This window comes from Panthera leo, chromosome B4 (assembly GCF_018350215.1).
Source record: "Panthera leo isolate Ple1 chromosome B4, P.leo_Ple1_pat1.1, whole genome shotgun sequence".
Lineage (NCBI taxonomy): Eukaryota > Metazoa > Chordata > Mammalia > Carnivora > Felidae > Panthera > Panthera leo.
Window position 1 is genome coordinate 133,982,320 of NC_056685.1, and position 211,911 is coordinate 134,194,230.

The 211,911-nt window shown below is 49.5% G+C and overlaps 10 protein-coding genes, 2 long non-coding RNA genes and 1 pseudogene across 21 annotated transcripts; 7 read left to right on the forward strand and 6 right to left on the reverse strand.

Moving 5' to 3' along the window:
• Positions 1-1,966: 1,966 nt before the first annotated feature.
• On the reverse strand, positions 1,967-12,606 carry TOB2 (transducer of ERBB2, 2). Of its 2 annotated transcripts, none has more exons than XM_042947949.1 (2): positions 12,284-12,606; positions 1,967-4,030 (listed from the first exon to the last, which is right to left on the reverse strand). In XM_042947949.1, the coding sequence occupies exon 2, from the start codon at positions 3,927-3,929 to the stop codon at positions 2,922-2,924; it is 1,008 nt and encodes a 335-aa protein (XP_042803883.1). In that variant the 5' UTR covers positions 3,930-4,030; positions 12,284-12,606; the 3' UTR covers positions 1,967-2,921. The 2 variants fall into 2 exon arrangements, with proteins under 2 accessions (XP_042803883.1, XP_042803882.1); XM_042947948.1 differs by lacking the exon at positions 12,284-12,606 and adding an exon at positions 11,008-12,263.
• Positions 12,607-13,063: 457 nt separating this feature from the next.
• Positions 13,064-26,258, forward strand: LOC122225183. 2 transcript variants are annotated; one of them, XR_006205138.1, is made up of 5 exons: positions 13,064-13,284; positions 13,360-13,487; positions 14,709-14,816; positions 23,165-23,331; positions 25,900-26,258. It is a non-coding gene; the product is annotated as an uncharacterized LOC122225183 (long non-coding RNA). The 2 variants fall into 2 exon arrangements; XR_006205139.1 differs by having other exon boundaries at positions 23,230-23,331.
• PHF5A (PHD finger protein 5A) lies at positions 20,143-29,838 on the reverse strand. The gene is made up of 5 exons (XM_042947952.1): positions 29,749-29,838; positions 29,404-29,636; positions 28,982-29,005; positions 28,069-28,235; positions 20,143-20,800 (listed from the first exon to the last, which is right to left on the reverse strand). Exons 2-5 carry the CDS (start codon positions 29,453-29,455, stop codon positions 20,711-20,713), a joined length of 333 nt encoding a protein of 110 aa, XP_042803886.1. The 5' UTR covers positions 29,456-29,636; positions 29,749-29,838; the 3' UTR covers positions 20,143-20,710.
• A 74-nt stretch (positions 29,839-29,912) lies between these two features.
• ACO2 (aconitase 2) lies at positions 29,913-85,676 on the forward strand. The gene is made up of 18 exons (XM_042947947.1): positions 29,913-29,996; positions 63,044-63,180; positions 67,218-67,476; positions 70,723-70,815; positions 74,296-74,454; positions 74,678-74,828; positions 76,061-76,165; positions 77,151-77,242; positions 78,256-78,361; positions 79,796-79,953; positions 80,178-80,251; positions 80,719-80,830; positions 81,892-82,014; positions 82,256-82,411; positions 83,349-83,540; positions 83,981-84,113; positions 84,591-84,712; positions 85,138-85,676. Exons 1-18 carry the CDS (start codon positions 29,961-29,963, stop codon positions 85,273-85,275), a joined length of 2,346 nt encoding a protein of 781 aa, XP_042803881.1. The 5' UTR covers positions 29,913-29,960; the 3' UTR covers positions 85,276-85,676.
• LOC122225181 lies at positions 39,527-42,911 on the forward strand (annotated as a pseudogene).
• A 1,030-nt stretch (positions 85,677-86,706) lies between the features above and the next one.
• POLR3H (RNA polymerase III subunit H) lies at positions 86,707-99,324 on the reverse strand. Of its 2 annotated transcripts, none has more exons than XM_042947950.1 (7): positions 99,277-99,324; positions 98,857-98,986; positions 96,152-96,248; positions 90,147-90,233; positions 89,651-89,714; positions 87,970-88,171; positions 86,707-87,002 (listed from the first exon to the last, which is right to left on the reverse strand). In XM_042947950.1, exons 2-7 carry the CDS (start codon positions 98,965-98,967, stop codon positions 86,949-86,951), a joined length of 615 nt encoding a protein of 204 aa, XP_042803884.1. In that variant the 5' UTR covers positions 98,968-98,986; positions 99,277-99,324; the 3' UTR covers positions 86,707-86,948. The 2 variants fall into 2 exon arrangements, with proteins under 2 accessions (XP_042803884.1, XP_042803885.1); XM_042947951.1 differs by lacking the exon at positions 99,277-99,324 and adding an exon at positions 99,130-99,220.
• Positions 99,325-110,567: 11,243 nt separating this feature from the next.
• On the forward strand, positions 110,568-123,656 carry CSDC2 (cold shock domain containing C2). The gene is made up of 4 exons (XM_042947960.1): positions 110,568-110,721; positions 119,051-119,349; positions 120,973-121,095; positions 121,666-123,656. The coding sequence occupies exons 2-4, from the start codon at positions 119,174-119,176 to the stop codon at positions 121,826-121,828; spliced, it is 462 nt and encodes a 153-aa protein (XP_042803894.1). The 5' UTR covers positions 110,568-110,721; positions 119,051-119,173; the 3' UTR covers positions 121,829-123,656.
• On the reverse strand, positions 118,646-134,502 carry PMM1 (phosphomannomutase 1). 2 transcript variants are annotated; one of them, XR_006205140.1, is made up of 9 exons: positions 134,360-134,502; positions 130,989-131,106; positions 129,761-129,837; positions 129,543-129,634; positions 129,203-129,302; positions 125,747-125,822; positions 124,823-124,938; positions 123,959-124,450; positions 118,646-118,699 (listed from the first exon to the last, which is right to left on the reverse strand). XR_006205140.1 is itself a non-coding variant. In XM_042947954.1 (8 exons), the coding sequence occupies exons 1-8, from the start codon at positions 134,444-134,446 to the stop codon at positions 124,328-124,330; spliced, it is 789 nt and encodes a 262-aa protein (XP_042803888.1). In that variant the 5' UTR covers positions 134,447-134,502; the 3' UTR covers positions 123,892-124,327. The 2 variants fall into 2 exon arrangements, 1 of the variants encoding a protein (XP_042803888.1); XM_042947954.1 differs by lacking the exon at positions 118,646-118,699 and having other exon boundaries at positions 123,892-124,450.
• A 9,197-nt stretch (positions 134,503-143,699) lies between these two features.
• On the reverse strand, positions 143,700-162,273 carry DESI1 (desumoylating isopeptidase 1). 5 transcript variants are annotated; one of them, XM_042947955.1, is made up of 7 exons: positions 161,909-162,273; positions 152,318-152,339; positions 151,138-151,207; positions 148,716-148,825; positions 147,902-148,024; positions 145,712-145,850; positions 143,700-144,305 (listed from the first exon to the last, which is right to left on the reverse strand). In XM_042947955.1, the coding sequence occupies exons 1-7, from the start codon at positions 161,994-161,996 to the stop codon at positions 144,162-144,164; spliced, it is 696 nt and encodes a 231-aa protein (XP_042803889.1). In that variant the 5' UTR covers positions 161,997-162,273; the 3' UTR covers positions 143,700-144,161. The 5 variants fall into 5 exon arrangements, 4 of the variants coding, with proteins under 4 accessions (XP_042803889.1, XP_042803892.1, XP_042803893.1 ...); XR_006205141.1 differs by having other exon boundaries at positions 144,230-144,305; positions 145,292-145,850; XM_042947959.1 differs by lacking the exon at positions 145,712-145,850 and having other exon boundaries at positions 144,196-144,305.
• LOC122225189 lies at positions 144,693-148,489 on the forward strand. Its single transcript, XR_006205142.1, has 2 exons — positions 144,693-144,953; positions 148,397-148,489. It is a non-coding gene; the product is annotated as an uncharacterized LOC122225189 (long non-coding RNA).
• Positions 162,274-162,390: 117 nt separating the features above from the next.
• On the forward strand, positions 162,391-186,409 carry XRCC6 (X-ray repair cross complementing 6). The gene is made up of 13 exons (XM_042947953.1): positions 162,391-162,504; positions 163,127-163,210; positions 167,826-167,938; positions 171,876-172,014; positions 172,234-172,488; positions 173,056-173,239; positions 175,312-175,498; positions 176,763-176,931; positions 177,627-177,788; positions 179,975-180,104; positions 181,013-181,113; positions 184,737-184,850; positions 185,994-186,409. Exons 2-13 carry the CDS (start codon positions 163,135-163,137, stop codon positions 186,188-186,190), a joined length of 1,827 nt encoding a protein of 608 aa, XP_042803887.1. The 5' UTR covers positions 162,391-162,504; positions 163,127-163,134; the 3' UTR covers positions 186,191-186,409.
• A 3,578-nt stretch (positions 186,410-189,987) lies between these two features.
• On the reverse strand, positions 189,988-198,375 carry SNU13 (small nuclear ribonucleoprotein 13). 2 transcript variants are annotated; one of them, XM_042947963.1, is made up of 3 exons: positions 198,256-198,375; positions 192,052-192,172; positions 189,988-191,215 (listed from the first exon to the last, which is right to left on the reverse strand). In XM_042947963.1, exons 1-3 carry the CDS (start codon positions 198,256-198,258, stop codon positions 190,953-190,955), a joined length of 387 nt encoding a protein of 128 aa, XP_042803897.1. In that variant the 5' UTR covers positions 198,259-198,375; the 3' UTR covers positions 189,988-190,952. The 2 variants fall into 2 exon arrangements, with proteins under 2 accessions (XP_042803897.1, XP_042803898.1); XM_042947964.1 differs by lacking the exon at positions 198,256-198,375 and adding an exon at positions 193,712-193,807.
• Positions 198,376-202,299: 3,924 nt separating this feature from the next.
• LOC122225190 lies at positions 202,300-209,311 on the forward strand. The gene is made up of 2 exons (XM_042947962.1): positions 202,300-202,771; positions 204,619-209,311. The coding sequence occupies exons 1-2, from the start codon at positions 202,556-202,558 to the stop codon at positions 209,218-209,220; spliced, it is 4,818 nt and encodes a 1,605-aa protein (XP_042803896.1). The 5' UTR covers positions 202,300-202,555; the 3' UTR covers positions 209,221-209,311.
• The last annotated feature ends 2,600 nt before the right edge of the window (positions 209,312-211,911 follow it).

A 211,911-nucleotide genomic window follows, 5' to 3' on the forward strand; every position in this document is an offset into this window, starting at 1 on the left:
AGCAAGCAGAAGGCTATTATATATCATGCTTTTAATACAAACTTAAAAAAATCTGGAACAATATAAACTGTACAGATTTGATCAATCTTTTTGTTTTGTTTTTAAACTAAATCTCTAAACACACCAATGTCCCATTCCAAAATATTGCACAACATTCTGAATACAAAACGCTTGATTGTATTCCTCCTTCACTAAAGAAAACAAGTTCATTACCCTGCTCCCCCAAGCTCCTCTCCACGTTGCCTCAACGCCCTCCTTCCCATCCCTAGGGGTCAAACTAGAGAATCTATAGCTCACTGCATCGAGAAAAATACATCATTCTGGACTAAGAGTTTACATTCTTTACAAGACGATCCACCTTTTGATTTATTCCTGGGAAAGAGGGACAGAGAGAGGATGGGGAAAGGGGAGAAATAGGTTTAATTCTCCTCTTTTTTTATTTTAAAGTTTGTTTTTCCTGAAAAAATATCGTTTCTCTCCTCTTAAGAAAAAATCTTGAAAAGAAAAAAATTACGTTTTTTACGTTAGAAATATACATATATTATATATACCTCTTACATTTTACAAATGTAGCAAATTATTCAATACAAACGGACACCAAAAATGTAAAAAATAAAAAAAAAAGTTTTCCTACGAAACCAGGTAAATTAGTGCAGAGTTTTGTTTTTGTTTCCTTAAAAAAAATAAAATTGAAGCAAAAATGCCTAGATCTGAGACGAGACAGACTGAACCGGGCCCAAGAGTCCAGCACTGGAGCCATGCTCCTGAACAAACATTTTTCTTCGTATTTCAAAAGACACTAAGGGGTCGGTCTCCCCCTCTCCCTAGATGTGGTGAGAAACAAGCTGACTGGGGGGTGGTAGGTACCTGTGCACGTGAGTGAGGGAAAGGGGGGCTGGAAGAGGGCATAAATAAGGCAGCATCCAACCTTTCCCAGAGAGCAGCGATCTGCCTGGGCCTGTCACTTGCGCGGGAGCTGAGGGCTAGGGAGAGGGTGGCCCAGAGGGGGCTGGCCCCTGAGAAGCATAGGGGACAGAGGATACCGGGCCGAGGAGCCAGGGCATTGCCCCGCTGGGGGAGGTAGAGCTGGTGCCCACTGCAGGGAGGGGAGGCTGGCAGTGTCTGTCTGGGCCGGACCCACTGCCACGGCGGTTGCCCACTTGGGGGGGGGGGGGTCACTGAGGAGGTGGGGGTGGGGTGGGGTGCCAAGGGCTTTGGTACTTTTTGGTGACGGGGGCCCTGCCGCCGCGTGGCCCACCAGCCAAAGCATCACCGCGTGAAAGCTGGTTCACTAGGGTTGGGTGGGAGAAACATCTCCTCTTCTGGCGGAGGCAGGAGCTGGCGCTCTCTTATAATCCACACACACCGCCTGCCGTGCTCAAATGCCTGTCCACCCTGGCCTGCCCGGGAAACCACTCCTCACGGCATCAAGGCCAAGCGGGACCGGGTCAGCCAGCAAGAGGGGATGCCAAGAGGTACCAAGAAGTTCTCATGCAGGCAGGGGCAGAAACGTACTAAAATAACATCTACAACCAAAAGACGAATTAGTCTCAACTGAAGGCTCAGGACTGCCCACCGTAGGCACTGACCCAAACTCCCACCCCCCTCCCGGGGGCTCAGGTGAGCGGCTCCCATCCTGGGTGAAGGTCACCAAATAGGAGGATCTGAGTCCAGGGACTTCTCTTAGGCATCAGGGGCTGGTATTCCCTCAGCCCCTCACTGCTAACCCTTTTTTTTCTTTCTTTTTTTTTTTTTTTTTTTTGGTCAAAAACAAAAGTGCAGATCCCTCCGCAGTCTGGAAACCAGTTCCTTCTGCAGTATTTTCCCCTGGGAGTGTCTTAGGCTCAGCCGCAGTCTCACCCCACCACATGACCCACCCTACAAAAGAACTGACCACCCGCCCGGCCCATTCCCCAACCTCCTACATAAATAAGCACTTGCTGCAACCTGGAATCATGTCGGGGGCGGGGGGGGGGGGGGGGTTCACATGGCTTGGAATCCTTTAAAACAGGACAGCAAACCACGCACACGCACGCGCGCGCACACACACCCGCCCCCGCCCCCCCTCGTTACCCACAACCTCAGGCCCCGGGAACAAGGGGCTGCATGAAGAGCCACGTGTGTCAACGGATGGGTCTCCAGGGCCACGATGATAGTCCGAGCCAGGTGGGGATGGCGGCGTGGGAACACAGGACAGAGATGAAAGCAGTTCCACCAGACAGAGTGCTACCTGGAGTCACAGACATCAGCTCTAGTGGGAGGGTGTCAAGTCGCCAGTCAGCAGCTCCCCGTGTCTCAGGCCTGAGAGGCGGGGGGAGGATGGGTGCCGGGGTCAGACCTATTTGGGTGGCAGGGCCCAAGAAGGCCCTCTGAGGTTGGATGGCTTTGAGTAAAAGGATAGCTGGCTGATAGAGGCAGTGACACAAGGCAGCCTCTCCCTGCTCTGGGCAGGGTCAGGCCCCAGCTGCGCCTCTTCCGGCTCTTCCTTCCCTGTGAGAGAGGACGCGAGATCCTCAACAGTGTGAGGGAGGGAGGGAGGGAGGGAGCAGGGAGCAGCAATTCACATCTGGACCATTCTTAGCACAGGAAGCCACTAATTGAAGATGTTATATAGAAAACTACATGTAAAAAAAAAAAAAAAAAAGAAAGAAAAAAGAAAAAAAAAAAGAAAAAATATAAAACCCAAACCAATCAAATAAATCAGAGGCAGGCAGGAAAGCAGCAGGGGGTTGAGTTAAACAGATTCGGTGCTTCAGGAGCCCCCTCCCACTCCGTGCCTGGACCGGATCTTTTTTCTAGAAGCCAGAGTGCGAAGACTGGAAATCTTTTTGTGTATTTTTCTTTTCCTCTTTTTTTGGCCTTTCTTTTCCTTTCTCTTTTCTGTGGTCTTGGGCGCTCCTGGCCCCGTGGCGGGTGGGCGGTCAGTTGGCCAGCACGACCGGCTGGAAGGGCTGGCTGGGGTACTGCATGGTGCTCAGGTTGTAGCTGAGGCCTTCCACGAAGGGGGTCTTCTCCAGGAAGAGGCTGTTGGCGCCACCTCCGAATACCTGGGCCACGTCGAAGCCGCTGCCGTTGCACGTGCCGGCCCCGCTGCCCCCGCCATCGGCCCCGTCAAAGAAGAGGCTGGGAGAGCCCCCGTTGTACACGAACTCCTTGGCATTGGGGGAGAGCTGGGACTGAGGGGCCGGGTTGGCCGCAATGAAGTTCAGCGAGTGCAGAGACAGAGAGAGGCTCTTGTGCTTCAGCAGGTTGTTGGTGGGAGAGCGGGCCATGCGGGGCTGCTGCTGGGGAGGCTGCTGGCCACTTGCCCCGCCGCCAGCCACGCCCCCGCCATTTGCTGCCGCACCCCCCTTCTTCATCTTGGTGGAGCCAAACTTGGTGGCAGCGAAGGAGGCAGTGGTGAAGGTGATGGGCTGGGCGGAGCGGGGGATGAAAGTGGGGCTGGGTGACTGGCCGAAGGATGGCGACGGGGAGTTGGAAAGGGAGCTGTCCTGGCTGCCGATGGGCACGAAGACCTGGGCGTCGGGGTTGAAACTGCTCTTGAACTCCTTGTCCAGCTCTGGTGCGACACAGCCCTCGCTGTCGTCCAGGTACAGCACTTTCACTGCCCCCTTCTCCCCGATCTGGTAGGACACCTCAAAAGGGTCGATCCAGACGCTCAGCTCTTCGGGCACATTGGCCCGCACATCCTCCACTGCCAGGCCGCTCCGCTTGGCGGCCAGCTCCACCACAGGGTCCACGATCTCCCCGATGTGAACACAGCGGAAGCCTGAGCCCTTCAGTGGCTTGTCAGGGTACCAGTGGCCTTCATATTTCTTTTTCAAGAGCCGCTCAAGCTCCTCCCCAAACAGGTCTGCCCGGCGCCGGGGCAGCTTATTATACAAGTAGGAGATGATAAAGTTCAGGGCCACTTTGATCTCCAGCTGCATGGTCCTCGCTTTCCTAGGTGGCGAGTCAGCTCACGGCAAGAGCGCAGACCAAGGGCAGTGGCAGGTGACGTAAGACAGGCAGCCTTGGGCTCCAGAGAGCTCTGAGAAATGAGAACAAAGGGCATCATGAGTAGATTATGCAGAAAGCCCAGAGGGTAGGGGGTTCAACGGCAAAAGGCATAAAAGCACCAGCTTCGGGCCACATATACTCGGGGTCCCATTTTCTGCTCCACCAGTGACCAGCTTAATTGTGTGACTGAGAGCGAGCCACTTTTTTTCTCAGCCTTAGTTTCATCAGTAACACAAGGTCATCGTGGAGGTGAAGTTAGCTCAAAGATGTCAACTGTCTTATGCCGAACCTGATATCTAGTAAAGACTTGATAAAATGAGCTACTGTTTTGCAAGTAATTCTAAAGAAATTCTAAAGGAATTCAAGTAATTTTAAAGGAGGGCTGTGGCTTCCACTATTTTGAGAAGCCAGGTACACTATACAACTGCTATTAAAAAAAAAAAAGGAGCCCCTAATTCAGCTGGAGAAGAGAAGGCTCTTGCTAATGTATCTCTGTAACATCTTGGTGAAGTCGTGCTCCCAAACTGTCACAGGCCAAGATATAAGTGTAAAATCCTTAGTTTTTCTCCTTAAATGGAAAGGGATACAGATCACTGAACAGGAAGCAGCACTGCCAACTTTTCAGTGGGGGCTTGGACTCCAGTCACATCCAATTTGTCATCCTGGGCTCCCTGAGTATGTACGCTCTCTGGCTCACTCTGGGTTTGCAGAACTGATGTAAGAACGCCACAGCGTAACCAAAGGGTGCATTTCCGTGTAGGCCGTCTCCAAGAATGGAGACGAGAACATGATCCCTTAGGAAGAAGTCAAGACCTGCATTAACCGGAGGTGTGGACCAACAAGGGAACGCTGACGAGGGGGCTGTCCCAGGGAAGCAGAGGAAATGAGAGGGAAGCAAAGCCCTGCGGGCCAAAAAATCCTTAAGAACAGCACTGGTGTGGCCTGAGGGAATCTCTACACTTCTGGCTGGAGTGCAGGTGATGAGGGCAGCAAAGAGAAGAAATTTTCCATCACCCTGCAGTCTCCAGCTGGGGACCCATCATCACTCAGTCTCCTGAGGACTGTCTGACCACCTGTCCTTGGCATCGGATTGGATTTATCAAGTGTTTGGAGATCCCCGGAGAGGAGACAGCCCAAGATAAACACTCAGATTGTTATTTTGGGATTCTCTCACAGCCAGCTCCCACAGAGGTCAAAAAGGTTCATTTCTGAGGTCTGGGCCAGCCTCGTGTCTCAGGAAGATGATCTGTAAAGTCCCGAGAGCCAGTGATCCCAGTCCCACTTTCTCCACAAGGGCAGCTCCAGGGTCATGCCATGAGAAAACTGAAAAGGACCACCTTCGAGGTTCAGCAGGGCCAGAACATGTTTCTAGCCAAGCCTCTGGGTGAGAATGTGCTGCTGAGCTCAGCACAGAGACAAGACTAATCCATGATCCATCAAGGGCATCTCTGCCCTGTGATAGATGTGGGGCTAGATTTTGATTAAAATCCCTTCTGGTGGTGACTGGTGGCTCAGCTGATTAAGTGTCTCACTCTTGATCTCAGCTCAGGTCTTGATAGCAGGGTCATGAGTTTGAGCCCCACTTTGGGCTCCATGTGCAGCTTGGAGCCTACTTAAAATAGTAAGTAAATAGGGGCGCCTGCATGGCTCAGTAGAGTGTCCAACTTCGGCTCAGTTCACGATCTCACGGTTCGTGAGTTTGACCCCCGCGTCAGGCTCACTGCTGTCAGTGCGAGCCTGCTTCGGATCCTCTGTCCCCTTCTCTCTCTGGCCCTCCCCCACTCATGCTCTCTCTCAATAAGAAACATTTAAAAAAATTAAGAGAGTCTCTCTTAAAAATTTTTTTTTAAGTAAATAAATAAATATAAATCCCTTCTGGGTCCAGCATAGAATAATCAGTTGCTAATTCTTCATTTGAGGATCTTCAGTTTTCCGAACACCTGCCCCGACTTACTTCCTTGTAATTCTCAGGACTGGGGCCATGGCTCCTAGGGGTATTGTTAGGACTGGATCCTCAGGCAAAAGCTCTCTGGGGTGAGTATCAGAGAAGCAGCACTGGATCAATCTGGAGCATCACAGAACACTGGCTACGAGTCTATCCCACCCTCATTTCAGGTCTGAGCAGAGGGTCACATGCCAAGTCAACAGAGTCCTTCTAGGTTAAAAGAGGAAAAAAAAATGGTAACGGTAGAGGGTTTTCTGTTGATAAGGATTGGGTTCATCACCAGATGCAAGGCTAGCCTCCAGGAATGGAAGTCTATAAGGGCCATAGCAGCCACCAGAGGTGTCCTGCATGGAGGAGATTACAAAGGTGTGAAGAAAGTTGGCGCTGGTTCCCAAGAATAGGCCTGGAGTTAAAGACAATGTTTTCAAAGTGTTTTTAAAAGTAAAACAGACTTCAATATGACGTGACTCTTCTCCCAAAGCACCACATGGCCTCTTGGTATACCAGACCAAGGGGCCTCCTACACCTCTCTAGGCCTCCTCAAACTTTACTGCACATGTAACTTCCAAGTTAACTTCCTCTTAAAAGCTCATCTTCACAATGAGACCATTTTGTTTTACTTTTAAAAATATTTTTATTTATGTATTAAGTTTATTTATTTATTTTGAGAGAGAAAGAGAGAGAGAGAGAGAGCACGAGCAGGGGAGGGGCAGAAAGAGGGGACAGAGAGAGAATCCCTTTGCTGACAGTGCAGAGCCTGACGTGGGGCTTCAACTCATGAACCGTGAGATCATGACCTAAGCCAAAATCAAGAGTCGACACTTAACTGACTGAGCCACCCAGGCGCCCCAAATGGGAGCATTAAAAAAAATTTTGGGGGGGTGCTTGGGTGGCTCAGTCAGTTAACTGTCCAACTTCGGCTCAGGTCATGATCTCACCACTTGTGGGTTCAAGCCCCATGTCGGACTCTGTGCTGACAGCTCGGAGCCTGGAGCCTGCTTCAGATTGTGTGTCTCTCTCTCCTTCTTTCTCTCTGTCCCTCCCCTCCTAGTGCTCTCTCTCTCTCTCTCTCTCTCAAAAATAAACTAAAAAAAAAAAAAAAAAAAAAAGTGGGGGGGTTGCCTGGGTGGCTCAGTCAGTTAAGCGTCCAACTTTAGCTCAGGTCATGATCTCACAGCCTGTGAGTTTGAGCCCCGCGTTGGGCTCTGTGCTGACAGCTCAGAGCCTGGAGCCTGTTTTGGATTCTGTGACTCCTTCTAGCTCTGCCCCTCCGCCTCTCACGCTCTGTCTCTCTCTCAAAAATAAGTAAACATTAAGAAAACCAATTTTATTGTTTATTTATCTTGGGGGGAGAGAGAGACAGCATGAGCATGTGCTGACAGCTCCTGACGTGGGGCTCAAACTCAGGAACCGTGAAATCATGACCTGAGCCGAAGTCAGACGCTTAACCAACTGAGCCACCCAGGTGCCCCAAAATGGGAGCATTTTAAATGCAGGCCAAAGTCATTGGGAAATAAGCCTCCCACCCCAAAATACAATAGAACCACTGTCATCAGCCCTGCCTAGCTAACCATTTTCTGCAGCATAAGCAACTAAAGCTGCACACCAATTTATACCTCCGTGATGCTGCTACACAAATAAGGAAGTACATAATGCCGTCTTTGCCTCTTTAATTGGAGAACAGGCCAGGCCAGATGGCTGTGGGGTGGAACCTTTCAAAAATGCTGGACAACCAGAATGAGATTTTCTGCTCTATCAGCTCAGGCTCTAATTTTGACTTCAAGAAGCTTATGGAACAGAGGATTAAAGCACTGATGCTGTCTTGTCTTTAACTAAAGATAAGAATGACCAATCAGATGAGTTTGTTCATTTTTTTTTTTTAAGGCTGTGGGCAAATTCTAGAGCTTATATATAAAATATTCATAAAAATGTGGTAAGATTAGAAAGCTTGGCAATAACTACTCTTCGACACAAGGAACAAGTAGATTTACGAGGCAAGGAAGGACTCGAAGATCTCCTCCAACCCTCACTCACGTGCAAAAGGCCAGAAAGGTGGCAAAAAGTAAAAGTAAAAACAAACCCAAGCAAACACCCCCCCCAATCCAATGCTAAGTATTTAACAATAGCAAAATCTATCTTTTGTTAATATATTAGAAAGTTGAAAACGTGAGAGTAAATTCTGTCCAAATTCAGTTAGAATCTTATTCTCCTTCACTTTTTATTTCCAACAGCAAAATTAATCTCTGGTTCAGATCCCTTGTGCTGACTTGTGTCTTAAAGAGTGCTTAAGGACAAAAATGAGGTAAGAAAGGCGGCTGCTGCAGTCAGTGATGTGGTAATGGTGATTCCAGAAAGAACTTACGACAAATATGCTATGGAGGATTTTTATGAATGAAAGCAGCTACGTTTTAAAGAGGAAAAGGAGGGATAATGGTGACGGAAATCCTCAGGTCCCTAAACCACGAGAACCTATAAAAATATCCAGGCACCTTGGGCACCTGGGTGGCTCAGTCTGTTAAGTGTCCAACTTGGGCTTAGGTCATGATCTCAGGGTTCTTGGGTTAGAGTCTCGAGTTGGGCTCTGCTCTGACAGCTCAGAGCCCGGAGCCTGCTTCAGATTCTGTGTCTCCCTCTCCCTCTCTCTCTGCCCCTCCCCGGCTTGCACTCTGTCTCTCAAAAATCAATAAACATTAAAAAAAAAAAAAAAAAAAAAAAAATCCAGGCACCTCAAGCCCTAACATCGGAATAGTCCTACAACTGAAGCGCTATCAGATTCAAAAGAGTCTGAAAAGACTCTGGAGAGAGGAGTCAGGGAGGAGGGGCCCTCAGTTTTGACAAGGCCAGCAGGTGCCACAAACCGGATGCCCAGGAGAGCCGGCTCAGTGGGACCGCCCGGCCCCACCCCGCAATGACAGGACCGGCGGGTATGGTTGAAGGGCTTCCAGGACTTGGGCTGACTGACCGCAACACCCCAGCCAGCCCCTCAAACATGGACTGTGCAAGCCCAACTCTTCAGACTAAGAAGGCCCTTTCTGGGGCACTCCATTACTCCGAAGCCAGGAAGATTTCACTGTAACTCCAACGTAGGCCGGCAGAGAAGGCGCGCTCTGTACTCTGGGAATTGTAGTCCTCAGAAACCTCATACTCACGTTGGAGCAAGTGACCTACTTTCTGTGTACACTACACTTCCCTGCGTGCTTTGCGAAGGTTCGGCCAGCTAATCACGCATGCCCGGTAAGGGGAGCTGGCCGAGGTCCCGAGAACCGAGGAAAAGTTTCCGATGCACATGCGCGCTGTGGCGGACGCCCCCCCCACCCCGCCCACCGCCTAATACATTTTATATAAATTCTACCCATAAGGCCTACTCCTCGTATTGTACCACCCCACTGTATTCGCGTCTTGGCCTCAAGTAAGGCTGAATTCTCCCCACCCCTTCCTCTTTTTCTTCACTGCCTCTCATGACTGTTGAATTAAAGATCTCCTAGTGAGTTTTTTTCTGGGTGAAGGCGGTGGGTGGGACAGATAAAGGTCACCCCTCCCATCCCCCCTCCCCCCCGCCCCCCTCCCCCGCCCCCCGGCGCCTCACCCAACACTGCCACTTAATCTGTATTCCTTGGGCTGGGTGGTCTCTTTCTGGAGTTGCTGTAGGGACAGTGAATTCAAAAAGAAAAAAGAAAAAAAAAAAAGCCTTTTCACTTAATGCCCAGCGGGCTCAGCTCCAGGACCCCCAGAGCCAGGGGAGGCAGGAACTAAACCCAGTTCTCCCGTCCTCTCAGCCAAAGAAATTCCCAGTTAAGCTGCGGGGAGGAGCCGGGCCGACAATCAAAAGGCCCCAAGCCAGCAGGGCCCAAGCCTCACCCCTCTTTTAATCCAACTCAGAGTAACTAGACCCAGCTAGGGAAATGGGAAAAGGTTCCTGGGCAGGAAAGGAAAAACCGTACATCTGACACTTGAACAACATATTCTAATACTTGAAATTGTTTGTGAGTCCCCTCCCATTGCAAGGCCTGCTCTATGACCAGACTTACCAGATCCTCGGCAAAGCTCCCCAACAGTGTTAAACCTCCCTAATCCTCCCTCCCACACAAGCTTCTTTCTCCCACTGCTTAAGAGGGGGATGGGGCAGGCGCCCAAGAAAGCAATAGGAGTGCTTTTCTGCTGGAAAATCAAAGATGAGGGACTCACTCCCAGGGTCGGGTGGACAGGAAGGAGAAAAAGAAAGGTTAAGATACTGAGCAGGCACCCAAGAACCCCTTCGCTGGTCCAACCTGAAGCCTACTTTGTAGGGTTCTAGTTCTTCTGCGGGGTGGGAAAAGCCCTGCCAGCTGCCCCTCCTCCCCCACCTCTCTGTTCAAGGGCACAGTCCAGCCTCTGGACACGAGGGGAAGGAGCTTAAAAGTAGGGCTCTTCCTCCCAGGTACCTCACCAGGATCAATCAGAATCCACTCACTTGGTATTGCTGTAAAGGTACTTACCCCCTCCCTGCACAGTTTTCCCTTAAAACACTAAAGAGGATAAAGAGCTCAGGCCAAAATGGTGAATTCTGGTTCAGCGGCCAGGAGACAGTCACCACTGACCGGTCCAAAAGGGGATGTCCACCTTCCACCTCTCGGCTCCACAGGCCCAGAAATAAACCCTATTAATTATGACCATCCCCTTCCCCACACACGGGACAAGAAGCAGAAAAACAAGGCCTGGGTCCCCTTCTTTCCTGATTCATTTAATGGTGGCGGAAGTTATGTTGGGGGGGGGGGGAGATCAAGGAAAAATCTACCGCGTCTCTACGATATGAAGAACTGAGGGAGGCGGAGAGGGGAGGAAATGCACCCCACCCAGGAGGGGGCCACACTCCGAACCTAGAGAAGAGAGGAGCACCGGGCGAAACGGGGGGAGGGGAGGGTTATATAGGGGAGGTGGAAGGAGAAAGGAAAATGTTGGCCAGTCGTCAGGGTGGGGGCGCGACAGCAACGTGCAGCGTCCAGCAAAGCGAAGAGCGGAGTGGGACCGAGGTGAAGGAAGGCGTCTCGAGGGTTCCCCCGCCCGCACGCCCCCCACGCACTCACTCGGGTCTCCGCGGCGGCGGGGCGGTTCAGGGTGGCTTCTCCCTTCCAGGGCAGTCCGGGGCGCGGTACGGTGGTCGTTCTTTCTTCCTTCCCGGGCACCGCCGGGCCGGAGGCTGATGGGTCTTTTTCTTCGTTGAAGGTTGGGAGCAAGTAAGGGAGTTTGGGGCTATGATTCTCAATAATAATTCTTTCAGCTTTTTGGAGGTCAGGCTCGGCCAAGGGGGGACGGAAGGCGGGCGGGCCGGCCGGCGGCGACGGCGCGGGGATGTCGGACCGAAGGGCGGCTCGTGTCGCAGGGCGGAGGACGGTCCGGGCTCTGGCCAGCGGGCGGTCCTGCCCTTCTGGCCCCGCGTCGCCCGAGCCACTCGCTTCTCTCCGGCAACGACCCGCACCTTCCCGCGCCCCGGCCCGAAGTGAGCAAAGTCAATGAAAAGTTTCACCCTTAGCAACCCTGCGCATGGATCCGGCTTCCCCACCCCTGCGTGATGCGTCCCTCCGCCCTGCAGGGGCGGGGCCGGGCGCCGAGCCGGGACTACTTCTCAGCACGCCGGGAGGCCTAACCCCTCGCGCAGCGCGGCCCGAAGCCCCGTGTGCCACCCGGGGGTGCTCCGCGACCCCCTTTCGCCCGCCGTCCCGTGGCTGGCCTCTTCTCACTCAGATCCCAGCCCAGACGCCAGCAAAGCTGCCTTTGGCAGGCCTGTAACGCTTCCGCTTCCCCTCCCCATCACAGCGCCGTGCCACAGTTATTTTCTTCATGCCCCAGATCACTTTGAAAGTGTGCTTATTGGGTACAGTGTTTCTCCCCAGGTAGACAGCGAGCTCCGGGAGGGCAGGGGCCTGAACTGGAACCAAGTTGTTCACTTCAGACGTGTTGGATGAATGGATGTCGCGGGGAGGGGTAACTCTCTCCCCCCAACTTCCGTGGCTTGGGCCCTACACCTGCCCAGGCGCTGACGGCCGCCCGACCCGTTACTCCAGGGCACCTTGGCGAGTCCCTCCGGGTCTGGGCGTCTAACCGTCCGACCACCCCCCACGGCTCTCGCACCGTCCCAGTTACTGTCCTTCGACCGGACGGCGCGAGCTTTGGAAACGTTTCGCTCCTACATTCGGGCTGGCTCGAGTCTTCCCAGCGCCTCGGGCCTCGTCGGGGGATGCTAATGTCGAAGGGAGGGCGTAGGGGAAACCGGGGCCAAGGCACACTGAGCAGGAGGCAGGGGAGGCGAGGGAGCCTAGCGCCACGTTAACCTTCCACTTGCCGCCTCTGGCCCCCAATTACCTCGCGACCGGAGAAGGCCAACACCGGCCCCGCGCAGGCGCGCGAGCACGTCCCCGGCCCGCCCCGGGCGGGGCTCGGCCCTTGTGGGTATCCTCCCGTTTGCTTTCTCCCGGCCGGTGACCCTTGTACGGCGCACTAGAGAGAGCCACATTTCTTCTATTAAGAGCTCCCGCCGGCGGGGCTTGGAGCCTGCCCATGTTAGGGGCGCCGGGGTCCCCAACTCGACGGTCCCTTAGGCTGCAAGACCTAGCTGGGCTTCCTGGCCCTGGATGGGGTGCGCCAGGCCCGCGCGCTCGGGCCCCCGCACTCGGCTACTTTGTGACTGCGGGGCGTGGAGTTGGGGGTAGGGAGGCTGTGCCCAGGTGAGGTCACAGGCGGGCTGGACTGCCAGGTGGCGAGATCCGGGGCCTCTGGAAGCTTGTGCGTTGTCTTCTCCCCAATCGCCCATTCCCCAATTTTCTCCCCTCCCCCCAACCTTTATTCTCATTCGAGACGGTTCCAGCCCAACGGCAGTCACCGAACCCACGTGGGGTGGCGGAATCCAAAAGTTTCCAGCTACGAACAGTTTGCATTTGTTTGTTCCTTGATCACTTTTTTTTGGCAAGGGCAGAGACCAAGGCAGCGTGGGGGGTTAAAATCGCTTTCCTTGACTGCAGCAGGAAAACGCCGGACTGGAGGGCAAACTCCAAGGGGACAGGGAGGCGGGAGGGAGCCTGAGCCCGAAATCGCCCATCCCCCCCCCCCCCCCCCCCAGCGCTTCAGCCCCTGGGGCACCTCCAGGGACTACTTGCCTCGTGCGTCAGCTAGTGGCAGAGCGTCACATATACGCCCCCCTCCGTTTTGCCCTACTCCACTCCTCCCCTTTTTCCTCTCTCTCCACCTCCCTCCCTCCCCATCTCTTCCCACTCCTCCCTCGCTCTCCCCTAGCGTGTTCCACGCGAGCAGAGAGACCCGCGGGACCCACAGGGTTCCAGAGCACTGAAGAGCTAAAAATATAACGGGTGTGTTAGCAACAGCCTTCCGATTGGTCGGGGAGCAGGGAGAGGCGGTATCTGATTGGGTTTCCTTTCCAACAGCTAGGATTAAGAATGCGGGCCAAGAACCGAGGCGCTCGACCCAAGGGGACAGTGTGCGTTTGCGCGGTGAGGCATTGCAAAGGATGCTGGTATTTGAAGTTATTCATTAGAGGCAACCTTGGAAATAGGTGGGTTTGAATCCCAGTTCTGTCTGTCCAGCAACCATGTTAAACTTGATTTAATGGCAGCAAGTCTCTTTACATCATCAAACCTGCTTGTTCTTAAAATGGGGATCGTGTGGAGATTAAATATGATACAGTGTATAAAGCATGGCTCAAATAGTTGGTATACTTAATTTAGAGGTAACTGTTCAGGGGGGACCTAGGTGGCTCAGTGAGTTAAGCCTCTGACTTTGGCTCAGGTCATGATCTCACATTTGTGAGTTGGAGCCCTGCGTTGGTCTGTGTGCTGACAGTTCAGAGCCTGCAGCCTGCTTCGGATTCTGTGTCTCCTTCTCTTTCTGTCCCTCTCCTGCTCACGCTCTGTGTGTGTGTCTCTCTCTCTCTCTCAAAAATAAATAAACATTAAAGGTAACTGTTCAGGCCAAATTGCATCCTACATATCCTGTTCACAGTTAGATGTGCATTCCCCAACAAGAAACCCTACTATACAGAATGAAGAGAAAAAAAGGTTAGGGTGAGCTGAAATGAACTGTCCTAGGGAATCTCAGAAAGGAGAGATGGAGTCCATATTAACAGATTAAAGGTAGACGTCTCCTAACATTTAAGTGCAGGCTGAGGAAGGGCACAGTGAATCCCTGGACAGAAGGCGTTACATTTCTGCGTGTTCCAGCTTTTATTCTAATCTCCCCTGCAGTGCTGGAAACACACCAGGCCTGAGCAATGTAACTGAACAAAGCTGAGAAATCCAGCCTCCTTGGCAATTGAGAGCCCTGGGTAAAAAGGGTTGGCATATAAATAGGAAGAAATAAAATAGAGGAGCAAAAGGTAATCACCATTCTTTACTGCTGATGGCTCCATTTGTCGTGTGAGTTGGAGGAGAGAAGGACTTTTTTCTCTCCTCAACGTGTGATTTCATCTTGCCAGGGCTTAATTGTGAGCTTAATTCCTACTCAAGCATTCCACAGTCCCCTCCCATTTTGAATAATCATACGTTGCAAGGTACACACCATGGTTTCAAAATGGTGAGCTTCAGAAGCAACCCCCCTGTCTGAGAGTAAGCAAGTTATACCAGATGTTTTGTTGCCTTGGCAAGTCAGGCTGGTTAATAATTAACCCCAATTAACTCTCAGGGGTGAGTCACTCTCTCGTACACACATGCTAGGGTGAGAAATTTTGTAGTTACTTTTATGTTACCTAAGAAAATATTTCCTCAATTTGATTTTTCAGATCCACTGCTCCAGCTGGGCAGGAACAAAGACAACCACAACAAAACTGACTTTGGAGAAGTGATTGGATGCAGGACAAAATGATTTGCTATTTATTCACCACCAATACGTGAGTGAACAAACCCGGCCTTTGCTAAGACACTAAAAATTCAGAGTTCAAAGAAAGTAACATTTTAGTCTTGGTGGTAACAGGCCACTCCGGATGGAGTTGATGAGCAACCAAATAGCTGGGAAAAGATGGGAATTGGAATCCTTTTCTTAAGGCAAGAAAATTTCTATCAAGGCAAATAATCTTTCACCTTTATACCTAGCTTCAAACTACAACTAAAAACCTGCAGGTCAGAATAGAGTGACACAGTTTTTCTGAAATGTAGACAGTTCAGTTTGATTCCCTGGAAACTTTTTCTTTTTTATTTCCGGTATAGTTAACATACTGAAGTTAATCTTCTTAATTTAGAAGCTGCTAATTGGCAGGCCAAGGTCCACATCTGGTGGATATATTGTCTTGGTGTATACTGACACATTAAAATTTTTAAAATGAGTTGACATTTAACGGGCGCCTGGGTGGCTCAGTCAGTTAAGGGTCTAACTTCAGCTCAGGTCATGATCTCCAGGTTCGTAGGTACAGAGCCTGGATCCTGTTTCAGATTCTGTGTCTCCCTCCCTCTCTGCCCCTCCCCCGTTTGCTCTTTCTTTCCCTCTTTCTCTCTCTCAAAAATAAACATTAAAAAAATTATAAAATGAGTTGACATTTAAAAATTGGGAGATGGCACAAAGATTTTTTAATTTGCCATTTGTCCTAAATTCAAAGGATCTGGGCATTCCAGGTGGAAATTGTCCAGAGTTGAATAGCAGCTATCTCCTTTAGACGCGTCCTGTGTTCTCTGGTCTCCCCCCAGATTCCCCACACTGAGGCCAAGGGTCATAAATCATTTATCACCCTGTTTGGGCTATTCTTCTCACACCCCTCTTTTTTCAATCAATTATATTGCTTACTCAGACTCTTGAATTTGTGACCCATTTTTCAGTTCAATGTAATAAATAATTGAGTGATTGCCCTGCAGTGGAGGGAGAGGCAAAAGGAGTTCAAGGATTTTACCTAGTTCATTGTTGTGAACCTCTGGATTGCGATTCACGATCCATTAGTACGGTCATACAATCACTTGGTTTAGTGGGTTTCAGGCAGAAGTTTTAGAATAGAATAGAATAAAATGAAAATATTGGAGCGTGTTTACACAGTAAACGCTTCATGAAACTCTTCTATGTATATAGTAGGCACGAATAGTCCAAGTGGGAGAGATTGTTGTGGGGTATGGTGTATCTGGAAGCATTCATGAGACGCCAGGAGCTTAGAAGGAAGAGGTACCCAGTTGGATGGCTAATGTGAACGTGGAAAGGTATTTTGAACAAAGGAAATACAGAGTCAAGAAGACAGGATATGTGCAAGGAATGTTCCTTTAACTGCCTGATGAAGCGCACAGAGAGAAGCAAATAGAGGAAAATCTTGGGGGTAGGGAAGAGGGAACCATTTTGAGGCCCTTCCGTGTCAAGACTTAAATGTTTATCGATGAAAAAGTAGGATCCCACTGTAAAAGACTTACCATTTATATAAAGGCTTCCCGGTAAGGGTAAGGAACTTACTAGGTCAAATTTCATCCTTACAACCCGGAGAGGTAGGCATTATTGTCCTTATTTAACAGATAAGAAAAAAGAAGCAAATAGGGGCACCTGGGTGGCTCAGTCGGTTGGGCGGCCGACTTCGGCTCAGGTCATGATCTCGCTGTCCATGAGTTCGAGCCCCGCGTCGGGCTCTGTGCTGACGGTGCAGAGCCTGGAGCCTTCTTCGGATTCTGTGTCTCCCTCTCTCTCTGACCCTCCCCCGTTCATGCTCTGTCTCTCTCTGTCTCAAAAATAAATAAACGTTAAAAAAAAAAATTTTAAAAAGAAAAAAGAAGCAAATAGAGGTTAAATGACTCACCAGAAGTCAAGAGCAGAGCACAATTCAAATACAGGTCTAATTATAAAGCCCACCTATTTCTAATTACACTTTTTTTTTTTTTTAAGTAAGAGCACATGTAATAAGTGCAATGTTTAAAGGTGATTAAATTACCATGTGTGTACAGTGTACTTGAGAAACTGGAAGACACCCATCCTTTCTAGAGCCTGGAATGAATATCAAATACTGAATAGATAATAGTAATGCTCATAAATCCAGGAAAGGGCACCACTTTCTCAGGCTGACCATGATGAGTTCTATTATTTCAACCAGAACTATGTAGGCAATGCTTATTTATTGATCTATTTTTCAGTTAGTACTTATTTAACGATGGAGAGAAACACTTAATTTTTAAGACCATTTTGATTCTTTGTGGACATACACAGTTGGCTGAGATCATTTTCTAGTTCTCGCCACAGAACTCTATGTTGTTAGAGGTTAAAATTCAGTTTGTAAGTGATGCTTTCCCAACAGAGAATTTGGTGCTAGCTATTATCCTAATTTTTAAAACTGAAAAGGATTTAGGGGCGCCTCGGTGGTTCAGTCGGTTAAGTGTCTGATAACTTGATTTCAGCTCAGGTCATGATTTTGCAGTTCATAGGATTGAGCCCTGCATGGGGCTCCATGCTGACAGCACGGAGCCTGTTTGGGATTCTCTGTCTCTGACTGTCTCTTTTGCAAAATAAATAAATAAACTAAAAACTTTTTTTAATTGAAAAGGACTTGATTAAGTCCAAAATAGACAGTAATTTAAGGATTCCAGCTCCAGGGCCATTTACTTTATCTCTGGTGTTCTTTTTTTTAATATTTTTTTAACATTTATTTATTTTTGAGACAGAGAGAGGCAGAGCATGAACGGGGGAGGGTCAGAGAGAGAGGGAGACACAGAATCGGAAGCAGGCTCCAGGCTCTGGGCCATCATCAGCCCAGAGCCCGACGCGGGGCTCGAACTTACGGACCGTGAGATCGTGACCTGAGCTGAAGTCGGACACTTAACCGACTGAGCCACCCAGGCGCCCCTATCTCTGGTGTTCTTAACTCATTAATTGTATTGTTCTCTTGGCCTCTGAGAGGAAACAAACCAAGCATGGGATTATGGAACTAGGTGACAGAGGAACAGAGTTCAGCAGAATTCACTGGGCTAAGGTTGAACTTGCTCCATTCAGCAGTGGAGCATGGAGGGGGTATGCCCTTGAAATCCTTTGGGTGTTAATTGTAAACTTGCTTGCCATACCTCTCAGAGGCACACTTGCTGAGGCTGAAGGAGCACAGTTCAAGTGGTGTTTTGCTCAAATTAAGTAGCTTTTGATACATTTGTAGATGCAAGATGTTACGTGGACCAGAGTGGTTAATAAGCAAGTTTAAAAGGTTGGTTTGTTTTTATCCAAAATATTTTTTTAAAAAATATTTTTATTTATTTTTGAAGGAGAGAGAGACCGAGCGTGAGCAGGGGAGGAGCAGAGAGAGAGGGAGACACAGAATCTGAAGCAGGCTCCAGGCTCCGAGCCATCAGCCCAGAGCCGGACGCGGGGCTCGAACTCACGAACTGGGAGATCATGACCTGAGCCGAAGTCGGACGCTTAGCTGACTGAGCCACCCAGGCGCCCCTATCCAAAGTATTTTTAACTTCTATTACACATTAAAACTAAAGTGACTATAGAATCAATACACATTCTAATCTGAAAATGATCTAGTCTCTACAATGTTGACACACCGTAATCCCCCCCAATTATGCTTCAGAACTGCTCAGAGAGCTCCCCAAACACACTGCCCATTCAGATTGTTTCGCCAATACAGATGTACATATCCACGGACCCCACCCCCTTTGTCTGTTAAGTTCCAACATATCCTTCAAAGCCCAGTTTATCATCTGGTTTAACTTTGATTATTCATTTAATACTGAGTACCTGCTACCTGCTGAGCCAGACAGACTTGGTTACTGCCATCAGGGAACCAGCCTAAAGGAGGACTGTCAATAATTACTAGACACTGTAATCATAATGATAGGGTGCTATGTGGGCATATTAACAAGAGGAACGGATTTAGATTGGGGGTCGGGAGGCATCTTTTGAGGAAATATTATCTAAGGTCTGAAGGATGTGTAACAGCTGAGCAAAAGGGGGACTGAGCATTAGGAAGCTTAATAGGTAAAAAGCAGAGGCAGGAAGGAAACCAGCAGAGGAACTGAAAGGAGGCCCAGGGGCTGGAGTGTGAACAGAGTGGCAGGAGGAGATGGGGAAACCCTTCAAGATTATTACCCCTGAGGTGCCCCCAACCTAGGCCAAGGACCCTTCCTTTGTGCACCCTCTCTGGGTTATTCTAAACTGTTTCTGGCAGCTTCCTTTATTAAATTCTCTGAAGGTAGAGATTATATTTTAATTCAATTTTTGACCCTTGATAGATCACAATTAATCAAGAGTTTTGTTGATCTAAATCAAAGCTCTGACAAGTAGTCAGGAGACTATCATATCTTTCCTTGTCTTTGCCACTAAATTTCAGTGTAACTTTGGGCGAAGCCCCTGCATTCATAAGGACTCAAAACCAGTTTCAAATCCATGGTGTCAGGGGTGCCTGGGTGGCTCAGTTGGTTAAGCATCTGACTTTGGTTCAGGTCGTTATCTCATGGCTAGTGAGTTTGAGGCCCGTGTTGGGCTCTGTACTGACAGCTGAGCCTGGAGCCTGCTTCAGATTGTCTATTTCCCTCTTTCTCCGCCCCTCCCCTGCTCATGCTCTCTCTCAGAAGTGAAGAAAACATTAAAAATTCAAATCCATGGCATCAAAGACCACTTGACTGGAAGTCTCAGATTATGATTGTGCCTTCATTTTTTTTTTTTAAAGGTTTTGAGTGTGAGGAGAGGGGAGAGGCAGGGGCAGAGGATTGGAAGTAGGCTCTGTGCTGACAGCAGAGAGCCAGACACAGGGCTTGAACTCACAAACCATGAAATCAAGATGAGAGCTGAAGTCAAATGCTTAACTGACTGAGCCATCCAGGTGCCCCAGTGATTGCGCCTCTTTAGGATAACCTGCTGATCACCTCTAGCAGGCAGAAACACCTCTAGTCATGTTAGGGTGAAGGATGCGTCTGAATTTCCCCTTATTCTGTTTATTTACTTAAAAAAAAAAAAAAAGGAAACATATCCTTGATGTGAGTATATGTGCACTTTATGAAATAAATCAACCCTGTTCAGTTCTCTGAACTTATCAACTTGAACACATTTTGTTGGAAGCCATTTCTTCAGTTCAAGTTAAACAGGAAGAAAAATAAGTTTCTAAAAACAACTTTGATTTGCCTATAATGAAAGGAGTCAATGGTTTAGAATCCCTTCTGGTAGTAATAAGAGAACAAGGTGCTTGACGAATCCCCATGCATCTACCCTGAACTACAAATTCCTAGGTGACTAAAATAAATTCCTAGAGTCAAATTGGGACTGTGACTGAATACCAGAAAAGAAACACCTGTTTTATTAATACAACAGCAACAGAAAGGGTTTCCAAGTTCTTAGAAGAATAACATGAACAGGCACCACCTGCTAAGCGTTACAAGATTAAATGCCCACACGGATTGTGGTGAGAGCTCCCCACCACACTGCAGAGGCCTCACCAACGGCAGCTGCCATCAGAGCTGCTGCCCAGAACAGGCTCCTCACTGCGCTAGCTTCGTGGGCAATTCCTCAAACAAAAGACTGAAATGATGCGATTCCTGTTTCAGAAGCTCTTGGTGTAGAGACAAGATATCAATTTGGAAACCAGAGGCTTGTTTCTCGAGTTCAAGAAAAATCACGGACCAATCTTATCAATTTTTCTCTGCTATCGTCTGCCAGAGTGCTCTGTGAAGATTTCTTTCCCATTCCCACCACATGTCTGGGTAAGAGGAGAGGTGCAGAGGTGCCAGTGTACTAACAGGCACTCGGGTGGTGCTCTGTGCTCTGCTCACTCTCTGCTGGTGGTAGTAGGTGTCTTTTCTGGCAGCTGCAGCAGCTTGGTGGGAGGAAAAGGCCACCCACCGATCACCTCTTCTTGAAGCCGTATTTTTTGCGTTCATAGAAGAGATCTGTCTTAGAGCTCCCCAAATTGACAATCTTTGGGCAGCCATCTCTCTGGAAAACAGAATAGAGAAGTTGTTAAAAGTCTTTGAGTCTGAACTGAACCTTTTTGATCAATAGGTTTAGCCATTTACCTTACCTGTTCAGTTATCCTATTCAATCTATCATCAAGAATTTATTAAGCATCTAGAATGTGCCCAGGGCCTGTCCACTCTCTACTTAGGGTGGCCTGCACTTACAATATTGGACTCTCAGGGAGCGTGGAGCCTGCTTTGGATTCTGTATCTCCCTCTCTCAAAAATAAACATTAAAAAAAAAATGTTGGATTCTCAGCCCACTTCTGTTGCTAATCTGATACAGCTGAGGTAGAATTTAACTCTTAAGATATCCAAAGGGTTTTCTTCAAGTGAGAAGACACAATATTAATCATCTACAGATCGAGCTCTCTAGCTCTCCTCCCCTAGCTCAAGAAAGGGAAGAATACCACCAAGGAAAAAAAAAACCTGAAGGCTTGAGGAAATAGTACTTTACATGTTAAATACAGTAGGAGAAAACTGGGCTTGATGTGTCCTTATGAATTCACTGAATTTGACACATGGTCTTGGGGGAAGAGTGTTCCTGTGCTAGAGATGGCTGTTGAAGGTCTATAATCTGATTTGTAATGACATGTTCCCCTGGCCATTTTGTGAGCTTGAGTGGTTTCAGTGAAGCCTCCGGGAAGCTGTGTTCTGCAGAAATGAGGACTCCATCAGTTGATCTGGGATGATGGGTAAGAAAACTGGGGGAGGCGTTATTAGAGAAAACCTTCACAGGTCTGATTTTATTAAACACCTACGTTAAAGGAGGTTGCTCCCTGTGACGATGGGCTTTAGAATGAATGAATTAATCAAGCCCTTAGACATCTCATTTCTAATTTAGTTGATTTCTCTTTTGGGGGATCGATATAATATTGTACAAAAACCTCTAGGGGCGCCTGGGTAGCTCAGTTAAAGCATCTGACTCTTGATCTCAGCTCAGGTCATGATCTTGTGGTTCATGGGACTGAGCTCTGCACTGGGTTCCGTGCTGACGGCTAAGAGCCTGCTTGGGATTCTCTTTCTGCCCCTCCGTCCTCTCAAAATAAACAAACACTAAAAAAAAAAAAAAAAAAAACTCTAAACATGCAAAGGCAACACTAACATCTGATTACTTTCTAAAAACTACGTAGCATATATTACCCTTAAGAACTACCATCTGGGGGTGCCTGGGTGGCTCAGTCGGTTAAGCCTCTGACTTCGGCTCAGGTCGAAGTTTCCCTCTCTCTCTGCCCCTTCCCTGCTCATGCTCTGTCTCTCAAAATAAACATTAAAAAAAATTAAACAACAACAAAACTATCATCTGAGTAGCTTGTGTGCTGAGGGAGCCTGGGAGGGGGCTCAGCCCCACCAACAGTTCCCTAGGTGAACTCAAGCTATGTAATCCGGATTCAAAGTCCTGGTACAAATGAAGGAACAGCTGCCCCTCACGGCTGAAGGTCTGGTATTACATGGGACAGTGCTCTAAGCTATCTTTAGAGATGCTATGACGACAGCCTGGTTAGGCTTACTGTGCCTAAATGATCTGCAGGACTGTGGGCAAGTCACTTCTCTTTGGAGTTGTATTCCCCAACTGTAAAATAAGTGGGCCAGAGCAGGTCAATGTTTACAAACTACAGACAGCCCCAGAGAATCCTGAGAGGTGATATAAGAATCCATCCTCCAAACTGGGTAGCTCCATTCTCACTCGTAGTTTAGGTCAAGATAGTAGGCTCTGGAGCCAGGCCACCTGAGTTTTGGTAAGTTACTAAGTATATAATCAGCCCTTGATAAATCCCAAGAAACTGCCAAAAACAACTATCAACAACTTCTCTATGGTTCAACCTAACACACACACACACACACACACACACACACACACACACTCTCTCTCTCTCTCTCTCTCTCTCTCTAGGCTTCTGTGTAGGATACTTAAAAAGATTTTTTTTTATTTTTAAGTAATCTTTATATCCAATGTGGGGCTCAAACTTACAACCCTGCTATCAAGAGTTGTATGCTCTACCGACTGAGCCAGCTAGGCACCCCTGTGTAAGATACTTTTAGAAGATAGGACTGTATGTATTAAAAAACAGTTGGAGGGGCGCATGGGTGGCTCAGTTGGTTGAGGGTCCTACTTCAGCTCAGGTCATAATCTTAGGATATGTAGGTTCGAGCCCCGCATCGGGCTCTGTGCTGACAGTGCCGAGCCTGCTTAGGATTCTCTCTCTCTTCCTCACTCTCTGCCCCTCCCTTGCTCACGCCGTCTCTCTCTCTCAAAACAAAACCTTAAAAAAAAATTTAATAAAAGTTGGAAAACCAATGTACTAGATTGAGATCTTTGATTTTTATGGACTTCTCTTCACAGACCCACAGGTTTCCTGTTTTGATGCCTAAGCACTCCTGCCTTTTATTTTCTATACATCTCCCAAGAGTCTAAATGTTGTGCGAGATGAGGATGTGCTCTCTGTAACTGGCTGGCTTTTGCTGAGTATGCTGTGAATGAACAGCATGAAGAGGAAGATGGAAGGACTGGTAAGAAACCTTAGAGATTGAAACAGTATTTGTTTTGTGTGTGTGTGTGTGTGTGTGTGTGTGTGTGTGTGTATAAAATATTTATTTTTGGAAGAGCACAAGCAGGGGAGGAGCAGAGAGAGGGGGACAGAGGATCTGAAGTGGGCTCTGCGCTGACAGGCTGACAGTAGCAGGCTTGATGTGGGGCTTGAACTCACGAACTGTGAGATCATGACCTGAGCCAAAGTTGGATGCTTACCTGACTGAGCCACCCAGGTGCTCCTACAAGTATTTGTGAGCTGAGCTAGAAGGTATTTTTTTTTTATTTTTTTAATTTATTTTATTTTATTTTTTTAATTTTTTTTTTTTTTAACGTTTATTTATTTTTGAGACAGAGAGAGACAGAGCATGAACGGGGGAGGGTCAGAGAGAGGGAGACACAGAATCTGAAACGGGCTCCAGGCTCTGAGCTGTCAGCACAGAGCCCGACGCGGGGCTGGAACTCACGGACCGCGAGATCATGACCTGAGCCGAAGTCGGCCGCTTAACCCTGAGCCACCCAGGCGCCCCACTAGATGGTATTTTAAAAATACCTGCAAAAGTCTGCCAGTAGCTCTTTTAGCAACCGCATGTCTAAATACTAAAAATTTCATCCTTTTTCAGCCCTTCCAGAGGATTGGCAGATTTCCCCATTCCTAGCATAGGGAACTTTTAATTTTAGGCAGCTGTAGCTTGAATTGTAAATACGTCTTATGGCCATTTAATTTCTAAAATTTCATTAAAAATCTTGGGGCACCTGGGTGGCTCAGTCGGTTGGGCGTCCGACTTCAGCTCCGGTCATAATCTCACCGTCCGTGAGTTCAGGCCCCGTGTCAGGCTCTGTGCTGACAATTTAGAGCCTGGAGCCTTCTTTAGATTCTGGGTCTCCCTCTCTCTCTCTATGCCCCTCCCCTGCTCATACTCTGTCTCAAAAATAAATTAAAAAAACAAAAACAAAAACAAAAACAAAAAAACCATAAAAAAATAAAAACTTAATGGGGCGAGGGTCAAAGAGGGAGAGATAGAGAATCCCAAGCAGGCTCCATGCTCAGCACAGACCCCAGGATCATGACCTGAACTGAAATCAAGAGCTGGATGCTCAACCAAGCCACCCAAGTGCCCCATTTTTAGATTTTATTTTTAAGTAATCTCTACACCCAATGTGGGGCTCATACTTACAACCCTAAGATCAAGAGTCGCATGCTCTATTGACTGAGCCAGGCAGGTGCCTGTTTGTTTTTTTTGTTTTTAAGTAAGCTCTACTGCCCAACGTGGAGCTCAAACTCAGGACTCCAAGATTAAAAGTCTGCATGCTTTACCAACTGAGCTGGCCAGGCACCCCAAATGCTGTTCACTCTTTTGACAACTGTTTAGTCAATACCATGTAAAAAGCAGACTGTACATTGGTTTGGGACCTTAACGACAGCGTCATGTTTTCCTTCGGAAGGACCTTCAATCTCTCAATAAATGTATCCATGAGGTGATAAGGATTATTACTTCCTTTTTGGATGATTCCACAAAGTCATCCACATTTGTAGCAAAGACTTGAATATGGGCTTTCTGTCTCTTAGTGTGGTGTTTTCACTACTAGGGTTTCCCAGAGGCAAAAAACCCAAAACTTTCCCATGTTTAAGAAGTTGTAAGGAAGTAAATTTATAAATTAACTTTGAAAAATAACAAGTATTTTTAATCAGTCTAATGGGCTCTGCTGTTCAGTAAGCGGAGCAGAGAATAGTAGAAATAGTGAGAGGGAGAGGGATCCTTAACCACACTGAGAAGAGTAATACAGTGAGGTGGTTTGAGTGAACGCTCTGAGTTTGACTATCCATTCTCAAAGGGGATGAAAGCATCTTCGATATTTACCAGGGTTTGTGATTTAAAGTTCATCCTCAGCCAACAAAATCTTACTTCTCTTCTTAGGAAAAAAATTATAATTTGAATTTTAACTTTTCTCTTTAGGGGAGCAATACTGAAACAAAAAACATGAGAAACATGGAGTCAGATAACCTGGGTTCTAGTCCTACATCTGCCATTGATTAGCCATGTGACCTTGGGCCAAGTTGCTTAACATCTGGAAGCCTTACTTTTTCTTGTTTTTATCACGAAGAACTTTTGGAAAAGAATGTTTAGCATAGTTTGGGGCACACAGGAGGAGCTCTACAAATGTTACCAACTATTCTTATCTTCTGGTTGGGAAAGCTGAAGAAAATGGTTAAGCAAAAGGAGCAAAGAAATCGAGGGTTAAGCAGGGATCAGATCAGCATGATGCTGTATTATAAGAAGCTACAAATTAGTCCTCTGGCAGCAGTACCCACAGATATTCTCCCTAACTCCTGCCTATTCTTGGAGCTGAAAAACTAAGTGAGAAGAACCTGTCTAGTTTACTGGTCTAATTCCCTTATAAATTATGAAAACAGCAGGAAGAAGAGTACAATAACTGGGGTTGCTTTGGTTACAGAAGGATTTCTGCATAGGAAAAAGTCTTAGGCACTTATCTACACAATGATCTGAAAGGCTGGATCATGTCACTGGACTGCTTTGTGTTCCTAGGAAACTACTGCCGAGTATATGTAAGCTAGGCGCTATCTCAAGCATCCTCAGAACATTCCTGTACAGTATGAAGTAGGCGAAGTGATGTCTACAATAATCCTCAGGAACAGAATGAAGCATGAGGATCCAAAGGTATCGATCAGTTAACATACCACATGCAGATAAGTCAGACAGTAATTAACATTTATTAAGCACTCTGGTTACAAGCTTATTCCAGACAAGAACTCTAGCTACAACAATGCAAAAGTTCAGGAAAATGTTGTCCTTAACGACTCTGTAGCTAGTTTAAGAGCTGTTCATAGGGGCGCCTGGGTGGCTCAGTCGGTTGGGCGGCCGACTTCGGCTCAGGTCATGATCTCGCGGTCTGTGAGTTCAAGCCCCGCGTCGGGCTCTGTGCTGACAGCTCAGAGCCTGGAGCCTGTTTCGGATTCTGTGTCTCCCTCTCTCTGACCCTTCCCCGTTCATGCTCTGTCTCTCTCTGTCTCAAAAATAAATAAACGTTAAAAAAAAAAATTAACAAAAAAAAAAAAAAAAAAAAAAAAAAAGAGCTGTTCATACTGTCTCTTCACTGCTGTTGCCTTTCCATGGTTTTACTGTTTATAAATTACAAATAATTACCAAACACCTACTATATACAGACACGGAGCACTCCTATGAATGACTTACAGGGGAAGCACCAAAAACATGGACGATGCTTATAATATATATCAAGCACTGTACCAATAACTCAGGTAAAAGATAAATAGGTCCTTTCTTTAAAGCAGTGCGACTTAGCTGGTGCATCAGATCGATAGGATATGCTTTGAGAGTCAAAGCTAAATGCAAATCAGTTTAGGACAGGACACCAACTGAAATTATATTTTTGGTATTTTATCTATGACCTTTCTCATCTCCCTAAAAAATCAGAAGACATAATGATATAAGGAACAGTCTTATCTGGCCAGGTATGTTCCACTTCCTGGGAGTAGACAGGATCCAAATATGTAGACTGCCAGGGAGGCTGGATGTTTCTACTCAAAACAGGCACATCCTACCAGAAGGACTTACAAAAGGACGACAAGGTATAATGGGGACATCACTGGGTTTAGTCAGATAGGCTGTGTTTGTCACTTATTGTCTGAGTTAGAGACTGTAAAATGGGGATAATAACAATCCCTATTTAACAAAGTTGTTGTGAAGAATAAAGAATGACAGGGGCGCTTGGGTGGCTCTATCAGTTTAGTGTTCGACTTTCGATTTCAGCTCAGGTCATGATCTCACGGTCTTGAGATGGAGCTCTGTTTGGCTCGGAGCTAGGTGTGAAGCCTGCTTAAGATTTTCTCTCCCTCCCTCTGCCCCTCCCCTGCTCTGTCTCTCTCTCAAAAAAAAAATGAATGACATCTATAACTACCTATTCTTTGCACGTGTGAACATTAAGAATCATGTTACCTTTTGCTTTACCCTAAGTTAGGTATCCAGGTACCTTCTATTAGCTCAATGGTACTATTATCACACTTTTTTACTGTGCCGTAAAAAGAAGAAAACAAGCTGATGCACAGTCCCTCAGCCCCCTAAGAAGCCTTCTGCCTCCAACCTAAACAAAAAGAGTAAAACTTGCCTTTAGTATAGATCTACAAGCCCTCTATCCTAGCATTTGGCTAAAGAAATTGAATGTCCACTGCCACCACACAATGTCAAGGGGCAAACATGTCACAAGACTGAATGACAATTCTGTAATATCAAACCAAAGGCATTCTTTAGCCAGTTAAAGTGGAAATCAACACGAGTTGTCCCAAATTCAACTGTCACCACATCCACTCTAACAATTTTTAATGACAGTAAAGAGAATTACTGAGTATATTACACACTATGTACTGTGCCAGGACTCACAAAGCGCAGGATGTTGTTTCTGAATAAGAATAATCAGAGAGAGACATCAAAGGAATAGAGGGCTCTCCAAATTGCTGACGTTGACAAAGACCTGCTTCTTTTGCATTTTAGCCCTTGATGCAAAATAACTGCCTTTTATTGGACTACACCTAGCTCAGCTCCCAGAACTTAATGAAATTATAACTTACGTGACCAGCTCAACATAGTAATCTCAACAGACCACAGGTGTTTGCCATCGTTGTCAAAGAGTTACTGAATAAAAGCAGCAAAGATCAGATGGAAATCTTGGTATACACTCACATCCTTCTCTTGGATGGTGCACTCCTTACAGTAATAGGCATCAGAAACTCCAGGGCCTCCACAGATCACACAGCGCCCTTGGTAAGAGCCATAATTACACTCATCACATATGCGCACCAGAGTGCAGGGACGCACGTAGGAGTCACAGATCACACACTTGCCATCACCTGTGAGAAGAGAGAATGGAATTATGCTCACTTCCAAGTACCTCCTCAGGTCTACTGCCCTCCTCCTGCTGTGGGGATACACACTAGTGTCCACCTGAGGGTGACTTTAGGACCCTCTATTTTGGCCAACTCACAACTCAGTGTCCACCTCAATCCCCTCAACACAGAAATTCACCAACCAGTATATAAGGAACTTAGAACATCACTTCGTAGATGGCAAGTCTATATGACTCCTGGTAAAGAACCATGTGTGTGTGGGGACGGGGTCGGGCGATCTCCTGTCCAAAGTCAAAAATTTTTCTCAAGACCTAACCCTGTTTAAAACGCGCGAATTAGGGGCGCCTGGGTGGCTCAGTCGGTTAGGCTCCGACTTCAACTCAGGTCACGATCTCGCGGTCTGTGAGTTCGAGCCCCGCGTCGGGCTCTGGGCCGACTGCTCAGAGCCTGGAGCCTGCTTCCGATTCTGTGTCTCCCTCTCTCTCTGCCCCTCCCCCATTCATGCTCTGTCTCTCTCTGTCTCAAAAATGAATAAACGTTAAAAAAAAAAAATAAAAAAAAAACGCGCGAATTAGAGTGGTGAGGTGGAGCGGGCCTTCGGTTGCAACCTAGCTTTCACTGTTCACATACTTCCAGGCACATCTACTCAAAGCCCTCTTTGCGGCACTGCTGGAAATGCCCACTGGCTGGCTCTACACAAACTGTGAGGGGGGAGGAGTGGGGTGTTCAGGAGGGCGTGTTCCACTCACATTTCTCACACAGTCTTCCGATAGCTGCAAAGGCAAAGACGGCACAATTAGAATTGGCTTGGACGAAGAGGGGAAAGACATCTTCGAGCAAGGGCTGCAGTGAGTCCCGAGGGATCTTAACCATCTTACTCTCATAAGCTTCCATCCGAAGCAAACCCACACCCTCCTGAGGCCGCTCCCAGGACCTAGGCAATCTGAGTTTCTCCTGACCTCACCTCGGCCGTCCGCCTCTGGCTCCCAACACGCGCGCGCCCGCCCTCGTTTGAAGAGGCGGCAAATCGGCGCGCTCTCACGCTACCGACCGGGAGGCGGGAAACGTGGCGCCTCCGAGGCAAAACCCTAAGGATGAGATGGGAACCTCCGACCCCCGGGCTCTTAATACTATCCCCACCCAGACACCCGGGGGCCAGAAGCCGCCTCACCAACACCAGCCTGCTTGCGGCAAAAGATCAAATCCGGATGATGCTTGGCCATAACTCCGACACCAGCCGGCCACCGGAAGTTTAAGGAACTTCCGTCCGCCCTTTAACCTCCATTTTCCAGCCTCCCGGTTGCTGTGATTGGTCCTCCAGGCTTCACCAAGTTCCGCTCGCTCTCGCGCGATCAAAACCCTTCGGTTAAACAGGAGTCTCCGTCGTAGTTGGCGAGCCAGGTCCTGGCAGGGACGTAAAAGTGTTTTGAAAAAAAAAAATGCCTTTCCCAGATATGGATGGAAGAGACAAGTGAAGTTTGTCCTTCCATAATACATATTTGTGGCCAGTATTTACCGCCGCCAGTGTTTTTCTGCAGCTGTTTTCCTTTCAGGCCTTCGTCTCTAACGGGAGCTCCGCCCACTGCGCTCCCCGGGCTCTGGCACCTCCACAGAGGCCCCACCTTCACTGTTGCGAGTTTCTCTTCAAGCCACGCCCCTTCCCGAAAGCTTTAAATACGCAGTATTGTACGCCATTTTCCTGCGACCTGATCTTTGTCAGTGCACAAAATGGCGCCTTACAGTCTACTAGTGACCCGGCTGCAGGTGAGCCAACTCAGGGACCTCTGGGTTCACGAGGGCGGGGTACCTCCTACTGTGCCTGCGGCTGTGGGCGAGGCAAGGCGAGGCGGGCCCGACCTCCCGCCGACTTTTCCTGCACCTGTCCCGGCCGCGGGCCCAGCGCCGGTGCCCGCTCCTCCCGCGCCCGAGGTCAAGGCGTCCCCGGCTCAGCTCTCCCAGCCCTGGGAAGCGCCCGGTGGGAAGCGTAGGTCTCAGAAACGGCGGCCAGGTGAAGAGTGGAGGCACCCCTTTCTGAGGACTTCACTCCCCTCTCGTAGGGTTTCTTTCCGTTCCTCAAGGTGAGGACAAGGTGACTGGGGGGCGCGGTCGTTGTTGAGTCCACTAGGCCCGGTGTCTGAAAGGCCTCACTTCTCATCTTCCGGCAGCAGAGACTTGTTACACGGCTGCATCTACGATTGTCCGGCCTGGAATCTGGAGAAGAGATTAGTATTCTGTTCGTTTTAAGAGTGTCTTGCGGAACATATAGCCGAGAAGCCGAGGGGACTTTGCGGGCCCAGACTTAGTAAATAGTAATAACAAGAGACATTCTTCTTTGCAAGATTGCCAAGACTGTTTTCATTCCTCATATTATTTGATTCGTATAATCATCTGGTGAGATGATGATTCTCATTCGATACGTGGCGAAACTGCTAGAAAGTAGGTGAAAGTTTCTGCTCTTTTGAGTGTCACCGAAGTGTTGTGGCCTGAGCATCTGCCCAACTTACCCTTTGGTTCTTGTTCTTGTCAGCCTGCCTTCACAGAACTTCTCTGGGCCAGAGTATGATCCTTCAGCTAATACTTGTATTTGTGAGAGTACCTGTATAGAGTATTTTGAGCTCACAGTTAGTTGCTTCTCAATTACAAGGTGGGAGGATAAAGAGACTCAACGGTTTGACCTTGACTCTTCTGTTATGAACCATCTAGAAAGTTGACTGTGATGCCAGATTTTTTTTTCCCCTTGTAACTTGACAGCACCAGGAAGGAGTTATATGCAAGGTTTCAATATCAAGCATGTGTTTTGTTAATAAAAATCAAACAATAAAGTAGACATTCTCTGACAACCTTTACATTGTAACTTTGTGAATCTACTTTGAATCAAGTGGCACAACTTTGATGATAAAATTAAAGAAGTTATGTGCTGTACTCTCTCGGGAAGCGTTGTGTTATTAGGGTTGTTATTGTTTTTTTTTAAGTCATGTTGCTGAAATTTAGACCATATGGTTTAAAATGAAATCATCATTTAAATACTTCTGATCTCTCAATTCTGGGCAAGGACAAGGGGTTTGCTCTAATTGTTTTTTTCAGATTTTTTGATTCCCGAGGTTAACGTTATAGAAATACAGGTGGTTGTTTTTTCCTGATCCTGCTCTCTCATAATGTAATGATGTCAGGCAATATTATTTGATGGTTAAATCATTACGGATTTAGTGGTCTTGGAAGAGAGGATCGATATCATGGGATTTCTGAACTGAAAAAAGATCTTGGAAAGCATGAGTGTTAGGCTGGTATAGAAGGAGATCTGGGCCATAGTTCATATTCTGTCCTAACCCTGTGACCTTGAGCAAATTACTTCTGAATTCTGGTTTTCTCATCTGTCAGTTTGGGATGATTTTCATTGACAAATGTTTATTGAATACTTGGTAATAGGCTTCCATTCAGATTGTTATGAAATAAGAACATGTGATATTTTTGTTTATGGTCATCATATAGTTCTGCTTCCTCTTTTACAGATGGATAATCCAAGACCTTGAGAGCCTAGGTAACTTACAGTAGCAGAGTGAGGATTAAAATCCAGGTGTCCTTGTTTGTTCATTCACCTAAAATGAGTGAACGACATTATGTACCGCACTGCCTCTCAATAGCCAGGGTGTCTTTTATTTATTTATTTATTTATTTATTTATTTATTTATTTATTTTTATTTAAAAACAATTTTTTTAAACGTTTATTTTTGAGACAGAGAGAGACAGAGCATGAACGGGGGAGGGTCAGAGAGAGAGGGAGACACAGAACCCGAAACAGGCTCCAGGCTCTGAGCTGTCAGCACAGAGCCCGACGTGGGGCTCGAACTCATGGACCGCGAGATCATGACCTGAGCCAAAGTCGGACGCTTAACCAACTGAGCCACCCAGGCGCCCCCAGGCTGTCTTAAGTAATGGCTAGTTAACACTGTCCTCTGAGAGCCTTGTAAATTTACCTCTTTTATGTTTAGCTACATTTGAGAGGTGATGGTACTACCTTAGTTGTTGTGTCTGCAGGACCCTGTCCATGCATTCAATTTATTCCTACCTCATTCACTGCATACTTATTGATACCTACTACTTGCTTCGGATACAATGATAGGCGAAGCACAGTTCCCCTTTTCATGGAACTTCTGTATTCTAATGTATTTTACTGCAGATGGCCTTGGAGGTCTTTCTCAGGCAAAATATTTTTCTTCTGTCCTTGGCTGGACCAAAGGTGAAAATAAATAATAGAATAATGGCATTTACTACCACTAAGAGTAGATAACGTTTACCCTACTGTGTGCCAGTAATCTCACATGATCCTGTGAGATAAGACAGACCTGTTGAAACAGGACTAGAGAAGAAACACAGTATAATGGTTAAGAACATAGTTTCTGGCCTCACACTATCTGGTCTCGAATGCTGACTCTAATGCTTTGGGCAGGTTACTTTGTGTGCGTGTTTCCTCACCTGTAAGATACGAATAATGATAGTACATCTGGCTTGTCTAGTTATCATACCATAGTTGCAAAGTATTTAGACCCTTGCCTATATCTAGTTAGTGCTGTGTAATTAATTATTAAGTAAGATGAAATAAACTTGCTTTATCACCAGTCCACAGCAGGTGTGATTTGAATTTGTACCTTTCTGATTCCTGAGCTGAAGTCCTAGCACCTGCACTATACTGCTTCCCTTTGACATCAAGACTCAGCTTGTCAACCAGGGTAACGTTAATGCTTCGTAACGCGAGAACAGATCTCCTTAAGTTGAGAGTGGTCTACTATTTAACAGTGCCTGCCACCAGGTAGTAGGGTTAGAAGCAGTGAGGAAAACAGAGGTGAAGATTTTGAAAAAGCCACATTAACTCTCTGGTGTTTATTTTTTATTCTTGTGCCCATGACTATGGATGGTAAATAAAAGAGGTTGGCCACTTGCAAATACATTTTCTAGGTGTTTGGTTTTGCCTTGAGGTACTAGGGTGCTGAGTTCTCATCATGTGACCTTGAGGAAGTCCTATAACCTCTCGCATGTAAATCTGAGATGACAGTTAACTATAGAAGAGTTTGCCATATTTAGCAGAAGTTAAGTTCTCGATAAAGTGCTGTGTTAAGAAAAAAAAACCTTGGGGATTATGAAACAGGTCATTCTAAGTTATATGTCACTGTAGTATCGTCTTGGGTGTCCTGTCCTGTAGTCACCAGTTGATTTGAGTTGAGTAAATGGATGAATGATTGAATGGATGAGTAAACAAATTTCCAATCTCCAATTTGGGCAGAAGGAATAGAGCAATCATCTTGAGAACTGGGAAAGCACACTGGACTTTTGAGCCAGCTGCGTCCAAAATGTTTATTGAACGTATGCCTAGACACTGGGAGTGTAATAGTGAACAAGAAGAGTGGAGCTTATATTGTACTTTTGGGGAGACAGAAAAAAAACAAGTAGACAAATAAAAAAATGTAGCTACTAAGTGCTCCCAGGAAGGCAAGTAGGATTGTGTGGTAGAGAGGGTAAGGGTGGGGATGTGACACGGCTTTAACTGGGGTAGTTGGGGAAGGCCCTCAGAAGAGGTGACATTTGAGCCAATACTTAGATGATAAGAAGGCAGCCCTTCAGTATTTTGGGAGGAGAGATTTCAAGTCTGAGCAGCATGTGCAAAGCACCTGATGTATATATGAACTTGGTGTGTTGATAAGAAATAAGGCGAGTGTTGGGGTCCCTTGCTGGCCTGTTGGTGGAGGGTGTGACTTTTGATCTCGGGCTTGTGGGCTTGAGCCTCAAGTTGGGTGTAGAGATTACTTAAAAATAAAATCTTTTTTTTTTTTTAATGTTTGTTTACTTTTGAGAGAGAGAGAGAGAGTGAGCGAGAAAGAGAGAGAGAGTGCATGTGCGTGGGGGAGGGATGGAGAGAGAGACACACACAGAATCCGAAGCAGGCTCCAGGCTCTGAGCTGTCAGCATAGAACCCGATGTGGGGCTCAAACTCGCATATGGTGAGATCATGACCTGAGCTGAAGTCGGACGTTTAACTGACTGAACCACCCATGCACCCCTAAAAATCTTAAAGAAAAAATAAGGCCAGTGTGGCTGAGGTGTTGAGAGGAGAGGAAGGTCATGTAGGCTTTGGTTTTACTCCCAAGTGGAATGAAAATCCGCTGGAAAGTTTTGTTCCCCCACGCTCCCCACCCCACACACACAAAGGTTTGAAGCCAGGGAGCGACAGGATCTGATTTATGGTTGAAGAAAGTCATTTGGATTGTTGAATGGGTGGTGGACCACAGAGGGACAAAGAGGAGGCAGGGAGACCAGTGCAGGCTGTTGGAATCATCCAGGGAGTGGTGATGGTGTCTGGGACTAGGGTTCTGGTAGTGGAGATATTTTGGAGGCAGATGGATTGGATGTAGCATGTGAGGGATAGGAATAATTAAGGATGACTCCTAGGTTTGTGGTCTAAGCACCTGAGGGTAGTTGAATTTGTTGGTCACGTGTTTGCATAGTCCTTGTAACATGGCTAAAGCTTGTTTACAAATTTTCGACCTTCCATCAGCTCTCAACAGTACCTGAATTTCACAGGTGAGGAAGCTGGATGGGGTCAAGTGTCTTGTCCAGGGTCCCTCACTTGAGTATGAGCGTCATTTCTGAAGTGAGCCCTGTTCTATTTCTGGCCTTTTTCTGGTGCCTCGTGTCTCCCGGAGGGCTATCTGGTTCATACTTCCAAGTGAGTGTTGATGCTTGAACCGCCTCTTTGTTGGCTCTAGCTTTCTTTGACTTGTTTTTCCCTGCACCTGTTTAGAAAGGTAGTGGTAGGCTTTGGGCCTTTGCGTATGAAAGAGGGGAGGGACCACATGGAGGCTACTGGCACTTTTTAAAAAGCCTTGCAAGGAACATCAGGAACCTGAGAGAGACTTCCTCTGTGACAGACTTATCTATCCTTATCTATCATATCTTCAGGCAGGGTTTCAGCCCTCTGTGGCCCTCAGGTTACACATCTGCAAAATGGGGCTATTGGGACCCCTGGATGGCTGAGTTAGTTAAGCGTCCAACTTTGGCTCAAGTCGTTATCTCATGGTTCGTGAGTTCGATCCCTACATCGTGCTCAGGCTTGCTACTGTCGGCGTAGAGCCCACCGCAGATCCTCTGTCCCCCTCTCTTTCTGCCCCTCCCCTGCTCACACTCTCTCTCAAAAATAAATAAACATTAAAAAAAATGGGACTCTTAATAGCTACCCTCCCATTAAGAAGGGTCCAGAAGGCCAACTCTGATACACTGTAAAAATTTGTGAATAGTTTCTGTTGTTGTAGTAGGAATAGGCCCTTAATTTTTTTTTTTTTTTTTTTTTTTTTTTTTACTTGTCTTTATTTTTTAAGGAACAGGCCCTTTCTAACATTGAGGATAGGGGCAGAATTTTTCCTCACGTTATTTCTGAATGAACCTGTAGACTCTGTTCTTTATTTTGGGGGCCCTAAAAAGCATGGATAATGGTTTTCTTGGGTTCATTCTGCAAAATTTGGGTCAGAAGAAAGGACACCAATTTTGGAGCCTGGTCTAGAATTCCACCTTTGCTGTGAGACCATGGACAAGATAATTAACATACTAGAGCCTCAGTTTCCTCATCTGTAAAATGGGCATAGTACCTTCTGCCTCTCAGGATAATTGTGAATATTAAGTAGGGCTGTGTGTATGTTTACTTATTTTTTTGAATTTACATCCAAATTAGCATGTAGTGCAGCAATGATTTCAGGAGTAGATTCCTTAATGCCCCTTACACATTTAGTCCATCCCCCTCCCACACCCCTCTAGTAACCCTCTGTTCTCCATATTTATGAGTCTCTTATGCTTTGTCCTCCTCCCTGTTTTTGTATTATTTTTGTTTCCCTTCCCTTATGTTCATCTGTTTTGTCTCTTAAAGTCCTCATATGAGTGAAGTCATATATTTGTCTTTCTCTCACTAATTTCACTTAGCATAATACCCTCCAGTTCCATCCATGTAGTTGCAAATGGCAAGATTTCATTCTTTTTGATTGCCGAGTGATACTCCATCGTGTGTGTGTGTGTGTGTGTGTGTACACACACACATATATACCATATCATCTTTTTTTTTAAATGTTCATTTTTTTTAAAATTTTTTTTAACGTTTTTTTAATTTATTTTTGAGACAGAGAGAGAGCATGAATGGGGGAGGGTCAGAGAGAGGGAGACACAGAATCTGAAACAGGCCCCAGGCTCCGAGTGGTCAGCACAGAGCCCGACGCGGGGCTCGAACTCACGGACCGCGAGATCACGACCTGAGCTGAAGTCGGATGCTTAACCGACTGAGCCACCCAGGCGCCCCTTAAATGTTTATTTTTGAGAGACAGAGAAGGAGCGGGCCAGTGTCAGAAGGAGATGCAGAATCTGAAGCAGGCTTCAGGCTCCAAGCTGTCAGGTCAGAGCCTGATGTGGGGCTCGAACTGATGAACTAAGAGATCATGACCTGAGCCAAAGTCGGGTGCTTAACCAACTGATCCACTCAGGTGCCCCAAAATTAATTAATTAATTAATTAATTAATTAATTAATTTGTTTTTGAGAGACAGAGACAGAGCTTGAGCCAGGGAGGTGCAGAGAGAGAGGGAGACATAAAATCGGAAACAGGCTCCAGGCTGTCAGCACAGAACCCGATGCGGGGCTCAAACCTCACAAACCGTGCGATCATGACCTGAGCTGCAGTCGGATGCTTAACCAACTGAGCCACCCAGGCGCCCCTTATATCTTCTTTATCCATTCATCCATTGATGGACATTTGGGCTCTTTCCATACTCTGGCTATTGTTGATAGTGCTGCTATAAACATTGGGGTGTGTGTGTCCCTTCGAAACAGCACACCTGTATCCCTTGGATAAATACCTAGTAGTGCAATTGCTGGGTCGTAGGGTAGGTCTATTTTTAGATTTTTGAGGAGCCTCCATACTGTTTTCCAGAGTGTCTGCACCAGCTTGCATTCCCACAAACAGTGCAAAAGAGATCCTCTTTCTCCGCATCCTCGCCAACATCTGTTGTTGCCCGAGTTGTGAATGTTAGCCATTCTGACAGGTGTGAGGTGGTATCTCATGGTGGTTTTGATTTGTATTTCCCTGATGATGAATGATGTGGAGCATACTTCATGTGCCGACTGGCCATCTGGATGTCTTCTTTGGAGAAGTGTCTATTCATGTCTTTTGCCCATTTCTTCACTGGATTATTTGTTTTCTGGGTGTTGAATTTGATAAGTTCTTTATAGATTTTGGATACTAACCCTTTATCTGACGTGTCATTTGCAAATCTTCTCCCATTCCGTCGGTTGCCTTTTAGTTTTGATGATTGTTTCCTTCGCTGTGCAGAAGCTTTTTATTTTGATGAGGTCCCAGTAGTTCATTTTTGCTTTTGTTTCCCTTGCCTCCAGAGACACGTTGAGTAAGAAGTTGCTGCCACCAAGACCAAAGAGGTTTTTGCCTGCCTTGTCCTCGAGGATTTTGATGGCTTCCTGTCTTACATTGAGGTCTTTCATCCATTTTGAGTTTGTTTTTGTGGATGGTGTAAGAAAGCAGTCCAGGTTCATTCTTCTGCATGTCGCTGTCCAGTTTTCCCAGCACCACTTGTTGAAGAGACTGTCTTTATTCCATTGGATGTTCTTTCCTGCTTTGTCAAAGATTAGTTGGCCATACGTTTGTGGGTCCATTTCTGGGTTCTCCATTCTGTTCCATTGATCTGAGTGTCTTTTTGTGCCAGTGCCATACTGTCTTGATGATTGCAGCTTTGTAGTATAGCTTGAAGTCCGGGATTGTGATGCCTCCTGCTTTGGTTTTCTTTTTCAAGATTGCTTTGGCTATTCGGGGTCTTTTCTGGTTCCATACAAACTTTAGGATTATTTGTTCTAGCTCTGTGAAGAATACTGGTGTTATTTTGTTAGGGATTGCATTGAATATGTAGATTGCTTTGGGTAATATCGACATTTTAACAATATTTGTTCCTCCTATCCAGGAGCATGGAATCTTTTTCCGTTTTTTTTGTGTCTTCTTCAATTTCTCTCATAAGCTTTCTATACTTTTCAGTGTATAGATTTTCCACCTCTTTGGTTGGGTTTATTCCTAGGTATTTTATGGTTTTTTGGTACAGCTGTAAATGGGATCAATAGTAGGACTGTGTGTATAAAGTACCTAGTGCAGGGGGCGCCTGGGTGGCTCAGGTCATGATCTCACAGTTCATGGATTTGAGCCCTACATCGGGGTCGCTGCTGTCCGCACGGAGCCCATTTCTTATCTCTGTCCCCCCTCTCTCTGCCCCTCCCCTGCTGGTTTGTTGTTTCTCTCAATAAATAAGTAAACTTGAAAAAAAAAAAGTAAATAGGGCAAATCTGGTGCCAGGTACGGGTGCTTGGTGAAAGTTGGTCTCAGTCTCCAGCTCTTGAGATGGCTTATAGCCTCCATTGCCTTGGCATTTTTCCTGAGCTCTTACGTTTAAAAAAATACTGGCTGTAAGGAAACTGCTTGTTCCTCCCCTAATCTCCATGGAGTTCGGGTATGTAGTAGTTCAGGAAAACCTTTTGGTGCTTCTGTAAGAGTTGGGAGAAGAGGGGGCACCTGGGTGGCTCAGTCGGGTAAGCATCCAACTTCGGCTCAGGTCATGATCTCATAGTTTGTGAGTTCGAGCCCTGCGTCGGGCTCTGTGCTGACAGCCTAGAGCCTGGAGCCTACTTCAGATTCCGTGTCTCTCCCTCTCTCTACACCTCTCCTGCTCATACTCTGTGTCACTCTGTCAATAATAAATAAACGTTAAAAAAAAAATTAAAAAAGAGTTGGGAGAAGAGGCAGAAATGAATCTGTTGGCTTCCTGATTTTGTTCTCTAAATTGAAGGGCAACATTGGGAAAATGAGCTTTAGAATTGCACTTGTTGTATTTTTATCACCGAAGTCCAGGTCCTGGGGGAAGTTTGGCCTAGTGGGGAGTATTCCTGCTTCTGCCCTGCAGGGTCTGAGACAGCTTTGGGAGCTTCAATTCTGGGGCCAGTTGTGCAAGGAACCAAAGAGGTCTCAGGAGCCCCCTTAACCCCTACACTTCAGTGCTGTGTAGTTGGGTTCCTTCACCTTCTGGACATTTGTGGTGGTGTTCTTTAAAAAAAAATTTTTTTTTAATGTTTATTTTTGAGAGAGCGAGAGATGCACAGAGTGAGCCGGGGGGGGGGGGGGGGGGAGGGGCAGAGAGAGAGGGAGGCACAGAATCCAAAGCATGCTCCAGGCTCTGCCTGAGTTGTCAGCACGGAGCTGGATGCAGGGCTTGAACCTACGAGCTGCAAGATCATGACCTGAGCCGAAGATGGACACTCAACCGACTGAGCCACCAAGGCGCCCCCATGTTCTTACTGTTCACTGAGAGAGCTATAGAGCTGGTTTAAGACAAAGGCCCTGCCTGTGGACGAGCTTATATGCTGGTGAGGAAGAAGTCACTTAACCTCAACACGCTGAAGCAAGGAGGGAAGGGGTGTGGGCCATTGTGGAACTTGGGCGTCATGGGGGCGTGTTTAGTGTGCTCCACACTATCGCCGGTGTCAGAGATCCCGGTCACTGAGCTAACTCTCATTTTACAACGACTGCCTCGTTTGCCTTCACAACACCCATAAGAAGCAGGTATCGTTAGCCTGTTTTCATGATGAAACTGAGAACCACAGAGGTTCAGTAGTTTGTCTGGCACGCAGCAGAGCCAGATTCTGAATGCACATTCGTTTGGTTGCAGGACCCAGGGTTTTTACCACTCGACCAAACTTTGCCCAGAGCACTTCCCGGGGATAGGGAGTAGAAAGTAGATCTCTGTGGAGTAGGCTGGATATAGGGGACACGGTTCATTTGGGTCCCGCCCTATTTGGGGGCCTTCATTGCCTCCTGCCCCAAATACCAGCCAAACTCGAGAGGGAGAGGCTAGAGGTGAGAGTCCCACAGAGGCAGCTTTATTCCTTGACTGAGCTGTGGGTCGGCCTCACGGGCTGCCTATTGAGCTTGCAGAAGATGCCCTTCCTAAGTGTGTTAGTGCAGAGCTGTTGCCCCGGGGGCCAGAGTAGGGCTCAGGGTTTGTATGCAGTTCACAGTGTGCCTGGAGTCCCTGCCACTGACACCAGCAGCAAAGGACGAGTAAGCAGATGAGTGCAGCTATCAGCTCCTTAAAGGAACGTGTTGGAGCCCGTTTAGAGACTGTGACTTGGAGAGACACAGCTCCCTGCCCCCTTCCCAAGCCTCTGAACGGGACTGCGTCTCCTTTTGTGCCTGCCAGTCGCATAGCAACCAAGCTAGCTGATTGCCTCCTGGCGGGAGAAAGCCGTTTAGCTCTGGATTCTTGGGAGAGGTGCCAGGCATCACCTCCCAGGGGTGGGAGAAATTTGTTAGAAGCAGCAGAGGTGTGGGAAGCTGCTGCTTCTTAGGAGGGTGCTGACTGACAGGCATTCCTGTGTAGCCCACTAGACGGAGCCTGCCTGAGGCTTCCCTGCCAGGAAGAGCTGGGCAGCTACAAGCTAACAGCTATGAGCCGGAAGGCCGCTGAGGGTCATGGTCAGAGGAACCAGGGGTCTTACTCTACCGAGACCTTGAAGTCCTCCTGGTGAGATGTGCTGCCGCACAAGGTAGTGTGTTTCCCTGCTGCTGGACAGGGCTTGCATAGGTTGGATAGGTCATGTTAGACATTCAAGGGCAGCATGAGTGGATAGATGAGAGCTTTCCAATCCCATTTCAGTTCTGCTATGTGCTGCCCTTGTGCTTGGGGCCTGCTCTCGGGCTCCTGGACTTCGTTTGCGAGCTAGGGACATGGTGGAAAACGGCACCCCATGGTCCTTTTTGTAATACACGGTGTGTTAGTAGCAGCATATCCTCCAAGGAGAACTGAGTAATAGCAACTTGCCTTTATTGAATGCCTGTCAGGAACCCAGCAACTGAGCTCTGTGCTTTTCATATATTTTTTCCTCAAAGAATGCGGTGTATTCGTAACTCTCCTCCCCATTCCAGTCCCCAAGGGCAAACACTGATAGGAATTTCGCGTTTATCATTCCAGACTTTTTTCTCTGCATTTGCAAAGCGGTACATTCTCTGTAATTGTCGCAAAATCCCACTCTTTTACCCCCATTTTACAGAACAGGAAACAGGCTCAAAGAGGTGAACAATCTTGTCCGAGGTCCCATAGCCAGGGGAGCTGCGATTCTAAGCCAGATCCATCCAGTTCCAGAGTGCATGCCCTTTTCTTTTACTTGGCATGGGTTGGAGTGTTTCCCCAGTGGCACTCTGCAGGTCAGAATGGGGCTGGTGACTTCTTTGTCTCTCCCTGAAGCAGCTGCCTCAAGAGACCAGGCCTCCTCCAGGAGCCCAGCCTGTTTGCACAGCTCAGCCACTTCTCCTTGGCTTGCCCCACATTCTGGGGCTCACCAACCCGTGGTTCCCTGAGACAATGCTGGCATGTGCCATGCTTCAGAGGATGGACAAAAGGTCAGACTGGCCCCACCAGGCTGGCCTCCTGTCCGAGAATGTCAGTCCTTTTGGTTTGGACTGTTTTCTGAATAGAAGTGGTTTCAAGGGAAGACTTCTGTCCTTTGGGAAGAGAGAGTAGCATGTCTGGCTTTGGCCAGATGGGAAAGCGAGAGTTCTGTGTGGGTGTGCGCATGACGTGCCACAAGGTGCGTCCCTTTTCCTCTGCTTGTCTCCATGAACGGGTGCTGCTGGCTCAGCACCTCTGCTAGAGGCACTCAAAACGTGAACTTGAAAGCACGATGAAGAGGCTTGTGTTCAAATTATGGCTCTGCCTTTGTCTCTTTCATGACCAAATATTTCTTGAACTCCTGTGTGTCAGACATTGTTCTAGGCTCTGAGTATACATGGCAACCTGACTAGACAACTTTTCCGTAACTCCGTGCACTTGCCTGCCCCTCCCGTCCTCTTTCCGTGCCACCATAATGGTGCGCATGAATGTCCTGGCAGATGCTCTCAAGAGCATTAACAATGCTGAAAAGAGGCAAACGCCAGGTTCTTGTTAGGCTATGCTCCAAAGTCGTCGCCCGATTTCTGACTGTGATGGTGAAGCATGGTTACATTGGCGAATTTGAAATCATCGATGATCACAGAGCTGGGAAAATTGTTGTGAACCTCACAGGCAGGTCAAACAAGTGTGGAGTGATCAGCCCCAGGTTTGATGTACAACTCAAAGATCTAGAAAAATGGCAGAATAATCTGCTCCCGTCCTGCCAGTTTGGTTTCATTGTACTGACAACCTCAGCTGGCATCATGGACCATGAAGAAGCAAGGCGAAAACACACAGGAGGGAAAATCCTGGGATTCTTTTTCCAGGGGTGTAATACAGTCATACAAATAAAATGCCTCACTGACTAGACAAGTTTTCTGCCTGCAGGGAGCTTACATTTTAGTGGAGTTTCTTTTTCATTTGTCGGAGTCTCCATTTTCTCATCTGTACAAGGGACAACCTGACTTGTCACAATCCCATTTGGCACAATTGTTGGGAAGGTGACATAAGATAGCCTTTGTGACCTTGCCTGGCACAGTTTTTTTCATTTCATTTCTTGCCAGGCTCCCCAGTGGGGTCTGCTGTGGGTATGTTTCCCCTTCAGAATTTGTTCTGGGGGCGCCTGGGTGGCTCAGTCGGTTAAGCGTCCGACTTCGGCTCAGGTCATGATCTCATTGCTCGTGAGTTGAAGCCCCGCATCAGGCTCCGTGTTGACAGCTCAGAACCTGGAACCTGCTTCAGATTCTGTCTCTGTCTCTCTGCCCCTCCCCTGCTCGTGCGCTCGCTCTCTCTCCCTCAAATATAAAATAAAACATCCAAAAAAAAAAAAAAAAGAATTCTGTGTCAGTAGAGGTAAGATCAGCAGAGGCTCCCTTACTCCCTTGGAGCCCAAGAGATTTGCATCCCATCCAGTAAGGGAGGGGGCACTGCCAAGACCCAAGGAGCCAGACTCCACCGAAGGCACTCCGTCCGGTTCAGCAGTTGGGACTAAGAGCCCCCATCGAGGGCTGAGCGCAGCGGGCTGTTGGGCCAGAACAGAGGTTGAGACACCTTCTGTAGCACAGCGAGAAGAGCATGGGCTCTGTAGCTTCCCAGCCATGTGACCTTGGGCAGGCCACTTCTGTCTCTGGGCCTCTGGGCCTTCGGGGCAGTTAGAGAGGCTGAACTTTGTACAGCAAGGTTTAGCAGAGTAGCTGGAATGGAGCAGAGTGACAGCTAACAGCTATTTAATACTCCAGAACAGTTCTGTGGGCATCTGGCTACTATGGGAGACTTCCACCCCACTGTAAAATTAGGGAGTTGTTTGACAGCAGAGGAAATGCGGTGTGGATTCCTACAGCGTTGAAGACACGACTAGGGTTTTCAAAGATTGGAAAGGCTGAGGTGTGGAAGAGTGACCAGGCTCATTTGATCTGGTTCCAAAGGGCAGGGCTAGGAAGTGAGGCCTGCTGAGTGTCAGACACTGGACCGGGTACTTTCCCACAGGTGCTCTCCTTAATCCTCACTGCGGCCTGGGAAGGTTATCCCCACTTAGAGATGGGATGTGTAGATGCTAAATACAGCCACACGAGGTTACGTAGCTTGTTGGGGGTGGAGTCGGGATTTGAGCCCAGGTCTCCAGTGCTGGAATCTGTGTTCTGATGTGATGCAGGCATGTTTCAGGTCAGTATAAGAAGCATTTGTTGTGGGGGGCGCCTGGGTGGCTCAGACGGTTTAAGCATCCAGCTCTTGATTTCGGCTCAGGTCATGATCTCCCGGTTTCGTGGGTATGAGCCCCACGTTAGCCTCTGTGCTGACAGTGCAGAGCCTGCTTGGGATATTCTGTATGCCTCCCTCCCTCCCTCCCTCCCTCCCTCCCTCCCTCCCTCCCTCCCTCCCTCTTCCTCCTCCCTCCTCCTTCCTCCTCCCTCCTCCTTCCTCCTCCCTCCTCCTTCCTCCTCCCTCCCCTCCCCATGCTCTCTCTGTCTCTCTCAAAATAAGTAAATTTTAACGTTTATTTATTTTTGAGACAGAGAGAGACAGAGCATGAACGGGGGAGGGTCAGAGAGAGGGAGACACAGAATCCGAAGCAGGCTCCAGGCTCTGAGCTGTCAGCACAGAGCCCGACGCGGGGCTCGAACTCACGGACCGCGAGATCATGACCTGAGCCGAAGTCGGCCGCTCAACCGACTGAGCCACCCAGGCGCCCCTCAAAATAAGTAAATTTTAAAAAAAATATTAAAAAAAAAAAAAAAAAAGGCGTTTGTTGTGGTTGGGAAGTATCAGAAGTATCCAGTAGTGGAATAGGCTTTCTGGAAGAAAATGAGCTTCTTGGCCCCATCCTATTGAATTAGTGGCCTGGGGAGGTTGCTGAAGAGACGTTTCTGCTCAGTCCTGCTCTAGGCTCCTTTGTTCCAGAGGAAACAGAGGTTAGTAAGGGCTTAGTGAAAGTATCTCTTCTAGATAAGGGCTTAGTGTTTACCCATGAGAATTTCACAAGGCCTAGGACTTGGGTTCCAGGTGTGGGAAACAATTTTCCTATTTCTTGGTTGTTGTGATATTTGAGTTGGCTGGCCTTATGGGTGATCTCGGGAATGTCTGTGGGTCCTAGGGCCAGGTTGAACTGAGCATTGAGTATGTTTTACTTTTGGGCTTAGGAAATAAAAGCAAAATTCTAGTAGGTTATTATGGTTTTCTTTAATAAATTTTTTTAGTGTTTATTTTTGAGAGAACGAGAGACAGAGTGGGAGCAGGGGAGGGGCAGAGAGAGAGGGAGACACAGAATCCGAAGCCAGGCTCCAGGCTCTGAGCTGTCAGCACAGAGCCCGATGCGGGCTCGAACTCCCAAGCCATGGGATCATGACCTGAGCTGAAGTCAGATGCTTAACTGATTGAGCCGCCCAGGTGCCCCTATTATGTTTTTTTTTATATGCCACAAACCATAATCGTTCTTCAAATAATACTGATCCATACTCCTTTTTCCCCAACCTCAGTAGTCAGCAAGTTGCAGTACTTGCTAATATCTGCTTTTAAGGTGAAGTTAATTTCTTAACTTTTTTTCTTGTTTATGGAGGTAATTACTCATTTTAGGAAAGTTGGAAAATACAGAGGTATGAAGAATATCAGGGGTGCCTGGGTGGCTCAGTTGGTTGAGCATACAACTTTTGATTTCGGCCTAGGTCATGATCCTGTGGGATTGAACCCTGTGGTGGGCTCTGTGCTGAGTGTGGAGCCTGCTTGTGATTGTCTCCCCCCCTCCCTCCCTCTGTCTCTGTCTCTCTCTCTCAAAATAAACATTTTTTTTTTTTTAAATTTTAAAAATGGTCTTTGCATAGAAACCTCAGCCATGATACCTGTTTGGTGTGGGTATAATGGGTGCTATGGTGCCAGTGACTTGGGGGGTGGTGGTTAGATTTGGCATGGAGTAGGTGTTTGCTGCCTCTCTCAGACTCACTGAGTATTAAATACCACTGAGTACCTGGTGTCAGACCAGGGAGTCTGGTGGGAGGAGTGGTGGTAGGTATCCCTGGGTGGGCTTCAGGGAGTCTAAAATCGTGTATTAGGTTTTTTCTAAATTTTCTCCATGAAGTATGTCCTGCTCTTTGAACTGGCTGGAAAAACCCTGGTAAATGCTATTTGAAAACCAAAAACCAAAAACCAAAATCTGCTTGTAGCATTTTACCTAATAGTTGGCATTTGGGGGGAGCCCATCCATGTCCTCTCCAACCTCACATAATGCTGCACCTATTACCCCCTTTTTCCACACAAGGAAATTGGGCTCAAAGGTGAAGCCTGTCTGAGGTCACGCAGCCAGTAAATGGTAGAGCTGGGCTTTGGAGCTAGATCTAGGTTTTCCATTGTGTGGCGTTGCCTCTTGTAAACCAAAGGTTGCGATTCAAATTTTAGCATAGGGAACCTCACCCAGCCTGACCTTCCACCATTTCCTGCTTTGTCTTTTGCATCTTACCGTTTGGAGTACTTAGTAGCTTTTACACACTTCACTTGAGATTCCGTGTCTTTTCCATACTGTCTGTCCTCTGAATGCCTTGCAAACTCTTCTTTATCCTCCTCAGCCCCACTCAGTGAAACTTTGCCTGGCATCCCAGAGTTAATTGCTCCCTCTGCAGCACTCCTGCCTCTGGTTTGTGCTTCCTTGTTAGCATAGATGACAGTTGGTTGCATTTATGTGTTGGACTTGGTCAGACTAATATATATAAGCTTAGGGACTGTCTTACTCTTCTTGGTGTCTGTGTCCTGTTGCTTGGCACAGCATAAGTGCTCAAGTGTTAAAATGCATCCAGATCTCAAAAAAAAAAAAAAAAAAGAAATGCATACGGACTTCTTTCCTAAACAGTCTTCACAGCAGCTCCTTTAGAGGCCTCCCATCTAGTGTTCCAGGGGGATCACAAGGTGTTGTAGCAAGACTCAGATGAGCTGTGGTTCAAGGTTGCTAGGGTGCTTTTCTCCTACCCCTACAAGTTCCCTCATGATTCTGGATTCCCTTTTACCTCTTACTCTTATTTTATGCCATTTCCGCTGCACTTTGCTCCGGCCAAGCTGTCTTTCTCTGTCTTTCAGTTACAGGTGTTTTCCCGCTGTGGGGCCTTTGCACATGCTGTTCTGGGCCTGCGAGTTTGCTAGGACTCCCTCTCCTAAACCCCATTCTCCCAGTCTAGCTTAGGTTCTCCACCTTTCTACTGTTTCAGCTGATTAACTTTAATTTCATAGCACCTCTCTGACATAGCTGCTTATATTGTCCCTTGAGTGATTACTTGGTATCTGTCTTCTCCACCAAACTGTAAACTCAACATGGGCAGGGACTATGCCAATCATTAATTCAGACAGCACTGCACAAGTTCTGGGGCTTGATAAATATTTGTTTCATGAAGCAGTAACACCTTCGTTTAAATTAGGGAAGTAGTATGGTGGAAGAAGCTTGACTTGAGGCTTAAGTGGCTTGAGTTCTCCTAACTGCTGTTGACTAGGCATGTGACCTTGGGCTTTCATTTCTTCATCTGCCAAATGAGGAAAAAATACTTGGTGATCTGGGCTCACCTGGGGTTCATCTGATAATCTGTGATTCTAGATGAACTGTTTAATTAGCCGAGTTCGGGAGGGGGGGAGGGGGGCTTGGATAAGAATCCAACTGCCTACTTGACATCTCCACCCAAGTGTCCTCACCCTCAAGCCTGCTCTCCCTGTCGCCTTCCCTGTTCGGTGCACAGCAGCGCCATTCTTTAAGTGGCTCGGGCCCAGAACCTCAGTGATATTCTTGACTCTTCTCTCACACCCCTTGGCCGGTTTGTCGGCATATCTTATTGTTACTACCTACAGAATATATCCAGACTCCAACCCCTTCTCACTGCCTCTGCCACTCTTACTCTGGTCCAAATCACCATCATCTTTTTTTTTCATTATTATTTTTTTAGTGTTTATTTTGAGAGAGAGCGAGACGGAGTGCGCGCATGCTTAACGTGGGGCTCAAACTCCCAACCCTGAGATCAAGAGTCACATGCTCCACCAACTGAGCCAGCCAGGCGCCCCAGAGTTCTTTTCAAGGGATATTCCATTGTATGTGTGCATCACAGTTTCTTTATCTGTTCATCCATTGGTGGACACTTGGGTTCCTTCTGTATTTTGGCTGTTGTGAACAATGCTGTTCTCAGTATAGGTGTACAAATACCTCTCCTTGCTGTTCTTTGAACACAACAGTTGCCACCTCACTTTAGAGGATCCTTAGATTTTTCTGTCTGGAATGCTCTTCAGTCTGTAGGTTGGCTTGTACCTTTTGTCAGGTCATTGTTCAGTGTCATTTTCTCAATGGAAGCCTTTCTCAGCTATCCTATAAAAAAATTTTTTTTAATGTTTATTATTTTTGAGAGAGGGAGGGCTGGGTAGGGGCCGTGAGAGGGAGACAGAGGATCCAAAGCTGGCTCTGTGCTGGAAGCAGGGAGCCTGATGCAGGGCTTGAACCCACAAACCGTGAGATCATGACCTGAGCCGAAGTCCAAAGTCCGGTGCTTAACCGATTGAGTCATCCAGGCACCCACCAACTATCCTATTTTATTTATTTATTTGTTAAAAAAAATTTTTTTTTAATGTTTACTTTTGAGAGAGAGAGGAGAGGTGAGAGAGAAAGAGAGAAGGAGACAAAGAATTTGAAGCAGGCTCCAGGCTCTGAGCTGTTAACACAGAGCCCGATGTGGGGCCCAAACTCACGGACCGCGAGATCATGACCCGAGTCGAAGTTGGATGCTCAACTGACTGAGCCACCCAGGCGCCCCCCAACTATCCTATTTTAAACTGCACCTTCCCCCGCCACCTTGGCTCTTTTCTCCTTGCTCCTGCTTCATTATCTTTCATGATACTTACCAACGTCTGATTGAGGTTTTACTTTTTTTTTTTTCCCCTCTTTCTCTCACTCTGTCTTCCTCTAAGTCCCAAGAGGATCAGTTTGTTCATTGCTGTATCCCAATGCCTAGAATAGTGCCTGGCACCCAGAGTCATTCAGTAACTACTTGACGGATAGACAGATGCATGAATAGATGAATAAGGTTTGGTGGTAGGAGGGAGCGAGGACAGAGAGAATGGCAGTGAAGACCGATATTTTTCCCTGGTCAGCAGTGCTCATCACTTCTCAAATTTGGCTGCTACTGAGATTCTAAGGGTAAAATTAAAATCCCAGCTATTTCTTCTTTGTATCTTCTTTAGTGACTGTACCTGCCCCTCATTGACAATTGTGTTCTGGAAAAGTTGTATGCTAGCACCAGAATGTGCACACAGAATTGAGGGGATCAACATGGGGTGGCAGGTGTTGAATTTCTCCAAGTAAGGATACTGAAACAACACCTCCGTTGTTTGCATGCCACACAAATCATTGTCCTCTGTCAGCTTCCTTCCTCCTTCCTGCCTGCCTGCCTGCCTTCCTTCATCAGCGTCATTTCTTAAAAAGAAAGGGCCTTTTTAACACTAATGTTAAGTATAGGAAGGCATGGTTCAGAACAGAAGATGTGTTTTAAATTTAATAAATTTGGGGGGTGCCTGGGTGGCTCAGTCAGCTAAGTGTCTGACTTTGGCTCAGGTCATGATCTCATGGCTTGTGAGTTCGAGCCCTGCATCGGGCTCTCTGCTGTCAGTGCAGAGTCTGCTTTGGTTCCTGTCTCCCTCTCTCTGCCCCTCCCCAGCTCATGCTTTCTGTCTCAGAAATAAATAAAAACATCAAAAAAATTAGTAGATTTGACTTAAAAAAAAAAACAACTTGCTTTGTTGTCTTCATTTTTCCCATTTTCCTGGAGGATAGCTGTGTGGAGAGAGGCACCAAGTGGTCAGGCTGAGGTTTGGGTGCCTCTGGCACCTCAGACTGAATGCTGCAGAGAGCCTGATAATGCTCTGCAAAGGCCTAGGGCAATTGTGAGCAATTCCTTCCTTATGGCTGTTTGGCTCTGACATTTGTAACTCATTTTTTAAAATTGGAAGTTCTCTATGGCACAAAAACAGACACTCAGATCAATGGAACAGAATGGAGAACCCAGAAATGGACCCACAAACATATGGCCAACTAATCTTTGACAAAGCAGGAAAGAACATCCAATGGAATGAAGACAGTCTCTTCAGCCAGTGGTGCTGGGAAAACTGGACAGTGACATGCAGAAGAATGAACCTGGACCAGTTTCTTAACACCATACACAAAAGTAAACTCAAAATGGATGAAAGACCTCAATGTAAGACAGGAAGCCATCAAAATCCTCGAGGAAAAAGCAGGCAAAAACCTCTTTCATCTTGCCCGCAGCAACTTCTTACTCAACATGTCTCCGGAGGCAAGGGAAACAAAAGCAAAAATGAACTACTGGGACCTCATCAAAATAAAAAGCTTCTGCACAGCAAAGGAAACAATCATCAAAACTAAAAGGCAACCGACGGAATGGGAGAAGATTTGCAAATGACACGTCAGATAAAGGGTTAGTATCCAAAATCTATAAAGAACTTATCAAATTCAACACCCAGAAAACAAATAATCCAGTGAAGAAATGGGCAAAAGACATGAATAGACACTTCTCCAAAGAAGACATCCAGATGGCCAGTCGGCACATGAAGTATGCTCCACATCATTCATCATCAGGGAAATACAAATCAAAACCACCATGAGATACCACCTCACACCTGTCAGAATGGCTAACATTCACAACTCGGGCAACAACAGATGTTGGCGAGGATGCGGAGAAAGAGGATCTCTTTTGCACTGTTTGTGGGAATGCAAGCTGGTGCAGCCACTCTGGAGAACAGTATGGAGGCTCCTCAAAAATCTAAAAATAGACCTACCCTACGACCCAGCAATTGCACTACTAGGTATTTATCCAAGGGATACAGGTGGCTGTTTTGAAGGGACACATGCACCCCAATGTTTATAGTAGCTCTATCAACAATTGCCAGAGTATGGAAAGAGCCCAAATGTCCATCGATGGATGAATGGATAAAGAAGATGTGGTGTGTATATATATATATACAATGGAGTATTACTCAGCAATCAAAAAGAATGCAGTCTTGCCATTTGCAACGGATGGAACTAGAGCGTATTGTGCTAAGTGAAATTAGAGAAAGACAAGTATCCTATGACTTCACTCATGAGGACTTCAAGACACAGAACTGATGAACATGAGGGAAGGGAAACAAAAATAATACAAAAACAGGGAGGGGGACAAAACATAAGAGACTCTTAAATATGGAGAACAAACAGAGGGTTACTAGAGGGGTTGTGGGAGGGGGGATGGGCTAAATGGGTCAGGGGCATTAAGGAATCTACTGAAATCGTTGCACTATATGCTAACTAATTTGGATGTGAATTCAGAAAATAAAATTAAAAAAGAAATTGGAAGTTCTCTAAGGTATTGTCTAAATTGCCTATTCTGACATGTTACCCAATCATGAAGTTAATGGGGTGCAACTTGCCTTAGAGAAAAGACAATCTAGGGCCATCTGGGTGGCTCAGTTGGTTAAGCTTCTGACTCTTGGTTTTGGCTCAGGTCACAGTCTCATGGTTCTGTGAGTTCTGGCCCCACATTGGGCTCTTCATTAACGGTGCAGAGCCTGCTTGGGTTTCTCGCTCTCCCTCTCTCTCTCTCTCTCTCTCAAAATAAGTACATAAACTTAAGAGAAAAAAAAAAGACCATCTAGTGTGCTAAAGGAAAAAAAGCCAGATACAAAGAGTTGCCTATTGGATGATTATATGAACTATCTAGAATAGACAAATCTATAGAAATAGCATATTAGTGGTTGCCAGAGCCTGGGGCAAGACGAGTAAAGGGAATAAGGAGCAACTGCTGAGTGGGTATGGGGTTTGCTTTGGGGTGATGAGAAAGTTTCGGACCAGATAGTGCTGGTCTGAATTGGCTGTGCCAATTCACATGTGCTGAATTGGCCACTTTAATAGGGTGGAAAATTTTATGTGTATTTTACCACAGTATGAATAATAGTAGAATAAAAAGCATTAGGGGCACCTGGCTGAGTTAGTAGACCATGTGACTCTTGATCACAGGTCGTGAGTTTGAGCCCCACATTGGGCGTGGAGTCTACTTAAATTAAAAAAAATATACATATGCGTGTATCGCACGTGGCAAGTATTGTTTAATGAAACTTTGTTTTAGTTACACCACCCTGGCAGTATCTGTGGGCTGGATCACAACATAAAATGTATTGTGCGGGTGTGTGTTCTCAAAATGTGAAAGCCCCCTCTCTAAGGCTCCTTTTAGCTCAGAACATCCTATGGCCAATATTTGGAAGTTGCTGAGACTGTCCTGAGAGGGCTATACAAGGATATGATGGACTTTGAATAACTTCCTCCTTCCATGGTGGCTCTCCACAAATGCCATGTGATTTTGAGTGAGCCATTCTCTCTGGCTTTTACATTTGTAGCCAGTTGTTTTGTTTTGTTTTGTTTTGTTTTTTGTTTAAAAAAATTTTTTTTAACATTTATTTATTTTTGAGACAGAGAGAGAGCATGAACAGGGGAGGGTCAGAGAAAGAGGGAGACACAGAATCTGAAACAGGCTCCGGGCTCTGAGCTGTCAGCATGGAGCCTGACGAGGGGCTTGAACCCACGGACCATGAGATCATGACCTGAGCCGGAGTCGGACGCTTAACCGACTGAGCCACCCAGGCGCCCCTGTTTTTTGTTTTTTAACTTGAACTTAAACATGATCTTGGAGAAGGTCTTGGCCTCCTTTTCTCTTGACCATTCCTATATCCATGCTTTAGCTGCACCTTGGACCTAATGTCTACAATAGCAACTTTAGTACACTTTTTGTTTTCGTGTCTGTCTTATCCCTCCAGATTGTGATCCTGACTGTAGGGACAGCATGGTGGTGGGCTAGAGTTTAGCTAAGCTTTCATCAGGTGCGTTGTGGCAAATGGGACACAGATGTGCAGGCATCATGACCCCCCCCCCCCCTCCGTTGTTTGTTAAATGAAGTAGTCTAGACAGGGATTATTCTATTTTCTGAGTATTTTAAAATAGGAAGAGTAAGCAGTTTGGCCAGTCAGGGGGCTAATAAGAAGCAGGTAGTGTTGTGAATCTAGTGCGCCCTCTGTGGCACCACACTGGGGTGCATTTTACGTGTGCATATATGCATAGCACTGTGTCCTCGCCTGTGTGTAAACGAAGGCAAAGGCCATGGCTAATTCAGAAAAGCCTAAGCTCAGGGAGTTTTCTTCCCTGGTGCAGATAAATCTGTTCTGACATTGCTACATCTTCCTCCGGTCCTTTGGGGAATACACAAGTTTATCTGAGAGCCTGTTTGCTGGGGAGGAATATTTATAGACTCTCTGAGCTGGAAAGAACTGGAGGACATCTAGTCCAGTGGTTCCCAGACGTAGACGTATCAAGAGTGACCTGGCAGTCTTTACCGATGCTTAGGCTCCATTCCAGGTGGTTCTGGTTGAGAGGTCTGGGCGGTAGGGCCTAGAAGCTGAGTGTTTATGAAACCTCTCAGGTGGTTTTGATGCAGCTGAAATGATCCACTTCTCCCATGTCGTAGAAATGGGAAGGGGCGCCCAGAAAGGCTGGATTACTTTACTATAAGGGTACCTAGTGACTGAGCTGGGAGGCCAGATCTGTGGACTCCCATGCCCTAAATGTTCCCTCTTGTCACCTGGGGGCTTTCACTGTTGAATCTGCGCATGGGGAAGTGGCCCATGGGGTACACATACCCTGGCTCTTTGGGTGTCTGAGTGTGCTGTCTTCACCAGAATGTTGGATTGCAAAATTGGCGTTCAAGGACAAAAATACAGTGACACTAGGGGACTCCAGCTCTCTCTACACCAGCTGAAAACAGCTTGCTGTCAACTCTTTTAGACCACACATCACCTTAATACAAATTAGGGGAATTATAGGAGAAAATGATTTTCCATCTTAACCCGTTTTCTTAAAGTTCATCTAATTTCTTTGAGAGAGAGTGGGCATCTGCCTGTCGTGGAGGGCCAGAGAGAGAGAAGGAGAGAGAGGATCCTAAGCAGGCTCCGTGCTGACAGCGTGGAGCCCTACATGGGGGCTTGATCCCACGAACCTCGAGATTGTGACCTGAGCTGAACTCAAGAGTCAGATGCTTAACTGACAGAGCCACCCAGGCACCCCTTAACCCAAACATTTTCTGTGATGTTAGTGTATTTCCTTTTGGTCTGTGAACATTCGTTTTATAGCATTGTAGTCAGTGTGTATGTAACTTATAACCTGCTTTTTCACATATTATTATAGACAATTTCCTATTGCTATTTGGTGCTTAAAACCATCATTCCTACTGAGTGGAAATTATACATGTTAAGTTGCTTTCAGTTTTAGCAGCTATAAGTAGTAATGCACTGAACTATTTGATGCATATAGTATCATTTTCATATTTAGAATTCTTTCTCAAGGATAAAATTTCAGATATGGAATTGCTGGGTCAGAGGATATGGATGTTCCTGTGGGTTTCGTATTGACAAGCTGCTTTACCGAAAGATCAATTTCCTTTTACTCCACAGCAAGGAGTCTGCAAGAACGTTTATCTTTGGTTTTGAGCATTTAATTTTTTTTTAACGTTTATTCTTTTTTTGAGAGACAGAGATAGAGCGCGAGTGGGGGAGGGCCAGAGAGAGAGGGAGACACAGAATCCAAAGCAGGCTCCAGGCTCTGAGATGTCAGCACAGAGCCTGATGCGGGGCTGGAACCCACCAACTACGAGGTCGTGACCTGAGCTGAAGTTGGACACTTAACTGACTGAGCCACCAGGCGCCCCGCCCCCGCCACCTTTTTTTTTTAAGTAAGCCCTACCCCTAACCTGGGGCTCGAACTCATGACCCCATAATTAAGCATCACATGCTCCATTGACTGAGCCAGCCAGGCACTTCGACAAGAATTCTTCATAGGTGATGCTTTCCCATCAGGGGCATGAGTGCCAGGTAGTCTTGCTGTTGGTGATGCTAAGTTTGATCTGTGGCTTAAGATAATGGTGGTAACCAGGGGCGCCTGGGCGGCTCAGTTGATTAACCATCAAACCGCAGCTCAGGTCATGATCTCACGGTTTGTGAGTTCAAGCCCCGGGTTGGGCTCTGTGCTGACAGCTCAGAGCCTGGAGCCTGCTTCAGATTCTGTGTCTCCTTCTCTCTTTACCCCTCCACTGCTCACACTGTCTCTCTCACCAAAATAAATAAAAACATTAAAAAAAAAGAAAGAAAAAGATAATGGTGGTAACCAGGTCCCTCTAGTAGAAAGATGTATTTTTTTCCATTTTCCTTATTAACGATAAATTCCTGTAAATTAACTTGCTGAAAGGGAGAGTTTGCACCATTGGGGAGGAAAAACCAAACAAACCCAGAGCACTGTTGGTTGTCAAATTGCCAGTAAATGATTGTGCTCTACCACTCCACAGCCACCATGCTTTCTGCACATATCTTGTTCGTTCTTTTTTCCTGGTTACAAAAGGAACTCTTATATATCCTGTAACATTTAAAAGTTACAGAAATACTTGGCGTAGAAAGTAAACGTGTCCAAAATTCTAATCCCTAGAGATAACTGCTATGCACAGTTAATCCCTGTCATTTCATTTTTAAATATATTTATACATTTACATGTGTGAACTATTATTATATAGAAATAAGCTCATAATGCTATCTTACTACTTACTGTTTTCACTGAATGTGCCACGGAAGTTTTTCTCCTCCAGTAATGTTAGATCTACCCTCTTTTTTTTTTTTTTTTTTTTTTAATTATGGTAAAATATATGTAACATGTTGACATTTTAACCATTTTTCAGTGTTCAATTCAGTGGCATTAATTGCATTAACAGTGTTGTGGGACCACCACCTCTTTCTAATTTTTTTTTAAGTTTTCATTTATTTAAGTAATCTCTACACCTACCATGGGGCTTGAATTCAAGCATCTGAGATCAAGAGTCAGATGTTCTTTCATCTAAGCCTGCCTTTTAAAAATTTTTTATATATTTTTTAATGTTTATTTTTGAGAGACAGAGCACAAGCATGGAAGGGGCAGAGAGAGGGAGACACAGAATCTGAAGCAGGCTCCAGGCTCTGAGCGTCAGCACAGAGCCCAACACAGGGGCTCGAACCCACCAACCGTGAGATTATAACCTGAGCCAAAGTCAGATGCTGAACCCACTGAGCCACCCAGGCGCCCCTGAGCCAGTCTTTTTTTTTTTTTTTTTTAATGTTTATTTACTTTTTAAATGTTTATTTTAGAGACAGAGTGCAAGCGGGGAAGGGGCAGAGAGAGAAGGCAACACAGAATCCAAAGCAGGCTCCAGACTCCAAGCTGTCAGCACAGAGCCCAACGCGGGGCTTGAACTCATGAACCGCGAGACCATGACCTGAGCCAAAGTCAGGTGCTCAACTAAGCCACCCAGGTGCCCCCTGAGCAGACCTTTTTAAACAGCTGTAAGATGGCATTCCTTGGTGGATGAGCCAGAATTTATTCAGTCACTGCCCTATTTTTGGACAATAGGGTTGTTCTCTTAAAAACAGTGCTGCAGAGAACGTGCTTGCCTGTGTCAGTGCTTGTTTATGTGAACATTTTTGTGAGCCAGCTTCCTGGAAGCAGGAAAGCTGGTTAGAGTGTACAAACATTTTACATTTTAATAGGTATTGCCTAATTGTCTTTCAAAAATGTTGAACCTGTTTATACTGTAACCAAAAGCATCTGAGACTGGTAAATTATTGATTTGTTAACTGTTTGCTCTCACAAAGTTAACCCAACCTGCTCTTTATTTACCCCTCCTCAATACAGAAGGGCTAGTTGGTCAAGCAGAGGCAACATTCGTTGGTTTCATTGATAATTTATGTAGCACCTCCTATGTATCAGACCCTAGTGTTCAGGAATGGGGAATTTATTATGAATAGACACAATCCCTCCTTAGTGGAACTGCCAAACTAGTGGAGACAGATACCACTTCACAAATGAATGTCAAGAAGTAGTAAGTGGGCATAAATAATAGGCAGCTTTGGCTGGGCTGGGAGTTCAGGAAGAATTCCTTGTTTATTTGGAACTTTGAAGGATCAATGGGAGTGACCTAGACAAAGAGCAGATTGGGAATGAGGGTAGGCAGAGAACCTTCTGAGCAGAATAAACAGCATGTGCAAAGGCCCTGTGGCTGGTACGTTTAGAAGTTTTACTGCCCAGCGAAGTTCAACATGTTTGCTACCTCTGAGGAAGGCAAATTTTGAATTATTGAGAGACGAAATAGATGATATCCCACTGCCAGGACCCCATAAGCAGGAAGGATTTCAGAGGGATGAAATGCTTTCCTAGATAAATTCTAACAAATTGCAAGTCCCCTGAAGGAGAGAAGGAAGAGCTGCACCTAAAGACATCAGCTTAGATTTTTAGAATAAGTTGGTCACAGTTTGAGGGCAAAAAACAAGGAGAAATTCTACCACCACTGGGATAAATCAGAAGAGGGTCTGGAATGCTAAAGGCCCAGATGAGCTAAGTCTTCTGAAAAATGTTCATCAACGAAAAGAGTCTTTAAAGCTGTGTTTGTAGTAAGCAAGAGACCCGTTGCTTCTGCCAGTGTCCAAAGAAGGAACACAACGTGGCATCTAATCTCTTCTGTCTCCTCTACGAAGGAAAATAATACGTGAATCATGTATTATGTGATTACGTGCATTATGTGAACAGGCTCTGTGCCAAGAACTTGATGTAGATTATTTTATTTCATAATAACACTGTGAGGTTTTATTTTCTCTATGGAGAAACTAAGGCTTGAGAAGGCTAAAGAACTTGTCCAGGGCCGTAGCTGCGTAGTGGTGGTGCAGGGTTGGGCAATCTGAGTACAGAACTTCAGTCCGAACAAACCATCACACCACGCCACCTTCAGTGAGAACGGGTGGGCTATGAGAGGCAAGAGAGTAGCAGAATCCAGGGGAACTGACCCCTCTCGAAAAGAGAGACCTCAAGTTGCGTCCTGGATTCGCTGCTTGCCACTTAGCAGTATGTGACTTCCCTGGTCTTTGGTTCCCACATCTGTGAGACCGGAATAACAATTACCTGGCACTGTTGTTACAGGAATTCAAAATTAGGCACAAAAAGTGCTTGGCACAGAGCAGGTGCTTAATAAGTAACAGCTGTTTTTGTTCTCATTGGAGGGGGGTGGTCACCCTTGGCCTAATCTTCATTTTACATACGAGATTTGGGGGTCTCATGAATGAGTTATACATGATGTCCTTGCCTTTGAAGTCAGCCTCTGGGATCAGCGTATTAAGGTGGCTGGGCTCTCCAGAGTTTACACGTGACATTTCATGCACGTCAGCCTCTCCCAGCCCTGCTGTGAAGCAGGGAGCAAGGCTGAGATTTCAGGTTCTATGTGAATACCTAAGGCCTGGAGGGATGAAGTGAATTGCGTAAGGTCTCACGGCAAATCGAGCATCTTTCACTTTTTGTTGGGATTAGCAGATAGATTGGTGAGAGCGAGTACTGATTTCTGCAGGGAATTCAACAGGTCAGCCAGGCTGTCTCTAACTACAGAACAAGCAAGGCCTTAGTGACAGTTCACCTACTTGGGTATTGGGGCGCCTGACTGGCTCAGTTGGTGGACAGGTGACTTAATCTCCAGTCATGAGTTCAAGCCCCACATAGGGCGTGGCGTCTACTTAAAAAAACATATATATATATAGTTGGGTGACTGTTGCAGTTGAGGAAGGACCTGCACCTCAGGAGTGTTGTTAAATAGACCACTGTTGGCCTGACCAAACATGTGTCCTGGGGAGCCTGGCCTGGAATGGGTCACACTGGTGTTGAGGCTTGGATGAGCAACCTGGGAATTGTGCTGTGTTTGTGGCTGACACAGTCTGGGAGGGCCAGCCTGTCAGGACACGGGGTGACTGACCAGGACTCCTGTAGACTGCAGGGGCTAGAGGCGGACAGAAACTGATGATGAAATGAAATCAGGATTGGGGTAGAGCTTTGCACAGAAAACCAAGTCTGTAGGGGCACCTGGGTGGCTCAGTTAAACATCTGATTTCGGCTGTCTGCTGTCAGCCCAGAGCCCACTTGGGATCCTCTGTCCCCTCTCTCTCTGCCCCTCCCTCACCTACACGCTCTCTCTCAAAAATAAATACACATGAAAAAGAAAAAACCAAGTCTACAAGCGCAGCATGGCTGAAGAGCAGTCAATGAGGAAGACGGCTGTTGAGGTGTTAGGGTGTCTGGAAGCGATATGTGTGTCAGCAGTGAGGTGGGCTGTCCTGGGCTGATGACAGCCTTCAGCAAAGGAGGTGATGAGCCCTTTGCTCTCAGCACAGGATATGGTTGGGCTGTTGCAGAATTTGGAAACTTGCCATGGAAAGGATCAGTTGAAAAAAAGTCTGGGCTGCCCTTGGCCAAGGTGAGATTTTAGAGAAGATGACAGGGCATGGCCGACTTCAAGTAGGTGAGGGAGCCCACCCCTGGAGACTGAGTCATTGATGCGGGAAGGGTTTAGGATTATGTATTTTTAACGGACTCGGGAGGTTCTGATGCATCTGAGGCCTGGGAGCTGTCCTGAGGAAGAGAGGTTGGGTCCCCAAGGGTGGACCCCAGCCGAAAAGCAGACTGTGCAGGGAGGCTGAGTGTGCAGGAGAATATTCTGAAATTATTCAGAAATGGGTTGGGTGGTTGTACAGGATGATGCACTGGTGTGGGGAGGTGTATGGGGGTGGTGCTCCGAACTTAAAAGCGTAAGAGTGCCTTTATAGAAAAAGGGTCTTGGAGCGCCTGAGTGGCTGTCGGTCGAGTGTCCGACTCTTGATTTCGGCGCAGGTCATGATCCCAGGGTCGTGGGATTGAGCCCTGCATTGGGCTGCGTGCTGAGCTTAAGATTCTCTCTCTCTTCTCCCTCTGCTTTTCTCCCCCACTTGTGCTTTCTCTCTCTCTTTCTAAAATAAAATAAATAATAAGGGGTGCCTTGGTGGCTCAGTTGGTTGAGCGTCCAACTCTTGGTTTTGGCTCTCAGGTCATGATTCAGGGTTGTGGGATCAAGCCCTGCATCAGGCTCTGTGCTGATCATGGAGCCTGCTTGAGATTCTCTCTCTCCCCCTCTGCCCCTTCCCTCCCCAATAAATTAAATTTAATTTAAAAAATAAATAATGAGAAAAGAAAAAATGGCACCTGTATGGCTCAGTCGGTTGAGCATCTGACTCTTGATTTTGGCTCAGGTCATGATCTCACAGTTTGTGGGGTTGAGCAGCATGGAGCCAGCTTGGGATTCTGTCTCCTTCTCTCTCTGCCCCACTTTTTTCTCAAAATAATAAATAAACATTTCGAATAAATAAGTAAAAATCTTTAAAGCGGGGCAGCTTAACGAACATGTAAGTTGTTGGGGGCTTCCTAAAAATGTTTTCCCTTCTTATTAGTGTATAAACCTGAGCCATACCATGTAGCAACTTCATTTTACGTTAAAATTGAATAACATTAAAAACTCCACTCCTCACCACACTTCACGTGCTCCGCAGCCACATAGCTAGTGGCCAGCGTATTGGTCGTGTGGATCTAAAACATGTCTGTCGTGGCACGAAGTCCTGTTGGCCGGTGCTGGCTGTTGCGCACAGATGTTTGGAAAGCACAGCACTTCGTGATCAAGGATTGAGCACGCAATGATTTCATCTGTTATGAACAACAGAGTTTATCTGCATTTTGGAGGGAAGGCTTAGGGAGTTATATAACTTGCCTGGGGCCACGGCAGGTAAGTGGGTCAGTCAGACTGGATTCGAGTCCTACTTGCTATGCTGTGGCCTTGGTCGCTTCTTGCAAGCCTCAGTTTCCTCACTTGGAAAATGGACTAATCACAGGAGCCACTTCACTGGATGGCTGTGAGGCTGAAGTGATGTAACACACGCAAGGTGCAGCACAGTGCTGGCATCACCGGGCGTCAATAAATGTTTTTCTCTTACCCATAAGTTGTATTCTGTATGAGAGCATACTATGTTGTCCTTTTTCCCCCCGGTCAGCATTTTTCTTAAACCTGTTTTTTATTTATTTTTATTTTTTAATTGTTTTATACTTTTGAGAGACTGAATGGGGGAGGGGAGAGGACAGAGGATCCAAAGTGGGCTCTGTGAGCCCAGTGTGGGGCTCGAACCCACAAACTGCGAGATGGTGACCTGAGCTGAAGTTGGATGCTCAACCGACTGAGCCATGCAGGCGCCCCAAGCGTCTTTTTCAGATATTGATGTACGTCCGTGGATTGCTTAAGTGTTCCCTTGCTATAGATTTAGGACTTTACCTTTTCTCTACACTATGATTACAGCTAATTGTTTTGCCTACTGGGCCAGACGCTGGCTGTTGTTACATTTATTTTTTAATTTATTTTTTAAAGTTTATTTATTTTGAGAGAGAGAGAGAGAGTGTGTGCACACACACAAGCAGGGGAGGGGCACAGAGGGAGAGATGGAATCCCAAGCAGACTATGCTGACAATGCAGAGCCTGACTTGGGGCTCAGTCGCGCAAACCGTGCGATCGTGACCTGAGCCAAAATCAAGAGTTAGACTCTTAACCGACTGAGCCATCCAGGCGCCCATCTTATTACATTTGTTTTTATTTCTAGGGAAACTTAAGCTTAGGATAGTTAGTTTACAAAAAGAAAGATCTGTATACGGACATTGGAAAGACGTCTAAGGTGTATTGGTAAATAGGAAAAGCAAGTTGCAGAGCAGCTTGTATGGTTTCTCTTGCGAGGGGTAATAGAAACTGTGCCAAGTACTTTATGTAACCTCTCCTAATCCCCACAATAGCTCTGTGAGGAAGCAAGTGCTTAGGGTAGATTGACCGAGGTGACTCGATGGTAAGTGGCCACCTGACTGAGGCTCTGGTTTCCCCATCCTCCCGCCTTGCACTGGGGCCCCTGCTGTCAGAGCTGTGGTCAGAGCTGTGGCCGCGGTATGCCATTCATCCCAGGCCCTGGCTGTTGAAAGTCCTTTGATGTGTCATTGGTTACCGCGTGGGGCAGATAGTGAGGATCCCCTGCTGGAGGGCAAGGGTGGGCAGGTGGGTGGTGGTTGGGGTGCTGTTGGCTGTCACTAATGAGTGGCTTGAGCTGTGCCCTTGTACTGGTTCAGGTGCCGGGGTTGGTAGAGTTTGGATTTCAAGATTTTGGTGACACAAAGAAAGGGGCCTCGGGTAGTGGCTTGAGCTTTGCCTTGGTATGATCCTCTGCTGTAGACAGGGAGCATCACCTGGAAAGGAAGCAGCCATTCCTTTCCCTGTGTCATTTTTTTGGGTTCCTTTATTCTCCTCTGATCACAGTGTACCCTGTGAAGGTTGTCACAGTTTAAAATTAACAGACCCCAGCATAACAGTCATTTATCTTGTTCCTGCAGAACAGATTGCCCCTACGCTTAAAGGCTTAGAACAACAATAAACATTCTCTCTCACAATTTCTGTCGACCAGGAATTTGGGAGTGGCTTGTCAGGGTGGTTCTAGCTTGGGGTCACTCAAGAAATTGCAATCCAGACTTTGGTCGGGGCTGCAGTTACCTGAAGGCAAGGCCTTGGGCTACAGCACTCTCGTGGGAGATGGTGTTGGTTATTGGCAAGAGGCCTCAAATCCTCTCTAAGTGGACCTCTCCCAGCACTGTTTCAGTGTCTTAACGACACGGTAACTGTCTTTTCCTAAAGCAACCAGAGAGAGGGCTAGGCAGAAGCTGTCCTTTTGTGACCGGTCTTGGAGGCCACATAGCCTCACTTATGTCCCATTCTGGCCATTAGAAGGAAGTCAGTCCTCTGCACATTCAAGGGGACCACCTTTTGAAGGGATAAGGAAACATCCGAAGCTCATGCGCGGGTTTTCCTCATTTTTCCATCCATTCGATAATTACTCATTGAATCTCTGTTATGTGTCAAGTAGTCCAGACACAGAAATAAATAAGACAAATAAGGCTTGACCCCAACCCTCAAGGAACGTATTGTTCAGGTAGAGTAATAGCTATGATTTGGACAGTGCTTTACAGCCTCGTTAGGACTTTCACATACGTTCATATCTAACCATCCCGGTAGTCCTGTGTGATCACCGTGGCCAGTTACAGCCCCAGTGCCCATCTCCTCTGGGGCTCAGATGATGGGGGATTTTCTTAAGTTGATAGAACTTGACTTTGATCCCAGCAATTCTGACTGCAAATCCCTTGCACTCTCTCCTGCCACGGGCTGTGTTCCCGTGGCTGCTGTATCATCCTCTGTCTCAGAGGAGGACATGGAGGCCACAGTCACTGGTGAGCTCTTGATACTTCCTTGCTCTCTTCACCACACTGAGCTGTCCTCTGGGGCGGGCCACCCTAAATACTCCATTGACAGTTGCTCTTGTCTTTCTTCTTGCAGAAAGCCCTGGGTGTGCGGCAGTACCATGTGGCCTCAGTCTTGTGCCAACGGGCCAAGGTGGCCATGAGCCACTTTGAGCCCAATGAGTACATCCGCTATGACCTGCTAGAGAAGAACATTAACATTGTTCGCAAAAGGTAAGGCTGCGGGGGGTGGGATGGGGGAGCTGTAGAGACCGCCACAGGGCTGTTTCTGCTTCTTGCCCCTTTCAGGCAGCACAGGAGGTGCTTGGCAATGGACGGTCGGTGATGGTGGTAGGATCAAGGCCTTTAGGGTACGAAGTTCCCTGCTGGGGAAAGGCATTGCAGATTGGTGGTGGGCCTTGGCCTTCTCTGCCAAGGAGAGATCTCTTACCAGAAGCCTGGTGATTTGGGCCACAGGGAAGTTCTCGGACACTCTGTGGTATTGTGGCCTGAACCTCCCAGCCACCTTTTCCAAGATGGACTGCTGACCCTGAGCTGGCCCTCTGGAATCCACCAGGCCCAGAGGCTGGATAAATATCTGTATTTCCTCTTCAGTGTGTAGTCCTAGAGGAGAGCTCAGGCTTGAGACCCAGAAGAAAGCTCAGGGGGGAGGGTCTTGAGCATATCTTTTTTTCTGGGCCTCTCTTTCCTTGTTTGGTAAAATGGCAGCCATTTTCGCACTGCTGTCCTGTGTGCCAGGTCCTGGGCCAGATGCTGGTGCTGGAAGGATGATGCCACGAGAGGATGGGGGAGTGGGGCTGGTAGTACATAGCAACCAGCACTGCCCCTGGAGCTTGAACGACAGTAGATAGGGCTGGGTGCTCGCCCACCTGGTGACCGTGACCCTGGGAGTAAGAGAGAACAGATATGAATATACCCGTTTATAGCTGAGGAACAGGCTCAGGTGGAGAAGCAGCTTGCCCAAGGTCACACAGTGAGTCTCCCTGCCCTCAGCCCATGCTCTAACTGTACTCCCACGCTCTCTCTCTGCTGCCACTTTGCTTCCTCTTTACTGGTATCCTCACTTTGGTTTTAAGGGTAGGGACTGTTGTAGTCTTTATCTCCAGCAGCCTCCCGCACGGCATCACCTAATTATAGTAAGAACTGATTAATGGTCATCAAGAATGACTATAATGATAGTGGCTGCCTGAGTGTGCAGTTTGTTCTAGGCACTTCACATACGTTTCTTTTCTTCTCAACAGCCCCTACAGGTTGTTATTATATCCATCTCCCCATTTTGCAGATAAGGAAATCGAGTGTCAGGGAAATACCCGGTCTGAGGTCATACATCTGTTGAGTGGTTGGACCTAAACTCAAGCCAGGTCTGTCTGGCTCTGTTGCCTCCCAGTGTTTGTTCTAGCATTCTTGTGGGTTTTGTCTAGGCTGCGCATTAGAATCATCTTGGAAGCTTTTATTTGTTTATTTTTTAAAGATTTTATTTTTAAGTAACCTCTACACCAAACGTGGGGCTTGAGCCCACAATCCCGAGATCAAGAGTCACGCTCCACCGACTGAGCCAGCCGGGCTCCCCGCTTCGGAAGCTTTTAAAACTACCAACAGCTGGGCCCTGATTCCCGTTCCGATGGTGTGGGCCCTGTTCCTCAAAATGTAGTCTGTGAGTCAGCAGCATCAGCATCACCTGGGAGCTTATTAGAAATGAGGCTATTCAAAACAGAGATCAGTGGATGAAAATGTAAGAATGTTTTAGAAGGCCAGGGGACTTGGGGCGCCTGGGTGGCTCAGTCGGTTAAGCTTCCAACTTCAGATCAGGTCATGATCTTGGGGTTCGTGAGTTCGAGTCCCACATCAGGCTCTGTGCTGACAGCTTGGAGCCTAGAGCCCGCTTCGGATTCTGTGTCTGTCCGTCTGTCTCTGTCTCTGTCTCTCTCTCTCTCTCTCTCTCTATGTCTCAAAAATAAGTAAACATATAAAAAAAAATTTAGAAGGCCGGGGGCTTGCAGAGGAACTCTTTCTCCACCCTCCACCCTGTGTTCGTGACAGAAGGAGCTCAATTCTGTTCTCGAGAAACTAGGTCTTTGTCATCCAGTATGGCAGAGGGACAGATGGACGTAGAGGACCCGCTTTGCCATCCTCAGTTAATCCTTAAGGAAATGTGGTGTGGAACATGTCCTTAGGCTTTTGTCGCTGTCAGGCTTTTTTGTACAACTTTGGGCATTTGCTGTCAAGGTCTTTGGTTTTAAAGCCCATGTGCTATTTTTCATCTCCCCTGGGGCCCAGAAAGAGGGGCTGTGCTCTGCGCAGCGAGTCACTGCCCGTACGCCAGCCTCGGAGACGCTGCCACAAAACGGGGCAGGCTGTACCTCAGGCCAGTGCTATTTTTATTCAAGGTTCTCATGACAGCAGAACCGTAGAGGTTTTCAGAATTGCCACTTGCTCTACCGTTGCCCGCAGAGCCAGCCCCTTAGGGAGCTCTTGCTCTTGAGGGTTAGATACATGGGGGGCTAGAACCCAGGCCCTCGGAAGGAAGTTGCTCTGCTTTCCCAGCAGAGTCCTAGTGGCAGTAATGATAGAACTCGAACGCTTCTTGTAGGCTGGGCCCTGTTCTGAGTTTCCGGGCCTTAGTTACAGAGGGACAGTATAGGGCAATGTAAGGAGTGTGGACGCGGCGCCTGGCTGGCTCAGTCAGTGGAGCGAGTGACCCTTGAACCTGAGGTTGTGAGTTCAAGCCCCATGTTGGGTGTGAGATTAGGTTAAAAAAAAAAATCTATGTAAATAAAGAGCACAGACGTCAGAGCCACACGGCTTGGCTCCTCGCGGTCTGGCTCTGCTGCTTGCCAGCACGCGACCCGAGGCAGGTTGCTTCACCTCGCTGGGCTTCGGTGCCCTCGTCCATGTTACGAGGCTGCGACGTGTTGCATCCCTTGAAGTGCTTAGAGCCGAGCTGAGGGAGGAGGAAGTCCTGTGAGAAAATGAGTCTGTGGTGACAGAAAGCAGGTCACTGGCTGCTTGGGAGACGTGTTCATTATCTTGACTGTGGTGACAGTTTCACAGGTGTGTCAAGACTTACCAAATTGTGTCCTTTAAATGTGCGCGGCTTATGACAGGCCGGTTACGCCTCAGTGAGGCTGTTTAAAAAGCGCCGAATGAGCGCTGTTACCTCGGTCCAGGCCGGGCCCTGGACTTCGGAGGTGGGGTGGCGAGCCCTTTGAGAAGAGCGGTGGCTTTTCTGGTTACACAGTGGGTTTAGTACCCGGGTCAGGACTAAACCCAGGGCCTCCGACTCCTTAGTCTGATACTTCTTTTCTTTCCTGGCTCGTGGCGTGTGAGTGGAACTGCACCCCTTCCCTGAAAGGGAACGCTAACCGCCTTCCCTGGAGGCCTCTGGTCTGGGAGGCAGAGTGTGAGGTCCAGCCAGGGCAGCTGTGGCGGGCAGAGGGGAGGCTGCCCTGCGGCACGGGGCAGCCAGGTTGTGTGGGTGCCGGCAGGGAGCCTCAGGGTGGGCGGTTGGGGGCTGACCTGCACCGAGCCCAGTCGGCCTGGGGGGAGGCTGGTGAGGAGGAGGCCGCCTGAGGCCTGGCAGGGGCCGCCCGGGAGCCAGGGTCGGACTGCCGCTTTGGCCCCAACGGGGAAGGGAGGGGTGGGACCTCCAGGGAGAGGGGCTCTAGGAAGGGGGTCTGGTGAGGGGCTGGGGACAGCGACTGGGTGTGCGTTGTTGAGAGCTGATAGCCGTGCTGGGTGAACGGGGTGAGAGCAGGGGGGGCTAATGGGAAGGGCTTCAGCCCAGCGGTGTAAACAGCAGGGGGTTGTGGGTTGTGTGGGATGCTGGTGGGATCCTCTGTGTGTTAGTGGGGCTGAGAGCACAGGAGAAGTGGCCGGGGACAGAGAGAATTAGAGGCTCGCAAGCAAGACCCTGACTGAGCTGGAGCGATCACCGCCACTCTGCCGAGCCTCCCTTCCCTCTTGCCCGTCTTATCAGATGACACGGATACAATGAGGAGTGAATAGTGAGACACACGTGTAATAGGGGTTCATCAGATAATAGTGATCAATATGCCGGAAGGGCAGATATCCTCTGTGAAAAAGCAACCTGCCCACCTCTCATGATGCTGTCAGTCACTTACTCAAGTAATTTTGGAGCACCCAGTGAGTGCTGCGTGTGAGAGGGACTGATTCGTGCCCACCCCTCACGGTTGCCACGGCTGTGGGCAGGCAGGGCATTGTGCAGCCGGCACCCCTCCCTCTCCCCGCAGATTGAACCGGCCTCTGACCCTCTCGGAGAAGATTGTATATGGACACCTGGATGACCCAGCCAAGCAGGAGGTCGAGCGGGGCAAGACGTACCTGCGGCTGCGGCCCGACCGTGTGGCCATGCAGGACGCCACGGCCCAGATGGCCATGTTGCAGTTCATCAGCAGCGGGCTGCCCAAGGTGGCTGTGCCGTCCACCATCCACTGCGACCACCTGATTGAGGCCCAGCTCGGGGGTGAGAAAGACCTGCGTCGGGCCAAGGTGAGCTGAAGGTGGCATCGGGGGACGGTGGGTGTGACATGGGACGAGAGGCAAAGCCCTTGAGCTAAGGCATCGCTTTGCAATTCTAACAGGTTCTTTGGTTCAGTCTTTTTTAAAACATCTTTGCTCTTTATTAACTCTGAAGATACCATTTGCTTATTGTGAAGATGTTAGAGAATGCCTAAAAACAAACAAAACCCAATCATCCTTAATCCTACCACGTTGTTCTTGTGTGGTCACTGTTCTGTCACATCAGAAACAGCAGGTTATGACACAGATCGCCGGTCGCTCTGCAGAGGGTAGTTTGCTCCTTCCTCTCCGCCGGCGTCACACGTGCGCTCACCCAGGCGCTCGGCCGAGCCCCGAGGACCCCGCCAGGGAGGCGGGCAGGCGGTGCTGCTCGTTGTCCATCCGAGGCGGCCAGGGCCCTGTGCGGTGAGGTACCTCGGCTGCGTGGGCACGTGGTTAGGACCAGTGCCGTGTCCCGAGCGCCCTCTTACTGACTGGCCTCCTTTGGGGGCTTTCTTCTGGGAGTTTGCTTAAGGACATAGCAGGGGCCGTGTGCCACAATGAGCAGTTTTTTCCTTGAATTCCTCGCACCCTTCCTCATGAAATCCCGTTCCTGCTCCTCCCCCCCAGGCTCTGCTTGTGGCCCCTCTGCGTGTGCCTCTGCCAGCTCTGGCCCTCCACCCTTTCCACACCCTCCCCCAGCCCCCCGCAGTGGAAGGGGCGCCCTCCTGGGGGGCCTCTGGCAGGAGCTGAATGCTGGCAGGGCTGCCACTGAAAGTGCTCCAGCTTCAGGGTCAGCGGAGCTTCGAGCGCCTCTCAGGCCCATGGGAAGCACTCAGCTTTCCCACTGGAGCCCTTTTCTTCCCACCCTGCCCTGCCAGTTTTTGTCCTGGTTGCCGGTGGTTGTTTTTCTTCTGGGCTGAAAGCCCAGCCTGCTGGCCAGAGGTTTCCATGTTAGCAGCAGTGGGGGTGGCAGCGGTACAGGGGCTCCTGCGGTGCCAGGAGCTGGGCTTGACCGGGAACCGCCCCGGGATGACTGCCCACAGCAGGGCCACCACCGCCTTTGGGGTCTGGCCCTCGCTTTGCTTTATGGATTCAGAATCTACCTTCTGGAGATGAGATTCACAGAATCAAGGATTTCAGGGCTCACTCATTTATTTGACCAGTGTTTATTGAACACTAATTGTATGCCAGGCACTGTGCTAGATGCTGGGGTTTCTGTGTGAACAAGACAGGAGCCCTGCCTTCATGAATAAGGAGGGAGACCCACGTTAAACCATCACACAAATAGGTAATTGCCAGTTTGTATATATGTTATGAAGGGAAGACATAGGACTGTGAGAGTGTAAGAAAGCCATTCAGTTTAGACTCTGGGGGAAAGGGACAGCCTCTTGACGTGATACGTAAGCTGAAACCTGTGCAGATAAGCTGATACTGACTTGAGGAAGAACTTTGTAGACAGAACAGTGTATAAAGACCCCAAGGCAGGAAGCAACTGGATGCATTTGTGGAGTTGAAAGAGGGCCATGGGGCTGGAGCTGTGTGTGGAAGAGAGGGTGGTATGAGTGGGTGGGGGCAGGCTCAGAAAGGGCCTTGAGGGCCATGGGCACCATCCTAGGGGGTCCCTGAAGGGCTTAAGCAAGGAGGGGTGTGACCAGATTGACGTATATTTGTAAATAAAGAGTCCCTCTGGCCAGGGACCGGAGAGGCTGAGTGACCTATCCAGGGTCGCATAGCCAGAGAAGACTCTCAGCTGAGTTCAGGCTGAGACTCTGCTGCCCAGCTCTGTCCCCTGCCACCCCTGTCCTTTTACCACCACTTACACAGACACGAGGACACGTACCCGGAACACAGCCACTGCCTCCTGCCCTTGGTACCCTTGTTATAAGTGACGGATTTGAAGGAAAAAGCTGGCATATTTGTTTCATTATTAACCAGAGAGAGACGGCTCTGGGGGCCCAAGTTTTTTGTGTGCTATTCTTTTGCCTGGGGGTACGGAATGGGCCTCAGAAGAGTGTGTGTGGTTGGTCTGGAGTTTAGGTGAAGGAGGTTGCATGGGCTTGAGGGTGTTTTATTGAGGGTCCAGGGAGCTGACAGTGAGTCCCTCTGCCTTGGGGCATGAGTCTCCTGTGCCGAGGCCAGCAGATCTCACTGCCTCGTTCCTTCTTGCAGGGGGGAGTCTTTGCGGTCCGCCTGGTCCCATCCCATCCGTCACTGAGTCTCCCCTGCCCAGGAGCGTGCCATGTCTTCCTGATAAACCCTGGCCTCACATTAGCTGTCCTGGGAAGCCTTCCATGCCCGCTGAGGAGGTCACCTTCAAATTCTAGGCAGAGTGGGCCTGGCCCAGCCTTGTTTTGTTGAAATCTGCATTTCGGAACACGGTCCATTTGACAGTCTTCCATTTGGGGCCCATCAAACTACCAAGTATGGAACGCCTACAGCATGCCGGACGCTGGTGTTCTGAGATGCCCTCTTTGCTATAAGGGGAGGTAGCTTTATTTTATATTAGAATGTCGCTCTCAGGCTATGTGGTTGCACAGGCCTGATTTCAAACCCTGGGATTTACTTTAGGGATCTCCAGCAAGTTATTCACCTTTGCGCCTCGGTTTTTGCATCTGTAAAATGGCCTTGGTGACAGTGCCTTCCCTGTTTCTCGGGATGGATTGTGAGGGTGTTCAGTGCAGTGGGCATTCAGTAAATGTCAGCTAGGATTCTGACGTTGCCTCAAATGAGGCCTCTGAGGTTAACAACACCTTGCCTGAGCTACATTGGAACTGGAATGTCCACTTGATGCCACTGTTTCCCTTTGACGGCTCCGTTCCCCCAACACCATATCCCAGTTAGATGGTCCTGTTGGATGTGCCCCCCACTGCTGGCCTTGACTGAAGACCTGAGTGCCAGAGGGACCCTTGGAGATGATGTAATTGAGTTCCTTCTGCAAATAAGGAAACTGAGAACAGGGTAGGGAAGGGACTTGCTCCAGAACCGCTCCCTGGCCAGGTGTCACGGAACTGAGGCTCCATCCCTGCTTCCTTGCTTTTCTCCCCAGACTGGCCAGCTGACACCCGGCCAACATCCAAGCCCTTTTGCAATTATTTGTAGAAGACCTCCAGGAGAGGGCCTGACTTCACAGTGCCAGCATTTCAGAGTCGTGGGGGGGTGGGGGGGAGGTGAACAGGAGTCGTCCCAGACACAAACCGTGTTACTCATGCTCTGGTTATTGATTTGTCTCAATAGGACATAAACCAGGAAGTGTATAATTTCCTGGCAACTGCAGGTGCCAAGTATGGCGTGGGCTTCTGGAGGCCTGGCTCTGGAATCATTCACCAGGTAAAGCAGGGCTTGGCCTGCCTTTCTGGGGGAGGGGACCTTAGGGAACCAGAGAGCATCTCCTGGCCTGCGGGACAGAAGGCCAGAGGCTCGGGAGGGCAGAGGGGTGTTGTATTATTTTTTTCTCTTGCTTTTTTCCACAAACGTTATTCCTTTTTGTGTGGATACCTAACATTTGATGGGCACATTCTGTGTGCCAGGCACTAGACTTCGCACTCGACAGATACTAACTTACTCATTGTTCACCGCAACTCTGTGAGGTAGGTGGTTTCATGATCTACGCTGTGTAGGTGAAGTAACTGAGGCGCAGAGGAGTTAATCCACTTGCCCAGGGACAGCTGGCTGATCCAAGAGTCTGGCCCCACAGCCAGTGATCCGCCCCGCGTGCTGCTGGTGTGCCTCCCGTCACACCAAGGCTTCTCCCCTCCTCGGCGCACATAGCGCTCCTTGGGGTCTTCTTGGCCCCTTCGTGGTATTGTGTGGGATGGAGGTACCATAGGTCACGTGGCGGTGTCAGCCAGTTCTTCTGGGGTCTCCCGAAGGATGGATTTTCTTTTGATGGGCGATTTTGTGTGCACGCGTGTTTCTGGGAGATAGGTGCTCAGCTTTCATCCAGGGTGACTGGTTTGTGGGGAGCGCTAGTTTGTACTGGCTATTTGCCATCCATCCTGTATGTGCCTCTTCGCACCTTCCCAAGGTGACCCTTCTCCCCATCTCCATCCCAGCCCTCCTTCAGGGTGAGCTGAGTCAGGCTGTAATCCGACCCTGCGTTGGGCTCCCGGCACTGCCCCACTCTGAAACCAGAGCCCATGGGTCACTGCTCTGCCCTTTAAAAATACTGCCCTTGCCAAGAAGGGACTGCCTGTAAATGGCAGGTCACGTCAGTCTGCAGGGGCTAGGAAGCTTCTCCCCACAGCAGGACTAGGGAGTCGGGTAGATCCAGCTTTGGACTTTCGTCAAGAACGGCTCCCCAGTCCCAAGTGTCTCCCTTTCCACCTCATTCCAACCCCCCGGGCGTTTTTGGCGGCTCATGGCCAAAGTTCAGGGCTATGAGTGATGGCAGCTCTCACCTGCCTCTGGCCACCAGCTAAGCGTATAGCCTGGTAGATTTGTTCCTTTAAAAAGAAAATTCCCAGGAAGCCTGTGATCTCTGTACAGCTTTGCTTTTCTCTCCCCCTTGATGTCAGGCCATCGGCAGCTTTAATCTACCAAACCAAACCTAACCCCTTTCCCTCCGCCCTGAACGTCCTGTGCCCAGGCCCGGCACATCCTTCCTCCTCCACATCTCTGCCTTTTGGTCACCTCTGTGAAGCCCCCGCCCCCAGTCCTCCCTGGTGCTGGGCATTGGAGCCCCCTTGTGTGATCCTCTGTGGGACCCTTCACGTAATGACCCCAGGATGTGCCAGGTGCTTCCCCCACCGCACCACACGCCCTGGGGACAGAGACTGTGGCTTCTTTATTCCTCTCTGGCGCTGGGCCTGGGGCCAGGTAGGTGCAGAATGAGGCCTCGGTGTACATGTGTTGTGCAGATGGAGGCTGAATTTGTTTTTTTCTGTAAGATTTTATTCTTTTAAGTAGTCTCTGCACCCAACATGGGGCTCAAACTTAACAACCCTGAGATCGAGAGTCGCATGCTGTACCGACTGAGCCAGCAAGGAGCACCCTGGGGGTGGCTGAATTTCCAGATTTATGTTCTAGGTGTTAGTCCAGACTAAAGTACACTGATGCCCCACCCTCACCCCCATCCACACAGCCATATCCAGCTGACCGCGGAGGTCCCTGTACAGCCAGCTTCACTGTGACTCTTTCCTTAGTTCAGACCCAAGGTCCCTCTCCCTTTTGAACATGGGCCATATTCGTGGTCTATACTGTGTAGACCACACTGAATTCTGTGTCCGGTCTTCATGGATCAAACTTTTAGAACCTTGAAGAGCCTTAGAGATTAACTAGTTTTATTTTATTTTATTTTGTTATTTTTAAACGTTTATTTATTTTTTTGAGAAGAGAGAGACAGAGACAGAGTGTGAGCGGGGGGGGGGGGGGGGGGGCAGATAGAGAGACACAGAATCTGAAGCAGGCTGCAGGCTCTGAGCTGTTAGCACAGAGCCCCATGTGGGGCTCAAACCCACAAACCATGAGGTCATGACCTGAGCCAAAGTCGGATGCCCAACCGACTGAGACACCCAGGCGCCTCGAGATTAACTAGTTTTAAATCTTTGTGGCTGGGGCAAGGAGGCCAGAAAAATTAAACAGTTGAGCAGCGAGTGTCCGGTCCAACAGTTGTTTGTTCAGGATTTCCTCTGTGTTGGCCTTTTCTCCCAGCCAGCTGCCACCCTCCTGGGAAGAGACCAGGTCTTCTAACTGCATTCCGACAGGCAAGATCACTCACACCTTGCTGAGTGTGCTGGGAGTGTGCCCTGTCCCAGGGCAGGGGCCATGGGGTTTCCATAATAGTGCACGGAGCCTGCTCACCATTTAGTCAGGCCTGACCGTTCATGGAGCCTTTCTTGTCTCTGACCTCCTTTGCCCTTCCTAACATCCCAGTGTGTGCTACAGAATAAGTAAAAAGAAGGCCTCTCCCAGGTACTCTTATAGCTTAATATACATGTTCTCATGGCGTTATCACTGTGATTCGATGAGGTGAGCAGAACTGGCTACTTTTACCCACGAGGAAACAGGCCTGGGAGGTGAAGCAACTTGCCCGACGTCCCACAACTACTCGTAGGCAGTGGGGCCGGAGCTCAGACCGGGGCCCCTTGGCCAGGGCTTTCCCGTGGGGTGCTGCAGCCTCGGGTGCCTGGATAGGGTCCGCGCTACGATAGCCATGCCTCTGCAATCAAATGTTTTGGAGAAATGCTCATGGTCGGTGCCTTCCTGGCTAGGAGTCCCTCGATGAAGGAGCCACAGTAAAACAGGAAAGGTGAGGAGGCGGGGTGCCCTCTTCACGTGCGAGTCACTTCAGTTCTCTAAGCCCCTCCAGGCCTCTGGGTTGGGGAGGCATCATCTGTACTTCCTTTCAGGTCAGCAGCAGAAGAGCTCGTGGCCTGTGCTCCTGCTGGCTTCCCAGTGCTTCCTTGCGGAGACTGGAGCCGGGTCCTGAAGGAATTGTCCACCCTATGAAGCCCAGTAGGCAGTCACACTTGTCCCAGGACACGTTCCCGTATCCCAGTTCATCTGCTTCCCACCACGGTTCTAGGCTCAGTGTGGTGCACGTGTTCTTGTTACCGTGCCGCAAACACGGACGCTGAGGTGCAAGAAGGCACTCGCGAGCCCAAGTCAGTCCAGGACTGTCGGAGCTGTTAGGGAGACCAAGCCACCTGTCTCCCGAGCCTCTGGCAACTTCCAGCCACACCTGAGAGGCCCTCTCCTGGAGGGGTGCCTAGAAATGGCCCAGGGGGCCAGTTTTGCAGACCCCTCTTGGTCCCCACCTCCATTCTCTGATGAGGGCTGGTAAGCTGAAGATCTTGGGTTCTTTTTCAGATCATTCTGGAAAACTACGCATATCCTGGGGTTCTCCTGATTGGCACTGATTCCCACACCCCCAATGGCGGTGGCCTGGGGGGCATCTGCATCGGAGTCGGGGGTGCTGATGCAGTGGATGTCATGGCTGGGATCCCCTGGGAGCTGAAGTGCCCCAAGGTGAGGAGTGGGGAAACGCTCTTTCAGGGGTGTTTTTGGTGGGGACGAATGGGAGCCTGTGAAACCCAAAAGGGATGAGGGTATAGTTCAGACTCCAGTCTCTTTGGGGGAGAGCCAGGGGTAAATAAGCAGAAATGGGAATCCCAGCAGGCAGATGCTTTGGCTTCCTGGTTGGAGCATGGTACACGGCGCCTGTAATTGCTGTCTCGCCCCTCCTGTTCAGGTGATTGGTGTGAAGCTGACGGGCTCCCTCTCTGGCTGGACCTCCCCCAAAGACGTGATCCTAAAGGTGGCGGGTATCCTCACAGTGAAAGGTGGCACGGGTGCCATCGTGGAGTACCACGGGCCCGGCGTGGACTCCATCTCCTGCACCGGTGAGGAGGGCGGCCATGTGATGCGCCCCGCGGCCTGTGTTGGGCCTGATGGGGCCAGTAGTTGATCCGTGGAAGCAGTGAATGGCCTTCCCCTGAGTATCCATCCAGTTTGGGGACGTGATGGACACCTAGAGGTGGGGGGGGGATTAGCCTAGGTTCCTCTAGTCTAAGAGATGGTGGCCTCTTCCGGGGGGGTGGGCGGGTACCTCCCTGTGGCCACGCAGAGTTAGGGACCAAGCCAACCCCGCCTGCCCTGGCACTGCGCTGCCTTGGGTGATCCAGAAAGGGAATCCCAGAGAGAATGGAGGTGGTGGTGGAATGGGGAGCCAGAGCCAGGGCTTCATTCACAGAGCAGCCCCGTCCCCACATCTTCCTTGGAGCCTCACTCACTTTACTTGGATTAGATTTATCACCTACGAGGCTCTAAGACCAAGTAGGAGCGGGCCCCTTCTACTCATCACTCCGGGTGACCTGGCCTCAATGCCTGGGCCCTCAGGAACGCAGGGAGACTTGGAACAAGCCTTATGGATGGTCCAGCCCAGACTTCCCCCGGTGCCTGCCTCAGCTCCACAGCAGCCCCACGGGGCTCCTGTTCAGCTGCCCTTGCACCCCTCCAGAGACCAGGGCTCACTCTTACAGGTAGTGCTTATTACCATTGGACAGCTCAGTTCCGAAGTTGATAACAAGCCTGGTCCCATGTCCCAGCAACCCCATGAAACAGGATATCTGTAAGTCTCACCCGTTCTGCGTGAGGCTCTGTGGTCGGGACAGTGCACTTCATTCCAGTCTTATTGCTGGAAAACCTGAGACCCAGAAACACTTCCACACAGCACCGTGGTGTGACTGAAAGAGAGCAGGTCCGGGCGCTAGGCAGGTGGGCCTAGACCTGAATGCCAGCACCTGCATTTGCTTTATGGCATGACTTTGGACCTCTTTGAGCCAGTTCCCTCACCTGCAAGATGGGCACAGTAATGGCGAGGTAGTCTGGCCAGGATAGCCAGGCCCAGAACTAGAACTCAGCTGGCAGGGGCTGAATTTTTGTGTTTTCTTTGGCCCTGGTTTTAACTGTGGGTCATGGGGAACGAGTCTGCCTGCTGCCACTAGATGGCTGCGTGAGCGAGGGAAGAAGTGACCCCAGCTCCCTGGCGTGAAGATGTGTGTGCACACCCGATAGGTGTATGGGGCCCGTGTCCAGCTGCTCGGCCAGCTTCACCAGCTCTGTTTCTCTTCAGGCATGGCGACAATCTGCAACATGGGCGCAGAGATCGGGGCCACCACGTCAGTGTTCCCTTACAACCACAGGATGAAGAAGTACCTGAGCAAGACAGGCCGGGAGGGTGAGCTGGCAGGGGCAGGGCGGTCTGCAGAGCAGTCGTATTGCATGGAGACCCTTGAGCTACACCTTTCCCTTTAGGGCAGGGGTCTTTAATCTCATGTTTCTAGATTGGCTTTAGAGGCCCTGAGAAGCCCCCAGAGGGGTATGAAGTTATATGTGTTATTGTTTCTGAGTAGCGTGTCTGCAACTCCAACAGCTTGTCAAAGGGCCTGGCATCTAAGTTTGAGATCCCCCTGCCTTGAGATTGGAGTTTAGTTTCACCTGAAAGGAGGGCCAGGTCTGGGGTCTTTTGGTCTGGTCCCTGGTGCCCCCTACAGGAAGCTCCAGAAATGACAGGGATCTGTTCATGATTCCTTTCTGGGAGAAGGAAAAAAACATCTGGAACCAGAACCATTCCCAGCCTCCCCCCCCCCCCCCCCCCAATTTGCCTGAGGTTCTAGCTTGACTTCTTTGAAGCTCAGAGGAAGAAATAGAGCCTGTGGGAGGGATTGTTGGAGCCTCTGAAGGGAGATGAGCAAGGGTGATTGGTGGAAGCAGAGGCCAGGCAGGGGTCATGGGGAGAGCTTGTCCAATTGTGTCCAAGTGCTGAGCACATGAAGTCCTACCTGGAAGTCCTGTCCCTCTCTTTCATTATCAAGTAACTTCTTCAAAACTCAACACTTCTCATCTCTAGGAAGCCTTCCTTGACTTTGAACCTTGGTTGGTGCTTCTGTGTCCCTATGTGTCTCTGTTGTATCATATCATACCAGTTCATTGATAGCTCCTTCATTAGATTGCATGCTCCTTGAGAGCAGGGACTGTGTGTCCTGTGCTGTTTTCATTGTTCCTTTGTTTGCTTAGTCAGTGTCCAGGGCCCAGTTTAACAGGTGCCAAGTAACTGGCTTGGATGGATGGGTGGGTGGGTGGGTGGGTAGTCAGTCAGTTGGTCTGTCTCATGACCATTTCCTGTTCCACATGGTTTAATCTTCTTCCCTTATTGATTTCAGACATTGCCAAACTAGCTGATGAATATAAGGATCACTTGGTACCTGACCCTGGCTGCCATTATGACCAACTAATTGAAATTAACCTCAATGAGGTGAGGAAGGGAGGGGAGACCAAGGAATTTCTGAGGCTGGGGTGTTCAAGCCTCATCTGGGACCCCTAGTGGGCCCTGTCTGCACACCCAGGAGGGTGTGGGGGCCTTTGGTTCCCCAGTGCCCCTGCACACTGCTGCCCAAATCAGGCTGTGGTTGGCAGGAGATGTGGCTGTGGCTGGTGATTCAGAAACTGGCTCAGTTTGCCTCCACCTCACCATTAGCTGAAGCCATGATTTTGCCCTGGAGTTTTGTCAGAGTGCTAGAGGTCAAGGCCCGAGATTCCCAGGCTTGTGCAGGGTTTGGCACCCTGAGACCTGCAGGCCAGAGTGAGCATCTGGAAGGCCAGGGGAAAGGCAGACTGGAGGAACGGAAGCAGCCAAGTAGAGTGGTTGAGGGTTTAGCCCTGAAGCCCGTCTCCATGAATTTAAGTCCTAATTCCTGACTCTGCCACCTAATCCTGTGACCCTGAACAAGTTACTCAACCTCTGTGGGCCCTACTTTTATCATGTGTAAAATCTCAGGTGGCCATGGAATTGAATGCGCCAATTCACATAGTCCTAATTGGGAACGTTTATTGAGAGCTGTGTGTGCCAGGCACTTTGCTAAACGTTTGCATTTTTTGGTAAGTATTATCACAAAGCACCTGGCTTGAAGTCTATTTTTGTCATAAGGTTACACAAGCATCACACTGTAGGGGATAATGGACTTACGAAGTTGACCTCCTTGATTTATTCCATGCCTTTGCCATCTCCTAGCTCTGTGACCTTGAGCAAGGCATGCCATCGCCTTCATTGGCAGAATGGAGATAATACCAGCTTCACGGGGTTGGAGGGATCCTGGAGCTGGTGCATGTATAGAGCTCGCTGCTCGGGTGTTTCCTGGGTTGAGTTTTTGAGCCGTAAGTCGGCCTTCCGGGTCCTCGACTTGGTTGAGTGGGAGTCAGGCAGCCTCTGAAGAACAGAGGCTGCCCACACTGCAAGATTTGTTCTCTCCCCTTTCTCTGTTTCTTCAGCTGAAGCCGCATATCAATGGGCCCTTCACCCCCGACCTGGCTCACCCTGTGGCAGAGGTCGGCACTGTGGCAGAGAAGGAAGGATGGCCTCTGGACATCCGAGTGGGTGAGTCCCTTCCATCCTGTGGGTTTAACAGGCCTCTGGGCCGGTGGGTTACCATTGTGCTTACCACAGAGCGCTTCCTAAAGGTACCAGGCACTTTTTGAAATAGTTGGTTTCTTCTTTATGGGTTTTAAAAAAAATTACCTTTTCTTGGTATAAAAGAAACACATGCTCATTGTAGAGCATATTGACAGACAAAACGAATTTTAAAGACTCCTAGTCTTAACCCCCAACCAGAAACCAGCTCAGAAGCTCCTTGAGGTATACCGTTTGCATGTGTGTGTACATACTGACGTGTGTCTGTTTTTGCTTTGCAAACATTTCATCATCCCAACCTTGTTGCCTGATTTCACTTTACGTGCTTTACATGGAAGATACACTAGCATGTTGGGATGACGGGCACCTGCTCTTGTCACAGTACAGTGTGACCGGAGCATGGACCCCGAAGCCAGGTGGCCTTGCTTTGAATGAGCTTCCGGTGCTACATCGTTGGGTGACTCTGAGCAAGTTTCTTGACCTACCTGTGCCTTGGTCCCTTGTCTGGAAAATTAGGGTGATACCGTTATTTCCCCGTTAATGTTGTTGAGAGAGGTGAGGAGTTAATGTGTGCAAAGAACTTTCTTCGGTGTCTGGCACAGAACAAGTGCCGTGTAATTTGTTCGCCCTTAGCAGATTAAGTACATTTTTTATTTATTTATTTTTTTTTTTATTTTTTTTTTTTTTAAATTTTTTTTTCAATGTTTATTTTTGGGACAGAGAGAGACAGAGCATGAACGGGGGAGGGACAGAGAGAGAGGGAGACACAGAATCGGAAACAGGCTCCAGGCTCCGAGCCATCAGCCCAGAGCCTGACGCGGGGCTCGAACTCACAGACCGTGAGATCGTGACCTGGCTGAAGTCGGACGCTTAACCGACTGCGCCACCCAGGCGCCCCTTAAGTACATTTTTTAAAACTTTGGTGATTTAATTGGAAATAAATTGCTGAACTGGTAAGAGAGATTGTTTTGATATCTGTAATCAATATGTGATGTCATCCAGTCTTTACTGACTTTTTGAATAACCATCATAGACTTTTAAAAAATAATTCTTTTTCTTCCTGATTATAAAGCATTTAAAAAACAGAGAATACTTGAAAGTAGAAGAAAATTAGCATCTCTTGTAAGCCCTCATCCAGCCGTGGTCACTGTTAATATTCTGGAGTGAGCCCTCTGACTCAGTGTTCATGTCACTTCACTGGCACCTCATCTTCCCTTGAGTGGCTGGGCCACAGCGCAGCCTGTCCTTTATTATTAGACAGTTGGATTGCTTCCAGGTTGTCTCCGTTTAGGATAGCCCCAGCCCAGCACAGTTGGTGAACTCTTGACCAAGTCTGGATACTTGAGGTCAGGTGGAGACCTCTGATCTTGACCCCTGGCCTCACTATCCACAATGCACCAGGTCTGATCGGCAGCTGCACCAACTCCAGCTATGAGGACATGGGGCGCTCGGCAGCCGTGGCCAAGCAGGCACTGGCCCATGGACTTAAGTGCAAGTCCCAATTCACCATCACACCGGGCTCTGAGCAGATCCGTGCCACCATTGAGCGGGATGGCTATGTGAGTGCCCGTACCCCCTGCCCCTGGGTCCCCCTCCCCACTGCTGAGCAGCGTGGCTTCGGGCAGGACAGGCCACAGCCCTGTTAGCCTGGGCGGGTACAGGTGCCCCGCAGCTGCCCCGGGGTTCGGATACAGCTCTTCAGCACTCAGGCTGCCCAGCCAGCCTTTCCCGTCAGCCGTTAGCCTGCCCCTGACAGTTCCCCGTCCTGCTCTCTCCTCTGCAGGCACAAATCCTAAGGGAAGTAGGCGGCATCGTCCTGGCCAATGCTTGTGGCCCCTGCATTGGCCAGTGGGACAGGTGAGAGGCGCACCTTTGTTAAGACAACCCCTTGTGTCCTGGGGTCCGAGTCCCAGATGCTGAAGGGAAACATTACTGGGTGGAGAAAAGAGACTCAGGCCTCTAGCTTCAGGGGCTATTGCACACTAGGAGACTTTTCTAGGCAGGACTAGAAGGCTGGTCTGGAAGCAAGAGGAAGAGCCCTGCCACGAGACTGACTGGCCACCTGGCTGAAGCCAGATGCAGCCAGGAGCCCGGATGGAAGCATTTGAAAGGCAATGGCCCCAGGTCAGGAAACTCAGGCCTTGGTCTGGGCTCTCCCTGTCTTAGGTGTGGTCTCAGGCAAACCGCCACGATCTCCCAGGTTCCCTCCTGCTCTGTATGCATGAGTCCCAGGGAGAAGGTGACTATTCCAGGGTCTTTTCATTTCCCCTCCTGTGTCATAAGGCAGGCAGACACGCTTAATCCTGTCTCTTCTGACCTGGCAGAAAGGACATCAAGAAGGGGGAGAAGAACACAATCGTCACATCCTACAACAGGAACTTCACAGGCCGCAATGATGCAAACCCTGAGACCCATGCCTTCGTCACGTCCCCAGAGGTGAGACTGTGCAGCCCAGCCATAGCCTGGGACTGCCTCTGGGGACCTACCCCTGGCTGGTCAGTGGGGAAAATGGAGCCTGCAACAAGGCGTCTGACCCTGTGGGGCTGATGAGGGAGGGTTGGTATCACAGAGCAAGAGGTTGTCTGGGCGCAAACCAAGAGCCACAGGCCCCAAGCATCCTGCTCCCTCAGTGCTCCCTGCCTGGCCCCCTCAGGTCTCAGAAGCCCCAAGTGCTTGCTTGGCCCAGTTATGGTCATAAGCAGGAGCCTGGAATGACTGCCCAGGACCAACGCCTGCCCTGCCTCTTCCTGGCCAAATGGGTTTGTCCGAATCACTTTCCTTCTCTGTGCCCCGGGGTCCTGTCACCATTCCATGAGCAAGTCTAGAAAGCACTTGCACTGTCTTCAAGCTGGGAAGGTGGCCTCTTGTTATGACGAACATCAACTGAGCCGAGTGCTCCCGGCCTCAGCCATTGTCTGAGCACAGCCAGTGAGTGTTCCAGAAATACTTTTGCTTGCTAAAAATGAGTGCAAAGGTGGTGCCTTCCATTGTTTCAGCTTCCCCCCCCCCCCTTTTTTAATGTTAAATTATTTTTGAGAAAAACAGACCGAGTGTAAGAGGGGGAAAGGCAGAGAGAGAGGGAGACACAGAATCCGAAGCAGGCTCCAGGCTCTGAGCTGTCAGCACAGAACCTGACGTGGGGCTCGAACTCACAAACCGTGAGATCATGACCGGAGCTGAAACCGGACACTTAACTGAGCCACCCAGGTGCCCCTGCAGCTGCCCATTTAGGAACATTTGTGTCACAGCATCGTTTCTGTGCCAGGGCTCATGCCCCTGAGGGGAGAGACTATCCCTGAGGAGGGTGCTGAGGTCCAGGCCCAGTAGCCCACATTCTCAGAGATGATGTTGCAGTTTTGGCCTCTGTCGGGGGGACTTGACTGTGGAGATCTTAGATATACATGGGCTCCATTCTCAGTTTATGTCTGGGCTCCCGCTAGGGTGGGGGATGGGAGTGGTGTTTGGTACTAAGCAGCAGTGGGCCACCTCTATTACAGATTGTCACAGCCCTGGCCATTGCGGGCACCCTCAAGTTCAACCCAGAGACCGACTTCCTGACAGGCAAGGATGGCAAGAAATTCAAGCTGGAGGCCCCAGATGCAGACGAGCTTCCCCAAGCGGTGAGCAGGCACTGCCACCTGGTGCTGTTAGCCGCCGTAGGCCTGCCTCGGGCCCCTGCCGGTTGCTCTGTGGCCAAGACACTCCTTCCCAGCATGCCAGCATCCTGGGCAGGCAGGATGGCACAGTTAGCAAGAATGAGGCAGCTCTGTGCACTGGAGGGGAAGGTGTGGGGCCTACAAGAGCCTGTCTGCTTGAGGACGGAGAATTAGGCACCCAACACGTCCCTGCCTCCTCCTGCAGGAGTTTGACCCTGGGCAGGACACCTACCAGCACCCTCCCAAGGACAGCAGCGGGCAGCGAGTGGACGTGAGCCCCACCAGCCAGCGCCTGCAGCTCCTGGAGCCTTTCGACAAGTGGGATGGCAAAGACCTGGAGGACCTGCAAATCCTCATCAAGGTCAGTGACATGGGGCAGGGATCGGGGGAGAACAGCCCCAGCCTGGCAGGGGCCCTCCCCTTGGCAGCAGGCAGGGCTGTGAAATCACGTGTTCTCCCTGGGCCCCAGGGAGGAAGGTCAGGACTAGGGTGGGGGCAGGGAGAGAGAGAGGTGTGGCTGCGGAGAGAGGAGCCGGGGCATCCACAGTTCCGTGTCTCCTTCTCCACTGCCCCGTGCCAGGCCGAGCTGGATCTGGCCAGCTGTGTCCAGGGCTCGCAGCCATCGGCTGCAGCTGGTGAGGGCCACCTCTGGCAGCCACGGGCAGTGGATGCAGCAAGAAGGGCACATGTGACCTTGCACAGCAGGTCTCCACACCTCTAGCTTGACCTGGTAGGCTCCAAAAGCCATCGACTCCTCAGTTCCCACACTTGGGCATCAGTTGGTATGGCCTGTGTTTGGGAGCTGGGCGGACACAAGGCTTCATGGTGTGGCTAGAGGCCTTAGGCCCGTGTCAGACACGAATTCGTCCTGTTTACTAAGAGTCTCCAGGCAGTGACACAGCCAGTATTAAGCCCACATGATAGATAAAACTGGTCACCAGCCAGGAGCAGGACACATCCTCGGGCTCCTGGGTGTCCAGCATGAGGTCAGTAGTTTTTTCCAGCCTGGGCATCTGAAGGGTGAGTAAGCAGACATTCCTGTCCTGCCTGTCCAGCTTCTGTCCCTGTGAGTGCCCTATCCTGGACAAGCCCCTGAGCAGCACAGGGCCTTCGAGGGGTGGGTGACAGTCTTGCCTGAGCCCCATGGACAAAGTGTGGCAGCACCAGGGCTGCAGACCCGCTGTTCTTGTCCCCCTTCCCGGGTCCAGCCGCCGGCCTCTAGGAGGGCTTCTCCCTTCATCCACCTCTCACGCATGCACCATGCCCTGACCTTAGTCCTCTCTTGTCCCCCACCCAAGGTCAAAGGGAAGTGTACCACTGACCACATCTCCGCTGCCGGCCCCTGGCTCAAGTTCCGTGGGCACCTGGACAACATCTCCAATAATCTGCTCATTGGTGCCATCAACGTTGAAAATGGCAAGGCCAACTCCGTGCGCAATGCTGTCACCCAGGAGTTTGGCCCTGTCCCTGACACTGCCCGCTACTACAAGGTGGGTCCCAGTCCGTAGGGGCAGGGGTGGGGGTGCAGGGAAGGGGGTTGCTCTCCAGGACTCCACACCAATAGCTCTGCAGTTGAAGGACGCCCTGGTGCCATGGGGCGGTCCTGTGTCATTCTCACCATATACGCCTGCTCTGGGCTCCAATTCCATACCGTGGCCTTCCCCCAAAAGCCCGCCTCTATGCTGGGCACTGATGGGTAGGTCGCGCCACCTCCCCAGGCCCCTTGCAGATAGCCAGGGCCTGTGTCTGGTCACCTCTGTCCCCTCAGGGCCTGGTCTGGGCCTAATTCACCTCTGATTTCACCAGCCCTTCCTTGGGGAACAGGTAAGGAGGGGCCTCTCTAGCCTCTTGGCCTCTGAGCTTCAGGAAGCCCAGGGGCAGCAGCAAGGGACCACTGTCTTCCTCTCCCTCATACCCTCCTCACTGACAGAAACATGGTATCCGGTGGGTAGTGATCGGAGACGAGAACTACGGGGAGGGCTCGAGCCGGGAGCACGCAGCACTGGAGCCTCGCCACCTTGGGGGCCGGGCCATCATCACCAAGAGCTTTGCCAGGATCCATGGTAAGCTGGAGCCTGGGGTCTAGCCACGCCTGCTTCCCCTACTGGCAGCCCAAGGTCACCCAACCTGCTGGTGGCTGAGTCGGGCCTGGAGCCACATGCCAGGTTACCCAGCCGTGTCCCCGGCTCCTGTTTTCCACCATAGTCTCTCCCCCTTCTGAGTTGTGTTGAGAGTGATGCCCACAGCTTCCCGTCACGGGAAGCCCCAGTCTTGCTTCCAAACTTGCAGACCTAAGCACTTGAAATCCAGGGCACACGGTCAGAGGATTTTTCTGATTGTGAATGTCAGGAAGGCCAAGACACAAACCAGCACACCCGCAGAAGGTTCTCGAAGGACCCCAGATGGCAAGACTAGGGGCCTCTCCCAGAGCTGTCACTGGGCTTAGAAAAGGAAGCTCTCTTGGCTGGTGAGGTTCCCTGTGCAGAGGAACGGAGACTGGCTCTGCCATCTGTGGATTGAGTGTGCCCTCTGCCTTCTAGAAACCAACCTGAAGAAGCAGGGCCTGCTGCCCCTCACCTTTGCTGACCCAGCCGACTACAATAAGATTCACCCTGTGGACAAGCTGACCATCCAGGGCCTGAAAGACTTCGCTCCTGGCAAGGTCAGGGAGCCAGGGAAGGAGGGTGGGCCGGGGACAGCCACTTTGCTTTCCCTCCTTCTATGCCCACTTCTGACCCCCCTTTTTCCTCCCATGAGCCTTTGTTCCAGCTGGTAGGGCCCTTAAATTCTCCAAGCACCCCCTCCCCCCCCCAAAGGAAGTGCCTCCTCAGAGGCACTCAGAGGTGGAACCAGCTCAGGCCTCACTCAATAGCTCAGGCTTGGCAGTCAGAGACCAACAGCCTGTGCTTGGCGGGGCTCGCTAGGCCCCGCGAGTTCTACCATCGGGTCTGACCACGGCCACCCCAGCTCAGACCTGGCCTAGACCTCGGTTTGCCTGCCGGTCCACTCTGGGGGCACCCTACCTTTCTGACCCTCCGGCAGAATCGAGGGTCATGTTCCTAAGAGCCACTCCCCCTCCTCTTACAGCCCCTGAAATGCATCATCAAGCATCCCAACGGGACTCAGGAGACCATCCTCCTGAACCACACCTTCAACGAGACCCAGATCGAGTGGTTCCGCGCCGGCAGCGCCCTGAACAGAATGAAGGAGCTGCAGCAGCAGTAAGGTCCAGCCACGCCACCTGTCTGCCTCCTCTCGGACCCCGCTCCGGGGTCCCCGGTGCAGTCGGTGCGTCATCAGAACTGGATCTGCCCCCATCTGGCCTTGGCTTCCTGCTCCAAGATGGTGTGGTCAGGCCTCCCGCCGTCCCTTCCCTCAGCCGGCCGAGGGACACACAGGTGGGTGGGTGAGTGGGGGGAGGGCTCTTAAAAGAATGTTCCAGCCCCCTGCCTTCCCGTTTTTAGTCTGATTCAGATCTTGAACAACTCCATGCAACTGTATTTATTTTTGAAGACAAGCCTCCCATCTAAAGTTATTTCTCCCGCCTCATCATTTCACTGGTGGCTGAAAGATTTTAAAGAAACTTTCGCTCTCGTGAGGAAAAGAATACAGACTCGGTGACTGTTCCGGTGTGTGAGTGGTGGTGTCCGGATCGTCCCCACCTCCAGGGCTCGGGCTGGGTCTTCGGGGCCAGTCGGCAGAGGCTCCCGCTAGCCACGCCATGGCACACCTGCCACTGCGGTGGAGGACACACGGGGCGGGAACTCGCGCTGCTTCTCAGCCCCGCCTCCCCGCCCTGATCCACTTCCGCCCACAGCACGGCCTCCCCCACCTCCCCGTGTGCCAGGAGCCTCCGCTTCCCCTGGGCGTAGAGTCAGCCCTGCAGACACGCCGAGGCGGGGCACAGCCCCCCTTCTTAGAGGCCACACAGCTGGTCCACTACGTGCCCCTCAGCCCCAGGTGGCGGCGGGCACCGTTCCGCGGCTGCTGCTGTCCCTGGGGTGACGTCCACCAGCAGTACCTCCGCCTCCACGCTCGGTGCCTGTGTGAGCTGAAAGACCAGAGCAGGAGGCAGGCCCCGCGGAGGTCCCTTCCTCAGCACGAGACTTGCCCGACAGAAACACGGCACCCACTGGGTGCCGTCAAACAAGCGTGCGGTTTGTGTACGAGGGAGTGACGGGGCAGGGGGGACCTGCCAAAGCCATTTGGCTGAGTAAATGGTGTGGTGTCCGCCCTCGTCCAGGATCTGGCATCACCAGCTGACCCACAGGGTGTTCCTGGCGCGGCCAGGGTCTGGAAGTGACAGCTGTACCTCTGGTGGGAGGGACGACATGGCTGGTCGCCAGCCCTGACCTTGGGCCAGCTAAGCCCAGGCCCCCACCTTCCAAATGCTGGTGGGAAAGAAGATGGTCGTCCCTGAAAGTTCAAGACTCCGACCAACAGCTGGCAGCTGCCCCAGGCCAGCCTCTCTTGGTGACCTTAGGAGCCACGGGGCTAGGCCGGCCCAGAGCCCATGAGGCCAATGATCTCTCACCATCACGTCCTGCCATCAGGGGGAGTTCTTCTCCAGCAGCCATCCGGGGAGAGGAAGGACATGCTGTCCCAGCTGTGGCAACGCGGTGACCTTAGATCACGGAGACAAGGGCGGCTCCTCCCTGACTGATGCTGCCCTTATTTATTAAATGTCTTTGCTGTCACCAAGAGGCAGAAGTCCACAGGAACAGTGACTTCAGGGTAGCTCCAGGAACAGGGCCAGGATGGCGAGGGAGGGGACAGTCCGGTGGGGCACACACTCTGCTCCTCGGCACCTGCAGAAGCTGCTGTTGTTTCCATGGCCAGCGGCACCTCCTTCTCCGGACTGCGGGGTGGGGGTGGGGGTCTGTCGTCCAGCCCCAGGGCTAGCTGCTGGTCCACCAGGAGAGGAGGCCCAGGCCTGGCTCGCTAATGGATCCCTGCCAGGGGTAGACAGAGAACAGGCACACGTCCACCTCAAGGGCTTGAACCAACACAGGAGGCAAAGGGGCCCTTCCGGGCGCCTGGCACCGGCAGAGGGAACGGTGGTGACACACGCGCACACTGGCTGGGGGATGGGGAAACCCAGGAGCCACACCAGCGCCCCCAGCTGCCGTACAGGAACACAGCCCGTGCGCGCCCTTCCTGCCCCAGGGCCTCCGCTCAGTCAGGTACCCTTCCTTGCGCCAGGCCTGCCCAAACACGGGCACCGGCAGGCCAGTCCCGGACACGCGCTGAGTCCTGCCAGAAAGTCCCAGCCTCCAAATACACGCAGAGGGGATGGCCTTGACAGAGAACGGCTACCCCCGAGCGAACAACCTGCAGCATACGTTAGACCAGAAAAGCCCCCTAGCAGGCCCCCGAAACGCGTCCCGCTTTGTCCTGCATCACAGTCTCACCCCATGAGGGAAGACGACAACCCAAATCAGATCTGGCTGGTCGCAGCTCCCCTGCCACCTCACGTCCGTACAGGGTCTGGTACAGGCACAGCCCTGACTGAGGGTCACCCGTCCCTGACGCCCCACCTTTGGTTCGCTCCCAAACCCCTTCCCTGGTGTCTCTTTCCCTTGGCCTCGTCTTGCTGGGCAGCCTTGTCACCCAACTTGGGCCCTGTCCCTCCTGCGGTCAGGAGCCTGACCCCCCCCCCCCCCCCCCCCCCGACAGCCTCGGCAGCTTCGTCACCTCATGAGTGTTATGCCCCGGCCTGTGACCTGCGAAACAGGCTCCCCGGGGAGAAGCGACCGCCTAAGAACCAAACAGGGACCCGCACCCTGATCCGCGGGGAGAGGGGTTCGAGGCGGTGAACCCGGGGCGAACGCCCTCAGAAGCGGCTCCCCCGCCACCCCACCGCCTGGGTTGTCCCCGCACCATCCCCGCCGTTCTGGCAGCGGCGTCAGGACATCTCACCACAAGCGTGTACGGAGCCTCCTTCTTTGGCAGCTCCTCACTGGAAGAGGTGGCCTCTGCCGAGCCGGGCCCCGTGGGGGACGTGTCCACAAAGCTCTCGTCCACCACCCGGAAGCGGATCTCCTCGCCGGTGTCCATGTACAAGTCGTGCGCTCCTTCCTCCGTCTCGTACTCCCACACCCACACCTGCTCTGCCTCGTCGCTGGGCGGGGTGCAGGGTCAAGGCAACAACCAGGCATGGGGGAGCCTGAGGGTGGGGGTGGGGGTTCCTCCCACAATACCCGCCCCCGGGAAGATCCAATCCCAGAAGGAGATCACCGTGGCTGGGAAGTCCAGGAAAAGCAAGCCCACGCCACGTGCAGAAGGCAAGGTTGGGCCCGCCCCGGGCCCCACAGTGAGGAGCAGGCACGCTGGGGTACCAGGGCCCTGGCTGGGAACACACATCCCCGGGGCAGGAAGGAGGCTCAAGGGCAGAGCGGGTCCCCCGTCTCTCGAGGCAGGAAGGACGAGGGCCTCTCGCTGCCTGGGGTCCTCTCCCTGCCTGGGTGTCCTCTCGGTCCAACTGCCAAGTTCAGACCTCGGCTCCGCCAGCTGTGACCGGGGCCAGGCCCAAGCTCTGTGCCTCAGGTCCCCATCTGTAAAACAGGAATTGAGCAAGGCCTGCCCTCACAGGGCTGTGGTGGAGGTAATAAAGTGCTTTCCCCAGGACCTGCCACTTGGTCCTGGAGTGCTGGCTGGAGCTATCCTATGCCCTCTGCGCAGTGCGACTCCACACCCCTTCCCAACCATGCCCCGCGACCATGACCAACACACAGCACAAGGACTTTCCCGGTTTTCAGGAGGACAGACGTGGCAGATGGAAGGTCGCGTGCCTGAGGGCCCGTGGCCGGCAAGGGGCCCAGCCGGGCAGGGCCAGGTTTTCCGACAAGCTCTGGAGTCACACACGGACCCTGCCCCTGGCCCGCAGAGGCCCAGGCAGAGCGGATCTGATGAACCATCCGGTGAGGGCAGCACCCCCGAACTCCCTACAAAGCCCAACCCCTCCCTCAGTGCACACCGAGGGGCCACAGCGCCCTCTAGTGGCGATGCTGCAAAGGGTCCTGCCTTAACCCCTCTGTGTCAGGTCCCCCCGCTAGGCACTGTGGACAGAGTCCCGACAAGACAAGACGGGGTCCCTTCCGGTGAGCAGTCTCGACGAGGACCCGCAGAAACACCACCTCAGCGCAGCAGGGGAAGGGCTGGGGCAGGGCACTGGGGGAAACAACCCGTCGCAGGCCCAGGCAGCCGAGCCCTCAAATGTCAGCCAGTGGTATTGTCTGCATACCAGGGGAGGTGAGCCAAGCAGGGCAGACCTTTCCAGGGAGGGAAGCTTTGACATGATCCCGGAGACGACACCCGAAGCAAAGTGAACCGGAAGTGAATAGCATGCCACCTACAGAGCACAACCTACCCAACCAGGCCCGACGGCCCAGACGGAAGCACAGGCGTGTGGACACCATGACCACGGGAAGCACAGGCAGGCCAGCGCTTCCAGAGCACATGTGCAGGCTGGGGGGGGGGGGGGGGGGTGCAGGGAGGTCAGCAGTATCAGATCACAGGAGCCAGGGCCACCCCAAGGAGCGTGACTGTCCTCTGGAAACACCTGAGCCCCCTGTGACCCGCTTTAACCTTGGGAGGATACAACTTGGCTGGCTGCTGCAGCGACTCTGGGGGGATGAGAATGTCATCGAAGAACCCTAGAGAGACTGGAAGAAACGAAGAAAGTGACAGCATGGGACAGAGGCAGTTGTTGGCATGGAAATCTGAGTGCCTCCCCCCCACCAAAGCCCCACACCTCTGCTGATGCCACTTACACGGCCTGAGCGGCCACCAAAACCCATGGCGGACACCACACACAACGGGGACCAGGAGGCGCCTGGGACCCCAAGTCCCCTCTGCCAGCTCCAGTGCCCAGCCCGAGGTGCTGAGTTAGGGCCTCACAGGGAAGGCCCACAGCTGGCCAAGGTCTTCATGGTTACATGAGCACGATGGGGCTGTGTGTTCCCCTCACCCATGAGCTTTCCTGACCCCTCCCCTGACTGTGTGGCCCAGACAGAAGCTGAAGGGAGGCCTGCTGGCCTGGCCACTTGCCCCAATGCGCTCCCAGGCCTCGGGTGACGAGTCGGGGCCACCATTACCGTGAACTCCCTCCGGGCTGCAGCCTTTGATCTTGCCGATCAGAATCTCATCCAGGAATGGATGGAACACCACATAGCGAAAATGGACTGGAAATGAAAAAAGGATAAGGATGTCGGTGACGAGCAAGCATGTGAGGGACGGCCGCTCTGGGGCGGCCCAGGCTTTCCAGTGTTGACCCCATTGGCCAGCCTGCTGACCTGGAGGCCCTCTGGCCACCCAGGAGTCTGCTGGGCAGTCCACACCCAGTGCCCCTGGACCCAGCCCCAGCCCCCTGCAAGGCCACAGTGTGGCCCCCATAACAGGCCTACCGCGGCGGCCCTGGAAGTGAGGGCTGGCCCCCAAGCCCATTAGACAAGCCCGGATTCTGGGCCACGGGTAACTCCAGAATCAATCCCACCCTTCCTCTAGACTCTCTCCCTTAAATTTTAAAAAGGGCAGAAGTAATTGGCAAAGGAAGCCAGGTTTGGAAACAAGTTCCCCATCTCCCTCTGATTGGAAAGTTTGCCTCAGGCATAGCTCTGACCTGGAACATGATGTTAAAAATGCCCTGAAACTGAGGGGGAGTGGGGGGAGGCAGAGGCAATGACCCAACAGAAATGCCCTCTGTGGGTTCTCAGGCCCTGCCCTAGTGCTCCCCACTCACCAGACCCCCCAGGAAAACATCAGGTAGGGTCTGTGCCCACTATTACCTCATCACTCCTGCCCCTCAAAGCCCCAAAGGGGGTGACCACCACTGGCCTAAACACACCGCCAGAGCTAGAGAACAACCATGAGGCTACTTCCTGCTGGTCACGCCCAGCACAACGCATCCATATCAGCGTCATGCTTCCCCACTGTCAGGATGGAGAAGCAGCTCAGAGGGGCTGGGTAACCTACTCATAGCCACACAGCCGTTCTGCCCTGTTGTGCCACAGAAGACTCCAAGTCCTCCTGGACCACCAGACAGGGCCACAGGGTGGAATCTGCCTTCCTCGGACAGATTTCATCCCCAGACACACGCTTCTGCCACTAGCACCCTCAGCTGCCCGGTCTCCCAACACTGCACTGAGGACAGCAGGGCCTACTGGGCCCCCAGCTCGCTGCCAGGCTGCTTCTCCGTGGCCCCACCAGGCAGGAAGCATGGGAAAAGAAGAGGGGGCAGCCGGTATCCCCTCCCCTCCTTGTGATGAGAGCCTCCTGCTGACCTTGCGGAGAGCAGCTGAGGGCAGCCAAGGGTCACCTAGCCACAGGATGGAAAAACCCTGTCCCCCATCTGACCCAACATTCAGTTCAGTTTAACAAATCCCCACAGAGCCTCTACCAAGTCTGTGCCAGGGCCCGTTTGGGCACTGGGCTTATGGGGGCAGAACTGCATGTGGTCTTGTGCCCAGGGCGCTCCAGTCTGGAACAACTACACCCAAAAGCATATGGTGGCCAACCCAAGTGTCCATCAGCAGATGAATGGATACACAAAATGTAGCCTATCCCTATAATGGAATACTTCTCAGTATTAAAAAGCAATGGAGTATTGATACCTGCCATAACATGGACGAACCCTGAGGACATTACGCTACGTGAAATGCGCCAGTCACAAAAGACCACATACTGTGTGATTCCATTTATGTGAAATGTCCAGAATAGGCAAATCCAGAGACAGTACATCAGCGGCTGCCAGGGGCTGGGGGAAGGGGGAGAATGAGGAGTGACTGCTGATGGGTATGGGTTTCTTTCTGAGGGGATGAAAATGTTCTGAAATTGTATAGTGGTGATGGTTGCACGGTGTGTGAATATCCTAAGCTTTCAAAGGGTGAATTTTACGATATGTGAATTAGATCTCAATTAAAAAGGAGGCCACAGACCAGCCGGAGGGACAGTGCTCTTTCGAGCCGCCTCCCAAGAGCCCCACCTGAAGTTCCAGGGGTGTTCAGTGGGCAGGCGGGAGGCCTGGAAAGTCAGAAAGAGTGGGTCTGCGGGATCACTGAGAGGAAGACCTGTTGTCAGGTGCAGATTTGGGCTTCTCTCTGTCCCGGGAGAAGCGGGGCTCCCTTGGGGTGCACGTGAGTTTCTGCAAAGGGCAGACACTGTGTGACTCCACTTATATGGGTACCTGGAATACTCAAATTCATAGAGACAAAGTACAGCGGTGGTTCCCGGGGCCTGGAGGAGTGGGGAATGGGGAGTGAATCCTTAATGGGGACAGAGTTTCAGTCTGGGAAGATGAAGAAGTTTGGTGATGGTCGCACAACAACGTGAATGTATTCAGTGCCACTGAACCGTGCACTAAAAATAGTTCAAACGGTCAATTTTATGTTATATGTATTTTATCACGACTTTAAAAAAAAGAAAAAGAAAAGAAAACAGAACAAAGCAAATGGTGGCATGAAGTCAGGCTGCTCTGGAGCTCCCAGCGGGGCAGGGTGGTGGGGCAGGTCGAGAGAGGCTTCCCCAGGGAGGCCGGGTCCAGTCGGCTTGTGGGACATAGAGAACATGGGACTGGGGCCAGGTAAACGTACCCTAAGTGACAAGAGATGAGGCTAGACAACTGGGGCCAGTGTCACAAATCCCAAAGGCTGACATCTTGTACACACTTACTGTCGAGAGGGAAAGCAATCTGGCCTGGGGAGGAGGAGGAGGGAGATGAGGAGGGAGATGAGGAGGGAGATGAGGAGGAGGAGGGGGAAGAGGAGGGGGGAGGAAGAAGCAGAAGGCAGTGAGCAAAAGAAGAGTCCTCCAGAGGCTCCAGGGTGGCTCAGCCGGTTATGCGTCCAACTCTTGATTTCAGCTCAGGTCATGATCTCATGGTCTGTGGGTTCGATCCCTGAGTCCCGCTCTGCACGGACAGCGAGGAGCCCGCCTGGGATCCTCTCCCTCTTTCTCTCTCAGGATTAATAAAAAAAAAAAAAAAGAGTCCTCAAAGCAAAGGCTGAGGCCTCCTTCGGCACACCTGGCCACAGCCCAGGGGGAGGTAGTGGCGGGGGGGGGGGGGGGGGGGGGGGGCGGGGAGCAGCAGAAATGGGGCAAGTCGAGAACCAGCCTTAAAGCATGGCAACCAATCCCCACCATAAAATGCCACCCTGCACGATGCCTGGCGGACCACAAGAAGCTTTATAGCTGCGAGTGTTAATCCATTTACATATGAGGAAGCCCAAGCCAAGAGAGGTGGAGAGATGCGTGCCCAAGGAATGCAGGGGAGAGAGGGGTCAGAGCCAGAATTCAAATCCAGGTCCCTGTGACATGCCTAGCCCAGTGCCCTAATCCTCACACCTCATTCCCAAAGAACCAGGGGGTCCAGGGTGAACCGGGGGTGGGGGATGATGAAAACCCAAAGTGGAAATCTTACACTAAGTGGCAGGAACAACAAAACGAAAGAACAGAATTTCCTCAATTTTAACTTTCTTTCTCCCAGTTTTCCTTCAAGTTCTGGTGGCTCTTACCACCTGGACCACCAGCTAAAGGCAGAAACTGGGCTCAGCTTAAGGGCATCCTTCTTTTTAAACAGAGGCCCCTGGTTTTGTTTCATATCACCGTCTTATTTTTCTGCTAAATGCTTCTAGTCGGTACAAACGCAGCCCGTTTCTTAGGGCTGCCCACAGAGCAGTTAACATCTCTGTGAACTAATGAAGTCTCTGGATCCCAGACAGCATCAAGCAGCCTCATGGCACCTTCTAGAATGCTCGACACCTCTGTGCCCAGAGGCTGACCAGGATGGGCTAGGGCAGGGCTCCTCACACAGGGCCTGGTGGGAGGAGAATCGCCTGGCGACTTGCTAAAACAGCCTGCAGGCTCTCCCCCAGAGACTGTGATTCAGCAGGTCTGAGCCGCACGCAGACACTGAGTAGCCCCGAACCACCTCAGCGGCCCCCTTGCCCCTGCTTCTGATTTGGTGGGGTCCAGGGAGGAGAGTGAAGAATGCCTCACTCCCTCTCTGAGAGCTGTAGCCAAGGTGACCCTCCCTGTACACCTCCGGGTCTGGTAACCAACCCTCCCTTCCTAGGGTGCGTGCCCCTTTGCCATGTGACTCTGGCTCCTCCCAGCAAGAGGTGGCGGCTATTTTTCCATCCCCTGACGCCAGCCTCGGCCATGTGACCTGCTCTGGCCAATGGGATAGAAGCAGAAAAGTGCTGGTGCATGGGGGCTCCAGCTGCCCTATGGTGCCCAGTGTCCCCTGAGCAAAAATGAGACCACAGGCAGCAGAGATGAGCCATCCCTCCCCACCAACTAGCCTGCCAGCCGCCAGTCACATGAGGCCGCCCTACACCCTACTGGCCAAGCCAGTCCAGAAGAACCAAGGTCCTGTCCTACGATCTTTGCACATATTAAGTCAGTAGAATCATCACATCAGTACTGTAATATAAAATCTACTGTTAACTGCATTCTATTGGCAAGGAAGCAGAGGCACAGAAGTTATATATTCTGCACAGGAGACATAGCAAATAAGTGGCAGAGACGGAATTCAAATGCAGAGGCCACGCTTAACCATTATGTCCATAGTGCCCGTCAAAAGTCCCCCACCCTCGGGGCGCCTGGGTGGCGCAGTCGGTTAAGCGTCCGACTTCAGCCAGGTCACGATCTCGTGGTCCGTGAGTTCGAGCCCCGCGTCAGGCTCTGGGCTGATGGCTCGGAGCCTGGAGCCTGTTTCCGATTCTGTGTCTCCCTCTCTCTCTGCCCCTCCCCTGTTCATGCTATGTCTCTCTCTGTCCCAAAAAAAAAAAAAAAAACAAAAAACAAAAACAAAAACGTTGAAAAAAAAAAAGTCCCCCACCCTCAACCAGCCTCCTCCCCAGGAAACAGATGCACTCCCCTCTGCTCGCCACACCTTTTTTTTTAAATTTTTTTTTAATGTTTTTATTTATTTTTGAGACAGAGAGACAGAGCATGAGCAGGGGAGGGGCAGAGAGAGAGGGAGACACAGAATCTAAAGCAGGCTCCAGGCTCTGAGCTGTCAGCACAGAGTCCGATGCGGGGCTCGAACTCAGACTGCGAGATCATGACCTGAGCTGAAGTCAGATGCTTAACTGACCGAGCCACCCAGGCATCCCTCCACACTTTTTTTTTTTTAAAAAAACTCTTAAAATTTTATTTATTTTTGCTTTATTTTTTTTTAATGTTTATTTTTGAAAGACTGAGCAGGAGTGGGGGAGGGGCCGAGAGAGAGGGAGACACAGAATCCGAAGCAGGCTCCAGGCTCCGAGCTGTCAGCACAGAGCCCGATGAGGGGCTCAAACTCACAAACTCTGAGACCATGACCTCAACCAAAGTCAGACGCTTCACCAACTGAGCCACACAGGCGGCCCTATTTATTTACTTTTGAGAGACAGAGAGTGAGAGCGAGCAAGGGGCAGGGAGAGAGGGAAAGGGAGGGAATCCCACAAAGTGCAGAGAGAGAGGGAGAGAGAGGGAGAGAGAGGGAGGGAGAGAGAGAGAAGGAGAGAGAGTGTGGAGCCCTGAGCGGGGCTCTAGCTCACCCGATGTGGGGCTTGAACTCACAGACTGTGAGATCATGACCTGAGTCGAGGCCGGATGTTTAACTGATTAAGCCACCCAGGTGCCTCTGAAGAGTTTATTTTTAAGTCATCTTTAAGCCCAACATGGGTCTCGAACTCACAACCCCGAGATCAAGAGCTGCACAGTCTACTGACCGAGCCAGCCAGGCACCTCTGCTCTCCACACTTTTAACCCAGCGATGACTACTCCAAGTGTCCTCATCTCTGTCTGGCCACCCTCCACCAGACTGAGCAGCTAGAGGGCCAGGCAGAGCGGAGCTCAGTAATAAACAAGACCAAAGGGGGCACAGACACACAGCCACAATCTCAGAGCCAGAGAGGCCTCAAGAATCGCCTGTGCTCCGTTTCTTATAGATGAGGACACCAAGGCCCAGACAGGGGAGGATTCTGCCCACTGTCACCCAGTCAATTCCTGGCAGAGTCAGGACTAGGCCTCAGGTCTCCCAATCCCTAGACCAGGACTCCCACAGCCAAACCCCAAACCCCAAGAAACCCAACACCGAGGAGGAAAGGGCACCCACCTTTGGTGTGTGACGCGCCGTCTCCTGGGAACACGTAGGCGTCCTCCAGCTTAGTGATGTCAAACAGGCAGATGCAGAGCCCCACGTTGTACACGACCTGTGTGCATCCACATCCACACACACACACAGTGACCCAGAGGCCCAGCTCCCCAGCATTCTCTCCTGAGACCCTCCCCACCCAGGGCGGGTAGGATTATCCCCATTTTATAGCCAGCAAGGAGTCGAGGCACAGTGTGAGGTAACCATGGGTAAGGAGCCTCAGAAGAATGTGGAGCTCTGGAAAGAGCAGGGCCTTTGGTGGCAAGGCAGATCAAGGTCACAGTGACAGTTCCACCACCCACTGTGTGACCTCCAAGGTCACTTCTCCGAGCCTCAGTTTCCCCCATCTGCAAAAATGAACCTACCAGGCTGCAGGCTCGTTAAATAAGGAGACATATGGATGTGAAGCCCCTGTGCCAGTGCCTGGCTCACATGCTGGAAATAATAACAGTCAACCCACAGATCACTATTATTGCCAGTGAGGAACACTGGGAGGGGACCCTGGTCAAACCTACACTTCCCAAAGTCTCCAGGTCTATACTAGAGCTCAGAGTGAGTGTCAGAGTCCTGGTTAATCCCCATTCTGCTCACAAAGTATCAGACATACACCAGTGGCCACAGGGACTGAGGCACGGCCAAGGCCCTGAGACTGGGCAGAGAGCATCCCATGCCCCCATCCCCACCCCATGGTGCTTCAAACCACTGAACCCCTTTGGTGTCAGCTTATCTGCCACCAGCGTCATCACCTCCCAGTCAGAGACCCTGAAGGACTGTTCAAGGATTACCAAGAAGCTCAGAGAGCTCAGAGTCCTGGCCAGACCTCACCACAATGAGGCATACAGTCTGGCCGGCTTTGGCAGCACAAGATCTGTGCCCTTGGCTGGACCGTGGACCTCTTTGTGCAGCCTCCGCTCAAATGACTCAAATACAGCGGCGCCTGGGTGGCTCAGTCGGTTAAGCAGCCGACTTCGGCTCAGGTCATGATCTCGCGGTCTGTGAGTTCGAGCCCCGCGTCGGGCTCTGTGCTGACAGCTCAGAGCCTGGAGCCTGTTTCAGATTCTGTGTCTCCCTCTCTCTGCCCCTCCCCCGTTCATGCTCTGTCTCTCCCTGTCTCAAAAATAAATAAAACGTTTAAAAAAAAAATTTTAACAAATGACTCAAATACAGAAGACTTGTCTCAACAGGTCACTGAAGGACTTGTATCCCAAAGGGACTACATTCCCTTCTTGGGCTTTTCGCCCCTCTTCTCTCCATGATGCTCACACTTGGTCCCTCCACAGACCCCCTTGCCTTCTACCTCGCAAAGTAACCACAAGCCATCCACTAAGAACATCATGAGTTCTCTCCACCAACAGCTCCCCAGATCTGTCCACCTCCCTTCTATGACCTCGGCCTCTATCGAAGGGACTGGCCTCCTGTCTAAAGCCAGCCAACCTTCCTCTTGCTGACTCCTCAGCCTATCACCTCCTGCTGTTCTAGGGATGAAGACCAGTACCACCATGATGTCCCTCAGGCTCCGTGTGCCTTGGCTCCTGCCACCTTCCCAGTCTGCCCTCTCCTCTCTCTCCCCCTCTGCCTAGGCCACACCAGGCTCCTCCACGTCATGATGGGTGAAATAGTCCCTCCTGCCACAGGGTCTTTGCACATACCGTTTCCTTTGCCTGCCCAGCTCTTCTCTCTGCCCAGCCCTCTCCCACCCTCAAAAATAATTCCCCTAGTTAGTTCCTCTTCTCAGCATCAGATCTCAGCTCAAACTCAAGTACCACATCCCTAACAAAGCCTCTTTTGTCCCTCATCGTAGGCAGAGTTCTCCTTCATTCCACAGGCTCGCGAGTGCCTGTCCTTCACAGCGTCTACCGCAACTTGTCATCACATACTCAACTGTGGGACCCTCTCATTCATATCTGCTTTTCCCACCACACGACACAGCAGAACCTTGTCCGCTTCATTCATACAATCAACAGACAAATACAGAACATCTACTGTGTGCCAGGCTCCGGCAAAATATGTGGGACGCTGAGGAAAAAGGCAAAAGTCCCTGCCCTCATGCGGAGGGAAAGAAAAACGGTAACCAAGTAAACAAATAAGAAAATAGTGCTGATAAGTGCTAAGAAGGAAAGAGTGATAATGACACAGAGTAACTGAGGGAGGGTTACTACAGAGAAGGCAGTGGGAAGGCCCCACACTCGGTACTCGCTAGCACTAAGGCATGCAAGCCTGGCACATAAAAGGTGCACAAATACTTTTTCCAAGAAATGAACGGATAAACCTCCTGACAGTGAACTCTAAATCACTGGCCATCTTCACAAAACAACGCATGGTTACGCAGCCACTATGATTTCCATTTTACAAACAGAAACTGAGGCCCGGAGCAGGTAAGTGACCTGCCCAAGACTGCAAAGTAATTTGGCAGTGTAGAGTCCAGCACCTCCCAGTTACAATGACCCTTTTCGATCCCAGTTCCCTTTTTGATCCCCTCTAACATCCCATGTGCAGGTGGATTACCCCCCATCCCAGGTACAGGTGTAGAAACCGAGTTCCGACACGTTAAGCTACCTGCCCAAGGCCAAGGTTTGTCAGGACCAAGTCGAGGCCTGCAGCGGGCAGGTGGGCAGTGCTGGGCCCTCCCGTGCCAAGGCCCGTCCACGGCCCCGTCGGTCCAGTACCTTGTTGGCCAACTTTTTGTTCAGCTCTTCGGCAATGGAGTCGTTGAGCTTCCTCTCAAACTGCCACGGGGGGATCCGCACGGTGTCCACCATCTCCACCAGGACGAACATCCCGGCCCGCGCGGGGGTCCTGGGAATGGGAGCGTCGGTCAAGCACCGGGTGTGGGGCGGTGGGCACTCCCGAACCCCCTCGGTCCCGTCCCAGTTGCTGAGACTCCCCGCTCCCGTCAACCCAGGCCGGCAGTGGGGCGGCGCGGCAGGGCCCCAAGTAACCGGTGTGGGGCGCGCTCAGCCTCTGCAAAGAGAGGAAACTGAGGCTCAGCGGGAGGGACCCTCGCTCCAGTGGGAGGGGTACGAGCGCCCGCCACACGACCCTACCAAACCGCGCCCCCGCCCGAGCCACGCGCCAACGCCACGCACCGCGCTTCCACGCGCTGCGAATTTGGGCGAGATTCCGAATCCCGTCGCTTCCGGAGAACAGACCAATAAGAAGCTTTCGCCCGCCCCCCGACGTGACGCGAGGTGGGGCGGGGCCTCCCCTTCAGCCAGGGAGGAGCAGTCAAAGCTCCGACCGCGTTTGCTGGTTGCTAGGCAACCTCGCTGCGCGTCAGCCTTCTCTCACCTGGCCTGTGTAGTACTCTCTCCTTGCTGGTCTCAGGCCTAGCTCTGAGCCGCCGCTGCAGCCAGAGGGGTCCTCTCAAGAGGCAGCACGATATGCTTAGGCCCTTCAGTACCCTGGAGGCAGGAGAATTAACTGGAAAGGGGCAGGCAGGACCTTTCTGGGGTGATAGAAATGTTCCGTATCTTCTAAGGGGTGGGTTACACAGGTGTATACAATTGTCAAAACTCATTGAACTCAACAGTTAAGATCTTTGCATGTAATTGTAGGCAGATTACATCTCAACTGAAAAGTGATAATAGATTGGGGCCAAAAAACAACCTCAGTAGCTTCCCACTGAACGAATTAATAAAGTCCAAAACCTTGAGGCGTCTGGCTGGCTCAGTGGGTGGAGCATTGGGCTCTTGAACTCTAGATCGTGAGTTCAAGCCCCACCTTGGGTATAGAGATTACTTAAAAAAAAAAAAAAAAAAAAGTCCAAAAGCTTTATAGTACCTCACAAGACTCTGCAGAATCTTAACCACCACCCACACCTCCAGCCCCCTTTTGTTTTCTTGGCTGCCAAGGGTGCTATCCTCCCTCACCTTCATGTGATAGGTAACTTGGGCTGAGACAGTTCAGTAGCTTGGCCAAGATCATGGGCTGTTAAGTGGTTGAAGAGGGCCCATCTAAACCTCCACACTGCCTCTCAAAGTTGGTGGACTGTGGAAATGTACTGTAGTGTGTTTAAACCAAATAAAAATTTCAGAACTTAAAAAAAGCCTTGGGGTAGATGACAGGCACTCAGAAATGTATGGTGCTTCAATTTGCTGATTTTACACGTGTAGAGATATGAGGCTGTGATACTTAATTTGGCCTTCTCTGCATCCATATTTTTATTTTTAGGTCTGTCTGCCTCTCCTAAGATTTGAGCTACTTGAAGACAGCGGGGAAATGCTACTTCAGCTCTTTATTCCCACAATCCCCTAATATCATTTCTAAGAGGCATTCAGGAAAAGCATTCAGGAGATGATATTAAGTCTTTTTCTCAATCTCTCAAACCTCCCTCTTCATTCCATTCCCACTGCTACTGCTCTGGTTCAGGCCCTTCCTTTACTCCCCCGGAGCTTAGCCACATACCCCAGTTCCCGCCCTCAGTCTTTCCTGCAAGTGACCTCCACACTGTCACGAAAGCCTTCCCTTCTCTACCCACGCAGAAAGGTCTGGACTGAACCCAGCCTTTCTTTCCAGTCTCACCTCCCTTCTGTTCTCCAAGCACTGGGATGGAGCAAGTTCTTTTACAGTCCTGCTTCAAACACTTCTTTACCTGGAAAACTCCTACTCATCCATCAGAACCCAAATGCAATGCCTATTTCATTCATTCATTCACTTAACATACTGTGTGCCCAGCTTTGGAGATCCAGTGGGGAAGAACTGGGCCCCAAGTCCAGCTTCAGCTCAGAGGGATTGCAGGGAAGAGAGAGAGAGAGAATTTGATGCTCTCTGGGAATCAAAAGTATTTTAGCTGGTTTATAGGGAGATAAGAACCAGTGAGATTGGAGAGTTCAGCAGGGTCCAGATCACAAGTGCCTTATCATTATAATATTCATTAACTTTTAATCCTTACAACAGCTATATAAAGTAGGGGTTATTATTATCTGATTTATCTCATTATCATTTATCATTCTCATTTATCGTATTATTTTGCCTCCTCTAAGGCAGAGAGAGGTTAAATAGGTCGTTCAAGGTCACACAGGTATTAAGTGGCAGAGCTGGGATTCAGGCTCCAGAGCCCGTGATCCTAACTACCGGCCTGTGCCACCAGGACATTATTAGCCCAAGGACAGCAAAGGGAAGACTTAGATGGTTAGAACAGGGAAATGACACAGTGATACATTGGCTGGATGGACAGTGGATGGGAAGGGGCTGCGGTGGAAACAAGAAGACCGGGGAGGAAGTTACTGGGTAGCTCCTCTAAGAGAAGAACCGAGTAAGGCTGGTAGCCATGGAGAGAACAGTTGGGCAGAGTCCAGATGCCTTCAGGCGGTGGTCGCGGCGGCGATAGAGTGGGTGACCTAGGGACGGAAGTGGGAAGAGCCAAAGCAGGAGGGTTTTCGCACTAGCTGGGTGGTGGGCCTTTCACTGAGATGGGAAACTGGAGGAGAGCCAGGCTGAGGGGATGGGGCCAGCATTGCAGAGTTCAGCGTTTTGGGTTCCCAGGCTGTTACGGTATTCAGCTCACAGGACTGCAACAGTGATTTGTTGGCACGTTTGGTTTCCTCATTAGGAAAAACAGGGACCAGGCTCCTTTATTAATTCTCTGGGTTGTTCCGTGGAAGATTTGAGGTGGCTTACAAAACCGCACAAAGACTTAGCCCGTAAGCTCCTTGCTGGCAGAGGACTTCTCTGTCATGTCCCTCCACATCCTCTGGGCCCAGCCCTGTGTCTGGCACGTGGTCAGGGCTTGTAAGTATGTGTTATCTGGATGAACAAAAGGATAGCGACATAATTGCTAAAGGTGTCAGAGTGAGGGAGAAATAGGGTTGGAAGCTAATCCAGGAGGCGGAGGAGAGTCTAGTGAGTGGTTAAGGGCATGGAGTTCTCACGCCACAGCACGCTAGCTGAGCACCCACGGTGGGGCCCATGGACCTCTCAGGGCTCAGCTGCCTCTCTGGAAAGTGGAAATAATAATAGACCCGATCTCAGGTGGTTGTCTGTCAGTGGAGGACTGGATAAAAAATATATACGGTGTATCATAGAATGGAAGAATATGAAGCCATTAAAAGAAGGATGAGGGTAGCTCCTGGCTGGCTCAGTCGGTAGAGCGTGGGACCCTTAGTCTCAGGGTTGTAAGTTTGAGCCCCACGCTGGGTATGGGGATTACTTAAAATCTCACAGGGGCGCCTGGGTGGCTCAGTCGGTTAAGCGTCCAACTTCAGCTCGGGTCATGATCTCACAGTTCGTGAGTTTGAGTCCTGCATCAGGCTCTGTGCTGACAGCTCAGACCCTGGGGCCTGCTTCGGATTCTGTGTGTGTGTCTCTCTCTGCCCCTTCCCTGCTCACACTCTGTCTCTCTCTCTCTCTCAAAAAAATTAACATTAAAGAAAAAATTTTTAATGTTTATTTATTATTTTGAGAGAGAGAGAGAGAGAGAGAGAGAGAGAGAACGTGAGTGGGGGAAGGGCAGAGAGAGAGAGAGACACAGAATCCAAAGCAGGCTCCAGGCTCTGAGCGGTCAGCACAGAGCCCGACGCGGGGCTCGAACTCATGAACTGCAAAGTCGTGACCTGAACGGAAGTCAGATGCTTAGCTCAGGTACCCTAAGGTCTTTTATGTCTTAAAAAAAAACCCTCTCTTGGCCCTCCAGCTAGTGCCCTATTTTCTGCTCCTTTTACTGGCAAAACTGCTCAAAGGGGCCATGGTCTCCAAATCCCCTCTTCTTGTCCTCCCCTCAACCTGTTCCAGTCAGGTTTTGGGCCCCACCACACAGCTCATACTGTGTTCTCGGGGTCACCAATGGCCTCCACGGCAGCGGTGATTGTCAGTCCTCAGAGACGGCGTTTGTCCCGAGCTGACCCCGCTTTGATCTTTGCACATGCCTTCCACGTGGCTTCTAGGGGCCCACACTCACCCAGACCTCCCCCACCTCTACATGTTGGTGGCCCCTGGGCTCACTTTTACCATCTAGAGCGCCAGGGGATCTCGTGGCCTCAGGGCTGTGACCAGCACCTCCCCACTGAGGCTTCCTCGTGGCCCTGTCCCCAAGCATCCCCCCGCCCGCTCCACATCTCTGTTCAGCAACTCAAGCTTGGTGTGGGCCAGAGTAGAACTCCTGGTCGTGCCTTTGCGGCCAACCTGCTCCCGCCACTGTCTTCCCATCTTGGAAAATGACTTCTCCATTCTTCAGTTGCTCAGGCCAAAGCCCGGGAACTGCCTCTTCGTGGTCTCTCACGCCCTCCCCTCCACGTCTTTGAACAAATCCTGTTGTTTCTACCTCCAGTGTATCCAGAACCCTGCCCTCCCCTTCACCTCTCCTGCAACTCTTGGGTCCCAGCCACCCTCACTCCTCACCCCTTACCTGGGCCTTTGCTGCAGCCTCCATTCTGGTTGCCACATCCTGGCCTCATCCCCCACAGTCCCTGCTCAACACAGGAGCCAGGGAGACGCTGGGAAAATGCCTGTCAGAAATCTCAATCCTCCCCTCCAGACCCTGCAGTGCTCGCTGTCATCCAGCAGAAAAGCCAGGCCTCAGGACGTCCTTCACAGCCCTTAGGGTCCTCTGCCCCTCACCCCTGTGACCGCCTGCCCCACTGCTGTGCCCTGTGGCTGTTTCTGAAACCCCAGGCACACTCCCCACTCAGGGCCCCTGCTGGTGCCCTTCTGTCTCCCCAGAACATTCTCCCCTCCCGCCCTCCTGTCTTCATTCCTCATCTCCTCCAGACCCTCGCTTTAATGACACCCTTGTTTTAAAGCCTCAGCGAGGCTTTTCCTGACTTCCCCTCCCCCAACCAAGCCCCTCATTTTAAATTGCAAACCACCCAACCCCCGCCCCACATTCCCACTTACTAGTTTTCCCCAGCACAGGACCCGGTTTGTTAGGTTGTTTGATGACCCCTCTCCCTCTTCTTGACTGTAAAGCCCACGAAAGCAGGCATTTTGTCTGTTTTGTTCACTGTTGACTCCCCACTACCTAGAAAGGCACACAAGAAGTTCAGGACAAATATTTGTCAGGTAATTGAATGAGAGAAGGAAGGAAAGAAAAGATCAGCCCTGGGACCACTGTGGTCTGGAAGGTTGCTGATGGTAGAGGGATTTGACTCCAAGCTTTCTAGCAGCCACAGCCAAGAGAAAAACATTTTCAATTACAATGTGGAAACTGACCAGGTGCCAACGAGGCCCAGATTGTCTTGATTCTGAGCCCCACAGGGCTCTCTCCGGGTTCTTAGGAATGTAAGCTCTGAGGAACAGGACAAGGCCCGTGACAGTCTGTCTGAACAGGCCCAGGAACAATTCTCATTTGGGAACTTTTTTTTTTTTTTTTTTTTTTTTTTTTTTAATGTAAACTCTACACCCAATGTGGGGCTTAAACTCATGACCCAGAGATCAAGAATCAGATGCTCGGGAAGCCTGGGTGGCTCAGTCAGTTAAGTGACTGGCTTGCGCTCAGGTCATGATCTCACGGTTTGTGTTCTAGCCCCGCATCGGGTTCTATGCAGACAGCTCAGAGCCTGGAGCTGCTTTGGATTCTGTGTCTCCCTATCTCACTGCCCCTCCCCCACTCACACTCTGTCTCTCTCTCTCTCTCTCTCTCTCTCTCTCAAAAATAAATATTTCAAAAAAAAAAAAGTAGAAAAAAAAAAAAAAGAATCAGATGCTCTACCAACTAAGCCAGCCAGGCACCCCATCATTTGTGCACTTTTTTTTTTTAATTTAATGTTTATTTATTTTTGAGAGACAGAGAGAGACAGAGCATGAGCAGGGAAGGGGCAGAGAGAGAAGGAGAGACAGAATCCCGAGCAGGCTCCAGGCTCCGAGCTGTCAGCACAGAGTCCGGCATGGGGCTCGAACTCACAGGCTGAGATCGTGACCTGAGCCAAAGTCAGACGCCCAACCAACTGAGCCACCCAGGCACCCCTGTTTGTTTGTTTTTTTAATAGTTATTTATTTTTGAGAGAGAGAGAGCACACACACAGGGGAGGGGCAGAGACAGAGGGAGAGAATCCTAAGCAGAGTCAACACAGAGCCCAAGGACGTGGAGCTCAATCCCATGAAGTGAACCATGAGATCATGACCTGAGCCAAAACCAACAGTCAGACGCTTAACCAACCACACAGGCGGCCCCCATTGGGCACTTCTAAAACGTCCTTCCGTGGAGGCCAAAAGAGCACAACCGAAGCACCAGTGGGAACAGAACAAAGCCTCCCTGAATGTTGCTCTCTGTTCTGGCTTGAGCCAAAAGCAAAGTGCAGAAAGTCAGTTGGTATTTGTTGGGGCCACTGTCCATGAGGCCCTGGAGCTTGTGCTCCAGAGAGGGGCCCCAGTGGGAAACAGGAAACAGACGTGGAGGATCATTCCAGGCATTGCTATGGAGAAAGGCGTCACATGAATAATGTGACAGCCAGTGACTTGCATGCTGGTCTCCCAGGGCAGTCAGGGCCTGCTTCACTCAGAAGGTGTGGATGGAGGTAAGCCTAAAGGTTAAGAAGGCTGGAGGCCCGTGGCTCAGGGTGTTCAAGGGTGTGTGTGTGTGTGTGTGTGTGTGTGTGTGTGTGTGTGTACAGATGGGCAAAGGAGGCCTGGCTCACAGCTCATCTCAGCCCTGGGTTAGCTGGGGGTCAGCCTGGCTGCTCCAACCCCAGGGCCTCAGAGCAAGGTGCAGAGGAGGCCGGCTCTTGGCAGGGACCCCTGCTCCCCATCACAGACAGCTCTTCCCAATGACTTGAGGGGATCTAAGCAGCTACATCACAAGGAGACCCTCACCCTCAGCCCAGAGGGTAATCTCCAGCCCTGGAGCCCAGGGCCGGATGACCCCTCCATTTTCCTCAGTCTCTTGCCTGCATCGATCATTCCAGACCCTGGAAGAGGCTATGAGGCTGCCAGGGACACTGTTTGGAGGCAGGAGCATGTCGTGGCTTCCCATCTCATTTCAGATGAGGAGCAAGCCTCTTGCCAGGCCCCCCAAACCCTATGCAATGTGGCCCCTGACCTCCTCTGACTTCCTGATCCAGCCACATCAGTGACCTTAAGGTCCTTGAACATGTAGAGTTCTTCCCTGCCTCTGGGAGTTCACCTATGCTCTTCCCTCATTAGGAAACACTCTTCCCCCGTGTTTTACAAGGCTGACTCCTTCACACCCTTTGGGATCAGCTAACAAGGGCCCTTTCTCAAAGTGGCCTTTCTCAGTCTCTATCTCAGCAGGTGGACTCAGTCCTGCCAGTCTCCTTCTCCCCACCTGCTCGTTTGTTGTCTTTATAATCTGTGACTATACATTTATTTGTTTGCATACCCAGTACTATGTCTCTTCCTAGATAAGACATGGGACTTACAAACTCAAGGTGTATCTATTTCGTTCACTGCTGTATTCCAGCCTAGACCATCTGGCACAGAGTAAGTAGTCAATAAATATTCGTCAAATGTTTGAATTAATGAAACATGACGTGGCCGGAGCTGCAGAGAAAGGTCTCTGGCAAAAGAGCAATAGTCAGATTGGAGAAGACGGCTGGGGGACAGGAAGAGAGGACGGAGAACCACTCTGAACCCCAGGGCAAAATCACTAGAACAGACTGGAGAGGAGTCCCATGGCCGAGGAGATGGGCATCTAGGGAACTGAGAAGATATTTCAAAGGCAGTGTGGTGTCGCAGAAAGAATGAGAGTGCGATGCGGTGCCTGAGTGGCTCAGTGGGCTGAGCATCCAACTCTTGATTTCGGCTCAGGTCATGTTCTCATGGTTTCGTGGGTTCGAGCCCCACGTCGGACACTGCACCGACAGTGTGGAGCCTGCATGGGATTCTCTCTCTTCCATTCTTTCTGTCCCTACCTCTCTCTCAAAATAAATAAATATACTTAAAAAAAAAAAAGTAGAATGAAGCCAGAACTCCTGAGTTTTTTTTTTTTACGTTTATTTATTTTTGAGAGAGACAGAGACAGAATGCGAGTGGGTTGGGACAGAGAGAGAGGGAGACACAGAATCTGAAACAGGCTCCGGGCTCTGAGCTGTCAGCACAGAGCCCGACGCGGGGCTCGAACTCACAGGATCACGACCTGAGCTGAAGTTGGACGCTCAACCGACTGAGCCACCCAGGCGCCCCGAGAACTCCTGAGTTTTAATCCCAGCCCCATTACCAGCTGTGTGATGCTAGGCAAGTTCCTTAACCTCTCTGTGCCTGAGTTTCCACATCCATCTAGTGGCACCAACATCTTAGTGTATCTTAAAGCAGTATGTGGATTCAAGGCCAGGCAGGCCCAGGACTGGGCCCCGTTGGTGGGCTGATTGCAGGTAACAGGGTGGGAATTATGAGTTGGATGGAGTCAGTAGGACTCGGGGCTACTCTGCTCCTACCCGCTTGTTTCAGCCTCTCTGAGGTGAGGAAGGCTTTCGAGGAGATGAGCTTTTGAATTCTCAGCTTTTCACAAAAATAGCCTCCCCGGCAGAGCCCCTGGTTTCCAGCAGACAATCTCTTTGTTGCTCAGCTGCTGGTGGGTGGGTGGGTGGTGCCACGGGCTGCTCATTTCCTGAATGAACAGCTGTGCCCTCTCCTCGTTGTCGAGAATAATCATAACACTACTTCAAGCCTCGGCCCAGCCTCCTTCATTCACGGCTGCCTGGCAGCCAGCCCTGCACGTGTTCGTCAGCCGGCAGGGAGGGGCCTCCGGGAAAGGCTAGATAAGAAGTGAGGGTCAGGCTCAGGCCCGTGGCCCTGGCCTTGGCCTTGTCCACAATGACCAGGCCTCGGCCTCTCACGAGTGGCCTTCCGGGCCCCGCCTCCCGGCCTCCAGCGTCGTCAGCCCGTACCTCCTGCTTCCCTCACCCCCTCTGGCCGCAGCAGCCTCCTTCCTGTTCCCCGGGCGCACCAACGCTCACACCCACCTGGGCACCTTCTGACCAACCACTCCCTCTTCCCACAGTGTCTTCTCTCTAGATTCGGGCGAGCCTGGCTCCTACTTGTCCCTTGGAGCTCCGCTCGACATATCATTGCCTCAGAGAAGTCCTCCCTGGCCACTCCCCTCCGTTGGCCCACTGCCTTGTAATCCATAGGCCACCAACAGCCCAAGGCCAAAGCTCTGCCAACTCAGGAGTCATGGGGAGAAGAGCCGACCTTGTCCTTGAATTTCCAGCTCAAGTCCTGACTCTGGTTCGGATGGGCCGGCCAGGGCCAGGGGTCCTGTGGCTTAGGAGAGCAGAGAGGGGATTCTCCACTGGAAAGCAGGGAGGCTGTTCCTTCCAGAAGGGACGGTGGGTGGTGGGCAGGGGAGATCGAGATCGCAGGCATCCACCCTGGCCCCAGCCCTTCTCTTGGGGCATGAGAACCATGGGCCCAGAGCCTGGGGCTCAGGCCCCTGTTCTGTCACTCTGCTGCTTCTCAGCCGGTGACTCAGTGAAGTCCCCAACTCTCCCGGCCCGCTTCCTCATCCAAGTAAACCTCAGAGCTGCTGTGAGCAGCAGGTGAGCTGATGCCCGTGCGTGTACTTTGGAAACTATTATGGTCTTTGGAAGGGAGGAAACCAAGGAAAGCAGAGAAAGGTTTAAGCGGGGTGAGGGTCCCCAGCCTAGTGGTGGAATAGAAACAGAACCCCAGGCCTCAGGTAACGATGCACAAATCACCGTCTCTCAGGTGAATCAGAAACCTAGACTGTCTGAGCCTGATTCTGGAAGGGTGGGGATGTGTGGTGGCCTTGGACAGCGCTGGATTCAAATATCCTTCTAACCAGGTAATGAACACAGTCCATTCCCTCCTGTCTGAGCCTCACGTCCTCGCCAGCAAGACAGGGATGATGATAATAAATGGCTGGCTTTTTGTGAGCCTTAAATGGTAGCAAAGCATGTTGCCTGGCACACGGCCCTCAGTGGGTCTTACAAGCTGTTGTTATTATTTGTATTTTTATGGATTGTTTTCTTTTAACACCCTCCTCTTTTTAATTTTAATAAGACTTCTTTTGAAAAAAAAATTTTTAACGTTTATTTACTTTTTAGAGAGAGACAGACAGAGACAGAAAGAGAGACAGAGACAGAGCGTGAGCAGGGGAGGGGCAGAGGGAGAAGGAGACAGAATCCCAAGCAGGCTCCAGGTTCTGAGCTGTCAGCACAGAGCCTGACGCGGGGCTCCAACTCACGGACCATGAGATCATGACCTGAGCCGAAGTTGGACGCCCAGGCGCTCCAATAAGACTTCTTTTGAAAGTGCCAGCCTGCCTCGGGAGGACTAAGGATATATACAGCAAAGTCTTCCTTCCTTCTAAGCCAAGGCTGAGGAAAGAGGATGGGAAGGAAGAGAAACCCCTTTGTGGAAGCCTCTTCCGTGGGGCCTGGGGCTTATCTATGTACTGCACTGGCACCACCACCCTCTCAGGAAGGGCCTCTCTTCTCTACTTTACGGAAAGGCTGCGGAGGATCAGAATCAGTAAGTTTTTCCTAAGCGCACACAGCCTGAGGTGCTGGAGTGGAGATTCACACCCAGCGCCTCTCTGAAGTTAAAACTTGGGCCCTGGGAAGGGAGGGGGAGCCTGGGAAGGAAGGGGGAGCCGTACAGCCTGGAGTGTGTGTGTGTGTGTGTGTGTGTGTGTGTGTGTATGTGCCTGTAGCAAGCTTACTCTTCCCTTAGGGTCTTCTTCAATTCAATTCAATTCAATTCAATTCAATTCAATTCAATTCAATTCAATTGAAATGTCTTCTACTGGGGGCCAGAGAAACAGATGAGTTCTGTGACTTGCCAATGTTCATGTACCTTGTTCACAAAGATTTCGGCCAAGTGAAGGACAGATCTGAGCACAGTGTCAGTGTTAATGGAGGACAGGGGACACTGTGAGGAACCAGAGGGTAGAGGAAGGTCTGAGAGACCCTGGAAACCCGGCTTATCGCACTCTTGTCTGGAGCATCCTCAGAGAGAGCTCCTCTCTGCTGCGACCTCAGTTCTCCCAGCCTCACCCCCCACGCCACAGCCCACAGCCCCCGGCGTGTGCACACACACACACACACACACACACACACACACACACACACACACAAGCACTCCCACCCACTAGCTCTCTAATTGCCAGGAATGCAGGCTGCCCCAGCTACTCTCCCCCTGCATTCCTCAGCAGCTACTCCCACCTGGCAGGGCAAATTATACCCTGGCCTGGCAATAAAAGCCACTTTCCAAAAAAAGAAGCTTTAGGGCCCTGAGAGACGCAGCTAACTCTCTCGCCCAGCCTGTGCCTGACTCAGGAGGCGGTGTCTGGCCCAGAGGCAACAGGGCCCCATGTCCCTTTAAGCAGGGAGTACAAACTCCCAACCCAGTCCCTCCCTCTCGCTCTTCCTGACGTCAGGAGGAGGGCGTGTGTGAGTGAGTGAGTGAGTGAGGGGCTTGAGGTGCTGCATTCTCTCTCTCTCTCTCTCTCTCTCTCTCTCACACACACACACACACACACACACACACACACACACAGGCGTGCACACAACACATCTTTCAGACCCTCCCCTGCTGGCCAGCTCCAAGCGCCCCGAGAGAGGCAGAGTGCTGAAGGCGGCGGCAGGAGGCAGTGCCTGGACCTCATCTGCCAGGGAGAGGTAAGGGGCCGGTTGGGGGAGGAGGGCACACCAGCTCCAGAAACTGGCTTTGGCAGGGGCGAAGCAGGGAGGCACGAGGTGGCGGGCCGCGGAAGGTGGCTACCTCCCCTGAGACTGGCCCAGCCCAGTCCAGTTTACTCCGGGGACGTAGGAGGATGTGTAGATGAGCCCACCCTGTCCTCCCTCCTCCCCTGCCTCCCTCCCTCCTCTTGGCCCCCAAGGGAAGCTGAGGCTGTGTGGTTCCCTGTTGGAGAGTGTGTGTCTGTATGTGTGTGTCTGGGACTTGTGTCTGGCTCAAGAGGCAGAGAAACAGCAGACACCTGCCAAGCCGCAGCCTCCTGTCTGAGAACCAGGGGAAGAGCCCTGACCGGGGAAATAATCGTGCTCCTGCCAAAATGAGAATGCAGCAGGGAGCAGATGGGTCTTTCTCCCTGGAATTTGGGGCTGGGGCTTGGGAGGGACCATCTAGGGCAGGCAGACACTTGGACCTGGAGCAGCTGTCTTGTCCTGACTCTATTTCTTCCCAGACGCGATGGGGATAATTGTGTTAATTGGCTTGGAGAGGTGGCTCCATGTAATTATTTTCACCTCAGAGCCACCGCCACCCAGAGCTCTCCTCTCCTCTCCTCTCCTGAGGCCACTCCTCTCCCCTGCTTGCAGGTCTGGCTTTGACCTCCACTCTTGCCAGGGTGCAGTCCCTGGAGAGCTAGGATGATAAGCCAGGGGCTGCCCCCCCCCCCCTCTGTGGGACGCCCCGTCCCTGAGTGTCCCTGAGTGCCCCCTGCCCCGGCACAAGGAGTCCAGGCAGAGATAAGGGTGATGCTCGCACCCGCAAGGGAGACAGCAGGTTCCTGCCAAGCTGCCAGCCTGCAGGCTCTTCCCAGGGAGAGGGGAGGGGGACGCTGAGCGAGAGAACAATAATAAATACAGCGTGAACTGCTGCAGCGGCTGGGGCTGGGGGAGGGGAGGAGGAAAGCGTGCCCGGGTGGGGGGTGAGGGGTGGGCAACCTCTCTGAGAGCCTGGCACCGTGCCCACCTGGATGTGCTCCAGCAGAGGCCTCTCGATGGGATGGGGCGGTCTCCAGCCCCCCGGAGGATGGGGAGCCGGCTCCCCCAAACAGACTCCATCCTAGAGGCCTCTGGGCCCTCCAAATTCTGGATGTTTCCTTCACCCAGACTCCCTCCGCCTACCCCCACCATTTCCTTGAAGTCCTTTCTAACATCTGTTTCCTGTATCTGCCCCCACCCCTCTGGATGTGTCTGCCCCCTACTCCAAAAAAAGAGGTCTAAGCAGGAACTGTTTGCACGAGGGCCTGGGAAAGGCCGAAGGACAGTTTGGGCCACAGAGTCCCCTCCCAGGCCTGGCTATGTTCACGGATGCCCACTGGCCGTGGAGGGGCTCAGGGGGGAGGAACAGGGGGGTCTTATACAGCCAGCCCGTGGAAAGGGGACACCCACAGGCTGGTCTAGAGGCAGGTCCCCTAGATTGGCACCAGCAGAGGGCGCTCAGGACTTGGCTGAGCTGGTCCCGTCTACGGGTCACCACCAGCACAGCCAAGTCCCAGAGCCTGGTGGGAAGGGGGCTTGGGGCAGTTCAGACCTTCGTCCGTGTGGTGCAGCAGGGCAGGGAGCAGCAAGTAGCAGGGGCGCTTTTCCCCTGCTCCAAAGCCGGTGGAATCGTGGTCACGGGGGTGGGGGCACGGCACGTTGGAAAGCTCTGGGCTTTGGGGTCACACTGATTTGAATTCAGCTACCAGCGTGACTTTGACCAACCCCTTCCTCTGTCTAGGGGGGTTCAGAGTGGGGAAGTGACTCGCTCAGGGTCACACAGCCCGGCAGAGCTGGGATGTGAGCACGGCTCTTGCGCCGTCCATCTTGGCATCCTCACCCCCACCGATGCCAAGGAAGCCCAAAGGCCTTCGTCAGAACAGCCCCCCAGGGACGTAGGGGCACGTGACAAGGAGAGTTCAAAAGGCCTCGATGAAGCTCGAGTATTGGCTGGGGCAGCCCCTCACCCCCTTACACACACACTGTAGGAGGGGAAAGAATGAGGTTTAATTAGGTCACCTCCAGCTGCTGGAGCAGCTTTGGCACTGATGTATTTTAAGGAATGTCTGGTGGCTGGGGGGAGGGGGTGGCCGGGGAAGTGCTGGCTTCTGGCTCTTGGTCCTGAAGCCGTTTCCTCACCCTCCTGGGCCCACCATGGACAAGACCCCGACGTTCAGAAAGCCTTCCCATCGCCGTCCTGTGTTCTCTGTCCTTCCCCTTTTTAGCCACTGTACCCTTTCCTCCCCCTGGCTGCTCCTCCATACCAGGGACTTGGGGCTGGGACACTTCTGTTGGGGGAGTTGTTTTTAAGCTTGCCAGAGTTGGCAAGTGATTCACCCAAGGTCATGGTCTGAGTCAGCACAAAGCCAGAAATAGAACCCCAAGCCCTGTCTCCCCAATTCTTCCGCACCCCTGCTTTTCCTTCTCCAGGGGAGGGCAGGAAATGTCAGGGAGCTCCCCCCCCCACCTCCCAGAGGTCTTTCTATAACCCGCCCCCCAACCTCTCCAGGTGCAGAAGCACAGCTCCTGACCTGCCGTGTGACCCCGCACTTCCCCTCTCTGGGCCTGTTTACTCTTCTAAAGAATGGGGATAATGTAATCATGTGGGAGGGGGTCGTGGGGTCTACCTGAGGGAACGGGGCCAAGGACTTGGCACACCACTGGCACGCGGCTAACAATCGGTACGTGGTGGCCACGCCTCTTGTCATGTTAGGACTTCCCACGCTGTGTTCTGGTCAATCTGTTCCTCCCGCTGGACTGGGGGCCCCCGAAGGGTGGGCCTGTCTCCTCTCGTGTCTGTTGTTCCGATGCCTGGCATTCGGTTTCCTTTCGGTTATACGTGGGTTTTTGACGATCTCAGAGGACAGCCGGACTGACCTTCAATAGTCATCTGGACCAGTGATGATTCGAGTAGCTGAAGGGAAAAACGAGGCCCGGAGAGGGTTAAGTGCTTGCTCCAGATGACATAGCACGGGGTGGTTGAGCTAGTTTGCTTTTCCTAATCTGCCCGGAACAAGAGGGATTCTCGTGGTCAAGAGAGGACTCTGGTAGCCATTTCCTGCCCCACTCTTTTTGGGGTACCTGAGACTTGGAGGAGCCCCAGCACCAGGACGGCAGTCACCTGCTGACAGGGCTGAGTCACTGCCCACAGCCCCGCGGCCCCATGACACCGTATCAGGGCCTCACCCCAGGTTACCTCTGAACAGCCCTGATGTTTGGCTTTTACCTCCCCTGGTCCTTCTGTCTGCAGAATTGCTGGGGTTTGGCCTTCATGCAGGGAAATGAAGACAAGCTTGGCCGGGAGGATCAGAGAGGGAGATGCCCTCTCACAGGTGGACCGTTGATACAGCAGCTCCTCAGCTCCTCCCACCAGCGAGACAGGTGCTGCTATTAGCCCCATCTGGCAGAGGAGGAAACTGAGGCTCGGAGAGAGAGAGGGTCACTGCAGACCCAGGGTTCCAACCCAGGCCGTCCGGGGCCCGACCTGCCCTCTGAATGTCCATCGGCTCATCGTGAAGGGCATTGTTTCTGTAAGAGATGCTCCCAGACATACCGAGTCCCTTGGGGGCTGGGCTCTAACTCTGTCTGAACCGAAACGAATGTTCTACAAACACATCTGTTCCTTTGCTTTTGGAGGAGTTTATCTTCCCCTTTAGTTTCTCAGGGAAAGTTCTTCTGGTAAAACTCCAGCCGCGTTTTGGCTGAACCAGGAACAGAATTTAACCTCACGGGAAGAGCACTGTTCGCCTTCAGACAAACCTGGGCTCTGTCACTTCCCTGCTGTGTGACCTTGGGCAAGTCACTTAGAGCCTCTCTAAGCCTCAGTTTCCTCATCTGTAAAATAGAAACAATTGTAATTCCAACCTTTCAGGGCAACTGGGAGATTTTGAAATGGAAAGCAGCCTCCTCAAAGACTTTTGCACGGTGTGCAGCACTCAGACGATAAAAGCTGGGCCTTCGCCTGCCCCTTTCTGCCTCCTTTCTTCTGGAGGCACTGCACTGGAGGGTCTGCACTGGAGGCATCCCCTTCTTTCCTTCTCCCTGGTCTGGCCCAGAGAGGGGAAGGCTGTCCAAGGTCGCAGAGCCCCTCAGTAGCAATGCAGGGCCTGAACCCAGGATTCCTGACTTCCCACTGCAGGGCTCCAGAGCCAGACTACCTTGGTTCAAGTCCTGGCTCAGACATTAATTGCTGTGTGGCCTTGAGTGGGTGACTTAGTCTCTCTGAGCCTCAGTTTCTTCATCCGCAAGACATAGTAGTGATCGCAGCCGCCTTAACGGGCAGCTGCAGGAATTTAAGAAAAAGGAGAAGCAAGGCAGGGACCTGGTGGGTGGGCAGTTCTCTGGGGAAGCGGGCAAGAGGAGAGTGAGGGTGGGCTTGGCTCAGCTCAGCTGGGTCTCTCCTTCTACCCACTCCTCCTTCGTCCTAAGCCCAATTGAGCACCCCCGTCCGGGAGGAGCAAGCTCTTACCCGGCACCTACCCAGTTCTTCCCGCATCCCATCCCATCTCAGCCTCACGGTGTCCTCTGGAGGAGGCCTTCTTGTACTCCCCGTTTTCCAGAAGAGGAAGGAGGGGAGGGGAGACCGCAGAGCAGTGCTCTCTGCACTGTGGAGGCTGCCCGGTCACCACCCCCCAGCCCTAACTCCTGCTCTAAGGCCAACTGTGGGCTTCTTCTAGAGAGCTGCTGGGCTGGGCTGGGGTTCAAGGGTCAGGGAGCAGTCCCTGCCAGGCCTACAGGGCTGGAGGGCAGGAGCACCTGTCATTGCTCCTATTCCAACCACTTCTCTCCCGCTGCCTGGTCCATTATGGGGAACCCATTCTGGGGAGGGCCAGGAAGGGGGGCTGCTGTCAACCCTAACCCTGGGTAATCAATGCATCTTGCCCCCTTCCCTGAAAGAGGCTTTGGGTTAGGAGGCCTGGCTGGCTGGCGGGAGCAGGGCCCAGCTCAGCTGTGTCTCCCTGGAAACCACTGTGGGCTGCCTGTGCCCCTCCCCCCCAAGACCTCCCAGCACCGGCTGTCACCGCCAAGCACAATACCAGCCCTGGGAAAACTGTGCAGTGGGCAGGCCCGCCCTGCGTCCTGGAGAGAAGGAAGCAGAACCTCTGTCCACCTGCCCTCCGTGCCCACATCGCGGGGGAGGGAGGCACCCCGGAGTGAGCTGTAGGGCCCGATGCCTCCTGCTTTCCCGGCGGTGGCATCTTGGGTAGATTTGCCGCCTGCTTTCCTTTTTGATAACAGCTTAATTGCAATATAATTCACATACCATATAATTCAACTGTTTAAGGTAGACAAGTCAGTGGTTTTTAGTGTACTCAGAGTTGTGCAACAATGCCACAGTGGGTTTGAGGACATTTTCATCACCCTAGAAAGAAACTTGGCACCCATTAAAATTTACTCCCCCTTGGGGCACCGGGGTGACTCAGTCGGTTAAGTGTCTGACTCTGGATTTTAGCTCAGGTCATGATCCCATGGGTTTATGAGATCAAGCCCCGAGTCAGGCTCCAGGCTCACAGGATGAAACCTGCTTAGGATTCTCTCTCTCTCTCTCTCTCTCTCTCTCTCTCTCTCTGTGCCCCTCCCTCACTCACACACACACACACACACACACACACACACGCACGCACGCGCTCTCTCTCAAAATAGATAAACATGAAAAAAAAAAGAATTTACTCCCCTTTATCCCTTCCCCCCCAGGCCTGGCAACCACTAATGTGCTCTCTGTCTCTGTGGATCTGTCAGTTCTGGACATTTCACGTGGATGGAATCACGCAATGTGGCCTTTTGTGACTGGCTTCTTCCACGTAGCGTAATGGTTTCCAGTCTCGTCCGTGTTGGAGCGGGTATTGGCATTTCATTCCTTTTCATGGCCGAGTAATATTCCAATCTATGGCTATACTACATCGTGTTTCTCCATACATCTGTTGATGGACTTTTGGGTTGTTTCCACTTTGGGCCTATTATAAAAAATGCTGCTGTGAACGTTCATGTATAAGTTTCTGCGTGATTGCTTTTCTTCTAAAAATGGAATAAGGGGCACCTGGGTGGTGCAGTCAGTTGGGCGTCTGACTTCGGCTCAGGTTGTGATCTCTTGCAGTTCGTGGGTTTGAGCCCTGCGACAGGCTCTGTGCTGACAGCTGGGAGCCTGGAGCCTGCTTCAGATTCTGTGTCTCCCTCTCTCTCCCTGCTCCTCTCCCGCTCATGCTCTGTCTCTCTCTCAAAAACGAATACATTAAAAAAAAAAAATTAAAATGGGAATAAAAATGCCACACCTGGCCCTGCCTCCTGGAGCAGGCTCAGGAAGAAAAAGCCCACCTCAGTTTGAGCGGTCATGAGGAGGTATGAGGGGCCTGAGAGGCGGTGGCCGCTCCCCTGCAGCTCTCCTGGCCGGAGGGGGATGGGGGCTGCTGGGCAGGAGGAGCATCTCCACCCCTAGGGACAGCAGAGACAGCTCATCATCCTGACCCAGAAAAATCCCGCTTGCTGTGTGACCTTGAACGGCGGCCAGGAGACCTGCCCTGCTGTTGGGTGATGTGAGTCCTCAGTCCTCCCAGAGCCCTGCCATGCCGTGTTTTGGGGCTCCTTGGACTCTGGACTCCTAAGGAGCCTTAAACTCTTCCCTGGAAATTCTAGGCTGGGGTGGGGCGCAAGATGGAGGCCAGAAATAGGCTTGAGGCTCAGGGATTTACCTCTGGCACCAGGGCCTTTGGGTGAGGGGGTGAGGTAGTGAAGAACAGGGGTGAGGAAGTAGAGAACCTCGCCATCCTCCCTCCTACATGACTGGATTATGAGCGCTTCTTTATATCCCCAGGCTTAGCCACGCCTGGCCATAGCCTGTGAGGGAGTGTGGTGGTGTTTATCAGATCCATTATACAGATGAGTTAACTGAGGCCAGTGGAAGTGCTACCCGAGGTCAGCAGCTAGTACACGGCGGGGCTGGGGTGCTCGTGCTCTCCTGGTCTGGGTGTCCTGCCTGGCCCCAGGCCGCCTGCCGCAGGCTCGGCCAACAGCCTGGTTCAGTCCACTGAGCTATCCTCCCCAGGGTTCCACAGCAGTGTCTCTTGGGGCCTAAGACTTCCCAACCCCTGAGGAGAGGGAATGTGTTCTCTTCCCCAATAGAGGAAAATAGAGGACGCATTCTTTCAAGGTCATCCAGGCACTGAGCAGGTGATGAGGGAATTTCTACTGATCAGCACTGATGACAGCAATTTATCGGGCATCTCTGAGATGCCAGACGCTGTCACACACACTCAATCGTGGACTTCGCAGCAACCTTGCATGGTGAGTATCTTCAACATCATTTTGGAGCAGAGGAACGTGGGGCTAAGGAAAAATCACCAGCATTCTCAAGAGCTTACCACGCGCTCATGGTGTTCGAAGCAGGTGGAGAGTCATGAAATCCACACGGCAACCTTCTCCATGAAGTAAGAACCAGCACTATCCCCATTTTACAGAGCAGGAAACTGAGCCAAAGGTTAAGAGTGTTGACAAAGGCTGCACAGCCAGTTAGGTATAGGAGGAGGGATTCAAGCCCATCTGGGTCAGAGCCTGCGTTCCCACCCACCATGATGGAACTGTTGGAGTCACGAAGTTACAGCGACAAAGCTGAGGTTCAAACCCAGGTCTGTGGATTTGAAGCTGCTGACGCTCGTGCGAAACTATGTTCCAGACCATCACTGGTCACCTTACCCATCCCACCTCCCGGACCCCTAGAGTGAGAGAATTAAGCTTCAAGCTGGAAGGACTTTGAGGTTAGTCTTAGCTTGCACCATCCGTCGTGACCAAATACCACAGCCTGGGGGCTTAAACAGCAGACATTTACTCCTCACAGTTCTGGAGCTGGAAGCCCAGGATCAGGGCACAGCACAGTCTCCTTCTGGTGCGAGCCATTTTCCTGTTTTGTAGACCTCCCCCTTCCGGCAGTGTTCGTCACCTGGCAAAGAGGAAGCAAGCTTTCTGAGTCTCTTCTTCCAAGGGCATTAATCCCATCACGGGGCCCCACCCTTGTGACCTCACCGATACCTCATTACCTCCCAAAGGCCCCATCTCCAAATACCATCACATTGGGGGTTAGGACTTCAGCATATGAATTTTAGGGGAAACAATTCAGCTCATAGCAAGGTTAGATGACTGTTTTGTCTTCCTGGTGAGGACCCTAAGTCAGGGTCCTGAAGTCACTGTGTGAGGATTCACAAGCAGGCCCAGAGCTCCAGACTTGTGCCCGGTGTCTAGAATCTGCTCATCCTGGACCACACTCACCTGTACCTCTCTCTCCCCATTCCAGACGGAGCCTGTGGCTGGTGCGGCTGCCGAGCAGGGCCAGGCCGGGCCCTGCCCGCAAGGACGCCCGAGTTCTTCACCGGCCCCTGAGCCCGGGAGCCCACCAGGCTCTCTTGCTGGATCCGCCATGACTTCAGAGCCCACGTCACCCCCAGTAGTGCCCCCACTCCACTCTCCCAAGTCTCCTGTCTGGCCCACCTTCCCTTTCCACCGGGAGGGCAGCAGGGTCTGGGAGCGGGGAGGTGTCTCATCTCGGGACCTGCCCAGTCCTCTGCCCACCAAACGGACCAGGACATACTCAGCGTGAGTACCTGCCCCCCGCCCAGGCTCCAGTGATCTTTCCCCAGGACGAGTCCCCAGCCCCATCCTTTTCCGACCCCTGTTGTCCTCACTCAAGTCCAGGGGAGCTGTGTATGAACCTTCCAGTAACTACTGTGTTCATTCATTCATTCATTCACTCCACTAAGATTTATTGAGCACCTGACCAGGGGATCCAGTGGTGATTAAGACAGTCTTTGCCCATTAACTGCCTATAATCCAGAAGTAATTTATCTACCATTCACCTCCACCCTGCAGGGTAGGGGGAGAGGACCCAGCTTCAGGCATCGGGGAAGGTGAGGTCCTAGTGGGTTTGGAAGATGTATTAGGTGAAGGAAGTTGGGTGTTCCACATACGTGCATCAACCTGGACAGAAGTGGAAGCATGCGATTGACCTTCGGTGAGGGGTGGGCAGTCTAGACAGAGACCAGCCTTGAGCCTCTAGGATAGATCACTGGATGGGATCACAGGGGGGGAGGGGGTTTGTGGAAATTGCAAAGGAAACTGACTTGCCTTGGCCAAAGAAGAGAGTATTTTATATTTCATTTCATTTCATTTTTGAGAGAGCGAGTAAGCAGGGAAGGGGCAGAGAGAGAGAATCCCAAGCAGGCTCTGCACCATCAGCACAGAGCCAGACACAGGGCTCAAACCCACAAACCATGAGATCACGACCTGAGCCGAAATCAAGAGTCAGACGCCCAAGCAACTGAGCCACCCAGCCGCCTGTTTGTTTGTTTTGTTTTCTCTAATAAGCTCCGTGCCCAACGTGGGGCTTGAACTCATGATCCCAAGATCAAGAGTAGCATGCTTCACTGATTGAGCCAGCCAGGCGTCCCTAAAGGAGAGGTTTTTGATGGCAGGCACTAATTGTCCCCTATGTCCAACCCAAGGCCAGGCACAGAGCAGATGCTTAATAAATGATGAATGAATGGATGAGTGACAAGTACGTGAATAGGATACAGCTGCCTCAAAAAGTAGTGAGCTCCCCGTTTCAGGAGGCACTCAAGTTTAGGCTAGATATTCTTCACTAAGAAGTCTTATGACAGGGGATGCCTGGGTGGCTCAATCAGTTAAGCGTCCAACTCTTGACTCTGGCTCAGCTCATGATCTCATGGTTTGTGAGTTTGAGCCCTGCACTGGGCTCTGAGCTGATAACTTGGAGACTGCTTGGGATTCTCCTCTCTCTCTGCTTCTCCCCTGCTTATGGTGCGTGTGCATGCAAGTGCTCTCTCTCTCTCTCAAAATAAATAAACTTAAAAAAAAATAAAAAGAAATCTTACAACAGGAGCCTATGTAAGCCCAATCTCAGGAGGCGAGGGTGCTGTGTAGAGAGTGGGGGGGTGTGGGGGGGCACTCCCTGGGAGTCAGGAGACCCTCTTGCTGTGCACCCTGGGAAAGCCAGTTCCCCTCTCTGGGCCTCAGTCTCCTTACTGTCCAATGGGACCACGAGAGGGCTGGGCTAACATAACTGCGCAGTTTCTGACCTGGGGAGGCTTTTCCACAGCCCTGAGACGGGCTCTGCAGGCAGGGCCTGGGAGGGCTGTGGGCATCCGGGGGTGGGGGTGGAGTCCCCAGACCGTAGCTCTAATCCCCCTGCTCTATCCTCAGGACAGCCCGTGCCTCGGCTGGCCCAGTGTTCAAGGGTGTCTGTAAGCAGTTCTCACGCTCACAGGGCCATGGCTTCATCACACCCGAGAATGGATCCGAGGACATCTTTGTGCACGTATCTGAGTGAGTCCCTTCGGTGTCCCTATTCTTGGCTGGGTCCCTGCTGCAGGTTCCTGGCAGTGCCTCAAGAAATGCCTCCCCAGGCTTCTCCCCTGGCTGGCTGAAATCTGGGTTCCTGGCATCTTTCTCCTGCTGCAGGGGCTGCGGGTGCATGGGAGGAGGAGGAGGAGGAGGGCTAGGCTGGAGCAAGGACCCTCACCACCACCCCCCCCCCCCCCCCCCACCACTGGCTGAGCCCTGGGATCCTGTTTCAGCATCTTGAAAACTGAGAGGGCTGGGCTGGCCCCTGAGTTTTTCAGCCTGAAGGGCAGACATAGGAGAGGCGGTCTAGGCCCGGCCCCCGGCCCTGATGCCCGGCAGAACCTGGAGAGGACTCTGAGCTTCTCCAGGCCTCCGGACCTCCTGTGCCTTTCACATCTCAATCCTCAAACAGCAGGGGAGGGACTGCTTAGGGTTCCCACTAAATGGATTCGGATTCGAGAGCTCAAACTCTGGGAAGGGAAGGGAGGCTGCCCCCAGCCCGTCTGGGAAGGGGACCCACTGCTGAGCTGACGCTCCTCTCCTGCCCACCAGCATCGAGGGAGAATACGTGCCAGTGGAAGGCGACGAAGTGACCTACAAGATGTGCCCCATCCCGCCCAAGAATCAGAAGTTCCAGGCTGTGGAGGTGGTGCTCACACAATTGGCCCCACACACTCCCCACGAGACGTGGTCTGGCCAGGTCGTGGGCTCCTAGGCTGGGGGGCTCACGGGTCAGCTGCTGGGCGGGTGGGGAGCCACACTGGGTAGATGGGCAGCCTCGGGCTCCGGGCCCCGCTGCGCCGGCTGACCCAGTTCCCTGGGCGGCCTCAGTGTACACGTCAGTCTGTCTGTGCTTGTGGCCGTGAGCGTGTGCCTCCATCCACCCCCGTGACCAGTGACTGTTGTGTGAGCTGGACCGAAGGGGAGGCCACCAGACCTGCCTTCTGTTTGTCCGCTCTCTCCTCCCCCTCCCTGCCACATCCGCACAGGACGCCCTCGCCCTTCTGTCCACTGAGCCTCTGAAGGCCTGCGTCAGGCCTGGGAGGCGGGGGCACCAGTGGGCCCACCGTACCAGCTTGTTCCCCTTGCCTCTGCCCCAGGCCTGGCCCCGGGACCAGACTCTGCTTGTACTTAAACCGCCCACCCTGGGCTGGGGTCTCCCACTGTGGCCTGTACCCCTTCTCTCAGAAACCAGGCCAGCGAGAGCTCTGGGGGAGCCTCCCAGCCTCTGGCAGGGCAAGAGGGCAAACGTTGGAGGCAGACGGAGCCCTCCTCACTGCCACGGCCCAGCCTTCCTTCCACCTGCTCTCTCCTCTTGGCATACTGGAGAAGTAGGCAAGAAGGAGCTGAGCGTGGAATGTAGTTTTTGGGGTCCTGGTTTTGCCGGCCACAGTCCCTCCTCCCCAGCCTGATAACAGCTCTATGAACTCGGGTAAGGCCATGTCCCCTCCCCGGGACTGCGCTGAGCCATGCTGCCTCTGCCCTCCAAGACGCATATCTGGGGAGGGGTGGGGGAGCATCGCCCCCAGTTTGGATGGAGCCATCCCCTTTGCCCTGACCCACAGGCTCTGCTGATACTCCGCCCATGCTCAGATCCACTGGCTGCTGAGGACCCAGTGATGCAGACGCATGTCCCCTCAGGCAGGGCCAGGCATGGGCACCTACAGGATGGCCCTCAGCCTGTGACACCACCAGCCCTGCAACCCCTTGCTGGCCTCTTCCTGCAGCTATAGTAGGTGGCTACTGTGCCCCAACAGGCCAGTGGCTGAGGTGTGATCCCGATCTCTCGAGTCCTTAAGGGGTGTGTGTGTGTGTGTGTGTGTGTGTGTGTGTGTGTGTGTGTGTTCACTCTTGGGTGGGGGGCTGGTCTGGCCTGGGAGGCCAGGACGGAGCAGCTTTGCCTCCATCCTACCACCACCCCCACCCCCACCCTCCTTTCCATAAAACACATCATTTGATGGGAAAAGAAATGGGGGTCAAGGAAGTCTTGCCAGGGACAGTGACCCTTAGGAGACTGGGTCTGTGAATAAAATGGGCTCAAATGCCCAGAATGAGGGGGTATCTGTTTAGAAGGATCCCCAGCCCTGTGGGAGCCCTGAGGCCCCAAGGTAGAGAGATCAGCTGGGGTAGACTCCCCCTCCCCTGTTCTCAGTCCCTGCAAGGCTAGGGGGCCAGAACTGCTGAGATATGCTGGATGGCCCCTGCAAACTGAGAATGGCCCAGCCTGACACCCCACTCTGAGCTGCAGCTACTCCAGCAAGGCCTAGGGCTTGCCCTGGAGGAACAAGGACTTCCTGGCTTCCTTGGTGGAAGGTTTATTGGTGCCCTCCCCACCCCTCCCTTAAGGCACTTGCTGGGAGACAGGATGTGGTGACATCAGCCCAGGGCTGCCTGGCGGGGAGGGAGGGGCAGAGGGGCAGGAGGGCTCCTCCAGACCCACAGCCCTGCATCATCAAGTCAGAGATCCCCCTGAGACCCACAGCCTCCCGGACTCCCCCTCCCCCACCTCCTAACACTGGCAATAAACCCTCAACTGTGACTCAGCCTGGCCCAGAGCTGCCTGTCTGTCTGGGTCCCCGGGGAGGAGCCTGGGGAGGGTACCCCAAACCAACCCTTGTTCAGGGCTTCAATGGCCTGTTCCCCTCAAGTGGATCAAAGACTTCCTGTGTGACCCCATGGGGAGTGGAGGGAGTCCCTGCCATCTTGCTTCTCTTTCCTCATCTGCAAAGCGGTGGCTGTAACGTCATCTGTGACTGGGACCAATCATCCATTCAGATGGAATTTACACCATACCTTGTTCCAGGAACTTTAATATTTGTGAGAGAAAGTTCTGGCAAATACGCACCTTCCCTAGCGCTCTGTACCCCTCCGGCACAGGCGAGCAGGGCTGGCTCTCTCGTCTGACACTAGCACGTGCCTACTCCCAGCGCAGGCAGATCTGTTCTGTTGACAAGGACGGGCAGCAGCTGTAGCCAGGGCTGTCAGGGTGAAGGACGGAGCTGGTCCCACCAGGAGCTGACCGGATGGGGACGGTGGTCCTCGTGGACCCTGGCCCCATTAAGGTGGGCCTTGCAGCAGGGTATAGGAGGCAGGCATCCTGAGCCCAGAGGAGGAGGGGCCCTGGCTCCCCACTTCCTCAACACCAGGGCCAGGGGCCCTCTTTAGGCCCAGGTAGAACTCTCTGGAAGTCCCTAAGAGCGGGTGTGGGTCCTGGTCAGGCCTCATGGGCGGTCTCTGGGAAAAAGATCTCTCGGCATCGCTGTACTGTATCCTGCGGAGAGACCACGCTGTGGCCGACGGTCCGGGGGTCAGCGTAGATCTCAAAGTCATTCCCACCCTGCACACAAGAAAGGGCAGGGAAGACACAAACATGTAACGCCTGAAGGAGCTTCCCAGGGCTATGGCCCAGCATGCGCCCTGGCGAGGAGTCCCCCTCCCCACACTGGCTCCTGGAGCTGCCTCTTCTGCCCTCTCAGAACCGCCAGGAAGCCCACCTTCCGGGCCTTCACCAGATCTGCCCTGACTCACTGTGTGACATGGGACAAGTGTCCAGCCAGCTCTGGCCCCAGCCTTCCAATCTGGGTAATGGGGCTGGTGAACACTAGCTGGTCTCCGGTAGTCTCCCAGGGGCCTGTTCTGTTGCCCTGTGTCCTGGCCTTGACCTGGGGGTGATTTGGGCCGGAAAGCACCTGGGCTGAGCCATACTCACGGGACTGGTCTCGTTCCCAAAGAAGTGAATGGTGTCAAAGCTGTCTTGGTCCAGACTGTCCAGGCAGTAGCGCTTGTCCCAGCCCTCAGGGAAGACGTCAAAGCTGATCATGCCTCCTGTGGGGGATGGCGGACTCGGCTAACAAAGTGGTGGCCCACTGGGTGAACTTGGGCAAGATCCCTCATTCATTCACTCGACAACCCTTGAGTGCCGGCTTAGAGCCTGGCAGAGGGCACGGAAGACTCAGGGACCTCACGAGAGTTGCGATCCAGGGAGAAGAACAGGCAGTAAACCAACCAGACCACCTCGGAGCATGTAAGTCAGTGGAGTCGGGGGAGAGAAGCTCCCCAGCCAGCACGGTTGGGGAGACCTCTCCGGGAGGGAACACTAAGGCCTAAACCAGAGTGGCAACTGCAGGGGAGCAGGCAGAGTCCCCAAGAAGGGCATGGAGTGTGCCAGCACCAGAGAAGGCTGGGACAGGGCAGGGGTGAGGCCATACAGGCCCTGGGGTCCAGTGAGGGCTCTGAGCAAGGGTACAGCATGGTCTGCTCTTCTGTGAGTGTCCCTCCGGACACTGGGCAGTGGGTGACGTGGCAGTGGGAGGACAGCTGTGCTGGAGTTAGCCAGAGCCTGAGAAGAGGCTGCAGGAGATGATGTGAGCTGTGGTCAGATTCCAGAACCATTCTGGATACAGGGCCTTGGGATTTGCTAGTAGACTGCAGGTGGGAAGGGGTGAGGGAGAAAATTGAGGGAGATGCTTTGGTTTTTGACCTGAGCACCTGGGTGGGTGGCAGGACATGGGCTGGGTTTTGGTGGGGAAGACTGGGGGCAAGAAAGCTTTCTAGAGGTGCTGGGGAGCGAGACGCTGGGCTGGCTTCTGTGTCAGGCTCTAAGACCCTCCACAGGACTAACAGATGGACATACCTCGGGAGAACCTCAGCCCTTTTCCGGCAAACTCTGTTTTCAGGGCTTCCACAAACTTCTCCCGGATCTTTTCCTTCTGCAAGAGGGGAGGGAGGAGACTCAGGGGGCTGCTGTGAGCCAGGCCCCGTGTGAGCTCAGGTAGACACCGTGACCACCCCCCCCCACCCCCCCACTTTACAGATGAGGAAACAGAGGCTCAGAGAGGGGGCTGTGCCTTGTTCAAGGTCATACAGCCTCAGTGGCAGAGCCAGGGCCTGAGTCAGAAAGTCTATGACCGAACTCAGGGCCGGATCCTGCCAGTGGGGATGTGGGCAGGGTATCTGGAGGAAGCCTCGGAGTGGAGGCACGAGGAGGAATTTGAGGGGACGGGGCAGTCTGAGTCCCAGGTCATAAGGTCCACTTCAGGGCAGGGCTCAGTCCTGTTGGCTCTGCCCAGCTCAACAAAACAAACCAGACACCAGAGATGGGCATGAGATGCCCATGAGGATGGGGAGCCCTGTTACTAAGTGGTTGTGTGTACTCAGAGGTCAGCAGGATGCCAGGTGGCCATGAGAGCCTGGCCAGTCAGCTCACAGGTGACCTGGAAGGGAGTTTGGACACATCCTGGGGAACCAAGAGTCACTGGGGACTCTTGGGAACAGAGTCCCCAGGACTATTTTAGTCAGTCCACATTGTGTAGGATTGGAGTGGAGAGAGGCAGGCAGTGGCCAATGGTTTGGGGCCTGCAGTAGGCCAGGAAGGGTGAGCTATAAGGCCAGATATGACCCAACCTGAGAGATAAGGGCAGACCCTCTGGGTTCCAGGCCTGGCCGTGTGACTATGGACAAGTTGCCTGACTTCTCTGAGCTTATTTCCTGGACTAAAAGATGGAGGTAATAAATGAACCCTACCTAACCTGCGTCTCCTAGAAAAGCAGACAGGAGGCATGTGAGCCCCCTGCCTGCCTTGGTTTTGCCTTCTTAGCAGGCAGGCGGGCCCCCAGGGAGCCCAGAGTCCCCACCAGGGGCCACTTTGTGGGCCCAGGGTTAGAGTTAAAGGTGTCCCAGGCTCAGAATAAACGTTCCCACATCGCCTAGGATGCTGTATCTCCTGGTCTACAGAACCAAGCTGATCACTGGACAGCCTGTGTCAAGTCCAGCGTCAGCAAGGACGAGCACTGTGACTTAAGCTGGTCACTTAACCTCTGGCCTCAGAGTCCTCATCTGAGGAAGGGGACTACCTGCCCTTGGGATCTGAAGGACCAGAGAATAAAATATTTATATGGGATCCTGGCTGGTGTAGGGCATACAGATCAGGAAGTTCATGCCCCCCACCTCCAATATCAGAAGGGGGCAAACAGGAGCCAGAAAGACGAGAGAAGACCCTGGGAGCTTTGGGAAGGGTCAGTGTCTTAGACTTCCATCTCGTCTAGTCATTATAGCCCACGAGATGGTAACTATGCTTACCCCCACTCTACAGACATGAAAACAGAGGCACACAGTAGTAAAGCCACTTTTCCAGGCTGCTCAGCAAGCAGGAGGTGGAGCTAGGATTGGAAACTGGGTGGCCTGAGTAGAGGCCACCTCTCAGTATGTGCATGGGAGAGGCTCTCTGCCAATGGTCAGTGTTAACCACCCCAAAAAGAAAAAGTCTTCATGCCTGTGGGCATTGCCTATTCTAAACCTTGGGACCCAGAGTGGGAATGGGGGGTCGGTGAGCTGGAAGGCATCCCTGTGAGTCCCACCCACCCTCAGGGAAACACCAGAGGGGAACAGGTAGAGTCCCAAGGTCCCAGGTTCAAATCTTTGCTCTGTAACCAATTCCCTAAGTGACCTTGGCAAGGCATTTCCCCTCTCTGAGCCTCAGTTTCCTCTTTCATAAAATGGGGATAACACCACCTATTTCATTCATTCAGCAAGTATTTCTCTCGAGCACTTGCTACGTGCTGGGCACATGCTGGGCACAGGGGATCCAGCGGTGAATAGCCACAGAAATCCTGGCCCTTAAGCAGCTTATAGCTTCAGCAGGGGAAACAGATAATAACCAAGATTTGAAAAGTAGGTGATAGGGGCGCCTGGGTGGCTCAATTGGTTAAGCATCTGACTTCGGCTTGGGTCATGATCTCGCAGTCTGTGAGTTCGAGCCCCGCATCAGGTTCTGTGCTGACAGCTCAGAGCCTGGAGCCTGCTTCAGAGCCTGTGTCTCCCTCTCTCTACCTGCCCCTTCCCCACTCACACTCTGTCTCTCTCTGTCTCAAAAACAAATAAACATTAAAAAAAAGAAAAGAAAAAGAAAAGTAGGTGATAGAGTGTATTAGAGGGTAGCGATGGCTGCTTGGGGAGGAACAAGAGAGGAGTAGGAGGTGCAGGGGGACGCACTGTTGAATGGAATGAGAAAGTGACACGTGAGCAAATGTGAAGAGGAAAGGACCAGCTGAGCCTGAGGAAAGTGTGTTCCAGGCAGAAGGCACAGCCCTGAAGTGGGAACCTGTCTGCTATCTCTAGAATCAGCAAGGAGAACATGGTTGAAGCAGAGACAGCAAAGGGGAGAGAAGGCCACAGACGGGCCAGCGGGAAAAGGCTTTGGATGGGTGGACTCACTCCATCCCTGAAAGGGCAGGGTAGGCGGCAGGCTTGATAAGCAAAACCCAAGTCAAGGTTTAGCAGGGGCAGCACATGCAAAGGCGAGAGAAATACTGGTATGTGCCAAGAACAGATGCAGAGAGAAGGCTGAAGGGGTGGGCCTGACCTGGGCAGACCCCTCAGGGCTCAGGGCGGCACAGGAGGGGCTGAGACACTGCTCAGTTGGCGAGAGGAGCAACGGAAGTTCTGTAAGCAGGGAGTGCATGGGGGCAGAGGTGCTTCAAAAAGGTTCCCAGTGGCACCGTTAGAGAACAGACTGGCGGGAGCTTATTGGGGAGGGGGTGGGGAGAGACACATAAGTGAACAGATTTGAGACAACTCCGGAGGCTGAATCAAGAGGAGTTACTGCTGGGGCGCCTGGGTGGCTCAGTCGATTAAGTGTACGACTTCAGCTCAGGTCATGATCTCACAGTCCGTGAGTTCGAGCCCCAAGTCAGGCTCTGTGCCGACAGCTCAGAGCCTGGAGCCTGCTTCGGATTCTGTGTCTCCCTCTCTCTCCCCCTCCCCTGCTTGCACTCTCTCTCTCAAAAATAAAATAAAAACATTAAAAAAAAAACAAAAAAAAGAGGAGTTACCGCTGTACCCTACAAGGGTGGGAAGGTGGAAATGATACCCTAGGCTGTTGGCTTAGATAAGTGGTGGCTAGTGGTGGAGGGAAACCAGCCATGTTGGAAAGACGCAGAAGTGCCTAGACCATGGCACAGGGTGGGTGTCCAAAAGGGGACTGGTTGAATCAGACCACCACTGCTAATCCATTTCACTGATGGGAAAACAAAGGTCCACAGAGGTCGAGTAACTGAGGCCCTACAGCCCAAGGTCACACGGTTGGTGGCACCTTGTCTAGTTCGGAGAACTCGATTCGCTCCTCCAGGGTACAGCTCCGGCCGATGGGTGAGATGTTCAGCATGCCATTCCGGAACTCGATGAAGGTTCCACTGATGGTAACGGGGGTAGGAAGGGGGGCAGGGAGCCAGAGAGAAGGAGAATGGCCCTGAATTCAAATCCAGCCCCATTCGGGACCACGGCCTCCTTGGACCTCCCAGGAGACAAGAATTCACGCACCAGTAAGTTGGGGCCCTGGAGCGGGCAGGTCCCATCTGAGAGACCCACCCCTGTCCTCCCTCAGGCCTGGGACGGAGGGGGAAGGCCGGATGCAAGGCTGGGAGGGGTCTCACCGCTTCTTGGGCAGCCTGAGCAGGGCCATGTAGCGGAGGCAGAAGTTGATCAAGTCTTGCAGCAGCTCCTCCCCCAGGTGGCTCTGGATGGTCTGGGCAAGGAACAGGGGGCTCTGGGTTTGGCGGGCACAGTGCCCTCCCCCAGCCCAGGACAGAGGCACCACAGGCTATGTCACTATGGAAAAGTGTCCGGGGCTGAGGCTCTGGGGGCCACTGACCTGCTTGGAGAGCAGTCGTCCGTGCTTATACTGCACTGTCCCATTCTCGGCAAACACATAATCAAACTTCTCGATGACTTCAGGGACATGTAGAGGCCAGGGGGAAAGAAAGAGTGTGAGACCAGGTACCCAGAGCCAAGTAGAGGGATAAAGCCCACACTCCTTGGTTTGGCATTCAAAGCCCATTTATTCCACCCCAAACCTGCTTTTCTAGGCTCTTCACTTTCAGCTTTTTCCCCACACAAGCCAGTCACACCTCTGGGCCTTTGCTCACACAGGTCCTTCTGCCTGGACCACCTTCTCCCACTCCCCGATCTGGCTCCCTCCTCCAGAAGCCTTCCAGGACTCCTCAACAGAGGGAGTCATTTCTGCTCTGTGATCTCACAGCGCCACCATCCAGGCACCATCCAGGGGCTTCTGTCACTGGTTGCATGGGGGGATTTTCAGCTCTGGCTGCCACGTAAGTGGCTGGAGGGTGTGGGAGGAGGAGGTGCGGGGGGCACAGCCAGGAGGCTGGTGCAGGGTCTAGGTGGAGGCGATCACCTGGACAATGGAGGGGCAGTGGAGACGCAGACATGGACACACAGGGAGCTATTTCTAGACTTCCTGGAGAATGCACGAGGGGGTACGGGAAAGGGAAAAGTCAAGTAAGTTTCTGGTTTGAGAACTGGTGGGATCTGCCCTAACTGAGCTGAGACCAGGAACTCAGCTGAGAACAGATGCTCTGGGTCTAAAACAACTTCTGAGTGACTTCAGATCCTTCTCTGTTAAATGGGATAACCAAGCCCTTCCTAAAGTTGGTGGTGAGAGTAAATGAAAAGAAGTTAACATATGGCCATTTTCAGCAATGGTAGCCGTTACTAACTACTATGCATTTCAGGGGCCAGGCAGGGGCCACCGACTGGGCCAGCCAGGCATAACTATGTGCATTTTAAAGACAAGGAAATCATCCTAGACTCAGCAAAGAGAGCAGAGAATGTGAGCTACTCATGGGCAATATTCTGTCTGCTTTGTTCCCTGTTTCTCCAAAGCCTGGCACAGTGCCAGGCACATGGTAGGTGCTCACTGTGAATCAGTGAGGGGAGTATTTCGCTGTTTCCCCCTACTTCCTCTGCAGCACAGAATCGGGGCAGGGTCTTTGAAGGCACATGGGTCCAGGAGCCTCCCGAACTCCCCACTCCCTGCACCCCCCATCCTAACCGTGGGTGGCTCTGGGCGCTGCTCGTACCTTCATCCCCCTCTCCCAGCTGCTCAGCAATCTTAGAGTAGTCCGAGCCGCCCACGACACCGATCTGCACCCTAGTTCGCAGCTTCTGCAGGAAGGCAGCCACCTCAGGGTCAATTTTCTGCAGGGACAGGTTGGGGAAAGCACAAGATTTGTGGCTGTCAGCATGTCTGGGACCCCCACTCAATCCTCACTCGGAGCTCAGAATCCAGGGAGCCCATGGTTCCATTGGCATCTGAGGTTCAAGGTTTAGAACCCAGACCACAAAACTAGATGTAATGGGTTCAAAAAGTCTCTCAGCTGCAGGATGATCTTGAGCAATGGGCTTTGTTTTCTTTGCCTTACTTGTCCCATCTATACAATGGGGGAAACAGAGTAGCAACCAGATGGAGGCAGTCACTGCTAAGATTAAATGAGATTGTGGATCCAGAGTGCTTGGAAATAAACAAGCAATTAACTGGTGACTAATCACATGAGGATTCCCCACCAAGGAAATGCAAACTAATGAGTTACACTCTATGTTTTCAAACTTTCAGCTCTTTAAAGCTGACAATATGTGTAGTAAATGATGATGTCAGATGTTGCCTATGAGAGTGTGAACTGGTGTAGCCACTTTGGAGGGTAATTTGGCAATATCTATGAAAACTCAAAATGCGTGTGCCCCATTACCCAGAACTTCCGCTTCTCTTGCCTGGATGTATATGGAGGTCTCCTGGGGTATGGTTTATAATAGTGAAAACCTGCAAACAACTCATAGGCTCATCAATCAGAGAATGGTAAATACCTGCTCTGAAATACTACACTGTGGTTACACAGAATAAGGCAGCCCTGTGCTTCCAATATGGGAGAGTCCTGAGACATGCTGTTAACTGTTAAAAGCAAGTTCCAGGAAGGCACACACAGTATGATATCACCCATTGAATTAGGAAAAAAAAAGGCGGGGGGGGCGCCTGCATGGCTCAGTTGGTTAAGTGTCCAACTTTGGCTCAGGTCATGATCTCGCGGTCTGTGGGTTCAAGCCCTGAGTCAGGCTCTGTGCTGACAGCTCAGAGCCTGGAGCCTGCTTCGGATTCTGTGTCTCCTCTCTCTCTGCACCTCCCCTGCTCGCGGTCTGCCTCTCCCTCAAAAATAAATGAATATTAAAAAAATAAATAAATAAAAGAAGCCTCACAAAACAATGCTTAATATTTGTTCTGAGCAAACAGATCTAGATGAAGGTCTGGAGGGAAGCCACAGGAGAGGCAACCATCTTTCTTTCGGGAGGGGGTGGGCCAGGGATCCTGACATAGTCAGAGGGAACTTTAGCCTTCTCTGTTGTTTTCATTCTTTACAAAAGAAAGTGTTTATGAATACGTGTACAATTAAAAATTAACTTTTATTGGGGCGCCTGGGTGGCTCAGTAGGTTAAGTGTCGGACTTCAGTTCAGGTCATCATCTCACGGTTTGAGTTCGAGCCCCGCGTCGGGCTCAGTGCTGTCAGTGCACAGCCTGCTTAGGATCCTCTGTCTCCCTCTCTCTCTCGGTCCCTTCCTCGCTCGCTCTCTGTCTCTCAAAAATAAATAATAAACATTACGGGTACCTGCATGGTTCAGATGGTTGAGCGACCGATTTCAGCGCAGGTCATGATCTCACAGTTCGTGGGTTCAAGCCCTGCATCAGGCTCTGTGCTAACAGCTCAGAACCTGGAGCATGCTTCAGATGGTCTCCCTCTCTCTCTGCCCCTCCTCTGCTCACACTGTGTGTGTGTCTCTCTCAAAAATAAATAAACATTTAAAACAAATTTTTTAAATAAACATTAAAAAATTAACTTTTAGGGGCGCCTGGGTGGCTCAGTCGGTTAAGCGGCCAACTTTGGCTCAGGTCACGATCTCGCGGTCCGTGAGTTCGAGCCCCGCATTGGGCTCTGTGTTGACAGCTCAGAGCCTGGAGCCTGTTTCAGATTCTGCGTCTCCCTCTCGCTGACCCTCCCCTGTTCATGCTGTCTCTCTCTGTCTCAAAAATAAAATAAAAACGTTAAAAAAAAATTAAAAAAAAATTAACTTTTAGTTTTTAGCTTATATATTTATTTTTTTAGGAATCTCTACACTATGTGGGGCTAGAACTTACGACCCCCAGATCAAGAGGTGCATGGTCTTCTGAGCCAGCCAGGTAGCCCAAAAATTAACTTTTAAAAAGCACTAAGGATAGGGCTTGGCATGAACATTGAAGGACAATAATAACACACTGTTCTTATATAGGCTGATGGGTCAGTGGAGCAAAGGATCAGAGGGAGGGGCTGGGGCTGTGTCTTCGACCCTGCCACCCTCCCTCCACTGACCTCTTTCTGCCATCCTTGAGGAGGACCCTGAGAGCTGCTGGAGGCAGGGCAGCCAAATACCTCCTTGTGCCCCCAGAACCCAATCCAGGGCCATCCAATAGGGAAGGGGGGGCATTCAGGACCTAAAAGGGGAGGCTAAGGCCTGGGTTTCCATCAGTCTCTGCCCTGCAACCCAGCCCTACTGGCTCCCTGCTCTAGGGGATCTTAGCTGTTCCTTATGCCCAGGGACTGGAGGGCAGAATACCCTTAGGGCCAACAAGAAAGAGGCCTGCTTATTTATGTACCCAGCTGGAGAGGATCAGATTGGGGGCTCATCTAGGGTGAGATCCAAAGCTAGAAAAACTGAGCGTGGAGCAGAGTTTGGCGACAAGCCTTTAAACAAGCAGTACTCCCACCCTCCTTGTGCCACAGTATGTTCAGTGACCAGACCAGGCCTGGGGACTCTCATCTCCATCCAGGTGGTCAGAGCCCAAAACTAATCCGAAAAGTTACAGAAGCTTTACCTCCTTCCATAACTGGGGATGGGAGGTAAAGTGGGTGAGGAGCTTGAGAAAACAGACCTCCACCCAGGCCTGTAAAGGCCTGGTGGGCTGGCTCCGAGACCCCCGAATCCCACTAGGTGGCGACTCTGATGCTTGGGTGCGCGCAGAGGGCTCTGGGCTAGGGCTCTAGAGCCCCGGGCTCAGTCGCCAGCTTCGGGCTACAGGTGCATCCTAGGGGCGGGTGCCCGGGCTGGCGAGGCGGGGGCGCCCGGGGACCAGGCCTCAGCGAGAGGAGGCCTGAGCGGGGGCAGCGAAGCTAGGTCCCCGCTCGCAGCCTCCTCCCTCCAGAATCCCACCCGCCCCGACGCTCCCGGGCAGAAGGTGAGCGCAGACGCTCGGGGGATGGGACATGGAGGACCGAGTCCCCATCACTCCCAGTAGGCGGCCCTGGGGCATTAGGGGCTGTATACCGCTGCATCCTACACTCGGTCCTGGGGTGTCCAGGGTCACGTCGCTGCAGCCCTCTCTGTCCACGTGACACTCCCGACGGGAGCTGCTGAACGTCAGGGCCTTACCTGGCGAGCCGGCGTGAGGGTCCCGTCCACGTCAAACAGGCAGAGGACGCGCTCCTTCCTGCGGGCGCCCTCAGTGGCGACCGCCATGGCTGCAGCTCGGCGCGCGCGGCAGAGTGCAGCGATGCCGCCTCCAGAGCCGAGTAGGAAAGAGGCTAGACTAGGCGGGGCGCGGGAGGGGCGGGGCCAGGGCGTGATCTCGGCGGGAGAAGGACTGCCCTGACGGGGCGGGGGCGGGGCCTGAGCTGACTCCGGAAGGCTGATTCTGATTGCACCAGGTGGGGAGGGGGCGTGGCATAGGGAGGAGCAGAGAGCAGCAGGCTGGTCTGATTGTTCCAAACCAGACGTAGGCGGGGCCTGAGCCTGGGCGCGACGGGAAGTGAGGCATAGAACCCGGAAGAGAGGAGCGGGGCCAGAGTTGGTGCTCGGCGGGAATATTCTGATTGCATCTGATCTTGGGTGGCTGGACGGGGGCGGAGCCTCAAACCCTGCAGTGCAGTGAGAGGGCGGGACTCCAAGAACCTGAGCTGTCCCCGAGTCTCCCCGCCCGCCGTCAGTCGCTCCGTGACTCACCCGTTCTTTGCTAATGCCTTTGCCCTACAAATCTTAAGCGTTAATCTGATGGCCTTTGCTCAGGCTCTGGACTTTACCAGATGGCCTTGGCGGACTAATAATCCTTCCACTGTCATTCTGTCCACCCCGTGAGGCCTAGCTCATGGATCACCTCCTTCAAGAAACCTTTCTGGATCCCTCTATTCATAATTATTTAACCATCACGTTGACTCTATAATCAGTCCTAGGTTGCCTTCCCTCCCAGCTCCACCACTATGTGACTAAACAAGTCACTTCACCTCTCTGAGGCTTTGTGTCTCCATCTGTGAAATGGGAAGAATATCACCTACTCTGTAGGGTTGTTGTGCATATGCAAAGAAAAAATGTAAAAGAGCCCACATAGGACCTGGCACACAGCAGGCCTATTCCAAAGGAGAATTTGTATAGATGTGTTTGATACCGTTACTGATTAAACAGGTATTGCACGTCAAAAGTCTTAAAAATGGGCAGACCTCTGAGCCAGCAATTTAACTTTTAGAAAATAAGGGAAAAAATGGGGATTGGTTAAATTATGATCTATTTATGAGATGAAGTGCCGCGAAGCCATAAAAATCTGTGTTATAGAATATTTAGTGTGGAAAAAGCATGGTAATGAAAAGCAGCAGGCTGTCTCTGGGTGCTGGTATTATGGTGAATTTCAAAGTTCCCTTTGAAATGCATGGACTACAGCTTCCTCTTCTCCAGGATTCTGTTTTGGCTTCCTTCCATACTGCTAGAGCCAAGCCCCCCCCCTCCCCCCCCTCTGTGCTCCCAGGGAGTGCCATTCAGTTTGGGAGTATGCCTGGGTGGGCATTTTTGCTGCATCCACTATTCTTGCCAATGCCTGTGATGAAGTTTGGGGGTGATGGTTTGTGGGGTCCAGAGCCGATGGCCAAGAAAGAATTCTTGAAGGCGTCTTTGGTGCAAAAAGGTAATTTTATTAAAGCATAGGGACAGGACCCGTGGGCAGGTAAGAGCTGTACAGCGAGTGTGGGGAGTGACCCTTTTATGGAGTCGGGGAGATGAAGTAAGGAGGAAGTTTCTAAAGACTTTCACATGCTAAAGACATACTGGAGGCCTAGCTATTGTCGAATTAAGGTGGTTTTTCCCTCTAGCAAAGCATTAATATTGACAACAGGGAGTTCCTGGACTTTAGGCCATTGATGGGATTGCCTTTTTCTGGTAAACTGGTGGAGTCTCTTATCTGTTTAACCATTTGTTTTTTTGTCCTTTCCTGTTTTTGGGTAGCTGGGAGTGTCCAAGGAATAAATACACGTCCCACCTGGGAAGGGGGTGTGTGCCAGCTTTACTTTGCCCTCAGCTTACCTCACGCTCCCTCATCACCTGTGATCAGCTCTGGCAGTTTAGGCCATGCAAAGACACACATCCACACACCTATGAGTGGCACTTCAGTGCACAATGCTTTTGATAGTTTTTTGTTTTGTTTTTTTGTCTTGGTAGCTGCAGTGCCCTAGGAAGATCTGATATGGTTTGAAATGTTGGGGTTTGGAGCTGAAGTCCAAGAAAGAATTCTGGAGATGTCTTCGGTGTAAACATGTGTTTTTATTATAGCACAGGGATAGGACCCATGGGCAGAAAGAGCTGGAATGGGTTGTGAGGAGTAACTGATTATATACTTTGGGATTTGGGGAAGGTAAAGACAGAAGTTTCCAAAAGGACTTTCATATGCTAAAGAAGATTCTCAGGATCTAAGAGGCCTTGCTATTGTCAAACTATGATCTTTTTTTTTTTTTTTTTTTTTTTTTACTGTAGCAAAACATTAACTTTGAGACAGTTGGAACTTCCAGGAGGAATATTAAACTCTGCCTGTCTCAAGGATTTGTCAATGGGCTGCAGGTTATAAGGAAATTTAATTTTGTCTACATTTCCTTTTGCCTTTGTTCTCATCAGATCGCTCGAGGCAGAGTCCGGAAAACCGCAGTTTGGTCCCTGCTAACTATAAGGACTTGGACAAGTCACATTTCCCGAACTGTTTCTTCATCTACATAATGGGGATGTAATCCCCACCTGATAGGACTTGAACAGTGAGCTAGGAATAACCATTATTTATTGACCCCCTTACTATGTGCTAGCCATCACACTGGACAGTTGACTGCATATCTTCATGCATTCTCACAGAAGCTCTAGAAGGTATTGTCTCCACTTGGTGAGGAAAAACAAAAGGGATGTACCCAAGGCTATATAAAGAACCTGGCAGGCCTGCCGGGCTGAGACCAGAGCGAACAGGTAAGGTGATTACCTGCACAGGCAAAAAACTTAGGAGGACACCAAAATAAACATCAAAATAAGTGGCGTTTTAATTTTTTTCTTTCTAATTTAATATTTTTAAAAAATAAAAATTAATGCCAAAAAAATCCGTGATGAGCAAAATATAGAAAAAAATGTAAAAGACAGGATCAATAATTGTGTCCTGCTGAGGAGCCATATTCAACCCGGGCCATAGGAAAACACCTGTTTGTTTGTTTGTTTGTTTGTTTGTTTGTTTGTTTGTTTCCAGGCCCTATGCCAGAGTTTGGTTCATTCATTAAACAAATGTGTTGGGGTACACACTGTTCTGGATTCTGGGAATACTGTAGAGAACAAAACAAGGGCCTTGCCCTCAAGAAGCGTTTGTTTTCTGTTGAATACTGACAGCAAGCAGAACCATCTCCGCGGGAAGGAAAACCCAACTCGATCTGCTCTTCCTGCTCCATCCAGATCTGGTCCTTGGGTCTCTGGGCACTGGTGATGAGGGAGCATAAGGCAAGCTGAGGGCAAAGCGAAAACTAGCAAACACGCCCCTCCCCCCAGGTGGGATACTTGTGACATTCCTCAGGCACTCCAGGCTGCCCTAAAGCTGAGAGAAGGAAAAAAGAAATAGTTAACTGATAGAAATCACAGTCGTGCAGGACAGGAGTCACCAATAGTTTGCAAATGCAAATGTTTTAGTAAATTACAAGAAAAAGGCAATCTTATCAATAGCCTGATCTCCAGAAACCTATAGACTCAGTTTCCTGGAGCCCCAACATCACCCTCCCTTCCGTAGTGATCTGGGAAACAAAGGCAAGAAGGAAATGGTAAATAAAATTAAATTTCTTTATAACCTGCAGCCCATTGGTAAATACTTGAGGCAAATACAGAGCATAGCATTTCTCTAGGAACTCTCTACGGTCTTCATGTTAATGCCCTACTAGAGGGAAAACAACCTTAGCTTGACTATTGCAAGGCCTCCTATCTTCTGAGTCCTCTTTAGCATATGAAAGTCTTTTTGGAGACCTCCCTTTTGCCTTTACCTCCCCTAACTCATGGTATATAACCAGTCACTATTCACAACCCCAGTGCAGTTCTTTCTGCCCATGGGTCCTGTCCCTGTGCTTTAATAAACTCACCTTTTTTGCACCAAAGACGTCTTCCAGAATTCTTTCTTGGCCATCGGCTCTGGACCCCCACAACTCCAAAACCCCACCACTGGCAGGGCCTGAGACCCCTCCCAGGGACCAGTTAGCTAGTATAGAGCTGGTGGGTGGGGCTGGAATTGCCTAAATTAGTCTCTCATATCTCACAGCCAATACCTACCTGCTCCATTGCCCAAGAGTTCCTAGGAACTGGTTAAATGCAGATACCCAGGCCCCACCCTGCTGCTGGGCTCCAGAAGCTGTAGGATGGGGCGCACAAGGCAGGACAGGTTTTTGTCTCCTATGGATTGGGTCCACTCTTACAAATACAAACAAAGCTAAGCTCCCAACAATAGCACATCTGTAGTGAACTAGTTTCCTTACAAATACCTTTCACAGTCTCTTCCAGAATTCTCACCTCAACCTTTTTTACTGAAGCCCAGGGAGGGGGAGTGAGTGCTCTGAGGCACAAATCCGGGAGTACCAGACGGAGTAGCTCTGTGGCTACCAGTGTGTCCCTTTAAGAGGGAGGCTCATCCCTGGCAACTGGTGTCCAGATGGGGCCTTGGAGAGGCCCTAGGGAGAGGCAGAAGTAGGACTGGGGGAACTGGGACTGCAGAGACTGGTTGTCAGAGGGCATTCTGAGAGCACCAAAGGAAGCCAGGTCTGAAGACAGGGGGCCTGAGACCCTAGCCTGGAAGGATCCTGCTCAAAAACGAAAGCTCTGGCTCTTTGGGGCCAGACCTTTGACTGAGATTTGGAGGTTAGTGGCTTCCATATTTGGTTTGGACAGTGTAGCTCCTACCCTGGGTACTTCACTTGCTTTTGCCAAGAACCCTTTGAGGTGAGTACGCTTATATCAATTTCTAGATGTAGGTACTGACACCCTCTGGGGTGACCTTGGCTTCCCAAGATCACAGCAAGGTCAGAATTCACATTAAGTTCTGTTCCTCTAAAGCCCATGCTTTTCCCTGCCCTCTTGGTGGAAGGCCAACTGTCAACATGTGCTGAGTGAATATGGGAGGTGTTGACCCTCTTTTTCCCTATCTGGGGTATGACTTTTTTTTTTTTTTTTTTTTTTTTTTTTTTTTTGAGAGAGAGCATGAACGCATGAGCAGGGGAAGGGGAGAACCTTAAAGCAGGGTCCACGGGCGCAGGGCTTGAACTGTGAGATCATGACCTGAGCCCAAATCAAGAGTCGGACACTTAACCTACTGAGTCACCCATGCGACCCTGGAGTGTGACTTTTTCAGGGGTGCAGTCCCGGCCTGAGGAGCAGCCTTGATGCAGTGTATATACAGGCAGACTGACGGTTCCTCGGCTGTCCCTCCTGGGGCTGTCCCTCCGCAGCTAGGTGAACTTGGGCAGGTCCCTCCCACTCTCTGAGCCTGTTTCTCATCTATAAATGGGGCCACCACTGCCAGCCTCTCCCAGGCTGTCAGGAAGATGAGGGGGCGCAGGAAAGGAGCTGTGCTAAAAGGGGCTTTGCAAAGAACAGTCAGGGCTGGTTGTTGGTTCTAATTCCCTCTTAGTTTATGGGCAGCAGGAGGTTGGGAGATTGTGGATGTTGACTTTTTTCCTCCATATTTCAAAACACCTGCAGGATTTATATTGTTTTCACAATAAACAAGTCCCGTTGAATTTAAATAAGCAGAAGGGCACATGCTCAGAGGTGGTGTTTGTGGAGGGGGTGGAGGCTGTTGTTGGGTTGGCACAGGCTCCCTTGGGGCCAAAGCCAGTGGGGCCAGGGATGGCACTGCCCCACCTGGAGATGGGGGGCAGGGGCGGCAACTCTCCCTCCCCCTCTACACCTGGGGTTAGTGATCTCTGTGGATCAGAGCTCAGCCCCAGGACTGAGAACTAGTCTCTGGAGTCATGGGGAGGGAGAGGAGTTTTGCTCCCCAGGAGGGGTGGTAGAGACCGTCTGATCTATAGTCTTTATTCTACAGATTCAGAGAGGCCCATAGAGAGGGAGGCCTTGATCAGGGTCATTTGAGTCAGAGGGCCAATCCAGGCAGGTATGTATCCAAATCCAGGGTTAAATTTTTATGGCCGACCCTCCCCTTCGATGTCCGCCCCGCAAGAAGATGCTGGCTCTGTGCCAGGTCCTGTGCTGGGCTCAGGCACTCAGGTGATCACAGCTAGACCCTACCCCTGGAGGGTGCCCCAGCTAGTGGGAGCCTGCCAGGAAGCACCCACAAGAGGAGGGGTCTGCTCTGGGGTAGGGAGAAGTCAGGAAGGTTTTGTAGAGGAAATGCTGTAGCTGGGCCTTTAGCTCTGAGAAAGGGGTTGCTCTGAGGATAGTTGGGGAGAGATGATCCAGGTCCAGCAAACAGTAAATTGAAGGTGGAGGTGGATACTGTTTGCAGTGACAGTGGCCTACACTTAACAGCAGGGGATGGGGGTTGGAGAGGTCCAGGGACAAACTTAGGAAGGGCCTTGATAAATGTGAGAACAATTGGACTGTTGTACTGTGGGCTTCTGGGCGGGGGGGGGGGGGGGGGGGGGCGGCACAGTGGTTGAGGTGTGTAGGGGGCAGGGCTTGCTTCTGTGACCTGGGGTAGGTGAGACTAGCCCCTTGGGGGTGGGCTGGGCCCCGAGTACATCCACAGCGCCACCTGGTGTCCACCTCTCTCACTGCAGCGTGACCTTGTGGGGCTTTCTCCAGGGGGGCCAAACCTTTGAACAGAGGTCTCTGCAGGGGACTCTGGGCTCCCAGGCCACCCTTCAGACAAGGGTCAGTCCCCCAAGCCCAGCCCCTTCAAAGCAGCCAGGCTCCGTGGTCAAGGGGTCACATTCAGTGATGTGCCAGACCCCTCCTGGTTCTTTGCTGCCCTCTCAGGCCAGAGCCCCTGAGTGTGAGGAGACATGGGTCTCATGGTCCAACCCACCCGCCCAGGCAGGCGTCCTCTTACACCATGATCCCATTCCAGAGCAGGTCCGGCCTCCACGCACACAGCTGTGATGAGCAGCCTACTCTTACCTAATGGTTCCCTCAAGCTTTAGGGAACTTTGCCGGAATGTCCTCTCCTTAGAGCTTCCTCTATCAAGTACCGCCAGGCACCATCACTCCCTCCTCTATGGTTTTCTTTCAACCTTGCTGGGGCCATACAGATCTTCACTACATGCTGAGAACAAAGGCAGGTACCACACAGCATGTTCAGCATGTGTGTCTTCAAATCCACAGAAACCTCTGCAAAGATGTTCACAAAATCCAACACCTCTTAGGATGATGGGATTGCAGACGACTTTTCCTCTCATCTTTGTACTTTCATTGGTTGCTTACATTTTCTAGATATGTAATATGATCAAAACAAATACTTTTTGGAAAAGACAAATGAAGAAATCTAAGCACACCCCAAACTAAAGCTGGAGGAGCTCCGCTGAAGCTCATGGATGCAGGACAAGGGGCTGTGGCAGTGGCTGCGCCACCCTGCAGCTCTGGCCTTTCCTGTTTCACAGGAGCTGTCCATTCCTCCCCCCACTCTGAACACCAGGGGAGCAGGGAGCTTCTTCGCAGCTCCCCGGTCACTTAGCAGATGCACAACACACCTCACCTCTTACCTGACAACTGCAAGCCCCCCCCCCCCACCTCGTTTTCTGCTCCTCTTGCACCATCCCATCTCTCAACATAGCAAATCGACTGTGTCACTCTTTGACCTACAAAGCCTCGCGCCGTCTGGCCCGCTGGCCTCTCCAGCCTCCACACCTTCCACCACCTCCTTGGCTCTCGTGCTCCGGTCATTCTGGCCTCCGTTCAGTCCTTCCAACATTCTTTTCACTTGCTGCTCCCTGTGCCCGGAGTGTTCTTCTCTCTGATCTATACTTTGTCAGTGAGGCCTCAGATTAAACATCACCTTGTCACACAACTTCCCCAACCTCCTGACACGTATTCCTTCACACCTGGGGAATTCACACCTGCTGCCACCTGGTTGTATTTCCTCCCTAGCACTAGGCCACCTGAGATCACCAAACTTCTCTACCCTTTTGTCTCCCAGCGTCCTCAGAATAGAATCCCTGCCGGGCAGGAGCCTTGTTGGTCCTGCTCACCCCTGTACCCTCAGCACAGAGCCCAGGGCTGCTTTACGTACAATAGGCTCCCAGGAAGACGTTTGTGGGGATGAATGAATTTACCCCAGACTGACTTGCCGTGAGTCACAAAGTCTAAGGGTAAAACCATGTGTCATTTCCCACAGAAGCAGGCAGTACACATCAGCGGCATCTTGTCTTGGAAACTGTCCTCAGCAGAGAGGATTGGCAGGGGCCTCTGCCCAGAGCTGGCTCACAGGAGCCCCCAGTCAGTGGCTGTTGAATGCATTCTGCTCTCAGCCTGACATTCACTGAGCGTTTGATCTGTGCCAGGCACCGAGCATAGCACTTTACATTTACTCTCTTGAAAACCACCCTGTGAGGTAGGTACCATTTCCTCCATTTTACAGAAAAGGAGACAAACAGACTGGCCCACAAGTGGCAATGTTAGGACTTAAGCACAGGCTGTGTGATCTCAGAGCAGGCACTCTTAGATTCCTGCCTCGGAACATGTCAGCTTTGGGGGCAGGGGGAGATGTCAGCCAAAGCCACCTACCCTCTGTGTCCTCTGGAGAGACAGAGCCTTATTCTTCAGCTAGCATGCTGGAAAGACACAGTGCCTCAATAATAAGGTCTCACAGGTGTGGTGGTGAGAACATGGCCTGGATTCAAGGGCCCGGCCGTTTGCCACCTGGATAACTTAGTTTCTCTGTACCTGTTTCCCCATCTGTAACACGAGACCAGTATCTACACCTCAAATCCATTGTGTGCGAAAGTACCTAGCCTCGCCTCAGCCTGTGGAACGTGTTCACTCAAAGCCAACTGAACCAACAGACACCTGCGGCCACACTAGTGTCTGTAGTGCCAGGGGACGCTCGGAGAGCCATCCACCCACCTCCACACTTTTTCAGTGAGGTCATCGTAATAAGGTGGGCAGAGATCCTTGGCACCACAGACCCAGCCTATAGCCAAACTGAAACCATAAGTATACGCTTCTTGGTGGGGTGAGATGCTCTCTGATGGCCAAGGTCCTCTAGAGGAAGATCTCAGAAGCTGGGGCCAGCAGACGAGGCTTTGAGTCTTTCTCTACCACCAGCTGCAAGGTGACATTGGGCAAGTAGTATTCTCTCGGGGCCTTTTCTCCATTTTTGTAAACCAATGGTGAAAGTCAAATATTCTTCCCTGTTATTGTCACTTCTCATCCACAAGGCTAACAAACAAGCAAAGGCAGCATATCCAGACTCAGCAGAGTTAAGCTCAGAGGGAGACAGACTGAGAAGAAGCCTGGCTATGTTGGACGCATACCCAAACCTTAAGCACAACGCAAATGCAGCAGGCAGAAATGAGTTTATTGCATTAGAAAAAACATCAAAGAAAACCAGCAAACACCTCCGTACTAGACACAGTCATTAGTTTGACTTCAAGGGCAAAAAGGAATCTCAAAGGTACAAGCTTTATTTTGGGGAAGGGGTGAGGTCCATCCCTCCTCCTTCCCTGTCCCTTTAAACCAATGGACCTTGATGGAGGTGTCTACTGTATGATACACACATGGCTCATTTCTCACTCTGCTTGTCTCGCACACTTGTGTGGAGCTAGCTGGTCATAATGAGCACGCTCCTGAGGTTCTGGGATTGACAGAGAAATGTGAGGATTGGGTTGGCGGTCGTAGCCTGAGCCCAGGCTTCCAAAATGAGTGATAGTGGGACTTGGGTGGGGGGAGAGAGCTTGCCTTCCTGGAGAGCTCAGAGAAGGCTGCTTGCTGACTGATCCCTCCATCTTTCCCCACAAGCCTAGAGCCCAGGCATTGGCACAAACGGCTGCTGGGCATCAAGGGGGACTTTCAGTGAACCAAGTGACAGTCTCTCAGGGTAGCTACTTTGGCTAACTTCTCCTGGGTCTGGAGTGACTGCTATTAGGAGTGAAGCCAGCTGAGCCTGGATATGGGGGAGAAGAGAGAAGGAGACTGTGATGCCACACCTTCTGGCTAGAGCTGAGAGCCCTGGGAGGGAAAGTATGGAACAGGAGCCTGGAAGAGACAGAGGGCTGGGCAAGGCAACCTGGAAAAGGAGAGAAACCTGGGTGGGAAGCGAAGGACTCCACTAGTAAGCTGCCTTCCCGGGAGGTACCCAGCCCGAAACCTATTCTCCATGAGCCCAATTCTGCCAGTAGGTCAACATTAAATAAGAGTCCTTGCTAGTTTTCTGCTCTACAAAATGTCACTTGACATCACAGCTGGTCACCATGGAGGTGCCTCTGGGCAGGTCATAGGCAAACACAAAGGCAGAAAATCACCTTTTCCTCTAGCCAAGCCCCTGATGACGCCAACTGCTATGGCTAATGGTAGAGACAGGGGGAGATGAGCAGCAGCTTTTTGAAGAGCAAAGGCACCTGCTGCAGGCCGGACCCCAGGAAAGAGAACATAATTCAAGTCTGAGAAGTGGCAGGAGCTGTGGCGGGAGGGACCCACAGATGCCAGGGCTGGGACTCAGGGACCTGACAGCTCTGAGACCCTTCTCCACACCCCCCCAAAAAACTAACTTAAGGGAGGCATGTGTAGAAAAGGAATCTGAAAGCCTCTCCAGGTAAGAAACGTCCAGATTGGTCCTCCCTATAAGCTCCTAGCAGCAGCTCATTAGGAAAATGCCCAGTCAGGCTCTCAACAATGCATCCTTAAAGTCAGAATGACAACAGAAATAACATGTGCCTTCAAAACACACTGAGGATAATGTACAAAATGTCTATCAGAAACAACTCAAAATTTGCTTGCCACCTTGATTCTGCATTATTATTCTATCTTTCTACATGAGGGATATTTTCCTAGAACAGGGAATCATTTCCCCTTGGTCCCTAGCTGAATATTGCATCTGGTTTGGGGATGAAGGGGGGTGGTACAGGGACTACAAACAATCTACATTATTACTTGTAGACAATAGGCCTGGGTCTCTGCCGCTCCAGCCCAAACCTTCACAAACTACGAGGTCAGCCATGCTGAGGAAGAGCAGCCTGTAGCCAGCAAGGCAGGTTCTCCAAAACTGATGTCAGAGGATTGGCAATCAGTAGGTGGAAGGAAGAATGGCTTTATCCTGTTTTCTCTGGCCTGACACTTGCCGTCACTCTCCCCTGATCCTGAGGCTTTTGGTTGCTCCAGCCCTGGCCCCGTGGCCTTGCTTGGGGTAGGGAGAGGAGGTGAGAGAGGCTGTGGCTACAGAGTTCACTTAGGTTGGGTCAGTCATCCTGAAACTGGTCTCACGTGCACCAAATCCTTTGGTTCATTTAACGCTAGAGAGGAACTGCTTCCGGGATGTTGCAATGGCTGCTTCGTGGATGTTGTAAAACTCACCTGGGTCCCACAGGTGGTGGCAACCTGGGTACAGCGTGGGCGTTCTCTGGAAAGAGGTTCTGGGTTGGGGCTCCCCCAAACCGTGCCTCTTGCCTTCTGCTTAAACAAACCCTCTCCCTTTCTCCAGTGTGGAGGACGCCTAGGAAGCAGCGTCAAGAGTGAACTCACAGACAAGACAGCCTTAATAAATTAGTATAATACTATTAGAAGGGGTGGCATTTTGTTCTGTTTCTTAGCAGCATTGTCCTACATGCAGCCTGGTGATCTCCTTCCCTGGGAAATTTAAAAAGCCTTCCCCTGGTTGTTAGCTCTGATGTAAAATTATAAAATAGAAATCTGGTAGGGTTTGTTTTGTTTAAAAAGGAAAAGCCCTGGTGAGGCAGGGCGGTCCCATGCAGTCCTGTTAGCTCTGGCCGTTGGGTCGGCCCACGGGGCTCCCTCCAGGAGGCTGGATCTGAATGGAGTCCAGGAGGGGCCGCAGGGCCTGTCCGAAGGGCCTGTGGAGAAAAGAGACCCAGGGGCCGGGGTGGGCTGGGTGCAGACAGTCACAACCGCGCCCATGGGTACAGTGACGCCACCACACAGGGAAGAAGGACACCCATAACCTCACTCGCTTTTCTCACCTACCTCGCACATCACGTTCATGGAGGAGCCCTCAAAAGGGCCTGCTCTGTGTTTTTATTCCTGGGGTCCCCCTCACCCCGCGGAGATGCTACCGTCTTACTACTTCACCTGTAGACCCTGGTTAGCTCTGGCTTGAACAGGCTAGCTGCATACAGGGAACTAGAGCTTTCTGACCTTTCTGCACTTGAATCTTTAACTCTCATGGTATACATGGATAAAAATAAAGTGTAAGTGAGGAAACTGAGGCAGAAGAAAAAGGATAAGAAAAAGGTATTTTCTAGGGAATACTCAGGAAAAATGACAAACGCAGGTTGCCAGGAGGTGTTAAGGCCACTTTCTAAAGGGCTCCCAGTTTGCTCTCAGAGTAACTTGGCTGGAAAAAAACACTGCAGATACTGGAACCTTAGAGACTTTTCAAAATTCCTAGAACCTTAAATCAGGGTGCCCACAACACATCTCAGTTACTGGTTTTCTTTTTCTTTGGTGGATATTGCCATTTTTGAAAATCATGTCCAGGTTCAAAGGGAGCATTCTCAAGCGTAAACAGATGACACCAAGATATATTAACCTTAATTCAGACAAGTCCTGGAGCTTCACCCACCAAATAATAACAGCAAGAACATTCCAGCTACTTATACTTGCTTAGGGCCTCATAACCTAGATCCTTTAGTAAGGCTGTGAGGCTTAACACACCCACCAAGGAACGGGAAGGCAGAGGCAGGGCTGGGAGATGGGGCTTTCCTCACTAGATTCACACCGCAGCCTTGTTTCCCTTGCAAGTTTTTCCTAGGAGGTTTCTACCCAGGTGTGAAAAACAGCTCACCTTGCTGAGCCTGCTAAACCTGCCAGGATCTCTGTTGGACAGGGCCCCAGTTCAGGAGAAACTGAGTCAGGGTTCGCAAACAGACATGGTCCTGGAGTGGTTAGAGGCTTGCCTGAACACAACAGCAAAGGAAGGGAAGGGTGTGATGGCTTTGGGTGTGTGTGTGTGTGTTGTGTGTGTCCTTTCAGGGGACACTGCTTAGATCATGGCCCACAAAGCTCGGACCACATCAGGGTGGGAGGGGCTACAGTGCGTTCTTGAAGAAAACATCTACTGAGGTATGAGGGCAAGTAGGAGGTTGTCTCTGAGGGCATCAAAGAGCTCATGGTGCAGGGGAAGAAACACTAACAAATGACATTCACAAAATAAGCCACCCTACTAATCCTCTGATCTGTTCTCTGCCTGTCTATCTAAAAGTACACTTTATGCGAGGACTTCTGGGGAGTGGCACGCTTCATGAGATGCCAGGGGTCTGTACAAATGCTGGAGCCGGCGTCAAGTGGATTTCTAAGTTCTGTGGTTGCACTCAGGCCAGGATAGAGTTGGTTCAACTCCAAGGAGGGTGAAGTATTACAGGCACGCACCAGTGAGTGGAGAGAATGGTGGCTTTACCTGGTAGCAGCTGCCATCACGACAGGGCCCACCTAGCTCGGGAGGATTCTGGTGAGATCAGGGACCAGACGAGCAGCACGGACTGTGAATGGGGATTTCAGGGGCTGGGGCAGAGACCGAAGGCCACTTACGTGGATAGAATTTCAGAGGGAAGGTCAGTGATGTAGGAAGGGATCTTCCGCCCGGTCAGGAACTGTGCCACTTCGTTGGTGAAGGTGTTACAGTTGTGTTCAAAGAGGTTGTAGGCCTCACTTCTGTACATTGTGAGAAAGGTTGGAAGGACAGATCTGAGAGAGTCAGCAAGCACATATGTGAAATAACTCAAACCAGGAAATGGCATGGAGAGCATAGCTGAGTTAAGAGGACTGTGATTTTCCTTTTCTCATACACTCCAAAAGGACTGCTTGATTTGCCACTCTGGACCACAAAAAACAGATTTTTAAGGGAAAGATGAAATAAAAATATATGGCTCCTCTACAGTTTCAGTAGAATCTTCACAGTCACAAAAGCAGAGCTCTAGTGTTAAACACTTACTACAATGACAATTGACTAAAGCTTAAGAGAAAACCTGCTCAAGTTGGCATTTCATCCAAATCCCTCCACAAACCCTGGTTTTGATTTTTCAGGACGAGATACTGGCCCAGGATGGGTTGAGAACAGCAAGTGCTGAGACAGCAGCAGCTGATTTTAATCAGAAGGAATAAATAGCCCTTCCTGTCCTCAGGGTTTCAGCAGAAGGTATGCTGGGATGGGATATCTGCCTGGGAGCAAAGCTGAGCTCTTTTTGTGGCATGATAACTGCTTTCTCTTCCTATTTATTCAGCAAATACTGGGCCAGACCTTGTGCTGAGTGCTCTGGGGGATGTGACCTTGTGGCTGCCCTCTGGGGCTGATCGTCTAGTGGGGGGACAGACACAACTAACCACCACCCCTGTCTCCACTCACCGGAACAGAGACTCCCCCAGGGAGGACAGGTATTCCAGAAAGAGTTCTTCTGTGACTTCTGTGCTCCCCACATCAACCACAGAGTCTGGGGGCCCAAGCAATGTCCCTCCCTAAAAGAGCCAACCCAAAGAAAGTCATTAAGTCACCATCTCCACTGAATTTTTTAATGTGGCTTCCCTTGGGAGACCACAGATGCTCTGTTCCAACGTTTACCTTTCAGAGCATCCAGGGCAGATGAAGAGTGTCATTTCCTATCTGTATCAAGGCTGCAATGGCTTAGAGATTCCTGTTAACTCTCCATTGCCAAATGATGGCAACGTGGCTAAGAAGCTGGGCTGCTTTCTTCTGGTGGGGCCCTGGGAAATTGAGTCTCTGGCCAGTCTCAGGCCAGACCCCTGATGCTGTCACCTCATCCAGTTGATAAAAAAATAGAAACCCAGAATCTGAAGTCTCCCTTTGTTCCCAACAGGCCTGATCCCAAGGGCACAAAAGGAGAACCAGAAATGGCTAGCACTTGACAGGCCATCTTTCCATGCCTATATTTAAGTGTATGCAGCCAGTTTTTTCTTGTGACACATTTGCTATCCCTTAGAACACTGGGGAAATGCGAAGACTGTGAGAAGTCTGGCAGGCTGGCAAACACTTCCACAATTTAGTTCTATTTTATCTGGGAGGCTAATCTAACAATGTCGATAGGGTTCCCCAGGCAAGGGAGTTAATGGCCCATGAAAGGCCTACAGGAAACCCTCCACCATGGGTTAATAGACTGCTATAGCAGACTAAAGGAGAGCCTGAGGCCAAAGGGAAAGCAGCCATGGGTGTGTAACAGATCACTGGGGAGGACAGAGCTGGGAATGGCTAGGGGGTAAGGGAGAGCACTCCTGAGCAGAGCTCCCTGGAAAGATCATTAATTCACCCAATAGCTCTTGGGCACCTACTGTGTGGCTGACATTGTTCTAGGCACTGGGGAAAGCCTGGTGAGCAGGATCATTACAATAGTCTAAGAATAATGGTCTCAAAATTGTAAGAGACTGAAAGATCACTATTCGACCCCCTGTTATTCATTCATATAACAAATATGTATTGAGAACTTACTATGTGCCAGGCCTATGCTAGGCACTGGGGGTACGATGTGGACAAAACAGACGAGATTCTTGCCCTCATGGAGCTTATAGTCTAGCAGGGAAGGCAGACAAAAAAAAATCCCATAAACCAATATATAATTTTGAGCTGCAATAAGGTTATTGCTGGAAAAGTCCAGCATGCCATCAGTACATATAACAGGGGACCTTTCCAGTCTGAGGAGTCTGGGAAGGCTTGCCTGAGAAAGTGACATTGAGCTCAAATCCGAAGGGTGGAGAGGCAGAACCAGGTGAAGGATCAGGGAGGTGGACGAAGTGAGAGAGTAGGTTTAAATGTCAAGGTATGTTCAAGGAATGAGAAGAAGGTGGGGGGGGGGGTGGCAGGAAGGCACAACCCGAAAAGAGGTCATTCAGAGAGGGAGACAGTGACCAGATCAGGTAGGGCCTTGGAGGCCTTGCTGAGCTTTCTGGGTTTTATCCCAAGAGCAGTGGGCAGAGTTCTGACTTTAGCAGGGGAATGCCATGATCAGATTTTCATCTTGAAAAGATCACTTTGCCTCCTGTGTGGAGACCTGACTGAGGAGGAGCAGAGGTACTGCTGTGGTCCAGGCTGGACGTGAGCGTGGCATGGATGAAGGTGAAAGCTCTGGAAATATGGGAAGAGATGAACAGAGACTGACTTAAGATATATTTACAAGGTAGAATTGACTGGGCTTAACGAAGGATTTGTTACAGGAGGTAAAGGACCAGCGAGAGGAAGAAATCAAGAATGACTTTCCATTTATGAATAGCAAAATGAATGGTTGGTTGGTCTTTGCTTGAGCACCTTCTACGAAAACCCTTAGATTGCTCGGAGAGAAAGTTTGTGGCAAGGTACATGGGCTTTAGAGACAGAGAGTCCTGAGTTTTAGTACTGGTGCCACTTACTGGCCATGTAAGTTTCGGCAACTCACTTTACCCCTCAGAGCCCTCATCCTTCAGCTCAACATTGACTGAGTTCATACTATGAGCTCGGCACTGAGCTGGTGACAGGGACAGAGAGTGAGACACGTCTCAGCTCACAAGGAGCTTATACACAGCTCCCTGCAGAGACTCAGGAACAGCTCATCCATCATACCATGCTTGGTGTGACCCAGAGGGACCCACATGTCGAGGGGGCACAAAGGAGGCCTGGGAAGGGTGTTTTTGAGCTGAGCCTTAAGGTAGTTATGAGGAACTAAGCCACAGGCTGACATCCACTGGGCTAGAAGCCAGACATACAGAGTAGTAGTAAAGTTCCTGGTCTATGGGAACCCTGGGAACGTGAGACTTCAGGGCAGGGTGTGGGGGAAGCCACTCACTGGGGGACAGCTGGAGATACCGCCACTGCCGAAGAAGAACTCATCCTTGTGCACAACTATGGAGGTATGCCTGCAATGCAGAGAAGAGACAGGATAAGCCAGAAAACTTCAAACTGGTCTGAGAAAAAGCAAACACCACACTTCAAGGAGAATAATTTCTGCCCAAGGATAGGACTTACACGGTCAGCAGCCTTATAAAACTAACCAAAGGCATAAATACCACAGATCAGAGTTTCTCAACTTTGGCACTACTAACATTTGGGGCTGGAAAATTCTTTGCTGGGGGGCTGTCCTGTGCATTCTAGAAGCTTAACAGCATCCTGGCCTCCACCCACTAGTTGCCAGCGGCACCCCCCAATCAGTTGTGACAACCAGACAGGTCTCCAGACACTGCTCAATGTCTCCTGGGGCAGAATAGAACACAGCAGAAGAGGAGTCCCTAGATTCACCCTGATACTGACACACCTTTACTGAAATAAAGCTCTGCAGCAGACTAAGGGGTGTTCCTAGGCAGTTAACAGGAGAGGTTAACCTGGACCATGCTGAGGCAAGACCTGTTTCGGGTGGAAGTGCTCATATTACTCGGTTTGAGTCAAACGAAGCAAAAAGACATTCTGGTCATCCCAAATGTCAGCAGGCTCCAGGAGTCCAGATGGAATACTGACCTATGGTCTCCTCTCATTAACGGAACTGAGAGCTCAGCTACCATCTTGTCTGAAAGGGGTGGGTCCAGTGCTGACAGACCACGGCAGATGTATTTTAAGACAGCCATGTGGAGCCCTTGAGACTTCTGTAGTTAGAAGGCTTGGTCAGGCGTGGGCATGACATCATTCTACCTTTCTTTACGCGAGGGTTTCTCAACCTCAGCACCACTGCCATTTTTTGCTTGGATAATTCTTTGTTGTGAAGGGCTGCCCTGTGCATTGTAGGGTGTTTATAGCAGCATCCTTGGCTTCCGTCCACCCATCAAAACTGTCTCTAGACACTGCCAAATTCCCTGGGGCTGGGGATCGGGGAACAAAATTACCCCTGGTTGAGAACCACTGCTTTAGAACTTGGAAGTTTCATGATACAGAGAGTTAGGTTTCAAGCTGGAAACATAGACTGGAACCTGAAGTGCACAGGTACTGCTTTGTTTCATAAACCAGTCAGTCATTGTAAGGAGTCCCACCCAACTTACCAGATGCCTTCCAGTTGTTTCCCTGTAGAGAAAAGAAGAGATTTAGCTACTCAGGACCAGAATAAATGGCCTCCCAGCCTGAGCAAATTCACAACATCACTCAAACCCACTATAAACCCATTCAAACCCAATTTAACCCACTATAAACCCACTCAAACCCACTATAAACCTCTGGGGGGATTTTCCAGGAATCCAATTTTCCTCCAATAAGGTCCTTAGGTCATGATATAGGTATGTCATGTGAAGTAAGTTGAACGGTTATCAGAATCCTTCATCAGAATGCAAGATAAAAACACTGGCATAGATGTACCCCAATTTTATGTTTGCTTTTCTTTCCCTGTCAGGGTCAATTCAACTTTGCCTTTAATTTGTCTCACATATAGTGACAACAGTAAAACAATGGTATAAAAAAGCTATTATCCACTTCTTCATTGAGCATATGGGAGGTGAAACCCTTCAGAAAATGGCAGAGCGAAACTTTACAAATGCCGTCCATTTGGAATAGTCAATGCAAATGTATTCTGTACCTCTATATGGCAGAAATGATGTTAGATATGGAAATGAAAGTACGAACAGACCACTGTCCTGCCTTTAAGGAGCCCAAAGTCAAATGGAAAGAGAGACACACATAACTAAGTAAAACACAATGTTGATAGGTTCTAATTATCCAGTGGTAAAAATAAGATGCTATATATGATAAAGATAAGGAACTACCTTCATAAACTGTAATTCAACCCAGGAAAAGTAGGGGCAGGGATGGACGTTTCTGCCAGAGTGAATAGTATGTGCAAACCCACGGTTGTGATAAAGATCAAGGTCCTGCAGGTTAGAACAAAGACTGTAGTGATGGTGACAGGAGGAAAAGTGGTCAGCAAGGATGCCAGGAAAGTAGGGTAAGCCCAGACAGAAGGCTGTCCTACACCATGGGGGCATTCATGGTTGTTAGGCAGCCAGCAGAGTGCCTTAACCAGATCTATGTTTTTGTTTTTATGTTTAGTTTTGAGAGGGAGAGAGAGACAGAGAGAGAGAGAGAAACATGTGAGCAGGGTAGAGGCAGAGAGAGGAGACACAGAATCTGAAGCAGGCTCCAGGCTCTGAGCTGTCAGCACAGAGCCCAACTCAGGCCTCGAACTCATGAACAGTGAGATCACGACCTGAGCCGAAGTCAGATGCTTAACCGACTAAGCCGCCCAGGAGCCCCCAGCTCCATGTTTTTAAAAGACAACTATATCTTTTATTTATTTTTTTAATGATTTTTTTAAGTTTATTTATTTTGAGAGAGAGGGAGAGAGAGATAGAACACAAGCAGGGGAGGGGCAGAGAGAGAGGAAGGGAGAGAGAATCCCGAGCTAAGAGCATGGAGCCTGATTCAGGGCTTGAACTCACAAACTGTGAGATCATGACCTGGGCCGAAACCTGGAGTGGAACACTTAACTGACTGAGCCTCCCAGGCGGCCCAAGACAATTATATCTTTTAATTATTATTTTTTTTTACGTTTATTTATTTTTGAGACAGAGAGAGACAGAGCATGAACAGGGGAGGGGCAGAGAGAGAGGGACACAGAATCGGAAGCAGGCTCCAGGCTCCGAGCCATCAGCCCAGAGCCCGACGCGGGGCTTGAACTCACGGACCGCGAGATCGTGACCTGAGCTGAAGTCGGACACTCAACCGACTGAGCCACCCAGGCGCCCCGACAATTATATCTTTTAAAAGAGAACTCCTGATGTAGAAGATGAACAGGAGGGCAGGTCATAGAGAGAGCCGACTGGAGTGAGGTCTTTGCAATAGTCCATGGGAGACACTACATGACAGTGCTAAGGATGATGAGACCCGATGTGAGGCTCAAACTCATGAACTGTGAGATCATGACTTGAGCCGAAACCAAGAGCCAATCACTTAACCAATGAAGCCACCCAGGTGCCCCAATGCTGTGTCTATTTTACATATAAACATTTCATTCTCTGTTAGTGTTATGAGGCTAAGTGAAGTAACAAGGAAAATCAAATGTAGCAGAGTTCTGTCCGTCCTCCAGTTGGAGACAAGTCTGCTTTTCACTAAGAGACCGGCTGCTCTGGCCCACGAGGTCACCAATGGGGTTTCTGGGGTAGCCCCCTAAAGGCTGTGGAGCAGGCTCTGCCCTTACTCAAACAGCTCAAATTCCACAGAGGTGGATGTGAAACAGACTGGATGCTGAAGGGGAGTGGTAACCCATTTACGACAAGCATCTTCAAATGGACTGATTAGACGTACATCCTTTCTGAATCTGAACTGCTCCCAAGTTATCCTTATTCTCACATCATCCTTATGTGGTACAGTAGGGCAAATATTTATTAACATCATTTTACAAACAGGGAAATAAAGATGCATGGTTTGTCCAGCATAAAAGCAAGAAGAAAAAAAACACGATATGACAATGTACTTGTGGGAGCAGCTGAGGTAGAAACCCAAGGGCAGCTGTTCAGTAGTCTGTTCTCAGGGGAAAGAAAACAAGGGCCACAGTCTCCTCCCCGCAGGGTGACGGGCATTGGAAAGTAGAACTTAACTGATTTAAAATAAAATTTTTTTTTTCCTTCCTCACTGGGGTGGGAGGAGGTGAGTAGGAGGTGGTGATTTGAATTAGGTCACAAGGCCATTTTGGAACATGAATTAGGCTCAGTGGATATTAACACACTACAGAAGCAGATTATTTTCCCACTAGGATGTCCTCAGCAGGCCAGAGAGTCGGTGGGTCAGATGCCTGCATGTCTCCAAGCCTGCCAGCACAGCCAAAGCACTGAATTCAAGGCCTATGAAGGAGGCAAGTGAAAATAAATGGAAGACATGGAGAATAGCCTCGTTTCCATCATGAATAACAAAGAATGTAGAGTGAGGTCTCCATTAGTCAGCATTCCACTGATTGTAAGAGTTAAGTTAGTATATAAAAGCCAAGGAGAAAATACTCCACCCACCTCATCAATTAACATGGATGGAGCACGTAGACCTACATGCTGGTTGTAGGACACGTTCAAGATCAGCACTTGGAATACTGCTGATGTTTAACCAATGTCTATTAATAAGCATAAGTGATGATGGCGATGGGGCAGCAGGGGCCTCTGTGCAGGTAGCATTAGCTCACTGGTATAAGTCAAATGCAGTGCCAGCTCACTTCCCAAATTTCTCCTTTCATGATAGTATTTTTATTTATTTTATTTTAATTCCAGTATGGTTAACATACAGTGTTATTAATAGTTGCGTGTGTGTGTGTGTGTATATATGCGTGTGTGTGTATATACACACACACACACACAATTGGTTAACATACAGTGTTATTAATTTTGTGTGTGTGTGTATACATATATATTTGTGGGTTTTTTTAAGATTTTATTTTTAAGTAATCTCTATACCCAACCTGGAGCTTGAATTCACAACCCTGAGATCAAGAGTCACATGCTCCACTGACTTAGCCAGCGAGGAGACGCTTGATAGTGTTTTTAATTGACAATGTTCTAGTGTGCTGGGTGACTCAGCATTTGCCAGATTACCATCAATGTGAAGGGGTTAATGTTAACTTAAGAAGTCAGCTTGCCCTTCTTTGGGCCACTGGATAAATATTGAATCTAGGTTGGAAAAAGGTAAAAGGAAACATTTGTATAACATAACTGGGCCTCTGCCAATATACATATATTTTTAAGTTTATTTATTTTGAGAGAGAGAGAGAAAGAGAGAGAGCATGGGAGGGGCAGAGATAGGCAGAGAGACAGAATCCCAAGCAGGCTCTGCACCATGCGGGGGCTTGAACTCATGAACCGCGAGATCACGACCTGAGTTGAAGTTGGACGCTTAACCGACCGAGCCACCCAGGTGCCAGAGAGGGTTCCCTTTTAATCACTGCTTGTTTTTATTAGTCAGGCCTTGTAGCAATGTTTTGAGGAGCAACATTCCACCCAGGCTGTATTTACTGAACACCAAGTACTGTGGATATCTAGAGTTCTTGCCCCCAGTGGAGCTTCCAGTCCAGTTGGGGGGGGGGGGGTATGTGTATATTGATGAGAAAATGAACAATTATAAAATAGAATGATGAATGCCACTAAAGGAGAGTACACTGTGTTATTAGCACATACTAGGGACACACAACCAAGATTTGGAGGGGTGGTGGTCAGGGAAGGTTTCCTGGGGGAAGTGACACTTTAGTTGAGATCTCAAGGATAAGCAGAAGTTAGCCAGGCCAAATGAAAGTATTCCTGGCAGAGGGCACAGCCTTTGAAAAGCTAAGAGGTAAAAAAGAGCTGAACAGTTTCAGTCCTGTTAGGGTGTACAGCAGCCCTTTTCCACTGGGATTCCGAAAGAGAATAAGCCCTCATGCCCCAGGGTATCTATTGGCAGAATTGAGAAAATAGTCTATCAGATCATTTCCCTCAGAGCTTCATTCTCATGTGTAATCCAGTTGAGAAAGGCTCCTATTGACTGTGTTCAGTATGTGGAGACAGGTGAGGGTGGAGAAAAAAGCCGGAGAAAGATCACGAAGGGCCTTGTAAGCTGCATTAGTTTTCATTTTGCCATAATGAAATCACATGATTACTAAATTAATTCCTTAGATGGATATAGAACAGTTCATACAATGGACAATAAAAATCTAAAACAAAGCACAATAGATGGCATTAAAACATTAAAAACCCCTTCAGATTCAAATAAATTCTATGTAATCTTCAAGCTTGAGTTCAAGTCCCAATTGTTCCTATAATCAATATTTATTGCGGGGCGCCTAGCTGGCTCAGTCGGGGGAGCATACGACTCAATCTTGGGGTCATGAGTTCAAGCCCCACAGTGGGTGCTGCGTTTACTTTAAAAAACAAAAATTCTTTGAGCATCAGCTCTGACTGGCTACCTGGGATGTACTGAGAAATGAGACAGAGTCTCTGCCCTCCAGCAGCTCAAGGTTCTTGATGAAGTCTTTCTGACACATTCAGCCCACCAAGGCCTCTCCCTTCTTTCAAGACCTAAAATGATCGCTTCACCACTCGCTCATTTTGGTATCTAGTCATAATTTCTTTTATGCTGTTCTCTAATGTTGTATGTGTATGCATGTTATTTTTTGTGAAATAAACCCCTGGAGGACAGAGTTCATGTTTTTTTACTTCATTACTATTTTGTATTACAGAATTAAGCAAGGACCTGAGTCCAGAGTAAAATTTCAAACATTCATTAGATTGCATTCTGCCAAGAAATAAAGGTCTGTATTCTATATCTTTACGTCTTTAAACCTGGGAACAATTTTGAGATAGGCTTGTAAAAAAAAAGTAATAAATAAATGTAATCCCAGGACATGTGCATATACACAAAACTTTGGATCAGAAAACAATCAACAAATATCAAGTGCCTCTTACTGTAACTAAAAAAAAACCCAAACATCTCTGCATTTATGCCTATGTACTTTAGCACAAAAAAAGGTCATGAGATTTAGAGAACAGCTGCAATTATTAAGAGGACAAATTTAAAGGACAATTATAATAGCTAATTACTGTAGGCAAATGGTACACTATGAAAAAGAGGTGCAATCAGCTGTCTATTAGAATGCTAAAGATAAATTTGGGGCCATTTTCATGGTGATTGAAGGACAATGGTACAGAAGTACGTTCATGGAAGCAATTCTAGGACACTGAAAACTGGACAGCATAGAACTGTGTAGTCTGCATGGTTTGCGGGGGAGCAGGGAATTATGTTGGACTTTATCTAGTCCAATCATGACGGTAACAGAGCTAGATGGGGTCTTATCATGAGGCTCTGTCATAACAAGAGAAGAAGGTATTACTGATGAGGTCACACTAACTTAGTTTGAGGAATGATCATATATCTGTGATTATGAATGGCACATACACATTGAACCCAGATATTTTTCTCATCCAAATTTGAAACACGTGACCAAAGATGCCTTTACAAACTTCAAAAATTATAAAGGGATGCATTACACAGTAGAAGGGGTACAGCAACATGATTGACAACATGAGCTCTGAAAGTCAGACTGCCTGCGTTTATAACCCAGCCCTGCCACTTACCAGCTGTGGGAGCTGGGGGCAAATTTAATGCCTCAGGTTCCTCAAACGAAAAGCAGAAGTAATAACAGGACCTACTTCACAAAATTGTGGTGAGGGTTATGACACACACAAAGTACTCAGAAAAAAAGAGTCTGGCACATGGTAAGCTCTCAATAAATGCTAGCTATTAATATGCTTCTGGAAGTCATAGCAAAAATCAGGAAACAAATTGACTTTTGAAAGGTTCAAATATATTTAGGAATGGGAAATCAATATATGGTTACTCACAAAACTGGGACATACCCAACCTTAAGGTTGGTGATGTCTGGACAGGATGAACCAGTACAGCAATGCCCATTTTCCATAAGTTTTCAACTCTAGAAGGTAATGACCATTAGCTTTGATAACACTTTCATTACTTTTGCAAAAGGCGTAAGAGCAATATGGGAAAAAGGGGATAGGGAAGAGAGAATTAGATTGGCAGGTAAGGTGATGTTCTTAGAAATACCATTGTGGTCAGGTGTGCAAAGTTGGTTAAGTTACCATTGTTGGCTAGGATTTCAAATCTATGTAAAAAAAAAAAAAAAGGTGAAGGGGATAGGTCTAGCACTCCACCTTCAGTTATGGCACTTTTCCCTTTACCCATGACACTCCAAAAAGGCATTCTTTCAGTTCCAGGACAAGGCCAAGCTCTTTCCTGCCTCAGGGCCTTGGCAGATTGATCCCCCTTAAGCTTAGAACACTGTAACTCCCTCACCACTTTCCTTGTGGCTACTTCTTCATCCTGAAATTCCCAACTTAAAAGTCACTACTCTTGCCACCGTTATTTAGAGTAAGTTTCTCTTGGGGTGCCTGGGTGGCTCAGTTGGTTAAGCGTCTGACTTGGGCTCATGATCTCACAGTTCACGAGTTTGAGCCCTGCATTGGGCACTCTGCAGGGAACCCGCTTCAGATCTTCTGTCCCCCTCTAACTCTACCCCTCCACCAGTTGTACTCTCTCTCAAAAATAAAAAAAATAAAAAAATAAAAGAAAAAGGAACATCTGGTTGGCTTGGTCGGTTGGGTGTCTGATTTCAGCTCAGGTCATGATCTCGTAGCTCGGGAGTTCAAGCCCTGCATCAGGTGGTCCTGACAGCTTGGAGCCTGGAGCCTGGTTTGGATTCTGTGTCTCCCTCTCTCTCTGCCCACCCCAGCTCATGCTCTGTCTCTCTCTCTCCTTCAAAAATAAATAAACATTAAAAAAATTTTTTTGAAGTAAATTTCCCTTGTTACTTTCTACCTTAGCATCCTGTTTGCTTCTTGCACTGCCCAGCATTTACCACAATTATTATTTTAAATAATTTAATTATTATTACTTTTTGCTTATTTTTTATGTTTTCTTCACTAAATAGTTCCAGGATGGTAGTGAACATCTTTGCTCAACATATTATCCTCAGTTAAGCTTACCATTCAGACTAGCACATAGTAGGCACTCAAAAAAAAAATCTGCTGAATCAATCATGAAGCAGTGATTCCTAAGAGCACTTACAGCTATGATTACACTAATCAAATGGCTCCACTGCAAGTTTAGTTGGAACTTGACTGATGTAATCTGTTAGTGATTAGCACCTTCCCCAATGACTTTGTAAGTTTTGCTTTCAGTTTTGCCTTACTCATTTTAACAACTGGTGATCTAGGCCCAGACTTCTACCCTACAATGGATTGGCTACATAACAATTATCTGAGGAGCTTATTAAAAATACAGATTTTTAGATCAAAACTCCAGAAGATTCTTAGTTAGTACTTGTGTAATGAGGCTCTAGAATCCATATATTTAAAACTTTGTTTATTTTGAATAATGTTGGGGCGCCTGGGTGGCGCAGTCGGTTAAGCGTCCGACTTCAGCCAGGTCACGATCTCGCGGTCTGTGAGTTCGAGCCCCGCGTCAGGCTCTGAGCTGATGGCTCGGAGCCTGGAGCCTGTTTCCGATTCTGTGTCTCCATCTCTCTCTGCCCCTCCCCCGTTCATGCTCTGTCTCTCTCTGTCCCAAAAAAATAAATAAAAAACGTTGAAAAAAAAAAAAAAAAAAAAAAAAAAGAAAAAAAAATGAATAATGTTATGTGTGTAGTACACAATTCAAAAGGTACAACAAAAGTTTATAGTGAAGTCTCCCTTCTATTCCTGTGGCATCAAGTTTCCCTTGCCACAAGTTACCACTGTTTCAGTTTCTTATGTATTCTTCCAGATAATTATTTGCCTACATGAGCATGTATAAATCCTTTGCTTTCAAAACATCTGAATATTTAAAGAATTGTTCCAACTTTGCTTTTTCTACTCGTACTCAACAAAACGTTGAAAGTGAAGTTCCCTGTCTGTTGAACAAGCGTCCTAGGTGATTCTGATGTGAAGCCAAATACGAGTAACCATTCAGTGGCCTAGGGTTAAGAGATTGAGTTCAACTCACTAAGATACATTAGAAACTCAAGGACATTGAAAAGAGGCCCTCAAAAGTAGCCTTGCTTACTTGACCTCTGCCCTCTTGCCTTAACCATGAGGCAGAGAGAAGGAGACACAGAATCCGAAGCAGTTTCCAGTATCTGAGCTGTCAGCACAGAGCCTGACGCGGGGCTTGAGCCCACAAGTGGTGAGATCATGACCTGAGCTGAAGTCAGCCGCCTAACCGACTGAGCCACCCAGGCGCTCCAAGGACACATTTTCTAATGCGTCCATAAAAGCCAGGAAAAACTAGCCATTTCAGCGAATGCTGCCAAAGTTGTTCAATTTTTCAATTCCTAAAATCCTTTCCTGCCCAATATCACCTGAAATCACAAACTCGACCATTTCTATGTTAGATGAGACATTTTTGGTATTTGGCTTATAATGAGGTTTGATGTGCAGTGAACTAGGGCTGATTTTCTCTCCTGGCAGTTAAGTAGTTTAATGGAGCACAACCGAAATACTTCCTTTACTAACCCTTACTGACACAACAGTATCCAGTCCTCCGCGAGAACTGCTTTCTAACCATCTGGGCAAAAGCAATTAACTTAGAATCGTCAGGGCAGAACTTGGTGAATTCTCGAGTCCGGACTCCAGTAGACCTGACTTCACCTCTACCTGGGGGCGATGGCTGGGCCCCTGTGCAGCTCTAGCTTCCTATTCCCATCTACCCCAGAGACTGCAGTTTCCTTTTGGCACGGAGGGAAGGCTCTCTAAGGGCCACCCCGGAATCTCCTCCGCAGTGTCCCTTTCATCACGAGGGGCACCGCGCGGCAGGCACCCTCACCTCCCTTACACTGCGCCGAGGAAGGAGCGTAAAGGGTTCCCCAAGTGAGGCAGGGATGAAGCCGGGATGCAGCGCCAGCTTAGCTAGCGGCTCTGAGGGGCAGCGGGAGGGCGTGACTCCTCCGTCCCTTCCTCCTGGACTCAAACGTCAAGACAGAAAAAGTGGGGTTCAAGGCGCCCAAACCTCAGACCTCTCCCTTCTCCACTCGTGCTTTTCTCCATCCTCTGGGCCCCGCGTCTCCCCCTGAGCCGTGGTCCAGGCCTCCCTACCTCGGCCGGCCGTCCCGGCACCCTCTCGCCCGCCCCCAGCCCCCTCACCCAGCATGATGGGGCTGAGCCGCCGGGCCAGGCCCTTGGACAGGTCGTACACGTAGAGCTTCACCGGATAGAGATTCGGCGGCTCCATCGGGACCCGTGGCGGCGGTGGCCACGAAGTCCCTCAGGCACCCGGTAGCAGCTTGGACCTTCCCGTACCCGACGGGGGTGGGGAGCGTAGGGAGCGGGGGACCGAGCCCGGACCCGGCCTGAGGGGCGGGGGAAAGGCGGCCCTGCGCTGCACGCGCCCCGACACCCGCCACGGGCAACGACTACTGTGAGGTGACAGAGCCGGGACGGGCAGGGACCGCGCTGAAGAGGAGGCGGGGGCGAGGACGCACTCTTGCGCATGTGCCTACCGTCCCGACGGGCGGCGAGGGGCGGGGTTTCGCAGGAAGGGGCGGGGCTTTCGCAGATTGGCTAGGTTAGTTAGGGACGATTGTGGAAAGCGGAAGGTGGAGGTGGGCGTGTCAATTTGACGGGAAATGCGCGCACTGTGCGTGATGACGTAGGGGACGTTGATTGGGAGCGAGAACTAGAGCCCGTGCGTGCGCGGTACCTCGCCTTCTGTCCAAATTGATCTGTTCCTTGCACCTAAGGTAGGCGGTTTGGGAGTGTTGTCTGCGTGCATTGCTTTCCGGCCAGGGCTGCCCTCGGCCTGCTTCGCTTTCTGAGTCTTGCGCGTCCTTCTAGCCTTACCGCGGAGCAGGGCCAGCACAAAGCGTGCGGACCTGCGTGGTAGAGACAGTTTTGGTCCCAGTTCCGTCTTCCGTAGGGGGCGGCACCTGGCCTTTGAGGCCCACCTACGTTTGAGACTCCGCTGGGCGTGGCTGGAGGAGGCGTTGGGGGAGATTTTTGGGCGTGATGTAGAGTAGTGGGTTCGCTGGAGGACGGAGTATTCTGGAGCAGGAATATCGTATGTCCAGCTGGTGCCGGACGCCAGACGGGACCTCCAGGTTGGGCTGCCCCAGCACACCAATCAGAGGACCACCCGGGCCACCACCAGCCCAAAAAAGGCCCTAAGGGATAGCTGCAGTGAAGCTGCTGCTGGAATGATGCCCATGACTAATGGATCTCAATCACTGAGAGATCTGGAGGCAGCAGGATCCGCTTCCACATTCCTCACGAATAATCTCGAGACTTTAGGAGCCTAGGATTCGATATTTTTTAGGTTTAAATTTGCTTGTTACTGATCATAACTTTCTTTCACCGGGTGAGCAGTAAACGCTATGTCAGGTTGGGAGTCTTATTACAAAAACGAAGGCGATGAAGAGGAAGAAGAGGAAGAGGGCCTTGAAGCAGGTGGTAAGTGGTTTTAACCTTTGCTGTTCTGTGTGTAAGAAAGCCTTTTCCTGTCTGTTTCTGTTTCATGGCTCACCCTTCTCTCCCCAATGTCCAGTGCTTTCTCCCTTTGAACTTTGCAGAACTACCCTAGACTCTTTTATTCAGATTCTGCTCTAGTCTATGGGACATTCTTAGCCTTGAACTTTTTACCGGGTACTGGTAGCTTGACATCTATTAGCTCCAATAACTGACCCCGAACATTGGTATCCTTTGAGTCGCTTTAGGTGGCCCAGGTAAGACCCTTCCTCACCCAGGAAAGTTATTTTACTCATTGTAGGACCTCAGTAGTAATACAGTAGTACTGTAGTACTACAGTAACTGCAGCAACCAAAGAGAAAACATTAGCAACACAGTTATAAGAGTCATTCCCTCGCCATAGCCTCCAGGTTTGGGAGTATATGTTCAGACAAGACAGTAAGACAAAGGATAAACAAAGAGAAATAAGGGGTACATGTAATCTACATACTGGTTGATTTAAGTCCTGGGTAAGAACATTTTAAAGTGTTTTTACTAAAAGTGAGAAACAGGGGCACCTGGGTGGCTCAGTTGGTTAAGTGTCTGACTTTGGCTCAGGTCGTGATCTCACCCTTGGTGAATTTGAGCCCCACATCTGGCTCACTGCTGTCGGTTTGGAGCCTGGAGCCTGCTTTGGATCCCTTGTCCCCCTCTGTCTCTCTGCCCCTCCCCCTGCTCACATTCTCTCTCTCAAAAATGAATAAACATTTAAAAAGTAAATAAAGGGGCACCTGGGTGGCTCGGTTGGGCGACTGGCTTCGGCTCGGGTCATGATCTCACAGTTTGTGAGTTCGAGCCCCGTGTCGGGCTCTGTGCTGACAGCTCAGAATCTGGAGCCTGCTTCGGATTCTGTGTCTCCCCCTCTCTCTGCCCCTTCGCTGCTCATGCTCTGTGTCTGTCTCTCAATAATAAATAAATGTTTAAAAAAAAAAAAGTTGCATTCTCTACTGACCGAGCCAGCCAGGCACCCTATTTTTTTTAAACATATATACACAGAGAATCTTTTTTTTTTTTTTAAATATGGATGTTTCTAGAAAGTACAGTGCTATGTGAAATAAGTCAGATAAAGACAAATACTATATGATTTCACTCTTAGATAGAATTTAAGAAAGAAAACAAATGAATAAAGAAAAAAGAGACAAATAAGAAAACAAACTCTTAAGTATAAAGAAGCAACTGATGGTTATCAAAGGGGAAGTATGTGGGGGCATGGTGAAATAGGTGAAATAGGTGATGGGGATTAAAGACTACACTTATCATGATGAGCACTGAGTAATGTATAGAATTGTTGAATCACTATATTGTATACTTGAACCTAAAGTAACACGGTATGTTAGCCATACTGGAATTAAATAAAAAGTAAAAATCACACCAGTAGAATGTAAACATGAAATTCACGTAACTATTTGCTTTTGAAACTATTTTTTTTCAACGTTTTTTATTTATTTTTGGGACAGAGAGAGACAGAGCATGAACGGGGGAGGGGCAGAGAGAGAGGGAGACACAGAATCGGAAACAGGCTCCAGGCTCCGAGCCATCAGCCCAGAGCCTGACGCGGGGCTCGAACTCACGGACCGCGAGATCGTGACCTGGCTGAAGTCGGACGCTTAACCGACTGCGCCACCCAGGCGCCCCGCTTTTGAAACTATTAGTACGCAGCAATCAACTGGTCAAGCATGAGCTCTTTGTGGGGCCTGACACTGCTCTTGGCAATGGGGTAAACAAAGTCCTTTTGAGGATCTTGCCAGGCCAAGGAGTAGATAAGTTAATGCCAAGTATTGATAAGGGCAGTGACAAAGATAAAATTAGCATTTCGTAATAGAGAATGAATGGTACTGATTTAGCTAGGGTGGTCAGGGAAGGCTTCTCTGAAGAAAGTGGTGTCTAAGTTAAAACCTGAATAAACGTTCTTGTCGAAAAAAGTATATTTGAAGTTATAGCACCTTCTATAACTATAGAAGACTATAAGTCTTCTAAGGTAGACCAGATAGTATAAAAAAATCAGCTCTGATAATTCAAAAAATCTGTGAAAATTCAACTAAACATCACTAGTAATGTTATTATTTATTGTATAAATAGCGAGGAGTATCTGCTTGATTTTTTTTTTAATTTTTAATTTTAATTTTATTCTTTTTAACATTTACATCCAAATTAGTTGGCATATAGTGCAACAATGATTTCGGGAGTAGATTCCTTAGTGCCCCTTCCCCATTTAGCCCATCCCCCCCCTCCCACACCTCCTCCTGTAACCCTCTGTTTGTTCTCCATATTTATGAGTCTCTTATGTTTTGTCCCCCTCCCTGTTTTTATGTTATTTTTGTTTCCCTTATGTTCCCTTATGTTCATCTGTTTTGTCTCTTAAAGTCTTCATATGAGTAAAGTCATATGATATTTGTCTTTCTCTGACTAATTTCACCCAGCATAATACCCTCCAGTTCCATCCACATAGTTGCAAATGGCAAGATTTCATTCTTTTTGATTGGAGTAATACTCCATTATATATATACACCACATTTTCTTTATCCATTCATCCATCAATGGACATTTGGGCTCTTTCCATCCTTTGGCTATTGTCGATAGTGCTGCTATAGACATGGGGGTGCATGTGTCCCTTCGAAACAGCACACCGGTATCCCTTGGCTAAATGCCTAGTTGTGCAATTGCTGGGTCGTGGAGTAGGTCTATTTTTGGTTTTTTGAAGAACCTCCATACTGTTTTCCAGAGTGGCTGTACCAGCTTGCATTCCCGTATACACAGAGAATCTTAAGCTTATATACACAATTTTGAGTTCTGCCTTTTTTCCTTAATGAATTACAGATATATTTTTCCATGTAATTATGTATATGTTGTCTTTATAAGTCGTTTTAAACGTACTATAATTTATTCAGTCTGCCTCCTGTTAAACATTTTGGTTTTTTTTTTTTTTTTTTTTTTTAGTTTGTTTATTTTGAGAGAGTGAGAGAGAGATCAGGGGAAGGTCAGAGAGAGAGGGAGAGAGAGAAGACTCCAGACAGGCTCTGCTCTGTCAGCGTGGAGCCAGATGCAGGGCTTGAACCCACAGACTGTGAGATCATGTCCTGAACTTAAACCAAGAACTGGATGCTCAACCATTGAGCCTCCCAGGTGCCCCCATTTTAGTTATTTTCAATTTTTTACAAATTTTTTAAAGTTTATTTTTGTGAGAGAGAGAGAGAGAGTATGAGTGGGGAGAGGGGCAGAAGGAGATAGGGAGACACAGAATCTGCAGCAGGCTCCAGGCTCTGAGCTGTCAGCTCAGAGCGCCGGATACAGAGCTCGAACCCACGAACTGTGAGATGGTGATCTGAGCCAAAGTCGGATATTCACCCGACTGAGCCACCCTGGTGACCCAATTTCTTTTTTTCTCCCCAATACTTCTATTTTTATTTTAAAACTTTTCTTTTCTCCTTTTTTTTTAATGTTTATTTATTTTTGAGAGGAAAGAGAGCACAAGTTGGGGAGGGGCAGAGAGAAGGAGACCCAGAATCTGCAGCAGGCTCCAGGCTCAGAGCTGTCAGTGCAGAGCCCAATGCAGGGCTCAAATCCATGAACTGTGAGATCATGACCTGAGCCGAAGTCAGACGCTTAACTGCCTGAGCCACCCAGGCGCCCCAGTTATTTTCAGTTTCTTACTTTAATAAGCAACACTGTGGACAATTCTGCATAAGGGATTTTTCATATCTTACGTTCTTTAGATTGCTAAGAGGTAGAATTCACTGGGTCAAGGTAGAATTTTTGTTTAGGGGTCTTGACCCATAATCATGTTGTTTTACAGATGGGCAATTACATTTATTGTATTAGAAAGCAGCAGTGTCAAAAAGGGAGACAACCAGATATTTTATGTGTTTGTTTTTTTTTTTTTAAAAACTAAACATCGCCTATGATGCCAAAAAAGGGATTAGGAAACTTGAATCTGACGAAGCCTCTCTAGGTCCTCAGTAGAAAAGACAGAGGACTGTGTCTGTCTACACCAAAAGAATGCAGTCAGCAAAATCCATAATGTGGAAAACTGTACATAACACAACATTCTGGTTCTTCAACAAATAAGTTATAAGACACAAAAGATGGAAGGGGTATCTATAGGTTAAGAGGTTTCAAAAACATTTTTTTTTTTTTCAAGTCAAAACTAGTGTTTAGGAATGTTCACTTGGGGGTGCCTGGGTGGCTTAGTAGGCTTAGTGTCTGCCTTGGGCTCAGCTCATGATCTCATGGTTCATGGGTTCGAGCCCCCCATTGGGCTCTGTGCTGACAGCTTGGACGGAGCCTGGAGCCTGTTAAAAACTCTCTATTTCCTTCTCTCTCTCTGCCCCTCCCCTCCTCAAAAATAAATCAACACTAACAAAAAAATTTAGACAGGAATGTTCACTTGGACGATAAAACTATAAAGAAAGTAAGGAAATGATTATTAAAAATCAGGATAGTGGTTACTCTTGGGAGGAGAGTGGGCATTGTAATGGGATTTTTTCTATTTTATATGAATAATAATAAACATCATAAATATGAGCACAAGAGCAAACATTTTCTCCTGTCTTTTCCCCCATAGGAGAATATACATATTCAGGAAGAGATAGTTTGATTTTTTTGGTTGATGGTTCTAAGGCCATGTTTGAATCTCAGAGTGAAGTTGAACTGACTCCTTTTGACATGAGCATCCAGGTAAGACTACCTTTTATATAATTTAAAAAAAGAAATGAAAGAAAAAATTATTAACACCACTTTAAAAATTATGCACTCTGAAAATTTGTTGGTGAATGATAATTAGTGGTTAGCTTCCCAGGAATGCTACCTATACTCTGAGATAAAAAAGGGTAGCAGTGCTGGAGAACAGGCCTGTTCTATTTTGTGTTTGAACTTCAGACCCTAGTAATACGTTGCTCCCACCTTCTGTGTTAGCTCTGGTAGCACAGGAAGGCTCCTCCTGTAGAGGTGTGAGTGTGAACGAAGAAAGAAAGTTCCAGCAGATACGGTGTCAATGTGAGTCCTCTTGTAATTGGTATTTGGAAGTTGAGTATTACCTGTGGTTGAAAAATACTACAACAAAAAGACAATCTAATTTAACAATGGACATAGACTTGGGGCACCTGGGTGGCTCAGTTGGTTAAGCGTCCTACTTCAGGACGCTCAGCTCATGATCTCGCGGTTCGTGGGTTCGGGCCCCACATCAGGCTCTGCTGACAGCTCAGAGCCGGGAGCCTGCTTCAGATTCTGTGTCCCCTTTCTCTCTGCCCCTCCCGCATGCGTGCTCTGTGTGTGTCTCTCTCTCCCTCTCTCTCAAAAATGAACATTAAAACATTTTTTAAGAAATGGGCATAGGACTTGAAAATACATTTCTCTAAAGATACACAGATGGCCAAGGAGCCCACAAAAAGACCCACAACATTTGTAGTTCTTAGAGAAAAGCAAATCGACACCACAGTGAGGTATCACAAGTCACTAGCATGGCTATAATATAGAGGGGAAAAAAAGGATACTAAGAAGTGTTGGCGGGGCGCCTGGGTGGCTCAGTCAGTTAAGCATCCAACTTTTGCTCAGGTCACGATCTCGCGGTTCGTGAGCTCGAGCCCCGTGTTGGGCTCTGTAATAACAGTTCAGAGCCTGGAGTCTGCTTTGGATTCTGTGTCTCCCCCTGTCTCTGCCCCTCCCCCGTTCATACTCTGTCTCTCTCTCTCTCTCTCTCAAAGATAAATCATAAAACATTAATAAAATAAAATAAAATAGGTTAATTTGGGGATGCCTGGCTGGCTTATTCATTAAAGCATGAGACTCTTGATCTTGAAGTTGTAAGTTCAAATCCCATGTTGGGCATGGAGTCTGCTTTCAAATACAATGGTTAATTTTGTTATGTGAATTTTACCTCAAAAAAAATTACCATTTCTTGGGGCGCTTGAGTGGCTCATTCGGTTAAGTGTCTGACTCTTAATTTCTGCTCAGGTCATGATCTCCTGGTTCGTGAATTCGAGCCCTGCATCAAGCTCCACAGTGATAGGGCAGAGCCTGCTTGGGATTTTCTCTGTCTGTCTCTCTTTGTCTCTGTCTCTCTCTCTGCCCCTCCCCTGCTCATGCGCCTGCCCTCTCTTTCTCTCTCTGTCTCCTTCTCTCTCTCTTTCTTTCTGTCAAAATAAACTTAAAAAAAAAAAAAGAATAAAACAAAAGATTACCATTTCTTTATACAGAAGAATTACAGAGACTTATTGTATATCTTATATTTTTAGAGTTTGGAACCAAACAGAAGCTTCTCATTTTCTAATTTGTATACAAGCAGTTCTTGTTTTGGGCAAATCAGAATATCTTGCATCTAGAAAAAAATGAGAACAGTCCTTAACTTTAACTTTAAAGCAGCGTTTTTCAGAATCACGCACAGGGCTTGTTAGCTAGCACAGATTGCAGGGACTTACCCCACAATCAGAATTTCTGATTCTGTAAAAGTCTAGTGCTGGGACCAAGAATTTGCCTTTCCAGCAAGTTCCCAGGTGATGCTGCTGTTACTAGCTTGGAGATTACTCTTTGAGGAGCACTGCTTTAACCTTTTTTGGACTCATGGACCTCTCTGAGGATATGATGACAGCTGTGTACCCTCTCTTCAAAAAGATACAGTCATAGTTCTGCATGTAATTTCAAAGGGTTTTTGGAAACCTTGATGCCTGAGTAACATGCCGCTGACTGTGCAGAGCCTGCTTGGGACTCTGTCTCTCTCTGCCCCTCCCCTGCTCTCTCTCTTAAAAATAAATAAATTCAAACTTAAAAAAATGTTTTAGAAACCTCAATGCCTAAAGAACCCTTTTTGTCTGCGCCCCCCTCAAAAATAAACATAAAAAAAGAACCCAGAATAAAATGTAGTATCATATAGCAAATAATTGAGACATTCACGGATGAGTATAATGTATTTAATAAGCAATGAAAAAACATTTCCTCAAATTCTTTTTTTTTTTTTCTTAATTCTTAGAACCAAAAAAAGCTCTCACAGATTTTTGTAAACGTTTATAGGCTCCTCAAAGTAGATTAAAAGTCATTGGGACGAGGGGCGCCTGGGTGGCTCAGTCAGTTAAGCGACTGATTCTTGATCTCAGCTCAGGTCTTGATCTCAGGGTCATGAGTTCAAGCCCTGTGTTGGGCTCTGTGCTGGGTGTGAAGCCTACTTAAAAGAAAGAGTTATGGGGATGAAAAATACAGCATAGGGGGAATATAGTTATGGTATGGTAATAGCATTATATGGTGACAGATGGTAGCTACACTTGTGAGCAAAGCATAATGTGTAGACTTGTCACGTGACTATGTCGTACACCTAGAACTGCTGTAACATGTCAAGTATACTTCAATAAAAAGATAATAGATTAAAATACAGGAATAACTCCTTGCGATGCAGATTGTTGTCAGTGAGTAGACACAGTTTAAGTTCTGCGTTTGTTATTTATTTATTATTAATTTTTTTTTATGTTTTATTTTTTATATTTGAGAGAGACACAGAGACAGCGAGTAGGGGAGGGGCAGAGAGACGGAGACAGAGAATCCGAAGCAGGCTCCAGGCTCCTCCGAGCTGTCAGCACGGAGCCCGACCCGGGGCTGGGACTCGCAAACCATGAGATCGTGACCTGAGCCCAAGTCAGACGCTTAACTGACTGAGCCACCCCGGCGCCCCTTAAGTTCTGCGTTTCGGGAGAGAATTACTTTTGAGGAAGTCTGGGTAGAGTCTTCAGCCAGGCATGGGGGCAGGTTGGGGGGTGTCGCCGTGGTCTCTCTGTCAGCTCTGCATATTCAGAAACTTCATGTCAATGCCTCCCAGAATTAAGTAGGTCAAAGGACTGACCAGCTGTTATGAGACCCTGATTTACTCGATGCTGACCTTAGTTTCTTTTCTCATTTATCTATTTATTTTAAAGATTTTAGTTTTAAGTAATCTCTGCACCCAACGTGGGGCTCGAACCTACAACCCTGAGGTCAAGAGTTGCGAGCTCTACCGACTGAGCCAGCCAGGTGCCCTGACGCTGACCTTAGTTTAAATGGGTAGATAGGACTTTCCTGGAATACTGGTGTATTTAATTGTGTAATGAAGCACATTTTATTACAGAAGATGCTGTTAGGAAAAAAAATGCTGTTAGTAGTTATGGACTTATTGTTGGGTCACATCTAATTATTGTTAGCCTAAATCTTTTATATACGTAATTATTTTATGTATGTAAATTCTGTTTCTTGCTATCAAGCTACTTGAGGGATGGGATCATCCCTTTACTAACTCAGTCAGTTAAGTAAATGGCATTAGTGGGACTCACATCCAGATTTTCTGATTCCAATACTGAGCTGTTTTTCCCCCTTATAGCAGAATTTCCTCCCTGAGTATATATGTTTTTAATTCTCTGATTTCTTATGGTAGGAACTGCTTATACTTCTGTTATCTACTTACCGCACTCTGCCTTCTGTTATAGTGTAATATATATGCCCATCCCTCTCACTGATTCATGACTTTCCTGAAGATATGGGTCATTCCTTAACCTAATGCCATGTATAAATTCACCTACGACGTGCAAGGCACTTATGGAGCTTAATTTTAGTGGTGAGTAGTTAAGTATTAATCGGATTTTATTTTGATTTTTATCAGTGTATCCAGAGTGTGTATACCAATAAGATCATAAGCAGTAATCAAGATCTCTTGGCGGTGGTGTTCTATGGTACTGAGAAAGATAAAAATTCAGTGAATTTCAAAAATATTTACGTCTTACAGGAGTTGGATAATCCAGGTCAGTAGTATTCTAAGATCAGCTTTTCCCTTACATTGGAAGGTCACTACCCTGAACAAAGAGGGGCGTGGAGAAGGAGGTAGATCCTGGGTTGAGGACTTTGTGGGTTAAACACCTCCGGGGTGAGAATAGGACCCTAGGCTCTTCTTTTAGCCTTACCAAAGCAGCACTGACACTATTCTGATTTTTCTGCCCATTTGACTTCCTGTCTCTGATCAGGTGCTAAGCGAGTGCTTGAGCTTGACCAGTTTAAGGGGGAGCAGGGAAAAAAACATTTCCAAGATCTCATTGGCCATGGATCTGACTACTCACTAAGTGAAGTGCTGTGGGTCTGTGCCAACCTCTTTAGCGATGTCCAGGTCAAGATGAGCCATAAGAGGATCATGCTGTTCACCAATGAAGATGACCCCCATGGCAATGACAGTGCCAGAGCCAGCCGGGCCAGGACCAAAGCTGGGGATCTCCGTGACACAGGTTGGCATTTTCCCTGATCTTTTAAGTTGGCACTTAATCTTACTACTTCTCTATAGATGATGTCAAACATTTGCTTTTCACCATTCAGAGTGAAATAAAAGAATAAAATGAAGTTACACAGGTATAACATTCCTGCTAAAAATAACTAGGCCATTAACTTTCTTTTTTTCTTAAGTTTATTTATTTATTTTGAGAGAGACAGAAACAGCTCAAGTGGGAGAGGGGCAGAGAGAGAGGGAGAGAGAGAGAGAATCCCAAGCAGGCTCTGCAATGCAGGGCGCGAACTCACGAAACTATGAGATGACGACCTGAAACCAGGTGCCCTTAGGCCATTGGCTTTCTGAAGGGCTCCACTAGAGTGAGCTTTTCTTGACTTTTCATGCTACCAGGCGTGGCAGTGGTTTGAATAAGTTGTCATTATAGCAGCTGACTCCCTTACTGATTCTTTAAGTCCTGAAAACGTTAATAATCCCACTAGTTCTTTGCATATTTGAGCTCAACTGAAAAAAATTCTCACTTGATGAAAACTGTTTGTTTTCCCCTCACTTTTGGCTGTCCTTGCCCCAGGTATCTTCCTGGACTTGATGCACCTGAAGAAACGTGGGGGCTTTGACATATCCTTGTTCTACCGAGATATCATCAGCATAGCAGACGATGAGGACCTAGGGGTTCACTTTGAAGAGTCGAGCAAGCTGGAAGACCTGTTGAGGAAGGTTCGAGCCAAGGAGACCAAGAAGCGCATGCTCTCCAGGTATGCTCGAACCTGGGCTAGTTGCCCACAAGTCCCCTACTTAATCTTAAGCACCGCAGTGCCTTGACCTCCCTGAATACTTACCTCTGGGCTGTGCCTCACTGTCTTCCTCTAAAACACTTGCTTTACTTCGGGATGGACAAGCTGTTTGCTTCTTTTTCTCTGGAAAGAGCTGGTATGCTAGTTTTGCAAAATAACACAGCTCTCTGCTTGCTTGGGGTAAACAGTTGTGGCCTAACGCTATCCTCAGTTGCATGCATTAGTATATCGTCTGCTTTCTTCTCCTCTGTAAATTGTGGATAACAGCAATACCTAGTATAGAGCAAAAACTCAGAAAGTGCTAGTTATTTTCTCTGTTGTTAAGTTATTCTGATTTCTTATAAGCCTGAGACCAATAGGAACCAGATTGTTAGATTATCTTCTTTTTTTCTTTTCTTTATTTATTTACTTAGAGAGAGAGAGACAGAGCATTAACAGGGGAGGGGCGGAGAGAGAGGAGAGAGAGAATCCCAAGCAGGCTCCTCACTGTCAGTGCGGAGCCCGACGTGGGGCCCAAACCCATGAACCGTGAGATCATGACCTGAGCTGAGATCCAGAGTTGGACAGTTAACCGACTGAGCCACCTAGGCACCCTAGGTTATCTTTAGAGAGTGTTGGCATTAGAATCCTAAGGGCTCCCCTATGTTGTTTTCTGAAGATTCACACCAGGCTTTCATTTTAGACTAGTTTCTACAACATACGAGAATATGACCATTGTAGTTTTTGAGCAGTTTTCAAGAGATTACTGACAATTCTACTAGAAAGCCCATGAGATTATTGTAGGAAAACCAGAAACCAGCTCATTGCCACAGCTGTAATATGGCAGTTGGCTCTCCTTTCCTCCTTAGGAATTTCTCCTTTTCTCAGACAAGCACCCTAGCATCTCTTCTCCCTTCCTGAAGTAGTGGAGTGTTGTTACTACAATTTGGAAATCTGGTACACATTTTGGTGGGGATGGCAGGGAGGGTAAAATAGTAATTAAACGTGTAAGTCCTTGGGGCGCCTGGGCGGGTCAGTTGGTTGGCGTCCGACTTCAGCTCAGGTCACGATCTCGTGGTCCGTGAGTTCAAGCCCCGCGTCGGGCTCTGTGCTGACAGCTCAGAGCCTGGAGCCTGCTTCAGATTCTGTGTCTCCCTCTCTCTCTGCCCCTTCCCCACTCATGCTCTGTCTCTCTCTGTCTCAGAAATAAATAAACATTAAAAAAATGAACATGAAAAGAAAAACAGAAGATAATCTAACAATCTGGTTATTAGTTGTCTGTCCTCGGGGAAGTTAGATAACCTCTCTCTGAGCCTCATTGTTTTCAACTGTAAAAAAGGACAGTAATAAGGTTTTTGGGTGATAAACAACAGAAACTGACTCTTGACTAATTTCAGATGTTATAAGCCTGAACAGGGTGATCAGTATAGGAACCAGGGTGGCACCAGGAATCCAGATAGCAAGAACTAATGACCGTGTCCTCAGGGTACCACTGTCATAAAGCATCCCCTGCAACCTTGTCCTTCCTTGGTCACCGCTTATGACCTAGACTGTCAGGAGAATAGGTCTGACTGCTTAAGCCTAGGCCAGATATGCCCACCACTTGGCCAGAGGAGAGTATAGTACTTTGATTAACATTCCCCCAAAACTGCAGTGGGGGAAGGGTGGTTCCCAAAGAAAAATTGGGGTTTCATTGTTAAAAGGGGGAGGGGATACTAGACACAAGCAGAAACAATAGATCATATAATACAGGGTTATTATGATGATTGAATGAGAAAATAGCTATAAAGTGATGGTACAGTGCTGGGCTCAAAAATAACCCTTATTTTTATTACAGTGCATTCTTTATCATTATTTTAAGTAGTTAACAATACTGAAACTAATTTTTGTGGTGTAGACCCTGAGGTAATGTTATAACAAACTCCACTGTATTATTAAAATGTATTCTATTTATATTCCAAGAATTTGGATTATTGGAGAGAGTAGAATTTAGCTAGGAAAGCATAATCTCTCAGTCCCGTGTTTGTTTGTTTTTATACTTTTCTCTCCTCCAGCCTGAAGCTTAAACTCAGCAAAGATATAGCGCTCACTGTCGGCATTTATAATCTGGTCCAGAAGGCTTACAGACCTCCTCCAGTGAGACTTTATCGGGAAACCAATGAACCAGTGAAAACCAAGACCCGGACATTTAATGTAAACACAGGCAGTTTGCTTCTGCCTAGTGATACGAAGAGGTCTCAGGTAGGCCTGCTTTCTTACTGAGTTTTGTCCCATTGAAGAGTCAATAGGGAGGGAGACATTGATCAGCCTAACTAGTTAAGTGTCTTTCATGTATGCATCTTTGTAGCTAAGCTGTTAAAGCACAAAGCCATTACTCTTTGGAACTATGGCATATAGATCATCTTTTTTTTTTTTTTAAATTTATTTTTTACATTTTATTTATCTTTGAGAGAGAGACAGAGCACAAGTGGGGGAGGGGCAGAGAGAGAGGGAGACACAGAATCCAAAGCAGGCTCCAGGCTCTGAGCTGTCAGCACAGAGCCCGATGCTGGGTTTGAACCCATGAACCGTGAGATTATGACCTGAGCCGAAGTCAATTGCTTAACCAACTGAGCCACCCAGGTGCCCCTAGATCATCTTTTTTAAGAGACTTTATTTTTTTAATTATTTATCTTTTTTTAATAAATTTTCTTTAATGTTTATTTTTGAGAGAGACAGAACACGAGTGGGGGAGGGGCAGAGAGAGAGGGAGACACAGAATCCGAAGCAGGCTCCAGGCTCCGAGCTGTCAGCATAGAGCCCGATGCGGGGGTCAAACCTACAAACCACAAATCCTGACCTGAGCCAAAGTCAGACGCTTAACAAACTGAGCCACCCAGGCACCCCTAAAGATTTTATTTTTAAGTAATCTCTATACCCAATGTAGGGCTTGAATTTACAACCCCAGGATTAAGAGTCACATGCTTCACCGGCTGAGCCAGCCAGGCATCTAGATCATTAATACCTTGAGAGCTAGAAAGTTAGAGCCAGTGTTTGAAAGAGATGTCAGTGGAAACTTTAGCCCTGACCACTCTGCATTCTGTTCTAATAGTTAAATTCTTTGCGTGTGTATGGTAGCAGAAAATGCTTTAGAATCAACTAGGGAGATGAATGAAGGAAGTATGTTAGATGTAAACTGCACTTTTTTAGGGAGAGTTTTGGGGTTTTTTTCCCTTCCCCAAACGGAATTTTCTCCTATGCTTTGAAATGATACACGTATGCCTTTCGTAATCAGAAGGACAGACTGAGAACGCAGAACGTTGTCTTCCCTCATTCTCTCACCTTTGTGCAATCTGAGGAATGATTTGATATCTAAAATTAAAATCAAATGAGTCATCCTTTTTAATTATACAAAATGTGGGAGAGAATCTGAGATTTTTTTTGCATAAGGTAAGGACCAACCAAGGATCAACTAAGTATCTCCACGTAGCCTCTTTATGTGGCCCTCGTGTTCCCCTTCCTTTAGATCTATGGGAATCGTCAGATTGTGCTAGAGAAAGAGGAAACAGAAGAGCTGAAACGGTTTGATGAACCAGGTTTGATTCTCATCGGTTTCAAGCCCTTGATAATGCTGAAGAAGCACCATTACCTGAGGCCCTCCCTATTTGTGTACCCGGAGGAGTCCCTGGTAAATGGTATGTGACTTCGATCAAGGGTAAATGAATGAGTAACAGAAGGTAGTTTACCGAGCGAGCTGCTTGCAAACTGGATAGGATGGCTTAAGGGGGTATTTTGAAAGTGTTTCTGGTCAGATAAGCTTTGGAAATTTGGGACTAAACAAAGTTAAAGAGATTTCTTTAGGACCTATAATACACTCCGGAGGGTGGTGGGGGAGATACGGAATTAGTATTTTTAAAACTTACTTCCTATGGAATTCTTTCTTTGAGGCATCAGATACAGAGTTAACAAAGAAGAAAAACCAGTTTCTTCCTTCGTGTCAGCAATTAAAGATGATACGAATTAGGTCGTTGGGTTTGTGCTGTCCAGACCTCTATTCCTCTGTGCTGTAGCTAATGAACCCCCTGGATTTGACCTGATTGGCTTTCATTAGTAACTGGGGCTTACTTACATTGTCAGCCTAAATATGGTAAAAGTGAACTAATGTTAATAATTCACACCTCTAAATGGGGTATTCGAGGCATCTAATCCCTTTCTCTTCCCTTCTGTGCCTCTGCTGCTCATCAGCTCTGGGCTTCTCACACCTTACTTGGTGAAGTATCACAAGCCCTTTTAAGAAAATGGGAGAGAAATTGTAGGCTTATAACATGAGCTACCAGAGAAAAAAGGAGACACTTTTGGGATGCAGATCCTTGGGCCGTTTGTTTTTTAGGGAGCTCAACTCTGTTCAGTGCTCTACTCACCAAGTGTCTGGAGAAGGAGGTCATGGCGGTGTGCAGATACACCCCCCGTCGGAACACGCCTCCTTATTTTGTGGTCTTGTTGCCACAGGAAGAGGAGCTGGATGACCAGAAAATTCAGGTGACTCCCCCAGGTATGTGGAAGAGATCCTTTCAGTGCTACTGAACTTTGCTCAGACTTTGGAATCACTCATCGGATTCCAACTCAGACCTGCTGAACCATAGTCTCCAGGAATGGGGCATTTGTGCATTTTCAGGGTTTCACAGATGACACAGATGCAGAGCCAGGTAAAGCTGCCAAATATGGTTGTGCAGTGCACAACATGTACAGCTGTACAAGGCAGCTCTACAGCCACAGTCGAGAATTGGCTGCATAGGGACTGTTGGCAGGTTAGTGACCAAGTTGATGGCTCACTGCTGATACTTTTCTTTACTAAAAGCAATTCTTTGGCACCCTTGAAATGTTCAAAAAAACATTTTTTTTTTACATTTATTTTTGAGACAGAGAGAGACAGAGCATGAACGGGGGAGGGGCAGAGAGAGAGGGAGACACAGAATCGGAAGCAGGCTCCAGGCTCTGAGCCATCAGCCCAGAGCCCGACGCGGGGCTCGAACTCACGGACCGCGAGATCGTGACCTGAGCTGAAGTCGGACGCTTAACCGACTGAGCCACCCAGGCGCCCCACCCTTGCAATGTTTAATGTTTGGTTTATTTTCTGCATACACCAAGGCAGTGATATGTAGTAGAAAGACCATGGGTTTTGATGTCATACTTGACCATATCTTACTCTTTAAAAAAATTTTTTTTTTTTTGACGTTTTATTTATTTTTGAGACAGAGAGAGACAGAGCATGAACAGGGGAGGGTCAGCGAGGGGGAGACACAGAATCTGAAACAGGCTCCAGGCTCTGAGCTGTCAGCACAGAGCCCGACGTGGGGCTCGAACTCACGGACCGCGAGATCATGACCTGAGCCGAAGTCGGCCGCCCAACCGACTGAGCCACCCAGGCGCCCCGACCATATCTTCTTACTCTTATGTGTGGAAAAGTTTACTTTCTTTTGTTTCAGGCCCGTCTCTGCCACACGCCTCCTGGCTAACTTGGGCAAATAATTTTAACTTTTCTGTTTATATTCCTTGCCTGTAAAGATGAGAATTCTGGAACACCTTTCTCTTCAGGTTGTTTCACATTTGAAATAAGTTAATAAACGTACAAGGGCCTAGCCCAAAGTAGCCAAGAGAAGGTAGTCTTCTTTCTTTTTTAGCCACGTTAATAAAAATGAATTTTGTGGAGAGCCTAAGTCAATTAAGCGTCCGCCTCTTGATTTCAGCTCAAGTCATGATCTCACAGTAGTGAGACTGAGCCCCACGTCGGGCTGCGTGCTGACCGCTCAGATCCTGTTTGGGATTCTCTCTCCCTCTGTCTCCTCTCCCCTGCTTGTTCTCTCAAAAATAAATGGATGAACATTAAAAAAAAAAAAAGAAAAAAAGAAAAAAGAAGAGATCCCAACTTTTTTTTTTTTAATGAACTTTATAAAGTAACTCTTTGTTATATCTCTAGCCCTGGTTGTCAAAATGCTGAGGAATAGCTTTGCATATCATTTAGTAAGCTCTTGTCTGTCAGCTCCAAATTCCTCCTGTTATGCTCTGTGGTGCCAAGGCCGAGACTGTCCAACTCGGGTTCCTCCTTTGCCAGCTGGCTCGCAATGAGGCTCCGTCAACAGTGAGTGCTTAGAGCGAGACTGTAGGGCAGAGGAGAGCAGAGGGACTTGCTCCTTCCTCTTGCTCAGTGTCGTGGGCATTGCTAGCAAGGGCCCCTCACCTGGCGGCAGCAGTCGGTTCCAGTCTAGATTTTGCCGCCTTTTAGAACCTGACAGAAAACTGGAACAAGATCGGCCTGATAACCCTTCCTCTTTACTTTTTGTGTGTGGAGGCGGTGGGGGAACAGAGGGGAGAGGCTGAGGCTCAGAGGAGGGCCTGATGGAGCTGGGTCTCAGCCCTCCAGGGAGGGGGCACTGTCTAGCTGGCCCTGGGTGTGTCCAGAAAGCTGGAGACTGGATCCAGCTGCTGCTGGCCCGTGAAGAGCCCTGGCCGGGCCACTGCCGGCAGGAACCGGCAGGTATGGGAGGCTCCCGCCTCCCTCTCTGTTCTGGAGGCTGCTAATGGGAATCAGCTGATAGAGGAGAAATAGGGCCGGCAGGGTCCCAGCCCCAGCATCACGGGACATAGAAGGGTGAGTGTGAAGTTGAGAGACAAATGACGACTCCACGACTGAAACCGTTTGTTGAGTCAGATCTTGGGAAACTAATGTCCTTTCTTCAGGCTTCCAGCTTGTCTTCTTACCCTATGCCGACGATAAACGGAAGGTGCCCTTTACTGAAAAAGTCATGGCAAATCCAGAGCAGATAGACAAGATGAAGGCCATTGTTCAGAAGCTCCGTTTCAATTACAGGTGAGTCGTGGGTTAGTGTCAGGCCTTGTTCTGGAACTGTCTCCTGGGGTGAGAGGATTATTTTACTCCCATGCTGCTGCTGAGCGTGGGAAGAAAAAGTATTCAGTTTCTTTCTCTCCATCTCCTACCACCTCTCCTTCGTCTTTTTTTTTTTTTTTTTTTTAACTTCCATGGCTCTGCCTTCTCCATTTCTCTCTCTGCCCACAGCTTCCAGTGACAGACAGATGGGCAGGGATTGTTAGCTTTTAAGTCAGCTTTTAGGGGCACCTGGGTGGCTCAGTCCGTTAAGCGTCTGTCTTCGGCTCAGGTCATGATCTCACGGTTCGTGGGTTCAAGCCCCGCGTCAGGCTCTGTGCTGACAGCTCACAGCTTCAGATTCTGTGTTTGCCTCTCTCTCTGCCCCTTCCCTGCTCGCGCTCTGTCTCTCTCTGCCTCTTAAAAATAAATAAAGTGTTAAAAAAAATTTTTTTAATATTATTATTTTTATTTGTGAGAGACAGAGAGAAACAGAGCACATGCAGGGGAGGGGCAGAGAGGGAGGGAGACACAGAATCCGAAGCAGGCTCTGGGCTCTGAGCTGCCAGCCCAGAGCCTTATGTGGGGCTCGAACTCACAAACTGTGAGATCATGACCTGAGCCGAAGTCAGACGCTTAACTGACTGAGCCACCCAGGCACAACCCACCCCCCTCCCCCCCAATTTTTTTTTGATCGGCTTTTGGATTCCAATAAATTGGAAATTGGAGAGAGAAAAGTTGATTCCAGAGACAAGACTCCCAGCTGTTTTATCTGGGCTCTTTTCCTCAGCTGACCCTGGGCCTGTGGTATCTCAGTCGGGTTTATTTAATTTTATTATTATTATTTTTTAATGTTTAAATGCTTCAATTTATTTATGTTACTGTTTTACTAGAAGTGACGCCTTTGAGAACCCAGTGCTGCAGCAGCACTTCAAAAACCTGGAGGCCCTGGCTTTGGATTTGATGGAGCCTGAACAGGCAGTGGATTTGACATGTAAGAAGGCTGGGACTGAGCTCTTTCCATGGGAGGTTTTCGTAACGGTTTCACTCTGGACTGGAAATACGGATGCGTTTTCTAGTATCCTGCAAAGACTCAACCTCGTTTTTCCAGCCTTCTCTGAGAGATTTTCTAGACCAGCATAGACTGTCTCAGAAGAGATTTGGCTCATTCTGCCGTAAGAGGAGGAGAGTGTGCCAGGCTTCTGCAACCTGCCTTTGAACCAGGCCCCCTCATGACTACATGTTGGTAACAGTAAAAAAAAAAAAAAAAAAATAACCTATAACATTTATTGAGCGCTTACTGTGTGCCAGGCACTCTTTGTCCTAGCTGTTGACTCATCCAATTCTGGTAACTATGAGGTAGGCACCGTTGTCCTTATTTAATAGAGAAGGTAGTAATTCTCCAAGGCACTAAGTAGTGAGCGGTGGATCCAGGTTTAGAATCCAGTGTGTCTGGCCCAGAGCCCTCGCTCTGCACCACTGTGTTTCCTGTCTCTCCATCAGACTGTAGGCTCTGCCTCAGAAGATCCTTGTTACCCAGCATCGGGGAGATTTGCCTGGCCGCCTCGGTTGAGCTCTGAGCTCGCTGCCAGTCCCTTTCTTGACTGTGGTTCTCTTACGTATTTCATAAGAGGACACACACAGTTTAGTGATACAGGTAAATATCAGCTGGGCAACAGATGGGATTTAATGAAGGCTCTTAACAGAGGTTGAAAAGATCAGAACAATTAGTGTGGCCTGCTGAGCTTCCCAGTTATTATTATTATTATTTAAAAAAAAATTTTTTTAATGTTTATTTTTGAGAGAGACAGAGCGTGAGCGGGGGAGAGTCAGAGAGAGAGGGAGACACAGAATCTGAAACAGGCTCCAGGCTCTGAGCTGTCGGTACAGAGCCCGACGCGGGGCTCGAACTCACGGACCGTGAGATCATGACCTGAGCCGAAGTCGGACGCTTAACCGACCGAGCCACCCAGGCGCCCCGATACTGTTCTTATAAGCTATTGACACCGTCTCGGTCCTGACTGTCAGGAAGTGCTCAAAACACAGTTGTTCCCCTTTATTCCACAGCGTTCTCTCTCTTCCTCACCGGGGCCTTGGCCTCTTCCATTCTGGCTCCTGTCCTGTAATTGTACTGCAAGTTGTGTTTGCTCTTCCTGCCTCTATTTTCAAAACAGTTTTGGCTGCTCTGACGTTTCCTATAACTCCAGGGGCTCAGGTTTCTGTCCTCAGCCCCGCTGCTCTCCCTTTCCGTTGGTTATCTTGTCTGCTCCCCCGGCCTGCTGTATCCCTAATGTCTGTGACGCCCAAGCCTGTCTCCGGCCATACCCTTCGTCCCGGGCTCTGGCCGGAACTGCAGCTGCCTGGTGATGGCTGCTGCAGGCCCCAGGTGTCCCACCGCTCAGACACCCGCCCCCTTTGACGCTTGTTCTTTTCTGTTCTTCACTCGCTTCTAATCCGATGTGTAGCTGCTTCCCTCTGACACAGGATATGGTTTCCTTTGAATAAATAACTTCCTGAAGACTCAGAACTGTTTCTCACTTTCTCTGTTTGGCTTTGCGACACCAGGCTGTCTTGGTTTTTCTCCTGAGCTGACAGTGCCCTAAGACACCTTTGCTGGACCTGCTTCCCTTTTTTTCTCCTCTAAACATGGGAGCGAGTGCACTAGGTGATCCTGGGCCCTATCTTTCTCTGTCACTTCACTTCTCCCCAGGTGGCCTCCTCAGGCTCCACCAGTGGTTCCAAGTGTGCTTCCTGGAACGGCAGCACTGGTGTCTCCTGGAAACTTGTCAGAAATGCCCATGTTGAGCCCTTTCCCAGGCTGACTGAATCTGAAACTCAAGTTGGGCCCCTGCAACCTGTGTCTTACAACAAGCCTTCCAGGTTATTCTGAGACCTGCTCTTAACCTCTAGCACACTGGTTCTCAACTTTGGCTGTACAACAGAATCATCCAGGAGACTTCAAAAAACCTGGCGATTTAGGCCTCACCCCCAGACCACTTAAATCAGAATCTCTGGGGGTGGGGTTTGGGCATCAGGATTTTTTAAAAGTCTCAGCTGGTTGCCGGGTTGAGAACCAAAGCTCTCGCAGAGACTCCTATAGTCTGGAACGTGGGGCTTCTGTCTCAGCAGGAGCCCAGGTTGGTTGTGACATTGTGCCTTCTTCTGGGCACACCAGGCGGCAGGATCTTCCCTTAATACTTTGGAAACGTGGCCACATGAGGAGATGATGAGATACTCGTCTCCTCATGCCTGTCCTTGATGTGACACAGCTCAGGTCTCAAGCTCAACAAACCGTATAATGGTTAGGTAACAAAGAAAACAAAAATACTGTCTTTCCCCCAAAGATACCTGTTTTCTGTTGTATCAGTCCTGGGGAATGCTCCTGCCATCCCAGCTGGTGGCCACCTCCCTCTGGCCACCCCTACACCTCACATTCTATCTGTACATCTATCAATTCTGCCACTTTATGGTCCCTTATCCCCTCCACCCTCACCCCAGGTTTGGCCTTCTGTCTCACCCACCTTCCATCCACACACAGCTCAGGATGATTTTTCTTTCTTTCTTTCTTTTTTTTTTTTTTTTGAATGTTTGTTTATTTTTGAGAGACAGAGAAAGATAGAGCATGAGCAGAGGAGGGACAGAGAGGGAGACACAGAATCCGAAGCAGGCTCCAGGCTCTGAGCTGTCAGCACAGAGCCTGACGCGGGGCTCGAACCCACAAGCTGTGAGATCGTGACCTGAGCTGAAGTCAGACACCCAACTGACTGAGCTACCTAGGCACCCCAGGATGATCTTTCTAAACTGGAAATGTAATTGGAATCATGTTGTTCCCTTGCTCATAGCCCTTCAGAGTTTCCCCACTGCTCTCAGGATAAAGTCTACGACCTGGGTGGGCATTCAAGGCTTCCATGACCTTGCCATGATCGCCTTTCCAGCCTCCTCACCGGTCCTACACTCCTGACATTCTACCTTCAAGCTGTATGTTATCTATTTCTTATCCTGTGCCTTCTCCTGCTTTGAATAGTCCCTGCCTGAGGAAGAACACTCAGCTTTGCAGACTTGGCTGCAGAAAATCTCTCCTGACCCCTCCTGTGTTCCAGTGTGCCTTTGTTCGGTCCCTTCCATCATGGCATTGCCAGCCACTGTGTTTATGTTTTTACTGCCTCCTTACCCTGACTAGACTGTAATCCCACTGGGGGCACGGACTCTTGTTTGAAACTCCAGAATCTAACCCCATTCTCAACTCTATTACTCCCAGCCGTTTGACCTTGAGCAAGTCATTTAACCTCTCTGCTTTCCTCTATAAAATAAGGAAACAAATTTACCTACCCTAGAGGTTGTTAGAGGATTAAATAAGTTTAAAGCAGTGAGAAGGGTGCCTGGCTGTAGTAAGTGCTCATTAAATTCAATTGTTAGAAGGTACTTGGTAAATATTAGGAAGACTTTGTTGAATGTGTTCTTGACCAGGTTAGTTGCCTCCTCCTGGACCCTTTCCTGACTTCCCTCAACCCCTGCAGTTAGGTGCTTTCTCCTCTGGTCCCTGTAGACTTGGAACTGGACAGGAAGCCAGGGCTTGTGACTCACCTGACTCATTCTTCTTGTGTTTTGATTTTCTAGTGCCTAAAACTAAAGCAATAGATAAGAGACTCGGCCCCCTGGTGGATGAGTTTAAGGAGCTTGTCTACCCACCTGATTATAATCCTGAAGAAAAAGTTTCCAAGAGGAAACAAGGTGAGGAACTGGGTTATTTATTTATTTTTCTAAGCTTATTTTTGAGAGCAAAAGGAGAGAGAGAGGGTGCAAGCAGGGGAGAGGCAGAGAGAGGGAGAATGAGGATCTGAAGTAGGTTCTGTGCTGATAGCAGAGAGCCCAACGCAGGGCTCGGACTCATGAACCGTGAGATCATGACTTGAGCTGAAGTCAGACACTTAGCTGACTGAGCCACCTAGGCGACCCAGGAACTGGTTTTTAATTTTTTTTTAATTTAAAAATTTTTAGTGTTTATTTTTGGGAGAGGGAGAGCGAGGAAGTGCTAGCAGGAGAGGGGCAGAGAGAGAAGGAGACAGAGAATACGTGTTATCAGCGCAAAGCCTGATGTGGGGCTCGAACTTGCAGCCTTCCAAGGAAATGGAGCTGTGAGAGGCTAGGTTGGTGGCCATGGAGCCTTCTGTCTTCTCCATCAGAAGTGACTCCTCTAGGGGCACCCCGGGTGGCTTGGTCAGTTAGGCATCTGACTCTTGGTTTTGGCTCCGGTCATGATCTCGTAGTTGGTGAGTTAGAGCCCCACATCAAGCTCTGTGCTGAGACTGTGGAGCCTGCTTGGGATCATCTCTCTCTCTCTCTCTCTCTCTCTCTCTCTCTCTGTCTCTCTCTGTCTCTCTCTGTCTCTCTCTACCCCTCCCCTGTTCTCACAAACACGTGTGCATGCTTTCTCTCAAAAGAAACAAACATTTATAAAAAAAAAAACAAAACCAAAAAGTGACTCCTAGTGCCCTGTGTGAGCTATTACCATAGCTCTTCACACATGTGCACACTTTAGGGATTTACTTGTTTATCTCACTCAGTCTGCACTTGCTTATCGTCTAGCATGGCGCCTTAGTACTTGACACGGTGCTCTGTAAATGCTTTTTGAACAAAGGAAGGAATGACTTCCCCAGACTGAGCACCAATTTTGGGTAAACCGATGGCAACTGCACTACTTGGAACTTCCTTCTAGGTCTGATATGGTTTTGACTTTATGCTTAAATGAAGCTACCTTATCAAAACACGCTCCCATGGGCATCCCAGCTTACGGAAAATGGTTAACTGCAGCCCAGACCGTAGAAGGGCCACTGTTAGCATTTCCAATCACTCCCTCCTGACCTTTTTCCCCAGATGATGAAGGTTCTGGAAGCAAAAGACCCAAAGTGGAGTTATCTGAAGAGGAGCTGAAGGCCCATGTCAGCAAGGGCACGCTGGGTAAGCTCACTGTGCCCATGCTGAAGGAAGTCTGCAGGGTGTATGGGCTGAAGGGCGGGTTGAAGAAGCAGGAGCTGATGAACATGCTCACTAAGCACTTCCAGAAGAACTGACCAGAGACTGAACAGCTAGCCACCCTTCTGTGCTATAGCCAGGCTGCCTGGGTTGTTCTCATCAAGTTAAAACCTGTTTCTTCTGGGCCAGGAAGAGTCTGTCTGATAGAAGCCAGGAACTTTACATTTATGAGACTTTCTGTTGCCATGGAGACAGCATAGCCCTCCCACTTTGCTGGGCTTTACTGTCTGAATAAAGAGCTCTAACTTTGTACTATATACTGTTATTTTTTATTTTTCCATATTTTTATTTATTTTTGAGAGAGTGTAAGCCGGGGGCGGGGGGGGGGGGTGCGCAGAGAGAGGAGGGGACAGAGGATCTGAAGCGGGCGCTGTGCTGACAGCAGAGAGTCTGATGTGGGGCTCGAACTCATCGTGAGACACGATCTGAGCCGAAGTTAGATGCTTAGCCAACTGACTGAGCCACCCAGGTGCCCCTATACTGTTCTTTAGTATGAAAGAGAAAGATGTGTCTGTCTCACATCCAAAGATCACCTGCCATTGGCTACTGGCTTTATTTGCTCTCCCATTAGGAACACATCATCATCATGGAAATAAAATATCAGTGAAGGTAGGGGAGAATGTGACAATTAAGGACAGGTAGACATACTTGAGGAATGACAAGCCCCAGCAATATTTTCATCCTCTGCCCCGCCCCCCCCCCCCCCCCCACCTGTTTTCCCTTTCACTGTGTCAATATAGAGCTAAAGATTAGAGTTCAGAAGCACTAAGAATGGAACATTTCTAATTCTGGTACCATTTGCCTCATGAGTGACTAGCAGCCCCTTTCATGCTGCATTCCTCTTAATGTGGCATTCAGGTACGTGAAGATACATTTTCTGTTGCCCGAGAATTTGGATTCCAGCATACGTGAAAGGAGTTATTCCTCGTGTTTTTTCAGGGAAGCTGTGGTAGGGTGAGGAGAGGTCCTAGCATTAGGAAAAGGGGAAGAGGAGCAGGGTGACTTCTCTTTGTTGCTGCTATTGCTTTTGAAGAATTAGAGGGAAGTTAATCCTCAAAAGCATCTCTTCCCATCGGAGAGTTAACTTCCCTCTCCCCCACATAAGGAAAGAAAGCCAAATAAGAATATAATATCTGCTTTCCAAGTAAAAACAAAACACCTTAAACACTCAGAGAACAAAGAATCCAAAAGTGAAAATCTCTTACAAGAGTAACTTGACCCGTCATATATCTCATGAGATGCTCATTCTAGTCCTGGAAGACACACGGCCTACAGACCCTGAATCTCCAGCCATCCATGGAGGATGCAAATCCTTCCAGATGCTTTCCTTCCTTCTCTCAGGCTAATTCTTCAAAAGCAGTACCAGCAGAAAGAGCAGAAAAGGGACAGAGAGGATAGAAAAGGGATGGTGGGTGGGGGTGGGGCAGAGATTTTTCAAAATGTAACTTAGCTGACATTGAGAGGGACTCGGGGATACCGTGCTGACAACAAGTTCCTCTTCCTCCCTCACCACCTTTAAGCCCTCATAGTTTGGGCTTAATGATAACGGAAATGCATTGTTTAGTACTTAACGTATTACAGATGACCTTTACCAAGGTCACTATTGTAAATATAAAAACACTCCTTAATCTTAGTCCACTCAGGAAACTTGCACTCTAGAACAGAAGTTCCTAACCACTGTGTGTTCGGGGTCAGAGGAACCTTTCAGACCTGATGACTGACCTGATTTTCTCTACAAAAATGTTTAAATGCAAAATTCTGCAACCAACTTCATAGGTGGCTGGCTGGAAATTACTAGATTTCCTTGCTTGTGTGTCTACCCTTTAGGAATTCTTCATTCTACACTTAAAAAAAAATTTTTTTAACGTTGATTTATTTTTTCAACTTTTTTTTTTTTTTTTTTTTTTTTTTATTTTTGGGACAGAGAGAGACAGAGCATGAACGGGGGAGGGGCAGAGAGAGAGGGAGACACAGAATCGGAAACAGGCTCCAGGCTCCGAGCCATCAGCCCAGAGCCTGACGCGGGGCTCGAACTCATGGACCGCGAGATCGTGACCTGGCTGAAGTCGGACGCTTAACCGACTGCGCCACCCAGGCGCCCCAGACGTTGATTTATTTTTGAGAGAGGGAGAGACAGTGTGAGGAGAGGGGCAGAGAGAGGGAGACACAGAATCCGAAGCAGTCTCCAGGTCTGAGCTGTCAGCACAGAGCCTGACACGGGCTGGAACTCACGAACTGTGAGATCATGAGCTGAGCTAAAGTCGGATTGGACGCTCAACAGACTGAGCCACCCAGGTGCCCCATCATTCTACACTTTTGAAGCATCTATGTTAGGGCACTGCTACAGGTGCTAGGGTATCACACAAGTTCTTGCTCGCCAATGAGGGTTAATGATCAGAAAACCACCTCAGATGTTAGTAAAGAAGCTAAAAATAGGATGTCACAGTGCTGGGGGAAAAGGAAAGAAATGAGGTAGTTTGTAAAGGTCCTACAGCAGTGATACTTGAATTAAGACTGGCATGAGAAGAAAGCCACCAGTGCAGTAAAGGAACATGAGATACAACCAACAAGAAGAAAGTACGTTTGGAATGTTCAATAAACCAAATGTGAAACACCGAGTGAAGACAGAACATGGTGGAGATGCAGACACAGGACAGGCAGGGGGGCCCTTAGGAGCAGGGAGAAGAGCCAGTTTTTTCAAAGGATCATAAATGGGCACCCTGGCCTCTGAAGGCTTAAAATGTAGCTGTGGCCACTGAGCTAACACTCCAGAGTAAAGTGGGTACTAGGGCTGAAGATCCCAGGAGCCCCTGCCCCACCTCACTCCCTAAAGCTCTAGTGGATAAGGCTGAGTTCCCAACCAAGTGGAGGTTGAACTTGATCTTCCTCCACCCAAGTTATTTTGTTCTTTTAAAGTATGATTATAAATGTACATATAGGACAAAAGATAGTAAGCAACCTGAACCCCACCACCTACAAATATAAAGCTGCTTGGGTTGGCAGGGTCGGGGTGGGGAGATGGGGGTATCTGAACATTGGAGTCAGCTGGAGGCAATGCCTAGCCCAGTAGGCACACAACACTTTAGCAGGATAGGGTGGTTTCTGGATTTCCTACATATGCTTCTGACTGAAACGTGCACACTGGCCCAAGCTGGCCAAGACAACACTAAATATAACCTGCACTAATTTGACCATTATGGTATTATCTATACCCTGGAAGAAAACTTCTCTTGCTGAGATGCAAGGATCCCACAGTGCTTTCCCTCAGGTTAACAAGTAGAAGTGGCTTCGGTCATCACCTCCCCGCCACAACCCCCAACTCCCTAGCATGTGGCAAAGGCTACTAGGAGCCCTAATTCTGCAACAGTTCTCAGCTAGGGGTGACTTTGCCACCGGAACACCTGGCAGTGTCTTCGGGGAGGGAGACGATGGCTACTGACATCTAGTGGGTAAAGGCCAGAGATGCTGCTGAACATTCTACAGCATACAGGGCCCCCCTCTCCCATAAAGAATCATTCAGCCCACTCCTAGAATCATTACTACACTATATGTAACCTAACTTGGATTTAAATTTTAAAAAGTTAAAAAATAAAAAATCTTCCAGCCCAAAACATCCTTAGTGCTGAGGCGGGGAAACCCTTTGTAGAGGGAGAGCAACACCTCAATGATCATGTCGGTACAAGACACTTTGAGCTGCTAGAAAACCACCGGAGGTCATGGCTTTTTCACAGCCTCTTGGTGGAAAGTTTGAGAAGCTATCACTGTTCTAAGAATGCGAAACAGTTCATTTCAGGTATTAGCTGGATACCTATCAAGAACCACACTTTCTTTAAACTGGAATATGAATATATCTCTTTATTAGAATGCTCACGAGAATGGCACACGAGCACTGTCCTTCTGATGTGATGAAGAATACACACACCTGCCCCACACTGTGGCAGGGAACAGGGGTCATGGCTTTCAGAGCTGGTACCAACTGTCCACTGAAGACCTTTGCATTCACCAGAGAGGATGTTTCCTGGACTCCAGCATCTCTGCTGTAGCTTCCAGTCAGGCCTCCGGGACTCACGAGACTTCTTCATTTCAGCATCAGTTGATTCTCTTTTCTCTTGCCACTCTGGACTCCTTCAAGACCTAGGTCAACTGCCCCATGTCTAACTTGCTCAGGCAGCTTCTGGAATTCTGCAGCACATCTTTGCTATGCTGCTGCCCTGCTGCCCTCAGGGGCATGGTTAGGAGTTGGGGGAGAGGGGGAACAATAACCACATTACCGAAGCAAACGGCAGGGGCAGATTAGCACACGACACTTGGACATACACCTAATAACCTCACAGGATACATGCTTTCTCCCCAAATGCTACACAATCTCCATAGAGAGCAAACGCTTATGGAATGATTTTGTACACCAGGCACGAGGGATACAAAGTGAATGGTGTTTACACCCATCAGGTCCTGCACACAAGGGGAAGTCAGCGCCTGAAAGCTGGAACGAGATCTCTATCCTGGCTCTTCCCTGCCTTTGAATGGAATCACCACTCTGTCTCCGCCTGTTCTTCGCATTAGTTCAGTTTTCAAAAGGGAGGATAAGATGGCAGAGAAGAATGGGAGACTGGGCTGGGTGGAGGATTAATATACGGATAACACCCCGTAAAACAAAAATAATACAAAAATGCAAAACCCGGATTTAGTACTGTGATATAACAAGAGAACGTGGCCGGACGTACTACATGCTAACACAGACAATAGGATACACAACCCCAAGGGGAGGACTCAGTGAGGAGTGGGGCACAGGCCGCCGGTTTAGACTAAGAGCCTTTCAATGGACTGCTGAATGGACTGGATCTGCTGCTTCAGCTGTGAGCCTTCTTTGATGGTGACAGAACAGGCGATGACAGGCCTGGAGACCCCACAGGCCCGCCCCAGGGCCTGCTTAGAGCGCACAAACACGTAGGGCACGTTCTTATCCTCACATAGCAGCGGAAGGTGAAGGATGATCTCCAGCGGCTCAGCGTCTGCAGCCATCACGATGAACTCAGAGATGCCTCTGTTGAGGGTTTTGGTGGCTGAAGAGAGAAGGACACGAGGCCCAATAAGTGACTGGGATGGGGGTGGAGCTTGGGCATGGAAGCCACAAAAAAGCAATTTCCAAGGGAAAGAAACAAGTGCTTTCTGAGCAAAAATCCCCAGGCACAAGCAATCCTCTGTCTTACAGTGTGGCTTTGGTAAGTGATATGGGATTTAATCACCAATTAGCCACCCTCAATGACTTTCTCAAACCCTCCATCAAACCCATCAGCTCTGTCACAACACATCCTGAAACAGACCACTTCTTTCTTCTTCTCTGCTACCATACTTGTCCAAGTCACTACCACCTCTTGCCTGGTTGACTGCAACAGCGTTCACACGGGCTTTGCAGTACAGCATTTCTCGAACTCTGTGATCAAGGATCAGGGTTTTACCATCCCAGTCTGTCACAAGCAGTATTTCTGGGAGGCTCACACCACACGCAACTTCGAAGAAAAATCAGCACCCCATATCACTGATATGTGATACACTGATGTGTGTTTAAACACTTACTCCTGATGGCTTATATCTCTGTGGCCCAGTGCTAGTCCCCAGACCACACTCTGTTAATGCTGGAGTATGAACAAGAGCACAGACTGTGGAGCCACATTGCCCAAGTTCAAATTCCGACTCTCATTCTCCTCACAAGACAGATGTGAATAACTGGGTCTAAAAGAATTCCTACACCGTTAACCTTTAGCAGCTACTGCCCAAATGCTGCTCTGAAGTCCTCCCACTGGTCCCAATCAAGTGTCCAGCCCTCTTTCCAAGTTGGACATCTAAACCAGAGCCAGTGCCTGATCACTCCACCTGAAGCACCCTCTGGCTGCCTTACCTTCATTAGCTCCTTTCCGAAGCTGCTTGTAGTTACATGACTGCTGAACAAGGTCCAGTAGTTTCTTGGTGAGGTGGGCGTCTGCGAGGGGGTAGGCCTTCGGATTTACATCAGCCTCAGTCTATGGGGCGGGAAGTGGGGGAAGTCATCAAACCATCAGTCAAACTGAACCAGAAGTTGTTCCGGACAAATCACAAAATACTTTATAATCAACAACCCAGAGAGATAGTGATCAGCTTCCCTGTTCCTCTGCCCTCAGAAAGACACTTAGTAACTGACACTGGCTGCCTATTCCCAACTCAGAAAAACTGAAATATATTAGAATAGAAGAATTTTAGCAATTACATAGTCCAATGATGTACACTAAAGCCGATATACTTTTATTTGCCTCTCTTGCTTGGTAATATTATAGCAAATGGATTTTTAATAGGTTCTCATGGCTCAGTATCCACTTGAGTCACATGGGGACAGTTTTTAAATTTGGGATTTCCACACTCCGCCCCAAATTTACTGAAATAAAAATTAAGGCGTTTATAGAAATGTAGCACAGAGTTCTCTCTCCATTTCCCATCCAATACTCAAATCTTCCTCTGTCCTCGGTAGGAATCCGTCAAAATATTTTCTCATTCATCTGACCCTACAATACATACAAAATGGTCGGTACCAACAAAATGGTTGGTACCTCTACCAACAAGCTCACCAAGGTCAAAATTTCCTTTTGTTCTTACAATATATCCAACTAAGGCCACCCAGTCAGAGTACGATATTCAAGTTATTCAAATTAATATTTCCCTGTGGTTTATCAGTTTCATATACAATTAGGGTTCCTTTGTATTCAGCTTGTTAAAAAAAAAATTAAGATTTTACTTTTCAAATATGTAACACATCTACATGGTTCCAAAGTCAAAGCCGTTAGTGAACTAAAACTGTTCTGAAAACTGGCAAACAGTAAAGCATTTATCCTGCCTTTCCCAGACAGACTGTATCACTACTCCACCTACTAAAGGAATGAGCCAATCAAATCCCACCATCTTGCAACCCATATTCATCAATTAATCCAGACACAGATTAATGGATCCAGACATTAACAGCTACCAATATCATAAAAGATACCATGTGATCACTGCCCCTCCTGAAGAACAAAAACATCTATGACCAAGTATTCTTGGGGAAAAACAAAAGGAAAGGAGAAAAATCTGATCAAGCCTTTGATTCTGATATTAGATATTTGATACTAAGGAATTATTAAATTTTGGGGTATTATAATGGCACTGCAGTTGCTAAAAATCCTGATTTTACAGATACATACTTTACCATCTATGAATAAAATGTTACGTCACTGGCTTTGTTTCAAAATAAACCATTTAGGGAACGAATTGGGAGGGGCCTGCTTAAACCATTCCTTCTTCCTCATCCCTACCTCTCGAGTTCAAGCATTTTCATTAATTTCTCATTTGTTTTCCCTGTGATTCTTTTTACAAATATATGTATTTATATATAAAACTTGGATGCACCCCACGTTACCATCGCGAGCAACGCGTGGTTCGCCCGCTGCGGCCCGCTCTAACCCCGGTTTTGGAGGCCGGACCGCGGCACGCAGTGCGCGGCACCCCAGTCCTAAGTGGTGACCCGTGGGTGACGCCCCGGTGGGAGCACTCACCATCGCGTCTGCCTCGGTGGTCTCCCGCCCAGCACCGCAAGGACACAGAAATGACCCACCCGCAAGGAAGCAGGAAGTGACGCAGTGGTGACGTCAGCGGAAGTGACATCGAGCGTGAGATTGCACCAAACGCCTGGTCCCTGAGACTGCAGTGGTTCCAGGGTGATGTGGAATTAAGTGAGGGCTAGAGTTCCCAGAAGAAGTGGGAAAAAGGTCTCCCCACTATTGGTCTGCTCTTCTCCTTACATTCTAGAATCAGCTTTTCAAGGCCCACAAAAATGTGCTGGGATAATCTGATACGTAGATTTGATACAATCCCAATTTGGGTAAAGGACCTTTAGTATGCAGAATCTGTCAATTTAAACATATATGCTTAACTCGGTACTTCTCAGTAAGGCTTTACAATTTTTACAAAAGTCTTAATATCTTTTAGATTTACTCCTAGATATTTCAGGCTAAGAAAATTCACTGTTTCCTACTATATTAAGAATTTCTTGGGCTCCTGGGTGGCTCAGTCGGTTAGGCAGCCGACTCTAGCTCAGGTCATAATCTCATGGTTTGTAAATTCTTCGAGCCCCATGTCAGGCTCTATGATGACAGGGTGGAGCCTGCTTTGGATTCTGTGTTTGTCTCTCTCTCTCTCTCTGTCCCTCCCCCATGTGTGGTCTGTCTCAAAAATAAACAAACATTAAAAAATTTTTTTCTTAAAAAATTTTTTTCTTTAATGCTTATTTTTTTGAGAGAGACAGTGAGAGCCAGGGAGGGGCAGAGAGAAAGAGAGAGGGAGACACAGAATGAGAAGCAGGCTCCAGGCTCTGAGCTGTCAGCACAGAGCCTGATGTGGGGCTCAAACTCACAAACCGTGAGATCATGACCTGAGCTGAAGTCGGACACTTAACCGACCGAGACACCCAAGCGCCCCAAAAAAGAATTTCTTCTTAAACAGATTGATGTTGAATTCGATCAGACTTTGTGCTGACTCAGATGAAAAATGTTTTCCTTTAATTTTTTACGGTTCTTCTAATGTTAAAACGAAGTTTGCATTCCTGAGATAAAACCAACTTAAATAGGTTTTTAACTTTATATCCATTAGCTAATGGACATAAGGTTTCTTGGGGGGAAGAGATGATAAAAATGTTCTAAAATTCTATAGCAATGGTTGCACAGCTCTGTAAATATATGAAATACCACTGAATTATACACTTCACACAGGTGAACTTCTTATAGTACACAAATTATTGCAATAAAGCTATTTTAAAAACTAGGTATAGGGTTTTTAAAAAAACAACAACTAGGTATAGGGTTTTTTCAGGTCAAAAAAATTTAATGTTTATTTATTTTGAGAGAGAGAGAAGAGAGTGAGAGAGAGCTCGCAGTGAACGGGAAGAAAGAGAATCCCAAGCAGGCTCCACACTGCCAGCTCAGGAGCTGTGGGGGTCAATCTCAGACCATGAGATCACGACTCCAGCCGAAATCAAGAGTTGCACACTTAACAGACTGAGCCATCCAGCCACCCCTCCTGTTAAAAATTTTTTAAAATTTCTTTATTCGTTTTAAATTCGTACTTAAATTGGTTTTGATACACTTTTTTTCAGGCATTTGTTCACTTCATCTCAGTTTCTGTATTTATAGCTATCAAACTGTTCAAATATCCTTTTTAATATCTGAAGATTATAAGTCCTTCATGTTTGTTACTCCTCACTTTCATCTCTTTTGCTTATTTTCCTGATTAATCTCGCTGGAGGGGACTTTTCAGAGAAAATCTTCTGATTCTGTCCATCCTATAAGTCAGATCTGTTTGCTATTTCAGTAATTTCTGCTTTTCTTGGGTGTTTTGTCTTTTCATTCTTTTCCTACCTTTTTATAGCTCCTTTCCCTCCAACATAAGCATTTTAAGATCCAGGTAATACTTTAGCTGTTGTGTGTGGTATTCTCACTATCGTTTAGTTCTGTTTTCAAATTTCCATAATTTTGTTCACTAGATTCACTATGACCAGCAGATCAAGTTTATTGATGGTGTTGTTCAAATCCTCTTTCCACACTGATGTTCTGGATTCACCAACTATCATTTATATACTTAAATGCTATATAATTGCATATTTGTCCATTTCTTCTTATAATTGTATCATTTTTATTTTATTCATACCTTATTTAAAAACTTTTTTTTAATCTTTATTTTTGAGAGAGCGAGCAAGCGAATGGGAGAGGGTTAGAGAGAGAAGGAGACACAGACCCTGAAGCAGGCTCCAGGACTCTGAGCTGTCAGCACAGAGCCCCACATGGAGCTCGAACTTACAAACCGTGAGATCATGACCTGAGCTGAAGTCGGACAATTAACCAACTGAGCCACCCAGGCGCCCCTTAAAAAAAAATTTTTTTTAATGTTTATTTATTTTTTGATAGGGAGACACCGAATCTGAAGCACATATCTTTTTTTAGCCACTATCTTCAGTTGCCTTTCACCTTAAAAGTTACTTCTTTTTGATGTTTATATTTAGGCTACATCACACCTTTTGACTTGGTATACATTTACCATTCTTTCTACTTTAATCTGTTTTAACAGAAGCACTTAATCTCCTATATTTATTTAAGTACTGATAACATTAAGTTCAAATCTTCCTTCTTTTGTGCCTTCTATTTGTCCTAACTGCTATGTTTCATTTTCTTTCTTTCCTTCCTCTGGGTTTATTATTTTTTCATTCTACTATTCCCTCTACTGGCTTGGAATTATGTTATCTTTATTCTTTTGGTGGCTACCTCAGAGACCACAACACATGTCCTTGACTTACCAAAATCTAATGCTCATCCACACTGGTGTCCTCCTCCTAAACATAAAAGGGCTCAACAACACTTTAATCCCAATCACTCCTCAAAAGTCTACTTTAAATTGCAGCTCCAACAACCCCTTTCTGGAACTTAGGATTCTCAATTCTCAACAAAACATTAAATGCACAAAAAGGGAAGACTTCAGGAGCCCAAACAACTAAACAGGCCTCACCTTATTGTTTCAGTATCAGTCAACAATAAAAAGTTGGCTCAACTTTAAAACAAACTACCTAGCTCATAAATAGTAACTGAAATTTTGCTTTGTATTTATTCCTTTTAAGTTTTTCAAGGGTTATTTATATGAGTGAACGAATGAAATAATACTGCTAGCTAACTTTGATCCCTAGCTTGATCTATTTGGTCTCCCTGTACACCAGACAAACAAAACCCAGCAAGGTTTGGATTTAACAAGGCGTGCTCATTAACACGGTACCAAGTATTAGGATTAGGTGCTTAACATGCATTCTCATTTAAATCTTTCCCCACTCTCATTCATCTTTTATCCCCATTTTACAGTTGAGGAAAATTTCTCTCTTTTTTTAAAAATTTTAATGTTTATTTTTGAGCGACAGAGACAGAGTGCGAGCCGGGGAGGGGCAGACAGACTGAAGGAGACATAGAATCTGAAGCAGCCCCAGACTCTGAGCTGTCAGCACAGAGCCCAACCCAGAGATCCAACTCAGGAAAGGTGAGATCATGACCTGAGCTGAAGTCGGGTGCCTACCCAACCGAGCCACTCATGGACCCCGAGGAAAATTTCTCTTAAGTTTAACTCGAGACCATCCTATTCCAAAACTTTCCGTAGAATTCCGTAAAATGAGCACTGGTTTAGAAGCTTCAAGTTCAAGGCTCAGCCACATACTAACTTCAAAATAGGGGGTAGGGGGAAGGAAAGGAGGAAGCTGCCCAACCGGATCCACGCTCCGTTGGAAGGATTAAACCTCCCTATGTTAGTGGAAGTGCTTTGTAAACTCTTCTTTCCTTACCAAGTACCAAACAAAACTAGCTACCAAGCTACAGGAGTTGATTAAGGGTTGGAGATCACCAACAGCTTAGAGAAGCCGCACGTGGTGCTACCGAGACCTCTGATTTGAGACTGCCGCCTCGCAGCAACCCAAGCCGGGGTTCGGAATCACTCCACATTTACCACAGCCGCCAAAGGCCCTCAAACGCCAAGTCCCCGGCACGTGTAACTCGGCGTTGGGCACTAAGGCTCAGACCCATGGAGATCTAGATCTCCCTCTCCTGCACATCGACAAATGGGCAAATGGGGTAGGGGAGGCTGATTTGAATTCAGGGTTCCCCACCATCCTCTAGCGATCCCCAACAAGAGAAATAAGAAAGACGGAGCCTGGTTTTCTCATCCAACTTTCTACTCTCTCCCACGTGGGTTGGTCTGTTTCCTCCCACGCTGGGCCGGGACTCCTTCACTCCCCGGAGGCTTCCAGCCACGCGCACGGAGTAGCTGCAAAGTACCCCCGACAGCCTGTTGGGACCCTGAGGCTTTCCGAGTTCTAACCTCGAGCGGAGCTGTTGGGGCCCCGCGGCGGTCCGAATTCTAACTCGGGGGGAGGAGCCTGGGACTCCGCGGCCGCTGGAGCTCTGACCCCGCGCCGGGCGATCGAGACAGCGTACGTTCTAAGCCCCGGCAGCCTAGTGAGTGAACCGGTCCCGGAGTCTCGCGCGTCCCAGCCCTTCCACCACGCGCACGCACTCACCATAGCTGCGACTCCGCGGTCTCGCCACCCGTCTGGGAGCGCAGCTGACGTCAGGGCGGGAGCGCGCGCCTCGGCCGGAAAGTCGCGCCGGAGGAGTGGAAATGGCCGCGCGCGGCAGGAAACGGAAGTGACGCCATTGCAGGCGGACGGACCTCGTTTTTCAAGGGCGCCCGCCGGGGAACCAAGTCGTTTCTAGGCGAGGGACAGTAATTTGCTGTTTTTGTTATCATCATACCACACGTTTCTGGCAGGGAGAATAAATGAAACATTCATACATACACACACGGACAAACACCCAGAACGAAAGGTTTCAATGATGTCATCATTCCATTGCCTATTTATCTTTAAGCATATTCTTGAGCTTTCAAAATCATCTTTTTTTTACACTGGTGAGGGAACAGTATGGAGAGAATGATGGGTAACCCTAAATGTTTTCCTCCATATTTAGATATCCTTGTGAAAATTTGGTGGGAAGTGTGGAGTCCACCAGAAATGGAATCCTTTGAGTAGGGAATTCAGGAAGAAGAACAGGTTTGGGGGTGAGGGTTGAGTTTCTGTCAGGTTGAGTTTGGAGATGTCATAGGACAAGCAGTTTCTTTTGGCCAGCGCACTGCTCTTTTCTCTAGGCTGCTCCAAATCTCCATTATTCAAAGCTAGACTCGTGCCTCACCACCTCCAAGAAGTCCTTCCTGATTGTTATGGCCCTCACTCTTTTCTCTCCAACATGATACCAGGCACATCTCGGGACCACTGGGATCAGCCCGAACTGGACCATTATATGCTAGTTCCAGTTAACTATTTCGGAAACCTAGTAGAGACCTGGAAGGACCCTTAGGAATCATGCAGCAATCTCTTCATTTTACAGATACTAAGGCCCAGAGAAGGGAAGCTCCTTGCCCAAAGTCACAGAGTGAGGCAGTGGCTGAACCAGAACTGGACCTTGCGATTTTGGCTATTGGCCTGGGTTGCTTCCACTCCATCTGGTTGCTATGCTTGAAACCGGTTGTGGTATGGGGCAACGTGATGGGTTTGAACTGGCTCCAGGATGGAACATTCATTACACCAAAAATTCCTCCATCAAACTTCACCTCATGCAAATCATTTTGTTAAGTTTATTTATTTTGAGAGAGAGTGTGTGTGCATGAGCAGGGGAGGGGCAGAGAAAGAGAGAGAGAGAGAGGGAGAGAGAATCCTAAGCTGGCTCTGCACTGTCAGTGCAGAGCCCAACGTGGGGCTCAATCTCAGGAACCATGAGATCATGCCCTGAGCTGAAATCAAGAGTCATATGCTTAACTGACTGAGCCACCCAGGCACCCCACCTCACGTACGACTTGTTGAAGAACAAAATTTGTCTCCGAATTGAGAAATACCCACAGATGCTTCCTGTTTAAGAGTAGCTCCTGTGACAGGGCACCTGAGTGGTTCAGTTAATAAAGTGTCCGACTCTTGATTTCATCTCAGGTCGTGATCTCAGGCTCTGGAGATCAAGCCCTGTATCAGCCTCCATGCTGCCTGATTTAAGATTCTCTCTCTCCCTCTCCCTCTGCCCCTTCCCCCACCCTCTACAAAAAAAAAAAAAAAGTAGAACCTGTGGTTTGGATACTGCTGTTCACCTCTCAGATCCTGTTTCACGTTTCCATATTAGTTAGATGTATCAGCCACCATTGTTGGGGAATTAAACCTTATTCAATTTACAGTCATAGACATGTCCTTATCATTTGCTTTTTTGATGTCCTTTTTACTTTTTTTATATATTTAAAAAATGTTTTTTAATGTTTATTTATTTTTGAGAGAGAGAGTGAGACAGAGCATGAGCAGGGGAGGGCCAGAAAGAGAGGGAGACACAGAATCTGAAGCAGGCTCCAGGCTCTGAGCTGTCAGCACAGAGCCCGATGTGGGGCTTGAACTCACGGACTGTGAGATCGTGACCCGAGCTGAAGTCGGACGCCCAACCGACTGAGCCACCCAGGTGCCCCTGATGTCCTTTTTACAAAATGCTTTTTATTACTTATTTTTGAGAGAGAAAGTACTTATTTTGAGAGAGAGGGGTAGAGAGAGAAGGGGAGAGAGAGAATCCCAAGCAAGCTCCACACTGTTAGCACAGAGCCCAACGGGGCTCGATCCCATGAACTGTGAGATCATGACCTGAGCCAGAATCAAGAGTTGGACGCTCAACCAACTGAGCCACCCAGGCATCCTAGCTTTTTTGATGTCCTTTATAACAATTTCCCGTTGTTATTTGGCCTACCTGGCATTTTGGACCATCATATCCCAGGTCTCTTCAGTGAAGACTGATGGGACTTGATGTTTTTATTTCCATGAGTAAGGAGACAGTACACTTCACCTAATTAATCTGCTTCCCAATTATATAACTCAATTTCCAAATTCTCTTAGAGCTAGCTCCCCCTTTTGTATTTTGTTGTTTCCCTTGCTAGTAAGTTAATATGTTGACATATGCTCAAGATCAATTTGTCTTAGAAATTTGTTTTTTATACACTTCTGTGCTTAAAACTCTAAATCCTTGCCATGGCTTACTAGGACCCACTCCACCAGTCCTCACCCCCATCTCCATAATACAGCTCTACCCACTTTCTTTTTCTCCCCTGAGCACACCCCAATTTTTCCAACCCCATCTATCACCCTTTGTTGTGTGCACTGTGCTCCACTGTTTTGCCTAGCTAGCTCCTGCTCATCACCTCTTCAGTGAAGCCTCCCTGATCATCCAGACCAGGTAACTGCCCCTGCTGGATAGACCCACAAACCCCCTGTATTTGCCCTTTATGGCACTTGTCAAACTTCCTTTTATTCAGTGTCCACCTTTGAACTACACTGAGAGCTCTATGAGAGCAGAGTTTGTAGATGCCTTGGGTACTTTGGATACCTATCTTCTAGCACTATGACTGGCCCAAAGGAGGTACCTGTTTCACTTACGGATTTTTGCTAGCAAGCAATCAAAATGGAGTTTAGGAAAAAACTCTGTCATGGAGCCCACAGATTCCAGGGGAGCTGGTTGTGAGAGCAGAACCAGTCCCAGAGTCTCACTCCACTGTTAGTGCCCTCCAGCCAAGGACTACTGGGAACACACCCAAAGTGTTAATTCTTACTGCATCAAGGGAGAATGCACACCATGGGAAATGATAAGTCTTCTCAAAAAGAGGGTGTTTGAAAGGATTTACTGTAGGATTGGGGTTCTATTAGGTGATTTGGGGGAGGGTTCAAGGAACCGGGGTCTGCTCTGATGAGATGTCATCAGGAGATGTGAATAGTTCTATGATTGGGCATCTTAATGATCTTATCGACATGAAATCGTTTATGTTGAACAGGAGAATGCTGAGGCCCAGCTGTGAGTGTCAGGCCAGCTCCTAGCAACGCCGAGTCTTAACTGGTAGAACTGGGTCAGTTCCTAGCTGTCATGGGCTCCTTTTCTTTGTCTTTTTCTCACCAGCTTCCTATTCCCACCTTGAATCTCTGTTCTGCGGGAGAGTATCAGGTATAAGCTGGGGTGATTCAGTCAGGATACATCGTGTGGCATATTGGGTTCTTAATACAGAGAAGTACATCACAGCTGGTTGGTAAGTAGGTGATGCCCCTCTCCTGGGGTGCTCAGTAACACTTAAAATGCTGTGATTAAAGGGTCAAGGCCTGGCCCCTCTGATTGACTGGTGTCCCTTCCTGCTCCATTATTTAAAATTTTGAGTATAACCTTCGGGTGAAAGACAATCTTCAGGGTGGCATTTATCCTCCTACCAACACAGATCCTGAGATGGCAAAAGTAATCCCCGACAGAAAACCAAAATACTGTGAGCAAAGAGGAAGGGATGCGTGGTGATCAAACAAGGATACATGTGTTCAATACAGTGTTCGTTAAGTGTCTGGTGGTGGATAGACAGATGGACACGTGGACGAAAGCACCGAATAGGAAGAAAGAAATCACACAGACCGTGGCTACGTCACCCCATCACACATGGGGGGAATATAATCTCTTCATTCCAGAAGACGGGATATTTAAAATGAATTCTTCTAAAAAAAAGAAATAAAAATAAATAAAATGAATTCTTCTACCTCTTCCTTCCTTTTGGGCAGTCCCCCAGTGCTGTCCTTGCCTGTACTGAGGACATGTTAGCCAGCTCCGGTGCCCGGTTCAGGAGCTGGAACTGGCTTAGCTGTGGCTCCTTTGTGAGGTAGCCTCAGTGACAGGGGCACTATGTGGCGGGGATTACCACACCCCAGACTGGCTGGGTCACCCATCGCAGTCCTGCCCTCCATCTCCCTGACACCACCTGCTCACTGAAGCTTTGTCATGTTGCTGCCACTGCTGGGCGCCTGTGCTGTGGTGGGACCATTCCAGGGCCCTGAGTGGGAGCCAGTGCGGGGCCTACTTTCTGAGGATCGCAGCTGCAGGGACCCTCGGTGCTGTGGCAACCTGCTCGTGCTCTGCCTCTTTCTGATCTGGCAGGTCCAGAGCTGTTGGCACCGGGTCACCAGGACCCACCCCAGCACGAGGAAGGTCACCAAGGTGAGGGCGCCCCCACACACCTCCTTCCCTCGGGCACCACGATTGGCTCATTCACTTGTTATGAGGACCCTGTTCTCTGCCCTGTGTGGGAACGGGGGGGGGAGCTTAGATTGGTCAGGGGGAGCACCGCCAGGCCCCAAACCCAGCAGTCACTTTAGTCTCTCTCCCTCCCTCCCTCCCTCCCTCCGCCTCTACAAGTCCTATGGGCTCTACTTGCTGGCCATACCTCAAATCTGATCACTTCTCGAAACCTCCCCACAGTCCCTTGGGCAAAGTCTCCCTCATGTCTCACCTACACTGTAGCACTGCCTTCTGCCTGGTTCCTGCAGTCTCTCTCAGCCAAGTACAATGTTCCATGCAGCCAACAAAATGATCTTTCTTTCTTTCTTTCTTTCTTTCTTTCTTTCTTTCTTTCTTTCTTTTCACAAACTGAATACATCCACGTGTGGCATCCAGATTAAGAATCAGACCACGATTGCAGCCCAGAAGTTTGCAGTCATAACTATGCTGATTCCTAATGACATAGACTAGTTTGGGCATGGTAGGTCTTCTTTTGCACCTGGCTTAGGCCTTACATGATGCTTGTGAGCAAGAACCAATGTTTTTCTTATTATTATGAAATTTATTGTCAAAATGGTTTCCATACAGCACCCAGTGCTCATCCCCAACAGGTGCCCCCCTAAATACCAATTTTTTAATTAAAATTTTTGTAATGTTTATTTGAAAGAGAGAGAGAGAGAGAGAGACAGAGAGAGAGAACGAGTGGGGGAGGGGCAGACAGAGAGGGAGACACAGAATGTCAGCACGGAGCCTGACACCGCTTGAACTCACGGACTATGAGATCATGACCTGAGTAGAAGTCGGACGCTTAACTGACTGAGCCACCCAGGTATCCCAATAACCAATTTTTAAAAAGGGATCATAGGGGCACCTGGGTGGCTCAGTTGGTCAGGCGACCGACTTTGGCTCAGGTCATGATCTCATGGTTTGTGAGTTCGAGCCCCACATCAGGCTCTGCGCTGACAGCTCGGAGCCTGGAGCCTGCTTCAGATTCTGTGTCTCCCCGTCTCTCTGCCCCTCCCCTGCTCATACTCTCTGTCTCTCAATGATAAATAAATGTTAAATTAAAAAAAAAAAAGAAAAAAAGGGATCATAGAATTTTGCCCCTCGAAGCCCTGAAACAGCTCTTACAGGTACACTCCCTGTCAAACTCAGAATAAAACACCAACTCCTAACCATAAGTCCAAGGCCCCGCGTGATTTGTCCTACATTCCTCTCTGACCTCACCTCCCACGGCTCTCTTCATCACTTGTTTCATTCTGGGCATAGGGACTCTTTGATGTTCTGATGCACGTGGCCTTGTTCTGACCTCAGGGCCTTTGCACGAATGTCTCCTCTGCCTTCAGTGCTCTTTCTTCAGATGTCACTTAGTTGCCCATTGTTTCACTCAGGTCTCCAGTCAAATGTCACCTCCTCTGAGAATGAGAGGCCTTCTGTGACCAGCCTTTCTAAAGAGATTAACCCCATCGCCATTCCACTTTTATTTCCACCCGAACACTTTTCATACCTAACATGTTGTATACTTGGTTATTATGTCTTCCATATCTGGAAGATAGCTCCCAAGAAGGACTTTGTCTTGTTCATGCTGGTAACCCCAGCATCTAGAATAGTGCCTGGCCTGGAGTAAACTCTTTTTTGGTCTTGAATGAATACCCTAAAAGAAATGATTCCCTCTTTTCTGAGCCCCAGAATCCCCATCTGGATAGTGGGGATTGTAATTCTAATCTGTGAGAATTAGATGAGACAGTGTGTGAGCAAGGATTTCGTTTCCCCATTCTCAACTACAGATGCCACCGCAGAAGTGGGCGGTGCCCTCCACGAGACATGACACTTGTTTGAGGCTGACCCCTGAATTCTCCTTCAGTCCTGGAGATTTCCGTGGCCTGGAGGCTCACGTCCAACAACGGGCACAAAAGAAGATGTCTGAACACCGGAGGAGCCTCCAGGAATCCTGGACCCGATACCTGGTCTCTTGGCAGCACCCGTGTCAGGACCCACCTTGGGATTTCCACACTCCTTCTGATCCCATCTTTCGCACCACCTCTTTTTCAAGCATCTGTATGCTCCCTCAGGACAGTGCTCGGGAAGCACGGCCGGTACCCTGGTGTCTCAGTGATGAGCAGTCTCACCTGATTTGCAGGCCACCATCCTCTTCCCTGGACACGTACCAAAGGATGGAGCAGCTGTTTGTCCACTCCCAGGAAGAGCTGGTGCCACTGGAGCTTGTTGTTAGCATGAGGTCCCACCTCACACCCATGATGCTAGCCACCTCTCTCTCAAACCTCCTTTCGTCTCAGAGGGTGCATTTCTGCTCCGGAGAGTTCCTGCCGGGTCCTTCCAACCAAGTGGGAGTGTCCCCCTGGAAGTCCTGGGTCTGCCCACAAGAGGCCTGGGCACTAGGGACGGAAAACCAGGTGCTAGGCAGAGAGGATAGTAGAGAGACCCAGGCTGTAGGGTGGGGGAACGGGACAGAGAGCAGCAGGGAGGGTGCTCGGGAGATCCAGGCAACTGGAAGGCAGCTCCCAGTGAACTCTGAGATGCAGGATGATGCAGAGACCAAGGTCCTGGAGTGGAGAAGCCAGAGACTAGTAATAAGTAAGACTGATGGAGATATCCTGACACCAGGGCCAAAGAGCCAGGACCAGATGGGGATTGAGAATAGAGCTAAAATTCAGGAACTAGAGAATAGAAACAAGAGGGAGGCTGAGGGTGAGAATCCTCCTGAAACCCAAGCACATACGGCAGAGAACCAGGAACATTTAAGATGTAAAGCTGATGCAGAGACTCAAACACCAAAGTGGGGGAACCAGGATAAGAGTAGAAATGAGGATGCTGTAGAGACCCAGGCATTTGAGAAGAACAAGAAAGAGGCCAGAGGAGAGGATGAAGGAGGGACCCACACCCAAGGATTGGGGAAGCAGGGCCGGACTAGAAGTGAGAATGGTAAGGAGGCCCAGGTGTCAGGGTGGGGAAAGCAAGACAAGATTAGAGATGATGCTGCTATAGAAATTCAGGCACAAGAGAGGAGAAACAAGGCCCAGATTGGAGGTGAGAATGCTCTGCGAACCCAGGTATCTGGGAGGGAGAACCTGGGAGAAGTAAAAAGAGAGGAGGGTGTGGACACCCAGGCCCTGGGGTGGAGAAAACAGGAATGCATTGGACGTGAGAATGTTACAGAGATCCAGACCCTAGGGCGGGAGAAGCAAGATCAAGGTGGAAGTGAGAAAGCTGGGAAGATCCAAGCATGTAGGGGAGAGATTTGGAAACAACTGAAACATGAACTTCTAGTGGGGTGGAGAAACCAAGGCCTGAGAAGGGGGAAGGATGCTGGGGGAACCCAGGTATCTAGAAGGAAGAACCTTAGGGAGGTAAAAGTGGAGGATTGGGTCGTGATCCAGGCACCATGGTGGGGAGACCAGAGACCAGCAGTAAGTGAAATTGACAGAGAATGGGAGATGCCATGTTGGGGGGATCAGGGCCAGAGTGGAAGCGAAATTGACAGAGAGTTTGCCACACCCTGTTGGGGGAATCAGGATCAGACTGGAGGTGAACACAGAGCAGAAACTCAGGCAACAGAGAAGAGAGAGCAGAGAAAAGATGGAGATGAGGACAGTATAAATACCCTGGCTCCTGAGGCAGGGAACCAGGGACAAGTAAGACATGAAACTCATGCAGACACCCATCCACCAGAGAGGAGGAACCAGGAGAAGTTTGGAGATGAGAATAATATGGGTGTTCATGCACTAGGGATGAGAAATCTGAGAGGGGTTAAAGATGAAGATAGCAAAGAGGCCCTGGAACTTGGGGAAGAAAACCAGGGTCAGTTAAGTAGTAAAATTAATGGCCAGATTCATACACCCAAGTGGAAGAATCGGGAATACATTAGAGGCAAGGATGGGGCCAACACAGAGGCATCTGAGGCTGACAACAGGGGAGAATTAACAAGCAAAATTAATGGAGAAACCCATTTAGTAGAATGGAAGAAAGAGGAGCAGGTTGGAGAGGAGAATGGTGCAGAGATTCAAGCTCCAGAGAAGACAAGTCAGACAGAAGCTGGAGGTGAGGATGATACGGAGACCTGGGAAGCTGGAGAAGAAAACCAGAGCCAGTTAAAAGGTGTTATTGATAGAGAGACCCATTTATCAGAGTGGAAGAACCAGCGGCAGACAGGAGGTGAGAATGGAACCAAACTTCAGGCTCCAGAGAAGAGAAACCAGAGAGAAGCTGAAAGTGAAGATGTTGTAGAGACCCAGAGGCCTGAGAGAGAGAACCAGGGACAGTTAGATAATGAAACTGGAGAGAGCCACTCTGCAGGGAGGAGCAATTGGGAGCAGACTAGAGGAAAGAAGGAGGAAAATCAGACATTGGGGAGGAGAAGCCAGAGACGGGCTGGAAGTGAGGATGGTGGGAAACCCCAGGGACTTAGGGGAGGGTCCCAGGGACTAATAAATAGCAAAGTTAATGAAAAGAGCTGTTCATCAGAGTGGGAGAACCAGGAGCAGAGGGGAGGTGAGCATGGTGCACACACTCACACACAACAGAAGACAAACCCGAGAGGGACCGCAGGTGATGACGGTACAGACACCCAGGCTCCTGGGGGAGATGGCCAGGGACTGTTAAGAAGCGAAATTGATGGAGAGATCCAGATACAAGGGCAAAGGAACCAGAACAAGGCTGGAGATGAGGCTGCTGAAATCCAGGCTGTGGGGAGCCTGAGAAAGTGCAGAGCTGAGGAGGCCGGAGGTCCTCACGTTCCAAGAGGAGGAGGCGAGGAGCAGGTCAGAGGAAACGATGCTGCTGAAGGCAGTCTCCCAGCTGACTCTTCTGGGGGCGGGGGGCCCCCAGCCCTCACAGGCTGTGGATACAGGGCCATGGAACAGGAACAAGCAGTGGCCTCTGCCCCCTGTCAACACTTCCTGTTTACCAGTGGGGAGGGAGAGCATTTGGTCAGCCAGAGCACGGCCTCTGCCAAGAAACACAGAGAGGAGGTCAGTCTAGCCTCCCAGCAGCCCCCACCTGAAGCCCAGAGAAGCCAACAAAGGGATAAAAAGGTGGATGCAGGAAAGGCTCCTGGCCTGACTCGGCAGCTCCAGAATTTACAGTTTCTGGTTGCTTCCCTCGGCCTTCCCTCAGTCTGCCCCTCCACCTCACGTGGCCAAGCCCCCCAAGCTGCCACAGCTCTGGTGAGTGCTCCCATTGTCCTCACTGTCATGCCCAAGTGGCCAGTCCTCAAAAAGAGCCAAAGACTCCTCCTGGAGTCCCTCATGCGACGGAAGATTGCACACCTGAAATGGGGCCTCCCCCAGCGGATCCTGGAGTCCCATTTGCTCTTTAACTTGTTAGGACCTTGCCCACTGCCCCTTGCTGGGGTGAGGCTCCCTGGATTATACACTGCCTGTGAGGTCCAACAACGGCAGGAAAGGCATTGTGAGGCCAAGGGCTTCAGGCCAGACCTTAAGTCAACTGAGAGGTCCCAGAGGGTTCAGCCCCCAGAAAGACAAAGCTCAAAACTTTCTACACGGGCCAGAGCTCTGGAGAAATGTGGGCCACACCGGTGCAAGCCCATGGGCATTTCCATCCATTCCAAAAAGCCTGGGAGAGTCAGGCCGCCAGGAGGCGCCAGAGAACCACAGGCTGTCCAAGAAGAGGCTCCTCCTAGAGCCAAGCCCACTGCTCACAGGAACCCCAGGCCTGCAGCACAGTCTAGGAGCTGGTGTGGCCAAGAGCCTTCCAGAGAGGCTCACTGTCCCAGTGAGAACAACAGGGACAGGAAAACAGTCAGGCCAGGAGTCTCCCAGATGGCAGAGAGGGCTCCCTGCAGAATGAGGACCTCATACTTCAGGGCAGGCCACAACCACTGGAGAAAGGAGTGCACATCCCGGGAGGTTCCTAAGTCCCCCGGACTTAAATGTCAGCTGCCTCCACATGGGAGGAGAGGGAGGCTGGAGTCTGCAGAGAGAGGAGGGGCTGGGCAGCAGCCTTCCTCCTGTTCCACAAACACCTCCAGCTTCAAATATAGTCTTCACTCTGCTGCATCAAGGTGGAGCATGATCCTTTTAAACAAGGTATCCTGGTCTCCACACCTGGCCAAGCCTCAGCACTCAGTCCCCAACCTGAGCCTGAGGGGTCCTGATCCTACCCTGCTTCCCAAAGTGGGTGACCGACATGTGAGAGAGCACAGCCGTGGAGTCCATACTTCTCTGGAGAGGGACCTTCAGCCACCAGGTCACTGCTATGCTGGGGCTGCTCTTCCCAAGGCAGAGCGCTTCCAGGGTCAAGGGGAACCTGAGAACCTAAATGGAGCCCCACATAATCCATCAGCCCCCCGAAAGTTTGGTTTTATGAAGCATTTGAGATGTTTTCTGCTCCAGCATGGCTTTAGAAAGTAGGCCGGAGGCCCAGAGTTCTCAGAACACAGAAGAGAAGGCATGAGGGTGGTCTGCTCACCCTCAAAGTCTCTAATAAAATTGGTTATTTGGGCCTGTGGGGTTCCGACATTTTTGGCATATGTTGTCTGAGTGTCCCCTTTTGGAGGTTGGGATACTTTGTGGGTGGGGTAGAAGCCACTCCTACTCTATGGTACTCAAGATTTGAGGACTGTGGGTCAACCCAATGTCATCTCCTAAACACATTCCTCTTCTCAGTTCCTCACAGTAGGGTTTACTGAGGTTTCTGTTGTGACTCTGTCCTGCCCTAGTCTAAGTTAATTCTGATCGAGGAAGGATGCTCAAACTGAGCCTCAACTGTTTGTGGGGTGGGGTGGTGCTCTGCACCGGATGTTGCATCCACACGACTCCTGAAACAGAATGCTACGGGCACCAGTGACAGTCACAACAAAGTTTATTGCAATGAGAGGCAAGGCAAACTGATTGATCGGGACCGACACTCTTGACCAGAGTGGGTCTTGAACAGCCAGGGTACAGAGTTTTTATAGCCTACCACATCGTCTTATTATCACCTGGGAACAGAACAAAGGAATAGTTCCCAGGTGGAAACAGCTCAAACAGGCCCTTGCCCCAATCCAATCAACCGCTAATCCATCCCTTGATTGATAGGATAAGGCTGTTATCTCTTAACCTATAGTGTTAAAACAAAGCTCTTATTTCTTAAGGCTACAGGTTAGCCCTACCCTTACACCGGACACTATTATTCAAGTCCTTTAGGTCACAAGGAAGGGAGCTGATCACTGGGCATCTGCCCCGCAGGGACTCTGCTGCCCATGAACACACTTCATGGAAAAAACATCCCCAGCTCTTCACTTCTCAAGCACTGCCAACCATAATTACCTGTTGCTTTGCCTGGCCTATGCATGGGACATCTTGGAGCCAAGGATTTGTTTAAATTTTACTTGAGAGAGAGAGAGAGAGAGAGAGAGAGAGAGAGAGAGAGAGAGAGAATTCCCAAGTAGGCTCTACACTCAGTGCAGAGCCCAATGTGGGCTCACTTAGTCTTTGAGGAGCTGAATCTTGCCACCAATCACGTGGGTGAGCGTGGATGCAGATCTTTCAGCCCTAGTGAGTCTTGAGAAAACCACAACCTCATGAGAGACTTTCAGCCAGGGTAACTTAGCTAAGCTGTGCCTGGATTCCTGATGCACAGAGACTATGAGATAACGTTTCTTTGGGGCATATTCGTTTTCTGTGGCTACCATAACAAATGACCACAAGCCTGATGGCTTAGAACAACTTCAGGAGGCCCGAAGTCTGAAATCAAGATGTCAGAAGGCCCTCCGGCTCTAGAGGGCAATCAGTTCCTTGTTCTTTCCAGCCTCTGGTGGTTGCAGGTGTTCGTTGGCTTGTGGCACCGTCGGCACCGTCACTCCAATCGCTGCTTCTTCCTTTACTCTGTGTGTCCCTTCTCAAGACAATTAATTATTGGGTTTAGGGCCCACTGTAAACTCCTGGATGATCTCCTCTCAAGATCCTTAACTTCATCACAACTGCGAAGATCCTCTTCTAAAAAATGTAACAGTTACAAATTCTGGGGATTAGGATGTTTTATAAATCTGCTCTGGCTGCTATAACAAAATATTACAGACTGGAAGGCTTGAACAACAGAAATTTATTTTCTCACAGTTCTGGAGGCCAAAAGTCCAAGACCGAGGTTCTGGCTGATTTAGTTTCTGGTAAGAGTTTTCTTCCTGGCTTGTAGATAGTTGCCTTCTCACTATGGCTTTACATGGCCTCTCCTTGGTGCATGTATATAGAAAGAGAGGTGAGAGATCTTTCTCTCTCCCTCTTTCTTTTTTTTATTTGTAAGATTTTTTTATTTTTAAGTAATCTCTACACCCAATGTGGGGCTTGAACTCACAACCCCGAGATCAAGAGTCTCATGCTCTACTGACTGAGCCAGCCAGACTCCCCTCTCCCTCTTCTTGTAAGGTCACCAATCCTATGGGATTAGAACGCTGCCCCCGCCCCCAACCTGTGACCTCTTTTAACCTTAATTACCTCTTAAAGGCCCTATCTCCAAATAGTCACATTAGGAGTTAGGGCTTCAACGTTTGAATTGGGGGGGACACAATTCAGTCCATAGCAGACATGGAGATATATTTTTGAAGGTCACCGTTGCAAACCATCACACGGGGTAAGTTGTTATGCAGCAATAGATAATTGATACGTATATACTCTGTTGTAATAATTTGCTCATCCGTCTCCCTGACTGAACTTGAGGACAAGAAGGTCTTTGCTCACTTTTGAATCCTCTAGCTTCTAGCATGGATTCTGGCTCAAAACTTTGCCAAAAACAATACATTATTTTGTCAACATTTAAAAAATATACAGGATTATATTTAATGACATGGATGATGAGTAACATTTTTCTCTGGGAGAAGCAGTTTACAACCTTTTGCATGTTACTGTTGTAAATATGTATAGACTAAAAGAAAATATAACAGGGGCGCCTGGGTGGCTCGGTCGGTTAAGCATCCGACTTTGGCTCGGGTCATGATCTCACGGTCCGTGGGTTCGAGCCCCGCGTCGGGCTCTGTGCTGACAGCTCAGAGCCTGGAGCCTGTTTCAGATCCTGTGTCTCCCTCTCTCTGTGACCCTCCCCCATTCATGCTCTGTCTCTCTCTATCT

Coding starts and splice junctions, on each gene's coding strand:
- DESI1 (XM_042947955.1), bottom strand. CDS start 161,996: ATGGAGCCGCCGAATCTCTATCCGGTGAAGCTCTACGTGTACGACCTG. Junction 148,025..148,715: donor CTGGGGGAGTCTCTGTTCCG/GTGAGTGGAGAC, acceptor CACAATGTACAG/AAGTGAGGCCTACAACCTCT. Junction 145,851..147,901: donor CCCTCTGAAATTCTATCCAC/GTAAGTGGCCTT, acceptor GCTGCTTCCTAG/GCGTCCTCCACACTGGAGAA.
- LOC122225190 (XM_042947962.1), top strand. CDS start 202,556: ATGTTGCTGCCACTGCTGGGCGCCTGTGCTGTGGTGGGACCATTCCAG. Junction 202,772..204,618: donor GCACGAGGAAGGTCACCAAG/GTGAGGGCGCCC, acceptor TCTCAACTACAG/ATGCCACCGCAGAAGTGGGC.
- XRCC6 (XM_042947953.1), top strand. CDS start 163,135: ATGTCAGGTTGGGAGTCTTATTACAAAAACGAAGGCGATGAAGAGGAA. Junction 177,789..179,974: donor AATTCAGGTGACTCCCCCAG/GTATGTGGAAGA, acceptor TCCTTTCTTCAG/GCTTCCAGCTTGTCTTCTTA. Junction 184,851..185,993: donor AGTTTCCAAGAGGAAACAAG/GTGAGGAACTGG, acceptor CTTTTTCCCCAG/ATGATGAAGGTTCTGGAAGC.
- CSDC2 (XM_042947960.1), top strand. CDS start 119,174: ATGACTTCAGAGCCCACGTCACCCCCAGTAGTGCCCCCACTCCACTCT. Junction 119,350..120,972: donor CGGACCAGGACATACTCAGC/GTGAGTACCTGC, acceptor CTCTATCCTCAG/GACAGCCCGTGCCTCGGCTG. Junction 121,096..121,665: donor ATCTTTGTGCACGTATCTGA/GTGAGTCCCTTC, acceptor CCTGCCCACCAG/CATCGAGGGAGAATACGTGC.
- PHF5A (XM_042947952.1), bottom strand. CDS start 29,455: ATGGCCAAGCATCATCCGGATTTGATCTTTTGCCGCAAGCAGGCTGGT. Junction 28,236..28,981: donor CGGAAGACTGTGTGAGAAAT/GTGAGTGGAACA, acceptor CTCTTCTCACAG/GTGATGGCAAGTGTGTGATC. Junction 20,801..28,068: donor GCACCATCCAAGAGAAGGAT/GTGAGTGTATAC, acceptor TCTGTTTTCCAG/AGAGATGGCTGCCCAAAGAT.
- PMM1 (XM_042947954.1), bottom strand. CDS start 134,446: ATGGCGGTCGCCACTGAGGGCGCCCGCAGGAAGGAGCGCGTCCTCTGC. Junction 131,107..134,359: donor CCCTCACGCCGGCTCGCCAG/GTAAGGCCCTGA, acceptor CTGTCCCTGCAG/AAAATTGACCCTGAGGTGGC. Junction 129,303..129,542: donor CTCAGGCTGCCCAAGAAGCG/GTGAGACCCCTC, acceptor CGTTACCATCAG/TGGAACCTTCATCGAGTTCC.
- POLR3H (XM_042947950.1), bottom strand. CDS start 98,967: ATGTTCGTCCTGGTGGAGATGGTGGACACCGTGCGGATCCCCCCGTGG. Junction 96,249..98,856: donor ACAAAAAGTTGGCCAACAAG/GTACTGGACCGA, acceptor GGATGCACACAG/GTCGTGTACAACGTGGGGCT. Junction 88,172..89,650: donor CTGCAGCAGCCAGCCAAGTT/GTATCCTCCCAA, acceptor CACCCCGCCCAG/CGACGAGGCAGAGCAGGTGT.
- TOB2 (XM_042947949.1), bottom strand. CDS start 3,929: ATGCAGCTGGAGATCAAAGTGGCCCTGAACTTTATCATCTCCTACTTG.
- ACO2 (XM_042947947.1), top strand. CDS start 29,961: ATGGCGCCTTACAGTCTACTAGTGACCCGGCTGCAG. Junction 67,477..70,722: donor AAGACCTGCGTCGGGCCAAG/GTGAGCTGAAGG, acceptor TTGTCTCAATAG/GACATAAACCAGGAAGTGTA. Junction 80,831..81,891: donor CCTTCGTCACGTCCCCAGAG/GTGAGACTGTGC, acceptor CCTCTATTACAG/ATTGTCACAGCCCTGGCCAT.
- SNU13 (XM_042947963.1), bottom strand. Junction 191,216..192,051: donor TCGGAAAGGAGCTAATGAAG/GTAAGGCAGCCA, acceptor TTCTCTCTTCAG/CCACCAAAACCCTCAACAGA.